Raw genomic sequence first — 288,358 nt, forward strand, 5'->3', positions numbered from 1 at the left:
TCTCTACCCCATAGAGCTTAAAAGTTATAACAGAGACAGACAATGACATATTACAGTTTGGGACACATCCTATGAGGGGATGAGGAAATTGTGAGAGATTTTAACAAAAGGACCCAAACGAGACTAGAGGAATGGTTTTCTGAGGAAACGACATCTAAGATGAGACCTAAAGTGTGAATGAGAATTCACCTGGTAGAATGAATTTCTGGAGGACGGAACAGTGAGCTCACAGGTTCTGAAGAAGGAAACGAAAGTGGTCCAGTGTGGTGGGAGCATGGTGAGCAGGGCAGGAGACCAGAGTGGATTGGGCTGGCGGATAGATGGAACCACATCTTGGACACCTGCCTCAAAGGCTGGGTCAAAAACAAGATTTTCTCCTATGCACACTTGGAAGACGTTGCGAGGCTTTAATTCAAGAAGATGCTGGCTAGATTTTGCATTTTAAAAAAGAAACCTCACTGTGTGTGGGAGAACGGATTGCAGGAGTTCAGAGTGGAAACCAACAGGAGGTCTCGATAATTGCTGGATAAAAGATGATGAAAACTCAGAAGTTTAGCTTTGCAGACTAGCAATGAAGATGGAAAAGGGGGCAGAATGAGACATACTTTGGGAGCAGAATTGACAGGATTTGTGGGTGAAATAGATATATGGCACATTGTTTTCCAGAGCTCAACGAGTGAGCCTTTCCCAAATTTTCCATACATATCTTCTTGTCCCTTCTCTGAAACATGGATTTGCCGCAGCATGGTCTTGCTTTTCTAATCTACCAATGCTGCTTTATAAAATCTTAAGAGGATTTTTTAAATGCTGCCTTTGCCATAAAGTCTGATCTCTATTGGAATGAACTCTCAGTCCAGTATGCTTTGTTCTGTGCTGCATCTCAGTGCCTGCATAACGCTTTCATATGGGAATGGCATAGTCACCTGTAAGGGTATTTCACTGCTGCCGTATTTCGTAAGCATCTCAAATGCCACAGCTCTATCTTGGTCACACTTTTAAAAAGACTCTATTAGTCAGCATTCAAAAAGTGTTCCTTGAATTGATTTTTATTTAAAGGTAAGAACTTCCATGATGTAAACCCAGAATCTATATTTTAGAGGTATGTTGTGAATGTTTAAAATAGCGGCATTAAAACAAGAGCATATTATCTCTCTCTCAGCCAACACAGTAAGAAAACTCACTGCCCTCCCCCTCTCTAAGTGGGACATGACTCCCAAGGATGTAAACTTCCCTGGCAATGTGGGACAGAAATCCTAGAATGTGCTGGGACTCAGAGTCAAGGGATTGAAAAAACCTCGACCAAAAGGGAGAAGAGAGAAATGAGACAAAATAAAGTGTCAGTGGCTGAGAGATTTCAAACAGAGTCGAGAGATTATCTTGGAGGTTATTCTTACGCATTATATAGATAACCCCATTTTAGTTTAAGGTATGTTAGAGAGGCTAAAGGGAAGTCCCTGAAACTGTGTTCCAGTAGCCATGTTTCTTGAAGATGAATGTATAATGATACAGCTTTTGCAATGTGACTATGTGATTGTGGAAACCTTGCTCCTTTTATCTACTATATTTACAGATGAGTAAAAACTATGGATTAAAAATAAATAAATAATAGGGGGAACAAATGTTAAAATAAATTCAGTAGATTGAAATACTAGTGAACAATGAAAGGGAGTGGTAAGGGGTGTAGAAAAAAATGGGAACAAAGGTTAATATATATTGAGTAGGTGGAAATATTAGTGGTCAATGAGAAGGAGGGGTAAATGGTATGGTGTTCTAGTTTGCTAGCTGCCAGAATGCAACACATCAGAGATGCACTGGCTTTTAACAAAAGGGGATTTATTTAGTTATAGTTCTTCAGAGGAAAGGCAGCTAACTTTCAACTGAGGTTCTTTTTTACATAGGAAGGCACAGGGAGATCTCTGCTGGCCTTCTCTCCAGGCCTCTGGGTTCCAACAACTTTCCCCAGGGTCATTCCTTTCTGCATTTCCAAGGGCCTGGGCTGAGCTCTCTCATTTAAGCACCAGCCAATTAAATCAAACATCATTGATTGCAGCAGGCATGCCTCCTAGCCGACTACAGATGCAATCAGCAACAGATGAGGTTCACAGGCCATTGGCTCATGTCCACAGCAACAGAACTAGGCACCTTCACCTGGCCAAGTTGACACGTGAATCTAACTACCACATATCCACCCCTTGTCAACTTGGCAACTACACGCATCACCTTAAACAATATTAAAGTGCAAAAAAGTGTCTTCTAGCTGTGGACCTATGAATCTCAAAACAAGTTACCTGATGCCAACATGCAAAGAAAGACATTCATGAGATACAGGTTTTCAATTCCATAGGGAGAAATTGGAAGGAACACAGGAGTCATAAGACCCAAACAGTTCTGAAAACTTACAGGGCAAACACCATTGGATTTCAAAGTCTGAAAGTCATTTATCCATCTGCTTTAGAAAGTGGCAGTCCCACCCTTTCCAAGGGCCTATGCAATGGTCTGCCTCTTTCCAAATCAACCTCAGGGAACATTGAGGGGACCACCTTTTTCTTGGCCCCACTCTCTCCAAGCATCAGAGCCACACCTAGGCTCTCTGCCACTTCCGGGGCACATGCTCAGCCCCTCCATGTGGTGGCAGCCAGGCTCTCCCAGTCCCCAAGGAGCATGCTATACCTTTTCCAAGGTCTGAGATGGCACAACTCTTCCACTGCAATGAGGTGGGAGACTCATCCTCACCCTTCAGGGCAACCTCAGCCTCTCCACGGACTTGGGTGGGTCTGCTTTCCTGGCCCGAGGCTTCTTGACTTCAGACCTCAGCCTCCATGGTTTTGCCTCTGAAGTTATTCTTCCTCCAACGTGTCCCTTCTCTGAGCCCTCCAGTCCAGACTGGCAGCAGCTCTGTTTATACGGGTCCCACAGCACCCTCATTGGCTTTCTATGCAGTAGTGTTGGATCAGGCCCGTCAGACAGGAGGAGTTTCCACAGATCCTTCTTGGATAACTCCATGTCTGATCCTGGTTGTCTCTGAAATGGCTTGCTTGTTCCACGTTTGGTTAAATCTTCATGTGGGGCACTATTCTCTGGGGTCTCCCTCCTATAGGCTCAGAATTTTCCAGAACTTCAATTTCTGGTTTCTTTGTCCTCAAGAGTTCAGTTCTCAGCTTATCTCTTTCCTGTCACATTTCACTATAAGCTGCGAGGAGAAACCAGGCTGCACTTTCCACATTTAATTTGGAAATTTCTTCTGCTAAATATCCAAGTTCATGGGTTTTAAAATCTGCCTTCCAGTCAAAGCCACTAGTCAATTTTTCCAGATTCTCTGCTATTTTAAAACAAGGATCTCCTTCTTTCCAGTCTATAATAACATATGCCTCATTTCTGTCTAAGGTTTTATTAGAAGTGTCTTTAGAGTACACATTTCTACCAATGGTCTCTTCAAAGCATTCTACGACATCTCTATCAAGCTCCAAAATCTTCCCCTTATCCATTTAAGTAGCCATTCCAACACGTTTGGCATTTGCAAACTGCAGCAGCACCCCACTCCTGGTACCAAATCTTTTCTAGTTTACTAGCTGCGAGAACACAACACACCAGAGATGGATTGGTTTTTAATAAGAGGGGATTTGTTTAGTTATAGTTCTTTAGAGGAAAGGCAGCTAACTTTCAACTGAGGTTCTTTCTTACATGGAAAGGCACAAGGAGATCTCTGCTGGCCTTCTCTCCAGGTCTCTAGGTTCCAACAGTTTTCCTTGGGGTGGTTCCTTTCTGCATCTCCAAAACCTGAGCTGAGCTGGGAAGTGCCAAGATGATGTATGCTGAGCTGCTTGGGCTGTGCTACCTTGAGCTCTCTCATTTAAGCACCAGTCAATTAAATCAAACATTACTCATTACAGCAGGCATGCCTCCTAGCCAACTGCTGATGTAATCAGCAGCAGATGAGGCTCACATACCATTGACTCATGTCCACAGCAACAGAACTAGGCACCTTCACCTGGTCAAGTTGACACGTGAATTTAAGTATCACATATAGTATGTATGAGTTTTTCCTTTTTTCTTTTCATTTATTTTTCTGGAGTGATCCAGACGTGCTAAAAAATGACCATGGTGATGATATTGCGAGCCATTGATTGTACACCATGCATGGAACGTTTGTATGTTAAGAATGTTCATGTTTATATGTTGTTTTGGTTTGATAATAAAAAATAAATTAAAAAAATAAAAAAGTCAAAGCAGCACACATTTACAGCTAGAAAAAAATACTTTAGGGCAAGTTTAGTTTAACTAGACCATTTCAGATGGATTACAATCTGGTCATGTAAGATTTTCTTCTTGCTTTGCAAATTTAAGTGACCTAATTGTACATTAAACAGATTTTTGTTGCCAATTAAAAAAAAATGTTTCAAACCTCCATTCAAGAAGTTTACCTGTATTGTCATTTAAATTTAGTTAAATAAATTTCCTTGGGTGCTTTGGCTTTAAAAAAAAAAAAACAAAAGCATAATACAGGGATCACTCTATATTTGATCAGTGCTCTCACTTTTTAAAATCTACACACCAGGTACATGGTTTGAAAATATCTTATAAGATTAGTACCACTGATTTTATTTCTTTATCATGCCTCCTTCCCCAACATTGTATTTTAATTATTTCAGCTGTTAACTGTATGGCCACCAATGAAACTAATTTTTTTTTAACAGAAAACATATTTTCCTTTGTATCTTCCAAGATATCTGACCAAATTCCAAATGTTTTTCCCTTGTTTCTCAGGGAAGTACTGTATTCTCATAACTCGTGACATTCTTTTAGATCTACCTCACCTCTGTTTTGAAAACCCCACATCTTGTCCTGATCTGTGAAGGTCTCATCTAAGTAATTTACTGACCAGTTTCTTTCTCCCTGCCTTTCATCTTTGAATCAACAAATTTCTGCTCAGCTGCTGCATATTAGTAATTTCTGTTGGAACAACTTGGTTGCTAATTATATTGCAACCTTACTATGTACTCTAGAAGGTGAGCCCCACCTGCCTTTGGCTGGCCTCGTGGGGATTTTACATCATCACTATCTCATGTGTGATACGGTTCTCAGCATATGCATGCAATTTTATGGCTCAGTGATCTAGAAAGAAAGGTAATGGAAAAATATCAAATAGTCAATTGATGCAAAACTCACATTTTCACCTAGGTTAATATTTGTGACAGAAAATGCTGGCTGCCTTATATACCTTCTTGATTAATAGGGCTCCTACATTGCTGTTGGGTACCTGACCTGGTTCCAGCTAAAGAGGCTATTTTCTATCGTCTTTTAAACAGAGGTGGCCATAGAACTAAATCCTGGCCATAGCACCTGAAGGGAAATTGATATGTGTGACTTTTGCTCAGGACCCTAAAGAGCAGGAACATGGCTGTTTCTTCTTCACATGCTGGAAAAGTAAACACGACAGTGGGATCCGAAGATGCGATTGCACACCACCAACCTGAAGCCAGCTACTGAGACAGCATACAAAGGAAGAAGGAGATTGGGTCCCAACAGTAAGCCTCTACTTTATTTCAGGTAGAACGGCAAAACTTGTATCATGCAACAATGTTGCTTCCAATAATTTCTTCAGAAGCCACATTTTCTGTTAGACACTTTATCTCATTTCTCCCCGTAGTAGTCTAGAAAGGTAGATCATGATGATCCCATGTTACATGTGATGATTGAAATCATAGAATTTGTGATGGGACAGCTTGGATTGGAATCCAGGTTTCCTGTCTCATGTTTGCATTAAATAACAGCATATTCCAAAGAATAGCTCTCTTATTTTTGCCCACAAATTTTAGGTTAGAGTTCTGCCTAATGTGTTTGCCTACATATATGATTAAAAAGCACATACATGTACCTCCATGTAATGCCCAACATTTTTATATTGATATCGTAATCTATGGTATTTTTGTTATAAAACTTTCTTGGAGACTATCATTTTAACAAGTTCAACTCAGCATACAATTACATAACACCCATGTGGCAGAAAAAAATGGTTAGGTACATATGTTAGTTTGTTACAAATGCCAATCTTATGCCCTTCTAGACCCTATTTTACAGAGTCACAAACATCTAGGACCTTATTTTTCCCCCTTGTGAAAGTATAGATGTAGGCAGGCTGTCCATCTCGGAGAGACAATTTTACTCTCTGAAGATTTCCATGGATTTAGACACTTAATTTATTATTCTACCATCCTCTAGGGTAGGGGCTGGCAAATGTTTTCTGTAAAGGCCCAGAGAGTAAATACTTTAGACTGATGTAACTGCTCAACTTGGTCATTGTTATAGAAAAGCATCCACAAGTACATAAGTAAGTGGCTGTGTTATCTTCTAATGAGACTTTATTTACAAAAACAAATGGTGGGCCAAACTTGACCCATGGGCTATGGCTTGCTGGCCCCTGCTCTAGGGAGTCGTACTTTCCCTCATGGCTTCCTACTTCACCCCTGTTCCAGGGCACTGGAAGGGAGAAGGAGGAAATGGAGTGCATACAGTTTCCCTAAAAGATGACAGGGATGTCGCCAGCACTGCTTATCCTTACACTCCTTTGGCAAGAACTAAATCACAATGGCATAAAGGAAGTTTTAGATGTTGCCACTAACTGGGCATCCTGAATCTGGATAAAAACTTAGGGAGGGACAGTTCAATCACTAAAAGGAAACAGGGAAACTTGAGTAGGGAGTGAGATCTTGTTGGCTTGTACAGGATGGTGTGATGCCCTGATATATCCCTGAGAAATTTGGGCAGAAGATTAAAAAGTATTTGCAAAGTTCCCTTGAGGGACTGGGGAGAAAGGTAGAAATGTTAAACTTCCCTACCTGGGGAAGAACTGAAATTCTTGTAAGCATTGTGGCTGCCAATTTGATGGGCCAGGCCCTCCATCTTGGGGATTGTCCTCCTGCAGAGCAGACACTAAGCCTATTTATTATTATGCCTAAGAATCACCCCTGCTGAATCTCTTTTGTTGCTCAGATGTGGCCTCTCTCTCTAATCCAACTCCACAGGTAAACTCACTGCCCTCCCTCCTATGAGGGACATGACTCCCAGAGGTGTAAATCTCCCTGGAAACATGGAACAGAACTCCTGGAATGAGCCGGAATATGGCATCAAGGGATTGAGAAAGTCTTCTTGACCAAAAGTGGGAAGAGAGAAATGAGACAAAATAAAATTTCAGTGGCTGAGAGATTTCAGAGTTAAGAAGTCTTTTCAAGGAGGTTATTCTTATGCAGTATATAGAAATCCCTTTTTAGTTTTTGGCATATTGAAGGAGCTAGAGGGAAATACCTTAAACAGTTGAACAATAATCCAAATGGCCTTGATTCTTAAAGACGATTGAGTAACCATAGAGCTTTTAAAGTGTGAATATGTTAGTGTAAAAACTTTGTGACTGACACTCCCTTTATCCAGTTTAAGAACAGATGAGTAAGGAAAATAAGGCAAAAATAAATAAACAATAGGGGGAATGGGGGGATGGAATGTTTTGGGTGTTTTTTTTTACTTTTATTTTTATTTTCTTTAAAAAATGTGCAAAAAAGATTTGGAATGATAGAAATGTTTTGGTAATGGATGGTGGTAATGATAGCATGACATTGCAGACATAATTAACAGCACTTGAGATATATATCTGAATATGGTGGAAAGGAGTAATGTTATATTTTATATATTGTAATAGGACAAAAATTTTAAAAACCCTTGAAACCATACTATGCAAACGATGAACCCTAAGTCAAACCATGAACTATAGTTAATATTACAATTATAAAAATATGCTTTCACCAATTGTAACCAATGTACCACACCAAAGCAAGGTGTTAATAATAGGGTGGTATATGGGAATCCTGTATTTTATACATGATTTTTCTGTAAACCCACAATTTCTCTGATAAAAAACTTAAAGAAAAAAGTAAGAGGAAAAAGGGACAGAAAACTAGCCTTCTCTTCTATGGGGTAGATTTGTCCTTGAGTAGTTTACTAAGTAGCAAAGGATGAAGTCAAGTGAACAAGTATTTATAATAGAGTATGATGCTTGTACCTGTGAATGTGCGTATATATGTCTACACACACATGCACGTGTGCATACTTCCATGAGTTACCAATAAGTGGATAAAAACTCTGGTTGCAGAGTAGAAAAGATAAAGCAGAGAACTGTTGTAGAATTTGAACAAATCTCTAAAGGCTAAGTAGGCTTCAATAAGCAAATAGAGGAAAGGAGGCCCATGAGAAGGAAATACAGAATTATAACAGTCAGGGTAGACAGGGTCATCCAACAATCACCAAAGTTCAGTGGCTTAATATGAGAAAAATTTGTTTCTTGAGAGTGTTACAGGTCAGTCTCAGCTCAACAGGGGCTCAGATTTCCTGTTAGCAGGGAAGCTGACAGCACTTCTGCTGTCCCTGAAGCCAGAAGAAGGGCTCATGGTAAAACCCAGCCCCAGCTCTAAAATCTGTTCACCAAAATGACACTCATCACTTCTGTTCACATTGGACTTGGCAGAACCAGTCCCATGGCCATGGCTTAATTCAAGAAGACAGAGAAGTGCAATCCTGACACATACCTAAGGAGATAGCTGGGAAGATTGGTAACTTCTAATGTTGACCACAGTGATTGGGGGCTCGGAGATGTAAGTGCAAGAGAACTGGTGGCTAATGCTTCAGAGGGTGAACACTAGGGTTCTGAGGCCCAGCGTGTAGGAAACTCAAGTGTGCTTAAGGAGGAGACATCTACTTAAAGACCATTGTGATAACAGTGGGGAAAATGAATTAAAACTGGGCTTCCCCAGTTTTGAAATAGAGCCCAGATAAGCCTAATGTAGCTGTAGTGGGAATGGACAGAAGGCAGTTAATTTTTCATTAACGTTATGTGGTTATGACTGGCAAACATTTAGAATATGAGGATGGGGGCAGCAAAAGAGTGAATGTCATTCAAATCTGTGCATGGGATAAAATGACATAGAATTATACACATACACACAAATGCCATGTAAAGATGTGAAATGGGCATAAGATTTGTAGATTGTACTGATGTGAATTTCCTGGTTTTGATAGTATACTGTGGTAATGTAAGTTGTTACTTGCAGTGTATGGGGAAAGGGTACATAAGGCAATTTCCTGTGAGCTATAATCATTTCAAAATAAAAAGTTAAAAAAAAAATCAAATGGCCCAGTTTTTAAAGGTTAATTTTTCTTCATTTGACTAGTCATTTGCATTTGCATAGTGTTTTATAATTTGTCATGTTTACAGATATCATCCTGCCCTTGCAACAAATTTCAGGAGTTTAAAAGATGTAGTGATTATTGGATTTTTTGTAGCATTTTATGAGTGAAAATGCCTTCGGTTGTCATATTAAAGACCATATAAGAACAAAAATACTGGCAGTATAATATAAAAGGAGCTTTTACAATCTAACCCTGTTCGATGTTTTCAAAGAGGAAGTTTTTCCTGGCCGACCCCCACTCCTAGCATTTAAAATGAAGTATCAAGGAGCAATATATTTTTAGGGCAATGTACACAATCATTTATGGTCACACAATAAGGATGAAATTTAAATATTTACTAGTTAGTCACAGCACCTATCATCTAAATTTCAGATAAAGAAAGTATACGGCTCTTTTCTCTTTTTCTTCACTTTTCTCTTCTTTAGAGGAAAAATGTGCATCTTAAAAATATTCTGAAAAGCATTTTCACGTAGCAAATTGTTACTAGCTATTGCCAATAAAATAAATATTAGTCTTCTATTTACAAAATTGATATTCAGTGCATGATAGATTTTTTTATTGATTTTGATTTTTTTAAAATAGTGCATCCAAACTTTATTTATTTTGATTATTGAGATTTTTGGTGCCTCCTTAATTTTCCACCTGAGATGAGTGCCTCACTTGCCTGGCCCCGGAGTGACAGCATGCATGACTCTTGATGACTTGGCAGTGAGGGAAAGTCGTTTATCCCCAGATAATCAACCAATATCGCTTTATCTGACAGTTTCGACCTGCCACCCTGCCTGACCCTCTTCATTAAATGAATGAAGAACCATTCATTTAATCAGATAAAATTAATCAGCTCATCTCTCAGTGAAAACTGAGCTTTCTAAAAATTATGCAAAGGTTTTCCCTCAGGAATTTTACAAGCAGATCATTTTACCTGAGATATAGTACTCTTGGTGAAATAACTGTGTGTTTGTATATATTTGAATTTCAGTTTTCAAAATCATTTGGTTTTAGTCTATGCACTCAGTAGGACTGTGGATTTCTTTTACTTTTTTTTTGGTTTTATTTACTTTTTTTTTCTCACATTCGTAGTTGTTGAATACCTGCTAAATCCCCAAGAGATATGCATCTAAGTCAATTGTCAGTTTTTAGATTTCTTGCTTAGTTTCAAAAGTTAATGGGGAACAGAATATTTATAACTGTATATTTGACTTCTAAAAATGTTCATATGTGTCTATATATAATGTGTTTTGGCAAGAAAGAATCATTTCACATGTAAATTAAAGATCATAGTTTTTATTTTATGCATGGATAAATTCTGTGTAAAAGGGTAAGTAGTACTAAACACAAGTATTCCTCCATTTTTCTCAGTTTTCTCATTCTGAACTTGAAGAGAGGAATTGAAATTGAAATGACCACAGATTTATCTTTACAAAACCAACATGGAAAACTTCTGGGAAAACTCTTCAAAATCCATATCAGATTGCTGCCTTGGTAAATGCTATATGTTTATGTTGCTCTTGGATGAAAGAACATATTCTTAAAATCCTATTGTTTAGTATAGTTATTCATCGTTACACTCGCACTTAAAAATCTAAATTCCAGACAGGTGCCTGAATCTGTGCTGGTCTTGGTCACAGTGTGATTTGAAAAAATGTTATCACATAATAATATAGTAACCAACTTACTAGTTATGTGAGTGGAGATGAAAAGAACTTAAGGAAACACTATTCATTGGCATTGCAAAAGATCTAACTTCAGTAAAGAAGTAATCAGGGTCTAAGAATGAAATTATTTATTTATTTATTTATTTATTTATCTATCTATTTATTTCACCTAATACTGAGACTTCAATAATAGGAATTCAAAAGGTTCTGTTTGTTTCACACTTTATTAAACTCTGCATTCGTTGTATGTTCACCCTCATTTGCAAAGTTACATTGAACCAAAGGAAAGACGGTTGAAGAATTAAAACTTAAAACCAATTTTAAGAAAGGTTCATTAGAATGAGAGTAGTTAATCTGGAGAAGACGTAACAGAAATACATCTCCAGTGCACTTCAGGAATATCTAAAGGGTTATCAGTCAGGAAGGAAGGTACAGTTATACACTCTACCCTCTGTTGGGAAAAGCTCAAATGAAAATTTTCTTTAAATGTATTATAAAGGATTAAGTTGGCTATATTGGGTATGTTCTTGAAAGGAACGGGTGAGCCATAATTTTTTGTTTTTTTAAAGCTGCTTGCATAAAACAGCTCAAATTTGGTTTTATGCAAAAACTAACCAGTAGTTAGATACAGCAAAATCACCTTTAGAACATCAAGTTCGTGAAAGTAAGAAATTCAATTCCCAAGTTCTTTACAATGAAGTATTGCTATAGCAAATTCTAAGGAATAAAAAACACATACACATCATTTTTAAGTCCTCAATGATAAAAATCAAGGAAGAATATATCCAAAATAATGACTTTTAATGCTACTAGGAAGAGACATTGTTTCTGTTTGAATTTTGGATTTCATCTTTGAAGTCCCATTAGAGATTACGTTTGTTTCTTTAGGGATATGCTAAGGGTTCCTTAGTTTGGTACATATGAGTAGTCCAGCATATATTTAAATATTATCAATTATGGTCAACTTACTATCACCAAAGACACTCCACACTGTATTTTATGGCCTAAAAATTCTCCAAGTGCTTAGAAAGGACACTATGTTTAAGCCTGCACGAGATCAGGGGATCCAAACCTCCCATGAGAGATTTGACAAGGTGATGCCTTAATGAACATGCTGGAGTGTTTCCTACTCTTAAATTAAGAATCCCAGGGTTTGTCTTGACCTGAATGTCACTCTTGGAACTGTGTAGTGAAGCCTACTGATCTAAGGTATATCTGCGCTCATCAAGTTTAGCATAGGTTTTTTTGGCGTTTCTTTTTGGTTATGTTGCTGAACTAGATTTAAATTGAACTTGTCATGCTGGAGTGCATGTGTCCTGATTCTGAATCGTTCCTTCTCTGGTTGCTATAGTGACCAGCAGAATTCAGAAAGGATGGGGAAAAGAGGAATCTTCATTTAAATAGGCACGTCCATCTGGCACCACTTTAAGCAACAGTTCTCTTTGCTTCTTTACCTTTGAAGGTTAACGTAGCAAGGGGAATTATTCTTTTAGGCAGTTTTGGATTTTATTCTCAGAGCTTTTAAAAAATATATTAGTGATTAAATCCAAAGAAATGATTATAACAATACCAAGATAAAAAAAAAATAGAAGCAACAAGATTATTTTTATTCTGGGTTACACCTTTCACATTATCTTTATCTTAATAAAATATGCTATGCGCTTCATTACTGTCACTTTAGATTTAAAGCAGTGGCTCTCAGCCAGGGGCAATTTTGTCCCACAGGGGATATTTAGCAATGTCTGGAGACATTTTTGGTTATCACAAAAATGGAGGATGCTATTGGCAACTAATGGGTAGAGGCCAGGGATGCTGCTAAATATACTGCAGAGTACAGTACAGTTCTTTTCGATAATGAATTATCTGGCTGAAAATGTCAATAGTACCTACATTGACAAACACTGCTTTAAAACAACCATTGGTCATTTTTTTTTAAATGCCACTACACTGTGAATCTAGTAGATTAAGTTGACAAGTCTGAATAAGGGCTGATATTCTAATTCTTGATGTGGGGTATACAGAAGCAAAGCAAGATATTTAGACATCTATCTAGTATCTTACTCTATAAACCCAAAAATGATTGAAAGAAATATGTTCCACACAAAAATATTTGTTTCTCAACTATTTCTTTGATCAATTCCTTTTATATGACTTATCTAGTCTTATAAGCCTTTTCCCAATTTTGCTAGGCTTTAAAAAGATGCTATATAAGACTGAGAAGTAGGTAAGAGTTCGTTCGGTCACGTTCTATAACTGCTTTCTTAGGATCCACACTGGATTTTAGGGCACTAGCATTTATAATAATAAATTGCAGCCTTTGTTGAGTTTTAGCAATCCATTATGAAGCCTGGATATATTATTACCTTATTTAAAAATTGGATTGATCTATAAGGAGTTGATTTTCTTTGTTCAAATTACTTTAATAACCCTAAGGTGAGGCATCTTCATATCAACAATAGCTACCAAAGGAGAAAGTACATTAAAAGTGTTCGCACAGGGCTGTAGTCAAAAGAGATGCATTTCACAATGCATCAACACACCCAAGATAAAGAAAACACTTGACTGAATAACATTTACCACAGTGAGCCCAATTCTCCTACCTTCACTTGCAACTGAAAAGTTTTCTTTCTAAGGACTGTAATACTTCAATGATTCATGTTTGGGAACATCAGCATTTCCTCTTTCCTAAAGTTGCATCAATTCAACATCTGTGTGTTGAAAACCCATGCCATGCAATACAAATAAAGGTGAATAAATCAATCATTCTATATGCTCAATTTTCCTGGACTTCTCAGAGATAATTGTTTTATAATGCATGCGTTTTAAAGGTAAAAATTGTAGGAGCCCTCATGGGGCTTAACCCCCAGCACCCCATATTCTCCCTCTGTGTCATCAGACATTTGATTGTTTTTTGGCGGAACTGTCATCCCTCTTCTTCTCAGTTCATGCAGATTAACTGGCGTTGGCCCAGTATCCAGATTCAGAAGAGGAGCACTGAACCCAGATCTTACCAAGAAGCATCTTTTAGGCCATAGAATCATTCACTAATGGGCATGTGAAACAAGACAAGCCACTAAGGTATATTCTGGAACTTTCTTGACCTAATGGCTCATCATGTGATGAAAGCTAACTGCAGTTTAGGGCAGCATAGGAAAAAGGCAGAGCTTGGAGGTAGGGGAGGATCAGTCTGGTATAATTTGAGCATCTGGATTCAACAGTACCTGAAGCTGCATACTCCTTGGATATTTTAGTTATATGCATCATAAATTCATCTCTGTCTAAGCAAGTTTGCTTTCATTTTGTACTGCTCACAACCCAAAGTACAGAAAATGTAGTGAGGAAAAGTTAAAATGTTAAATAGCTGAAGAATCAGAGGATATTTATTTCTTGGAAAATTGTATCTTGGATTTCTTTGATAGTCCTTTTAATATGTAAACCTAATTTTAAAGAGAGGATTCAACCAATTTAGCCAATTTATTTCTCAACTGGCACATTTATTTTCCAAATGAATGTACTGCATTTTGAAAGATTGACTGGTTCCATGGAGAGCTGATTTTCTTTGTTCTCTGTATCACAAAATAGCTTTCTGATGAATAAAAGAAAATTTTCTTTAAATGTTATCCATTGTATAATGAAAATAATTGACTCACGAAACATGGTGCATGAGACCAGTCAATCTTGTTGATTCAACAGAAGTACCACCTGCCATCAAGAAATCTTTTTAGTTCCTGAAGCTAACTTGCAAAACATTTATAATAATTATGCTTGAAAATGCTGAGCGTAGTTAAAATTCTTTATCTCCTTTATTGAATAATGTTTGAAGAAATAAAAGAAAAGAAATCATTCAATCTGAAGAGCAACCTTAGACTATAAACAGTATTTAAAAACAAAATATCATTACATGCCTGGATGAAAAGACTCAGCAGTCTTCTGTATTTCTCTGATCATTTGCGACTTATAGATAAGTTACAAATTAATAAGAATATCATCAGAATTTTAGAAATCTAAGAATTAAATTAGGATAGAATTTATTGAGCTGTTTTTTTTTTTTTTTTTTTTGATCTGAATAGGGAAACCCAAGTGGGAAGGGGTAATGCAGCTCAGGGCAAGTTTCCTTTTAAGTGTAAATATTATGATCATCTCTAAAAAACACTGATTCTTAAAGTTGGCTGCACATTAGAATCACTTACAGGAGTTTTATAAAAATACTGATAAGTGAGGTATATGATATAGGGCACAGCTGACAACACAGGATGTTTAAAAAGCTCGCCAGATGATTTCTAATGTGCAGAGTTTGAGAAGATTGCTCAAAGGCACTGCTTCTACAGTTTTAACGATCATTTAAATCACCTGGAGATGTGGTTAAACTCGGATTCTGACTCAGTAGGCCAGGGGTGGGGTCCAAAATTCTGCATTTCTAACTTTTCAGATAATATTGATGTTGCTGAATGGATACCACTCTTTGAGTAGCAAAGGTGCTTAGGCATTGCCATATTTTTGAAGTAAATGTTTATAGGGGAATTTACACTCCTCATCTTGAATTAGGACTGGACATCTCCTGTAATGAAAAGGATTATGGTAAATATGATCCATATGACATTCTGTTATAACGAATACTTGTTGAAAGACGTTAATCCCTCTGATGATACCACTTTTGCAAAGATTAGGGGAAAGGAGAACTGGGGGCTACTGAGCTTACTGATTTTCCCGTCTCTGGCTCTATTCAAATGGTAAACCTTGGCCAAAATGACAAAGCTTGACCTTCATACCTCCACCCAGTCTTACAGCACTCCTCTTCTCTTCCTCCTGGTCTCCTGGCTCAGCAGCCCTCTCCCTGCAGGTTGTCCCTAATTCTGGGCCTTTACTTGAGCTAATGAAGGATAATGTGTGACTAAAGGGAATCTCAAGATATTTTTACTTCTTCCAGTCCCACTACGGTGGGAACCTCCTCTTCAACCCCTGGTCAGCTGCCTGTTTGTGAAAAATTCAGGAATGTTATCATCTTCAGTTCAGAATTAGAAATGTAATCTTCTTTCCTTAGCTTTCTGTTCAGTGTTCTATCACTATTCTATCACTTCCTACAGTGGCTTCTTCTTCTGAAATAAGGTCCATGTCTTAAGGAACTACAACAAATACCCTGTGTCCCCAAAAAAGTTCATTCAAATTCTATTTAGTCTATTTAAAGAATACACAGCATAGAATTAACAATATGTAGACAATCTTATATTTTTAGCAGCAAAATCATCCCAAAGAAAGGACTTGAGTTTCTCCAGTGATAATTTTGATAAGTTTGAGTGGAGTAGGGTATTCTAACTCAAGGGGCACGCTTGAGTTAAAATAGAAGTTTGTTATGGAGCTAAATAAAGGGCATTTGTTTTGCAAAGTGAGCAGTGTAAGTCAAGAACTAGAGCTGGGGACAGTAGGACAGAGTTTAGGATGTTGTATCAGGAAATGGGGTGATGGTGTGACTGGTGCAGCGAATGATTTTTTTAGGGCATCTGGAGATCAACTATGTGAAGGAACTTTCAGTGCATTTCTGGAATGTGATACACAAGGAAGCTTCTTCCCTGTCTCTAGATAGCACTTGCAGTGAACTGTTCATTTCTCATGAATATATTTTAGTATCTACTTTAAAGTTGTCACTCCTACACTCGAAATTTTCTAGTACCTCTCCATTTCATGCCAGGTAGAACCTAGTAGTTTTACAGTGATCCACAAGCCCCTAAGTATGACCTGTCTTATTTTCTGATCTCATCTCCTGTTCATCCTTTCCTCACCTCTCTGTTCTGAAAACATGGTCATGTTCCTTCTTTGGTGTATTTGCCTTGGCTGTTACCTCTCTAGAATGTTCTGGCCCAAAATATTTGCATGGATCCTTCTTTTACCTGTCTCAGGTGTTTGCTTGAGTGCCTCCTTCTCAACCACTATATTGACCCATTTGGCATGCTACATTTTGTTTTCCATAGTACTTTGCTCTGTATACTACAGAATTTATTTATATAATTTTTTTGTTCCCCTCCTTTTCCAGAATGTAAATTCCTTGAGGTTAGGGATTTATATCTTTTTATTTTTTTTCAGCAATGGAGCTTTAGCACATAGAACACACTCACTGAAGGAATTAATGCATAAAAATTCTGAGACCTCCAACTTGTCCATAGGAAATTGGTCACAGCAATATTATTTGGACACTGCTGATCACATTGCTTCTGGCCGGATGTTAATACATTTAGTGTATTGGAAACGCATGATTTTTTTTAACCCAGTGACCCCTGTACCACCATCCCCAGCTCTAACTCTTTTGAGACATGTAATTTCTCTAGCAACAACGAGTGCATAGGAATATGTAGAGAGTATTTAAATTGTTATATCATTTATATTGTTTTAATTTTTTTATTCCTACCTTCTGCCCTTCTTTTCTATTGACCTCAAACACTTTCCCAAGGTCACTCTGCACTGGATCATCCTTGCTCCAGCATTGCTTCAGATTCCTACTTCTATTTACCTCTTTGAACTTATGTTATACTCGGTCTTCCGGTCCCTCTCCCAGTAGTTCTACATCCATAGTTTTTCTTTCTGCTCAGGAACTTTGCGTAGAATCAAAAAGATCACAGATTTAATTTTGGCTTTGCCATTATGCAACTGTGTGGTCTTACATATTTATTTTTCTATCCTAAGCATCAGTTTTCATGTCTCTAAGTTGGGAATATTATTTCAGTTATTCCTTAAAAAAAAAAAAAAGGGAATATAATATTGATTGCCCGGGCAATATTAGCCTCATGATCAGAATTAAGAGAAATGATGCATAGTGTCCTTAACTATGTGATCAATAAGTGTTCCTTCACCCTTTGTTTCCCTTCCTCCTTTTATTAGCTTCTAGTGAATCACAGGAACATGAAATTTTTACTTTGAAAACAACATTAAGGCCATTTGATTCAACTATATTCATCTACAATATTGTTCTTTATCATCTTTGAAAGTGATCATCATGCTTCTAATTGAAGATTTTATTGCCTGCCAAGGCAGCTCGTAATCTATTTAGGATAGATATCATTACAAGTGTTTCTCTTATATTGATATAGAATTGCTTACCCTAAAAGTTCCGTTCTTAATTCTAACATCTAACACTTAATGTTTTACAGAAAAATCCAAACTCATTTTTACTGCATGAGAGCCCTTCAGATAGTGGACAGGAGCTGTTCTGGTTTTCCATGTTTTTAATCATCCAGACTAAATCCCACATGTCATTGTGATGTGGGAGTGATGACTCAAAAATATTGTTATTATTTCCCATGCATCCCAAACACTTTTTTTTGGTGAAATCCTATCCTATAAGGCAGTGTTTAAGACTGTAGCTAGGGAATTAAACCTTGGTATGAGTCAGAGCTCTGTCATTAATTAGCTGTGAACTTGGTCTTAGCTTCTGTAAACCTCAGTGTCTTCATATGTGAAATGGATATATTTAATAAAACGCATCTCATGGATATGGTGGGGTATTAAAGCAGATGATGTGTTTATACAACTGTGGCAGTATAAATCTAAAGCCAAAATATCCTCCTTTGTTCTGGAAATTGTATTTTTACGTCTGCAGTCTCAGGTAGAATTAGGTATTGTAGTTAACTACATCATTCAACTCACACTTATTGAGTTTGAAAACAGTAATAGTGGGGATATAAATAACATGTTCTCAAGGAAGATTTATAAGTACCAAAAATGAATAAAAAAGACTGCATACCTTTTTAAAAGGGTGGAATATTAAAAATATAATTTTATAATGGGAAAGATGATATGTTAGGAAAACTATTTCCTGGAACAGTAAGTGTTTACTTATTCATTTATTCATTTTTCCAACTTATATTTATCAAGGCCCAGCTATATGCCAGGCACGGTGTGGGGTACAAGTATCTTCCTTTAGTTCAGTGGTAAGTTCAACAGAGAATCAAATTCAATTTTATTCAGGGAGTTAATAGGCAGAATAAAATGGCAGAATAAAATAAATTATGTTTTTAATATATTTTATTTTTACTTTACTAGAGAAGTTGTGAATATAAGAACAATCGTGTACAAAATGCATGATTCCCATATAACATTCCACCGACACCTTGCATTACTGTGGAATATTTGTTGCAATTGAGATAGTACATTTTTATGATTGGACAATTAATTAAAGTCCATGGTTTTACTCAGGTGCTCACTGTTTGTACAGTATAGTACCATAGATTTTCTTTAAAATTTTCTTACTATCTATGCAATCTAGCATTTTCCTTTTAATCATATTCAGATATATCTTTCACTTCTGCTAATTGAGTTCACAGTGTTGTGCTACCATCACCATCATCCATTAACAAAATATTTCCATCGTTCCAAATAGGAAGCCTGAAGTGGGAGTCATCCAACTTCATTTTTCTTTTTTAAGGTGGTGTTAGCTACTTAAGGTCCCTTACCTTTCTATATTAATTTGATGAATAGCTTTTCCATTTCTGCAAGAAGGTTGCTGGAATTTTGATTGAGACTGCTTTGGGTAGTATTGACATCTTAACAATATTTCGTTTTCCAATTCATGAACACAGAATGTTCTTCCATTTATTTGGGGCTTCCTTGATTTATTCTAGCAATATTTGCAGTTTTCTGTGCACAGATCCTGTTATAGTTTGAAAGCTGCCAAATGCAATATACCAGAAATGAAATGGCTTTTCAAAAGGAGAATTAAGTTGCTGGTTTACAGTTCCAAGGCCATGAAAATATCCAAATTAAAGCAAGGCTATAAAAATGTCCAATCTAAGGCCTCCAGGGAAAGATACCTTTGTTCAAGGATGCTGATGACATTCAGGGTTTCTCTCTCAGCTGGAAAGGCACACGATGAGATCTGTTAGCTTTCTCTTCAACAGCTTCCCTGGAGCTCTGTCGGTTCTGGTGGCTCTAAAGCTTTTTCCAAACAGGTTCCCCCCCTTAAAGGGCTCCAGTAAGCAATTCCAACTTGAATGGGTGGAGATGCATCTCCATGGAAACCATCTAATCAAAAGTCACCACCCAAAATTAAGTAGGCCACATCTCCATGGAAACAATAAAAAAGCTCCCACCTAGCAATATTGAATGAGGATTAAAGAAGTTGGCTTTTCTGGGGTACACAACAGATTGAAACCAGCACAGATCCCTTACATTCTCAGGTAGATTTGTTGCTAGATATTTGAATCTTTTAGTTGCTATTATAAATGGACTTTTTTCCCTTGCTTTCTTATTATTCATTGCTTGTGTATAGAAACACTACTGATTTTTGGATTTTGATCTTGTACCCTGCTATTCTACTGAATTCATTTATTAGCTCTAGGAGATTTGTTAAGAAGTTTTCAGAATTTTCTGCATATAGGATCATTTCATCTGTAAATATGAAAAGTTTTAGTTCTTCCCTCCCTATATGGATGCCTTTTATTTCTTTTTCTTTCCCAATTGTTCTGGCAGTGATGTCCAATCAGCGTTGAATGACGGTGTTGACATTGGGCATCCTTGTCTTTTCCTGATCTTAGAAGAAAAGCTTTCAATTTTTCACCATTAAATAGGATGTTATCTGTGGGCTTTTCATATATGCCCTTTACCATGATGAGGAAGTTTCTTTCAATTCCTTGTGTTCTAAATGTTTCCTTTTTATCAAAAAATTGTGCTGTATTTTGTGATATGCCTTTTCTGCATCACTTGAAAAGATCCTGTAATTCTTCTTCATTTCATTAATGTGGTATATTATACTAATTGATTTTCTTATGGTGAACCAACTTTGCATACCAAGAATAAATCCCACTTACTCATGGTGTATAATTCTTTTAATATACTTTGAGATTCGGTTGCCAATGTTTTGGTGAAGTTTCTAGCATCTATAGTCATAAGATAGATATATTGATCTATTTTCTTTTCTTGCAGAGACCATCCAGCTTTGGTATGAGGACAATGTTGTCTTCATAGAATGATTTAGAAAGTGTTTCCTCCTCTTCAATTTTTTTGAACGAGTTCGAACAGAACTGGAGTTAAGTCTTCTTGGAATGTTTTATAGAATTTCCTTGTGAAGCCATCTTGTCCTGGGCTTTTCTTTGTTGGAAAGCTTTTGATTACTGATTAATCTCTTTACTTGTAATTGGGTTTTTGAAAATTCTATTTCTTTTTGAGTGAAGGTAGGTAGTTTGTGTGTCTAAGAATTTTTCAGTTTCATCTAGGTTATCTAAAGTACTGGCACACTGTTGTTCATAGTACCCTTTTATATTTATATGCTTTTTATTTCAGGTGATTCAGTAGTAATGCCCCCCTTTTCATTTCTTTTTTTAGTAATTTTTATTTTTTTTAAAAAATATAACAAACTCAAACATTCTTATGATCATTCCATTCTACATATATAATCAGTCATTCACAATATCATCACATATTTGCATATTCATCATCATGATCATTTCTTAGAACATTTGCATCAATTCAGAAAAAGAAATAAAAAGACAACAGAAAAACATTCATACATACCATACTCCTTACCCCTCCCTTTCATTGATCACTAGCATTTCAATCTAAATTTATTTTAACATTTGTTCCCCCTATTATTTATTTTTTCTCCATACGTTTTACTCATCTGTTGATAGGGTAGATAAAAGGAGCATCAGACGCAAGGTTTTCACAATCGCATAGTCACATTGTGAAAGCTATATCATTATATAATCATCTTCAAGGAACATGGCTTCTGGAACACAGATCTACATTTTCAAGCAGTTCCCTCCAGCCTCTCATCTATTTAATGCATAAGAATAACATCCAGGATAACCTCTCGACTCTGTTTGGAATCTCTCAACCATTGACACGTTATTTTGCTCATTTCACTCTTTCCCCTTTTGTTCAAGAAGGTTTTCTCAATCCCTTTATGCTAAGTCTCAGCTCATTCTAGGATTTCTGTCCCACATTGCCAGGAAGGTCCACACCCTTGGGAGTCATGTCCCACATAGGCAGGTGGAGGGTGGTGAGTTTGCTTTTTGTGTTGGCTAGAGAGAGAGGCCACATCTGAGCAACAAAAGAAGTTCTCTTGGGGGTGAACATCTGAGCAACAAAAGAGGTTCTCTTGGGGGTGACTCTTAGGCCTAATTTTAAGTAGGCTTGACCTATCCTTTGTGGGTCTAAGTTTCATATAAACAACCCCCAAGGCTGGGGGCTCAGCCTATTGCTTTGGTTGTCTGCACTGCTTGTGAGAATATCAAAAACTCAACTTGAAAAAGTTGAATTTTCCTCCCTTCTCACCATTCCCTGAAGGGGACTTTGCAAATACTTTTTTGTTCACTGTTCAAATCACTCTGGGATTTATCGGGGCATCACTCTGGGCAAATCAACAAAATTGCATGTCCTATTCAAGGTTTCATGTACATATAGTGTTCAATTAAGCTTTCTACATAAGTTATATTAGGAAATGCTCTAGTCAAAATATAAATTTTGTACTAAATAACATTTTTTGCTTTAGTCTCACACATAAGTTAAAATTTTTAAATATTAATTACTATCAATTTTCAACACCCTGCAGTAATGACATTCCTCTGTTCTTCCTTATGCAAAAACATTTTTAAATGTATACATTTAGTCACTATCATTATACACTCTGGGTATTCCTAGATTATACCATCTCAGTCTTTATCATCTATCTTTCTTTCTGATTTCATTTGTGCCCCCAGCCCTCCTCCCTCTATCATTCTCACATTCAACTTCATTCAGTGTTTTAACATAATTGTATTATAGTTTGATAGTATTGTGCCATCCATTTCTGAGTTATTACACTCAGTCCTGTTGCACAACTTGTATCCCTTCAGCTCTAGTTACCCGATATCTTACCCTATTTCTACCTCCTGATGGTCTCTGTTACCACTGAAATTCTCCAAGTTTATTCGCTAATGTCAGTTCATATCAGTGAGACCATACAGTATTTGTCCTTTTGCTTCTGGCTAATCTCACTCAGCATAATGTCCTTAAGGTCCATACATGTTGTTAAATACTTCATAACTTTATTCTATCTTACGGCTGCATAATATTCCATTATTTATATATACTACAGCTTGTTTAGCCACTCGTCTGTTGATGGACATTTTAGCTGTTTCCATCTCTTTGCAATTGTAAATAATGCTGCTATAAACATTGGTGTGCAAATGTCTGTTTGTGTCCTTACCCTCATGTCCTCCGAGTAGATACCTAACAATGGTATTGCCAGGTCATATAGCAATTCTAAATTTAGCTTCCTGAGGAACCACCAAACTGCCTTCCACAGTAGTTGTACCATTTGACATTCCCATCAACAATGGATAAGTGTGCCTCTTTCTCCACATCCTCTCCAGCACTTGTTGTTTTCTGTTTTATTGATAATGGCCATTCTGGTGGGTGTGAGATGATATCTCATTGTGGTTTTGATTTGCATTTCCTTAATAGCCAGGGAAGTTGAGCCTCTTTTCATGTGTCTTTTGGCCATTTGTATTTCCTCATCTGTGAAGTGTCTGTTCAAGTCTTTTGCCCATTTTGTAATTCAGTTGTCTGTCTTCTTGTTGAGTTGAACAATCTCTTTATAAATTCTGGATACTAGACCTTTATCTGATATATCATTTCCAAACATTGTCTCCCATTGTGTAGGCTGTCTTTTTACTTGATGAAGTACTTTGATGTGCAAAAATGTTTAACTTTGAGGTGTTCCCATTTATTTATTTATTTATTTATTCAGTGCTCTTGCTTTGGGTGTAAGGTCTAAGAAACTGCTTCCTATTATAAGATTTATAAGATATCTCCCTGCATTTTCTTCTAACAGTTTTATGGTCTTAGATCTAATGTTTAGGTCTTTGATCCATTTTGAGTTAATTTTTGTATAGGGTATGAAGATGTGGTTCCTCTTTCATTCTTTTGCATATGGATATCCAGTTCTCTAGGCATCATTTATTGAAGAGACTGTTCTGTCCCAGGTGAGTTGGCTTGACTGCCTTATCAAAGATCAATTGTCCATAGATGAGAGGGTCTATATTTGAACACTCTATTCTATTCCATTGGTCAGTATATCTATCTTTATCCCAGAACTATGCTGTTTTGACCACTGCAGCTTCATAATACTCCTTAAAGTCAGGTAGCATGAGACCGCCAACTTAATTTTTTTTCTCAGGATACTTTTAGCCATTTGGGGCACCCTTCCATTCCAGATAACTTTGGCTATTGTCTTTTCTAGTTCTGAAGAGTAAGTTTTTGGAATTTTAATTGATCTTGCATTGAATCTGTAAATCAATTTAGTAGAATTGACATCTTAACTATATTTAGTCTTCCAATCCATGAACATGATATGCCCTTCCATTTATTTAGGTCTTCTGTGATTTCTTTTAACAATTTCTTGTAGTTTTCTTTGTATAGGTCTTTTGTCCCTTTAGTTAAATTTATTCCTAAATATTTTATTCTTTTGGTTGCAATTATAAATGGATTTTTTTTCTTGATTTCCCCCTCAGATTGTTCATTACTAGTGTATAGAAACACTACAGATTTTTGAGTGTTGATCTGGTAACCTGCCACTTTGCTGCACTCGTTTATTATCTCTAGTGGTTTTGCTGTGGATTTTTGGGGATTTTCGATATATAGAATCATATCATGTGCAAACAGTGAGAGTTTTACTTCTTCCTCTCCAATTTTGATGCCTTGCATTTCTTTTTTTTGTCTAATTGCTTTGGCTAGGACTTCCAACACAATGTTGATAAAAGTGATGATAGTGGACATCCTTGTGTTGTTCCTGATCTTAGGGGGAGCGTTTTCAATTTTTCCCCATTGAGAATGATTCTGGCTGTGGGTTTCTCATATATTGCCTTTATCATTTTGAGGAAGTTCCCTTCTATTCCTATCCTTTGAAGTGTTTTCAACAGGGAAGGATGTTGAATTTTTTCAAATGCCTTTTCTGCATCAATCGAGATGATCATGTGGTTTTTCTGCTATGATTTTGTTGATATGGTGTATTATCTTAATTGATTTTCTTATGTTGAACCATCCTTGCATACCTGGGATGCATCCTACTTCGTCATGGTATATAATTTTTTTAACGCGCTGCTAGATTCAATTTGCTAAAATTTTGTTGAGGATTTTTACATCTACATTCATTAGAGAGATTGGTCTGTAGTTTTCTTTTTTTGTATTATCTTTGTCTGGGTTTGGTATGAGGGTGATGTTGGTTTTGTAGAATGAGTTAAGGAGCTTTCAATTTTTTTGAAGAGTTTGAGCAGGATTGATACTAATTCTTTCTTAAATATTTGGTAGAATTCACATGTGAAGCCATCTGGTTCTGAACTTTTCTTTTTGCGTGCTTCTTAGTGACTGATTCAGTTTCCTCACTTGTGATTGGTTTGTTGAGATCATCTATTTCTTCTTGAGTCAATGTTGGTTGTTCATGCCTTTCTAGAAAGTTGTCCATTTCATCTACATTGTTGAATTTATTAGCATAAAGTTGTTCATAGTATCCTCTCATTATTTTCTTTATTTCTGGGGGGTCAGTGGTTATGTCTCCTCTTCTATTTCTGATTTTATTTATTTGCATCCTTTCTCTTTTTCTTTTTGTCAACCTTGCTAAGGTTTCATCAATCTTAACTATTTTCTCATTGAACCAACTTCTGGTTTTGTTGATTTTCTCAATTGTTTTCATGTTCTCAATTTCATTTATTTCTGCTGTAATCTTCATTATTTCTTTCCTTTTGCTTGCTTTGGGGTTAGTTTACTGTTCTTTCTCTAGTTCTTCTAAGTGGACAGTTAATTCCTCAAATTTTGCCCTTTCTTCTATTTTGATATAGGCATTTAGGACAATAAATTTCCCTCTTAGCACTGCGTTTGCTGCATCCCATAAATTTTGATATGCTGTATTTTCATTTTCATTTGCCTCGAGATATTTACTGATTTCTCTTATAATTCCTTCCTTGACCCACTGGTTGTTTAAGAGTGTGTTGTTGAGCCTCCACATATTTGTGAATTTTCTGGCACACTGCCTATTATTGATTCCCAGCTTCATTCCTTTATGATCTGAGAAAGTGTTTTGTATGATTTCAATATTTTTATATTTATTGAGACTTGCTTTGTGACCCAGCATATGGTCTATCCTTGAGAATGATACATGAGCACTTCATAAAAAGGTGTATCCTGCTGTTGTGGGGTTAATTTTCTATAAATGTCTGTTAAGTCTAGCTCGTTTATTGTATTATTCAAATTCTCTGTTTCTTTATTGATCCTCTGCCTAAATGTTCTGTCCATTGATGAGAGTGGGGAATTGAAATCTCCAACTGTTGTGGTAGATGTGTCTATTTCTCTTTTCAGTGTTTGCTTCATGTATTTTGGAGTATTTCTAGCTCAGTGCATAAATATTTATGATTATTATGTCTTCTTGTTGAATTGTTGCTTTTATCAATACATAGTGTCCTTCTTTGTCTCTTTTAACTGTTTTACATTTGAAGTTTAATTTGTTGGATATTATTATAGCTACTTCTGCTCTTCTCTGATTGTTATTTGCATGAAATATCTTTTCCCAACCTTTCACTTTCAACCTATGTTTATCCTTGGGTCTAAGATGTGTTTCCTTTAGACAACATATAGATGGGTCCTGTTTTTTAATCCATTCTGCCAGTCTATGTCTTTTGATTGGGGAGTTTAATCCATTAACATTTAGTGTTATTATTGTACAAGTAGTACTTTCTTCTATCATTTTGCCTTTTGATTTTACATGTCATATCTAATTTTCCTTCTTTTTATCTTTATTGATAGTCTTTATTTCTACAATCTTCTCCACCCCTCTCTCTTGTCTTTTTGTATCTGCCTCTAGTGCTCCCTTTAGTATTTTTTGCAAAGCCAGTCCCTTGGTCACAAATTCTCTCAGTGATTGCTTGTCTGAAAATATTTTAATTTCTCCCTCATTTTTGAAGGGCAATTTTGCTGGATATAGAATTCTTGGTTGGCAGTTTTTCTCTTTGAGTAATTTAAATTTATCATCCCACTGTCTTCTCGCCTCCATGGTTTCTGCTGAGAAATCTATGCATAGTCATATTGGGTTTCCCTTGTATGTGATGGATTGCTTTTCTCTTGCTGCTTTCAAGATTCTCTCTTTCTCTTTGACATCTGACATTCTGATTAGTAAGTGTCTTGGAGAACACCTATTTGGATCTATTCATTCTGCACTTCTTAGATCTATAATTTTAAGTCTTTAATAAGAGTTGGGAAATCTTCAGTGATAATTTCCATCATTAGTTTTTCTCCTCCTTTTCCCTTCTCTTCTCCTTCTGGGACACCCACAACATTCATATTCGTGTACTTCATGTTGTCATTCAATTCCCTGAGTCCCTGCTCATATTTTTCCACTATTTTCCCTTTATTTTCTTTCCTTTGTCCCTCTTTTCATTTCTGATTTTTATTATTTCTATCCTCTCTCTTCTGTTCCTTATAAATTCTAGCTAAAAGCATCTCAATTTTATTGATTTTTTCAAAAACCAACTTTTGATTGCTGCTGATTGTCTCTTTTGTTTTTGGTTTCTATTTTGTTTTTCTCCCCTCTGAGCTTTGTTATTTCCTTCCTTCTGCTCACTTTGGGTTTAGTTTGCTCTTTGTTTTCTAGATCTTCCAGTTTTGAGATTAAGTCTCTGATTTGAAGTCTTTCTTCTATGTTACTGTGAGCATTTAAGAGCTATAAATTTCTCTATCAGCACTGCCTTCACTGCATCCCATAAGTTTTGGGATACTGTATTTTGATTTTCTTTCACCTCAAGGTATCTTCTAATTTTGCTTCTGATTTTCTCTTTACTCCATTGGCTGTTTAAGACTATACTGTTTTATTTGCACATATTTGTGACTTTTCCATTTTTCTCTCTCTGTTACTGATTTATAGCCTCATTCTTCTGTGAGCAGAGAATATACATCATATGATTTCAATATCTGTGGCTATTTGTATAGCCACTGCACCTTTCTTTTGGTTACTACTTGCATGGTATATATATTTTTCCATTCTTTCATTCTCAACCTAGTTGTATCGTTAACTTTAAGGTGAATTTCTTGTTGACACCATATATTTTGGTCATGCATTTTTATCCATTCTGCCAATCTCTGTCTTTTGACTGGAGAGTTTAATCCATTTACATTTAAATCACTACTGTAATATAGGACTTTCTTCTGCTCTTTTGCTCTTTAGGTTTTCTAAGTCATACCTTTTTTGTCCCTCACTTCCCATAAAGCCTATGACTATATTTACTTTTTTTTTCTGTTGTACCATATTGATTGCATTCTCATTTCTATCTCAATATATTTTTCATCTGTTTCCCTGTGGTTACCATGGTTTTAAAATATATTTCTATCATATTCAGTTTCATTCCAACTTACCCTCTATAGCATGTACATATACTTTTCTTCTGTCCCCCTACCATATTTTGTACTTGTTATCACTTATATTTTTGTACATTATATGTCCAAAAACATAGATTTATTGTTACTTTTTATGCATTAGAATTTTAGCATCTGTAGGAAGTAAGAAGTAGAGCTTCATTATAAACAATATAATACAGACATTTATAATTACCCAATGGTTACATTTACCATAGGTCTTTATTTCTTTTTCTTTTCTTTTCTTTTCTTTTTTTTTTTTTTCTTGCATGGGCAGACAACAGGAAATGAACCTGGGTCTCCAGCATGGCAGGCAAGAATTCTGCCACTGAGCCACCATCACACCGCCTGTCTTTATTTCTTTATGCTGCTTTGGACCACTGTTCAGTGTCCATTCTTTTCAGTCTGAAGAATTCCATTTGGCATTGCTTTTAGGGCATGTCTAGTGGTGATAAAATGCCTGAGCTTTTATTCATCTGATAATGTCTTAACTTCTCCCACGTTTTTAAAAGAGAATTTTACCGGGTATAAAATTCTTGGCTGACAATTTTTTTCTTTTAGCACTTTAAGTATGCCAACCCTCTACTGCCTTCTTGCCTCCCTGGTTTCTGATGACAAGTTTGTCCCCAAAATAATTGGAACTCCCTTGTATGTAACATGTTGTTCTCCTCTTGTAGCTTTCAGAATTCCTTCCTTTTCCTTTGCTTTCAATAGTGTAATGGATATATAATTGAGTGTATTTTTCTTCACACTTAACCCGTTTGGTACTGTCTGAGCTTTTTGGATTTGTCTATTTACATCTTGTGCTAATTTGGAAATTTCCCTGTCATTATTTCTTTGACTATTCCTTCCCCACTTCCTCTCTTTAGTCTCCTTCTTGGACTCCCATGATGTGTATACTGGTGCACTTTATGGTGTCCCCCTAGCTGTCTTAGGCTCTTTTCACTTTTAATCTTTCTTTTTCTTCTTCTCAGCCTGACTTATTTCAAGTATCTTGTCTTCAAGTTCACTGATTCTTTCTTCTGCCAACTCCAATCTGTTCTTGAAACTTTCCTGAGTACATTTCATTTCAGTTATTGTGGCCCTCAAAATATTAGTTCTGTTTGGTTCCTTTAACCTCTTTACTTAGACTCTCAATATGCACATCTTCTGTTTTCCCAATACCCTTTTGTTCTTTCTCTGTACTTTTCTTCATCTCCTTGAGCATGTTTAATATTTTTTCTTTTAAAGCCTTGTTTCTGTATCTCCACATTCTTGTCTACTTTGTTGGTGCTTTCTAGATTTTTATCCTACCTTGGATGGACCATCATTTCCTATTTCTTTATATTGTACTCTTTTGTTGCACAATGAACATTTTAAAATTTTAAAATTTTAATTCTGGAATTTATTCTCTGGGATGTGTGTTTATTGGTTTTGTAGAGCTGGTAAGAAGACACAGTTTTTTTTTTAATTCAGCCCTCCTATTGGGAAAGTCTTTTCAAGGTGAATGTACTGTGCAGGATTTTTTCTTGCCCTGGATTTTTGCTTGTTAGATGTTTTGGAGTGCCCATGTTTCTAGAGTCTGTCCTCTAATTCCCAGGAGACAGACCTCCCTCTCCCAGGTATCTGAAGCTAGCAGTCCTATGTCACAGAATGTCGACCTCTATAGACTTTTTCTTTTAACTTTTTAAAATTGTATAATATAACATATATGCAAAGCAAAGAAAGAAAAAAGCAATAGTTTTCAAAACACTCTTCAACAAGTAGTTGCAGGAGAGATCCAAGAGTTTGTCATGGGCTACATACCATCATCTCAGATTTTTCCTTCTAGCTGCTCCAGAACATAGGAGTCTAGAAGGAATAAATATTTTTTTTATCATCACAATAGACTTTATTTTTTTGCATGTGAAAAATAGCATATATACAAAAAAGCAATAAATTTCAAAGTACAGCACAACAATTCACTGTAGAATAGATTTTAGAGTTTGGTATGGGTTACAACTCTACAATTTTAGGTTTTTACTTCTAGCTGCTAGAGACTAAAAGGAATATCACTTTAATGATTCAACAATCATATTTATGTGTTAAACCTTACCTCATCTGTATAACTCTACCATCACCTTTGATCTTTCTATCCCATTCTTTAGGGGTATTTGGGCTATGCCCATTCTAACTTCTTCATGTTGGAAGGGACTGTCAATAACATGAGGTAGGAAGATGGAGCTAGCTGACATCTGGAGAGGCTGAGCCTTCTATGTTTCAGCTGGTCTAAGAAGCCATCTGGATATTGTAGGTTTTTGGAAAGTTAGTGTATGGAACCTTTGTGAAAACTTTTATTTTGCCCTAGGTGTTCTTTAGGAGTGGCTGGAATGGTTTTGGTTGGGCTTTGGCAAGTTATGATAGGTAGCAATGTCTAACTGAAGCTTGTATAATAGTGACCTCCAGAGTAACCTCTTGACTCTATTTGAAGTCTTTCAGCCACTGAAACTTCATAAATTATACTTCTTTACCCCTTTTGGTCAGGATGGCATTATTGATTCCCATGGTACCAGGGTTGGACTCATCCCTTGGAGTCATCTCCCATGCCTCCAGGGAGACTTTCACCCCTGGATGTCATGTCCTACTTAAGGGGGAGGGCAATGATTTCACTTGCAGAGCTGGGCTTAGGGAGATTGAGGCCATATCTGATCAACAGAAGAGGTCCTCCAGAATTAACTCTTAGGCAGACTTATTAGGTAGACTAAGCTTCTCCACTACCTATATAAAACTTCACAAGAGTAAGGCTCAAGATCAAGGGTTTGGCCAATTGATTTGGGTATCCCTAATGTTTGACATAATATCAGGGGTTTCCCAGTGGTAAAGTTTGACAGATCCATATTTTTTCTCCCATCCCTCAGGGGACCTTGCTAATATTTTTTGATTATCTGCTTAACATATTCTAGAATGTATCCACGCATTACATTAAGATATACAGAATTAAAGGACCTCATTCTTATTCTGGGCTCCCTGTGTTTTGATTGTTCAAAGAGCTATCCAGACAGATTGAGCTAGATTATGTGCTACAGAAAATTTAGGTTCTGGACAAAATAAACCTTCTTCATTTGGCCTCAAAGTATAGGTCCAGTTCTGAAATATAGACAGTGTCTTCCTTACCCCTGTGTTTTGAATTACCATAATCCCAACCTGATTGGCTTCAATCTTATCTCTAAATACCAGGTTATACATATATAAAACATCCTCTCAAAATCTTGAAATAAATTACTACTCTGGACTAAAAGTGTCGGCTATAAAAGCTTACAATATAGGCCCCTGTTTTCTTATAAACATTTTCTAAAGGAGACCATACAATAATTGTTCTTTCATTTCTGGCTTATTTTGTCTAACCAAATGTCCCTCAGGTTCATTCACATTGTTGCATGCCTCACGACTTCATTCCTTTTTTGTAGCCGCATAGTATTTGATTGTATGTGTATACAATATTCACTAATCTCTTCTTAGTCAGTGCAGCCTTCAGCAAACTGCAATCATTAGGCATCATGTACAACGCCCAAAGTCCACAGTCCAACAACTCTCTCAATTTTAGATAATTTCATTGTTCCCAAGAAAAAGATAACCAATAAACACACCCTCACCAAATAGGAGATCTAAACCTCCCCTTAACTCTTGTCTCTCCCCTCGTTATTTACCCCTGGTGTTGCTATGGTACTGCTGATGTTTTCCTGTGAAACTTAGCCCATAGCATGCAGTAGCAGTGTTCCCCTAAACCCTGGACTTAAATGCTCTTTGTACATGAATTATACCTTTGAAGTAGCTCTTGAGAGAACTTATTTATGTTTCTAGTGTTAATCAGGACACATAGTTCTATACAACCCCTTTCAATCATGTTAACCTTTCATATGATAATATTACTAATATAGACCCACTAGAAAACGGCCTTCACTTCTATCTATTCCCTTACATTGGAGTTCAACTTCATTAGCTAACCATTAAACCAACTCTAGCTTCTATGTATTTCTAAGACCCCCATATTCTGTATAATAAGCCTACTATTTTACCTTTACCATGGTCATAAAAATAAAGTCATATTGTATATATCCTTTTGTGTCTGCCTTATTTTACTTAGCATTTCCCCCTCAACCACCTCTATAGTTTATTATACTCCTTTTGTTGTCTCACACTGCTTTTGACTGGATGGCAAATTCTGGAAGGAGACTTCTCCCTGAGAGGGCTTTCTCAAGTCCATATTTCCCAGCCAAAACTGAGCTAGGGACTCATGAAGGGGGCACAGACTGGCTCCAGAGTGCTTTGGGGAGAGGGCCAAGAAGAGGGCCAAAGACTTCTCCAAAAGCATAGTTTTAGGAGCAAACTTCTTGGATCCTAGTTAAAGCTATAAAAGTTGGATTAATAATAGTATCTACCTTACAAGTTATGTTAATAAATGCATAGACTTAAGAACAATGCCCAACACATAATAAGCTCTCAATAGACAGTAACTATTATCATTATATCCACCACTGAAATAGAACCAGTAGCTCACAATTTCTGAAAAGACTATCTATTTTGCCCTCCAGTTTCTAGAAGTTAAAAGAGAAGTAAAATATACAAAGAACAGAATCAATTCCAAATAATTAATAATAAGATGTTCTTCTGGGTAAAAGTGATAAAATGAACTCAGCAGTTTAAACCTTTCCTACCTACTTTTTCTTTCTCTGTACCAGCCCAGGTTCCCAATGAAATGATTTAAGAATACAAGAAGAACAATAGAAACTAAGAATAGGAGGTTGTCACATCCTCCCCAAATTTATGGAGTTTGTGAAGTTAAAGTCTAGGTGTTATAGCATCAAACTAACAGATTGAGCTAGAAAGAAGAGAAAAAATGCAAACACAGTCTCACAGAAATACCATCTCTATGAGGTATAAGTTTTAATATAGATGTGGCCCATGGAACACCTGGTGGATCCACTTGGTCTATTTGGCTCATGAAAAACTTCCCAGTGTGGAAATACCTCCTGGATACTTAAGGGCAATGAAGCTGGGGCTGAAAGTGGCTAGAAAAAGACCTGAAGATGAATAAGAAATACCATGCTGCTTTCAATGAAATTTACCGTAAAAACATGGGAAACAATTCTTTCCAGTTCAGAGAGGAACTTGACAAAGCTGCTGGTCTTGCGTCTTTTCAGGAAATGGTAATTATTTCACATGTTGTTTCTCTCTGCCTATACCTACTTTTTCTTGTCTTCTCCCCAACAGAGTTTCTTTTTCTTCACCCTTCAGATCCCAGAAATTCTTTCTCAAGAATTCTTAGCTACTTCATGTTGTTGCTCTAATGGAAAGTTATTTGAGCAACTCTCTCCTTTGGGAGTGTTCAAACTTAGTGGAGAAGTCATGCAAAGACAGCACTTTAGTCAACTAAGTGAGACTTTTAGGATGTAATTCCACATACCCTAGTTTTAGATGCACAAGATCACTGGAGCTAGAACTGGAGACCCTGATACTCCAGATCTAGCTCCAGTGAAGATTCTAGATAAGGCAACTATTGGCTTTCTCTTCATTTTTAAATTATTTTTCAAGCTATACATTTTCTTTCTTTCCTACTCCTACCTACCTTAAGGAATGATTGAGTTTTCCAAGTGAATCATTTCTTAGCTGTGTCCTTCTCACCTGTCCTTCTTCTGCCTCTCATATCAAGGTTCAGAGATATTTTGTCTTTTGGGAAGAAGCTGGTGCTGTAGTCAATATTGTTATATGTTCTTTTATCATTTCAGCAGCTGCTAGTGTGTCCCCAGCTTGGAGTTTTTGGAAATTCCTCACAGTGGTCTTCCTGTTTGTGGGGTACAAGGCTTGTATAATATTTATTGAGAGGGTTGTGGTGAAGAGCTTAACCTGTCTACATTGCCTGGCTGGCCAAACTTGACATGATGGATGTGCGCATTTTTCAAAAGTTGTATTGACAATGACTGAAAAAAATATGTGCTCATTATAATGCAGTGATACTGCAGTCATGTAGTATATATTTTAAATCTTTGCATAGGAAGAGCTTTGTTTAAGAAAGAGAAGTTACATGCTTAATTGGTTCAGAGTTTCTGTTTGGGTGATTGAAAAATTTGGGTAATGGATGATGATGATGGTAGCCCTGCATTGTGAATGTAATTGATACCACAAAACTCTTTATCTGAAAGAGGTTAAAACTGGAAATTTTAGGTTGTATATATGTTACTAGAATAATATTTAAAAAGAAAACAAACCTTAGAATTGCACAACACAAACATAAAACCAAATGTAAAATATAGGCTATAGTTATTAGTATAATTATAATAATATTGTTTCACCAATTGTAACAAAGATACCACACTAATACAAAGTGTTAATAATAGGGAGAACTAAATGTGTGTGTGGGGGGGTGGCTATACAGATTGAATAGGGATAGCTTTTTGTTCCGATATGCATTTGAACTTGTAAATAACAATAAAATGTGCCAAGTTAAAGACTAATTCTTCTATTTTCTTTTTTTTTTAAAACTAGACATCCTGGATTTAAAATATGAGATAAAAGTCATCAATTTCTCTGTGACTTAGCAATTTATTGACACTGCTTTACTGCTTTGGACATAACACAGCTGAATTTCAAGCTTGATGAAATATTGTTATCCACATAATTCATTTTCTGCTGCTTCAACAAGATGTTTGGATTTGGGGAGCTCCCATTTGAAGTTAAAATTGAATTGAAAATTCATGTGAAGGTTACACAGATGAGGCCAGTCTTAATGCCAGAGAAGTGTCAATTAAATTTGCTCTCTAGTCTCTGGCATAAAAACCTACTCCTAAGGCTTGAAAATAGCTCCCATTATCATATCGATTGGTGTCAACAAATATAACTCAAGTCTAAGATTAATGTATATTTATTCCTAGATATTTATAATAACTTCCCAATTATATTGTCTTTATATTTGTTACATTGGGTATAGTTAAGTTATTCATGTTTATAATGATTTATTGGTTCCTTATGGGGAGTCCTCACTCATTAAAGATGCTATTGATTGAGCTGAAATGAAGAATTCTCTGATTAATTCATAATTCATTGTCTAGTAGTAGTCATAAAATAAAACAAAGGTTATATTCAGCCCTAAGTTAATTTAGAAGCAGACACAAAAGTAGAAATGAGACAGCAATAGCTGTTTTCTCATGTGGTACCAAGTAAGTTCATAGTAGAAGCAAATTTGAACTGAAAAAAAAAAAAAGCTCTTCCTCCCCCAAAGAGTTTTCTTTTATTTTGAGAAATGGGAGGCAATTTGCTAGTGTCAGGACAAAATACTCCCAGAGTCTGTGAAAGCCCAACAGCAAGTGCTTTAGATGATGTTTATATTTTAGTGTTCCACAAAGTTGCAAATCCTGAAAAAAAAAAAATTGAGACAATACCACTGACTGAAGGGTCCCCAAAATGGAATTTTTAGAGCTCTTCATTAGAAAACTTTTCTGTGGATTGCACTCTAAATTCAGAATGACACTTTTCTATACACATAGAAATAAATAGGAATTGGGGAGGATTTTTTTTGGGGGGGGGGGGGTATTTTAAAAGTGCACCATTGGCCAAGACCATAGAACAGATTGTACTTTGGGATGAAGGCTGTTCATTCAAATCGATTAATGTGCCCAAGAGCCTCCTGTAGAAGTTCACTGACCAAGAGGAGAAGGCGTTAAATTGGGTTAGCAGAAATGATAAGGATAATTGTAGCACAGCTTTGCTTAGAGGAAGCATCGGCCCTAGGACATGCATTCTCAATGGGGTGATGTCACCCCAAGAGCTCCTCAGGGGTGATAATTGAAGCATGATTGAGAGCAGTGTGGTAGAAGACAGGATGAGAAATCTTTGAATTAGATACAGTAGAGCATAGTATATGCTCAAAGACGTCGACTCCTGATGTTATATTGGGGTTCGAATCCTATCTTCACCACTTACTTAGCCATGTGATTTTCGGCAACATCTTCAGTCTCTCAGTCTTTCAGCTGACTTATCTTTAAAATGGAGATAATGATAGTATCTACCTCATGGGGTTTTAGGGTATATAATTAGGATATGTAACAGCTAGTGAATAGAAGCATTTTAATTGTTAATGGTATTATTATATTGAGTAAACATGATTCACCAAATCAGAAACACTAGGATTAAATTCCTCTTGTGATATTTAAAAGCTTTGACCTTGTGCAAATTACTTAAATTTGATAAATTCTGTTTGAACTAGCTGTCAAAAGTAGGTAAATTCACATTTTTCAGCCTCATTCTGCAAATAAAGTGCCCTGATATCTGAAAGTGGGCCCTTTGTGATACTCATACAAAGTTCCCTATCATACAAGGCAAAATGTAAGTGAAAAAAATTATAAAGAAAACTCTATGAAGGTTTAGAAGAGAGAAAAAACAATCCTGTGACTTAAGTACATCACTTGTAAACTTGAAATATTCATATTAAATATGAACACGGGGAATTAAATGGATAATAGTGAAAGGTAGCTACTGCCAATGTTGTATAAAGGAAAAATGTAAGTAGCATATTTTCATTTTCCAGTCACAATTGGAAGATTTTCAATAAGGTCAGTTCTTTTGAGAGTGTTTACAGACAGATGGCCTCTCCTATATGGCTATTTTTTTTTATTATTTCACTTTTTTCTTTTCAGTATTTTTAGGTTGTGTGTTCAAGCAAATGGCCATGTGTCACTATACATAATCAGTATTTGCTAATAACTAAACACATCCTCATCTGTTTTAAATATCAAATATTAAATGCATTAGTCAAGGATTAGAAACTCAGTTCAAGTTGGCTATAGCCCAAAAGCTAGTGTAATGGGAGTGTAACAGCTTCAGGCATAGCTGCATGGAGGAGATCAAAACATCAGGACTCTCTCTTTCTTGGCTAGAAAGATAAAGATCAATTATATAAAGTACTGGTGAGGCTATCAGGCATTCTCATGTACTATTAAGGGAAAGAACTCTCAGAAAAGTAATGGGGAAGGATTTTCTTCCTGCTTAATTTTAGTCAAAGTTTCCTACCTAAAATCGGGGACCAGTAACTGACTACATCTGGGTACCTGCCCCCATTTCTGAAGCAGTCAGTGTGGTGAGAAAGCCAGAATGACCCTGGCTTATAAATTCAGTGTATCTCGTAACGCTGATTCTGTTGAGGTTTTGGAACGTGGCTCTATTCCGCCAGTGGCTGCCTTATGAATAATGTGTTGGCACGTTGCACGGTAATATCATGTTACCATAGTTATGGAAGGGGAACAAGATATGTTAGCGTCAGTGAAGAAATTATAAAGGCTTAAATGTTGTATTTTGAAGCCTTTTTTTGAAACTTAGTTCTGTCGCTATTATACTTTATTGTGGAGAGAGCAAATGGTATTCAAAGATGCAAGCAAGAACACACAAAATAAATGCAAACCTGGTAAGGTCAGCAGACTTGGGAAAGAAAGAAATAGAATTTCCTTGGATGTTAACCTACAAAAGGCACTTTTTTTAAGTGCAAATCTCATTTATCAATACAACATGCAGTTGCCTACTTCATCCCTGCAAGGGATGGGTAGAAACTGAGGCATCTATTCCCTCATTTTTTAAGCGCATGGGCTTTGTTGTCTCATCCAGGCCCCCTCTTTTATTGGACACCCAGATTACAATAGTCTTTCTGCTTCCTGTCTCTAGCTTACTCTTTAATATTCTAGTAGCACTCAAATGCCTTAGAAAGATTCAACCCTTCTTTCTTCTGGATGAAAGCCTGGAAAGAGCTCTAGACTTAGAGTCACCTCTGGGATTTTGAGGAGTCTCTTGTTAGAACTGCTCTCTTTATGTGAAAAGCATTCTTAAAATACTGCAGTTCATAGTCATTGGTAAGCATTTGCTACTGTGGGCTCTGAAGCACCTAAGTGTCCCCATATTGCCCTGGGTCCTTTCCTAGGACCCATGACCTGACCCTGTGCCGCTGATAGCTTCAGCCGGGCTGCGCGACCGGTACACTGGGTGGGTTTGGGGCGAGCTCGCAGGGAATTAACCTGGGTAAGCTGGAGCCGGCGCTTTCCCCAGCCGGCGGTCGCGAGAAGTCATCACTCAGGCCAGATGCGGGTTTTAAGCTTTATTGTTACACTCCAGGATGGGCCACCCGGGAACCCGAGGAGTGAGACGTCTGGGGTCCGAAGACCCCGGGGCTCGGACGACTCAGAGCGGGGTAAGCGTGGGGCTTAAGTACTCTCGGGGAGGGGTGGAGTCTTGGGCGCACACGTCAGGAAGGGACAGCCAATCACACAAGGCAGGAGGCGGTTGCTAGGCTGAGGGCTTAGGTTAGATATAGAGGAGTGAAGAGAATAACAGGAAGGCTTGCGGTTTAGTGGTGAGCTACGGAAATGGGCGGTCTACAACAAGAGGGGGAAGGGGGGAACAGAGAGGGGGGTTACAGGTACGGAGGGCAGAGAGTGGATGTAGAGAGGGAGAGAAGGATTAAAAAATTTTAAGTATGGCTAGGCTCCAGTCCCTGAGAAATATGCCACACCCTGCTGTCTCAGTTTGCCAGCAATGCTATGACAAAGTATACAGACTAGTTGGCTTAAGCAACAGAAATTTACTGTCTCACAGTTCAAGGGCCTAGAAATCCGAAATCAAGGTGTTGGCAGAGCTGTGCTTTCTCTTACAGGAGAAAGAGTCTGTTCTATGCCTCTCCTCTGGCTTTGGTCAGTGACTGTCAAACCATGGTGTTCCTTGGCTTGTGGTAGCAAACTCAATCCCAAGTTTGTAACTGCTCTCTTCCTTCAAATCTAGTCTCTTGCTGTTGCACAAGATTTAAAATGAATTTTTATTCGTTTGCAACAGGAAAACACTTGTAAGTTTGGTATACAGATCAAGATTGCCAATGTTTCTTCAAAAACAGATGCTCTAACAATGTGAGGCAGGTATTCTCATGTGGAATGAATGGGACAAAGTCAGGCAGATATTCAGAATGTGTCAAAATATCTCTTATGAGATATATCTTATATAGATATATCTCTCCGTGTCCAAATATCCTTATAAGAATGATGGTCATATTGGATTATGTTCCAACCTCATACAATTTGGTCCCAATTTTAACTAATAACATCTTCAGAGATCCTATTTACAAATGAGGTCACGTTCACAGAACCGGGTGTTAGGACTTGAGCCTATCTTTTGGGGAACATGATTCAATCAAATACACCTACAATCCAGCAACTGGAAGGTAAAATCAATATCTCAGCTCCCAAGTGGTGGCTGCACATCTTGCCTCTGCCTGACCAATGCTCATATCTTACTGGCTGTTAGACATTCTGAATATCTGCCTGACTTCGTCCCATTCATTCCACATGAGAATACTGGCCCCACGTTGTTAGAGCATCTGTCTTTGAAAAAACATTGGCAATCTTGATCTGTATACCAAACTTACAAGTGTTTTCCTGTTGCAAATGAATAAAAATTCATTTAAAATCTTGTGCCACAGAAAGAGATTAGATTTGAAGGAAGAGAGCAGTTACAATAGTAGGAAATAGAGAATGAGGCACAGAAAACTGTTCGCGGATGAAAGAAGAGAATAGACAAAAGCAGGGAGAGCTCAGAGTTTATGCTCAGGTTCAGAGGTTTGCAACTGGCTGTTTACAAGTATTTATTTCAACTCTTCCTAGCCTACCCTTGAAGAAAGAAGCTTATTTGTCTAATTTTACATTCACTGCTCTTATACTTATACGTCTACTCCTTGTCACTGAGCAGCATTTTCTCATGGTCCTGGCTTCCTGCCCCCAAGCAGGTCATGCCACCCTGTGTCATATGGCAAATGAGTAAAGTGCAGCATGAGTCTCACTGGAATGGCACTTAAATGGAAGCTTACATTTATAGCACATATATTAGATTCATAGTAGAGTTTACGATAGCAACAACAAAAGTCCAATATTTAATTCCAACATAATCAGTATTGTACAATACATATATTTTTATACAATTATACTATACAATATTTTTTTACTGTATAATATACCATATATACAAAGCAAAGAAAGAAAAAAGCAGTAGTTTTCAAAGGCGTCTTCAATAAGTAGTTAAAGGACAGATCCCAGAGTTTGTCATGGGCTACCATACCATCATCTCAGATTTTTCCTTCTAGCTGCTCCAGAACGTTGGAGGCTAGAAGTAATAAATATATATTTTTTTATTGAAAAAGTATTGTACGCCTTGATGATGTCAGAGGCTGTTTCAGGTGCCTGAGATAGAGCAGGAAAAAAATTCTATGGTGAGAGAGACAATGACTAAATGAATGAATGATGGTGGTTAGTGCCGTGAAGAAATTTAAAGCAGAGTAAAGGAATGCTAAGGATGAGGAGACTGCTGTTTTTCATATAGGGTAGTCCGTAGAAACCTATCGTAAGGTGACAGTTGAGCAGACAACCAAGAAAGCTCAGGATAGAAGAGCAGGTTTGGAGTCTAAGCAACTGAAAGGATGAAGGTGCCATTTACTAAAATGGGGAAGTCACATAGAGGTAGTTGGTATATTTATAAGGCTCATCACATTTTTTGAAAGCATCTTTAAATGCTTGAATCACAATTAGGCCTGTGAAACAAAGAAAAGTGATATTTGCAGCTCCCATCTCCACCTCATTTGGGATATAGACTCACAAACAGGATGGCAAGCAGATTCCCCACAACATTTAAACTCCAGTTCTCTTTGTGGCGAGAATTATGATAAATGCGTGAATAAAATAACTCCTACGTGGAGGACAGAGCTAGAACTAGAAAAAAAAATGCTACACAGTTTACATGATGTGCAATATTATTTTTATGTGTGTTATTTCTTGTTTGATTTTATTTTATATTTATGAGCATTTTTCATGTGGTGGGTATAAATCCCTTTACAACACTGGACTTGACCTGAGCCCCATGCTCCTGGAAAATCATGATGGTAAATAAATCCATCCAACCATTTGTGTTTGGAAAATGACTCATACAAAGAACCACCCTTCCCCATATCACTTAGATAAAACTCTTAGATAACCACTTGTTTATCTATTCCAGGTCAAATACAAACCTTTCAAATTCCCATTCATTGTCTCTTAAATGAAAAGCTAAACCTTTTGTCTCCACTGACCTATCAGGATAAAATATCCACTAACTTGACCAAAATTTAGTAAGGTTTGTCCCCTCCCCACAGACCTCTGGATCTTAACACATCCTGTTCCAGCTTTATAACCCCTCCTTGGTGGTCCCTGGTAGTCTCTCCTGAGAACTCGCTGGCCTCAAGGAAAAACAACCCCTGGTCACCGGGCCTTTCAAGCACCTTGTTTATCCCACTCCCTCAGACCTGTTTTGTTCTAACCATGTTTATTCCTCCCTATAGACAAAAATCCCTTTAGGCTTGACATTTGAGACACTTATGGACCTTATGGTATGGTGCTCTTTCTATGGCAATTGTCTTTCCAGGTAAAGTCTCTCTTTCTTTAATTCTGAACCCAGACTTTTTAATTTCAAAATCAACAGTAGTCACTTATTATTAGATGTTTCTAGATTCATTTATTTATACTCAAGAAATGTATAGTAGGTCTCCAACTGCATTAAGACCTGGGGATATAGTAGAGAACAAAATAGATAAAATCATCTCCCAGTTAGGACTTAGATTGTGGAGGGATGAGGCAGATACAAGAGTGAAATATTTAGTCGATCAGATGGTGCTACACACTATGGAGAAAATTAAAGCTAGCAAGAGAGAGCTGGGGTTGGGGTGGAAAGATTAAATTTTCAAATAAGGCGGTCAGGAATACAATCATGTTTTTTCCACTTTTTTATGCTGAAGGAAAATGGAAAGTGCAAGTCTCTAGTCCTAACATCTGTAAATGATAATAATTGAGGCCTTTTAACACAAGTGATATTTGGGATCAAGTATGTAGTTGCATGGCCACTTGGAGAAATGTGTTTGTGTATATGTATATGTACATGTATATGTATATGCATATGTATATATTGGACTGTTTTGTTTCAAAGCAAGATTATGGAAGCTAAGCAAGTTAAGATGTAAGATTTCTAAAATGGAGTTCTTTAGGATATAGGTCTGTTCTCCAACTTATACATCCAAGAGAAGTTCCCATCCCAAACATCTCTGGCCAGTATTGCCATAGCAATAAAAGCTGATGTGAGTTGGATGAACCTCAAGTAGTTTTGGTTGTTTTATTTTGGATTTCATCACCTCAAAATAATACCATGACCCAGTCAATTGCTAACAAACCCAAAATAAAGATTAGTTGATGTCTTGGAAAGTTATGCCTTCCAGGATTTTCTTCACAGAGCCAACTGATTTGAAGTGAAGTATTTTGTAATGTTTTGACAGAGTGTTGCAACTTATTTAAGTAAAGAATTTCCCTTTTAAACACTTTTTGTTATATACCTGTCAGACTCTGAGACAACTTAAATGTTTAAAACAATGACACCATGACTCAGTGCAGGTTGAAAGCTTTTGTTTCATGGAAACAAAATGGCTGAATAGTTTTGAAGGTTGAGACCATACTTATGAATTAATTGAGATTATTTGTAATTATTAATTGGCATTTTCTCAACATATTTGTCCATCTATAATTATACCACATAAATCATACAAAAATACAGTAATGGTGGACTATGTCTGGGGTTCCACAGACTGGAATTCTAAATACAAAGGCAACGTTAACCATTCAGTGTTTCTTTCATAAAGCCCAAGAAAAGAGCCCCAGTGAAGTCTAGGTATTTTTTTCCCATTATATCTGGCACAACATCTTCCATCAGTTTCTAATAAATTTCTCATAAACAGTTTTAAAATAGCATTGCAGAGCTTTCAAATGGGTAGCACTCAGAACAAAATGGATAAATTGGAAAGCTTCTATCAAATCTAGTAGGTTGATCCTTTGGTACAAATGCTCAGAGATACAGCTATTTCAACTCCCCAGACACTTTAGAAAGAGTTAGCTGATATTTAAACTCACTCTGGCATTATATCCCAGGTCACTCAAGAAGCAATAATATAAGGTAATAGCTAAGCTTTTGCATCTTTCTCTGACAGTAATAGTAAATTATGATAATTGCTTAAATCCCTTAATATTGTCTAAGGTGTCCACAGCTCAAGGTTATGTGTTTATAACGCCTATCACAAAAACTGGGTAGATGCATGATACTTCCTGACTCTGGAGAGCCCTCCAAGCAATATGCATAATACTTGAACTCACTTTAATATGCTAAGCTATTAATAATTGGGTCAAAATAAAACAATACTCTCCTTTTAAAAAAAAAAAGAATTTAAATTTGCTTAGTTCTTTTTCTTATTCTGTTCTTAACAAAATCAGGTTCAAACAAACATGAGGACCTTCTCATTTTCCATTCTTCCATCTTCCCATATATAGGGGACACATATATGTGTGGAAATACATGTATGTGGAACCACACAAAATTTTTAAATGCTGCATCCTGGATTAGCACTGTTTGTGACTACAAAGCAAATGAGCAGATTTTAATTGCTCTATTTGATTCAGCCTTCAAAATACTGAAACATTTTCTAGAATATAACTTTAATTATTTTGGTTGTTAAAACAGCCAATGGGATTATCTCTTGGGTAATTGACCAGTTGAACAGCTATCAACCTGGTTAACAATTTAAGCCTCAAGTGGTCAAATACTGACACTAAGCCACAGCTCTGTTGGACTTTTGACTTTAAATTAAAAATGAACTGAACCATGGATTGTATAGATACGTGAGCCATCCACATGGCTTCTTAAGGGAGAAGATTTAATGGAGGATAGAATCTCAAATTCACTAATGCTAGAAACTAAAACAAAGTATCAAAAATGTGACACAGAATACAAGAACAGTTGGCTGCACCTAAAATGAATTGCTTTTCTATGGGTATTTCAAATGGACAACTTTTACTAAAAGAGGCAAATTATTGATGCCTAGATTCCACCTGTTATTGCTAATTGCAGCAATTGTCAGTGGTTTCTAGTTGGAATGGTATTTACTTATTTTTTTGCATTGCTGAGACAGTTTGCCACTGTAAAATCTCCCATAGCAAATTCAATTCCTAGCAATGTAACATCATTTATTCATTCAACAAAAATTGTTGAGGACCCACTCTGTGAAGATTGTACTGGCTTCTGGGGCAAAGTTCAAAATATGACTCAATCCTTATCCTAAAGGACCTTACTTTCCAGTGGGACAAATAAGTAATTAAATATTTACACTTGAATGCAATAATTGCTATAGTTAATATAAGGTCAGGAAGTTTGGGTGCTAACCACAGGGTCACCAGTCAATCTTAGTTAAGGAGAAGAGGTGTTATCTAAGCTTAGAAAAGAAGAAGAAATAGGTGTTGGCCAGGTAGGTGTTCAGAAGTAGAAAAGAGGATTTTCCACACAAAAGGACCATGATGTACAAAGCTCCTGAACTGAGAGGTAGCAGGGTCCATCTCAAAGAAAGATTTTGTCTTAGTTTTCCAGTGCTGCTATAACAAGCACCACACAGTGGGTTGGCTTAAACAATGGGACTTGACGGTTTCATGGTTTTGGAAGATAGAAATCTAACAACAGATATTGGCAGGACTTGCTTTCTCCCAGAATCGATAGTGTTCCAGCAATCCTCGCTCACATGGCTGTCTCTTCTCCTTATGTCTGCTCCTCTGGCTTCTGTTGACTTTTGGGTTGTGCTGACCTCTGGCTTACACTGATGGCATCTGAGTTTATTTTACATATAAGGGCTCAAGTCATATGCACTAAGGCCAACCCTAATTCAATTTGGCCTCATTTAAATAGGATCTTCAAAGATTCTATTCACAATTGAGTCTACATCTTAACTAATAATCAGATCTTTAAAAGTTCTATTTACAAATGGGTTCACACCCAGAGGATTGGGGTGGTTGGGACTTAAACATGGCTTTTGTAAGGGACACAATTCAGTCTTCAGAAGAGTCCATCATGGAGTTTGGAACTAGAGAGAGTATCAGAGACCACACCACTAAGGGACATGAAACTCACTCAGAACCTTGTTACTGTTGAAGCTTGTAAGGAGAAATAGGAATAAGTTCCAATCTTTCAGGGGGTGGGGTGGGGAGAAATTCATTGGCAAAGCTTAAAAAGAAGAGAAAAACCTTGCAACTTTTATTTTTAATGAGATGTATGTTTACCACAATAATAAAAATACAGACTGCTGAAGCTGAGAGCTTATGGGATGGATATCTGTATTTCCCAGCTTTGTGAAAGAAAGTTATTGCGACTAATTATACTACCCATTTGAATGCAGTAATGCCCCCTATTCCATGAAGAGTTTTTCCTCTCTTCTGCAGACTCAAAGAAGAGCCAAATAACAACTTTGTATATGCAATTTCTTCCCCAAATTAAAATTGTAAAATAAGTAAATGAGATTGCATTAGCACACTCCTTCTCTATTTTTCTGTGGAAATAAACTTTATTTTAAAACATTCCAATCAAATATATGATGGCAAATCATAATAGTAAAGCTGACATACTCTCTTTCCACATCTGATTTTTTCCACAATTGTTTAATTATGGGGTAAACTGGGAAATGAAAAACTTTTTTTTATTGGAGGACATTATATTTTGTGAATTTTTGCAGTTTATAAAACCTATTATTTTATGCATGTTAAAACACTCGGGTCTTTGAAAGCCAAGAGTCCATTGCAATGAATTCAAGGTATTTAAGACCTAGATTTATCCGATTTTCAGGAAGTTTCCAAGACATCACCCTTGTGCTTATTATTGTACATTTAACCCTTGAAATCCTAAGTCCTCCTAGACTAGCAGAGAGAAGGGCCACATCAAGAACTTAGTTCAACAGCTAAAATAATTTTTAAAGGAAACCGTTCCCTAATCAAGTTGTTCGAAAACCTAAGGTAGAGTTCCCAGATTTAGCAAAGAAAAATACAAGCTTTCCCAGAAACATTTGGGGACATTCTTATACTAAGAAAAGTATTTACTGTTCCTCTGAAATTCAATCGTAATTGAATATCCTGTATTATTTCTGGCTACTCTATAAAAAGGGGATCCAGAGGGCGGTGCATTGGTGGCTCAGTGGCAGAATTCTCGTCTGCCATGCTGGAGACCCAGGTCCCATTCCCAGAGCCTGCCCATCGCCCCCCCCCCCCAAAAAAAGGGGGGATCCAGAAGTATCTTCCACAGAGACTCTAACATTTCCTTTACTTTCTAAGCACTTGTTTTATATGCGCTGCAAAGTTTCTTCTTCCGCACATTTTTCAGAATTTACTCCTCCCCCATAAAATCCAGTTATCTCAAGTGATCCCTTCCCCCTCGTTCCTTCCTTTAGCTGATAGAGTGCCCTAGTTTCTTGCCAACTGAACAAGATCTCCCTCTGTTAGAAGGGGGGAAATGGGGAAAAGACATTTGTGCTAATTGGGATACCCGCTGGGGAGGACTTGGGGAGGGTGAAAAGACTGTGACACCCCTAAATCAATTTCTGTCCCACACGTATACAGAAATTCTCATCTCTCATCAGTGAGATTAGACCTTCCACTTCTATGGGATCAACCATATTTATTTTTTGCATATGTGCCAGTGAAATTTAAATGTAGAATAGGTTGTGTCAAAATGAGAAAGTAGTTCTATGATTATTAGACAACTAAATTAGATCTTTGGGCTTAAAATGTTTTCGACTTTGCTCTAGATTTTATCACATTGTTTTTACTTTCACAACACTATCCATATGTTAGTCTAAATCTTAGTGTAGTTCATTTTCTTTGAAATCAAAGCTAAGGTTTGAAATTGCAGTTAATTATGTTTCTAATTGTCAAGCAAAAGAATTCACCAATAAATTAAAATTTAAGAAAAATGTGATCACTCAGTAATATTCACAGAGTTGAGAGTTATAGACAATATCCATTAAAAGACTAAAGCAAAGAAGAAAGCTATCACAATGGCAATTTTTGTTCTTGAGAAAAACATAAGAATACATTTTTTCTAAGTCTTTGCGAATTAAAAGGGCTTTGACAGCTAATTGTGTTTATATTTCATGGAAAATTTCAGGTTTATTGTTAGAAAATTGCAACACTGTTAGCAATAATGGCAAAGTCAAATGTTTACCATATAATTACCATTCTTCTAGAAAATTTAGTGTTGGGGAGAAAGAAAATTAGACATTCATGCTCAAAAGAGAGCATGAATGGCATGTTGCTAGGACCTTTATCCAAATGGGAAGTTAATAGTAGTATTTCAGAATAATCACTATAATTAAAATGAAGTTTTAGGATCATTGGTCCCTAAAATTTACATTGAAGGTAGTTCTTAAATTTTTGTTGGGCATTTTGGAAAGAGGCAGGTTCATTAATTAACATATAAAATATCAAAGTCTAGAGGTTGCTTTTCTAAGATTAAAAATATCTGCCTCAATCTACACATTGATTTCCTTATAGATTCTTCCTCCAAAGTTTTCCACTTGTTCTTTCTGTCCATTCCAACTACCCAAAACAAGGAAGAGGTTTCCTTATCCCCCTGACTTATTATAATATTTCCATTGTGGTCACCTCTCTTCAATCTCTGATCATAAATGATCACTTTTATATATGAAATAATCAACCTTCACTCACTCTACTTGCTCACTCCTTAAAAGCACAGCCCTCATTTTCTCTGCTTGTGTAAGACCTACTCCTTTTTCAGAAGTAGCCATCGAGTCAACAACACTCTTTGGTTAGTTACTCCATATAAGTCATTGAGTGATAAGAGGACCAGGAATTAAAAGTCTGGCCCTGCCCTTTCTCCAGGAGTTTAAGTCTGCACTTAAACTGTCACTCACTGTCATTAAGCCTCAATTACCTTATCTGTAAAGGAACGATAATAATGCCTATATCACAGAGTGGTTTTCAAAAGCAACAAATGGAAAAGTTCTAGCAGATCAATAAATGTTTCATCAATATAGTATATTTAAATAAATCTAAACCCTTTTTCAAAACGTTCCAAGGTTCCTCATTGCCTACTGAACTCATCAAATTGAGATTCCTGGTCATGAAATTGAATAACTCGGCCCAATCAAACCTATCCAACTTTTAAATTGTTACTAACAATTATCAGGTGCTTATAATATGCTGGGCACTGGGACTTTCACATTTGAACATCTCATGACTATCCCATGAAGTACTATTTTCTTGCCTATTTTTGGGAAAGGAAATGAGGCTTAGCAAACTTAGATAACTTACCCATAATTAAATGGCTTGTAAGGGGCATAATCAATATTTGAACCCAGCCAGTCTGATACTGGAATCTAATGTGCGTTCTACTCTTCAGAGAAATTGTGTGACAGTTGAACTAGCTAATTGCTGTCCCTGAAGACACTTAATGTATTTGTGTACCTTTTGGTACATTTATTTAAGCCTTTGTTTCCCTTTCTCTCTGTATCTTTAAATCCTATTAATAGGTCTTAGTGTCTTCTCTGTTCCCTGATTAATAAGTATACCCAGTAGATACGGATAGATAAATATCGCTCTCTCTTTTCCCTCTCTAAGCTCCTTCCTATTGCATTGACCAGAACTACACTGAATTACATTGTCTTGCATTTTTCTAATATATTCACATATTTGGTAACTGGCAAACTGGACCTCCTTCAGGAGTGAAGTCATTTTTTTCTTCCTGCTTTACATTGGAATATATCTACTTCCTTCTCACATCTAAACCTCCCTTCACCCCTGGCAACCACTATTCTGTTCTGTGTTTCTATAATTTTGTCATTTCGAGAATGTAATATAAACCTCATGATCCTCTGGGATCGGCTTTTTTCAGTCTGCATAATTCTATGGAAATCCATCCAGGTTGCTGCATGTATCAGTTGTTCATTCCTTTTTATTGCTGAGTAGAATTCCATGGACTGGATATACCACATTTAACCACTCACTCATTGAAGAACATCTAGAGTGTTTCCAGGTTTTGGCTACCATGAATAAAGCTTCTATAACCATTCACATACAGGTTTTTGTGTAAAGGTAAAACTTCATTTCTCAGGTATAAATAGCCAAGAGAGTAAGTGCTGGGTTGTATGATAGATGCATGTTTAGTTCTTAAGAAACTGCCAAACTCTTCCCGAGTGGCTGTACCATTCTACGTTTCCAGCAGCAATATGTGCATCATGTAGTCCCTCTTCATCCTCACCAGCGTTTGACATTGTCACTGTTTTTTGTTTTAGTCTTTTTCATATGTATGTAGTGATATCTCTTTGAGGTTTTCATTTGCATTTTCCTAAAGGTTAATGATGTGGAAAACCCTTTATGTGCTTATTTGCTATTTGCAAATCCTTTTCAATGAAATGTCTTTTCATGCCATTTGCTTTCTAATTGGATTTTTTTTTTTACTGTTGAGTTTTGAGAGTTCTTTACATACTTTAAATACTAATCCTTTGTCAGATACATGGTTTGCAAATATTTTCTCCCATTCTTTGGGTCAGATTACTTTTGAATCGTGTCTTTAAATCTCAGGAGTGACTTGTAAGATTCTTTTGCGATTAGTAGGCTGAAAATTGTTACCTTCAATTTAAAAGTCATAAAGCGGGGTCGAAATGGCATGTTACACTAATAAAATCAACATGCTAGAAGTAGAACAAACTCAAGATTGGAAGTTGAAGACCTTGGTTCTAGTTCTGGTCTAGGAAGTAAATGGGAGTTGCTTGACCTCTCTGGACATTAATTTCTTTATTTGTAAGGAAGATTTGGGTACATTATCTAAAATATTCTCCTGTTCTCATATTGCATGATTCTAAATTGAGAATTTAAACTGAGCAGAATAAAGCTAATTTCCCTTTCAAATCAAAGACTATAACTTCCTGGTTTTGAAACAAACAAACTGAGAAGTTTGGACGGATGGAATATCTCAAATTTTGGTTTTTTCTTATTGAGAATCTGCCAAAAGATCATAGTGTAACAATGGCCTTTGGAATCATTTTGCCTTTTCCCCCTTTCAGGCAGCATTTGTTTTCATCCTGTGAAAAGGATCATTTGCAGAACAAATTTTTAATTTTAATGAGGTCCAATTTATCAATTTATGGATTGTGCATTTGGCTCACATCTAAGAACTCTTTGATTGGCCCTAGATCCTGAAGATTTATTCCTATGTTTTGTTTTCTGGCAAAAGTTTCCACAGTTTTATCTTTTGCATCTGGATATGCAATCCATTTTGTGATAACGTTTGTGTAACAACTGAGATTAGGTTATTTGTTTTTTTATTCCACCTATGGATATACAGCAGCACTGATATTGAAAAGGCTATCTTTCATCTATAGAACTGCTTTTGCACCTTTGTCAAAAATCAGCTGGGCATACTTGAATGCATCTATTTCTGAGACCTCTATTCTGTTTCAGTGATCTGTATCATGCATGCATCCACCAACGTCACTTGTCTTGATGACTGACGTTATATAGAAGTCTTAAACTAAAGTAAAATAATTCCACTTCATCTTTCTTTTTCATATTTTTAACTAGGCTAGCTCATTTGTCTTTCCATATGAATTTTAGAATAATCTAGCCTCTATGTCCTTAATCCTTGCTGGAACTTTGACAGGTGTTACATTAAATCTATGTATCAATTTGTGGAGGATTAACATCTTTGCTATGTTGAATCTTCCAATCCAAGAACCTGTTATGTCTCTCCATTAATTTAGATCTTTGATTTCTTTTGTGAGTGTTGTATAATTTTCAGCATACAAGTTGTGAATGTGTTCTGTTAGATTTATACCCAGGTATTTCATTTTATTCAAACATTTGTAAATGATATTTTTTTCTTTTTCTTTTTTTTTTAAATTCTGATTCCATGATCATTGCTAGTATATAGGAATGTAATTATTTTTGCATGTCTATCTTTATTCTGTGACCTTGCTAATGTCCTTTATTATGTTTTATTTTTCCCTATAATTATGCCTTCTATAAATAGGGTCAGTTTTATTTCTTCCTTTCCAATCTGCTTGCTTTTAATTTTCTTTTCTTAACTTATTTCACTGGCTAGAACTTTCAGACCTATATCAAATAAGAGTGGTGAGAATAGGCATCTTTGCCTTGTTCCCAATGTTAGGAAGAAATCTATTACCCTATTAAGTGCAATGTAAGCTGCATGTTTTTTGTAGATGCACTTTATCAAGTGGAAGTAGTTTTCCTCTATTCCTATTTTTCCTAGAGTTTATATTATTGGGTAGTCAATGATACCAAATAGTTTTTCTGTGTCAGTTGATATAATCATATGATTTTTCTCCTTTAGCGTCTTACTATGGTGGATAATACTGATTAATTTTCAAATACTGAACCAACATGCATGCATGGAATAAACACCCCTTGATCACAGTACATAATTCTCTTTCTGTATTGCTGAAATCTATTTGATAATATTGTGTTAAGGATGCTTGCATCTCATTATGGAAGGATACTGATCTATAGTTTTCTTTCATTGTACTATGTGGTCTGGTTAGAGTATCAGGGTAATATCAGCTTCAAAAAATGATTTTGGAAGTGTGACCTCCTCTTTTACTTCCTGGAAGAGAGTGTGTAGACTTGGTGTTAATCAAAATTCTTTAAAAAGAATTTTCCTTTTAAAGCATAGGATCCTAGAAATCTTTTCTTTGGTGGTCTTTAAATTGAATTCAATTTCTTAATAGTTATAGGGCTATAAAAGTTATTTATTTTATATTGGGCCTGATTTGCATGGGCAGGCACTGGGAATCGAACCCAGGTCTCCGGCATGGCAGGCAAGGACTCTGCCTGCTGAGCCACCATGGCCTGCCCCCCCCCCTTTCCTTTTAATTGTAAAATTTATGTGTGTAGAGTTGTTTTTAGTATTACTTTATATCCTTTTAATGTCTTAGTGTCAAACAGTAATTTGGGTCTCTTTCCTTTTTTCTTTTCCAGTTTTGCTAGGCATTTGCCAATTTTACTGATCTTACAAAGAACCAGCTCTTTGTTTCTTTGACTTTATGTTTTCAATTTCATTGTTTTTTACTCTTATCTTTATTATTTCCTTCTTTTTTGCTTGCTTTGGGATTATTTTGCTTTTTTCCCTAGGATTTTGCTGGTGAGATGTTAGAATATTGAGTTGAAACTTTTCTTCTTCCCTAATATATATATTTAGTGCTACAAGTTTCCTCCCAGCACTGCTTTCCCTGTGCCTCACAAAGTTTGATGTCTTGCATTCTCATCGTTATTCAGTTCAATGTTCTTCTTTATTTCCTTTCAGATTTCCTCTTTAACACATAGTTTACTTATAGATGTGTCCTTTCATTTTCAAGTATTTGGAAATTTTTCTGTTAGCCATGTGTTCATTGCTAGCAAAAGAAATATAATTGATTTTGGTAGTTTGATTATATTCTAGTTGAAGAACATAACTTTCTATATATTTAATTCATTTAAATTCACTGAGGTTTCCATTAAAGCCCCAGATACAATCTGTAACGATTTATGCCCAGGGGACACTAGAAAAAGGTGTATTCTGCTGTTGTTGTGTGGAGTGTTCTATAAATATCAATTAGGTCCTGTGGATTGATGGTACTATTGATTCTTCTATATCCTTGCTGGTTTTCTGTCTAGTGGTTTTACCAAATGTTGAGAGAGGGGTAATGACTTTTCCAACTATAATTGTGGATTTATCTGTATTTCCTTTCAGTTCTGTTAGTATTTGCTTACATAGTATAGTAGTGAGGTTCAGGTGTCACTTGTCCAGGTGATGGTGCCCAGTTGTTCTGTTGCTGTGGACTTAAATCATCAGCATGTGAATTTCATCTATGGAGAGTACATCTGTGATCAGCTAAGGGGAGTGCCTTCTGCAATGACTGGGACTTAAAATGAGAGATCAGAAGAGAAAGAAACAGCTTAGTAGAGCTCAGTGCAGCCCAGCACAACTCAGCTCAGAGCTCAGAGCCAACACAGACCCAGATGTTTGGAGATGCAGAAAGGAGGCACCCCCAAGAAAGCTGTTTAAACCCAGAAGTCAGGAGAGAAGGCAAGCAGATGTTGCTGTGTGCCTTCCAAAATTAGTAAATTTGTAACTAAATAAATCCCCTTTATAAAAGCTAATCCATCTCTGTATTTCATTCTGGCAGTTTTAGCAAACTAAAATAGGTTTTGGTACTATAAGTGGGGTGCTGCTGCGGTTTGCGAATACCAAACATGTTGGGACTACTTTTTAAATGGATGAGGGGAGGATTCTGGACAAATCATGAGAGGCTTGATAGAGAAAGCCTAGATTGTTTTGAGGAGACTGTTGGTGGAAGTGTGGACTCTAGAGATACTTCTGTTGAGGCCTTGGACAGAAATGAGAAATGCATCATCACAGATTGGAAGGATGGTGACCCTTGTTTTTGAAGTGGGAAAAAGTTTGGCAAAATTGAGTCCTGTTGCTGGATGGAAGGGAGAATTTGAATGTGACAACCTGCTATACTTGGCTGGAGAGATTTCCAAACTGACTGTGGAGGATGCAGGCTAATTTCTCCTTGCAGCTTTTAGTAAAATATGCTAAGAGAGGGCTACGCTGAGAACTGAACTTTTGGGTACAGGAAAACCAGAGGTTGATGGACTGGAAAATTTCAGGCTTCCGGTAAGTAAGACCCCAGAGAACAGCTCCCCCTCTGAGGATTTGACCAACCATGGAGGAAGTCAGCCATTACAGGACAAGCTAGGATTGGAGATGGAATTCTCTAGAAAGGATTTGTGGAAAGTCCTATTGTCTGATGACTTTAATCCCCATATGCTGCATACCAAATCAACAATGCTTTTTGTGTGCCTGTATAAATGGAACTACAGCCAGTCTGGACTAAAAGGGACAGAAAAGGGACAGAATGAAGGAAAAGTAACCTCAGAGGCAGAACCATGGAAGCTAAAGTCTGAAGCTAGATAACTCAGCTGAGGACAGCCAATCCACCCATGCAAATGGAGGAGTGAGTTTGCCCTGGAGGCATAGAGCAGGCTTTTCACCTCCATGTTCAGGAAAAGTTCTGTGCTGCAGGCCTCAGAGAGTGTGACAAGCACATTCCCCAGGGATTGGGGTGGGTGGGGGGAGCCTAGCTGCCACCCAATTATTCTGAATGGGTAGCGCATGTGCACTGGAGAGGCATAGAATCTGCATATTATCTAAATGTTTGAGGAGGGTGGGGCTAAGAAAAAGGTGGTTTTTCCAATGTTCCCAATGTTGCAATGTTCATTCCAGCGTTTGATGAGAGCAGGCTGCTGCGTAGGCCCTTGGAAAGGGTGGGGCAACTGCTTTCTAAAGCCCTGAGAATGAAGGACTCTCAGATTTTGAAATCGAATGGAGGGAGTTTGCCCTGCAGATTTTCACGATTGTTTAGGTCACGGTGACCCCTGTTTTTCTCTAATTTCTCTCTATGGCAATGGGATCGTTTTATATTATGACTATTCCTTCTTTGTGTGTTGGAAGCAGAGAATTTGCTATAAGCGCACAGGTCCACAGCCAGAGGATAATTTTGCGTTAAGGCAGGCCAGACTTGTAGCTGACTTTGATATTTTGTGTTATTTTTGAGTTGGTATTATTTTGCATTGGTACGGGAATGGTTTAATAGTTTTGTGATATTGGGATGAAATGAATGAATTTTGTATTTGGAAAAACTTACTGCCATGCATGCAGGACAGGTGAGCATTGTTAGGCAAAAAAGATATAACTGTTACTGTTTTTTCTTTAGAGATTAAGTGTGATTTAAGGTAATATGCCTGTTTGAAACCATTGTAAACCCCAGAAAAGCCATGTTCTTTAATCTTGTTTCAATATTGCTAGGTGGGGTCTTTTTGTTTCCATGAACATGTGACCCACCGAATTATGGGTGAAACTTGTTGATTAGGTGATTTCCATGGACATGTGTCTCCACCCATTCAATGTGAGGTCACTTACTGGAGTCTTTTAAGAGGGAACCATTTTGGAAAGAGCCCACAGAGCGACAGAGCCAACATGAGACCCAGACATTTGGAGATGCAGGGCCTAGCAGATGTTGCCATGCCTTCCCATGAGATGCTAAGTAAGCCAGAACTTGGAGAGAGCCAAGGGAAGCCAACAGGTGAAACCCAACCTCAGACATGCAAAGTGAGTAACCCCCATAGAAAACAGAGATTGAAAGCAATGGAGCCTAGGAGCGAAGGAGCAACAGAGCCAGCCATGTGACTTCCCACTTGACAGAGGTGGCCCAGATGACATAAGGCTTTTTTGAGTGAAGGTAACCTCTTCTTGGTGCCTTAATTTGAATATTTTCATGGCCTTAGAACTAAACTTGCAACTTAATAAATTCCCTTTTTAAAAGCCATTTCTGGTGTCTTGCATTCCAGCAGTGTTAACAAACCAAAACAAGTGATGTCTATAAGCCCAAAGCTGACACTGTAGTAGTTAGACTCAGGTGTCACCTTGGCTAGGTGATGGTGCCCAGTTCTGCTGTTGTGGACTTATCATCAGCAGGTGAATTTTATCTATGGTAAGCTAAGGGGAATGCTTTCCTCAATGAGTGACATTTAATTTTATTAGCTGGAGACTAACAAGGAGCATTCAGAAGAGAGAGAAACAGCTCTGCAAACTAAGCACAGCCAGAACTACTCAGTTCAGAGCTCAGAGCCAATACAGACCCAGACATTTGGAGATGTGAAAAGGAAATGCCCCTGGGAGACCTATTTGAACCCAGAAGCTGGGAGAGACATTGCTGTGTACCTATTTGTAACTAAATAAATCCCCTTATGAAAGCCAATCCATCTCTGGTATATTGCATTCCAGCAGCTTTAATAAACAAAAATATATATTTTTGTCACTTTGTCATTTGCTATATACATACATTTTTGTTGTTTTGTCATTTGCTGCATACATACATACATACATTGCAAAATATTTTTGTTCCATTAACCCTTTTATTATTATATATTATTTATACCTATGATAATTTTCTTAGATCTGAAGTCTACTTTATCTGATATTAATATAGCCACTTCTGCTTTCTTTGAATACTAAATAATGGTATATATTTTTCCTTGTTTTAGCTTTCAGTGTATTTATATTGTTATTTTTGTAGTGGGTTTCTTTTAGACAGTATATAGTTTCATTGTGTTTCTTAAACTCCTCAGCTAATCTGTCTTCTACCTGACATACTTAGACATTTATATTTAATGTAAATTATTAAGATTTAATCTTGCCTCATTTTTCTTTTTGTTCTCTCTGGGGTTTTTTTGTATTTCTCCATTTTCTTTCCCTGTCTTCCTGTGGGATACATGTGTTTAAAAAAAATTTTTGTTTTGATTTATTTCCTGGGTTTTTAGTGTGTTTTCTTGCATAGTTTTTTTGCTTTTGCTCTAGGTTTATGTTATATATACATAACTTATCATAGTCTACTGGTGTTATTATTTTACTATTTCGAATTAACTGAAGAAACTTTATAACACTTTACACACCACAATTGATAATAAAATTGTATTGAATATCCCATATAAATAACAATTAGAACAACATCAGGCAGTGGTTCTACATAAAATATAATATGTATCTATAAATAAATATATTTATTTATTATAAATAAATATTTATAAATAAATATATAAAAATATAATGTAATTTATAAAAATTGTTTATAATATAATATAAAATTATTATATTGTATTATAACAATATAATAATAAAATTATTATAAAAAATAAAATAATAATTGTGATTATTCCACAATCAAACATAATTTAGAAAACTCAAGAAGGAAAACCTACTGTATTTACTCATATGTTTTGCTTATAATATTTTTTCTTCTTTCCTAATGTTCCAATATTCCTTCTTGTATAGTTTCCTTTCTATTTAAATAATTTCATTTAGCCATTTACTTTCCCTTCATCTAGGAATGTATCAATTTCCCCTCCATTCCTGAAGGATATTTTCAGTGTAATAGCATTTTTGGGTTGAGCACACTTTTAAAACTTGAAAAATGTTGTGTGACTTCTTTCTGACCTCAGTGGTTTCAGAGAAGAAATCAGCTGTCATTTGAATTTATAGTACCCCTTAGGCAATGTATCTTTTCTCTCTAACTGCTTTCAGAATATTTTCTTTGTGTATAGTTTCCAGAAGTTTAATTATAATTTGTGTTGACATGGATTTCTTTGGGCTTATTCTGTTTGCAGTATGCTTTGCTTATTGGATCTTTAAGCTTATGCCTTTTGAAAAAATTGGGAAGTTTTCATCCATTATTTAATTGAGTACTGTGGTAGTTAGATTCAGTTGTCAACTTGGCCAGGTGAAGGCACCTAGTTCTGTTGCTCCGGACACAAACCAGTGGTACGTGAATCTCATCTGTTGCTAATTACATCTGCAGTCGGCTAGGAGGCGTGTCTGCTGCAATGAGTGATGTTTGACTTAATTGGCTGGTGCTTAAATGAGAGATTGCAACGTAGCACTGCTAAGCAGCTCAGCATTCCTCATCGCAACACTAGCAGCTCAGCCCAGGCCCTTGGAGATGCAGAAAGAAGTCACCCCGGGGAAAGTTGTTGGAACCCAGGGGCCTGGAGAGAAGACCAGCAGAGAGCATCCTGTGCCTTCCACATAAGAAAGAACCTCAGTGGAAAGTTAGCTGCCTTTCCTCTGAAGAACCGACAAAATAAATCCCCTTTTATTAAAAGCCAATGCATCTCTGGTGTGTTGCATTCCGGCAGCTAGCAAACTAGAACAAGTACTTTTAGCTTTGCCTTCTTTCCCCTCTCCTTCTGGGACTCCCATGACACCTGTGTTAGACTTTCATACTAGTCCTCAGTACCAAGAGCCTCTATCCTTTTTTTTTCCCCAATGTATACTCTCTCTGCTATCCAGATTGAGTAATTTCCATTGTTCTGCACTCAAGTTCACTGAGTTGTGAACTTGAACTTTTCTCTGTTCTCTCTATTCTGCAATTGAGTCCATCTACTGAGTTTTTTTTCTTTCAGTTATTGTATTTTTCAGTTCTAAAATTTCCATTTGGTTCTCCTTTACATGTTCTTTTTTTTCCCCCTGAGACTGTTTCTTTGCTGTGCTTTCTATTTTTTAATTGTTGCAAGTGTGTTATTACTTGCTTATTGAAGCATTTTTATGTTAGCTGCTTTGAAATCTTTGTCAGATAATTCTAACATCTCTGTTATCTCAGTTGGAATTTTTTGTTTATCTTTTATTTTTCATTCAGTTAAGATATTCCTGGTTCTTTGTATGTTGAGTGTTTTTTTAAAATTATAGCCTGGATATTTGGGTATTATGTTATGAGACTAGTTTTTATATAAACCTCCTGTTTTAGCTGGCTTCCTTTTACACTTCTCTGGCAGGGATAGGGAGAAACCACTTCATTTCTGCCAGGTAGAGGTAAAAGTCCAGGTTTTCCACTAAGCCATTGACACACAAGGTGAGTGTGGGGGAGTTCCTCATTACTGCTGGGCAAGAGAGGGTATTCTCTGTGGTTCCCTGCCTGAGAGCAAATGGAAAGCCTCATTACTACTGCTCCACTGACATCACAGTTGGAGTAGAAATTATTTTGTCAATGCTGGGTAGTTGTGAAAGTCATGACTCTCCACTAGGTCTCTTCTGACATTACCCAGTAGAGAGTGGGAAGATGAAGGAGAATGGGGTGGGGGATCGATGTCCAGGCTACCCACATGATCTCCAGTGATACCATGGGCTGTGGGTTAGAAGGTTTGCTTCTTAGCCTCTAATGTCACTCCTGTGGGGCTGGGATTTGGGATGCTTTTTAACAATCTGGAAAGTGTAGAAGTCTAAGCTCATCTTCCAATATTTACTGGCATTGGTGGGCCTGGGGCCACACATATTTTGGTATTTGGTTGGAGAATGACAGTTATCTTAATTTTTTTTTTCTTGCCAGCCTGTGCTTTTATTTCCCTCTGGCTTGAGAGAACAAGCTTTGGTGTAGCTTTTTTGTTTGTGTCCTTTGGCATTTGCTGTTTGCCAGCTTCTACTGCATTCATTCTGTAATATATAAGGCAGAAGGAAAATGTAAAACAACTCACCACCCTATTGTTCCTTGAGTACCAAGATGTCTAGTTGGTCTGTTTTCTTTTCTCTACTTACAGGGTTTTCTTTTGTTGCATTTATATATAATTCCCAGGGTTTTTCAGTAGTACTCAGTAGGAAAAGTATATGTACTCCATCTTCCCAGAAGTGGGGGGGCTTCTGGTCTGTTTTTAATTTAAAAAAAAATCAATTATAATTTGATTCACTTTAAAACCACAGCAGTAATGCCACTAAACAGTTTAGATTCTGATGAACATGAGCACTTAATCAAAATATTTGATTTTGGGTACTGAACTACAGGGCTAGAGGCTGGATGTTCATGAAACAGTATTTAATGTTTTTTCTTCAAAAAATTAAAAGACAGAAAACAGTTCCTGGTGCACTAAGAACTCAGTAAATATATCTCATAACATGCATTTTTGCTGTACAGGACATTGTAGTAGTTCAGACTCTGAACTTGGATCTGGGTTGGCCCTACCTCTAATTTGGAACGTGCGTTTTGGGAAAACTAGGTAACCACTATGAGCCTCAGTTACCTTATTTGCCATTTGGAGATGGCAAAAACACTTACTGCAAAATATTTGTGTGAGTATAAAATAAGATACTCTATATTCATATTCACCAGTCATTCTCATTCATTTCCCATTGGCACATAGTAGGTATACAATAAATAGTAACAGCTGATGTGGCTGTTGCTACTATTATACTAAGTTACAAAAAAACAGATATATAAAATGCAGATGCCAAGAGACAGCTGGGAAATATTGAGAAAGGGTGAGCATTCTTTTATTTCATAACATTCCTAAAGGAGAATGTAGTTGTCAGCTGATGGAACTTATACTAATAATTTCCCCAGTTTATAATAGTCATCTCTGACAAAGAGGGCAAAGAGGGGAAATATATCCAAATTTTCCGCAAAGTTTTCAGAATAAAACTCTTCTTCTACCTCTTGTATTTTTGATATCATATCTCATACTCCAATAAGCTGTTCCAAAATTTCCTCATTCCTTCATTCCAATATCCTAAAACTGTCCTTTCAGGCACTTTTGCTTACTTTGTTCTCAAAACTGTGGATCAGCTCTTTGTTAGACCAACTTACTTCATTTTGCCATTAACTGGACTCTGCCCATTCAGCAGTGCTCAGATGACCAGGTTAGCAAGAATAATTCCTCGGTGAAGCAATATTGGTATTTCCAACATTTGTGATTTAACTTATTTTCTATCACTGCCACAGAAAATATCAGCAATAAAAAACAAAACAGTCTAGAAACCCTGATCTGTGGCACAAACAACTTTCAAACTACTCTTCCTTTAAAAACCTCAAAGGAAGGTTTTGGTTTTAGTTCTACAAATTACAACAGATGCTACCTACCAGAAAGGGCAGGACCATTGGCAAAAATTGGTATATTGATGCTTTTGTTAAAATTCTCATTCATTTCCCACTCAATTAATTACATTTCCAGGATGATTATTTTCCATTCCAGAAATGCAGTCATTTCTTCTTTGCATGGCTTCTTTTGTTTCTTTTTATACTTGTACACTAACTACTTCTTACAGCCTAAGGGTTAAACCATTAATTTAAAGACAACAGCACTGAGTTGTATGGATTTTTTAAAGCAGAAGTTTCATTTCATAGAAAGTTGAATTCTCCTTTCTTTTAATGTAATTAGTGAGCAGAATCATTTTGTACTTTTTTTCTTTTCAGAATGATGATGATCCAGGTATTTAATTTAACTAAGAAGCAAAATTCATGGCAGATATTCTCCTCTCTATAAATACAATAAAGCATCTAGGGAAATAATTTTGTTGAAAATATTAAATTTGGTACAGATTGCTTTGCATATCATTTTTATCTTTCATCTATGACCCTCTCCTCCATCAGTTTTCCCAGGAACATGAATGCTTATGAGTTAGCAAATGTAAAATGGGTGGGTATTGAACATGTCTTCAATGAAGAATGCACATAAGCATAAGATGGAGTCCCTACCTGTAAGGAGTGTTTTACTAATTTTGAAGCAGAAGGAATATACCCAAATGAAGTTTTATTTGAATAAAGGGAGTCAGTAATAATATAGGACAATGATAAAGGAAATCCCAACATTCCATGCGTGAATGAAAGTCAAATTAAGATTGGAGACTAATAAAGTTATTATAAGGAGACAAACCTGCTGTAGGTTTAATAAGAATAAAAATGACCATTATAGTGGCATTTTATGTTTGATGTTTTTCATTTTAGAAAACAACCAAGGTATGGTTGTTTTTAGCTCTACTTTTCACATCAGGCCAACTTTAACAAATGCTAGTCCCTCATTAGTGAATTTTGAACCCAGAACATTTTAGTTTCAATGCCTGGGTTCTGTTTGCTTCACTATGCTGCCAAAATATGCCAGACACTGAGATGTAGGAATTGATCTGATTATTGGACAAGAAGAAGAAGATAGTGGGAGAGAGACACAGAGAGGTAAAGAGAGAGAAAGATGACAAAACGTCTTAGATTATAAAGATAGCACAAGAATGGACCCAAAACATACCAAATGGATTTGGTAGACAAATGAGTCCATGCAATTGATTGGATCCAATATAGGTAATGCTTAAGAATTTGGTTAAGAACACAGGCTCTGGATTTTTATTAATGGTTCAAAGTTAGGCTCATCCATTTATATCTGAGCTCCTTGAACAGATTACATTACATAGGACAATTGCGATAATTAAAAGGGCTAAGGCAGTTTGGATACAGTTTATACAGATGTGTTGAGTGCATAAAAACTCATCAAGCTATACAATTACGTGCCCTTCTCTATACGTATATTATATGCCAATAAAAATATTTTTGTAAAAGAATCTAGTGCATGTAACAGCATTAGTATAAGTAACAAGCATTGACTAATGTTAATTTATTATTCCCAGTGTTTTCAGGATAGTGACATATTAGAATAAGGTCTTAGAGGAACATTGGAACACTTGTAGATGACTTTTATGCCTATAAGGGGTCAAAAAGCACTGGAAAGATAAAGACATATTTATAGTGTTGTTTAAGAAGCTGGTCTTTGTGACAGTGTACATAATGGGTTGGAATGACAGAAAGGCTTAAACCAGTGAGACCAATTAAAAGATATAGGTTGTGCTGGTTTGAAAGGGTGTATGTCCCCTAGAAAAGTCATGTTTTAATCTAAATCCTATTTCATAAAGGCAGAATAATCCCTATTCAATACTGTATGTTTGAAACTGTAATCAGATCATCTCCGTGGAGATGTGATTTAATCAAGAGTGGTTGTTAAACTGGATTAGGTGACGACATGTCTCCACCCATTCGGGTAGGTCTAGATTGATTTCTGAAGTCCTATAAAAGAGGGAACATTTTGGAGAATGAAGGAGATTCGGAGAGAGCAGAAAATGCTGCAGCACCACGAAGCAGAGTCCACGAGCCAGCAACCTATGGAAATGAAGAAGGAAAATGCCTCCAGGGGAACTTCATGAAACCGGAAGCCAGGAGAGAAAGCTAGTGAATGATGCCTTGCTCGCCATGTGCCCTTCCAGCTGAGAGAGAAAAGCTGACTGTGTTTGCCATGTGCCTTCTCACTTGGGAGAGAAACCCTGAACTTCATTGGTCTTCTTGAACCAAGGTATCTTTCCCTGGATGGATGCCTTTGATTGGACATTTCTATAGACTTGTTTTAATTGGGACATTTCCTTGGCCTTAGAACTGTAAACGAGCAACTTGTTAAATTCCCCTTTTTAAAAGCCGTTCCATTTCAGGTATATTGCGTTCTGGCAGCTAGCAAACTATAACACAGGTATTGGGTAATAGGTCCTAAATCAGGTAATGGCAAGGAAAAGACAGAGGATTCCATGAAAAAAGATCAATATAATTGGACACTGGTATGTGATAGGGAAATAATGATTCAAAGGTAACCTCTCTAGCATTTACAGTGATAGTGACTGGAAGAAAAGAACTGTTGTGGGTGCAACAACAAGGAATTTGAGTAAAGATAATCAAGTTCTAAATGTCAGTGTCTCATTATCAGCTGGAAGTGGCAATCAACGATGCCGAACAGCATTCAGGAACAAGTAACTACTAGTAATGTGAATTGTTTCTTGCACTCATGCCACAAAGGAATACCCCCCATATCTGACAGTTCAAAGAGAATAAGTTTGTGTATGATCATGTGTATTTCACAGTTTTACTCTGATCCTATAATTGAACCTTGATTCCTTCCCTCCAAACTTAAATTATTCTGAAAAAAATGTACCCCTCCCAGACCTGTAAGAATGTATATTATTGTCTAGTGATATTTTAATTGCAGGAAATCAGACTTCTATAGCCATATGGATACAGTTTAAGTTAAATGAATGTTAAAATTTTTTTATGTGTAAGTACATTTTTGAAGATGCTCTATATTTTATCCTTCAACTAATATTTATTCTCTCCTGAAGTTGGTTTTAGGATATTTAGAAAGAGAAGTTCAACTATTTTGCATGAGACATTCTTCTGTTATCTACCAAAGAGTTATCAATCATAATATATTGCTGACCCCACTCAAAAATTCTAGAAAAAAACTCACCCAATACTGGGCTACTGTCATTTCTGGATCTCTGGAAATAAAATTCATTAAAATCAAGTAACAATAGGCGATTAACCTTAAGATCCAGAGAGAGGACTGTGTGTGTGTGTTTTGTGTGTGTGTTTGTGTGTGTTTGTGTGGAAGTATGAAGATGTGGGAGGAAGACTACAAAGTCAGTTTACTCCAGTTCTTATTCAAGGGAAGTAAATTTTGTAACTACAGATTTACACAAGAATAATCATGTTGTGATCTAATACATTGAGAAACAGGAATGAATATTTTAAAATATCGCTGTTACTTAAAGCTTTCTTATTTTTCTGAATTCAAAAATTAGTATTTTTGTGCTAGAATATGCAGAGAAAGATCAGCAACACACAGGATACCTGTCGTGCCTCTTTGCACATTTTCTTTCAAAGAATGTGCCTTTGGAGTTACAAAATAGAATGATGCTCTTGTGTTTTCCAAACCTTGTCTCACCTCCTTCTAGCACAGTTCAGTGTTGATTGGAATAACGTAATGCAATCGAAGTAAATTTGCCAGAATTCTCCATAAGCTTAATTATTTTTAAAATGAATGTTTTCATTTTAACCATAATGTTAAGCCTTGAAATTATTAAAACCTTGGTACATCTGGTCTAAGATGATAGATACCCATCCTGGCACTGTTTAATTTCAAAGCAATGGAATTATTATTTTTAAAGAATATTTGTATTTTCTCTACAGTTAAAAATGAACAGATGGTAAGAATGACCTTCAACATTTTACAGGATTTTTACATCCACTAGCGGATAGTGCCACATGTAAGATTCACACTTGACTAGACTCGTGACAACAATAGTTTGAGTCTTAACGACCTATAAGAAATGCTGATACAAAACAAGAAGAGGAAAGTTGTGGCCATAAAGCTGCATATGAAAGTTTGGTGTCTTTTTGGTTTATTTTGTATGAGCAGCCACCAGGAAATGAAGAAAGTTTGGTTTTTAAATGAAGCTTTCTATACAGGGTAAAGTCTCACAATTTGAAATAATTTTCCCCTCCAAAAACATTTGCTTCATGTTAGTAAATATCTTAGTTCAAATTATAGCCTATTACATTTAACAATAACAGGAAACCTAAAAATCAAGACAACTAGATAAATTAAATGCAAAATCGTGGAAAAAAAATAACATAGCATCTGGTGTGTACAAAGCAAGAGATGGCTTGGAACAACAATGAAACGCAGTATCTGTTGTGTTCACGTAAAAACAAATTTATCAATATGACATTCAAAACCACCATGGTACGGGGAAGCATCATTAGGCTTCATCTACTTATTTTAAATAGTATGGATTTTTGAGACTGATAATTAATATGGATCTCATTCAAAACTGTAAATTGCAGAACTTTCAAATAATAATCAACATGCATCTTTGTCAAGTTGAATCAAGGGAGATGAATACATGCCATGTTTTTTCCCCTCTCCTTGCCCCCATGTGTACTAAGGCTCATCATTGATATTATAGCTCTCCATTTCATTAATAGTAATGGCTAGCCTTCCTTAGTAACATGCTTAGCACTATGCTACTTGCTTTATGCGCATTGTCTCCTATAACCTGCCAACAGCCCTATAGTGTCCATGGTAGTTTATTGATGAGAAAAGGTGATTAAAGTGGGAAAGTAATTCCCATGGGGCCACGCATGGGAGAGCAACAGGACAGGACTTTGTACCCTGCCAACTTGTTGTTGAAGCCATGATTTGTCCTACCACACTGTATGGCCTGTCCTTTCCACACATGACCTTGACATAGTGCTTTCATTACTAATTACAAGTGATCAGAGCTGGCTTCCAGGATAAATCATGTCACTTATTCTTGAACTATAACGCTGCCAACTTTTAATTTCAGAAAATAAAATGGTATTGTTCTAATCTGCTAGCTGCCAGAATGTAATATACCAGAAACGGAATGGCTTTTTAAAAAGGAGAATTTAATGAGTTGCTAGTTTACAGTTCTAAGTCCAAGAAAATATCCAAGTTAGAGCAAGTCTATAGAAATGTCCAATCTAAGGAATCCAGGGAAAGATACCTTAGTTCAAGAAGGCTGATAAAGGGCAGGCCACGATGGCTCAGCAGGCAACAATGCTTGCCTGCCATGCCAGAGAACCTGGGTTCGAATCCCAGTCCCTGCCCATGTTAAAAAAAAAAAAAAAGGCTAATGGAGTTCAGGGTCTCTCTCTCTCTTCCAAGCAGACACGTGGTGAACACAGTCATGGTTTCTCTCTCAGTTGGAAGGGCACATGGCGAGCAAGGCATCATCTGCTAGCTTCTTCTCCTGGCTTCCTGTTTCATGAAGCTCCCTGGGAGACATTTTCCTTCTTCACCCCCAAAGGTCGCTGGCTGGTGGACTCTCGGCTTCTTGTGGATTCTCGTTCTGCTCTCCCCTCTCTGAATCTCTTTCTCCAAAATGTTTCCTCTTTTATAGGAACCAATCAAGACCCACCCAAACAGGTGGAGACATGTTGTCACCTAATCCAGTTTAACAACCACTCTTCACTAAATCACATCATCCAGGGAGACGATCCAATCACAGTTTCAAACATACAGCATTGAACAGGGATTATTCTACCTTTATGAAATGGGATTCTGGTTAAAACAAGGATTTTCTAGGGGCCATACTTCCTTTCAAACCAGCACAGGTATGTTGGAGACAAATAAAAGGCAAAGTTGGCTGATAAGATGAGATCAGATCAAATAAGACCAGAAGAGACTATTAAGTAGGATAGCCAACTTATCCTGGTTTACCTGGGACTGACCAGTTTTAAAAGTGAAAGTCTCATGTCCCAGGAACGCTCTCAGTCCATGGAAATCCAAATGGTTATCTTACTGTAGAGAAGTGTTGTTCAAGTTATATATGGTGAAAAACACTTTTTGTTTTCTAGCCCTTCATATACCCAGGCTTTTACAAAATACAGTAAAAATGAATTACTAGAAAAATGAAATGAAAAAAGACGTACAAAATACAATCTCAAATGTCATTGTTATATTCAACTGACGTAAATTCCTCTCACAAATAGCTATAAAAGTTACTAAAATGCTCCCTCTCAATTTCTGCACTTATCTGTTGTGGACCAGTTACAAACCTTTTGAGGATTGTGCCTGGTCTCTGGACCACACTGATGTAGGAAACAAGGAGCTCTCTGTACAAGTCCAAGAAAGGAAGAGGCAGGGTGAACCCGATAGATTGAAATGGAAATGGTAAAGTGCTCAACTGCGATGCGGGACATCCGGGTTCAATTCCCAGGCTATGCACCCCCCAAAATTAGCTATTTGTGAGAGGAATTTACGTCAGTTGAATATAACAATGACATTTGAGATTGTATTTTGTACGTCTTTTTTCATTTCATTTTTCTAGTAATTCATTTTTACTGTATTTTGCAAAAGCCTGGGTATATGAAGGGCTAGAAAACAAAAAGTGTTTTTCACCACGTATAACTTGAATTGGGATTGAATTGGGAAAAGGTTCCAGAACAAGTTTGAGGTAGATAAACAGGACATTAATGCAAGAAGAAGATAATAAGGAAGGAGCAAGAGCAGCCAAGCAAATTTAGGAAATCCTAGTGGCGTGGGTGTAGAGATTGAGCAAACAGAAACAGAGCTAATATTGAAGTTTCTTATCAAATGAGGTCTTTGATCTAAAAGCTAAAAAAAATTGTAACAGTTTATGAAATAATAAAATAGAAAACAGAATATATAGTGGTTTAAAAATTGAGCTTTGGTTGTAAACTGTGTTCAGGTCCTAGCAACCTCAGTTGCTGGTAAATTGAAACACAGCAAGTTACGAACCACTCTCTACTTCAGTTCCTTTGTTAATAACAATGCAGTCCTAATACTATCTATCTCAAGAGTTGTTGTGATACATACAAAGACAGATATTATATATATTATATGTACACATCATGTATATAATTTAGTAATATAATTGGTATATAGTTAATGGTTATTGTTTGGCAAAATATCTCAGTAATACACATTTCCACGTTATACCTTTTGAGAAACATTTTTCTTTATTTGCCCAGGGATTTATATTATTATGATTCTTTATTTCTCAGGGAAAAAAAATTATAGTATATTTTTCCATTGACTTTAAAATTCTTCAACATTTGTCAACCTTGTATATGCTGATTTTATCCTTGATTTATCCCACAGTTGTTTGACTCTCTCCAAAATATCATGCATTGTTTGAAGGAGAGAAGCTCATTAGTAGTGACCAATTTACCTTTATTTGTCTTGAAGATATTTGAACGCCTTGTTGTAGCATAGCCACAAAAGTAATTATCTGGTTTATTGCTGCTTAGCATTTCTCACTTTTTCCATGGTTTCCTTGATCTCATCTCCTCACATATCTCATTTGCTCTCTAGTCATTGCTTGTGCCTCCTGTTCAGGGCATACCTTTTTGTCAAACTACCAACCTTGGTTAATATCTGTCCTTGTGCTATCACTCCCCTTTGCTCAGTATGACTTGGATTGTTCTTCCAGCCCGTTTTCACCACTGAGAACTCCCTATTCCCCACAGCCTTTCCTGGGTAGGTGTCTGCCATAATCACTGCTGGATTTTGGAAGGCCAAATGATCTTACCTAGACTGATTAGGACCTCTTTCAGTTGCAAGTGACAGATATCAAACTTAAACTATGTTAAGCAAAAGAAGAATCTGTGGCTCATAAGATTGAAAAATCATAACGAGCTTCATTTTTGGCTGGCTACAATATCTCATGATGTTATCTGTGGTGGACCTCTGAGACATGAATTCTCTGTGGGGCAGGCTTGACAGCTATAAGTGGCCTAGACGCATCCTACAAATTAAACCACCCTAGAGGCACACCCTCAGAAACTGTGGCAAAAGGTCCCAAGAAGAACTCTTATTAGTCTACCTGGATCATTGGCTGTATTAGTCAGGGTTCTCTAGGGAAACAGAACCGACAGGAGATTATCTGTAAATATCAAATTTTTATAAGAAAATTATCTCACAGACTGTGGCGGCACAAGGCCAAATTCCATAGGACAGGTTGCAAGCCAGCAACTCCAATGAGTCTTCAATGAATTTTCCAGGAGAAGCTGGCTGGCTGGCTGAAGTAGAGATGAAAATTTGCTCTTTTGACTGCTGAGATCATCTCTTCTCATTTTTAAAGCACTCTACTGATTAGATGAGACATCCCTCATTGTTCAAGGCAGTCTCCTCAGTTGATTGTAGGTATAATCAGCCATAGATACAATCAACATACTGATGTTTTAAATCCACAAAATATCCTCACAGTAGCAATCAGGCCAGCACTTGCTTACCCATATAACTGGGCACCATCACCTGGCCAGGTTGACACATGAACTTAACCATCATATAGGCTTTTTGAATGGCTTTAATTAACCAGGCATAGGTTACCATGTTCAATATTGCTTTATGAGTGTGTCTACTTCAAACAGAGCCTTGACATGAATTGCTCATAGGAAGGAAAGTTTTATTAGCAGAAAAAATGAGAGAATAGATACTACAAAGCAGGTCTTTATTAAACCCCCTCCAACCACATCTGATTCCTTCAGTTACTCAAACAAGTGATTACTAGGTACCTAAGTCATAGCTACTGTTTCAGGCATTAGAAAAATTAAACATTAAAATTATCTCTGGTCCCATGGAACTTACATGTTAGTTGGAATCGACAAAACAATTCAAATGAATACTCTAAGATATATATATGGCAGATGATGAAAAGAACCCTGAGAAAGGATAAAGCAGTGTAAGGGAGGGGATGAATGGCAATGGAATGCTGTTTTTTATAAGAGGGACAGAGAAATCTCTTTGCTAAGTTTACATTTGAGGCCAGCAGGAAATGAGAGACCAGACCATGATTTTTCAGGGGACATGCCCACAGGGGGAGGTAAAGTGTATAAAGGCACTGGAACTGTTGGATGCCTGGCATGTCAGACGAACAATAAGGCCAGAGTGGTCAGAGCAAGGGGGGCAAGGGAGAGAGTGCTGGATATTGAGGTTCAAGAGCATGAGGGCATCAGATCATGGGTTCTTTAGGCCTTAATAAGAACTCTGGGTTTGCATAAGTGTGGTGGAGTCCAGTAGAAGTTTCAGCAGAGCATGATGTTATCTGACTAACACATGTAAATGGTCATTCTTTGCACAGTGGATGGACTATTCTGTACAGGGGCAAGTGTGGACGCTACGTCCCCAGGTAGACTTGACATTCTAATCCAGCCAGTCAATTTCTCTTGGCTGTCAGAAAGGACTCTGGTTTTACTCCATTTTTCTATGGATTATTTGAACTTGTAGGACATGTAAAGCCACAACGAAGTCAGCACAAGGAGATTAGAAGCAGCAATAGGAGTTAGAAGGGCCCCTGAAGTCCCAGCGAAACAGAGAGAATTATCTTGGTTGATTCCTGACTCTATTCCAGGTCTATCCCCAATGTGGCCCAACTGTCATTGGATATGATACAGCAGTATACTTGGAAAGAAAAACAACCACCACAGATTCACAGCCTTTGCTAATTCCCATGGCATAAGCACCCAACATGATCAATTTCAATATATCAATGTGAAGTCTGTGAACACAGGATTGGGAAGAGATGTGCACAACTGCCTCTTATGATCTGGCTCCAGCATACCACTAGTATTAGGAGATAACAGCAAATGCTTCCAGTAAATTTCCTGTTGTATTAATTTCTTTGAGTGGGTGTCTGTTACTTAGTGTTTTTTGCCCTTAGACCCTGGATCCTTAAAGTTGGATTTTGCCTCTTTTGACCCCATAACTTCCCCAAAGATTTTCCTTTATTATTATGACCTTTATATGCTTCCCAGCTACCAAAAACATAAGATGCTATGGTAGATGTCTTTAAGTCCCAGGAAATAATATTTAAAGTACTGCCCATGGGATCGATCATATTTTAGTATAAAGCATTTTTTTTAATCATCAGTTTTTAATTCCTCACATCAATTTTGTTAGACTCATGGATTCCTAAACAGATGCAGTTGCTAACAAAATGGAAAAATAGAATCCTATTTTCTAGAACGACACTTATGGCATAAACCAAATTACTTTCAATTAAGGTACAAAATAAACTCATATTGTCTACAAGTCAAAAAAGTTGCCTAGAAATGTTGACTTTGCAGCTGCATAAGTATTATAGGATTTATGTCTTATTTCCCATCCAATTATTTTCCAGAAGTAGGTGGAGGATAGCAGATCTGTAGGTTAGGTTTACAGTTAATTACCCTACCTCACCACTGAAATTCTCATCCGCAAACAGGAGAAAAGATCCAGTGAATTGGGAATGCACTGTAGAACTATTCATTATTCTTGGCAAACTAAATTACAGTCTCTACTCTCTGCTCAAGAATAAGTGGTTTTACCTGGTTTCAAAAATGATCAGCAAGAGTGACAGAAAGGAGAAAAAGGAGAAGCATCCCGGACCAATTACTTTGCATCACAAATGTGATCAAGTTATTATAGTTATAGAACACATTGTGAAAAACCCAGAGTTGTTTTCAGACAGGTAACCATTTAGAAAGGTAGAGATATCTCAGCTTCTAATAGCCAGGGTATGTATGAGGAAAGAGAGCACTTAAATTTCCAAAACTCAAAATGTCAGTTCCCTAAATGTTGGGTTGTTATTAGGAACAAGTTCTTATTTTCCAAAAGAATCTCTGCCGATGCACCTGACAATTAAGTTACTAACCATGTTATATTACCTAAGAAATGAAATGACAAAGTCATAATCATCCAAAGCATTACTCTAAAGACTTGGGAAGAAAGCTAAGTGAGCCTTGCCTGGATGGAGAGTCAAGATATGAGGACAGTCAAGTGGGCATAGTTCATTAAACCACCTTATGCGATCCAGAAAATTGTGTTCAACAGTATCTAGCTCATTTAATACCTGGAGTATGCCATTCAGGTGGTTAAACAAATGAGGTTCATACAAGCATTGCCCCCTTGTAATTCACATCTCATTTGCTCTTTCCTTTGTGCTAACATCTGCTATATCACTCTTACTCTCTGGAGAACTATTGTAAACACTCCTGCTGAGAAGTTGTGAGGCAGGGTTCAGATTCATTGGCATGATATATGTTCTGCCATCTCTTTGCAGTAGAATGTAGGCACTTTTAAAATGCTATGTCAGGCATAAACTTTGAAAGAACACCTATGCATTATTTTATTAAACCTAAAGTGGACCAAATACTGCTTTTCTGAACCCAAACTCGTCTTTCTGAAATCTCATGTTATAGAAGTCTAGTTCAGCAAAATACTCCTTCACATCCATTGAACGCTCTCATAGTAAGGAAGCATCTGGTATTTCTGATAACCCTATGTGCTGACTTTACAAACCCTTCTAAAGCCTTGAAATGAAACAGTGTGAAAGTACAAAGCCTTTCCATTGTCCAAAGGAGTTGCTGACACCCACATATAACTGATTTTTTGGCCTTTAACTTCCATCAGAGGCATTGTGTGTTTCTGATAAGCCATCATATTCTACAAACTGGGAAAGCAAGGACAGACTGCAGATCTCATGTTGTAAATTTTAATTGAATGTTTTCTTTTCAATAAGAAAAATCATTGTGCCCAAGTGTGTGTTGAGCTACGTGGTGAAGGAGGAGGTGATACGTCCCTTTCAAAGGTAGATATTTATAGTTACGGCATTTCTCCCAAGCTCTGAAGGCATTCTGATTTGACAATCTTATTGAAAATAATTTTTTGCCAACCTCAGATTACAATTTTAAAAACAAATAAAGATTAAACTTTAAAGCCAGTTGCCACAAAGAGAGGGAAAGGAAATTGGTTCAGCTATAAACATTAAAAAAAAATTGCATTTGTGACTGAGTTGGCATAAAGGTGAAGATAATGACATTATATATTAAAATATTTTCTTTGTCCTAAGAGTTGTTTGTTATTAGAAGTATTTTTAAAGAAATTAAAATATTTTCACAGGCCACTGAAAGTATCTTGGGCTGTCGACACTGTGGCTCCTGGGCCTGATGAAAAATAGCCCTGTGTAAAATGGGCATATGTGAATGGTACCTATTAATTATATAACTATACATAATAGAAATACAGCTAAATCATAGTTGCTAGCTGCAGAAAATTTAAATATGTTTCAACGTGCTTGTCTTTTTAGATTATCCATGCATTTTCTTATTTATTTTCAATGAGTGCCTCAAATAGCCCATATCTCTTTGAATCTAATCCTAAGAAGATTGAACCAATGACTCTATTTCTTTTCCTCATTGGCTTAAAGAAAAGGAACTTATCCATGAATGTAATTTCTTTATATTCTTCATTTATTAGGTAGCTTTCATAGCTGCTTGTTCTATTAACATCAAGCGCAGCTTCAAGAAGAAAATAAAGCATAAAGAGGAAAATGCAAATTATAAGAGATAAAAAATACCATTGCATGATCTGTAAATTTGGCAAAAAAGTACAAAAGTTGTGAAACGTAGAGAAGTACTGTGGGATATGGAACTCTCACATACTACTAGTAGCCAAGTAGCCTCTATTTAATGGAGATTCATCTGGCAATGCTGAGTCTAACTAAGCATGTGAATGTCATGTGAGCCAGAAATTCAGGACTGTCTCCCAGATCCACGAGAAGATATATGCTAGTATAGTCACAGCTGCACTGTTGTGGTAGTAGAGGGTTAGGGTTAGAGGCAACTTCAGCCTCACTGGTAGGAGAACATATGAGGAACTGTGGTCTATAAATAGAATGCTCTGTAATCATCATAAGTAATGGATTTTATTTACACATAGCCTTTATGAATCTCAGAAACAATATTGTATACAAAAGCAGAAGAATGAGATTTGTGTCGTATGTTCTACCACCACTTATGCAACTTAAACAACATACAAAACAACACTATATATTTTCAAGAATCCATATTGTTTTAAAAAAGATCTATAAAATATAGATTGGAAGGAGCTATTTTCAACACACTAGAGGGGATGCCTACAGCGAGGGGAAGGAATTGGGACTGGAAATACGTACATACATCAAATAGAGGAAAAGGGAAGACAGATGTGTGATGATTGTTGTGTCACAAATTGACAAATGTAAGTAACTTAATTCTCTGTACCTTAAAGCCAAGGGATTTGCTTTAAGAATAAATACATTTCAGAAAGGGGAATACCCTGAGTATGTATAAAATGCAGGGTTTGTTCACTCAAACGCTAATCAGTGCTATGGAGAATGAGTGGGGACCCAGCCCCTCCAAATGAGCACCCACCACTCAGCTACAGCTAATCAGTCTGATAAAGACATTGCAACCTGTGATTATCCAAACTACTTTTTCTTTAAGAAAAGATGTGGAACTTGATTTTAGGGTATATCTTCCAATTTTAAATCATCAGTAATGTTAAACTACAGTGTTTAACACTGTAAAGATTTTACTTAGCTCAATAATAAACAAGGGAAGCAGTAAGATGACACAACTAGTTCAAGGAAGAATCCTGTTACCTATGTAAGCAAACAGGCTTGCTGAAATGAATTTGCTTACTAAATGTAAAATTGGTCACTATCCATGGAAAAATATAATCAATTGACTCTCCATTGGACACAATTTCAATTCCATGGAAAACAGTCACTTATGTTATTATCAATATTTTACAGCTTGCAGAGTTGTAAAATGGCTCAAAGAAAATGAATAGCACAGCGACTTCATAGAATCAGATAACCCAGACAATTCCTAGTTTACCATTAAAAAAAAAGAAGACAGTAATCTTTTCAGTCAACTTGAAACTATTTCAAAAACTTTCCCTACATTAAAGAGGTCAACTGAAAAACAGTAGCAAACACTGTACAAGAGAAATATAAGCTGTCTGATGTGCATTGGCTACCAATCCTTGTCTATACATCTGGTATAATATGGGAAATATCTATATTATTATAGATATTTATATATCTATATCTATACTATTATAGTAATATATATACAACACGCAAAAATTTCCCATTTTAGCTATGTTCATGTGCACTATTCAGTGATATTAACTGCATTGATGAGGTTGTGCAACCATTACCACCATGTATTATTAAAACTTTTCATCACCAGAAACAAAACTGCATGCAATAAACAATACCTTCCCATCATTTCCTACCCCCTCCCTTCATAACGCGTAATCTACTTTATCTCTATGGATTTGTATATTCTAAGTATTTCATATCAAGGGGATCATACATATTTGCTCATATGTGTCTGGTTTATTTCATTTAACATGATGTCTTCAAGATTTATCCATAAAATCCCTCCTTTTCTCTTCTTTGTCTTCTGCAGGTACAGACTGACACCTGACATATGGCAGAAGTTATCATGAAGCAGGTAAAAAACTATAGGTGTTAATCCCACCACTTTAAAAGAAAAGGTGAATCAAATGCATAGAAAAATGAAATTTAATGCATTTTATGGAAGCTTATTCTTATAAGCAAGCCAAGTCTTTCCAATATAATTCTCTCTTTGTCAGGGAGAAAGGTCAGAGTTTGTAGGAGTTATGAAAAGAGAAGCAAGCGGAAGAAAATTAAGAAAACAATAGATACCTCTTGTGGAAACTGTAGTTTTGAAACTTACACCAATCTCTAAACTGTGGCTGTCCATTTATATTTAATAGTAGGAAGAAATTCTCTGTCTATAAGTTTAGTTTAAAAGTCGGTTGGTATTTTGAAGTATGTACACTTTTGCAATATATCACTAATCATCTTTCTAAATACAGTTGGATGCATGCTTTCCCTTTCTGATTGTAGGCCAAAGAGGAATGCTTTTGTCTGTTCAGTCTATCTGCCTCCATTTGCAGTATTAATGCCATTTGCAGTCTGATCTTGGCTTTTTCCAGAAAGCTGTTTGGTATAAATCCTCAAACATTAACTTGAGCTAAGTTAATTGCAGTCTTGAATTTAAAATACCTACTTTATATGCTTTCTCTCTATGGTACAATAATTCCTGTGGACTCCAAGCCATTTTGTCATGTAGTTAGGTGGGATAGGTAGATATATGATCCAAGTGTCCCTTTCCGGAAAGGCTTTGCCTTGCCGTTGAAATAATTTAATACTTGCATATTTGTGTTAATTTGGATGGTGTGATCTGTGACAGCAGACCTATTTAATCACCAGGGCAAAAGATGCTATATAAAAAACAAATTTGTTCAGATCTAATGTTTGTTGTGAAATGTATACCATTAACTTCCTCTTTGTTTTTGCTTAAATCTGATTCATCTTTGTCTTGGAGAAGGAGTGAAATGCAGACAACTCCAATGTGCTTTTTCAGCAAATGTTTTCATTTGGTCAATAGCATCTTAGAATTTATCGAAGGGCCCATCTTTGGTCATTATAAGTAATTTTTTGTCTGATCTGGTTTTTAGTCTAGAATTGGCTTTGCTCACGTCTTCTTCCAGGAAGGCTCTAAAGCCATAGCATGAATGGCTTCTTCTAAGAGGCATCTCATCTGGGAGATCACTGAATGACTCCTTGGATTCCAGATTAGAGGGGCTGCTTTGGGGTGTGAACAGCAAAGTGCATTGGTCTTGGAAAATATCAGTCCCATATGATGAGCTCTTATACTTCTGAAAGCAAAGGACTCTGCTGTTTTAAAAGAACTAGAGTTATTTACAAATTGCAGTTCTATTGGGTCTCCTCTTTCATCAAGTGTCTGAATGATCACATTTAGAAGGCTAGGAGATCAACGTTAACAAAACAAAACATTTAATTGCACACGCCTTTAAATAAGGATTTCTCACCTTGGATGCTACTGACATTTCAGATAAGATAAATCTTCTCCACTTTTTGTGGGGTCTGTCTTAGTGTGCCAGGCTGCTGGGGAAAATGCCACACAATGGTATAATGGGTTGACTTACACAACAGGAATTTACTGGCTCATAGCTTGAGACTAGAAGTCCAAAATCAAGATTTCGGCAAGGCTTGCTTTCTCCCTGAAATCTGTAGGGTTTTGGTGATGGCTGCCAGCAGGCCTTGCAATTCCTTGTTTTGCATTTCTGCCTCCCATCATTAATATATCCCCTCCTTTCAGGTTTCTGTGACTTCCTGATTCTCTTTAAAAGGCATCCAATAATTTGGATTAAGACCCACCCTTGTTTCAGTTGGCCATACCTTTAACTAAAAATAACATCTTCAAGAGGTCTCCTATGTACAATGGGTTTATAACCACAGAAATGTAGATTAAAATTAAGAATATGTGCATGTTGGGGTACATAATTCAGCCTACCACAGTTCACCTTCTGAACCCCAAAAAGCATATTCTTTCCAAACATAAAATACATTCACCCCAACCCAATATCCCAAAAACCTTTAGCCATTTCCATAACAACTTTAAGTCCAAAGTCTCACCAAAATTAGCTGTAGGTGTGATCCGTGCTGGGGCAAAATTTCTCTACTTCTTTGAACCTGTGAAAGCTAGAAAACAAGTTATCTGATTCTAAAATATACTCGTGAGACTTGCCTAGGATAAATATTCTAGAAAGGACAAAGTGGAAGGAAAACGGGGGTCACAGGACCCAAGCAAGTCCAAAACCCAGCAGGGCAAACAGAATTAGATTCCAAGGTCTGAGAGTGTCATCTGTGAATTGGTGCTTGGTGGCGCTGGGCTGCCTGAGCAGCGCCCTCCCCCCTTTCCAGCACTGGGGGCGAGGCCATCTCTCCCTGGCTGCTGAGGCCTAGGGCTCACCCTCTCCAGGCATCAGAATGGTGTCGTTGCCATGCCTGTAAACTAGTATGTGGCCTGTATGTAGCCCTCTCCAAGCATTAGGGTATTGACTGAACTTTCCTCAAACATGAGGCTGAAGCCACACGCCTTCCAAGCTTGGGGCAGAAGACCTGCTGCCCCCAAGTACAGGGCAGACATTACTGTCCACGCATGGGCAGTCCTTCTGTCCTGCCCGAGGGGATCTCTGCAATGCAGACCTCTGCTGCCACCGTTCTGACCTTGAATTCCTTCTTCCTTTGATTTGTACCTTCTCTGGCCCTTTCAGTTCAGGCTGGCAGTGCCTCTGCTTCTACAGAATTCTCAGAAACCTGTTGGTTTTGATTATCATGCCATCAGATAAAAGGATTTTCTACAGGTCCTTCCTAGATATATAAATTTCTAGTCCTGGCTTCTTTAAAATGGCTGACAGGATCTATGTTCAAATACACTCTCTTTGGTACCGGGTGGTTTAGCTACATCTTTGTGAAGAGACTGTTTCTCTGGGAATTCACCTCCTGGAACTGAGGGAGAGCTCTGATAGAGCCACTCTGCTCCTAGTCTCAGAACATACTATCTGTACAGCAGAGAAGTTTCCAAATCGTCAATTGTTGGATCCCTGGTATTTAAGAATTCAGTCCTCAGTTTATCCCTTTACTCTCTCCCTTTTCACTATAAACAAGGAGAAACCAGCCCATACCTTCTATGCATAGCTTTGAAATCTCTTCAGCTTAAAAAGAGAAATTGAATTATGTATGCTTGAAATATGTGCCCCCCAAAATACAGAGACTGTCCTGTGCATTGTAAGATGTTTAACACTATCCCTGGTCCCCAGGCCCATTAGATAACCTGTAACATCCCCCCAACACCACCCAGTTTAAAAATCAAAAATGTCTCCAGGCACGGCCAAATGTTCCCTGGGACACAGAATTGCCCCACTGAGAACCACTGGTTTACTGTAAGGTGTAAAAGGCTAAAATTGCCCACTTCTATTTGTTTGAATTTGATTTGGGAAGAATTAGGAATAAAGCAGAGAAACAATGTATTATTGTATCAGTGAGAAGTCTATTTATTTTAACCTCATTTTTAACAAAGCACCAAGTCGTAACAGATACCGTGTGAATCTACCCTGTGACCCCGTGTAGACCACGTGCTTCTCTCTGCTCATTGACATGACGGGTGCACCTATTTGCTTCAAAGCACAGATTTTAAAAGTCATTTCTACAGGGGACAGCAACTCTTTTGAGAACAATAACAAACTGATTTTGACTGCATTTTTTTTTTTTTTTTTTTTTTGCTGTGTTATAAAACTGAACAGAGCTTTCTTAAGAAAGGCCACAGTTGGGCAATCTGTATCAGAGAAAGGAACTGAGCTATTTGTGTGAACTAATCAGTTACCTTATTAGATTTGCCAATTAGTCTAAATTCCTCCTCATTTAGCAGATTTCAAGAGTGTAACCATTTCCCCCCAGTTAAAACCCCAAAGAATGTCGAACTGAGCGTTTTTGCAAACAAGGTGGCCCTGGGTGGCAGCGCCAATAGCTTCCCCGTGGCTCACCTCTTCAGAACACAGAGGGTGTTTGTTTAAAAATTATACTTAGCTTCAGCTTCACCTCTGGATCTGGGAACTAGCCATGGATGTAAAGATTATTAACAAAATGAATCAGGTTTGGGCAGTTTCTGTTGGTAGGCAGCTTTTCATCCTGTGAGAACACTGACTCAATAGCACTTTTACCTACCTTAATTATATTCAATTTGCTAAGAAAAATAAAGGGGGTAAATTGCAGTATTAAGATCCATGGCCCAGCTTCTCCAGAACATTGCTTAGTTCCATTCCCCTATTCTATATTATCGACAGCCCCTTCCAACATGGAAAAGTTAGAATGGGCATAGCCCAAATACTCCTAAGCAGTAGGAGAAAGATCAAAGGTGATGGTGGAGTTATACAGAGAAGGTAGAGTTTAACAAATGGGTATGAGTGCTGAATCAATATACTGATATTTCTTTTAGTCTTCAATACCTTAGAGTAGCTAGAAGTAAAAACCTAAAATTGTGGAATTGGAACCAATACTCTGGAATCTGTTCCACAACTAATTGTGATGTACTTTGAAATTCATTGCTTTTTTGTATATGTGTCATTTACACAAAAAGGAAAAAAAAAAGGAGTATAGAGAAGATAGGATTTAACAAATGAGTATGACCGTTGAATCATCATATTGATATTTCTTTTGGTCTCCAGTGTTTTGGAGCAGCTAGAAGAAAAAACGAAAAATCGTGTAACTGTAACCCATACCAAACTTTACAATGTGTTCTATCACTACTTGTTAAAATGTACTTTTTTTTGTACATATGTTATATTTCACTATTTAAAAAAATGAAGGGTCAGGGTGTGTTTACCTCTTAGGAAACATGCTAACAATTGAGAATGCTAATCCTCTGGTAAGAATATATGTAAACACATTTGTATGCACTGTAATCTTCTGATTAAATCTGTCCTTTAGTTGGAAAAAAAAGAGACCCATAGCCTCAATCTTTATAGGGTTCTAAGCTTTTCTGAAGCAGCATAGAAGCAGGGTCACACTCTTTGGTAAGGAAGAGAGAAGGAGGTTACATCTCTTCCTGGTCATCTGCTCCTTAAAGACAGAAAATGGCATCTCAGCATTCTTCCTTCTTCCCCTACTGAGCTGTAAGGTTTAACACTCCTGTGTGAGTGCTGAATCAGTATACTGATTTCCTGATTCTCCATTGAGAGGAGTGTCTGCTGAATTAGAGAAGGCTTTTGAGACGGAATGTTGTGATTGTTAATCGTGAAATGTAATCCTGGCTCAGGCAGTTCTGACCTTCTCAATCAGTGATCTTTTCTTACCTAATTACAGGAGTCTAAGACAGTCTAATGAGGTGCTGTCATATTTACCTTGGAATTGTTTTAACTGTTATCGCAGTAGCTATGGTGATGATATATAAATGGACAAAATACAAAAGATCTAGAGAGATGTCACAATTACACCCACAGTCTCTCTTAGCAAAGGCTGTAAGTCAGCATATTTGAAGACTTTTAGGTCCTCTAGAAAATGGAATCCTTTGGTCAGTGAAAAGAAGTGAAATAAAATAGAAGCAGGTTAAGTCACACTACTAAGCTGGTTTTTATTTCTTTTTATTAATATTCCAAAAGATAAGAAGAAGGTTCAAGTTTATTTCCTCATTGCTGTTCAGTTCTTCAAGTATCACTCTTTGGCTTTTTATAGGGATTTCTTATGAAAATTTTAGTTGTTTTAATGCTTTAGGGTGTTTTTGTGGCTCTTTGGGGAGTGGGAACAAGGAAATAATTTTTTTGTGCATTTACTTTGACACATCTACAGATAAGATAATTATAGTACTTAGAGATCCCAGTTATCAATAAGGCTAGCACTTAGAAACATGAGGCTAAACTTCAGTTCCGTGGGTCTTCTACAGCTAAAAAGCAAGGAGGTCTGTGCTTATTCAGCCCCAGTGATAAGAAAATCAGAATCCACAACAAAACTATTTTGGAACTTTCCAGTTCCTTAAACATCTTGATAAAAGATTATTGTCATCTGCTCTCACATCTATGACACATTTTAACTGTTTCCTCTTTCTGTAAAGAAATGTACTTTTTAAGGTTGATCCAGTATAGGTATAGCAAATATGTGATATGTATAATATCACTACCCCATACAATACTTAAAGCAAATATCGTTGATTGATCTCTGCACACACTTGATTCATCTTGCTTTTCAAACCCACTCTCCAGAAGCTTCTAACTATGCAAAAACCTGCATGTAAAAAGAAACCAACTTACTGTACCAGCAGTGGAAGATAGTGGCCCAAATTCAAATATTTATCAAATTTCTACCTTAAAATAAAGTCACATGCAGAGTTTAATCAACGCTTTTTAAATCACTTCGGGGTTGGTATTTGCATCCTCCAGAGGAAGCCACTCACATCTTAGTCTCTCTTAATTGTACCTACAGGAGTTGTGCAGTGTGTAATCCATGCAGCCTTTTGACCATTTAGTTTTCAGTGTTGGCCAAAGTAAACAGCAAGTTACTAGAGAAAAGGCTGTTCTCCATGTTTGAGAAACTAATTTTAGAAACAGTTCTAGAAATTGGGTCTATTTACCAATACACTAAAATTAGAGGTTCAAAAATGCTAACTCTACTGCAAGGGAAGAAAATTGATAATAGGGACCCTCATATCAAAGGAAGTGGTAAAAAGAAAAAAAAATGTTTTGAAAGGATTCAAAACTTCAATTTGCCCAACACCAATTCTTAAGAGTGAGTTATATAGCAAACAGCACTTACCATGTCTTTAAATAATTAGGATCAAAATTGATAAATAATCAATGCTAGTGATGGTATAAAGATTTATAAAGAAAAGTTAAGATTATGTTTGTTCTTTGTCAGCTGTTTGAAGATACAACAAAATACTTTCAGAATTTTATCTAAATGTAAATCTTTCCCTCTAATGACAATGTCTATACTTCCTTCCTCATCCATTCTGTTTTATCTACTGAGGCTTCTTAGTCCTTATTGGGTCCCTTCCTGTTCACTTTCCTTTGTTTATAGGTTTCCTGTGGCTTCACTTTCCTTTGCTCTCCTTCTAGTAGAAGAAAACTTGGATTACTGCCAGGTTCATTGAAGCTCCCAACATTCAAAAAGGGAGATAGTACAGAACTAAGTCTGGTGCAAGACTGTCTAGAATTCAAAGGTTCATTTTTCCCAACTATTATGTGACATCAGGCACAGTATTTGATGTCCTTTTCCCTCAGTTTCCTCATATGTAAAATGGGGGAATAATAATAACACCCACATCAGAATTTCTGTGACAACTGAACACATTTAAAACACTTGGCACAATGGCTAGACCCATAAAAATTACCTAGGAAGTATTAGCCATCATCATTATTATTGCTACATTACTGTTAATAAAATCATTAATAAACATGAAGTGCTTCTGAGACAAGGTACCAATCATTGTAATATATGTAAACACTATGAAGAAAGGAACCAAGTCTTTCTTGTTCAATATTATATTAATAGTCATCAATACAGTAAATATAAGAATGACAAAGAAAAAGGACAAATAGGAATGGCACCCAGAATGAACTTTACTTAAGAATTTTTCTAGGGGCCCAGCCTCAACTCCTAGTCCCAGAAGCACGTTATGTAAACCTTTTATCATAGCAGTTTCCCCAGCATATTGTGTTATAGTCTTTATACAAAAGTCTAGGAAATTTATTTTCCTAGAATGTAAGGTCAAGGGCAGGGAATGTGTCTGGTGTTTCCTAAACGGTTAATTTGTTGGTCAATGAAGGGAAAGACTAAATAACCAATCCCACTGAAAATTATTTGTCAATTTAGGTTTCAGAAATTTGATTTGCGGTTATACCACCTAGATCTGAGCTGCCGTAGATTTGCCTTCGCTCATCTCTGAGATCTTCTATCCACATGGGATCAGAAAGTACTGCAAAAAGATCGAAGGCACAGTGCCACGGAGAATAAATGATTCTCCTTTCCTTGTGCTAGAAGTCTTTTGGTCTATGGTGTTAAAGGGTGAGCATCAAGTTGTTTACTGGGAATTAAGCAAGGACATATGGACAAAGATACCTGTAAAGTAAGTTCAAGTAATTATACTGGGTGAAGAGTTTGATTACTGTATCTGATCCCTTTACTTTTCCTGTAATTCAGAGGTATGCCTGAGAGGGCAGGACTGACATCAGCCAGGGTCTGTGATTCCAGAGGAGCAAATGAGAAACATAAGACGTGAAATGGCCAAATAACGAAACTTCTGGGAACAGAACTTGAAAACCCTTTGCCTAATAGTGTCATGGGCTCCTCAACTATTTGTCCTGGTGCCTTTTGCTTTCAACAGGCAGATTGCTGATAAGGGGTCAGGGATTATAGCAAACGTGTCAGTCACCGAAGCCACCACTGCCTTATAATGATGCCCCATTCTCACAAATCGATATTGTAACAGATTTGTTTCCCTGTTCAAAAGTGAGAAATGTTAAAAGAAAGGTGAAATAAATGTATTCGCAGCAAAAAGTAGGAAAACAAGAAGAGAACGTCAATGGTGTGTGTGTGGACACATGCATGTGTTCGATGGGTTAGGTGGTGCGTGTAGATAACACAAGGAGAAATTGAATAGAAAGCTTAATGTGACAATGGAAAGGTTATAAACCCAACCAGAAGAAAAATTCTGGAGGTAAGGTGAAAGTTCTTTAAAATAGTTGTCATGAAACAAATAAAGGTGAAAAAGCGGGAGACTTTTCTATGGAATCTCAGTTCTCAAGCAAATACTTGACTTTGTCTTTGATTCCCCACATGCTGGGCTATTTCGTGGGAAGTGGATCAGAACTCTGTTCCAGAATGGCTTGCTGAAAATTACTCCATTTGAAATGCTATCTCAAACTTCATTTTTGAAAGATCCCAGAAGATTTTCCCCAGAAAATCTGGTGTATTTGAAAAATGTTTGGAATCATATGGTCTTAGTGTCTTTGAATGAGTTTCAATGAAGATTTTCCCAAGTGGCCCTATGCTCTTTTCAACAAGAGCAAGAACCATTTGATAGTGGTTGCCTGGTCTGGCTGATGGAGAGATTTCAAAATCCTCCTTCTACAAAATGCACCGAGGTATATACAGAGACAAGTTACCTGATGGGATCGCTGGGCCCCTTGACATTGTGATGTGATTGGTTTAATGCTCATGCCACACCCTATGAAAGTTTAAAGTCCTCTAGAATTACTGGTTTTCTTGAGGTTTTCCACCTTATGGTCAACTCTGAGTGCTTCTTTTCATCCAGATAGATAGTTCATTCTTCGATTCCAATGCTGCAAAATAAATAAGCAAATGAATAGCATCCATTCACACCATATGCTTGTGAATATAGTCGCTGAATTTACTAAGCATGGGGAAAGGAGTTGGGAGAGGAGTTTACATCACAAGTAACTAAAACTGACCATTGAAGAATTTACATTATTAAAATGCCCATTGCTTTCACCACCGGGAATGCCACCCCATGAGGGCATTTCCTACACCCTTCACCACATATTGATACAAGCCTCATTTCATCTTTCTTGCTTTTCTCAGCCCCTAAATCTTTCTACTTTGCTCCCTTTTCCCATCCCTTCTCAGGAACAAAAGGTCTCTTTTTCTCCATGGATATCCACTTTTAAAAGTACTTTGTGAGCATTTTTTTGGTATGCGACATGGTGGGGTCACATTTCATTCTTTTTGCGTGGGACTATCCCATCATCACAGCACAATTTGTTAAAAAAAATATTTTGGGGGGGGGCAGGGGTGCGTGCATGGGCTGGAAATCAAACCCAGGTCTCCTCCACTACCACTGGACTACCCTTGCACCCCCCTGTAAGCATCTTATAAGTAAGTTCTCCCCTAAATCTGAGTTCAGCCTAAGATTTACTTTTGTTCTTACTCCTTATCCTTGAATACTCTGAAGATTTTATGTGACTTCAGTCATAAACTGAATAATTATGAGATCATGATGAAGATAGTATTTTGTGAAGGATGTATTATTCTTTCATGGAACAGATAGTTTATTGAGCACCTACTATGTTTAAGGTTGTTGTACCAGATATTATTTGGTCAATTAAAATGTTTGTACACTGATATATAAACTCCCCAATATCATTTTTCTAACTATTCTCTATTGGTCCTAAGTAATCTAAACAATTAAATCTAAAATTAATGGAAATAAACTTTGGGTACATATTCACTCCCTTTTTTTCTCTTTGGCTTTTGCTCCCCTAAAACTCCACTGCACACATCTATACCTATACCCTGTTGTCTCCTATCCAGTATATATGTTGCTTCCTCTTTGGAATAGCTGCTCTCACGTTCACATTGAATTTTAACAGAAAATTACATGCCTGTGCACAATATCCAGTGAGTTTACTTTGGGGGGAAAAGTTTAATACACTTTGTGATCTGGCTGTCAGTAAAATAAATTGTCATTTACCATGCCAGAAAGCGATTATGGGGAATGATGTCATCAACATGGTGACCTAAACAAGTACTGAAAATCCCTCACAGGAGATTCAGCAAAAAAAAGGAATGAAAAGAAAAATTCTGAATTGTACAGAAATCTGGAGGAGGATATGGGCAGGGGAGGGACCCTACAAATGCTGGATTGAAGAAATATAAGATTGTCAGGTAGGGAATTTCCTCCCGGATCACGCTCTCCCTTCCCCCCTCCTCACTTGGTCTCACAGCCCAGGATAGGCAGAGAAGCAGCAGCAAGGGGAACAACCAAGGGGAACACAGCAAATAAAATCTCTCAGAGCAGTGGAATAGACCCTCGCCATTTGGAAGCCTGGGGGATAGGGGATAACATTTCCAGTCCAGGGCAGTGAGAGGCAGAGAGTATAAGAAAATGTGGACAGAAGCTGTTGTTTCTGCCCTGTGTCCAAAGTACTGCCCCCACCTCTGTGAGAAACAGCAATAGGAGACAAGATCCCTGACTGGGGGAGGGCTAAAGGTGAGAACAGCTGGGGGTGTATGCTACCACAAATAAAGTGGAGGACACAGGCCCATATTGAGCCAGATTTTGGCCAGCAAAGAGAGGGAATAGGAACTCTGCAGTTTCAACCAAACCTGGAGAGATGCAACCAGGACTCTGAGGAAAATTAAGTTATTAAGCAGTGCCATCTGCTGGGCAGAACAGAAAGTGCAGGGGAATTGAGGGGACTTTTCCAAGAATATCCAGAAAATTATTCCAAGCTCACTGAAGCCCACCTCAGTTTGGGCTGCAAAGCATGGACAACCCAACTGTTAAAGCAGTGCCCTAAAACAAGCTCAGATCCTGCAGCACAGAGATAAACAGAATATCACTGGGAGACAGAAGAGTTGTTTTACCCACAAACAGATATACTTCTGTGGTACCCAGTACCTACTCCCATCCCTGAAGCAGGTCAGTGCCTTGTTTTGAGGCACAGCCAATCTGATGACTGGCTGGTGAGAGAGAGGAACAGATAGAGAACAAATCCAACCAATAGGAAAACCATAGGCAAAGAGATAAAGTAACCTACAAAATAAAGTAAGCAAGAAAATCAGATTCCTTGACCTCAGCAAAAAATAAAGATTCACACAAGGAAGAATGAAAGTATGGCTCAATCAGACACCTCAACTGAGATACAGAGGTTGAAACAACGAATTAATGATGTCATGCAGATCTTCTAAATCAGTTCAGTGAGTTGAAGTAAAATTTGGAAAAAGAGATGAAGGATATAAAGAAAATGCTGGATGTCCATACAGAAGAATTGGAAGACTCAAAAAAATAAATGACAGAACTACTGGGAATGAAAGGTACAATGGAAGAGATGAAAAACACATGAAGACTTACAACAGCAGATTTGAAGCGGCAAAAGAGAGGATTAGTGAACTAAGAAGATCAGACATCAGAAATCCTATACACAAAAGAGCAGATGGGGAAAAGAATGGAAAACTTCAGTTCTCAGGGAACTGAAGGACAAGATGAAGCATATATGTGCTTTGGGTATCCCAGGAGAAAAGAAGGAAAAATGGGCAGAAAAAATAAGGGAGAATATAATCACTGAAAATTTCCCAACTCTATGAAAGACACAGTTCTTCAGATCCAAGAAGCATATCCCAAACAGAATAGATCCAAATAGACATATCCCAAGACACTTACTAATCAGATTGCCAAATGTCAAAGACAAAGAGAGAATTCTGAAAGGAGCAAGAGAAATTAATCCAGCAAAATACAAGGGAAGGTCAATAAGTCTAAGTATGGGTTTCGCAGAAGAAACCATGGAGGCAAGAAAGCAGTGGGATCATGTACTTAAAATACTGAAAGAGAAAAACTGTCAAACGAGAATTCTATATCCTGCAAAACTGTCCTTCAAAAATGAGGGAGAATTAAAATATTTACAGATGAACAAACATTGAGAGAGTTCATGAATAAGAGGCCTGCTGTACAAGAAACGCTAAAGAGAACACTACAGGCAGATAAGAAAAAACAAGAGGTAAAGGTTCAGAGAAGAGTGCAGATGTGAAGATTAGCAGGACACAAAACTACTAGGGTCAAAAGAGAGCAAAAAATAAGATACAAGAGATAAAATCCAAAAGAAAATATGGTTGAAGAAATTACAAGCCGTTTTTTTTTGGTTTAATGGATTAAAGTCCCCAATGAAAAGACATAAGTTGACAGAATGGATTCATACAAACAAGATTCATCTATACGCTGTCTAAAAAAGACTCACTTCAGACTCAAGGACAAAACAGGTTGAAAATGAAAGATTGGAAAAAGATATTTCACATAAAGAATGAGCAGCAAAGAGTGGGGGTAGCTTTACTAATATCACACAAGTTAGACTTCAAATGTGAAACATTTAAAAGAGACAAAAAAGGACACTATGTATTAATAAAAGAGAAAATTCATCAGGAAGGCATAATAATCATAAATATACATCAAACTGTGCCCCAAAATACATGAGGCAAACTCTCACAAAACTGAAGGGAGAAGAAGACACTTCTACAATAGTATTTGCTGTTTCAATATACCACTCTCTTCAATTGAGCCATCTAGACAAAGGCTTAACAAGGAAACATAGATCTTGAATAATACAATAAATGAAATAGACTTAACAGATTTTACAGAACACAGCACCCAACGACAGTGGAATACAAATTTTTCTCAAGTATTCATCGGTCAATATCCAGGATAGACCACATGTTGGGGCAAAAAGCAGGTCTCAATAAATTTAAGAATATAGAAATTATACAAAACACTTTCTTGGATCATAATGGAGTGTAGTTAAAAATTAATAGCAGGTGGAAGCATGTAAAATTCACTAATTTATGGAGGCTAAATTGCACACTCTTAAATAACTACTGGATTAAGAAGAAATTACAAGAAAAATCCATAAATATCTCAAGGAAAAGGAAAATGAGAATACAAAATATCAAAACTTAAGGGATGCAGTAGCAGCAGGGCTAAGGGGGAAACTTACTGCCCTAAATGCCTATATTAAAAAAGAAGAAAGAGCAAAAATTGGGAATTAACTGTTCACCTGTAGGAACTAGAGAAAGAACAGCAAACCAACCCAAAAACAAACAGAAGGAAAGAAATAACAAAAATGAGAGCAGAAATAAAAGAAATTGAGAACATGGAAACAGTAGAGAGACTCAATAAAACCTATAGTTGGTTCTTTGAAAAGGTCAGTAAAATAGAAAGATCCTTAGCTAGGCTAAGGAAACAAAGAGAGAGGATTCAAAGAAATATAATCAGAAATGGGAAGAGTGACATAATTACTGACCCCATAGAAATAAAGAAGATAATGAGAGGGTACTATAAAAAATTATATGCTAAAAAACTAGACAACTCAAATGAAGTGGCTAACTTCCAAAAGCAATGACAACCAATATTGACTTGAGAAGAAATAGAAAAACCTCAACAAATCAATCACAAGTAAAGAGATTCAGTCATCAGGGAGCTCCCAAGAAAGAATAGTCCAGCACTAGATAGCTTCACATGTGAATTCTTCCAAACATGTAACTAAGAATTAGCACCAATTCTGCTCAAACTCTTCAGGAAAACTGAAGAGGATGGAAAGTTACCTAACTCATTCTATGAAGTCAACACTACCCTAATGTCAAAAGGTAAACATACTACAAGAAACGAAATTATAGATCAATCTCTTTAATGAATAAAGATGAAGAAATTGTCAACAAAATATTTGCAAATCTAATCCAGTAGCACATTTAAAAAAACTATGCACCATGACCAAGTGGGTTTTCTACAGCTATGCAAGAGTGCTTCAACATAAGAAAATCAATAAACATAATATACCACTTCAATTAATGAAAGAGGGAAAACCACATGATCATATCAATTGTTGCAGAAAAGGCATTTAACAAAATTCAACATTCTTTTTTGATGAAAACACTACAAAAGATAGTGCTAGGAATAGAAAGAAACTTCCTTTACATAATAGAGGGAATATATGAAAAACCCTAACTAACATCATACTCAATGGGTAAAGGCTAAAATTTTTCCTCTAGTTCAGGAACAAGACAAGGATGCGCTTTATCACCACTGTTTTTCAACATTGTACTGGAAATTCTAAGCAATTAGGCAACAAAAAGAATAAAAGGCATTCAAATTGGAAAGGAAGAAGTAAAACTCACTATTTTCAGATGACATATTCCCATCTGTAGGAAATCTTGAAAAATCTACAATAAAACTTCTAGAGCTAATATAGGGGTACAGCAAAGTGAAAAGATATGAGATTAACAAGAAAAATTCAATTGTGCTTGTATACACCAGCAATGAGCCATCTGAAGAGGAAATCAAGAAAAACTTCCATTTGTAATAGCAACTAAAAGATTAAGATATTTAGGATTAAATTTAACCAAGATATAAAAGACTCATACACAGAGTATTACAGAACCTGGCTAAAAGAAATCAAGAAAGATCTAAATAAATGGAAGAACATACCATGTTCATGGATTGGAAGACTAAATATGCTTAAGATTTCAATTCTGCCCCAACTGATGTACAGATTCAATGCAATACTAATTGAAATCCCAGCAGTTTACTTTGCAAAAATACAAAGGCCATTAGTCAAATTTATTTTTTTGAAGGGCAGTTTCCATAAATAGCTAAACTATCTTGAGAAAGAAAAAGTGAAATGGAAGATCTTGTACTACTTGACTTTAAAGTATATTACAAAGCTACAGTCATCAAAACAGCCTGATCCTAGCACAAAGTTAGGCATACTGATCAGTGGAATTGAATTAAGTGTTCATAGTTGGACTCTCATATCTATAGTCAACTGGGTTTTGATAAGGCAGTCAAGTCAACTCAACTGGGATAGAGTGACCTCTTTAACAAATGCTACTTGAAGAACTAGATAGCAATATCAGGAAGAATGAAAGAAGACCCCTATGTCACACCTTTTCCAAGAATTAACTCAAAATGAATCAAAGACCTAAACATTATAGCTAAGACCATAAAAGTTTTAGAAGAAAATATGGGAAAATATCTTGAGGATCTTAGGATGGGCAGTGGTTTCCTAGATATTACATGCAAAACACAAGCAACAAAAGAAGAAATAGATAAATGGGGTTTACACAAAATTGAACATCTTTGTGCATCAAAGGCCTTGTCAGGAAAGCAAAAAGGCAGCTATACAATGAGACACAATACTTGGAAACCACATATCAGATAAGGGTTTAGTAGCCAGAGTATATAAAGAGATCCTACAACTTAACAACAAAAAGACAAACAACCCAATTAAAAATGAGCAAAAGATAATGACAGACATGTTTCCAAAGAGTAAAAACAAATGGCTCAAAACATATGAAAAGATGCTCAAACTCCTTGTCTATTAGGAAAACGCAAATCAAAACCACAATGAGGTGTCATCTCAAACCTGCTAGAGTAGCCATTATTAAAAACAGAAAACAAAAAACAAACAAACGAAAAAACACAGGAGCTGCAGAGGATGTGGTGAAAGAAGGACACTTACTCATTGTTGGTGGGATTGTGGAATGGTGCAGCTGCTATGGAAGGCAGTTTGGCAGTTCCTCGGGAAGCTAAATAGAGAATTGCCATATGACCAGCAACCCCATTTCTGGGTATATATTCAGAGGAAATAAAGGCAAAGGTGTGAACAGACATTTTTGCACTGATAGTTTTAGCATTATTCTTAGTTGCCAATAGATGGAAACAGTCCAAATGTCCATCAACAGATGAGTGAGTAAATAACTGTGGAATATACATATGGTGGAATATTATACAGCTGTAAGACAGAATAAAGTCTTGGAACGCATGTAAGAACATGTATGAACCTTGAGGATATTATGCGGGTTGAAAAACAAAAGAAGAAATACTCTATGGTCTCACTAATTTGAATAAACATTAATGAGTGAACTTCGAGAGTTAAAGTTGAGAGCACCTTATCAGGAGATGGAAGTTAGAGATTGGGGATTTGATGCTGAAGAAATATAGAATATTCAACAGGACTGATTATAAAGATCCAGAAATGGCTCACACAATGCTCTCCAATGGCAGCACAATATTGTAAGCACACTGAACTAAGCTGAGTGTGAGTGTGGTTGAGGGAAGAAGACTGGGGCATGTATGGCACCAGGTGGAAATATAAAGGATAAAGAATGGGACAGTCTAACTTAGCGATGCCCAGAGTGGACAATGATGGTCAATAAATGTACAAGTATAAGAATGTTTTCGCAGGATGAAAAACAAATGAATGTCAACATTGCAAGGCGCTACAAATGGGATTGCATGAGGAGGGAATACAAGCAATGCAAACTAGGGTCTACAGTTAACACTAATATTGTAATATGCTTCCACTGAATGGAACAAAGGCAATATGCAAAAGCTGAATGTCAATAAGTGGAGGAAACGGGTGAGAGGTATAAGCCTCTTTGCAGAAGTACTGGAGATGTCTTCACAAAGATTGTGGTGATGAAGGGATGGCTACTTGATTTTACTGGGAATTATTATTATTATTATTTTTATTTTATTTTATTTTTATTTTTTAACATGGGCAGGCACCGGGAATCAAATCCAGGTCCTCGGGCATGGCAGGCAAGCATTCTTACCTGCTGAGCCACCGTGGCCTGCACAATTTACTGGGAATTATTGATATTTTACTTAGGTTGAATTGTATGATGTGTGAAAAAGCTGTTTAAAAATGAACAGAGAGATACAAGTGCTGGAGAAAATGTGGAGAGAGAGATGTACCTATTCGCTGTTGGTAGAGAAGTAGAATGGTGCAGCCCCTCTGGAGGCCAGAGCGGTGGCTCCACAGGAGGCTAAGGGGTAGGGTTGCCATCCTGCAGCTGGTACTTAGGTGTGCATTTGGTGGGCCTGAGAGTGTGGACACAAATGGACATTTGCACACTGGTGTTTATGGTAGCAGTTTTTGAGATTTGTAAGAATGGAGGTGGCCTAAGGGTACATCAACTGAGGAATGGAAGGGAGAACTGTGCTGTTTACATACAATGGATATTGTGTGACAGCAAGAAGGAATAAAGCATGCAATGATACGAATAAAACTTCAGGACAGAATGTTGAGTGAATAAGTCAGAAACAAAAAGACAAAACTGTAAGGCTTCTCTCAGATGGACTAACTATAATGTACAAAACTAGTTGAGTATGGAGTTTGAGAGCATAGGTTCCTATTATAAAGGGTCCTAGATTGTAAGCGCCTACAGCAATCATGTCTACTCTGGAGTTATAGCTGCTGTTACTAAATTCTTAGATGCTGAGCTCTTTGTGAATGACCTGCTCACTCCCTGGACCTTTGGGTATGTGTGTGATACCTGAGACTCAGAGCTAGATTTCTGCAGCTACAAAAGTCAGCATTACCCCATACAGCAACTGTTAAAAATACTGAAAAAGTGATCAGACTTCAATTAGAGATGTGAATGAAGCTAATCTGGATAGGACTAAGGTAAATCAGACTAAAAGGGTAAAGGATAATATTGATTGTATTTGAAAACCTCAAATTCCTTGGGAGGCCAAAGGAAAAGATGTTTATTTGGTGTAAAATTTTTATTTTTGATAGCACAGTATCTAATTTAACTTGTATTGTCAGCTTATTCAAACACCACAATTACATGGAAACTTGGATAGGGAATAAGATCTTGTTGGTTTGTACTGGTTGATGTGATGCCCCAATACATCTCAGAGTAATCTGGGCAGAAGATTAAAAATTGTTTATAAAGTCCCCTTGAGAGATTGGGGGAAAAGGTGGAAATATTAAACTTCTCCACGGGGGGAAGACCTGATATCCTTGCAAGCACTGGGGACTGCCAATTTGATGAGCCAGGCCCTCAGTCTTGGGGCTTGCCCTTATGAAATTTATTTCTACAGAGGAGAAGCTGCTAAGCCTACTTATAATTATGCCTAATGGTCACCCTTAAGAACCTCTTTTATTGCTCAGAGGTGGCCTCTCTCTGTAAGCCAACTCTATAGGTAAACTCACTGCCCTTCCCCCATGTGAAACATGACTCCTAGAATTGTAAATCTCCATGGCAATGTGGGACATGACTCCCAGGGATGTGACTGGCCCTGACAATGTGGGATTGAAAAGCCTTCTTGACCAGTAGGGGGAAGAGAAATGAAAAAATAAAGTTTCAATGGTTAAGAGGTTTCAAATAGAGTTAAGAGGTCATTCTGGAGATTATTTTCATGCAGTATATAGATATCACTTGTCAGTTTTTGTTATATTGGTATAGCTAGAAGGAAATACCTGAAACTGTTGAACTGTAATCCAGTAGCCTTGATTCTTAAGGATGATTGTTTAAATATATAGCTTTTACAGTTTGACCATGTGATTGTGGAAACCTGTGGCTGACACTCATTTTATTCAGGGTGTGGACAGATGAGTAAGAAAAGCAAGATAAAATAAATAATAAGGGGATATGGGAGTATGGGATGTTTTGGGTGTTCATTTTTACTTTTATTTTTATGTTTACCATTATTTTTATTTTTTTGCAATATTGAAAATGTTCAAAACTCTACAGTGATGATGAATGCACAGCTATATGATGATATTGTGACCCATTGATTTTACATTTTGGATGATTATATAGCATATGAATATATAATATATCTCAGTAAAATATATTTCTCTTCTCAAAAAAGAGAAAAGAAAAAAGTTCAACAAAACAAAACAAAAAGAAAGCAATAATGGGTCAAAAGTTTAGAAAATATTTTGCCTTATTACTCAACAAAGAAGTTGAAATTAATTAATAGACAAAGATTTTACTCAACGTAGACACTCTAGCACATTGCTAATAGAACATAAATGGATACCACATTTCTGGAAAGAAATATGGCAATACATGTCATAAGAGCTAAGAGTGTTTATTTTTTATTCCACAATTTCATGTTTTCAATAATCTGAAGGCAAGACACACATTCATTGTTCATTGAAGATCGTATTGTTTTTTGTGTTGTTACTATCTCACATGAAGTAGCTGCGTTTGTTATTTCATGATTGAAAGAGGTAGATTTTGTGCTGCTACAGCTCTGCAGTGTTTTGAAACTGTATGGACCCCAGAAAAGTATAGTTTTAAAGTTAATCTCTTCCTCTGGGTGTGGCTCTTATGATGAGGCTACTTCAGTTAAGATGTGTCCCATCTCATTCAGAATGGGACTTAATTTTATTAGTGGAGTCCTTTATAAACAGAATGAATACAGAGAGAGATAGAAAGAGAGTGAAAGTCATTGCACCAAGAAGCTGGAAATGACAAAACTGTGAAGAGCGGGGAGAGTTCAGCAGGTGCCACCACGTGCCTTGCCATGTGACAGAGGAGCCATGGATCACCAACAGCCAGTCCGTGGGAAGAAAGCATCACCTTGATAATGCCTTGATTTGGACATTCTCATGGCCTCAAACTATAAGCTAATCTATTTCATGGTATGTTCTTTGAGCAACCTAGGAAACAAAAACATCCTCCAAAAATGAAACAGGGGAGGACCATGGTCACGTGGTTGCAAAGTTGAACTGATCACTTGCTTTCCCCTATTGAAATATGGCATCTAGAAGACTCTACTTACCCTAATGCATTACCTTAAAGGGTCTATTTACCTTTAAGCTGTTAGAGATTTTTGCAGTTCTTTAACACAAGACCTGTAACAATATTAAATTAGTAACACTATGTAAATAATTTAAAAATGAAATATTCACAGTAACACCCGCACATATAAATATGCAAACTATTCTAGTGACCTAACTGTTCCAATACAGTGTTTCCAAGCTTTTAATCTTTTTCAGAGCCACAGGTTTAAAATCTGACCCTTTACCTCAAGCCCTGACTCTTTCATTTGTCCTTTCTGGGAGGAGCTAAAAAAGACATCATTTAGATCACACCCAAACCAAATAACCTTTCCATTCCTATTTAGTAGCCTTAGCTAGAAGATTCTTTTCAACAAGCACTTTAAGATCTGGAACAGAAAATCAAGAAACTTGAAAATAGAATAGAAAATTAAGCAGTATTGGTTTTGTGTCAGCATTGAATAAGATTGCATTACTATTTCAACTTTATTTTTCTGAGTCTTTCTACAATGATACATTATACAGATTTATATCTATGTGTTTCAGGGTTTTAATAATCCCCCAAACCACTTGTTATGAATGGTGCTCAAAAACACCAATTTCAATGTTATAAAACACCTACAAGAACCGTATATTTAACTTCTTGTTCTTTGCAAATATTTCCTCCATTAGGTCCTTAAGAAATTTGGGCATACCCACATTTCATAACTCATCAAGCTTCTTTAAGTCAGATGGGATAAAACTTTCCAAAATTGCTAGCTTTGTCCCTCATGGTATTGAAGAACTGGGAAAAAATATTTATTAAAAAACTTAATTCAGCCCCTTCTGAGAAAATAAAAATAAGATGATATTTTTACAAAAATCAAATATTTGAGCCAAATCATATAATTCCTCTGAAGCAAATATAAAGTATTCCATTTCTGATGATTCTGATGGGAATGGGAACTCAGTCATTCAATAACTGCTTACTAGATGTTGGCACTTTCTAAATCCCCAGCAGGGAACCAACCAATCTCCTTTGAGCCCTTGTAGAACTTATGCTATAGTAGAGGGAGGCTGAAAAAATAAATGATCAAGTAAACAGACAATACTAGGTTTTGGTAATTGTTACAGAGAGAATTAAAATATGGTAAAGGGTAGAGAGATTGGCAGCAAGGGATATTATTTTATATTAAATGTTCAGGAACTGTTCCTTTCCTTGTATTGTCAATAAAAAATTTTCTGCCTCTGTTCTAGTTATCTAATGCTGCTGTAACAAACCACTCAAAAGCTTGATGTCTTAAAACAAGAACAATATTTATTTTGTTCTTGAATCTGCATTTTGTGCAGGGCACCCTGGGGACTGCCCATCTCTGCTCCAGTCCATGTCAGCTGGGGAAGCTTGAGGCTGGGGTTGCCGTCGTCCAAAGCTCATTTACTCATATGTCGGGGGCCTGAGCTGGGAAGACTCAAACAGCTGGGGCTCTTCAGGCATATTTCTCTATCTTTATATGATTTCTCCAGCACGGCAGTCTGGTGTAACCAGATACCTCAGAACCAGTCAGGTAGATGTTGTGGCTTTGTTTGGAAGCACTGCTTTTGCTCTTTCTATCTCATATGAAAAGTATGCAAGATAGATTTAACTGAGGCAAGACTTCTCATCCAAGGTCAGAAATAAGGCTAATAATAGCTTCAAGTGTCTGCTCTGCCTATACATGTCCCAGATACAGCACTAGAAAATAGTAAACTACTACTCTTGATTTCAACACATTTATGGTGCTAACATTTTGCTAAATTCTTTAATAACCCATTTTTTTAACAATGCATTTGAGAAAAAAATATGGTCAAGAGCAGACATGTGTAAACTTCACATTAACTTTATTACTTAGTAACACTATGTTACATGAGGTTCCAGGTTTGTAGTGATGCACATCATTTAGCTCTACTTGAGTTGCAGATGTAACTATCACTTTCACACTGATAAGCACCTCCACAAGAGGCTATAAAAAGAATATAATAAGTGGTAAGAGCCCCCAACACCCAAGGAACATTAAGTACAGATTCTGTCCAGACTATGATTCAAGAAAAATAAAATTCTTCCCAGGTCTGAATGACCTCAAGTTCATTCAAAAAGGAAGGAGGCAGCACAGTGTGTCCTCCCCTTTTAGAAGCTGGGATCCCCTAGTTTTTCTGCCAGAGACCAATTCTTTCCTTTCCTTATTAAGCTTTGCATGACAGAGTAGCAAATGGCTTCCTTTGGGCGGTCCCTGTTCTTCTATCTCTCTGTTCTTGAAACACCCTCAAGAATTTGGCATTGGCCTCACAGAAGGCTTTTGCCAAAGTCTGCCAATGAGAAATGAATATTTTACTGTGCAGCTGGGGAAGAGAATTGATATAATGCACTATATCACATAATATTAATGGAAATCGCCTTCTTCCCCCAAGAGATAGTTATCTCATTTCTCCTTCCTTTCTTTAATCAAGTGTCCCTTCTGAAAACACCTTCTATTCTCTGGAATAATGCAAAATTTCCCTGTTTACCAACCTCTTCAACCCATCAAAAGCATAAGAGATAGTTAAAACATAAGCACTGAAATCTTCCCGGCTAAATCCCTGGGTCCTCTAGCATAGTGGTTCTTAGCTCTGGCTACACATTAGCAACATCTTGGATAATTCTTTAAAAAAACCATACTCAGGCTCCAGCCCAGACAAACAAACCCACATCTCAGGATGATAAAGACAAGACTCCAGCTGATTCTGTTAAGGATGGAAGTGAAGAACTTCTACCCTACCGGGAGCATCTGTCTCTTTCTAGGACTTCTTTCATCACCTCTTTCTTTTGTTCCATTTATCTGGTCCCACTCCCACTGCCCCTTCAATCTCATAGGTCTCGTCATCTGTTTTAATTTGCTAATGCTGCTGGAAAGCAATATAACAGAAATGGGTTGGCTTTTATAAAGGGGATTTATTAAGTTATAACCATACAGTCCTAAGTCCATAAAAATGTTCAAAGTAAGGCATCCCGAGAAAGATACCTAGACTCAGAAAGGCCAGTGGTGTCCAGAACACTTCTTCCAGCTGGGAAGTCATGTGGCTGATGTCTGCTGTTCCTTTGGCTTCTGGTTTTACACGGCTCCCCCAGGGCATTTTCTTCCTACATCACCAAATGTCTCTGTCTGTCTTAGGTCTGAGCTTTTTCCAAAACAGTTCCCTCCTAAACAATTCCAGTAAGTGGATTAAGATCCACCTTGAATGTGTGGAAACACATCTCCATGGGAACCACCTAATCAAAAAGTCCCACCCACAGTTAGGTGGGTAACATCTCCATGGAGACAACTTAATAAAAAAGATCACACCCAAACAATAGTTCTGCCCCCACAACATTGGATTAGGATAAAGAACATGGTTTTGTGGGGCACATAATATCCTCAAACTAACACATTCCATGCTCTGGACCCCCAAAGGACATATTCTTTCCATATATAAAATGCATTCATTCCATCAAAATATCACAGAAACCTTAAACCATTTCAGAAACAGTGCAACTGCAATACAAAATCAGAAACAATAGAAAATCTCATCAAAGTCAGTTACAGGCATGGTCTGTCCTAAGGCAACATTCTCCTCTGGCTCTGGATCTGTAAAATTCAGAACAAGTAATCTGCTGCCAGTATACAAAGTAGGGACTGTCATAGGATAAATGTTTCCATTTCCATAGGGAGAAATTGGGAGGAACACAGGGGATACTGTACCCAAACAATTCCTAAAAACAGCAGGGCAAATTCCATTGATTTCAAAGTCCAGGAGTCATCTACCCTTAGGGCTTGATAAAGTGTCAGTCCCACCCACTGTAAGGTTACTCAGTGGCCTGTTCTCTTCAAACCCTGGGATGAGGGTTGCAACATTGGAGACCTTTGGGGAAGCTGTGTTTTCTTCAGCTCTGCCCTCTCTAAGCATTGAGGTAGCACCTGGGCTCTCTGTCATCTCCAGAGCACATACTCAGTCCCTTCAGAACAGCAGGTTGGTAGTGAAGCTCCCCTCAGTCCCCAAGCAATGGGCTCCACCCTCCTCTCCCAGGCATGAGACAGGAAAACTCTTCCTGAACAAAGAAGCAGAGGGCCCACCCTCTGCTTCTGGGGCAAACTCACCCTCTCCATGTATATGTGCAGGTCTGCTCTCCTGGCCCAAGATTTCGTAGCTCCAAACCTTCCATGGTTCTGCCTCTGATGTCACTTTCCTTTCAATTTGTTGTTTTTCTGTCCTTTTTGAGCCCAGACTGGCAGTGGTTCCATTTATACAGACCTCACGAGAAACTTGTCAGTTTTCCATGTAATATACACAAATCATACGCATCAGATGATAGGACCTTCCATAAACCTTTCTGAATAATCCAATTTCCAATTCTGGCTCTTTCTGAAATGGTTCACTTATTCCATGTTTGGTTTAATGCTCATGTGGGGCACTATTCTCTGGTGTTTCCCTTTCTGGAAGCCTAGAATTTTCCAGACCACCAATTTCTGGTTTCTTAGTGCCAAAAAGGTCAGTTCTCAGCATATCCCTTTCCTGTCACATTTCACTGTAATCTTCCATGAGAAACCAGGCCACACTTTCTGCATTTATTTTGGAAATCTCTTCAGTTAAGTATCAGTTCATGGCTTTTAAATTCTGACTTTCATCCAATACCAGTATTCAATTTTGACAAATTCTCTACCACTTTAAAATAAGGATCACCTTGCTTCCAGATTGCAATAACACATGCATCATTTCTGATGAAGACCTTAACAGAACAGAAGTATCTTTAGAATCCACATCTCTACCAAAGTCTCAGCAAAGCAACCTAGGCTTTCTTTATGAAGCTCTTCACAATTCTTCCAGAATCTTCCTGTTATCCATTCAAAAAGCTGATTCACATGTTTAGTATTTGCAAACCACAGCACTCCTCTTCTCTGGTACCAAAATCTGTCTAGTTTGCTAATGCTGCTGAATGCAATATACCAGAAATGGGTTGGCTTTTATGATGGGAATTTATTAAGTTACAAGTTTTCAGTCCTAAGGTCATAAAAATGTGCACACTAAGGTATCCAGAGAAAGAAACTTTGACTCAAGAAGTGCCTATGGCATCTGGAACACCTGTCAGGGAAAGCAAGTAGCTGGCATCTGCTAGTCCTTTGACTTCTGCTTTCAAATGGCTTCCCTGGGGGCATCTCCAAATATCTCTGTCTATATTGGCTCTGAGCTTTTTCCAAAATGGTTCCCTCTTAAAAGACTCCAGTAAATGGATTAAGGCCTACCTTGAATGGTCAGAGATACATATCCATGGAAATCACCTAATCAAAAACTCCCACCCACAATTGAGTGGGTCTCATCTCCATGGAGACAACTTAATTAAAAAAACCCACCCAAACAATAGTTCTACCCTCGCAAGATTGAATTAGGCTAAAGAATATGGGTTTACTGGGGTGTACAACAGCTTTAAACCAGCACATCATCCCAGGAAGCAGCCAAAACAATTCCCTGACATAAATTTTGAGGTATAAATGTTGAAAAGTATTACTTTCAGTGGTGGTGCAATGATTTTTTTTAATTAATAAAATCTAATAAATCTTAGCATGGTTCACATGCAAAATTAGCAAAGTGTTACAATGAAATATAATGACCCAAATCACAGGGAATTGTGCCTTTGTGCACTATTGCTATTAAAAAATAACACTAACGTGAGAGTTAGCTGATATTTGCTAACCCCAAAATGATTGGTTATTTACATGTCTGTGTGTGTTTTTGTATGTTTATATATGTTTTCACACAAAAAGTTATTTCCTGCATTACAAACATTCAAGTTGTGCATCTGACAATTGTTTGCCTTATAAATATGATGATCCTTTGAGGTAAAGACATAAGGCTTTTAGCACAGCACAGGGCTCGGGCACTGCTGCGGTAACTAAGTCAGCTTTCTTAGGTTCAAAAATATAGATGAGTACACCCAAAATTTAGCAATTAACATAAATAATATTTTAATGCAATATTTTTTAAAAATCAAAATTTAGAGGTATTAGACTATACTGGGAGTATAATTAATGCTATTGACTTGTATACTTAAAATTGTTAAAAATAGCAAAATTTATTTTCTATGTATTTCACCATGATAAAATTAGAAAAAAAAAGTCTGCACAGCCATGAAAAAAAAACAAAACAAAATTAATGGAAGAAACCAGCGATGAGAAAACTAACAAAATTTAGAGTAGAGATGGGAATTATAACAGTGCCATGCTGTTTATTAGATTTTGAAACAAAAGAAAAAATCAGTAAAACAAATGCTGTCTTTATCTAGAACTCTGCTAGTTTGTTCAACACGGATTTCTTCCATAAATTTTGTTTTTTTAGAATAATACATTAAAATCTTATTTTTCTTGCCCATCCCAATCAGTACAGCAGAGTGGGATGCTTCCAGTCTCTGTCCCTCCATGGAAGCTTTGAACAACCAGCAGCAGCAGGGTGAATGCAAAATCAAGATAAAGTCTGCTTAAAACTGGTAGGATTTCATGGTATCCTGGCTGGCCCCTGCACCATCCCCTCATTGGCTCAGTGCAGATGTGTCCTATGCTCCCAGTACTGATGCCTGGTCCTAGTTCCAGAGGGAGCAGAATAGCTTTCATGCACATACTGAGAGTTTTATGTCTGGCCAGTATGTCTGGTGGAGCCCTGAGGGACTCACTATCTCAGAATTTGCCTTGTATGTAGAAGGCAACTCACCAAGGTCTCCTTGAGAATACTTTGGGAGAGGAGTCAGTCTGTGCTGTCTGGAACAAGAGACTGTGAGCTATAGGAAATATAGTGCACTATGGACAGTGAGGAAGCTATTTCCTAGGGAAGAGGCAACATTCAAAACCCTGCTAGAGGGGAAATTCCTAGGACCAAAGACACATGCTTTGGCATATGCAGAAAGAATCAAGGCACCCCCTACACTTTGTCCTGGAGCTATTCTCCAAAGTCATTGTATGGAGAAACCCTGAAGGAGAGCTCTCAACAGGTCCCATTGCAAAGTCTATAAAAAGTGTTTTGTTTCTTATCCTCATCTTCTTTCTCCTTCTCCTCCTCCTCCTCCTTCTTCCTCCTCTTCGTCATTGTTGTTAGCTGCTGGCATACAAGGGTAGCTTTGTTGCAACCATTAGCCTGATAAAACCTTAAGGAACAGATACCTCAGAGTCTAAATTCCAACAACAACACAATAAAATATCAAAATGTCAGGTTTGTCAACAAACAAAAGATGACAAAATATATGAAGAAAACGAAGTGCTGGCCCAGGCAAAGATGAGGATTGAAGCCTTGGAAACCAATGAGAAAGATCAGACCTGGGTCATGGCAGACAAAGACTTCTAAAACATGGTCCTAAATATACTCAAAGAACTAATAGAAAGCACGAACAGCAACAACAAAAAAAAGGAAAGCAGGGAAATATAGATGAACATAAAGAGAATATCAAAAGAGAATTGAAAAATATTAAAAGTAAACATAGCTGAAGACCATAGTAGCAGAAATTTAAAATTCCCTAGAGTGGTTCAACAGCTTATTGGACACTGAAGAAGAATCAGAGAACTTGAAGATAAGACAATCAAATCACTCCATTTGAAGAGCACAGAGTGAAAAAAAAAATCAAGGAAAATGAAAAGGAACTTGTGGGACAGCAGCAAGTGTACCAATATATGCCTGGAAGGAGTCCCCAGAGAGAGGGAAAGAGAGACTATCCAAAGAAATAATGACTGACAGTCTCCCAAATTTAACAGAAGACATGAATATACACATCCAGGATGGTCAATAAACTTGAAACTGTATAAACCTAAATAGACCCACAGCACACTAAGTTATAACCATGCTGTCAAATGCCAAAAATAGAGAGAATGAAAGCCACAGGAGAGAAGCAATGTGTCACACACAAGGAAGCCTCAGTTAACTAAGTCTGATTTCTCATCAGAAATCTTGGAAATGAGAAGGCAGTTGGAAAGCATATTGAAAGTGCTGAAATAAAAAATGTCCAATGACAAATACTGTATCTAATAAAGTAGACTTTAAAAAAAATGGTGGAGGGATTAAGACATTTCCAGATAAACAAAAGCTGAAGGACTTTGTCACTACTGGACTGGCCCTGAAAGAAATGCTAAAGAAAGTTCTGCGATTGAAAGGAAAAGATACTATGCAATTGATTGAGGGTATGTGAAGAAATAAAGATCTGCAGTAAAGATATGGCATAATATCAATACAAATGTATTTTTTTAATTTGTAACTCCACTTTTTATTTCTTAAAGGATTTAAAAGATAAATGTATATGATATAAAGATCTATGAATGGATTTAGACTCAATGTATAAATGTGTAATTTACAAGAACTACATAAAGGTGGGACTTCATTGAGGTATAGGAACATAATTATATATTCTATTGAAGTTAAGTTGGACTCGAAGCAAACAAGATTGTTATAGTTTTAAGATGCTAAATCTAAGTTCCATATTGTACTGATTTTAAACTGCTATATACTCCAGAAAGCCACATTCCTTTGATCCAATCTTGTGGGGCAGAACCATTGTTGGGTGGGACTTTTGTTTAGGTTATTTCTATGCAGATGTGACCCCACCCCACTCAAAGTGAGTCTTAATCCACTTACTGGAGTCTTTAAGGGAGAGACATTTTGGAGAAAAGCACAGATGCTTGAAGAAAAAAAAAATGCCCTGGGAGAAGGCAGATGAACCCTAGGAGCTGAGAGAACTATTTTGGAAACCAACCCAGGAGAAAAGGGCCAGTAGATATTGCCATTTACCTTCCCAAGTGACAGAGAAACCCCAGATATGATTGGCCTTTCTTGAGTGAATATTTCTTCTTGTTGATGCTTTAATTTGGACATTTTCTTGGCCTGAGAACTATAAATTTCTAACCTAATAAATCCCCTTTATAAAAGTCAATCCATTTCTGATATATTGCATTCCAGCAGCATTAGCAAACTGAAACACATATTAACAATGAAGAAATTATCAGAGAATATGCAAATTCATAGAGACTGAAAGTAGAGTATAGGTTCCCAGGGGTGCAGGACAGGACATTGATGGGAGTAAATGTAAAATGAGCATAGGGTTTCGTTTGGGATAAAGGGAAGATTACGTAATGATTGTGGTGAGGTTACTGTAACATTGTGAATGTAATTAATTCCACTGAGTTGTGTGTTTGGGAAGGGTTGTGATGGGAAGATTTATGTTGTACACATGCTTCCACAATTTAAAAATAATGACAGAAAAAATAGAAACTAAACATATAATGACAATTAAATGCAATACATGTTACTGGATGGGCTCTAACAATGGAGAAGAAAAGGTTCAAAAGGACATTCCTGGGACGTTAGAAAAAATTGGAGTATAGGATATAGGCTATGTATCAATGTTAAATATCTGAATTTGATAACTGAAGTGAATGTCCTTATTTGTAAGAAATATACATGGAAGTATCATTCCACGTATTTGAGAACAACCTGCTCTCAAATGTTCAAAAGATGATCACTAACTATCTATCTATCTAGCTAGCTAGATGATAGATAGATAGACAGACATAAAACGATACAGCAAACCCGGCAAATGTTAAAACTAGTGAATCTGGGTATCTGTGGGAGTCAGGGTATGTTGGTGCTTTCTGAATGGTGTTTGTATTATTTTTGCAACTGTCCTGTAAGTTTGAAATTATTTCAAAATTAAAAATTAAAAAATGTATTTGTTTTGGTTATTGAGTTTTTATGGTACCTTCTTAGATGTGCCTCTTTTTTTTGCACCTCACTTTAATTCCAGTCCTGGCTTCATTCCTGGCACAGAGTAGCTCCTCAGATATATTTATATGAATAATCGTATACATATTTATCATGAATTTGCCCATCTCTCCCTCAATCTGAAATGTCCCAGGGCTTCCAGTTTTAATGGTAATTAAGCTGCCCTACCCAAAACTTTCCTTCTCTTTCCTTCCTTCCACTACAGGGACTGGGCACTCCAAACTTTTAATCTTCACAGTTTAGAGTTTGGTTACTTCATCCATGTAATCTCATTTTCATACTGGCTTTCTCTCCTTAATTTTTGCAAAATGTCCAAGTTTTCCTTCCACTCTCCAAAAAACTCCATCTGTTTCTTTCTTCCTCTGATTAAGCCTAGTTTTCACCAAACACCAGAAATTTTAAGAAAAATTATTTTGCCCAATCACTGGTACTGTGACAAAATTACTCTTTTTATTCCATTGAACACTTACAGTACTTTGTAGTATCACTAGATATGAGGTTGTGCTAGTTTGAAAGGATGTATGTACCCTAGAAAATGTTTTAATCAAAATCCCATTTCATAAAGGTAGAATAATCCTTATTCAATACTGTATGTTTGAAACTATAATCAGATCATCTCCCTGGGGATGTGATTTAATCAAGAGTGGTTGTTAAAAGACCATTTGGGTGGGTCTTGATAAGTTTCTGGAGTCCTATAAAAGAGGAAACATTTTGGAGAATGAAGGTGATTCAGAGAGAGCATAGAATGCTGCAGCACCACGAAGCAGAGAGTCCACGAGCTAGTGACCTTTGGAGATGAAGAAGGAAAACGCCTCCTGGGGAGCTTCATGAAACAGGAAGCCAGGAAAGAAAGTTAGAAGATGATGCTGTGCTCACCATGTGCCCTTCCAGCTGAGAGAGAAGTCCTGACTGTGTTTGCCATGTGCCTTCTCATTTGAGAGAGAAACCCTGAACTTCATCAGCCTTCTTGAACCAAGGTATCTTTCCCTGGATGCCTTAGATTGGACATTTCTATAGACTTGTTTTAATTGGGACATTTTCTCGGCCTTAGAACTGTCAACTAGCAACTTATTAAATTCCTCTTTTTAAAAGCCATTACATTTAAAAGCATGCCTTACAAAATGCAGATTGCCCTGTGCCACCCCCAGAATTTTCTAAGAATTTTCATCTTTACCAAGTTCCTGATGATGCTGATGTTGCTGGTGCAGGGACCACGCTTTGACAACCAGTTCTCTAGTCAAACCTCTATGGGGCAGGGATGTTATCCAAGCATTGATAACATTGATAAAACAGCAGCACTGTTTTATAGCACAATGAGGCTGCATAAAATAAGAAAGAGAAATTAAAAAAAAAAATAAGGCAAGAATGTAATCCATTTTTGTTGTTACAACCTGCAATCATGCCCATAACAAAATGCCATCGTACAGTTTTATGAGTTGTTAACCATATTCTAAATCATTTTTTTTAATTGTATAAATAATCCTTACCTTCCTGAACTCTTTGGGCCATTTTATACCATATGAGGTTATTAAACACAACTGAGTGAAAGCTTATTTTCTACTGCAAATTTAGGGCTTTGCTTGTGATTTCTGGTTCCAGAAAATTTCTTGGCATTGACATTAGCCATTATCTCCTTATTCTGCCAACCGGACCCTTAAACTGGGCTAGCCACAATCTGGGCAAAATGCCCTAATGAAGCCAGGAAGTGGAGTTGATTGCTACCAAGAAAAACTTTTCCTTGTTGTGTCTTCCTGTAATCAGGTTGGAAGGCAATCGCTGGAAACTTCATTCTGCTCTCAGAGTTAAAATATTCAGTCTCATCTGAAGCATTGCTCATTTGAAAAAAATGAATACCCAGTCCTACTCTCCAGTGTTTCCTCGAAACTCAGTAACATCTGTCCAGCATTGCCCTCTAGTGCTTGTGGGCATGTTTGTAACAGTGCCTGGCATCTTCGAATTAGGGCATTTGGAATTAAGTTAAATTATCTAGAAAAAGATAACCTCCCATCAGTTCATAGTAGGCAGGGAAAAACTCCAGATACAGATGGTATAAGATGTTTTATGAGTGCTTACGGGGTTGATGAAGTAAAAAAAAAAAAAAAGTATATTTGTTAGGGTATTCTATTTCACTTGTCCATCACCACAGGCAAGATTGATCTACACTTTGACCTGAACGGAGAGAAAGTCAACAAGATAGCAGGTTAAATTAATGTAATCTTTTAAATTACATTTATTCCTTTGTGCCCATGTCCCTTCTGCTCTGAAAACTTGTCCTTGTCCATAGACAAAGGATAAGGTAAGGTGCATGTACAGAATATGCAGAGAATTTATTTCTGGATCAGTAAAATTCAAGGTGGATATTTGGTTTGTGGTGGGATGGTTGCTATTCGTTGTAGGAATCTACGAACTGTATACTATATTGAACTTTGCCTATCTGCCTGTAAAAGAAAGAGGAAAAAATTCTGGTGTTTCATTTTGAATACTTTTCTTCCTAGACTTTGCAGGTAGCTCCTGGCACAGCACAGGAGCAAAAGGTCACAGACATTGTCTGCCACTCTCACCTGTTCAAATGACATATTCCCTCTATTTCTTGGCCTGAGAAGTCAAAATGCATCTCCTAAGGTGGTGTTGTTATTTTTAAAATTTATTTTGGTGACAGAGCATTTACGTCTCTTATTGGATTAGAAGTATAGCTCTGGCTTTTGCTTTGTTTGATAGCAAAAATACGTGGAGATTTTCCAGGCTGATTTGATCAGAAATCAATGCCCTGTGATAGTCACGGTGTTGGAAACTAGTGCCAGGTGCTATAAAGTAATCATCAGTTCTATAAATAAAATTCCCTAGAAATAAACCCTAACTAGTTAATTCTCAATGGCAATATTTCACTAACTGAGAAAACACTTTTATAGCCTTGTCCTGATTTTGGCAGTTTTAAAATAAAAATCAAAAGGAAAAGATGAAACTGTATGGAAACACAACAAAAATGTATTTTGAAGTGATGGAATTATCACTTATGTATTTCCTCTTTAAATTTTTCTTCTTAATCTGAATTTTATACAAAAGACATATTTAACAGCATTATTGAGGTATGAATAAAATGTCATAAAATTTTCTCATTATGAGAGGACAATTCAATGATTTTTTTAGTAAATGTATGGAGTTGTGTAATCATCGCAATCTAATTTAGAACATTTCCATCACCCCAAAAAAGAAAATTCATGTGTGTTTGTGGTCAGTCCCAGTTTCCACCTCTAGCCCCTGGGAACCAACAATTTACTTTTTTTTCCATTGTGTGGATACAGCACATTTTTTATTATTCATTCATCAGCTGATTGATTTGAATTGTTTCCACTTTGGTGCTGTTATGAAGAATGCTACTAGGGGCATATGCTTTCATTTCTCTCTGGATAGATACCCAGGAGTGGAACTGCTGAGTCATATTTATGTTTAAAATTTTGTTATTAAAATGTTAGGAAACTTAATTATGTTTCCTAAATTTATGTTGAAAATCTTAGGAATTTTAGGAACATTTTTAGGAAACATGTTTGGGAAACCGATGAACTGTTTACTGCTGTGACTGTACCAATTTACGTACCTATCAGCAATGTATGAGTGATGTAAATGTACCTCTGCATCCTCACCTGCATTTGGGATTGTCATTATTTTTAACTTTAGCTCCTCTGACAGGTCTGTAGTGGCTTTAATTTGTATTTCTCTAGTGACTAATGATATCGAGCATCATTTCAGGTGCTTTTCAGCCATTAGTACATCTTCTTTGGTGAAATGTTTAGTCAAATATTTTCTCTGTGGTTTAAAATAAGCCTTTATTTTGGAAAAATTTTAGATTTACCAAAAAGTTGCAGAGATGATGAAGTTCCTATGTATCCCTCACCTAGTGTGTCCCATTATTAACATTTTACATTGATATGGTATGTTTGTCACAACTAAGAAACTGGCATTGGTACATCTACCAACTAAATTCCAGGCTTTACCTGGGTTGCACTAGTTTCCCCAGTCATTTCCCCCTTTCTGTTCCAGGATTCAATCCAGGATACCATGTGGTCTCTAGTTGTCAAGACTCCTTGGTCTCCTCTGCTCTGGGGCAGTGTCTAAGTTTTTCACTGCTTTTCATAACAGTGACAGTCTTGAGGCATACTGACCGAGTATCCCATAGAATATTCCCCAGTCTGGATTTGTCTGATGTTTTGTTCATGATTAGAGTGGGGTTAAGTGTTTGAGAAAGAATATTGTAGAGGTATACTTTTGGCCCACATTTAAATTGATTGTTTTATTATTATTGAGTTGTAAGGAATCTTTATATTTTTACACACAAATCCTTTATCAAGTATTTTAAAAATTGTATAATTTTAAATAGATCTTTATGAATAGAAAAAGTCAATATTTTAAAAGTTATATTTTAGTTATATAATTAATGTACTGCCATAAATCCATTAAAAAAGCAAGTGCAGAAAGCATATATATTGACTAACTCAATAGAGTAATGTGGAATACAACAAAGGTTCATGTTCCATAGTCAGGGTGAAATGCAACCATCATCCTGATAAAACTTGTTATTGAATAATATTTTAGGAAATCATATATAACATCTCTTCATAAATTCAGTCCAGCCAGGTTTTCCCACCAGCTTTGGGATTCTCTATTTCTTTGGTTGAGCACCAGAGAAAATTGGAGGTGCTAAAGAAGTGGTGGTCAGCATAGAATGGAAAAAGCACACAATTAAAATATAAAAGTCTTGGATTGACTTTCAAGCCCCATATTTGTTAATAACCTTACTGAGATTAAATTCACATACATTACAATTTGATGACTTTTGTGTATATTTCCCACATTCAATTTTCACCATCCCCCAAATAAACTCTATCTGTTAGCAGCACCCAATTCCTCCAAACATGCCTGCTCCCTATCCCATCAGCCCTAAGACAGCCACTATTCTCCCTCCTATGCATTTTCTTATTCTGGATATTTCATATAAATGGAATCATACAATATATAATCTTACAATATGTAATCTTTTGTGACTGGCTTCTTGAACTTACATGTTTTGGCATATATTAGTAATTCCCTTTTTTGCTGAATTATATTTCATTGTATGGACATATTAGATTTTATTTATCAGTTTTCAGTTGCTGGACATATAGGTTATTTCTCTAGTCCTACTTTCATCTGCTATGTGATCCTGGGAATGTAATTAGAGTGATGAAGGGCTCAGGCTCTATGTCCAACTACCTGGCTTCAAAACCTGATGCTGTTACTTACTAATTGCAGTAGTAGGTGCATCTCCATGGCATGTCTTTTGAGCTTCCTGTGCCTCACCTTCCTCATCCATGAAATGGGAGTAGTAGTAGTATTACTACGTTGTTCTGAGAATTTCATGAGTTAATAGAAAAAAGAATTTGAGCACAGCCTCTGGTCCATGGTCCTCATAGTTCCCTTTTGCTCCTCTTATCTTCTCATTTTAGAGATAATAGTCTTCCTCTAGTGGGTGTTCTGAGGATTAAATAGGATAAGGTATATGAAAGTATTTGGTTCAAAGTTTGTATACATAGCAAGGGTTCAGTAAATAGGGTTTAGAGGAAGGATAGCTCATTGTAAGCTGGAAATTCAAGATACAAAGCATGAATTTGGGAAATGAATCTCAAATTATGTGCACAATCTAAATAAATGAAAAATTATATCCCAGTAAATCATTATGGAGCAATAGAAGCTTGTGGGGATTGGATTACATGTTGAATACAGGGAGAAAGAACAAGATTGCATGAGGGATGAAGAACATACAAATAGGGAATAGACCTACCAGATAGGGCAGATCTACCCCTGAGACAGGGGTCAAACTGCAGGCCTTACCGGAGGTGGGACAAGAAGGCAGTGTAGGAAATTGTAGGATTTAGTTTTTCCTCTAGGGAAGATAGTACATGTCCAGGAATTGTCTGGAACAACTGTTTGTGGGACTTCTGTGACCAGATTCACATTGTACACTAGCCTGATGTTGGAGAAGCCATAAAATATCGCTCACCTGGCTGCGTGGCTGATGCAAGGCAACAATGATGACCAATCCCAGAAATCTGCCCTCCGCCCTAGCAACAACAGCCACCAATCCCCATCCAATACGTGTCCCTGCATGCTCCCAGCCTATATAAGCCTGTGCACTTCTTCAATAAAGCAGACGCCTTCCGCTCTTCCCTGAGGGTTGTCTCCTGAGTCGTGTGCTGTGTGCTCTGTGTCTGTGTGACTGACTCAGTACGGCCGCTTACCCCCAGCCATCAGCTAACCAGCCATCAGCAACCCAACAAGTGGCGCCCAGCGTGGAGCCACCCCCTCCTCTTTCAGTGGTTCTCCGTGATAGTCGCCCCCTTCAGTGGTTCTCAGTGACAGCCACCCCCATCTCGGTAAGTGGCCCCCTCGGCGGTTTCTCTGTGCATACCACCCCCTCTAAATTCTCCCTATCATGGGCAACACCCCCTCCTCTGATTTTGCGCCTCAAGTTTGAGCCATTCACGCCTTATTGGCTGTGAGGTGGGTTAAAATCTCTGAAAAAACTGTGCACGAGTACTGGGAAGTCCTTATGCGATCTAACCCCTGGCTCAAAACTGCCTTGATATGGGACCCGAATACTTGGTCCAAACTCCTTCAGCACGTTCGTGCCACTGAGGAACATGAAGGAAAAATTTTTCCTCTAGTTCTTGTCCCCACCCTCCTTGCGATATATGCATGATTCACGGGAGCCCCTTCTGAGGCGTTTTCATTTTCCTCTGCCATGTTGGTTTCACCCATTCCACCCCCCACCTCCACGCTTGAACCATTGCCTGCTTCCGAACTCGAGCCTCCCATTTCCCAACCCAAGCATTCCCCGCCTCCATACAAGCCGTTCTCCTCCTCTGCGGTAGCTTCACTATATCCTTCTCTACTCTCACCCGCTGTGGCTGCCGCTGCCATGGCTACCTCTCCCCCTGCTCCTCCTAAGCAGCTGCCAAGGAGCCTCTAGGCTGCCGAGACCTGCTCCCTCTCCTTCGACTTCACTTCCCCCTCCTTCTGTCCCTCTCCCTTCCCACTGCGCATGCACTTCCTTCCCCCATGCCTCAGCAACACTACCGCGCCCTCACCTGTTTCCCTTTAATCTTCACCCCACTCCCATCTCAACACTATTGCCTGTAAATAAAACAAGCTCTCCTTCTACCCCACTCTGGTCAATGCTCCAGGCAGCCTTCCTTTCCTTAAACTCCTTTCCTAACCTTATTCGTAGTTGTTGGCTGTGTGTCGCCACCCAGGCTCTTTATTATGATGCCATAGCTATTAATGCCTCATTTACTACTTCTGATGAGGACAATCCCTCCCAATGTCCTTGGATTGACAAAGACACCCAAGAGACCTGGTACCAACAATTATTCTATAAATCCTCATGGCTAACCACCCTAATTTCTTCTATTCTGGGACCCCTTTTCATCCTCCTTCTCCTAATATCTATAGGCCCATGTGTAATTAAGCACCTCCTAGCTTTCGTTAAAGTAGGAGTTAATGCTCTCCACCTTATGGCGCTTATGCAGCATAATCACCCTATTCCTTCCCCTGGCTCTATGTACGATGGTGTTGTAACAGAAGTATGATAAACCCCCTAGCTTAAAGGCCCATTGTTAAATTGTTTAAGATCTATTGCAGATGTGGCTGAGAGGGAATTAAGCACTGGAGAAGTTGAAGATTTTATCGCGAGCTGCCATCATCAACCCCCTGTGCACCCTTCCCCCCTGCTCTCCCACCAGCTGCTGTGTACCCCTGAGTCCCAAGATAGTCCTTGGGCTCCTTGAGGCCCCCATCCCCCTCCCGAACACCGGTGGTTTCTGGCCTACCCCCTCCCACATGCACTCCCGTTGTCTGGGCTTTGGCTTTGTTATAAAGTAGCATCGCCTGAATCTCCATGGTCTCCATTACAGCCAGCCTATGCTGCGCGTCACAATCCTCCTGGGTGATGATCAGCAGGCAGCCAGTGACAGGTAAGACCTCCTGGGGAGGCAACCTAAGACAGGCGCTGTTGACCCTCGCTTCTGGTGGCTTAGCTGGTAGCCAAACATGGGTAAGATGTCTGGAGGAGGCAACCTAAGACAGGCACAGTTACCTGGAAAGCTAAAAAACAAAAAAAGGAGGAATTGTTGGAGAAGCCATAAAATATCGCTCACCTGGCTACCGTGGTTGATGCAAGGCAACAATGATGACCAATCCCAGAAATCTGCCCTCCACCCTAGCAACAAAGGCCACCAATCCCCATCCAACACGTATTCCTGCATGCTCCCAGCCTATATAAGCCTGTGCACTTCTTCAATAAAGCAGACGCCTTCCACTCTCCCCTGAGGGTTGTCTCCTGAGTTGTGTGCTGTGTGCTCTGTGTCTGTGTGACTGACTCAGTATGGCCGCTTACCCCCAGCCATCAGCAACCCAACAGCCTGAGATGAGTGGAAAGGCCAAGATTGATAAATCACAACACAGAATTATAGGTAAATTCTTCTGCACTGTGGAGGCTGGAGCCCCTCCCCCACTGGCACAGCAGACTGACTTATGTCTCTCCTCAGTGGGAAACAGAAGTCCAACAGTAGGAGAGCTCATCCAAGCTCCAATTGCAGATTTGATTAACAAATTCAGACTGCTAAATACATCCTCCAAGCACAGATAAATCTGCAACTCAAACAGGAAGCCCAGAGACTATAATAGCCTTGATGCTAGTAGGGAGGAGGCAGGGCTGACAAGTTAAAAAAGAAACAGAGGTTTTCTGGATTTGGAAATAGGCAGTGCACCAAGAAAAGGGGCACATAGACCCAGAAACCAACTCTGGCTTTTAATTGGTGTCTCCAGGGGGCTGAACAGAGTTTCTCTCTCTCTCTTTCTCTCTCTCTCTATCCCTCTCTCTCTCCCCCCACCTCTCTCTCTGTCTCGTACACACACACACACACACACACACACAGGCACACCCCATTAAAGAAAGCAGGCATTCTCAGTTTTCAAACCTGCCCTCAGGCAAGGGAAGAATTAAGGAATGCCTGAGACAGAAAGCAATTAATCAGGTGGAGGTGACAGTTTCCTGAAGAGCTTATCTTTCCCAAGAAAAGGGGGTACAAGGCCCAGCTCAAGTGTTTGCTCTCATTCAGAAAATTTAGACCCCAGGGGCTGTGATAGCAGCAAAAGTTTCACCCTACAAAAAGCAGAGTGCAGCTGTCCAAAACACATTCCCAGCAGGAGGGGAGGGGGGCTGCTTGAGAGTTCTGTAATGACTAAAGAGCAGGTCTTTTCTCCCCTAAAAAAAATTAATAAAATATGGTGCAGAGCTCAGCAAAGACAGTGACTGTTATTTAGAGGATTCAGTCCACAGAAACTGGAAAACAAAAGCAGTTTAAGCCCACATTCATCCTTAGCCACTGTCTCAATCACACCATGGCAGGGACAGGGTCTCCTGAGAATTAAAGGCACATGAGCACTTTACAGCTGTGGGGAGCAGTGGACTGACAAGTGCCATCTACTAGACAAGACAGGAAAAGCACAAAATTAAGAGGCACCCTGCTGAGTCTCATTGCCAGGAAACCTTGATACTGATTATACCCTCTTCCTGAATCCTGGACTTGTGTTTTCTGGGAAAATCTGAACAGGGTCAATCCTCTAGACCCTACCCCTAGAGCCAGACCTCCAGGTAAAAGTTGCTAGACATAATGAATGGAGTTTTAAAAACAAATAAAGCAAATAGCAGATCAACATTCCCTGAAGAGGAAGCTGAAAGAGGTTTTTCCTGGGGGTGAAACAACTACATGCAAAAAAAAGGCAAGCTCAAAAACTTCCATAAAGGCAGGGCCAAGATGGCGGCTTAGTAAGGTACGTGCATCTTAGTTCCTCCTCCAGAGAAACTACTAGGTGAACAGAAACAGTGCAGAACAGCTCCCGGGGCCACGGTAGGGAATGGACACACAGCATACCCCAGTCTGGACTGGCTAGTCTGACTGTGAGACTTGGCTGCGGTGAGATCCCCAAGTGGCGCGCGACCCCCCGAGCAGTGGCAGCTGTGGCGGCCGGAGCTTCTCCCTCCCTCCTTCCCGGGCCGGCTGAGAGTCTCGGAGAGGCAAATTTCCCAAGCCGCGGTGGCCGGCGCCCCTCTTGTGCGGGCGGCTTCCTGGTCCGGCTACGAGTCTTGGATCAGAGGGCTACCCAAGCCGTGGTGGCCCTCCCCCGCGGGCGGCTTTCTGGTCCGGTGACAAATTCCCCAGGCCACGGCGGTCTGCGACCGACGCCCCTCCCCCGCGGGCAGCTTCCTGGCCCGGTAGCGAATTCCCCGGGCCTGCTGCGGCCGGCACCAATAGGGAAATTAATAAAGGAGCCACAAGGTTCCCTCAAGCCGTGGCGGCTGACGCCCCCACCATGCGCGGCCCCCCAAACCAACTGAAAGAATTGGATCGGAAATCCCCAGGCCGCAGAGAACGGTGACTGGGGGGATCCCTTCCAAACACGTGAGACAAACGTGTGCCACGAGCGCCACCTACTGGGCAGGATAAGAAAAACAGAACCCAGAGATTTCACAGAAAAATCTTACAACCTTGTTGGGTGCGACACCCAGGGAAATCGGAATAAATGCCCAGATGCCAGCAGCAGAAGATAACGGTCCACGCTAAGAAGATTGAGAATATGGCCCAGTAAAAGGAACAAACCAATAGTTCAAATGAGATACAAGAGCTGAGACAACTAAGGCTGAATATACGAACAGAAATGGAAAACCTCTTCAAAAAGGAAATCGAGAAATTGAGGGAGGACATGAAGAAGACACGGGCTGAACAAAAAGAAGAAATAGAAAAACTGAAAAAACAAATCACAGAACTTATGGAAGTGAAGAATAAAGTAGAAAACATGGAAAAAACAATGGATACCTACAATGATAGATTTAAAGAGACGGAAGATAGAATTAGTGATTTGGAGGATGGAACATCTGAATTCCAAAAAGAAACAGAAACTATCAGGAAAAGAATGGAAAAATTTGAACAGGGTATCAGGGAACTCAAGGACAATATGAACCGCACAAATATACGTGTTGTGGGTGTCCCAGAAGGAGAAGAGAAGGGAAAAGGAGGAGAAAAGCTAATGGAAGAAATTATCACTGAAAATTTCCCAACTCTTATGAAAGACCTAAAATTACAGATCCAAGAAGTGCAGCGCACCCCAAAGAGATCAGATCCAAATAGGCGTTCTCCAAGACACTTACTAGTCAGAATGTCAGAGGTCAAAGAGAAAGAGAGGATCTTGAAAGTAGCAAGAGAAAAACAATCCATCACACAGAAGGGAAACCCAATAAGACTATGTGTAGATTTCTCAGCAGAAACTATGGAAGCTAGAAGACAGTGGGATGATATATTTAAATTACTAAAAGAGAAAAACTGCCAACCAAGACTCCTATATCCAGCAAAATTATCCTTCAAAAATGAGGGAGAAATTAAAACATTCTCAGACAAAAAGTCACTGAGAGAATTTGTGACCAAGAGACCAGCTCTGCAAGAAATACTAAAGGGAGCACTAGAGTCAGATACAAAAAGACAGAAGAGAGAGGTATGGAGAAGAGTGTAGAAAGAAGGAAAATCAGATATGATATATATAATACAAAAGGCAAAATGTTAGAGGAAAATATTATCCAAACAGTAATAACACTAAATGTTAATGGACTGAATTCCCCAATCAAAAGACATAGATTGGCAGAATGGATTAAAAAACAGGATCCTTCTATATGCTGTCTATAGGAAACACATCTTAGACCCAAAGATAAACATAGGTTGAAAGTGAAAGGTTGGGAAAAGATATTTCATGCAAATAACAACCAGAAAAGAGCAGGAGTGGCTATACTAATATCCAACAAATTAGACTTCAAATGTAAAACAGTTAAAAGAGACAAAGAAGGACACTATCTACTAATAAAAGGAACAATTATACAAGAATACATAATCATAAATATTTATGCACCAAACCAGAATGCCCCAAAATATGTGAGGAATACACTGTAAACACTGAAAAGGGAAATAGACTCATATACCATAAAAGTTGGAGACTTCAATTCTCCACTCTCATCAATGGACAGAACATCTAGACAGAGGATCAATAAAGAAACAGAGAATCTGAATATTACTATAAATGAGCTAGACTTAACAGACATTTATAGGACATTACATCCCACATCAGCAGGATACACCTTTTTCTCAAGTGCTCATGGATCATTCTCAAAGATAGACCATATGCGGGGACACAAAGCAAGTATTAACAAATTTAAAAACATTGAAATCATACACAACACTTTCTCGGATCATAAAGGAATGAAGTTGGAAATCAATAATAGGCAGAGTGCCAGAAAATTCACAAATACATGGAGGCTCAACAACACACTCTTAAACAACGACTGGGTCAAAGAAGAAATTGCTAGAGAAATTAGTAAATACCTCGAGGCGAATGAAAATGAAAACACAACATTTCAAAATTTATGGGACGCAGCAAAGGCAGTGCTAAGAGGGAAATTTATTGCCCTAAATGCCTATATCAGAAAAGAAGAAAAGGCAAAAATGCAGGAATTAACGGTCCACTTGGAAGAACTAGAGAAAGAACAGCAAACTAATCCCAAAGCAAGCAAAAGGAAAGAAATAACAAAGATTAGAGCAGAAATAAATGAAATTGAAAACATGAAAACAATAGAGAAAATCAATAAGACCAGAAGTTGGTTCTATGAGAAAATCAATAAGATTGATGGGCCCTTAGCAAGATTGACAAAAAGAAGAAGAGAGAGGATGCAAATAAATAAGATCAGAAATGGAAGAGGAGACATAACTAGTGACCTCACAGAAATAAAGGAGGTAGTAACAGGATACTATGAACAACTTTACGCTAATAAATACAACAATGTAGATGAAATGGACGGGTTCCTGGAAAGACATCAACAACCAACTTTGCCTCAAGAAGACATAGATGACCTCAACAAACCAATCACAAGTAAAGAAATTGAATTAGTCATTCAAAAGCTTCCTAAAAAGAAAAGTCCAGGACGAGACGGCTTCACATGTGAATTCTATCAAACATTCCAGAAAGAATTAGTACCAACTCTCCTCAAACTCTTCAAAAAAATCGAAGCAGAGGGAAAACTACCTAATTTCAGTCTATGAAGACAACATCACCCTCATACCAAAACCAGGTAAAGATATTACAAAAAAAGAAAAATACAGGCCAATCTCTCTAATGAATATAGATGCAAAAATCCTCAATAAAATTCTAGCAAATCGTATCCAACAACACATTAAAAGAATTATACATCATGACCAAGTAGGATTCATCCCAGGTATGCAAGGATGGTTCAACATAAGAAAATCAATTAATGTAATACATCATATCAACAAATCAAAGCAGAAAAATCACATGATCATCTCAATTGATGCAGAGAAGGCATTTGACAAGATTCAACATCCTTTCCTGTTGAAAACACTTCAAAATATAGGAATACAAGGGAACTTCCTTAAAATGATAGAGGGAATATATGAAAAACCCTCAGCTAATATCATCCTCAATGGGGAAAAATTGAAAACTTTCCCCCTAAGATCAGGAACAAGACAAGGATGTCCACTATCACCACTATTATTCAACATTGTGTTGGAGGTTCTAGCCAGAGCAATTAGACAAGAAAAAGAAATACAAGGCATCAAAATTGGAAAGGAAGAAGTAAAATTATCACTGTTTGCAGACGATATGATACTATATTTCGAAAACCCGGAAAAATCCACAACAAAACTACTAGAGCTAATAAATGAGTACAGCAAAGTAGCAGGTTACAAGACCAACATTCAAAAATCTGTAGCATTTCTATACACTAGCAATGAACAAGTGGAGGGGGAAATCAAGAAACGAATCCTATTTACAATTGCAACTAAAAGAATAATATACCTAGGAATAAATTTCACTAAAGAGACAAAAAACCTATAGTATTCTTTTTAAAGAAAACTACAAAAAACTGCTAAAAGAAATCACAGAAGACCTAAATAGATGGAAGGACATACTGTGTTCATGGACTGGAAGACTAAATATAGTTAAGATGTCAATCCTACCTAAATTGATTTACAGATTCAATGCAATACCAATCAAAATCCCAACAACTTATTTTTCAGAAGTAGAAAAACCAATAAGCAAATTTACCTGGAAGGGCAGGGTGCCCCGAATTGCTAAAAACATCTTGAGGAAAAAAAACGAAGCTGGAGATCTCGCACTGCCTGACTTTAAGGCATATTATGAAGCCACAGTGGTCAAAACAGCATGGTATTGGCATAAAGATAGATATATCGACCAATGGAATCGAATAGAGTGCTCAGATATAGACCCTCTCATCTATGGACATTTGATCTTTGATAAGGCAGTCAAGCCAACTCACCTGGGACAGAACAGTCTCTTCAATAAATGGTGCCTAGAGAACTGGATATCCATATGCAAAAGAATGAAGGAGGACCCGTATCTCACACCCTATACAAAAGTTAACTCAAAATGGATCAAAGATCTAAACATTAGGTCTAAGACCATAAAACAGTTAGAGGAAAATGTAGGGAGATATCTTATGAATCTTACAATTGGAGCCGGTTTTATGGACCTTAAACCTAAAGCAAGAGCACTGAAGAAGGAAATAAATAAATGGGAACTCCTCAAAATGAAACACTTTTGTGCATCAAAGAACTTCATCAAGAAAGTAGAAAGACAGCCTACACAATGGGAAAAAATAATTGGAAATGACATATCAGATAAAGGTCTAGTATCCAGAATTTATAAAGAGATTGTTCAACTCAACAACAAAAAGACAGCCAACCCAATTACAAAATGGGAAAAAAAACTTGAATAGACACCTCTCAGAAGAGGAAATACAAATGGCCAAAAGGCACATGAAGAGATGCTCAATGTCCCTTGCCATTAGAGAAATGCAAATCAAAACCACAATGAGATATCATCTCACACCCACCAGAATGGCCATTATCCACAAAACAGAAAATGACAAGTGCTGGAGAGGATGTGGAGAAAGAGGCACACTTATCCTCTGTTGGTGGGAATGTCAAATGGTGCAACCACTGTGGAAGGCAGTTTGGCGGTTCCTCAAAAAGCTGCATATAGAATTGCCTTATGACCCAGCAATACCATTGCTGGGAATCTACTCAAAGGAATTAAGGGCAAAAACTCAAACGGACATTTGCACACCAATGTTTATAGCAGCGTTATTTACAATTGCAAAGAGATGGAAACAGCCAAAATGTCCATCAACAGAAGAATGGCTAAACAAACTGTGGTATATACATACGATGGAATATTATGCAGCTTTAAGACAGAATAAACTTATGAAGCATGTAATAACATGGATGGACCTAGAGAACATTTTGCTGAGTGAGTCTAGCCAAAAACTAAGGGACAAATACTGTATGGTCCCAATGATGTGAATCGACATTCGAGAATAAACTTGAAATACGTCATTGGTAACAGAGTCCAGCAGGAGTTAGAAACAGGGTAAGATAATGGGTAATTGGAGCTGTTGGGATACAGACTGTGCAACAGGACTAGATGCAAAAACTCAAAAATGGACAGCACAATAATACCTAATTGTAAAGTAATCATGTTAAATCACTGAATGAAGCTGCATCCGAGCTATAGGTTTTTGTTTTGTTTTGTTCTGTTTTTTTTTTGTTTTTACTATTATTACTTTTATTTTTTTTCTCTATATTAACATTCTATATCTTTTTCGGTTGTGTTGCTAGTTCTTCTAAACCGATGGAAATGTACTAAGAAACGATGATCATGCATCTATGTGATGATGTTAAGAATTACTGATTGCATATGTAGAATGGTATGATTTCTAAATGTTGGGTTAATTTCTTTTTTTCTATTAATTAATAAAAAAAAACTTCCATATAGGCAGGACAAAAATGAAAATAATGAAAGTGGAAAATTCTTATTAGTTAAACAGAAGCTATGTTAAAGGCCTGAGTAAGTTGAACCAAATGTCAGAGAACATAAAACAAAGCCAATCAACAAGAAAACCCTAGGCAAAAAAGAGAAAATGACCTAAAAATAAAGTAATCACAAAAATCAGATGTCTAGATACAAGCAAAAAATCATGAGTCATATAAGGGCACACAGAGATATGGCCCTGTCAAAGGAACAAATTAAAACTTCCAATGAGATACAGGAATTGAAACAACTGATTAAAGATGTTCAAACAAATCTTCCAAATCAAATCAATGAGTTGAAGGAAAATATAGAAAAAGAGATGAAGGCTATAAAGAAGATACTGGGTGATGATAAAGAGAACTCAAAAGCTTGAAAACACAAATTACAGAACTTTTGGGAATGAAAGCCATGATAGAATAGATGAAAAACACAATGGAGACATACAAGAACAGATTTGAAGAGAAAGAAGAAAGGATTAGTGAAGTAGAGAACAGGACATCTAAAATCCTACACACAAAAGAACAGATAGGGTAATGAATGGAAAAATCTGAACAGGATTTCAGGGAATTGAATGACAATATGAAGCACATGAATATATGTGTTATGGGTGTCCCAGAAGGAGAAGAGAAGGGAAAGGGGGCAGAAAGAATAATTAAGGAAATAATCATTGAAAATTTCCCAATTCTTATGAAAGACATAAAATTACAGGCCCCAAAAGTAAAAGCATATGCCAAACAGAATAGATCCAAATAGACCTACACCATGACACTTACTAATCGGATTGTCAAATGTCAAAGACAAAGAGAGAATTATAAAAACAGTAAGAGAAGAGCAATTCATCACATAAAAGGAACATTCAATAAAACTAAGTGAGGATTTCTCAGCAGAAACCATGGAGGCAAGACAGCAATGAGATGAAACATTTAAAATACTGAAAGAGAGAAACTGCCAGCCAAGAATTCTATATCTGGAAAAGGTGTCTTCAAAAATGAGGGAGACTTTAAAATATTTACAGATAAATAGATACTGAGAGAATACATGAACATGAGACCTGCTTTACAAGAAACACTAAAGAGAATGCTACAGGCAGATAGAAAAAAACAGGGGAAAAATGTTTGGGGAAGAGTGTAGAAATGAACATTAGCAGGAAGCATAACCACTAGGGTTAAAAGAGAGAAAAAATAAGATATGACATATAAAATCCAAAGATTAAAATGATGTGAAAAAGTACTGATTTACATTAATAACATTAAATGTTAAAGGATTAAACCCCCCACTCAGAGTATATAGATAGACAGAATGGATAAAAACCAGGATCCATCTATACATTGTCTACAAGTGACTCATTTTAGACCCAAGGACAGAAACAGGTTTAGACCCAAGGACAGAAAAAGTGAAAGGTTGTAAAAAGATATTTCATGCAAACAACAACCAGAAAAGAGTGGGCATAGCTATATTAATATCAGACAAATCAGACTTCAAATATAAATGATTAGAAGAGACAAAGAAGGACAATATGTGTTAATGAAAGGGACAATACGTCAAGAAAAAATAATAATCACAAATATTTATGCATTGAGCCAGAGTGTACCAAAATACATGAAGCAAACAGTAACAACATTGGAGGGAGAAGTAGACACTTCTGCATTAATAGTTGGAGACTTCCTAATACACCATTCTCATCAATGTATAGAACATCTAGACAGAGGATCAGAAGGAAACAGATTGTGATCAATGTGATAAATGAACTAGAGACTACCAATTTAATAAGTCAACTCCTTGATCTTGAGGCTTGCCCATATGAAACTTATTTTTGCAATGGTGAAGCTAAGTCTCCTTATAATTATGCCTAAGAGTCACTCCCAGAGAACCTCTTTTGTTGTTAAGATGTGGCCTCTCTCTTTAAGCCATTTCTGCAAATAAGCTCACTACCCTCCCCCCACCCCTACATGGGCATGACTCCCACTGATCTAAGTCTCCCTGAAAATATGGAACTTGACTCCACTGGATGAGTCTGCCCCTAGTATCATGGGATTCAGAATCCTTTCACAACAGAAAGGGGAAAAAGAAATAAAACAAAACAAAGTTTCAGTGGCTAATAGATTACAAATGGAGATGAGAGGTCATTTTAGAGGTTGCTTTTATGCAAGCTTCAGCCAGATTTTGCAATTGCCACAATTTGCCAAGCCCCAACCACCAGCATTTCTGAAAACCCAAAAGAATATCCTGTACTCTAATACTCTAAAAATGTTTTACTTAGTGTGCTGGTTTGAAATGATGTATGTACCCTAGAAAAGCCATGTTTTAATCCTAATCCCATTTTGTGAAGGCAGCCATTTCTTCTAATCCCTATTCAGTATTGTTTGTTTGAAACTGTAATTAGATCATCTCCCTGGAGATGTGATTTAATCAAGAGCAGTTGTTAAACTGTGTTAGCTGGAGGTGTGTCTCCACCCATTTGGGTAAGTCTTGATTAGTTTCTGGAGTCCTATAAAAGAGGAAACATTTTGGAGGATGAGAGAGATTCTGAGAGAGCAGAACAACACAGCCACAAGAAGGAGAGTCCACCAGCCAGTGACCTTTGGAGATGAAGAAGGAAAGTGCCTCCCGGGGAGCTTCATGAAACAGGAAGCCAGGACAGAAAGCTAGCAGATGATGCTGTGTTCACCATGTGCCCTTCCAGATGAGAGAGGAACCCTGACCATGTTTGCCATGTGCCTTCTCATTTGAGAGAGAAACCCTGAACTTCATCAGTCTTCTCGAATCAAGGTAAAAATTTCCCTAGATGCCTTAGAATGGACATTTCTTTAACTTGCTTTAACTAGGACTTTTTCTCAGCCTTAGAACTGTAAACTAGCAACTTATTTAATTCTCCTTTTTAAAAGCCTTTCCATTTCTGGTATATTGCATTCCAGCAGCTAGAAAACTAGAACACTTAGTAAGTTTATTTTTTCAGACACTTAATACTTCAAGATTGTTCCCATGTCAGATAAGTCCTGAAGCACAGAGGTATAGTCTCTCCGAGAACATCAACCAGTTTCATTCCTCTACCCCATAAGACTGTCATAGCAGTCTTCTCTTGCTCTTGCTGTTTTTTTTTTTTTTTTTTGAATCAGACAGAGCAGGCCCCCTATCTTGAATGCCCTACATTATGTTTTTTTTTGCTAGTCAAAATTTCTCAAAATGAGGAACAGGGGGGTTGAGATCCTATCCTATCCTCCAAGCTAACTTTAGCCATAATAAAATTAGTACTATATTTTGAACTCCATCTATATTAGGTAGGTTCAGGTGTCAACTTGGCTCATTGACAGTGCCCAGTTATTCTGCTGCTGTAGACTTAAATCATCTGCATGTGAATTTCATCTAAGGCACGTACCTTTCGCATTGAGTGAGGCTTAGAAAGAGGAATCAGAAGACAGGAGCTCAAAGCCAGCTCAGACCCGGATGTTTGGACATGCAGAAGGGATATACTCAAGGGAAAGTCATTTGAACCCAGAAGCTGAGAGAGAGGGCCAGCAGACATCACTGTGTATATTCCCAAATTAGTAAATGTGTAACTAAATACATCCCCTTTATAAAAGTAGATCCATCTCTGGTGTATTACATTCTGGCAGCCTTAGCAAACTAAAATACCATCCAATTCCAGGTCAACTCTCATTTGATTAGAGATCATACCTCCAGTAATATTTAATTTCACTAAAAAAGTTATTTCCAATTTCTTTAAATTTTGTGTAACAAAGCACTTATATATTTGTAGCTGGTAACTTTATTCTTGTTTAATAATAATTGAAGCTTACAGTCTTTAATATCCCAGCTTCCAATATAAAATTGAAGAAAATTATTGTCATCTAATTATATCATTACCAAGTTAGTAGAAAACATTGTGGCACATTTCAGCTGACACAAGTATTAGAATCAAGTCTCTTTCTAATTAGCTGAAATACTAACTTGCAATGTGTTTTTTTTTAAATTGATGCAGACAGAGATAGCTGTAGATATAGACATTGAGATAGACATAGACATAGCATATATATAAATACAAAGATTGAGTTTAAGAACAACATATATTTATTACTTCTAAATATGTATGACTGGCTTTTCATATTTATGCATTATGCAAATGACCTGCAAAATGGCACTTAAGCTGAGGTACATATATACCAATGATGTGATATGGGGATCTTAGCCCTTTAAGACAGGAGAGTGGAGCTGGAAGGGATCTTATCAACCTGTCAGCTGACTTACTTTGATTCAGCAAATATATATCAGGCCCTTTCTATGTGCCAGACACTGTTGTATTCACCAGTGAACAAACAGACTGCTTCCCTAATCTCTGATGTGGTTGTGTCATTCCTTGCTACTCCCCAAATCCTAGCTAATGATCGGGTGCTTTGTGAAGCCCAGCTTCTTTTGTCATAAATTGAGTAACTTCTCAACCAAAGATGTTCCAAAACTTTTCCCTACCTTCTTCCAGGCAGGTCTACACTCCCTCAGGAATGAAATGTGCAGGGATGAAAGGACATTTGGAGACCTCACTGATATTTGTTTATGTCTTGGGATCTGGAGAGTATTCCATGTTTAAAGTAGAAAAATGCATGGTTCTTAAATTTTCTGGGTCATAAAACCCCTTTGAAAATCTGATGTCACCTTGGACCCGTTTCCAGAATAATTCATAAAACAAACATGCATGCACACACACATCCATGCCCATGTGCATGCACAGTGTATCAACAATTTAAAGGAGTTCAAGGACTCCTTGGGGTCTCTTATTTAGAATCAGTGAAAAGGATTTTAAAAAATAAAGAATAAATGGAAATTAATTATTAGAGGTAGACACATATATAGGTGAAGCAAAATTAAAAATGTAGAGAACTAGAATAGGATGCCATAGAAATTAAAAACCACAAATAATTTTTTGATAATGGAGTGCTTTGTGTGTCAAATTTCAGAAAGATTTTATGGGTTGCCAGGATTGTAAAGAGGCATTGAAACTGTGGTTCTTCTGTAGAGATTGTGCCCTTCAGTAATGAAAACAGTTGCCAGAGTGGTGAATTTAGTTCCACTTTCTTTCCCAAATTCTTATGATGATCTGAAAATAGCTAGCAGCAGAACAGGCAGTGACGATGACTCAAGCAGGACCCGACTGGCCTGTCTTCAAAGGAAGGAAAGAAACTACATTCAAATGCCCTAAATTCCAAAGACACCAAACAACCAAAAAGGATATTAGAATCTCACTTTACATGGGAAATAGTTAATTTTGGAGCTAAGCAAGTGTCTGTGTTTCTCTTCCATGCCCCACAGCACAGTAAAAACAGCATACTGAAAGATGGAGGAACCTGGAGAGATGGACTCTAGTCTCAGTACTGTTTTTTTCTTTTTACTTTTTAAAAAATTTTTATTAATAAAACCAATCAACATACAATATGAACATTCTTTTTTTCATCACACAGTTGTATATTCATCATCAGGATCATTTCTTAGAACATTTGCATCAATTCAGAAAAAGAAATAAAAAGAAAACAGAAAAAAAAATTCATATATACCATACCTTTTACCCCTCTCTTTCATTGATCACTAGCATTTCAATCTACTAAATTTATTTTAACATTTGTTCCCCCTATTATTTATTTATTTTTAATCCATCTATTTTACTCATCTGTCCATAAGGTAGATAAAAGAAACATCAGGCAGAAGATTTTCACAATCACACAGTCACATTGCGAAAGCTATATTATTCTACAATCATCTTCAAGAAACACAGCTGCTGGGACACAGCTCTACATTTTCAGGCAGATCCTCCTCTCTGTTACTCCTTAACTAAAAAGGTGATATCTATTTAATGTATAAAACTAACCTCCAGGATAACCTCTCGACTCTGGAATCTCTCAGTCATTGACACTTTATTTTGTCTCATTTCTCTCTTCCCCCTTTTGATGGAGAAGGTTTTCTCGATCCCTTGGTGCTGAGTTCCAGCTCATTCTAGGATATCTGTCTCACATTACCAAGAAGGTCCACACCCCTGGGCGTCATGTCCCATGCAGAGAAGGGGAGGACAGTGAGTTTGCTTGTCATGTTAGCTGAGAGAGAGAGGCCACATCTGAGCAACAAAAGAGGTTCTCTTGAGGGTGCCTCTTAGGCCTAATTTTAAGTAGGCTTAGCCTATCCTTTGTGGGGTTAAGTTTCATATGAACAAACCCCAAGATTGGGGACTTAGCCCATAGGTTTGGTTGTCCCCACTGCTTGTGAGAATATCAAGAATTCTCCACTTGGGGAAGTTGAATTTTCCCCCTTTCCCACCATTTCCCCAAGGGGACTTTGCAAATACTTGTTTATTCACTGTTCAAAACCTTATGGGATTTATCAAGGCATCACTCTGGACAAACCTACAAAATCTCATGCCCTACGCAAGGTTCCATATACTTATGGTATTCAATTAAGCTGTCCACATAAGTTATATTAGGAAATGTACTAGTCAAAATAAAAAAATTTGTACCAAATAAGCATTTTTTGCTTTAGTCTCACACATAATTTAAAGTTTTAAAATATTAATTACCATCTATTTTCAACAACCTGCATTACTGACATTCTCAGTAGGCAGAGTTCTCACTTGCCATGTGGGAGACCTGGGTTCAATTTCCAGTGCCTGCCCATGCAAAAAATAAAAAAGGGCAGACCACCATGGCTCACCAGGCAGAGTTCTCAGTACTCTTTTAAATTAGAAGCAAGATCTTTGGAAAGCCCTTTCTGGGTCTTAATTATTTTCTCATTTGTAAAATGTAAAGTTGGAAGAGAGAATGTTAAAAGCTCTTCTTAACTCTAGGAATTTGAACTACTATTTATTACCCCTTCTTTATCAATTATTCAAAAGGCTTTTGGAAAAGAAGTGGCTATTTGTAGACTTGGTTGTGGTAGTGGTGGTAGAGACTGCTTTTGACCATGGTCAAGAAGTGGGGGAAATAAAGATGACTAAGGGAAAACTTCCAGCTGATTGTTCTTGGGCAAATTATCTAACATATAAAGCCTTGGTTTCGTCTGTAAAACGGTGCAATACTATGATGTACCTCACATGTCCAGATGTTAAATGCTCCAAGTTACTTAATAGTATGAGGCACTGAAGTAGAGACAGGTCCATGGATGAAGTTCCCAAGCTTTAGAGAGTTGTCTTCTCTGGCTCTTCACTATCTTCTCTTTTTCTTTAATGTTTCATTGGATTGAAAAAAAATTAAACATAGAGAATCATGTACTAACTTATTTATCATAAATTTAATGGCATAATGTATTAATCTATGTTGTATTTTTTAATCATGCTTGAACTTTTGAGATGAATCACAATTAGCCAAATTTTTACTTTTATGGTGTTGTTAAATTTTAGTTGCTACTGCTTTATTCAGTATTTTTTAACTGATATTCAAAAACAAGATCAGCCAATGCATTTTTCCTGTATTTTTTGTTGGTGGTTTGATAGGCCAAATAATGGCTCTTCACAAAGATGTTCTAATCTTCAGAACCTGTGAATATGTTCCCTTGCATGGAAATGGGAATTTGCTTATGTGATTGAGGCTATTTGCCTTGAGATAGGGAAGTTATTCCAGATTATTGAGTGAGATCAATCTACTCACATGAGCCCTTAAATGCAAAGACCCTTTCCCTTATGAATTCAGAACAAAAGAATAATGGAAAGGAAGGAGAAGAGAGTCAAAGCCTGAGAGAGACAGGAGCACCATTTTTGGATCTGCATTTGGAGAACGGGAGCCACAAACCAACTAATCCAGGCAGTTTCTAGGAGTTAGGAACAGTCCTCAGTGGACAGCTGGCAAAGAAACAGCTGTTAATTTTAAAATAAACAACTATTTGAAACATCTGGAAATTTTTCTAACACATAATGCAAATAAAGAAACATTTATTCCAGAAAAACGACTAAATCTTGGTAAGAAAAGTAAGAGCCATAACTCAATACTTCCCTCCCTCTTTTCAGCTAAGCCTGATGAAAGATTCATTACTGGTTTATGCAGCCAAAAACACAGGGCTTCTTCTCTCCACACCCCGACCCCGAACTCCTAGTCAAGGGCAGTGGTGCCTCTGCAGGAAGTACCAGGCCACCAGCATTTCTCAACCAGCCCAAAGCCTGTGCCATCTGAGGAACAAGATCAGAGGTTTCATATTGTGGGAAAAATAAGCTTCACCAAAATATCCAGCTAGTCATTAAAGAAGTAAGCAAACCAATGCCAATAAGGCCCAGGGAAGGGATCAATGTTCCTAATTAAAATAATACTAAAGACGGAAAATACTCAATTTTCAACAACAACAAAAAATGATGAGACATGGAAAAGTGTCCCCTGCACAGGGGAAAAGCAGGTAATAGAAACTACCTTTGAGAGGGCCTATATGTCAGATTTATAAAGCAGGCAATGATTTCAAAGGAGCAATTATAAATATATTCAAAGGACTGATAAAAACAATGCTTACATAAGAAAAGTAAAGTATGATGGCCATGTCTGATCAAATACAGCATATCAGTAAAGGGGTAGGAATTTTTTAAAAAGTGGAAATTGTGAAATGCCAGGTGCAGATGAGACAGAGGTCACATGCACACTGCAGAGATATAGCAAAGCTCACTCATGGGAAAAGGCACCTGAGGTCGTGAAAAGACTAAAGTGTTGCAAAACTGCTTGACTCTGGGAAGGAGACCTTGGGGATTGTGCAACTTTTTGACTCATCCAGTCACAAGGAAGCAGATGGTTCAGCTGGTGCTTCCTCCTCCCCCATTCTGTAGTTACTTTTTTGACTTTCTTTACCTCCCAGCCCTATAAAATAAACAGTGCTGAGCCTCACAGCCTCTTTGAGTCTCCATCGGAGCTCAGAGTCCCACCTGGTCCCAGCTTTAACTGTATGCTTGTCTCTTGTGTTTCTTTCTCAATTCCCCATTGCCTCCCTTCAGTCCCAACCCTGAGCTGCACTGATCAGGGCAGTGAAGTCCAAAAGTACACTAAAAATTGAAACAAAATTTTCACTAGAGGAGAGCTTAATGGTATTTTTGAGGTGGCAAATGAAAGAACTAGGAAACTTGAAGATAGATTGACAAAGATTATGCACCATGAAGAAGAGAGGGTAAAAGAATGAAGAAAAGTTAAAACCTCAGAAAAATGTGAAACACCATTAAGTATATCAATATGTGTGTAATGAAGTACCAGATGGAGAGGAGAAAGGAGTGGAAAAATATTTGAAGTAATCGCTGAAAAATTCCAAATTTGCATCTATGCCTGTGATGGTTTGGAGGCATTAGGGACCACAGAAGTTCATGTTCTTAAAGCTAATCCATTCCTGTGGGTGTAGATCTATTGTGGTGGGGCCTTTTGATTAGGTTATTTCAGTTGAGGCATGCCCCAGGTAGGTTTTAATCCTCTTACTGGAGTCCTTTACAAAAGTATGACATTTAGAGAAACAAACAGAAGCTCAGGGAGAAAGCCACAGAAGAAGAAGCTGAAAGCAACAAAGTCAGAAAGAGAAGGGAGAGACCAGCAGACACCACAATACATCTTGCCATCTGACAGGGGAGTCTAGATATCATGGGGATGATGCCTCAGTTTGGATATTTTCTTGCCCTCAAAATTGTAGACTTGTAAAATAATAAATCCCCATTGTTAAAAGCCAGCCCATTTCTGGTATACTGCATTGTAGCAGATTTAGCAAACTAAAACAACACCTATAATGAGCTCAATGAACTCCAAGTTGGGTAAACACAAACAGACCCATAAACACACATAACATAGTAAAATCTTGAAAGAAAAAGAGAAAGAGAAAATTTTGAAAGCAGCAAGAGCAAAACGACTTGTCATATGTAAGGAACCCAAATGATATTAGCAACTGAATTGTCTTCAGAAACAATGGAGTCCAGAAGGTATATGGCAATTAATCAAAGTACTGAAAGAAAAAAAGCTTTCAACCAACAATTATCTATGTAATAAAACTAATTTTACAAAATCACAACAATGACAAAAAGATATAAATAAAGAAAAAAATTTTTTTAAATGAAAACAAAGTAAAGCCATTCCAAGATAAACAATGAACTTTAAAAAAAAAAATCTTTGTTAGCTGACCCACTTTATGAAAACTGAAGGAAGTACTTCAGATGGAAAGCACATGCCCCCAGACAGTAATTAAGATCCACACAATAAACCAAAAGGAAGTTGTCAGGTAATTATATAATTACAAAAGATGGTATCATGTATATTTCTTCCCCTTTCTTCTCTTAAGTGATTTAAAAAGCAATTACATAAAACAATATGCATATAATCATTGGGGACCCTATACCATATAGAAATGTAATCTTTTTGACAATGAGTTTTAAAATGTGGGTGGCAGAAAACCTGCATTTGGGTAAGAAAATGACCTCAGGTGATAACTTGAATTCACAGGAAGAAATGTAGAAAACCCAAAATGGTAAATAAGAAAGTTAATTAAGTCTGCAAGTATGTACTTTTTCTCCTTTTTTCCTATCAAGTTCTTTCAAAAACACAAAATTATATGAAGGACTAATTAAAATAATACATTGTTGGCCATAAAAACAATAGCACAAAAAAGGGAAAAGAAAGATAATTATATAAAAATAATTTTCTGATCTCACTAGAATTAAGTCAGTATAAATCTGAAGTATATTCTGATAAGTTAAGAGGTTTTTGGTAGATCCAGAACAACCACTAAGAAAATAACCATCGAAATACAGTAAAATGATAATTAAAATAGAAATATTCACTCAGTGTATAGAAAGGAGTAAAGGAGGAATAAAGGAAGTAGAAATGTAGCGTGAAAACCAGGAACGAGGCCGCAGGCCTCCAGGAACATTCCGCAAAGTTAGAACAGGCTGAGACTAAGGATCCGTAATTTCGGGAAGCAGGTTTTATTAGCTCGTGCGCACGAGGGCCCAGCTGAGTCACCTCAAAAGTCTGAGCCCCGAACAAAAGGCAACCTTAGCTTTTATAGACTTTTTGACATGATAAAGACAAGGTACACAATTGGCTGATTTAAGTTGAGAATGGCCCAGAGCTGAACTGTTGAGGGGCCCCTACCTCAGGAATGTCTTCTTTTGCCTATGTGCATCTTTACCAGTTCTGAAGGCTAGGGGAGGGGGTTTCTATACCAGGAAATGAACCTTATCTCACTTGCCTGCAAGGAGAGGGGATTTGGGGATTTTCCACAGAGAGCACAGCTAAACCAGAAAGAGGGCAATGCCTGCCTGCTACAAAATGACATGCAAAATATAGAAAACAAGTTCAGATGTGAAGCCAAATATATCAATAATAACATTAAATGTGAACTAAACAATCCAATCAAAAGGCAAACAATGTCAGGCAGACTAAAAAATATTTCTAATTTTTGGCTGTCTACAGGAGACATACTTTAGATTTTAAAACGCAAATGCCTGGAAGTAAATATATGATAAAACATATACAAATAGCAATAATGAGAAAGCTCTAGTAATTATACTAATATCAGACAAAATAGGCTTTAAAGAATATGTTATTTGAGAAAAAGAGGTGCAGTAGGAAGATACACATATTATAAATATATATGTGCCTAATAACTGAGAAAATTAAAGAGAGAAATAGTCAATTGATCAAGATCAGGAGAGTTCAACTAGGCAGTTGACAAACACAGAAGACGTGAAAAATACTAAAAGCTAACTAGACCTAACTGACATCTATTAAACACTTGACTCCACAGCAGCATGATACACATTCTTATCAAGTTAGCAGAGAACATTCTTCAGGATAAGGCATGTTCTAGGCCACAAAACAAGTTTTAATAAATTTTAAAGTATTGATATTATATGAAATATGTCTCTGAACACAATGGAATAAAATTAGAAATCAATATTAGAAAGTAATTTGGGAAATTCACAAATATATGGAAATTAGACAGTATGCTTCTAAATAACTAATGGATCAAAGATATCATAAGGGAAATTAGAAACTAGATTGAGTTGACTGAAAACAAAAACACAATATACCTTAGAAACAAAAAGAATTATGAGGGAACACTATATAAAACCATGTGCCAACAAATCAGATAATTTAGATGAAATAGACAAATTCCTAGAAAGACACAAAACCTTCTAAAAATACAATGAATAAGTTGATAGGCATATAACAATTAAAGAAATTGAAATAGTAGTGAAAAAAACTTCCCACAAAGAAATGCCTAGGCCTGGGTAGCTACATTAGTGAATTATTTAAATATTTAAAGGAGAATTAACACAAACTCTTCCAAATAATAGAACAGGAAACACTTTCCAACTCATTCTATGAAGCCAGTATTAGTGGTTCTAAAACCAAGATCACAAGACCTCATAACATAAAAATACTATAGGCAAATACCTCTTATGATTATAAATGCAAAAATACTAAACAAAAGCACTAAAAAACCAAATCCAGCAACCTATAAAAAGGGTTATATACCAAGACCAATTGGGAATTATGCCATAAATACAAGTTTGATTCAAATTCTAAAACTCAATTAATGTAATAAACACATCCACAAAATAAAGAGTAAAAAACACATGATCATTTTAATCAATGCAGAAAAAGCATTTAAAAATATCCAACACTTTTTCATGAGATTAAAAATTATTCAAAAATCTAGACATAGTTTATCAGTTCAATTTCTTCTATCTGATAAAGAGTATTTTGGAAACATCACAGGTAACATTATAATTGATGAAAGTGAGAATACATTATGACTAAGCTCAGGAATAGGACAAAGATATCTGCCCTTGACACATTCAACATTGTACTAGAGATTATTGCCAGAGAAATATGGCAAGAAAAAAGAGACATCCAGGTTGGAAAGGAAGTAATAAAATTTTCCCTTTCACAGATGACATAATCTTGTATATGGAAAATCTTAAGGAATGCACTAAAAATACTTTAGAATTAATAAGCTCAGCAAGGTGCAGGAACAATATCAATATATAAAAATCAGGTTTTTTATTTATTGCAATAAATACTTGCAATGAAAAATCCAAAATGAAATGAAATTATTCCATTTACAATAGCATCAAAAAGAAGAGAATATGTAAGAATAAATTTAATAGTAGAAGTGCAAAAGTTGTACTCTGAAAGCTACAAAATATTTTTGAAAGAAATTGAAGAAAACTGAAATAAATAGAAATACAATTTGTATTCACAGATTAAAATACTTAATATTGTTAAAATGGCAATAGTCCCCAAAATTCATCTACAAATCAATGCATCCCTAGCTGGATCTTTGTAGCAATTTACAAGCTGGTCTTGAAATTTATATGGGGACTTAAGGGGCCCAGACTACCTAAACAATCTAGAAAAAGAACAAAACTGATAGACTCATACATCCTGATTTCAAAATTTCCTACAAAGCTACAGTAATCAAGACAGTGGGGTACAGGCATAAGGATACACCTACTGATGAATGGAAAAGAACTGAGCAAAACCCTACATCTACAGTAAAACAATTTTCAGCAAAAGTGCTGGGACATTGCAACAAGGCAAGAATCGTCTTTTCAAACAATATTACTGGGACAAGTGGATATCCATATGCAAAAGAATGAAGTTAAACCCCTTCCTCACACCACAAGCGAAAACTAACTCAAAATGGATCATAGGTCTAAATATAAAAGCTAAAATTACATAAAACACTTAGATGAAAATAGAGGACTAAATTTTTGTGACTTTGTATTAGGCAAAGCCTGCTTATATGTGATACCAAGAATAGAAGAGATAATAGAACAATAGATAAATTGGAGTTCATAAAAATTAAAAACATTTGTGTTTCAAAGGATAACATCAAGAAAGTTTAATACAACTCACAGAATAGGAGAAAATATTTGCAAACCATATAACTGACAAAGGACTTGTATTTAGAAGATATAAAAATAAAACTCAACAATAAAAAAGGACAAATAACTCAATGAAAATTGTGTATCTGAATATACAGTTCTCCAAATAAGATAAACCAATGGCCAATAGGCACATAAAAGCATGCACAACACCATTGGCCATCAGGGAAATGTAAGTAAAAACCACAATAAGATACCTCCTTGTACTGAGAAAATGTATTAGCAATGATATAAAGAAATTGGAACTCCATTTATTACTGGTGAGAATGCAAAATTGTGCATAAACTTTGGAAATGCCTGGCAGTCCCTCAAAGTTCACCAGACTGTGCCGTATGATCTGGCAATCTCATGCCTATGTATACATTCTAGAATAATGAAAATATGCATCCAATTCACAAATAAACAAAATGTGGTGTTGACATACAATGGGATGTTACTCAGGAATAAAAAAAAAAAAAATGAAGTAACTGATCCATGCTACAACACTATGCTAAGTGAAAGAATCCAGTTGCAAAAACAAATAAACAAGCATGTGCTGCATGATTCCAGTTATATGAAATGTCCAGAATATGGAAATCTAGAGAGCAAGTATATTGGTGGTTATCTAGGGCTGTAGAGAAACGGAAAAGATACTGGGTAGGATGGAGGTTGATAACTAATGATTATGGAGTTTCTTTGTAGAGTAACAAAAACATACTTTAAAATTAGATAGCAGGGATGGTTGCACAACTGTGAATATACTAAAAACCATTGAATTGTATATTTTCCATAGATGCATTGACAGGTAGGTGAATTGTATCTTATCTCAATTAAGATATACAATATTGAGACTTCTGGAGAAGATGGTGGCTTAGTAGGGTGCGCAAGTCTTAGTTCCTCCTCCAGAACAACTACTAAATAACTAGAAACAGTACAGAACAGCTCCCGGAGCCACGACAGAGACAAGACACACAGTGTACCCCAGTCTGGACCGGCTGGACCGGCTAAGAGACTCCGCTGTGGTGAGGTCCACGAGCGGCATGCACTTCCCCAGGCAGCGGCGGCTGGTGGCCGGAGCCCCTCCCTCCCTCCTTCCCAGCCTGGCTGGGAGCTTTGGATCAGCGGTTCCCCAAGCCGCTGCAGCTGGCGACCGGAGCCCCTCCCACACATGCAGCTTCCCGGGCCAGCTGGGAGGCTTGGATCGGCAGTTCCCCAAGCCACGGCGGCTGGCGACCGGAGCCCCTCCCACACGCAGCATCCCAGGCCGGCTGGGAACCTCCGATCAGTGGTTTCCCAAGCCGCGGCGGCCGGCGACCAGAGCCCCTCACACACACACAGCTTCCCGGGCCGGCTGGGAGCCTCGGATCAGCAGTTCCCCAAGCCACGGCGGCCAGTACCCCTCCCCCACAGGCGACTTCCCAGAGGGAAAGGAAAGAGTCTCCAACAGTAGTAGAGACTGAACCCAACCTAACACCAATAGTGGCATTAATGAACAACTTCTGACTACTAAAAATAGGCCCTCAGCTCAGGCAAAACTGATCAAGATGGAAGTTGCCTATTGGGCTAACTGAAAAAGAGGAAAGGGGGCAAAACAGAGCCTTCTGCAGCTGCTTCTATGGAGGCTTCATTGCGTCTGGACTCAGCGCTGGGATTACACAGGTTGCAACTGCCCCAATGCAGAAACAGGCTGCTTTCAGGGCTCTCTACCACCTGAACCTTCCCCGCGGGAGGGGTGAAACGCAACTCAGGTGGAATCCCTCTCTCAAGGAATTCAGATCCCAGGACTTCACACTTTGAAGTCATTAAAACTAACCTACAACCTTTCCTCTGTCTCCACCACACACCCAGCAGCGAGAGTCTTCCAAAGTTAAAGGAGCCACAACATCTTTTGCTGGTGGGACCCGCAGACAGACAAGCACCACATATTGGGCAAGATAACAAAAACAGAGCCGAGAGACTTCACAGGAAAGTCTTTCAAACTGCTGGGTCCCACACTCAGGGAAATTTGATTAAATGCCCAGCAAAAAATAACAAATCACACCAGGAAAATTGAAGATATGGCCCAGTCAAAGGAACAAACCAATAGCTCAAATGAGATACAGGAGCTGAGACAACTAATTCTGAATATACGAACAGAAATGGAAAACCTCTTCAAAAACCAAATCAATAAATTGAGGGAGGACATGAAGAAGGCATGGGATGAACAAAAAGAAGAAATGGAAAGTCTGAAAAAACAAATCACAGAATTAATGGGAATGAAAGATACAGTAGAAGAGATGAAAAAACAATGGAAACCTACAATGGTAGATTTCAAGAGACAGAGGTTAGAATTAGTGAACTGGAGGATGGAACATCTGAAATCCAAAAAGAAACAGAAACTATAAGGAAAAGAATGGAAAAATATGAGCAGGGGCTCAGGGAATTGAATGATAAGATGAAGCTCACAAATATATGTGTTGTGTGTGTCCCAGAAGGAGAAGAGAAGGGAAAAGGAGGAGAAAAACTAATGGAAGAAATTATTACTGAAAATTTCCCCACTCTTATGAAGGACCTAAAATGAGAGATCCAAGAAGTGCAGCACACCCCAAAGAGAATAGATCCAAATAGGCGTTCTCCAAGACACTTACTAGTTAGATTGTCAGAGGTCAAAGAGAAAGAGAGGATTTTGAAAGCAGCAAGAGAAAAACAATCCATCACATACAAGGGAAACCCAATAAGACTATGTGTAGATTTCTCAGCAGAAACCATGGAAGCAAGAAGACAGTGGGATGATATATTTAAATTACTAAAAGAGAAAAACTGCGAACCAAGACTTCTCTATCCAGCAAAATTGTCCTTCAAAAATGAGGGAGAAATTAAAACATTTTCAGACAAAAAGTCACTGAGAGAATTTGTGACCAAGAGACCAGCTCTGCAAGAAACACTAAAGGGAACACTAGAGTCAGATACGAGAAGACAGAAGAGAGAGGTATGGAGAAGAGTGTAGAAAGAAGGAAAATCAGATATGATATATATAATACAAAAGGCAAAATGGTAGAGGAAAGTATTACCCAAACAGTAATAACACTAAATGTTAATGGACTGAATTCCCCAATCAAAAGACATAGACTGGCAGAATGGATAAAAAACAGGATCCTTCTATATGCTGTCTACAGGAAACACATCTTACACCCAAAGATAAACATAGGTTGAAAGTGAAAGGTTAGGAAAAGATATTTCATGCAAATAACAACCAGAAAAGAGCAGGAGTAGCTATACTAATATCCAACAAATTAGACTTCAAATGTAAAACGGTTAAAAGAGACAAAGAAGGATACTATCTACTAATAAAAGGAACAATTTAACAAGAAGACATAACAATCATAAATATGTATGCACCAAATCAGAATGCCCCAAAATATGTGAGGAATACACTGCAATTACTGAAAAGGGAAGTAGACACATCTACCATAATAGTTGGAGACTTAAATTCCCCACTCTCATCAATGGACAGAATCTCTAGACAGAGGATCAATAAAGAAACAGAGAATCTGAATATTACAAAGAATGAGCTAGACTTAACAGACATTTATAGGACATTACACCCCACAACAGCAGGATACAGCTTTTTCTCAAGTGCTCATGGGTCATTCTCAAAGATAGACCATATGCTGGGTCACAAAGCAAGTCTCAACAAATTTAAAAAGATTGAAATCATACACAACACTTTCTCGGATCATAAAGGAATGAAGTTGGAAATCAATAATAGGCAGAGTGCCAGAAAATTCACAAATACGTGGAGGCTCAACAACACATTCTTAAACAACCAGTAAGTCAAGGAAGAAATTAAAAGAGAAATTAGTAAATATCTCGAGGCGAATGAAAATGAAAACACAACATATCAAAACCTATGGGATGCAGCAAAGGCAGTGCTAGAGGGAAATTTATTGCCCTAAATGCCTATATCAAAAAAGGAGAAAGGGCAAAAATTCGGGAATCAACTGTCCACTTGGAAGAACTGGAGAAAGAACAGCAAACTAATCCCAAAGCAAGCAAAAGGAAAGAAATAACAAATATTAGAGCAGAAATAAATGAAATTGAGAACATGAAAACAATAGAGAAAATCAATAAGACCAGAAGTTGGTTGTATGAGAAATTCAACAAGATTGATGGGCCCTTAGCAAGATTGACCAAAAGAAGAAGCGAGAGGACGCAAATAAATAAAATCAGAAATGGAAGAGGAGACATAACCACTGACCTCACAGAAATAAAGGAGGTAATAACAGGATACTATGAACAACTTTACGCTAATAAATACAACAATGTAGATGAAATGGACAAGTTCCTAGAAAGCCATGAACAACCAACTTTGACTCAAGAAGAAATAGATGACTTCAACAAACCAATCACAAGTAAAGAAATTGAATCAGTCATTCAAAAGCTTCCCAAAAAGAAAAGTCCAGGACCAGATGGCTTCACATGTGAATTCTACCAAACGTTCCAGAAAGAATTAGTACCAACCCTGCTCAAACTCTTCAAAAAAATTGAAGTGGAGGGAAAACTACCTAATTCATTCTATGAAGCCAACATCACCCTCATACCAAAACCAGGCAAAGATATTACAAAAAAGAAAACTACAGACCAATCTCTCTAATGAATATAGATGCAAAAATCCTCAACAAAATTCTAGCAAATCGAATCCAGGAACACATTAAAAGAATTATACATCATGACCAAGTAGGATTCATCCCAGGTATGCAAGGATGGTTCAACATAAGAAAATCAATTAATGTAAAACACCATATCAACAAATCAAAGCAGAAAAATCACATGATCATCTCAATTGATGCAGAGAAGGTATTTGACAAGATTCAACATCCTTTTCTGTTGAAAACACTTCAAAGGATAGGAATATAAGGGAACTTCCTTAAAATAATAGAGGGAATATTTGAAAAACCCACAGCTAATATCATCCTCAATAGGGAAAAATTGAAAATTTTCCCCCTAAGATCAGGAACAAGACAAGGATGTCCTTTATCACCACTATTATTCAACATCATGTTGGAGGTTCTAGCCAGAGCAATTAGACAAGAAAAAGAAATACAAGGCATCAAAATTGGAAAGGAAGAATTAAAATTATCACTGTTTGCAGACAATATGATACTATATGTCGAAAACCCGGAAAAATCCACAACAAATCTACTAGAGCTAATAAATGAGTACAGCAAAGTAGCAGGTTACAAGATCAACACTCAAAAATCTGCAGTGTTTCTATATACTAGCAATGAACAAGCTGAGGGGGAAATCAAGAAACGAATTCCATTTACAATTGCAACTAAAAGAATAAAATACTTAGGAATAAATTTAACTAAAGAGACAAAAGACCTATACAAAGAAAACTACAAGAAACTGTTAAAAGAAATCACAGAAGACCTAAATAAATGGAAGGGCATACCGTGTTCATGGATTGGAAGACTAAATATAGTTAAGATATCAATTCTACCTAAATTGATTTACAGATTGATTCAATGCAATACCAATCAAAATCCCAACAACTTATTTTTCAGAAATAGAAAAACCAATAAGCAAATTTATCTGGAAGGGCAGGGTGCCCCGAATTACTAAAAGTATCTTGAGGAAAAAAAACGAAGCTGGAGGTCTTACGCTGCCTGACTTTAAGGCATATTATGAAGCCACAGTGTTCAAAACAGCATGGTATTGGCATAAAGATAGATATATCGACCAATGGAATCGCATAGAGTGCTCAGATAGAGACCCTCTCATCTATGGACATTTGATCTTTGATAAGGCAGTCAAGCCAACTCACCTGGGACAGAACAGTCTCTTCAATAAATGGTGCCTAGAGAACTGGATATCCATATGCAAAAGAATGAAAGAGGACCTGTATCTCACACCCTATACAAAAGTTAACTCAAAATGGATCAAAGATCTAAACATTAGCTCTAAGACCATAAAACAGTTAGAGGAAAATGCAGGGAGATATCTTATGAATCTTACAATTGGAGGTGGTTTTATGGACCTTAAACCTAAAGCAAGAGCACTGAAGAAAGAAATAAATAAATGGGAGCTCCTCAAAATTAAACACTTTTGTGCATCAAAGAACTTCATCAAGAAAGTAGAAAGACAGCCTTCACAATGGGAGACAATATTTGGAAATGATATATCAGATAAAGGTCTAGTATCCAGAATTTATAAAGAGATTGTTCAACTCAACAACAAAAAGACAGCCAATCCAATTACAAAATGGAAAAAAGACTTGAACAGACACCTCTCAGAAGAGGAAATACAAATGGCCAAAAGGCACATGAAGAGATGCACAATGTCCCTGGCCACTAGAGAAATGCAAATCAAAACCACAATGAGATATCATCTCACACCCACCAGAATGGCCATTATCAACAAAACAGAAAATAACAAGTGCTGGAGAGGATGTGGAGAAAGAGGCACACTTATCCTCTGTTGGTGGGAATGTCAAATGGTGCAACCACTGTGGAAGGCAGTTTGGCGGTTCCTCAAAAAGCTGCATATAGAATTGCCATATGACCCAGCAATACCATTGCTAGGTATCTACTCAAAGGACTTAAGGGCAAAGACACAAACAGACATTTGCACACCAATGTTTATAGCAGCATTATTTACAATTGCAAAGAGATGGAAACAGCCAAAATGTCCATCAACAGATGAGTGGCTAAACAAACTGTGGTATATACATACGATGGAATATTATGCAGCTTTAAGACAGAATAAACTTACGAAGCATGTAATAACATGGATGGACCTAGAGAACATTATGCTGAGTGAGACTAGCCAAAAACTAAAGGACAAATACTGTATGGTCCCACTGATGTGAACCGACATTAGAGAATAAACTCGGAATATGTCATTGGTAACAGAGACCATCAGGAGTTAGAAATAGGGTAAGATAATGGGTAATTGGAGCTGAAGGGATACAGACTGTGCAACAGGACTGGATACAAAAACTCAAAAATGGACAGCACAATACTACCTAATTGTAATGTAATTATGTTAAAACACTGAATGAAGCTGCATCTGAGCTATAGTTTTTTTGTTTGTTTGTTTTATATTTTTTGTAGTTTTTATTTTTATTTTTTTCTGTATATTATCATTTTATTTCTTTTTCTGTTGTCTTGCTATTTCTTTTTCTAAATCGATTCAAATGTACTAAGAAATGATGATCATACATCTATGTGATGATATTAGGAATTACTGATTGCATATGTAGAATGGAATGATTTCTAAATGTTGTGTTAGTTAATTTTTTTAATCAATAAAAAAAGATATACAATATTATATCTTGATAAGTGGATCATTTGTGGACTATATTCCTTCTCAAAATCAAGTGTTCCTCTTTTCCACCTTTAGTGACTTTTTTATCTTAAATTTATCCAAGTGTGATATTAAAATTGCAATTGTAGTTTTCTTTTCTATTAGCATTAGCTTAGAATGCCTTTGTTTCTAACACTTGAACAAATTTAGAATAATTTTAGGAATTTACAAGAGGTCAAGAGAGTAAGAAAATTCAGGCAGATGGCCCACCATGACTGAAGGCACAAGAGCATAACTTGTTATTGCTCAGGCTTCCTACCATTTTCTAGGTTAAATTTCCAGGTTTCTCAAAGTCTTTTTACAAGCTTGAACTTACTTTTGCCCAAGCAGAGGAAAACTGAATTGGTTTTCAATTTCAATTGGTTTTCAAGAACTCCCACAGTAATTTCTACAGTGCTCTAACCCAGTCTCTTAGGGAGCTCTGTCTTTATGTTTCTAGAGAAATGAAACACTATTCCAGCAGGTTTCTAAGTTCCCACACCTTGGATGCTCTCCCCACTCAATCATTTAGACCAGGCATCTCAGCGCTTCCCTCGTGGCCTGACAACTCCGTTTCTGGTGGCAGTGTCGGGGTCTCTTTGGCCTGACTTTTTCACCCTGTTTCACCAAGAGGTGAAGGCATTCTCATAATCTGGAAAGGAAGTCTTCTTTCATGTTTAAAGAGTGATGAGTCATAAGAGAGAAAGGGACCCATCCTATGGGAAAAAAGAAGAGGGAAAAAACTGATAACGTCAGCCCACATTACATCTTCAAGCTGAAAAATGTCAAGCAAACCTATGGATGAGAGAAAGGCATTTCTTATTTGTTAAGGAAAAACCATGGAATACAAAGGAAGGGACATTAATGAGGCATTCATGCACACAGTTGGGACTTGGAATCGTGTCAAAATGTCTTTTATCAAGTTTTGTCAACCAACTGGTAGAGACTGTGAGACCAATTCAGTTTTCCTCTGCTTGGGCAAAAGTAAGTTCGAGGAACAGCAGGAGCAGGCCGGTGTGTGTGTGTGTGTGTGTGTGTGTGTGTGTGTGTGTGTGTGTGTGTGTACAGTATTGAAACTACTATTCAATGCCCAACCCCCACCCAACATAAATGCCCCCACCCCCACCCCTGCCCATAAAAAAAACAATCAGCCATTTCAGGAAGTAAGAACTATTTAGAAGCAATTTTACCTACTATCCACAGAAAAAATGTTTCACACTGCTGCCGCCAGAAATAATTTGCTGAGAAAAAATTACTTAGGAAGCCATTTCTAATAGCAAGATCATTTCAATGCAAGAAGCACATATTTTGATTCACTGGTACCAATCTGTCATTCATATGAAGATTTCTTTCAGAGAGAATTACAGGTTAATGGATAAAATGCTGAAGTTCAAATGAAAGAGATGGTGAATTTTTTTTTTAATTTCTTTTCTCATTTGCATATGAACCCTTGTTGTTCCTCCAGAGGAAACAAGGATTAATTACAGCTAGTCTGAGACCACATTGCTCCAAGGGTCAAAGCATTACCAATTTTATCCCCGGCTCATAAATTGTTGCTTACATCTCTTTGTGCTCACAGAATCTCATGCCAGAAAGTGATCATACACAGGGATTGATTTTCTTTTTTCAGTAATGAGCCATTAAAATGCAGTATACACCTTTTGTTCCTGAGAATAAGAAGAGGTGGCTTTTCAGGTGAAGTTTGGGTAAAGAAAAACATAAAGAGACTGATATAAACCTTTGTTTTCTTCTCCCCCTCTTTTTCTCTCCCCTCCCCTCTCACTCCCCTCCCCTCGTCATTCCCCTGCCTCCCTCCTTACTTCCCTCCCCCTCCCTTCCTCCCTCAGCTCTCCTTTCTCTCCCCAGTTCTGCTTGAATGCTCACCCTGGGTAAGTATGACATTTCTCAGAATTATTCCTGACACCACCACTGACTGCCCCAGACCCAGGTCTTCTAAATGCAGGAGAGCTGAGACAGACTCATCCTTCTATTCCCCGGTGGTCATACTGACTTTTCTGAATGTGGGTAGGTTTAGGTCTGCAGCCCAGGTTTTCAAAACAAAATTTTGAAACAATATTTAGGAATGCATATTAAATGGTGAAACTGTTTGATCAACACAACTCAGAGTGTCTATTTCAAATTGGGTAGGCAGGAAATAGGTAAATAGGAAGGAGCACATGGGAACCTTTAAGTTACTAGCAATGTTGTGTTTCTTCCCCTGGTGATTGGATGTACTGGTCTGTGTTATTAATCTTTAAACTACATAAATGTTGTATGTCCTCCTCTGTATGTACTGCACATATTTTACAAGTTAAGAAGTAGAAAGACAAGGTACTAGAAGTAGGAAAATCAGAAATCTTTCAAATCACAGTTCTGTGATTTTAAATAACTTTTTCGTTCTAACCCTCATTCCTATAAAATGGAGCTGATACTTACTTTCCAAAGTTATCACCAGAATATTTAGCTCAAGTCATGCTGTGTTGTAGGTTCTCAATAAATGTTAACTTGGACTTGCTTTCAAAAATCATGATTACTTTTTGCTAATTTCTTTGTGTTGTATCTAATGTCACCTTTCACTTTTTAGTCATTGTTTGCTGTTTGTATGTATATATTTTTAAAAGAAGGGTAAATACAGAATGTTATTTAATATTGTATGTAAGTTTTTTTCAGTGTTGTGTTTAAAGCACTTAGGAAAGTCTCTGACATAAGTTATATCGCCAAAAAGTAATTGCTGAATAAATAAATTAATATTGGATTTTTAAAACTTTAATGAAGAAACCATGTTTACTTTTGAAATAAGGCTCATTCTCTAAGCTTGGACATTATAAGCTTTTTAAATACATAATTAGGAGTACATAAGACAAATATAGTGTAAATTGCAAACAGAGATCTTACGATTTTGATGAACTTACTATTTTTCCAGAATTAGAATGTTTCATCTATTGAAAACTCATAAACCTAAAGAATTTGTATTTTGGAAAGCTAAACATAGATGAAGAAATATGAACAAATAATCAATCTTACTAATGGCCCTACAATTTTGATGTTTGTAAATTGATTTAATGAACCTGAAATCATGTACATTTAGATAAGGAATGGAGAGGAATCTTTAAGGATGAGCAAGAACCTCCAGCCAAAATTAAATGGGAGTGTATGAAGAGTCAGTTGACTGAAGACCTAACATCAAAGTGAGTTGCCTGAGAAAGTTTTAAGTGCAGAGCTTTCCGCTACTGGGCTCATCGTCACTGCAGCAGAGACTGCAAAAGCCACCAGATTCTAAAGCTGATACATGGGGAAAACTGGCAGAAAGAGCGGGAAGACGTGCTTCTGTTTCCAAGCAATCCTTCACCTATGAGAATTTCGTTATCAGCTCATAGCTGCTGCTGTTAGTGTAAAAGGGAATTTTATAAAGCTTAACAGTAGCTAATTTTTCCTGCTTAATTTAGCTATTTACATATATCTTAGCTTCTGAAATATCCAGCAAAAGCATTTGTGTCATTTTGTATTCATGGCTATGCATTTGGTGTGAGTTAAGAATTATAAAGAAAAGAATTATGAGCCCCATCAGGTTGAAAATAAACAATCCGAGACTTTCCCAGGGCGGTTATCTGTTTCTCGCCCTTCCCCCCCCTGACTCCTTGCGCCTAAATCACTTGTTGTAAAACTGTGGCTATCTGCAATAGCCACTCCCATGACTCATGCTCAAGAAATGCTCGCTGTGAAACTGTTAAAAGTGCTTGTTGTAAAGCTGCTCTTATCTGCTTTTTGCAAAACAGCACCTGTGACCCATGCTCGACTCCCACCCCCCTCATCTTACCCCTTTTAAAAACTTTTACAAGCTCAGGCAAGGGGCTCTCTGTTCCTGCGTGTTCAGCGAGCCCCACACATGTGTGGAAAATAAACCCCTTGCGTGTTGCATGAGAGAACGTCTCTTGGAGTCCTCCTTTGCGTGGCAAAATTCTCAAATTCTTACATTTGGAGGTCCCACCGAGATCGGCTCTTCGTAAGGGGAGGCTCCAACAGCTCTTTCTCTCGGGGTAAGTGAGGCCTTTTTGTCTGAGGTGCGATCGCTTAGTCTGTCAGACTGGCAGTGACTGTCGGAGAGTCGCGTGAGCACTCCCCGACCGCAACCGACAGACGTGTCCGGGGTTGCAGGTCACTCTCCCGAGGGACGCCTCGGGATTGGGGGACCTCCGGGGACGCCTGGAGGCTTCCTACGGGGCCGACTCTGATTCTGTTTCCCTTCTGATGGGGGAAACTCGATCACAGTCATCAGGCCAGTCTGAGCTGTGTCTCTGAAACTGTGTAAACGTGGTGTGCCGGCTCTGTGTGTGTCTGTCTGTATTTGTGTGTTGGGAATTGTTTTTGTTTTAACAAAGATGGGTCAGGGAGTGTCGACTCCACTTTCTCTGACCTTAAGACACTGGTCTGAGGTCAGGGAAAGAAGTCAGAATCTATCTTTTATTGTAAAGAAAGGCAAATGGCAGACCTTCTGCTCAGCCGAGTGGCCCTCTTTTAACGTGGAATGGCCTTGTGAAGGAGCTTTTCATCTACCCTTGATTCAGGCCGTCAAGTCAGTCATCTTCTGCCCTGAACCGTATGGCCACCCGGACCAGCAGCCCTACATCATGGTGTGGCAGGACCTGTGTGAAAACCCACCTCCATGAGTAAAGCTGTTTCTTACTCCTCTTGGTCAACATGACTCTCCCTCTGTACTTCCAATCAAGGAGCCGGGTCCTTCTCAAGCTACGAAACTCTATCCTTCCTTACCTCCTGCAGTCCTACCGGAATCCCAATCGGATCTACTCCTCTTCGACGCAGGTCCTTCTTCCCCTCCTCTCTACCCTTCAGCTCCGATACAGGACCCCCCTTCTCTCAGCTCACCTTCTCCCTCCTCTAGTTCTCTCTCCCCGCAGGTTCACCAAGAGATGATCCCAGATGAACCGGGACCGGCACATAGTACACGAAGCAGACGAGCACTAAGCCCATCTGATGTGGCGGTCACTCTCCCCCTCAGACCGTATGGGCCTCCAGTGGATGATGGACATGGGGGAGAAATGCCCGCTCTACAATACTGGCCCTTTTCCTCCTCTGACTTATATAACTGGAAAAATAACAACCCTCCTTTTTCCGAGGCTCCCACTAGGCTGACTGGATTGGTGGAGTCCCTTATGTTCTCTCACCAGCCCACTTGGGATGATTGTCAACAACTCCTGGGGACTCTCTTCACCACGGAGGAGCGAGATCGGATCCTACTGGAAGCCAGGAAGCAAGTTCCTGGACAAGACGGGAGACCCACCCAACTCCAGCATGTCATCGATGATCGGTTCCTGCTGCGCCGCCCTAAGTGGGACCCGAACACCTCTGAAGGTAGGGAGCATCTGTCCATCTATCGCCAGACTCTAGTAGCGGGTCTCCGAGCAGCCGCACGCCGGCCCACCAATTTGGCCAAGGTAAGAGAGGTTATTCAGGGAGCAGACGAATCGCCCTCAGTCTTTTTAGAAAAACTAATGGAAGCATACCGCAGGTATACTCCCTTTGACCCTCAATCAGAGGATCAAAGAGCCTCAGTGGCCATGGCCTTTATCGGCCAATCAGCTCCAGACATTAGACGCAAGCTGCAGCGCTTAGACGGGTTGCAGGACCTAGCCTTGCGAGATTTAGTCAAAGAAGCTGAAAAAGTGTTTTATAAGAGAGAAACAGAAGAGGAAAAAGAACAAAGGAACGAGAGAGAGAGAGAGGAAAAAGAGTTGGTGAGAGAGAAAAGGAGAACGAAAGAATTAACAAAGATCCTGGCCACAGTAGTTGAAAGAAACACTGAAGGTAGAGGACGAGCTGGAGAAAATCCCTCGGGTCGGCGTTATCGTACCCCTCTTAGTCCAGACCAGTGCGCCTACTGCAAAGAAACTGGGCACTGGGCCAAAAACTGTCCGAAAAAACGGAGGGGTACTAGGCCCCCAAATTGGCAACAACCGGCCACGTTGGCTCTAGAAAGTGAAGACTAGGGGAGTCAGGGCTCGGCACCCCTCCCCGAGCTCAGGGTAAAATTTAATGTGGAGGGGGTACCAATTAATTTTGAAGTCGACACAGGAGCAGTAGTGTCGGCCCTCCAAAAACCTATAAGCCCGCTCTCTACAAAAAGGTCCTTGGTGCGGGGAGCAAATGGCAGTCGCTACCGCGCCTGGACTACTAAAAGAACCATGGACCTGGGGAAGGGGAGGGTTCAACACTCCTTCCTAGTTATCCCTGAGTGCCCTGCCCCGCTTATGGGAAGAGACTTGTTAACTAAACTAAGAGCGAGAATCACCTTCAATCCTAAGGGGCCAAAGGTGAAATTTTTAAACCCGCTAGTAAGCCAACCTGTAATAACTGCCCTCACCTTGCCAGTCGAAGAAGAATATCAGCTGTATATAAAACCAGAACAGCTCCGCAGTTCTATTCCTCAGGCCTGGCTTGAAGAATTCCCTAATTCCTGAGCAGAAGTTGCCGGGTTAGGGTTAGCAATCAATCAGCCCCCAGTAATAATGACCCTAAAGCCCACCACCTCTCCAATTCGGGTAAAACAATACTACTTAAGCAAGGAAGCCCGGGAAGGAATCAAGCCCCATATAGAGAAATTCCTTGGCTTGGGAGTACTTAAGCCCTGTCAATCAGCCTGGAACACTCCCTTATTGCCGGTCAAAAAGCCAGAGACTAGAGACTATAGACTGGTGCAAGACTTACGGGAAGTAAATAGCAGAGTGCAGGACATACATCCTACGGTGCCAAATCCCTATAACCTGCTCAGCACTCTCCATCCTGAAAAGACTTGGTATACTGTGCTTGATCTAAAAGATGCTTTCTTCTGCCTGCCCTTGCATAAGGACAGTCAACCCTTGTTCGCTTTTAAGTGGATCTATCCAGAGACAGGATCCTCGAACCAACTGACTTGGGCACGTTTGCCCCAGGGGTTCAAAAACTCCCCCACCATTTTTGATGAAGCTCTTCATAGAGACTTAAGCTCCTTCAGAAGTCAGCATCCCAGAGTCACCTTGCTACAATACGTGGACGACTTACTGTTGGCAGCAGACACTAAGGAGGACTGTGAGTATGGGACCCAAAAACTGTTAAGTGAGCTAGCCACACTGGGGAACCGAGCCTCGGCCAAAAAGGCCCAAATCTGTAAAAGGGAAGTAATCTTCCTGGGATATACTCTTAAGAATGAAAAGCGATGGCTCACTGAAGCTAGAAAGAAAACTGTAACACAAATACCCCCGCCCACGACCCAAAAGCAGCTACGAGAATTCTTAGGGACAGCGGGATTCTGCCGGTTGTGAATCCCAGGGTTTGCAGCCCTTGCTGCCCCATTATACCCCTTGCTCAAAGGGAGCGCTGATTTCCAGTGGGGAATAGCCCAGCAGGAAGCCTTCGACAGCATTAAGAAAGCACTCCTGTCAGCTCCAGCTTTAATCCTCCCAGACGTGAATAAACCTTTCACGCTCTACATAGAAGAAAGGAGAGGCGTGGCTAGAGGGGTCCTAACACAGGCTTTAAGCCCCTGGAGGAGACTGGTGGCCTATCTGTCCAAGCGATTAAATTCAGTTGCCAGTGGATGGCCACGCTGTCTCAAGGCCATGGCGGCAGCTGCCTTCCTGGCAAAAGACGCAGACAAACTCACTCTAAGACAGAAGCTGACCATAATAGCCCCTCACGCCCTGGAAAGCATAATCCACCAGCCTCCAGATAGATGGATGTCAAATGCCAGAATTACCCACTATCAGAGCATCCTCCTAGACAAGGACAGGGTGACTTTCGAGACCCCGTCAGCTTTAAACCCCGCTACCCTGCTCCCGGACGAGACCGCGGGACCTGTGCAGCACACTTGCCAAGAGATATTAGCTGAAGAGACCGGAATCTGCAGAGACTTAAAAGACCAATCATTGCCTAACTCGGAGGTAACCTGGTTTTCGGATGGAAGCAGCTTTCTCCAACACGGTAAGAGACAAGCGTGAGCGGTGGTAGTCAGTAGGACAAAAGTTATTTAATCATCTAGCCTCCCGGAGGGAACATCTGCCCAAAAAGCTGAACTAATTGCCCTCACAAAAGCTCTAAAATTAGCAAAAGAAAAGCGAGCAACTATCTATACAGATAGCCGTTCTGCCTTTGCTACTGCCCACGTACATGAAGCAATTTACCAACAAAGAGGGCTATTAACCTCAGCTGGTAAAAAAATCAAACACAAAGAGGCTCTGACCCAATAACCCTGGGTAATAAGCAAGCAGATGAAGCAAAAGCGGCAGCATTAAGGGACCTTATAAACTTGGTCCTAGTAACCAAAGAAAACCAGCAACCCCCTGAAACACTATCTGAAGTTGCACCCCTAGGAGAATCGGAAGCCCTAGCTTACACACAGCAGGTCCACCAGCTCACTCACCTGGGGACAGGGAAACTACAGCAGCTCCTGCAAGACCAGAGGGAATTGTACCCTCTGACAGCCTCAAAAAGGAAAAAGCTGGCAGATCGCGTAGCTAGAAAATGTCAGGCCTGTCAAATTGTGAACGCCTACCCCACCAAAGCTCCTAATGGAAAAAGACTAAGGGGAACTCGACCTAAGCAGTTCTGGGAAGTCGACTTTACTGAAATTAAACCTGCAAAATATGGACTTAAATACTTACTAGTTTTTATAGACACCTTTTCAGGATGGGTTGAAGCCTACCCAACTAAGAGAAAAACAGCCCAGGTCGTAGTCAAGAAGATTATGGAAGAAATTTTTCCCCGGTTCGGTCTACCAAAGGTAATAGAGTCAGATAACGGACCCGCATTTGTAGCCCAGGTAAGTCAGGGTGTGGCCAGGATATTGGGGATTGATTGGAAATTGCATTGCGCATACAGACCCCAAAGCTCAGGACAGGTAGAAAGAATGAACAGGACAATTAAAGAGACCCTAACCAAATTAGCTATAGAGACTGGCTTGAAAGATTGGACCATGCTCCTGCCTTATGCCCTGTTCAGAGCCAGAAATACCCCCTCTGCTCTCTTGTGTAATCTAACCCCTTATAAAATCTTATATGGAGCACCAACTCCAGTCAAGGACATGTCTTCCATTCTAGAGATTAATAGTTCCCTTCATACCCCCTTGCTTGACAGGCTGCGAGCCTTGGAAAAAGCCCAGCGGTTCCTGTGGCGGCAGCTCTCCACCTCCTACCAGCCAGGAGATAACAGAACTCCGCATCAATATCAGGTGGGAGACTTCGTCTACGTCCGCTGCCACCAGGTACAGACTCTTGAACCTCACTGGAAAGGACCGTATCAGGTACTCTTGACCACCCCCACCGCAGTCAAGGTTGATGGCATCGCATCCTGGATCCATGCGTCTCATCTCAAACCTGCGCCTTTGCCCTCTGAGTCCAGTGGAAGCTGGAAAGGACTGACAATCCTCTCAAGCTGCGGGTTTGTAGGGTTACTACTCCTTCTCCTCCTTCCCCTAGGGGAACCCAATTCCAACCCGCATAAGCCTTGGAAATAGACAATAACCAGATGGGATGATGGGAAGACTATAAAAACTTGGGAGGGAGCAGGGGAGCCTTCTTTTCTAGTGACCCCTTGTAATCTTACCACTCTGGGGGTAACTGTCGCTGCCGGTATAGGCACAGGGACTGCTGCCATTGTACATAGCAATCAACAAACCAGTCAATTACAAGCTGCGATAAATCAAGACTTAAAAGAAATAAAAAAAAATCTGTCTCAGCCCTTCAGAACTCTCTAACCTCCCTTTCAGAAATAGTTCTGCAGAATAAGCGGGGACTTGGCTTACTTTTCCTTAAAGAGGGGGAACTATGTGCAGCTTTAAAAGAACAGTGTTGTTTCTATGCGGATCACTCTAGTGTTGTTAAAAAGTCCATGACAAAACTCAGAGAGCGCCTTCGTGAAAAAAAAAAAAAAAAAAAAAAAGAGGCGCAACAGGGATGGTTTGAATCTTGGTTTACTAAGTCCCCCTGGTTAACGACGCTATTATCTGCTCTCGTTGGGCCTTTAATTGTGTTACTTTTAATAATAACTATAGGACCATGTATTCTAAATAAAATTACACAGTTTTTACAGGAGCAGATTAGAAATGTCAAATTAATGCTCATCAAACAACAGTTCTCAGTGTTAAATAATCCAGAAAATCTCTAAGATTAGAGATATATACGAAAAGGAGTGGGGAATGTAAAAGGGAATTTTATAAAGCTTAACAGTAGCTAATTTTTCCTGCTTAATTTAGCTATTTACATATATCTTAGCTTCTGAAATATCCAGCAAAAGCATTTGTGTCATTTTGTATTCATGGCTATGCATTTGGTGTGAGTTAAGAATTATAAAGAAAAGAATTATGAGCCCCATCAGGTTGAAAATAAACAATCCGAGACTTTCCCAGGGCGGTTATCTGTTTCTCGCCCTTCCCCCCCCTGACTCCTTGCACCTAAATCACTTGTTGTAAAACTGTGGCTATCTGCAATAGCCACTCCCATGACTCATGCTCAAGAAATGCTCGCTGTGAAACTGTTAAAAGTGCTTGTTGTAAAGCTGCTCTTATCTGCTTTTTGCAAAACAGCACCTGTGACCCATGCTCGACTCCCACCCCCCTCATCTTACCCCTTTTAAAAACTTTTACAAGCTCAGGCAAGGGGCTCTCTGTTCCTGCGTGTTCAGCGAGCCCCACACATGTGTGGAAAATAAACCCCTTGCGTGTTGCATGAGAGAACGTCTCTTGGAGTCCTCCTTTGTGTGGCAAAATTCTCAAATTCTTACATTAGGATGTTAAGGGGGAGATTAACATTTGCAAACTAAAAGCTTTTGGTGTAGTCCACAATAATTAATATTTTTTCCATTAAATTTCTTGATACCTGACACTCCCGAAAAGTAGAAAACATCTTTGTAAAGCTTTATTAGCATATAACATATGTCCAAAGAAAAGAACCAGTGAAAATTCAGTGTATGTATCTATGATTAAAAATTGAACAAGTCTTGGCCCTCTAAGTATGATTAAAAGATGTCACTAAGTATAGGTAGCATGGCTAGGCTATAAAAGGATAGCCATTAAAAGAAGGATCTCATTAGAAGCATTTTGGAATATGCAAAGGGGATAAAAAAATTAAGGAAGTCAGCACGATTTTGCATGATACTCCAGAAATCAGTCTCTGAGAATCTGAACTACATTTCAAATGTATTTGATATTTAGAAATTGAAACTCAAAAATAGCCACTTTTCTTAATAGTTGTCTCAATTCAAAACCTGGTGATACTCCCCCCCCAACTCTTCACACTGAAGTTGTGTACATCTGAGTCACACAAGGCTACAGAATTGTTTGCACCTGGCAGAAAGCTTGATTCAGCGACTGGTGTAATTTCAGAAGTATATGAAACCTCATTTCATAAATGAGATTCTACCATAAGTCATTCTCAAATGAATGTTCTAAAAATTAGTGCTGGCCAGCAAATACTCTCAGTGGGTAAGGGAAGTACAGAGCAGGGAAAGGAAGGCAATGGATAGAATTTTCTCCACTCTTCTTTTTTTTCCTGAAGTAAAGTTTTCTTAAGTATTTCACATCTGCCTAGGATTTAAACGCAGCAAATGAATATTGGCAGAAGAATCTGAAATTGGTGGGTCAAATGCACTGCAGTGGATTAGATTTTAGTGAACTGTTTACTTATTGTTATGATTTTTCAGTTTCATAGCATGAGTATTTAATTAAATTGAACATCCCTAAATACCATAAATTTTACCAAATTACATGAGTTTGTACTAACTACATTTATGATATCATTACACATAATGATATTTCATTATGTTCTGAAGGGAATGCCACAAACTTCCAGGTGCTTTTACATGTGAACAATTTTAGGCTCCACCGAACTATAAAAATCTCATTTTTTCACATTATGGCTTTTAGCCCAATTAAAAAGCAAACATTGATGGGAACGACTATTATTCCTATTGCCAGTCATTTCCAACAAAATGAATTTACAAATTACCTTACAATTAGTCTCTAGAGTCCTGTTTAATTTTATAAAGATTTTTTTCTCATAAACTGCAATTAATTATTATTCTATGTTTCTTTTTGTCTCTGTCCTCACACTAGACAGTAAGTTCTCAATTGTATCTCCAAGCCCAGCAAATCACAAAGTGAATGCTCAGTAAATGTCTGTTGCGTGATTGATTTTAACTTGTTGGACAGAAATCCGTGTACCATCTTCCAGTCTGGTCTCTTTTTCTTCAACGAAAAATTGATCCATTACTTGACAAATTGACTAAGGAGATATATGATGAAACAAATTCAGAAAAAACTGGGAATGTCCTGGTTTGAATGTGCTGTCAGAATCACAGAGCTTCTAGTTATGAAGGACCCTGCTGTAAAGCAGAGGAGACTCCCTAAATCCAAGGCACACAAACTTCAGAAACAATACATACTTTATAAATCCCAATCATCCAGAGGTTAAAAGCTAAAGGAAACTATATGGAAAAGGAGAAGTAGTAACCCTAACTCATAAAAGTTCTGCAATACAAAGGAGACCCTTAAATGATCATTTCTTTTCCTTTTAATTGCCTTTCAGTAATATTGACATTTTACCACTTATAGATATTATATAAATGGAAATTATTCCTTTCATTTAATTCCACTTAATTTTATATCCCAATTCACCTCTTTTCTCATTTTTTTAATATTAGAGAAGTTGTCGGGTTACAGAAAAATCATACAGAAGTATAGAATTCCCATATACCCTCTTCTTACACTTTGCTGTAGTGTGGTACCTTTGTTTTTTCCAAAGAAATATTATTATAAATAAACTAATAACTATAGTTCATAGTTTACATGAAGGTTCACTCTTTGTATTGTACAGTTCTGTTTATTATTTTAATTCTGTTAACATTTAGAATCTAGAGTTTCACATTTCAACCACTGTCAAATATGCAATTCAGTGGCATTAATTACTGTCACAGTGCTGTGCTACCATCACCACCATCCATTACCCAAACTTTTCTGTCTCTCAAAACAGAAACCCTACACTGATTAAACATAAACTCCTCGTTCCCTACCCCTACACAGCCTTTGGTAGCCTGTTCTAGTTTCTGACTCTATGAATTTGCATGTAACAATTCCCTTTTTAAGAACATGTTTACAGTGGCTTTGTTTTAAAGAGCATGCATATGGTAGGAAGTCATCACATGCTGCTGTATTCTGTTTGAATGTATCAGTAAGACTGACCATTGATGCAATGGAGTCTCCACTGTAGCCAGCTCTACTAACAACAAGATTTGGTGTTTTTGTCCCTCTTTTGATGCCAGCTAGAAAACTTTCTGCGATTTTGACATGGGTAACTGGGATAACCATGAGAAGAGCTTGAACTCAGTGAGAAGGGTGTGTCCCAAGCACCCCTCTATCCTTCAATTTTCAAAGTAGAAAATCCAATCAGATTTTGATAAAGTAGGAGATGAAGCAATACTAAAAAGTGCTATTTCCAGCCTGGGTAATGGAAACTCCAGTGTACAGCAGGTTGGCTGCCACTCACGGTCTGACCATGGAAACGTGAGCTTCTTCAGTTCCTGTTTCCTGTCACAGGCTCTTTCCATTTTCACTCATATTCACCTTGTGAATGTGTTTTTTTTTTTCTGAGACTATTTGCTGCCAAACAGCATACCCCCTTGTTTGTTTTGCTATATTCCTTTTCCTTCTTCTCGTATTAGACTCTTTCAGATTTTGCCAACTTTTCTCATAGTCCAACAGTAAGTGTATCATCCCAAATTCCTGAAGATTGTTATTTAGTTCAGAAGATGGGAAAGTGCCCCAGAGATTCAGGGTGATAAGTGAAGAGGTTCAGGGAGATGGTTAGTGGGACTTCTGGAAGATAAAATTGCCTGTAACCCATAAGACCAACCAAAAGAGAGCCTCTAGCCTCCTTTAGACAATTGAGAGTGTGAATACAACGTTTGGAACTGTGGCAGTTGTTTGCTACTAGAAGGGGAGAGCCTTAATGTTTGGGCAAGGGCATCCACTGTGGGAATCATGATGGTTCAGTTGCCACCAAGGAGGAAGGAAAAGAGGCAAATACAATGAAGATGGAGTAACATTGTCCAAATCACTGGACCAATCTTGCCTGAAACCAGCACCTACTTTCAATTTTGAATCAATAAATGCCATTCATTGATTAAGCCAGTTTAGTTGGACTCATTATGACTTGCAACCAAAAATTTTGTCAATGAGGCTTCTGTCTGTTCTGCATGCTGCAGTTTTCTTTCAGAATGACTCCAGTTGCAAGCAAATTTGCATTAAGGAAGACCTTGATGCAGTTCAAATTTAAGTACCTTATCGGGTCCCAACTATTTGTCATTTTCTCATTAGCTATTGGTTTTCAGGGGCACGTTATTACCCTCTTGGACAATATGATATAAGGAAGTGTGGTGTGATCATCTATTCATCTATCAGTAGTCTTAAACCTAGCAGGCCATCAAAATCATCTAGATGTTTAAAGTACACACACACACACACACACACACACACACACACACACACACGAGTCTTTACTTGCCGGTATTCATCTTCAGTAGGTCTGAGGTGGGGTTTAGACAGAAGAAAAAAAACCTTCAATTTTATGAGCAAGTCAGTCTGATGTGCTTCCAGGGTTGAGAGCCCTTGCCCCTGCATGCATTTCTCTGGTTGTTTTAGGTAACCCAGAGCAGACAAGAAATAATTCACTAGAAAAATATAAGTCTTAAGGACTCCATCTGAAGTTGATCATGTCATTAGAGAACACTGCTAATTCAATTTGCACATGCTTCTGTTCATTGATTCTTTCTGTGATTATTATTTGATGCCTGTTGTTTGCCAAGCAAATGGACATGAGTAATTTTTGGTACTGGGGATGCAGAACAGACAAAGACAGAGATGGCCCTGCCCTTGTAGAGTTTATTGTCTAATGGGGAAAACAGGCAACAAGTAAAGATAATAATGGGTAGTTACAGAGAGGAAAGTACCATGATGGAAATAGATATGGTATGTATGATAGCATTACTGGCAGTGCCAGGATGGGGGGAGGCGAGTGAGGTCCCATAACTTGCATGGCACTGAAATGTGTACCTCCTATGCATGAGCTAGACATACCAAAAACTATTGGAAGAAAGTGAGCTATTCAGAAATCCATTCAACAAATACTAAGTTCTATATGGGAATGTGAAGTCAGTTCCCTTATAAAAGATGCAAGGCCTTCTGTGTATAAAAATGTCTGAGATAATGTCTGAATTAATTTACTTTCTTAAACTAGGTTATAAATGCACAAGGTAAAACACTGAAAAGGTACAACAGATTAAATAATGAAAAGGAAATATCCTTCTTCTGTCTCCCAGCAGCTCAGTTTTCTCTTGTGAAAGCAACCAGTTACCCTTTTCTTGTGTGTTCCTTAAGCAAAGCTAAGGTATATTTCAGTGTGTGTGTGTGGTGATGGTGGGGTAGTATTTATACAAATAGGGGCATACTGTATAAACTATCTATAGCTTGCTTTGTTTCAGCTCAAACATATATATTGGATTTTGCCATGTCATAAAAACATAACCTTATATTTTCAATCACTACTTAATCTTTCGTTAGGCTATACTATAATTTTTTTACCTTTTTTCATTGTGAAATATATACACAAAAAAAAGCAATGAATTTCAATGTACATTTTAACAAGTAGTTGTAGAATAGATTTCAAAGTTTGGTATGAGTTACTGTTCCAGAATTTCAGGTTTTTCCTTTTAGCTGCTCTAAGACACTGGAGACTAAAAGGAAATATCAATATAATGTTCAGTAGTCATACTCATTTGTTAAATCCTAACTTCTCTGTTATGACTCCTCCTTCTGCTGTGATCCTTCTCCCAATCTTTAGGGATATTTAGGACATGCCCGTTCTAACTTTTTTCATGTGGGGATGGTGGGATGGAACTGGTTGATGTTCTTGGAGAGACTGGGTTTTAGGACTTATCTAGGATACAAACAATTTGAAGGTTTTAGTTTTCTGAAAAATAAATTTAGTGCATGTAACTTTTGTAGGATTTCAGCACCCTGGGTGTTCTTTAGGGTTAATGGGAATGGTATTGGTTAGGGTTTGGCAAACTGTGGCAATTAGCAATTTCTAGCTAAAGCTAGCACAAGAGTAGCCTCTTGACTCCATCTGAACTCTCTTAGCCACTGATAACTTATTTTGTTACATTTCTTTCCCGCCTTTTGGTCAGGAAGGCATTGTGATCTTATGGTGCCAGGGCCAGTACCATTCCTGGGAGTTGTGTCCCATGTTACCAGGGAGACTTTTGGCCCTGGACATCTTGCCTCACATGGTGGGGAAGGTGATGATTTTACTTGAAGAATTTAGTTTAGGGAGAGTCCACATCTGAGCGACAAAATTGGTTCTCTGGAAGTAACTCTTAGGCATAATTATAGGTAGGCTTAACTTCTCCACTACAGAAATACGTTTCATAAGAGCAAGGCTCAAGATCAAGGGCTTGGCCTATGAACTTGGGAGTCCCTAGTGTTTGAGAGAGTTTCAGGGGGTTCCCAGCAGGGAAAGTTTAATAGTTCCATGTTTTTTTCTCTAGTTTCTTAAGGAACTTTGCCAATACTTTTAAATTATCTGCCCAACATACTCTGGGATGTATCCAGGTATTACATTATGCCATCCAGAATTATAAACCCTCATTTCCATTCTGGGTTCCATGTGTTTGGGTTGTTTAAATGAACTATCCAGACAGTTTGAGCTAGATTATGTGTTACAGAAAATTCAGACTTTGGACAAAATAAATCTCTCTTCCTTTGTTCTCATAAATAGGTGAATTCTTAAAATACTGTCATCCTTTACTCTGTGTTCTGATTTACCTTAGTCCCAACCAGATCGGCCTCGTTCTTCTCTCTAATTGAAGCCTGATATCTTCTTCAGTTTCTTTAACAGCTGTTGTATGTAACAATGCTGACTTTCAGACCTACAGAATTCAACTCTGAGTCTTAGGTGTCACACAGGTACCCAAAGTTCCAGGGAAATAACAAGTTATATGCATATAGCACAGCATCTCAGAATTGTGAAGTAGCACTTAAACCTCAGGAATAGATGTGACTGCTATAAAAGCTTACAATCTAGGCCCCAATTTTTTTGTAAGTATTTTCTACAAGAGACCATGTGATATTTGTCCTTTTGTTTCTGGCTTATTTTGCACAGCCTAATGTCCTGAAGTTTCTTCATCTTGGTGTTTGCCTCACAACTTCATTGCTTTCTGGAGCTGCACCATATTCCATCATATGTAAACACCACAGTTTGCCTTTCTGCTTCTCCGTCATTGTATCCTTTGACCACCTCCATCCATTGGGCATCATGGATAATGTCTAAAGTAAATAATCCATGTCTCACAGTATTCTAGCTTAGTTGTACAACCATCATCACTCTCAATTTTAGGCAATTTTCATTACATCAAAGAGAAAAATAACAGAAAAACATACCTCAGGAAAGAGAAAATCCAAAACTCCCTTTAATTCTTGTCCCTCCTGCACAAATTATTTACCCCTAGTTGTAGTTCCATTGGTGATGTCTTTCTGTGAAAATGTATAGATTATAGCATGCAATAATAGTTTTCCCCCTGTACTCTTATATTATTGACTCTTTGTATAAGATTCATACTTCTGAAGTAGTTCATATGAGAATTTCTCGTATGTGTAGTACTAATCGGTAGGATACATGGCTCTATACAACCCTTTCAATCATGTCCACCTTGATAAGGCAATATTACTTATAAACCCTTAGTGGCTCACTTAGAAGTGAGCTGCCTTATATACTTCCATCCATTCCCATACATTTAAGTTCAACTTCGTTAGGTAACCATTCATCTTTCTCTAGCTTCTGTGTATCTCTAAGTCCTCTATATTCCACATTCTAAGACTGAGTTTATCTTTACAAGAGTCATTTTAAAGAAATCATACAGTATCTAGCCTTTGGTGTCTGGCTTATTCATTCAGTGTTATGTCTTTGAGGTTAATACATGTTGTCATATGCTTCAGAACCTCATTTCAGCTCACTGTTGCATAATATCCCATCATATGTATTTACCACATTTTGTTTATCCACTCATCTGTTGATGGGCACTTAGATTGTTTCCATCTTTTGATAATTGTGAATAATGCCTCTATGACTATCAGCATGCAAATGTCTGTTCATGTCACTGTTTTCAGCTCTTCTGGGTACATACCAAGTAGTGGTATTGCCAAGTTGTAGGGCAACGCGATATTTGGTTTTCTCAGGAAATGACAAAATGTGTCCATAGAGGCTGTACCATTATACATTCCCAACTAGCTGTACCAAAATTTATTTAACAGGTTACAGATTGAAAGATGGTTAGGTTGTTTTCAATACTTTGCTACTATTGGATTCTGCAACAACAGGCATCTGCAAGTCTATTTGGAAAATAAATTATGTGAAATAATATTGTTGAGTCAAAGGGTATAAGCAATTATGATCTTGAAAACTGTCACTAAATTATTCTCAATAAAGGCTGTGCCAATTTACAACCCCACCAAAAATACATACGAATATCTCTTTTCCATAATACTTAAGAATATAGATTGTTTAACTACTGCATCTGCCAGTCTAATAGAGGCAAATAGAAATTCTTTAACTTTTATTTGCATTGTTCTTGTAAGTGAAGTTGGACTTTTTGTTTAAATGCCACTTTTTCCTTGTCTGTGAATTCTTTCTTCATATGTCTTGCAATTTTTTTTTCTATTGAGTTGTTAGCCTTTTTATTTTTGTTGTCAATTGCTATTTTTATATTAAGGAAATTGGAGCTTTGTCTAATAATTTTTATCATAATTATTGTTTACCAAATATTGCCTTTTGATTCTACTTATAATTTTTCCTACATAGAATATTATTATTATTTTGAAATCAAATGCAACTGGTCTTCTTATAAGAAATATTCCCCCATATTTTATTTTAGAATTTTTTGCATTAATTTTAGGTCTGATTTTTTTAATCTTTTGGAATTTATTTTGATATGGAGAATAACTGGGTGATGCAGCTATTGTTTCCACAGATATCCAAGGCCCCTCAGTGGCCACTGTATCCCACTATTCCCACTTTATCAAATATAAATAGCAAATTACCACATATATTTGGTAAATAAGTCTGGACTGTGTCTCCTGTTCCACTGACCTAGGACAGTAAGTTTTGAGAGAGGGTGGAAGAGTCAGAAAGGTCAAGCATAATTGCCAGCAGAGCTTGACTGGATTATCAGGGTAAAAAATTCAATGAGATTACTAAGAACCAAAGGGTGGCGAACTATAAAAGAAGAGAAGAAGGCAGCCAAATGGAATTTGGGGGTAAGGGCTGGTGTGAACAACCTTTATCTAGCATACAATTTCCCCTAAGTCCAGTAGCAATTTTTGTGTTTTATATAGGCAGAAGTAACCCAAAGACATCCACAACCTCTTAAGTGCCACTGCGATCACATCAACAATAATCCCAAATATGGTTGCACTTTGAACTGAGGGACCCCAGACTCCCCTTGCAATTCCCCTCCAGGCCCTATCTTCATAGACCTTTTTCGGGGAGGTCTTTAGATCTTTCTCTCATCCCTAAGAAATCCACCCCGGTTGTTCACTGCACTGTTAGTGCACGAGCTGTAAGTATCTGGGAAGCCACTGGTACTGGTGCCTTCCGGACACATGCTGCTTCCTGGCCACTTGGCTCCTCTCCTGCTGCCCCACAGTGCCCTCTGGGACTGGGACTGGACACTTGCCAGGAAATGGATGAAATGCCCTACTTCCCACTCTGGTGACCCTGGTCATCTGGATCTGAAAGCAACCCTGAGGGTATCTATACTTTCACAAAGACTTTCATGAATTTGCCTCCTGCAGCTTCTGGCCATAATCCCTTTGCCATCAGGGCTCAAATATGTTCATTAGGAAGAGCAAGCGGATAAGAGCCAACCAGTTTACAATATTGTTTTTATTTCTCTCATTCCCAAGTGTCCCTGCATTTTTTCTTCCTGAGTTTTCAAATACAAACAACATCCAAACAAGGAAGACAAACCAAAAAATATTTTCTTTTTCATGCTTACTCCAAAATACCTGACAAAAACAACAAAGCATGTTTGAAATACATTGCAACCCACTGAAATACAGTGCATGGTTGAGGACAGGGAGAGAGGGGTGCTAGGTATTAATTAAGTCCAAGGCTTGTGTAGAATCAGGGCTGCCCAAGTCAGCACAAGCTGTGTGACAAAGTGGCATTGTCCAGGAAGTCCCACCTTCTAAGTTTTTCACAGTTAGAATAATACTTTTGAGATTCTTTAATTTAACTATACCTCCAAGCCCACAAAGTCAACGATGTGACTGTAGAAAGTGTCCAAATATTCATTTAGATTTCCTCTTTCACATAGGAATTGCCCAATAAAGGATTTTTATTACCATATAATTTAATAAACAATAATAAAACCTAAGTAAGCAACAGGATCAGTAATGTTTTCCATGAAGCAGCAGCATAACTTCCCCACTTCCTGTCTTTTATACTTAGCATGTAACCGTTAATGCTATATCTGAACTAGTAGGAAAAGGCTACTTAACATTTAAAAGCATCAATGCTATTTCTTTTAGTTTCACAGTGAGATAATATCCCATAGAATAATTCACAAGCAATTCAACAATGATGGCCAACAAATAGGGTCAGAAATAGGAGGAAAGGAGCTTTTACTGTGTCCATTTTCTGATATATTTATTCCATCCCGAACCTACATAATGCATTCATAGTGCTGTTGAAAGGACTGAGGCAAAGATAGAAAATGCATTATCTACCCAAGCAAAGAAACTATTGAGAATAAATAAAGCATTGAATTTCCAAAGCAGTCAAGTGAGTTCTCTTGGTATTATTTATTTTGGCATCCCTGTATCATTCCTTAGTCTATAATCCTATATTAAGTTAGGGCTTTTTGTGCCTGAGGTCTGTGTTGTATCTGATATCATACAAGCAAAAACAAAAACCTACCCATAAAGAACACGAGAAAAAAATTTACCATGTTCCAAAAACAGAATAGTTATAGGGCACATGAGGACACAAAGGAGGTCTTTATCTAAAGCAGGATGAAAGAAAAGCAAATGATTGGGTGAGCCCTGCTAAAAATTAGGTTTTGCTATTCATCATAAATTTCATTAATTTATAAATTCAGATATACTTATGAGTAGGTGTGTGGGGGGAGGCAACCACTTATACCTCACTCTCTGTTCTCATTAGATTCCTCTGATGGCAAAAAAATATGCATTTGAGTTCTTTCAGGAATAATGGGATCTGTTATGAGAATAAATTTAGGAAGAAATTGTAGATGAAAGATACCAGGAGCCTAGAGAACTCAGCACCCTATGCTAACCACCTGGCTTCTATCTATTGGACGTGAGAGTAATGGCAGAGTCATAGAAAGTTGGACTATGTGGACATCCTGGGCAGAAGTTTGACTCGAGTCTGTGAGTACCCTTTCTCCATGTTAGAAACTTGGCTCTGATAATATTTGCTCCTCCAGAATACTTCTGTTGGTACCTGGTCTATTTTGCAGCCAAGATCCCTCATTCTTGGTCTAACTGTGATCTGCTTCATTATCTTGGTATTTTCTAGATCAGGTTTGCAGAAGAGGGAAATGCATTGGTCCATATCTCTTTCAAATCTCATCATGAGCAAAACTAAACTGAGGCTGTCTATGGCTCTTGTTCTCACCTTGGTCTGGTCAACTATGCAGGTATGTGAGCATGACTCAAACATGCCACTTAAGCAGCTGGGGCCACAGCCTGGTCAGTGTCCCTATAAGGGGAAATACGTTCAGGCAGAACCTATCTTTCATCTCACCAGTACACTCCCCTTCCTGTAGAGAGCCGCTTTCCGGGTTTGGCCTAGTGGACATGTTGCAGCCTGCTCTAGAGTTCCCCCCGCCCATCGAGTGAGCCAAGATGGCGCCCGCATCCTGCTTCCGCCTATGACACATGTATCCGCTTCACCCATTCCCCCAATCACCCCTGCACACGTAGTAGCTGTTCATTGGGTATGATCTGTGTATATAAGAAGTTACCCGGGTAGAGTGGGGGAGACAACCCGCGGAGAGCCGTGCCTGACGGCCGCAAGGAGGTTGTCCCCCACGGGGTTTCTCCCTGTGTGGAAACTGTATTCGAAAATGAAAGCTTAACCCCAGTAAAGATTAGCACTCGAATCGACTGTGAGTATTGTGTCCGTGCCTGTTTCCTTTTCCTTCCCTCCCTCGGCGGCGGGGATAATCGGAAGCCAGACGGAACAGCGCCGGACACCTTCCCATCTCTTCTGATTCGTATGTGTAAGAACTCCCTATCTCCTAAGTGCTCCCAAAACATTTTTGTAATTTGTCTATTCCCATTGGTTTTATAGAAAATATATGTTAAATGCATATTGATTCAATATATAACATTAAAATCCCAATAGTAATATAAAAAGTACAAATATATTAATGTACTGATACCAACCCTGGTTTCTTTGGAGAAGAAGATCTGACATTGTTATTTAAATATAAATTATTAAAATATATTCGTTTTCTATGAGTCAAAATTGATCTCCCTTGAGATGTTGGCCTAGACTGTGTACATATTTTATTTTCTTAGGTTCTTCTGGCCCTCACTCGCACCTCCAATGATTAACATGGTTCTAATCTAGACATGTAAATATGATAAAAATTACTTATTGATATCCCTAAATATAAGCTAAAATTCTAGTCAATTAATCTGCTTCTATGAAGCAATATCATCAACTTTCTGTTATTCAAAGAACTAAGGAATCTGTATTCATTCAACAACTATGGACTGAATATCTGCTATGTGCTGAGAGCTATTTTAGGTGCTGGGATTGCCACAGTAAATGATGCTGACATGGTCCCCACACTTTTCTAGTACCCAATTTAATAGAGAAAAGCAGACAATAAACATTTTATTTTAAATAGAGCAATGCAAAACAAAAACAAGAAATCCTTTCTATAAATTATGGAAAAATAAGCTTAATTGTTGAAATATATAAAGTTGACCCTAATTTGTAGTCCTGGGATCTTTATCAGGATCAGTGTACTGTTGAAAAGACAAACCAGTGGTTACATACATTTTCATTGTACAGTCCTGTGACTTACAGTTGTAGTACACTAGAACCATTGTCATCAGCAATATTGGTGGCAGAAAGGAATCTCTGTGGCTCTGACATGGTAAAAATATGCTTTAACTATTCTTCTAAGAGCTTATGAACTGTGTCAGCATCATCTTTGTATAGTCTATAGAGTTAATTGTCCTAACATGTCATTCTAATTTTGGGATGAGTGGGTTAAAGGAGTGTAATTGTGATTAGAAGGAAAGGAAAGAGGAAATAAGGAAGACAGGATGGAGAAAATGAAAGTTATTCATTTCATAAAGAAGTTCCTTGGTTGTTTTTCTTTGATGTTATGAGGGTTTTGAGGTGAAAGTTGTAGAAAGGTGTTTTAAAGAACCAAGGATGATTCGTAATGCTAGCTTGCTGGGATTCAACAGGATGATACAGATGTCATGTTGAACTAAAGTGGAAAGGTACCATTTTGCTTATATTGAGACCTGGTGAGAGTTGAGCATAAGTCCTCATATCAAATCTCCAGGAAATAAGCCTCTGTCCCCCTAGGATATCTTCAGCATTGCCACAATCATATAAGTTTTATCTTTCCTTGAATACATATCCAAATGCCACTTTTGCTTCATTGTCTGCATTCAAGGCCTCTCAAGGCATAACTCCAGCCTACCTTCTCAGCGCTATACCTTGCACAATGGCCTACATCCTTGTCCTCTGAACAAATTATTTTGAAACAAACACACTCTTTCTCTGCTTGTTTTAAATTCAACTCACCTTTCAAGTGTTTGCATAAATTTAACCTTCTTCCTGAGACTGTCTCAGAATCTTAGAGAAGAAAATTTCTCTTCCAAGTGGGTAGCTTCTTCTAGAATGGAAGGATGATGGCCTTCAGGGTCAAGAATTTAGGCTCTTATCCTAGATTTGCCGCTTACAAGACAGGAGGCTTTTAGCAAATCATTTACACACTCTGAGTCTCGGACTTGCTGTGAAATATTACAAGGTAATACCCATGCCATGGCGTTATTCCAAAAATTAACAAAATTCCATAGGTTAAAGGTCTGCCACAGAGTTTGACATAAAGTAGCTGCTTGGTAATCATGAATTTCTTCCTTTTCCATGCCAATTCCTCCTCCTCTTTTCTCCTACAATTACTTCTTTTTCATGCCATTCTTTTAGTTATTATCAGCTTGGTTTGCTTTATAAGCATTTGCAGGTTTGTATGAGGTCGTTGTTGACATTTTCTTTTGCCTCTAAGCCAGTTTCTAAAATGATGCCAAGCCAAAACTTAGCACTCAGAAAACAAACAATAAACGTGTGCCAAGTGGAAAGACAAAGGGATTGGATTGAAAGAAAGATGTGGAGTTTAATCTAATTCCTATTATCCCATGTATGGGCCCATAAATCACCAATGTTTGGTGAAAGAGTAGAAGCCAATTAAGTGTATGAAAGAGGATAGAAGATTAGAATCATCCTCAGCCCAGATGATTTGTCTCTGAATAACTGAAAACTGCTCTAGCTTGATTTTTTTTCTTGACAATTAGATTGATTTTACACCATCATGGAATGCTTGTATGTTAAGAATGTTCATGTTTGTATGTTTTGGTTTGATAATACAAAATAAATTTTAAAAGAAGATTGAGTATTTTAGATAGATAGATGGCCAATAACCAGATAGTAATGTCCTTTTACCACCAGATTTTCACTATTCAGTAACTATTTCCCATCCAATCCATTACTCCCCAACACTAGCAAAAAAGAGAAGCAGTCCATTCTATGCTACCCAATAATCTATACAATTATCCTTAAAATATATATAGTGAAACTAATCATTAAGCCTTTTGTAAACATTGACTAATTAGTTAATCAATAATAATTAAGGGAAATTTCTCTCCCAACCACAGCTCCTCCTATGACTTTATTCTGGGGTTTCATTAGCCAGGATTTCTACTGCCTGTGCTACTACCACATTAAGTCTATTAATGGTAGTCGTAAGTCAGAGCAAGCAGAGGGATTAACTAAAAGTCCCAGAAGCAATTAATACAGCCTGTCAGCTGCTAGACTGAGGAATTTGCCAGGAACAGCATCTTAGTGAAATGGACTTGCAGGCATGTGTTAGGGTTTAGACTCATCCAGAGGCTTAATTTCTTTTCAATGGGACGTAGAGGGTGCGCATAAATTCAGCGTTACCATACACCAGCCAAAGAGAAGCATATGGAAAAGTTTTTAAGCAAAACAGATAGCCACTCCTGCATTATTTCCTTAAACTCTCAAGTATTAATCATTTCATGTTAACAGAAACTTCAGGACAAACTGACTATTTCCTTTTCAAACTATTTCCTTTTCATTCTCTTAGCTGAAATGGTAACTCCAAACTTGGAAGGTCAAATTTGTCCTTTCTTTCTTTTTTTTTAAGTGGCAGTACTCCAAACTGGTTGAAAGCTCTTCCTCTAAAATTAGAGACCAGGTTCAAATTCAGACCCCAACACTCAGTAACTATATTATCTTGGGCAAGTTATAAATGTCTCCAATGTTCAGTTCCTTCATTTGTAAAATAAAGATGATAGTGTCTACCTTATAGAATTGTGTTGTGAGGATTATGTGATCGCTTGAAGTTTGAATAAATGAGTGATGCATGTAAATATTTAGCCTAATTCCCAACACACGGTAAGTACCTAGCAAATGCTGGCCATTACTGTTTCTAGGAGATGGTTTTCACGTTGGCTTATTCATCAGGTTACACTTAAGCATTCAAAACAAATGGGAGACCTGGGACAAAAAAGAATTAAAAGCTAAAGTTGAAGGGAAAATGATTATCATGGCCCCTTATAGGACCCTAAATCTTCTTCAGAACATTTCAGGTTTGCCAGTTCAATTAGTAGTTCACAATTACCCTCCTGTATTGCCTGTCCTTTTCTTTTTTTATTAAGTTGAAATTTATAGTAAGCGTTTGATGAGATAAAAGGGAAAAGGACGTTCTCCCTTATCATGCTGCAGCTGATATCACTAAGGTTTCATAGCTTGAGAATGGGTAGACCAGGTTAAGAACTTTAACTAACAGGATGACTGTCTTCTGCCACCAAGTGTGTTTTTCAGGAGTGAAGGTCAGAGAGCACAAGCAATCCGCCTGGATGGGTATGGTCCCAGGAGCCCAGTGCTAAACAAGGTACAGACCTTGTATTTACTGGCTTAAGGGAAAGTCCGGAGGCAGGTCCTGAGGCTTGAAGAAGTCAGGGGGCTGAGGAGGGCCTGCACACTTGGAGAATTCATGTCAATGGTTATGCACCAACCACTACAGGAGCATTTTAATATTTCAACACCATTATGGCCATACTACAGTGTACAGGTTGAATGTCAGCTCTGCATGTTTTGACAAAGTCACCCCCAAAGAAGCCCTGTTCATTGGAGCCCTAATTCTCTCAGCAAAGACTCAAATGATAAATGAAAGTTGGTATGTTTAAAGTACCACAGAAACATTGCAGGGGAGTCACCTGTTTGAGACTTGGCTCCCTCTCTTAGCAACTACACGACCTTTGGTGAGTACTGCTGAAACTTGCTCATTCATTCATATGTGCATTTGCTCAACAGATATTTATCATGTCCCTAGATGAAATACGACTAGTAAATGAATAAAGAGAAGTGAGATATCACTGAGGAAGCTGACAAGCAGCTTACGTGGGCTAGGTCATTTTTGTGGGTCAAATTGTGTCTCCCATAGATATGTTGAAATCCTGATGCCAAGTACCTGTGAATGTGGCTTTAATTGGAAATAGGGTCATTGCAGATGGAATTAGTTAAGTTAAAATGAGTTCCTATTGGAATAGGGTGGGCACTTAATCAGATATGACTGGTGCCCATATAAGAAGGGGAGAAGAGACAGAGACAGACACAGGGGAGCATAACACATGGAGGAGGCAGAGATGGGAATGATGAGTCTACAAGCCCAGAGCACCAAGGCTTACTGAAAAATACCAGAAGCTACAGGAGGAAAGGAAGTTTCTCTTCTACAGGTTTCTGAGGGAGCATGGCCCTGCCAACTCCTTGATTTCAGATTTCTGACCTCCAGAAATGTGGAACAGTACATTTCTGTGATTTTAAGTCACCATGTTTGTGGTGCTTCATTACAGTAGTCCTAGGAAACTGAGACAGTCTAGATAATTTAACAGGGAAACTTCAGTAAGGAAACAGTGAAAGAGAAGAAAAGGTAGAGAGAAGCCGTTCAGAAATCTGGTTAGGAATGATCCCTCCAAGTGAGTGACATTAGAGCTGAAGCCTGACTGGTGAGTAGAAGTCAGTTAAAAATATCTGACTGAGGAATTTTACATGCCAAGAGGCAGTGAATAGGCTTTGAGTAGGGATCTATCTGGTGAGTCCAAGAAATAGAATAAGACATGTGCATGAGCAATAGGACATCATGGCAGAAGCAGGCAAGGGCCAGATCAGGCAAGGGGTTGCTGGCCACCATGAGAAGGTTAGATTTTCATTCTAGGCATACTGGGAAGCTAACACTGTGTTTTAGCAGAGAGATTGCATGATCTGTTTCCCCACCTACCAACTGGGATGTTGGTGAAGATGGTAGAGGGTTCGATGAGGTGACACATGTAAAGTGCAGCTGTACAGTATCTCTGGAACATTTTAAGTACTTGATAACAAGCAGATTTAAATGTTCTGGCTGCTATTGTTTTGCCAGCAGACATCCTTGCTGCTCTTACATTAAAGAAAAGAGAACAAACAGTGGACCTTGGCAAAGAACAGCCATATGTTCTGGACTCTCCACCCACAGAAGCCCAAGTTGGATAGCAGTTGACCATAGCTCAGGATGACAAAGGTCTTTTCATTTCATGGAGCTGTGATGTGCAGAGAATCTTATTCATTAGCTTGATGAATCAGATGAAAGTCTTTCCCAGTGTTGTCTGGTACTAATTATCCTTTAATGAAACCTACCTGATGGGTATAAAAAATACTCTGAAATCTGTTTTCCAGGCAACAAGCCAGTGCCATGCAGTCAGTACTCTGGTTTATTGCCATTGTGCAGGACCCCTTGCTTATCTTTTCTGAAATCTGGGGTTTCAGGATTAATGTTCTTATTTCTATGATCTGACCTTTGATAGAGATATTCTTTGGAAATGGCATATACTACCTTGTGGATTAAGGAAAAGATATTAAAATCATTTTTTCCCTTCCTGAGACCCGAGGCCTTCAGAAGTTTCCAATGCATTTGCCCTTATCCTTCAATAATACAGTGTTTCAGAAAAGTCAGCTTGGGTTTAGAATGATCAGTTATATCTTCAAAAGGCAAGAGGTTCTCACCCTCTTGAATGACCCTCTTTATGAGAAAACATTTCCTTTTTCAAGGAGTAATAAAAGAGCAGAGGACCACACAAGGGAATGTATCTCTCTCTGCCCTTAGTTGCCTTGACATTTTTTTCAGATCTATTCAAGCTGTCAAAATCCCTGTGCCTCAAGACTGACCCAGTCATTTTCTGACCACAGTTCGGGCCTCGATGTGGCTATACAAACAGTGACCACACTTAGTCACCTGGCCAACGAGGAACCTTCAGGTCCACATGGCTGCAGGGCAAGATGGGGCCACTAAAGAAGCCAAGAAAGCCTAGATGGTTCAAGTGTCAAGAGGCAGTGATCAGGTTGTCCTGGAAGCTGCCAGAGCAGCTACTGATACAGCCCTTTTCCTGTTGCTATGACCACATACTCCAGAAAGTAATTTTGTGCTAGCCTTTCCATCTCAGTCCCGAAGTGCCATTGAGACCTCTAAAATCAGTGGAGGATGTTAAGAACTGGTATCTGGTATTGGTCTTCAGTGGGTGATGGGGTCTAATGGCAGATGACTGGGCCTGCCCTTCCACTTAGAGGTCTCAGAGACTGGTTCCTGTCAGTGACCACATGCCATCATGCATGCCTACTGCAATGCAGAAAACCGAGAAAGAAAACAATATCAATTATTAGCGCCCAATGGAAAATAACTGCCACATAAAACTGGAAACCCTGCATTTTCATGATTAATTCAGTCTTTTCCTACAATATAGGAAGCAAATCATGATAAGAAAAAAAACTTTTTTTGAATCACAAAACGTGCAAAATATTAAAAAGTCCAAATCATCAGTATTTTCCCTCTACCTATGGGCAGACTGTTTCATTGCAGTTTTTTTGGCTGTAAGCAATAGACTTCATCTCTAACTTATGTTAAAAATACATTCAAAGAAAGAATGGGTGAGGGGGGAGCCCAAGGAAGGACATACTAAAGAGCTGAACCTCAGAAATGACAAAAACTAAAGCAGCTGTGGAAATCAGGCTGCAAGAATGAATGGATTTTTATCTGGAGGTACTAAAATCTTGATGAATCTTCTCTGACCGGTCCCTTCTTGCATTACTCCACTCAAAATTCAGATTTCTGACAGAGGAAGTTTGCCAGAGCTTAGATTAGATGTCCACTCCTTGGTCAGCAAAGGGCAGAGAACCTTAATGGCCCCAGGAAAACAGCATGTGCTAGAAGAGGTATATTTTCCCCAAATGTAAATTGATGTGCTGCAGCCAGGAAAAGTATGGGTCCTGGATTCTGAGAAAGCCAAAAAAATAAATGCACAGAAATGAAAATGTAAAGGTTGATTGGTGAGCATGGAATCATCATAAGAGGAGAGGGGGAGAAAGAGAGAGATTGCTTGAGAGAAAGAGAGATATTGTAAGGTTCCTAAATAAACACCAATCACTTCATCTGGTGCTCAGCTGAATCATTCCCAATGGGCTTGAACTGTTTAGAAATAGGGGGAGGCTTTACAGTGTGGGATCTTCCTGAGGGCTTTTCAAGAGTCATTTGACCGGATACTATCCAGTCATCCCCTGCTGACTTTATGACAACTTGACTCTGTCATAAAGTAAGACTTGTCTGAAAACTTCATATGATTTCAAAATATTCCTCCCGCTTTCTCACTTTGTTATCTGGAACTGGCTGCCAATCCAAAAGCAAAATTCTTTCCCCTCGGCTCCCTTGAGCAAAGGGAATTTCTCATAAAGTTGAGAAATAATTTTAGAAGTGAGATAATGAGCTCCATCTCAAATGTCACCGAGAATAACACAAACAGAAACCTTAAATATCCTTGTGACCTTTTAAAATCTCCGTGCTCCCTACATATGCTGAGTTACAAGTAAGCTCACACCTCCACATAAAGGTCAGTGTCCAAGCCTCACTCAAAAGAGTTAATGCAGTTTCTGAAGAACCTCAGCTTGTTCCCAGAGAGTAGTTAAGGCAGTAGTGGTCCTTTTTTGTCACTTGGTTCAATGCTTAATGATATTAAGGAGACACACACTGTATATAGTTCACAGTGATTGCCTTTTAGGGATCCTTTCACTTTAAAAAGAATCCTGCTGAGCATTTTAGGGAGTGTGATCATCTTTGTTCCCAAATGAAAAATGACATAAGGGGCTTGAGGGGAAACTGTACATTTGAAGTCTGAGATGTTTAAGTTCCTCCTGAGGGTGATTCTGAAGCAGAAGAAATAGTTAATTAAGACGAAAAGGACGTTGAATTTTTTGAAGGTGCTTCAGGTTGAGGGTGGAGGTTTTCAGGCATGCACTCTCTCTCTCTCCCTTCCCCCCCTCCCTTTCTAAATTTCTAGCTTGAGTGCTATATTGCATATATTCTGATTCCCTATTTTGTGTGTATATGACAGAAGGGGACAGAGGAGTGATGATCAAAGTCACAAAAATGACCAGAATCCAGATGATTATGAATTCTCAGCACTGAGGCTGCTGGTTTTCTAAGTCTTCTACCCTGAGACCTTTAAAAAAGAGAAAGGATTATTTAGTACTCTGGGTGGTTTTCCTTTTGCTGTCCATTTTTGTGCCCTTTCTGCAGAATTCTTCTGCAGCTAAAATTATTAGGTAAAAGCTTTCTGAACACTTCAGGTGAGTGAGGAGGAAGTCCCCATCTCTTCCTCTAGACCCTGATACCAAAGTGAATCTGCCAGCAGCTATCATGGCTAATACCATCACTTTTTAGAGTTCACCTTGGTATCTGGCTTAGGAGAGTTTTCCTGAAGCTGTTAGGCTTTGCTAAATTGCCTTGAGTCTAAAAGTTCCATCTGCCCACTAAACCTTTATCAGCACTTAGAATCTTCCCTCAGCCAGGTACAAAATGATCATGGCAGAAATCTGAAAATGAAGTTGCCAGGAATATGCAGGAGGGAGATGTGTAATGAATTTGGGTGAAGGCTGTTGGTTCATTCATTCATTCAGCAAACATTTATTGAGTAGAGATGAAGGGTAGATACTATGGGAGGCACCAGAAGGAGTGCCTTAGGTTGAGGAAAAATTTTAGGCAAGTTCCTCTATCTCTTCATTAGGAAAGGAAATCCAGACTAGTTGTATTAACAGGAGCCAAGTTGGAGCTTAAGCTGGGGATCAAATATCTGGGCATGTTTGGCAGAGCGAACAAGGTTTGAAGTCAATTTGCATGGAGAATGAGGAGCATTCTTGCTGAAAACTCCTGCCAAGGCCCTATGTCTAGGACCTCCACGTGTATGCACATATTTATTTATTCTTCACAGTTATAATGTGCAATGGATTTTATTGTTCCTCCCCACCTTTCTGCAAGGAAAGTGAGATTTAAAGAGGTTTAATGACTGATTCATTCTGTTCAAAAATATGTTTCGGACACCTACTGCATTCCAGCTGTTTCTTTGTCCTAAGGCTGTAGCCATGAACAATACCTGTTCTTTAACTTCTAACAGCTCACCTTAAAATAAGGCAACAAATGGGCAGGCCACGGTGGCTCAGCACGCAAGAATGCTCAACTGCCATGCCAGAGTACCCGGATACGATTCCCGGTGCCTGCCCATGTAAAATTTTTAAAAAATTAAAAAAAATAAGGCAACAAATAAGAAAAATCAACATGAAAGCTGTCAGTGTTCACACAGCTGTGAAATCCGGGATGACATTTGACCCCAGATTTCCCATTTCCGTTGGCCATACTGTCAGAAATGTCTCAGATTCCAAAGCCAAACTTACTTTAGTATGCCAGGAGAGTTGACCAAAGCAATTCAGAAGAATTTGTAGCGTCCTTGAGTTTTCCATTTTCTTACTCTTTAAGACTGCCTCTGGTGTTGCTTTCAACTTCATCTCATCCACTTTGCAACACTGAAAAAACTAAACAGTGAAAGTCAACATACGGCTTGCTCCCGGGTGATGTTAGATACTGGGTTTTTGGAAGTCTAATGTTTTATTACTCTTTATATAACTCTTTGACATCCTCATCTGACTATATCATTATTTTTTCTCTGTGATTTTCTTTGTTCTGCACACTCTTGAAAAGTTATATCCACATAACACCCCAGGGACTAGGACCAGTGAAGAGAGTCATGCTCCTCCCCGGCTAGTGCATTAGTGATTTGATTGAATTTGAAGTAGAGCTGTAAAAGTATGATAAAGGAAAAAAAAAAAAAAGGCTTTGATCCTAAAGTCCTCAGGAATAATAGAGAATATGTGTAGTGGCACATGGTGTAGTGAGGGAGCCAATAATTTCTAGGCCTGTGCCAGCCCAGTTTTGATATTTTAAATATACCTTTATATGTCCATTTGGGAAAGCATTACTTGAGAAGTATTAAAGAACAGATTTTTTAAAGCAGACGAAAGCATGACTCATTAGGAATTAAAAGTGGAGGCATGTCAAATACTTTATTCAACTCATTAATGAGAGAATCAGTGAGATGTTTTAGCCAGTTTCATGGAAAATCCAAAAGAATGGACATGGTAATAGGTCCACAGGAATGCTGAAATGAATGTACAACTATATGTAAAATTGGTGGATAACCACAGGGTAATAATGAATTCATCTGACTGGATACAATCTGCATTTCTATAGATGAGAATTATTTGTATTACTATCAGTAATGTACAACTTTCAGATCTGTATATAGCTCAAAGACAAAGAAGACAGAGATAACCCAGAAGTATATGCTAGACAGGATGCCTAGACATTTTTTTTTTCCCATTTCAAATTCTTAGTTTTTCCTGATGGAAAACTTGAGGTCTTACTGTTTTTCCCTTAAAATGGTAAAGGGGCACAAGTCCCCTTAGCTCTGAGATATCTAAAACTCATCCAGGATTTTCATCATTCTTTCTATCTTAAGTTTTGGCTTAGCTAGGTGGAAAGATGCCAAAGATAGAGAAGTCCCCTTTTCGGAGCTATATACCAGCATATTAACCTCTAAGCTCTCTTCTTTCTCTCCAGTGTGATGTGAGGAAGGAGGGAGTACTCTGACATTTTCCCTCAACATCCATAGATTGGCCTCAGGGCAGATCTTTGAGACAAAAAATCCCTAAGCCCTTGAGCCACAAAAGTCAAGAAATGTTGCTTTGCATTCTTCATGCATTTTTTCTCAAAAATCAAGAGATGCTAAAGACAAAATGCTTAACCATCCAAAAGTGCAAGGTAAAGAGGAAATATTGGGGAATGGGAGAACAATTGTTCATATTTCAAAATATTATCTTAGCTCCTCATCGGAAACTCAGTATATGCAAATCTCTGTGCTCAACAATTTCATACACTTCCTCATTTAATCATCTTGATTCCCATAGTTCTTTTAGGTGAAAAGACCTGGTCTTAGAAATAGTAACTTTGAGTTATGGAACCAGGCTTGGAGCCCAGATTTCTTTGATATGTAAACTCAACATGTTAGCCTCAGACATACTATCTGCTTCTTTCCTCTTGGGAGATGGAAACTTGAGCCAGAGAAAGCCCCGATCTTCTCACCCAGACTACGCGCTTGTTCCCTCAGGCTAACTTTCTGAAATATTTTAACCAGCTGCTGTGAGTCCTTCCTGAGTTTGATTGTGAGAAAAACGCTTTGTGAAATGTTACTTTGGATTTCTATTGCTCTGCAATAAACAGCCTCTCAACTTAGTGGCTTAGAACAGCAGTGATTTATCATTTCTCAGGATTCTGTGTAGACCAAATGATACGTCTGTTGGTCTTCTGGGTCACTTGTGCAGCTGCATTCAGCCAGCGGGTGGGTGGGCTGCGGGGCTCAAGGAGACTATTCTCATAACTCTAAGGCTTTAGGGTGGCATGTGGTCTCAGGCACCTCAGTTCTACTCCAATGCCTGTCTACTCCTCAGACTCTCACCCACTGTCTTCTCAGTCTCTCTGCATGTAATGGAGGATAGCCTTAACTTCCTTATGGTATGGTTCAAGAGTGCAAAGGTGGAAGCTTCCATGCCTTTCAGGGGGCAGCACATCTGCTATGTCCCTGGTCAAAGCAAGCCACATTGACAACCTAGCCTCAAGGAGAGAGGAAATGGTTTCCACCTTATAGCAGGAATTGCTATCGGGAAGCATACTCTTTTCCCAGGCCTGTCTTGCTGACTCTAGTTGAATAAGTCATTCTGAAAAGTAGATTTCATTAAGTTACTCCTCCAATTAAAATTTCTTAGTGGTTCCTCTTGCTCACAAGCTAAGGTTCCAATGCCATACTCCGATATTTAGGGCCTTGGGTGATTTGTCCCCACCTTATCCCTGTATATAACTTTACCATCTCTCTTCTTTCTAGGTGGTTCTCCTCCAATGCCCTATTCCCGCTTCTACCAATTAGAGAAAATATTTAGAATAACTTTCCACATTCCAACACAGAAAGAGGTACTTCCCCATCTCTCTATAAAGATTGGAATGTCACAAAACTAAACTAGTCACTTGAGTGGGAGAAATAAAACCAATTATTTAGTGCTATGCGGACTAATAGAAGCTTGTTTGAATTTGTCATTTTTCAATCAGTTGTGAGTTGACTGTGGCAATATATCCTATGATGGTTCTATGCTGGATTTTGCTTTTTTTGAAGAATATGCTCTGTATTAGAGACAAGTAGATAATCACCATGCAAATACCACAAGTAGTTATAATGCTACATTTTCAAGCAGACTTTCTTTTTAGTATAAAAGTTGATAGAAGTATTTATTCATGCATCAGGTCATTTCAGTCAAAGTTATGGGGTGTATCAGACAAAGGCATTTATCACATTTAAAATGGCATTTTCAATGTTTTGATTCACATAATGAACTTCCTTGAAATTCACTATTCATGGGCACAGCACCTGGAAAGCTATTTAATGATCATAACTTTAATTTAATAAATAAGTCTGCTTTGTCAAAATGATGTATGATGAACCGTATCCTTAAGAACATAAAAAAAAAAAAAAAGAATGGAGACCATATTTCACTCTTTTCATTCTTGTCTCTACTGCCTTAGTATTTTTAGCAAGTTTTCCCAAAGCAGTCATAGAACTTCCAGAAAGGACACTTGAAATTGGGCCATTTTTCTTTTAAACTGTAGACATTATCATTCATCATCTCTTAGGAATATTGAATACACTATCATGTATCTGCTTCCATTCTCACACAATAGTTATCAAACACAAGTGAAATATGATGATGGAAAAGGTTTACATTTTTTAGTTATTCTCAAGGGCTAAAAATTATCTACCTTATTCATTTCAGGCCATGTTCACTTAATATAGAGTTCAAGAGGAATAAAACAACTCATGATTCAGCTTTAGACTTATTCTCTAAAAAATTTAACCCTATGCACCTTGGCATGATTTAATGAAATACATATTCCCACCTGAAAAGAATAAAACTTTAGCAAGCAGGTAGGTTCCACTAGATGAACCATTTAGGATTTGAATGTATAAAGTACCAAGAATTTAAAAAACACCCATCTAAGATACAAGACTTTGAAAGAAGCTAATCATGAATTTAGGCCTACCCAATGTTTTTATTAAAACATTAGACCACTTCTCAGACTAAAAACTATGTTAGACTGGGTCTTGGGTCTTAAACTTCCTTGGATCACAGACCACTTTGAAAATGCACATACACATAAACATAGAAAATTTTGTTCCAAATATTAAAGATTTAATGGATCTTTTGAACTCTTAGACCCTCTAGTACTCCAAGTGAAGAACCCCTGGTAGAAATAAAGCCTGCTTTATCTAGTTCCTGTCCAAAGTTCCCACCTTCACCTTTCATCGAAATTTACAACCTTTTCTCTAAGTTATCCATCTCGGATTTCTTTTGGATCCTCAAGCATACTAAACTCATTTTTGTCCTTGGGCCTCTTTAATTGTTCTTCCTCCTATATGGAATGATCTCTCCCCAGATCTTTGTGTACCTGTCTCTTTCTCATCACTTAGGTTATAGCTGTAATTCATTCCCTCAGCAACATGACTTTGGAAATTTATTGTGACCTTATTGTACCTCAACAGACATATGTACATACACTCCAACACACACACATGGACACACAGTCTACTGTAGTCACCTATTTTAAGGTGATCGTAAGACTTATCACACTCTGAAAGCAGATATGAAGTCTATCTTGTCCAGGACTAAATCTCTAAAAACTAGACCTAGAATATACTGAATGTATATTTATTGAGTAAATACATGGATGAAAGAATGAAAAAATTGATAAAGAAAGACTCCTTTGAATTCAAACTGTATTTTCCATTAAATTAATTGAAGCAAATTTATGTGACTAAACATAGGCTAGTGTATAAAAACTTCTGTTTAGTGAATGTTCTCTTGCACTTTTAGTATCTCCCCAACCTGTGACAAGCTGAGATAAAAATATGACATGTAAAAAATTCCCATACAGGCGGGCCGCGGTGGCTCAGCGGGCAAGAGTGCTTGCCTGCCGTGCCGGAGGACCCCGGTTCGATTCCCGGCCCCAGCCCATGTAAAAAACAAACAAACAAACAAAATATAATAAAAAAAAAACAAGAAAATGTTTAAAAATGTTTCCCTTTCTTCCTCCCTTCCTTCCTTCCTTCTCTGTCTTTCCTTCCCTTCCTCCCTCTAAAAAAAAAAAAAAAAAAAAAAATTCCCATACAGGTGTAATCAACAAAGAGATCAGATGGCTGGTAAGGTTTTAACTAGCTCCTCTTTGTTCTTATGTCCCTTATGTCTTCAGATGTTTGGTGGTGATCAAAGGTACAGTTTATGAGGAAGAAATTCTAAAGAGGAAAATGCTTTGACAAAGAACCTACCAAAAGATTAAATGAATTGTAATATGAGCCACTTGAATTTAGGGATGGGGAAGACATTTTGTTGGGGAAATGGCTCCACAGTGGTTAAATGAATCATTAGAGACTTTCAGTAAGCGAAGTATATAAATCACAAGATTTATCATTTTATACCTGCTGTTCTCCACATGTCCATTTTTGGCAGTGGAGTTGGCATTAGGGAATTTTTATGTGCTGGATACAAAATAAATGATTAACATCCCATTATTAAAATTCAATGCCCTAAACACAACTGTTGTTTTACCAGATTGTTGTCTGAGGATGTTGACATCTTTTGTACTTACTAAGTCTTTAGTCTGATAAGAACTATTCTAAAAATCTTGTCTTGATCTCTGGGAGCTGTTTTTCTCTCCAAAGATTAAAACTCACTAAGGGTAACTTACTCCAAATGACCATACAGTCATTTTCAGAGCCTGTTTGTATTTATAAGTGGCAAACCATTCTGTATGGAATATAATTTGTGACTGGAAGACGGTCACACTTTTTATTCCTTCCTGTACCCCTAGGATAGAATTTCTCAGTGGTCAGGAAAATCGAAATTGACCAGAGATCCTGAAGCTGTCTAGGTCCCAGCTCAGGGCTCCTAAATCATTGTCTTTGTCACGAGGCATAGCTGATGTTCTCTCAAAACAATTCTAAGGCTGCCTCAATTGTGAGGGGCCCACTGTCTTGGTGCCTAGCAGAGTGCTATGCAACTATTAAATGTTGAAGTCAATTTACTCCTTCAATTGTTTGTAGCATTGTGCAGATAAAGCCACATTTATTTACAGGTCCAATTTCTACTGGGCTAATTTGCATCACTCTCTTTTATTTCCATAAATTAAATTCCTTGACCCAATTAGTCATTATAAAAATGACTAATTAGATATAAGAATAGCAATAACTTTTTTCATTTATAGTCCTTATCAAAATGATAGTCTATATTTATTCATGTGTCCTTTTACTTAATATCTGACTCCCTGACTAGGCTGTTCGCTCCATAGGGGCTGGGATTTTGGCTGTTTTGCTCCCATTTATACATGTTAGATAGAGTACGTGGTTCATTGAAGGCCATCAATATTGGTTTGTAGGATCAATGAATGAGTAAATGAATGTATATGAAAAATAGAGAAATACCCTATTCTTTTATGCATTCATACATTCAATCATTTATTGAATCAATTCCTACCCACAAATCACTTGTGTAGTGGGGTGTGACATATGCATGCCAATTATAATATGATTTGGTAGGAGCTACATTAAAGCTATAATCAGAATGGTGCGGGGCACCAAGGTAGGAAAATGTAAAGCAGATAAACAAGTTAGAGCTAGATAAGAAAGATGAGCTAGGGAGTTTGGACTTGATCATTTTGTAACAGAAGTCAACAGAGCTTTGCAAACAGAGAAGAGATTCGACAAACCTGCAGGTTAGAAGCATAACTTGTCTAGCACTGCAGAAAATGGCATAGGGGTGGGGACTGTTGCTCCAAAACTAGTAAGAAACATAGTACCTTACAGTGGGAATGCTCTTGGACTTAGGGAAGTCTAGATGAGTATATGTATATGTCTGAATTTATTTCTGCCCTTCAGAAATAAATTCAGAGAGTGGCTTCAAGTGAGAGTCAGACTGCTGTTTCAGGTTGATGTCATTATTTTTAAACATAAAGGAACTAGTCAGTGTTGGGTATATAATCCATAGCTTTGTGCTGGCTTTGCACTGTGTCAATTTAGCTAAACTCTAACTACTTTTCCCAGAATTCCCCTTCTTCTATTGTGAGCCTTAGTGTTAGCCACAAGAAAAGTTTTGTGTGGCAATCGGAAGGCAGAAATGTAGTTAGCAGCAGCTGTATCTTTATATTCTGAAGGTCAGAGTAGGGTAGTAGGTGCTGGTAGGCTAATGCACGTTGTTGCCTGCACACTGTTGTACTGGTGCAACCCCTGGACCCACAGCTCTTCCTCCAGCTTCTCTAAGGCCCAGGCCACTGTGTGAATGTGGCTCTACAATGGGGGGATGCCCTTTTTTTCTGTAGGCCACTTATAGCATCAAGGTTGGAGGGACTGAGACATGAACCTGGGTTCTATTGTCTGCCAGGTCTCCATATCATCCTCTCATCATCCACACCCAGCTCTCCTTTTAGTGGCCCATCTGCCAGACCTGTAGGGATTCCCAGCCTCAACATTAGCCCAGAGGCAACAACCTGCATAGATTTCCCCAAAGCCCTCACCATCATGCAAAAGCCAACCCTATAATAAATTCCCTGTTCTATAGTACTCATAGCAGTTGTGGTTCTCTGATCAAACCAGAACTGTTACACTACCTCTTTCTGTTACTCTTTGTATTGTTGAATTGCAGGGATTTACTGAGCATGTCCTACGTAGGAGCCTCTATGCCAGACAACGTCTTCTATGGAGCATCTCATTTAATTTTCATAACTACACTGATGAGATGTAGCTACTATTGTCATTACCAATATACAGATAAGAAAACTGAAGTTGAGCAAGGTCAGTAACATGACCAAAGTCATATATATAGATATTAATAACAAATCTTGGACTAGACAAGGAGTGTCTAGTTGTTTTGAGCCACTACTCTACACCATGTCCTCTTAGAGAGGCAGCGGGTAAGGGCTTGAAGTCTGTAGCCAGACTCTTGGGGTTCAATCACAGTGACACCACTTTTGGAGGTGACTTTGAACAACTTACTTAATGTCTATCCTTCAGGGCCCTAATAAGTAAAGTGGGCATAAGTGTCCCTACCTCTAGGCTTGCCTGGAGGATTAAATGAATTGATATATTGAAAGTGCTTAGGAAAGTGCCTGACAAATAGTGCTGCTACTGCTTCTGCGGCTGCTTTTCCTTAACCTTTATTCCCTCCTTGCCTTTCAACATCTCAGGGTTTTCATATACTGCCATGCACCCTTCTACCACGGATGCCTACCATGCATTTAATTGAACTTTATCTGATCTTTTGTTCCCCCCAACAAAATGAATCTATTTCATGTCTCATTTCCTTGGAGCCTTGTCTGCTAGATGACCCAAAGAGCCAGTGGCAGATTAAATGAACTGACCGTTGTTAATGTATTACTTAGCTAAATTGTGTACTTCCCAAGATACTAATACCTTAATCTGTAACCAGATTAAAAAGTAAATGACACTAAAAAGTCCACCTAAAGAGGAAACAGTAGGAATTTCAAATAGGGTGGCAGCCTAACATGGTTATTTTATTTTCTCTTGTATTAAGGTAGTCATTGGAACACTATCAATTGATAGTCTCCCACTAGCTGAATTGGTTTATGAGGAGTAGCAAAATAAAAAACAAGAAACTTGACCCTGCTAATCCCCCTCCTTTCCCTCCTAGCTCTACTAAAGCTCTCCCAAGTCTTCAATAAAGCTTTCTTGGTGGCATTTATCATAAGACCCCCACATAGCAGGTACTGGATATGAAGCCCCTTCCCTTTTCCCTTCTTTCTTTTTGCCTCACACTCAGTAGATATGCATTCATTCATTCCTATTGTTGTAATTATAGCTTAGGGTCTTTTATCCCTGAGCTTTTAAGATCAATTTGCAAATTTGAATTATATACCTATCATTATCTGAGTGCTATTAATCATGAACTCATGGATAAAGTACATTTCTTTTAATCATATAGACCAAAGACCTTGGGTTTTATATATAAACCCAGAAAGAGATCCTCTGTCAAATTTTCATTTATATTCAATTCTGAATTAACAAAAATGATATAAATAATTACTGTAATGAAGTGACACATATCTGCATTTATGTATATGTATACATATGATTTCCACATACGTAATCTTTTCATAAAAATTCCCTTTCACATTCATAAGCTTTTGCTATAATTCTGAAAGTCTCATCAAATAGAAGGACAGTTTGCCATTAATAAGAAAGAAAAATATAGAACTGAATTTAAAATAGAGAGCAAAACAATTATTTTACTCTCTTATAAAGTACAAAGGTTTTGAATGAGGATTTGAAGTTGTACCTCTATTTATACACACACAGGTACTCCACTGGTTCTTTTGACCTCTCCAAAAATTATTGTAAAGGATTGCAATGCTGAGTTTTTTTGTGAACCTCATTACTACCTCACTACAAAATTAAAATCTTGGAAATGTAATTACTTCCTCTCTCTTCAAAAGTCTATTTTCTCAAATCTAGTACAAATGTATTTAGAGGAAAATGCATTCTAATTTTCATCAGCGACAGGTACTTGGCAAGTGACTCAACTTGCTCTGAGACTTAGCTTTGTAAGGAATCAAGTTAAATGACTTCAGCAACAATGATGAGTAATAGCTAACAGTGAAAATATGGATTTTTTTGCATAAATGGCCACCCACAATTTCTAAGAAAGCGGCTGAATATATCATTATATCCATTGAACAATACAAAATGTAAAGCACAATCATTGGATGAAACTATCTGAAAATATTGTAAGAGTCATTTACCTAATACACTGTTTTGAAATTCAGGATTGACTCTTGTTATCTCATTCAGGAAGCTTTTCTTGCCCAGGCAAGGCAAATGACAGTCATCCATGTGCCAACATTCCCTGTGGTTTCTCACATTGCAGGACTTTGCAGCCTCTTTGTGATTGTTCCCATGTCTTTCTTGAGGGCAAACACTGAGTTTGATTCTCCATCCTGAGACCCTGCACAGCATATGGCACATGGTTGGTATTTGCTAAACGTTAGTAGAGTGAATGCAGTGGTGACTCTGACATCAAAAAATAAAAATGTACATTTGCTTTTTGGGGAGGATGAGTCAACACGTAGGGCATGCCAATCCTATTTTTTCTGATTAACGGATGAGCTTTCAAAATTAGGAATTTGAACCAAATAGGGTGGCAGCCTAGCATGGTTATTTTATTTTCTCTTGTATTAAGGTAGTCATTGGAGCGCTATCAATTTTCATCAGCGACAGGTACATCTGTATTAGTTTGCCATGCTGCATAACAGATTACCACAAACTTAGCAGTGAAAACAACATAAATTGTTATCTCAAAAGTCTAGGTGAACTAGACTGGGCTTTCTGCTTAAGGTCTCACAAGACCAGAATCAAACTATCTGGAGGTGATGGGGAAGAATCTGCTTTGAAGCTCATTCAAGTGGTTGGCAAAATTCAGTTCTAAGGTGGTATCTCATCATGTTCCCAGTTATCCCTCACTCAGGGATGAGTTACTGGGGATCATTCTTAGAATTTTACCTACTGCAGCTTCCTTTTTCACAAAACAGATATTATATACATAGCAGCTATTTGAGGAATAAATTAATGAAATCAATAATATTAGAAATGCCTTCTCCAATAAAACTAGATGAAGGAACCATAGTTGAGAGAAAGTGGGAATACCAGAACCCTAGGCTTAACTTCCCATGCCAGGCTACTCACAGCATCAGCTGCTGGCCTCTGTATCTAAATCTTGGAAACATTGACAGTCTTGACTAGAGTGTGCTCCTTCAGGTAGAGAAAGAAAAACAGCAACTAACAGTTTTTTTGTTCCTGAAGCTTTTGTTTAAATGCTATATTGGCAGTAAGCAGTTTTGTTTTGTTTTTTCATTTTGGAAGTATCACCTGGAATATTCCCCAGCTCTTAAAAGTGCTTAGAATTATTATTTTTTTTAATTCTGGAAACATTTGTAAAACTGCATGTGTGTCATGTCATATACCTTCCAACATTCGGCACATTCATATCATGCAAATAAATATGATCCCCACTCCCAACAGAGGTAGAGGTAAATGTTCAAGCATTGGCTGAGTTCAATGTTGGATACAAAAGATACACCAAATGATTGTGAAAACTGGTTTTATTGACTGTAAAGAACTGAGTCAATGATTCATCATGAGCCTTTATGGTCCAGCACCAAGCTAGGCACTGTTGTGCAGCTGTCATTGCTTATAGGTAATATGCATGAGCTGAGAATGCCCTGGTCCTGCTCAGGATGTGGATAAAAGGCTAATGTGTGACTGGGAGGACTCTCTTCAACTAGACACAAGTAGTTTGTGCACTGGCCACAGGAAAAGCAGTAATGGTCCATGGGACCTATGACTGGCTTTAAATATCATCCTCTCCTCTTGGCACCTTGGATCATACAGAACCACCCATCTCCAGCAGCCACATAACACCATAACCCATCTGTTACTTGAGTTTTCACTCTTCTAATGGCTGTGTTGCTCAGCTGGGTGCTATGTTTCATCATCATTTGCCCTTTACACCCATTTGCTGCCTCTGTTGGACATATGATGTGGAGACCTGATGAGCTGCATTTAAAGGAGAAGATAATTCTATTTCAAGGATAACATTGAGTGGCAAGAGATCAAAAGGAGTCAGGCAACTGGACTAGAAGGATTCACACAGAAGTGTGAAATCTGTTTGTTTTATTTTCCCCAACTTCATGGTACTATCCAATCATTGTCAAAAACTGAAGGGCTGGCCCTCTTTTTCCGTGGCCTGGCGCGCGGCGCCCAAGCCCCGCAACAGCCGGCCCACCCGCCCTCCTCTCCCCTCTTTGTCCTCCTGCTCCGGCGGCTCTCCAACCACCACCGTGCCCTCTTCCACCTTCACCAGCTCCTCCACCACCGGCCTCGACAGCCTTGCCACCCTCAACTTTCCTCCTCCAGAACAGCTACTAGGGGAGTGGAGACAATACAGAGCAGCTCCCGGAGACACGACAGAGATCAAAGGGATGGCGTACCCCATCCTGGAACGGCTGACTGTCTGGGAGAACCAGCTCCGGTGAGATCACCGAGGGGCGCGGGCTTTCCCGGGCGGGACGGCAAGCGGCTGGAGTCCCTCCCTTCCTCCTTCCCAGGTCAGCTGGCAGAATTGGGCAGGTGGTCCCCTTGGGCTGCGGCGGCTGGCGCCCCCACCACGCAAGGCCCCCTGGACCAACTGAGAGAGTTGGGTTGGAAATCCCCAGACTGCGGAGAATGGTGACTGGGGGGTCCCTTCCAAACACGTGACTTCCCGGTCCGGCTGGGAACAGTGCACTCTCCCGGGCTGTGACAGCTGGCGCCCTCCCACCACGCTTGGTGCCCCGGGCCGACTAGGAAATTCGGTCGGGCGCTCTCCCGTGCTGCGGCGGCCGGCGACCCTCCCCGCGTTCGGACCCCCAGGCCGGCTGGCACTCTTCCAAGACGCTTCGGCTACCAAACCTCCCCTACGGCGAGAGTTTTCCACAGTTAAAGGACCCACAGCAACTTTCACTGGTGGATCCCGTAGACAAAAGTGTGCCACGAGCGCCACCTACTGGGCAGGATAAGAAAAACAGAACCCAGAGATTTCACAGAAAAATCTTTCAACCTGTGGGGTCCAACACCCAAGGAAATCTGACTAAATGCCCAGACACCAGCAGAAGATAACAGATCACGCTCAGAAAATTGAAAATATGGCCCAGTCAAAGGAACAAACCAATAGTTCAAATGAGATGCAGGAGCTGAAACAACTAATGCTGAATATACGAACAGAAATGGAAAACCTCTTCAAAAATGAAATCGATAAATTGAGGGAGGACATGAAGAAGAAATGGGCTGATCAAAAAGAAGAAATAGAAAAACTGAAAAAACAAATCACAGAGCTTATGGAAGTGAAGGATAAAGTAGAAAAGATGGAAAAAACAATGGATACCTACAATGAAAGATTTAAAGAGACAGAAAATAAAATTAGTGATTTGGAGGATGGAACATCTGAATTCCAAAAACAAACAGAAACTGTCCGGAAAAGAATGGAAAAATTCAAACAGGGTATCAGGGAACTCAAGGACAATGTGAACCACACAAATATACATGTTGTGGGTGTCCCAGAAGGAGAAGAGAAGGGAAAAGGAGGAGAAAAACTAATTGAAGCAATTATCACGGAAAATTTCCCAACTCTTATGAAAGACCTAAAATTACAGATCCAAGAAGTGCAGCGCACCCCAAAGAGATTAGACCCAAATAGGCATTCCCCAAGACACTTACTAGTTAGAATGTCAGAGGTCAAAGAGAAAGAGAGGATCTTGAAAGCAGCGAGAGAGAAGCAATCCATCACATTCAAGGGAAACCCAATAAGACTATGTGTAGATTTCTCAGCAGAAACCATGGAAGCTAGAAGACAGTGGGATGATATATTTAAGTTACTAAAAGAGAAAAACTGCCAACCAAGACTCCTATATCCAGCAAAATTATCCTTCAAAAATGAGGGAGAAATTAAAACATTCTCAGACAAAAAGTCACAGAGAGAATTTGTGACCAAACGACCAGCTCTGCAAGAAATACTAAAGGGAGCACTAGAATCAGATACAAAAAGAGAGAAGAGAGAGACATGGAGAAGAGTGTAGAAAGAAGGAAAGTCAGATATGATATACATAATACAAAAGGCAAAATGGTAGAGGAAAATATTATCCAAATAGTAATAACTCTAAATGTTAATGGACTGAATTCCCCAATCAGAAGACACAGACTGGCAGAATGGATTAAAAAACAGGATCCTTCTATATGCTGTCTACAGGAAACACATCTTAGACCCAAAGATAAACATAGGTTGAAAGTGAAAGGTTGGGAAAAGATATTTCATGCAAATAACAACCAGAAAAGAGCAGGAGTGGCTATACTAATATCTAACAAATTAGACTTCAAATGTAAAACAGTTAAAAGAGACAAAGAAGGACACTATATACTAATAAAAGGAACAATTATACAAGAAGACATAACAATCATAAATATTTATGCACCAAACCAGAAGGCCCCAAAATACCTGAGGAATACACTGCAAACACTGAAAAGGGAAATAGACACATATACCATAATACTTGGAGACTTCAATTCCCCACTCTCATCAATGGACAGAAAATCTAGACAGAGGATCAATAAAGAAATAGAGAATCTGAATATTACTATAAATGAGCTAGACTTAACAGACATTTATAGGACATTACATCCCACAACAGCAGAATACACCTTTTTTTCAAGTGCTCATGGATCATTCTCAAAGATAGACCATATGCTGGGTCACAAAGCAAGTCTTAACAAATTTAAAAAGATTGAAATCATACACAACACTTTCTCGGATCATAAAGGAATGAAGTTGGAAATCAATAATAGGCGGAGGGCCAGAAAATTCACAAATGCATGGAGGCTCAACAACACACTCTTAAACAACAAGTGGGTCAAAGAAGAAATTGCAAGAGAAATTAGTAAATACCTAGAGGCGAATGAAAATGAAAACACAACATATCAAAACTTATGGGATGCAGCAAAGGCAGTGCTAAGAGGGAAATTTATTGCCCTAAATGCCTTTATCAGAAAAGAAGAAAAGGCAAAAATGCAGGAATTAACTGTCCACTTGGAAGAACTGGAGAAAGAACAGCAAACTAATCCCAAAGCAAGCAAAAGGAAAGAAATAACAAAGATTAGAGCAGAAATAAATGAAATTGAAAACATGAAAACAATAGAGAAAATCAATAAGACCAGAAGTTGGTTCTATGAGAAAATCAATAAGATTGATGGGCCCTTAGCAAGATTGACCAAAAGAAGAAGAGAGAGGATGCAAATAAATAAGATCAGAAATGGAAGAGGAGACATAACTACTGACCTCACAGAAATAAAGGAGGTAATAACAGGATACTATGAACAACTTTACGCTAATAAATACAACAATGTAGATGAAATGGACGGATTCCTGGAAAGACATGAACAACCAACTTTGACTCAAGAAGAAATAGATGACTTCAACAAACCAATCACAAGTAAAGAAATTGAATTCGTCATTCAAAAGCTCCCTAAAAAGAAAAGTCCAGGACCAGATGGCTTCATATATGAATTCTATCAAACATTCCAGAAAGAATTAGTACCAACTCTCCTCAAACTCTTCAAAATAATCAAAGTGGAGGGAAAACTACTTAATTCATTCTATGAAGCCAACATCACCCTCATACCAAAACCAGGCAAAGATATTACAAAAAAAGAAAACTACAGACCAATCTCTCTAATGAATATAGATGCAAAAATCCTCAATAAAATTCTAGCAAATCGTATCCAACAACACATTAAAAGAATTATACATCATGACCAAGTAGGATTCATCCCAGGTATGCAAGGATGGTTCAACATAAGAAAATCAATTAATGTAATACACCATATCAACAAATCAAAGCAGAAAAATCACATGATCATCTCAATTGATGCAGAGAAGGCATTTGACAAGATTCAACATCCTTTCCTGTTGAAAACACTTCAAAAGATAGGAATACAAGGGAACTTCCTTAAAATGATAGAGGGAATATATGAAAAACCCACAGCTAATATCATCCTCAATGGGGAAAAATTGAAAACTTTCCCCCTAAGATCAGGAACAAGACAAGGATGTCCACTATCACCACTATTATTCAACATTGTGTTGGAAGTTCTAGCCAGAGCAATTAGACAAGAAAAAGAAATACAAGGCATCAAAATTAGAAAGAAAGAAGTAAAACTATCACTGTTTGCAGACGATATGATACTATACGTAGAAAACCCAGAAAAATCCACAACAAAATTACTAGAGCTAATAAATGAGCAGAGCAAAGTAGCAGGCTACAGATCAACATTCAAAAATCTGTAACTTTTCTATACATTAGTAATGAGCAAGCTGAGGGGGAAATCAAAAAACGAATCCCATTTACAATTGCAACTAAAAGAATAAAATACCTAGGAATAAATTTAACTAAAGAGACAAAAAACCTATATAAAGAAAACTACAAAAAACTGCTAAAAGAAATCACAGAAGACCTAAATAGATGGAAGGGCATACCGTGTTCATGGATTGGAAGACTAAATATAAACAAGATGTCAATCCTACCTAAACTGATCTACAGATTCAATGCAATACCAATCAAAATCCCAACAACTTATTTTTCAGAAGTAGAAAAACCAATAAGCAAATTTATCTGGAAGGGCAGGTTGCCCCGAATTGCTAAAAACATCTTGAGGAAAAAAAACAAAGCTGGAGGTCTCGTGATGCCGAACTTTAAGGCATATTATGAAGCCACAGTGGTCAAAACAGCATGGTATTGGCATAAAGATAGATATATCGACCAATGGAATCGAATAGAGTGCTCAGATATAGACCCTCTCATCTATGGACATTTGATCTTTGATAAGGCAGTCAAGCCAACTCACCTGGGACAGGACAGTCTCTTCAATAAATGGTGCCTAGAGAACTGGATATCCATATGTAAAAGAATGAAAGAAGACCCGTATCTCACACCTTATACAAAAGTTAACTCAAAATGGTCAAAGATCTAAACATTAGGTCTAAGACCATAAAACAGTTAGAGGAAAATGTAGGGAGATATCTTATGAATCTTACAACTGGAGGTGGTTTATGGACCTTAAACCTAAAGCAAGAGCACTGAAGAAAGAAAGAAAGAAATGGGAGCTCCTCAAAATTAAACACTTTTGTGCATCAAAGAACTTCATCAAGAAAGTAGAAAGACAGCCTACACAATGGGAGATAATATTTGCAAATGACATATCAGATAAAGATCTAGTATCCAGAATTTATAAAGAGATTGTTCAACTCAACAACAAAAAGACAGCCAACCCAATTACAAAATGGGAAAAAGACTTGAACAGACACCTACCAGAAGAGGAAGTACGGATGGCCAAGAGGCACATGAAGAGATGCTCAATGTCCCTGGCCATTAGAGAAATGCAAATCAAAACCACAATGAGATATCATCTCACACCCACCAGAATGGCCATTATCAACAAAACAGAAAATGACAAGTGCTGGAGAGGATGTGGAGAAAGAGGCACACTTATCCACTGTTGGTGGGAATGTCAAATGGTGCAACCACTGTGGAAGGCAGTTTGGCGGTTCCTCAAAAAGCTGAATATAGAATTGCCATACGACCCAGCAGTACCATTGCTACGTATCTACTCAAAGGACTTAAGGGCAAAGACACAAACGGACATTTGCACACCAGTGTTTATAGCAGCATTATTTACAATTGCAAAGAGATTGAAACAGCCAAAATGTCCATCAACAGAAGAATGGCTAAACAAACTGTGGTATATACATACGATGGAATATTATGCAGCTTTAAGACAAGATATACTTATGAAGCATGTAATAACATGGATGGACCTATAGAATATTATGCTGAGTGAGTCCAGCCAAAAACTAAAGGACAAATACTGTATGGTCCCACTGATGTGAACGGACATTCGAGAATAAACTTGAAATATGTCATTGGTAACAGAGTCCAGCAGGAGTTAGAAACAGGGTAAGATAATGGGTAATTGAAGCTGAAGGGATACAGACTGTGCAACAGGACTAGATACAAAAGCTCAAAAATGGACAGCACAATAATACCTAATTGTAAAGTAATCATGTTAAAACACTGAATGAAGCTGCATGAGCTATAGGGTTTTTTTTTGTTTTTTACTATTATTACTACTTTTATTTCTTTTCTCTATATTAACATTTTATATCTTTTTCTGTTGTGTTGCTAGTTCCTCTAAACCGATGCAAATGTACTAAGAAACGATGATCATGCATCTATGTGATGATGTTAAGAATTACTGAGTGCATATGTAGAATGGTATGATTTCTAAATGTTGTGTTAATTTCTTTTTTTTTTCTTTCCGTTAATAAAAAAAAAGAAAAAAAAAAGAAAAAGCGCTGCTAAGGCGGCTTTAGGAGAACATAAAAAAAAAAAAAAAAAAAAAGAACTGAAGGGCTCTATGCCAGGCCCTACACTAGGTTTGGGGGTTATGGGGTTAAAATTGTGAAGAAAAAAAAAGAAAAGTCTCTTCTTCAAATAGTTTATATTCTAAGTAGGAATGCAGATATTAAATTAAAATGTCATGTATTTTATCATGCAAAGGTGCAAAGTGCTTTGAAGGGGAATAAAGGAAGCTATGAAAGCATATAATAGGGAATTATAATAGGGTGAAGAAATGTTCCCTGAGGAAGTGACACTTAAGTTGGGACCTGCTCTATTATTCTCTCATGTCATTGATAAGGAAACTGCAATTCAGAAAGTTTCCATGAGTTGGAGGAACCATGATTCATCAGCATGAACAGTTCCTTGAACGGAAATGCTCTTGAGGAGACTCAAGGCTCAAAGTCATATGAAATAAAATGGTCAACGGTTTCACCAACTTTTGAGACTCCAAATAAAAGGGGCAAAGATTGGTATTAGAAAATGTGGGGAGAACCCATTGAACTACAGTATCTTACATGCCCAAGTTAAATGCCCCATAGTGGTTCTATTAAATTGCATCTCCCTCCCAATCAGAATTCCTGATTAAAGTAGAATATTCTCAATGTGAATGCCCAACCTATTCATTTTATCCCCTTCTTTGACAGACCCCCTTGCTGTTCCTCAAAGCCAGCAGTCTCACTTCTGCCCTGGGGTCTTTGCATTGGCCAGTCTACTCACCTTGAGTATTCTTTCCCCACTGATCCCCATGGCTGGCTAATCACCCCTTTAAAGTTTTTGCTTAAATTTTATCTTCTCAATGTGGCCTAGGCTTTATAAAATTATATACCCATCCCTGCCTCCTCCAAAAAGGTCTTGATGCCCCTTATCCTGCTCCCATTTTCTTCTTCCATGGCACTTATCAACTTCTGATGTGCTAAGTAGTTTACTATTTTACTGTGTTCATTGATTATTGTCTGTGCCACTCGAATGTACCCTTTCATGGAACGAGGACCTTTGTTTTTTTCCCTCATGTCTCAAAGGATCTTAGAATGTGATGGGTACATAGTGGGTACACAATAAATATTTGAGGAATAAATCCAGAATTTGCTCAGAAATTTGCATCTTGAAGCCTACTGAAGGTATGGAGAGTTGATTCTGAGCAATAATTTATTTGGCCATCCATTCACCTCTTTGGCAGATCATCATGGTAAATTACAGACAGGTAGCTATGGCCAGCACTCTGTCAATGCTCTCTAATGGGTCAGCAAATCTTGTTCATAAAATGTCAAATGGAAAGTATTTTAGGCTTCATGTGCCATAAGGTCTCTGTTGCGACTCTTCAGCTCTGGCATTGTAATGCAAAAATAGCCATAGACACTTGTTAAGTAAATGGGCATGACTGTGTTCCTATAAAATTTCATGGAAACATGCTTTGGGCTGAATTAGGCCCATGGCTCTATAGTTTGCTGATCTCTGCTTGTTAGTGTCAGAAACTAAAAGAGTGATTTAAATGGGAATAAGACACTTAGAACTAATTAACTAAAAATATTTAATACAGGCCTACTATGTGCGGAGATTATTCTATGTGTTAAAAGATAATTCATAAATAAAGCAGACCTAGTTCCTCCTGGATCTTACAATTTAGTAGAGGAAGAGAAAAGCAAATGAATAATTTACAACAAAGTGAAGTATATTGTGTCAGATGGTTGTATATAAATATAACGATATATAATTTGTCATAATGGTCAGGTGAAACATGCTATAAAGAAAATATGGCAGGGTAATGGGCCATAGAGTGTTAAGATGGTATGTGCTATCTTAAATAGGCTGTGAGAGAGTATTGCTCTGATAAGGTGGTGTATTTGTTTGTTAAATGCTGCCAGAAAGCAATATACTAAAAATGCAATGGCTTTTAAAAAGGGAATTTATTAATTTATAAATTTACAGTCCTAAAGCCAGAAAAATGTCCAGAGAAAGATACCTTGACTCAAGGAAGGCCAGTGTCACAGGGGAAGGCATGTGGCTGGCATCTGTTGGTCCTTGTTCCCAGTTCCATTGCTTCCAGCTTCTGATGCCAGTGGTTTTTTCTCTAAGTGCCTGTGGGCCTTCCCTTAGCTCATCCAGGACACAACTCTGGGACCTGACTTGCTTAGCATCTCATGGGAAGGCACCTGGTGACATCTGCTGGGCTCTGCATCTCCAAACATCCATGTCTAGGCATCTGATCTCTGTTGGCACTCAAAGCATCTTCAAATATCTGTGTCTCTGTCAGCACTGAGTTCTCTCCAAAATGTTTCCTCTCTTAAAGGACTCTGGTAAACTAATGAAAACCCACCTTGAATGGGCAGAGTCACATCTCCATCTAATCAAAAGACTACACCCACAGTTGGGTGTATCACATCGTCATGGAAACAATCCAGTTAAAAGGTCACACCCAAAACTGGGTGTATCATAGCTCTGTGGAAACAATCCAAAGATTCCACCTCACAGTACTGAATCAGGATTAAACACTTGATAAGCAAATGGGCATGATTGTGTTCCTATAAAACTTTATGAAAACATACTTTGGGCTGGATTTGGTCCATGGCTTTATAGTTTGCTGATCTCTGCTTGATAGTGTCAGAAACTAAAAGATTGATTTAAATGGGAATAAGACACTTTGAATTAATTATCTAAGAATATTTATTATAGGTCTACTACGTGCAGAGACTATTCTATGTGTTGAGAAACATGGCTGCCCCACAAAATTGCATCAGGAAAAATGACATGGCTTTTCTGGGGTACACAACACTTTCAAACCAGTACAGATGGCATGTGAGTAGAGAGATGTGAAAGGAGTAAGGGAGTGAGCTGTGCAGATACTTAGGGGATGAACTTTCCAGGCAAAAGAGAAATAAGTAAAAAAGCCAAGAGGCTAAAGCATTCTAGATGTTTAAAGGATGGTGAGGGACAGGGAGAAAAATAGCAAATAAACCGGTTACCCCCATATCTCCCTCTTTCCCAAGCCTTCCATCTCTCTAATACCCTTGCACACCCTACTAGAGGCAAAAGTAGTTGTATCCAATGTACACCCCCCTTTTTTCTTCACCCTGGAGAGCTCTTTGTTCTCATTCTCTCCTGTGTATTCATAGCAAAGAATCTAAGAGAGTGATTCACCTAAAGTTGCTAAGAAAGTGTAAAGTGTTCTCTTCTTCAGAATATTTACTTTCAACAAATTAAAAGAAGAAATATCTGTTGGAGATTGAATTATGCTCCCCACTAAAGGCAGGTTCAGATCTCAACTCCTGGTCCTGTTTGGTATGAATCCATTTGCTAATAGGACTTTTGAAGATGTTATCAGTTAAGGTATGCCCAAACAAATGAGGGTAGACATTAATTTAATGCAGCTTAAGTCCTTATAAGCAAAGGATATTGGACACAGAAAAGAAAAGCCATAGTAGGGGCAAAAAGCTGGAGGTCAGCAGAACCCAGAAGAGAAAGGACAGGATAATAACATATGGCAGAAAAGCCAAGGAAGCCCAAGAATGCCAGTCTTCTTGGACAAAGCCCATTACTATGCTGATGCCTCGATTTGTAATTTCTCCTAGTCTCAAAACTCTAAACCAATGAATTCTAGTTGGTTAAGCCAACCCATTGTATGGTATTTGTTTTTGCAGCTGGGCAACTAATAAAATATCTAGTGGTAGACAAACTGAAATTAGCAAAGAAGGGGCTAGTTGCCGTAGGTGCGAAATGCTGTTGGTGTAAAGAGGACAGGTTTATACTACATTCTACCCCTGGTTCTACTATTAAGTCCAGGAGTGATCTTGGTGAGTCATTTCACCTTTCTGGGAGTTAATTTTGTCATATGTAAATGAGTTGGTTGGGCTAGAGCCAGAACGGAAGTTACCTGCATCAGTGTAGCTCCACCCCATCCCTGTACCTTTGGCAGATAGTATCATTAATCATGTCAACTTTTGCAAGCTGAGCTTCAGAATCCTACTCAACACAATATTTCAGGTGGCAATGCCCAATCAATGAGTGACGGAATTCAATATGAAACACATTAATTCCTATGGGATAGGTGACCTCTGAGATTCATTTCATTTGTAAGACTATATATCTATATTTGATGTAGAAAGTAGGCTGTAAGCAAATGGTAAACAATTATGCAGACCAGATAAGAAAGGAAATTTTGTAATTGCATTCCAGGAGAACTTTCGTTCTTTGTAAACCTTCCTGAATTAGGCATTCTAGCTCTAAAGTTAGTGAAATAAATGTACTGTAATTTTATTTGTCAGACCCCAAAGCCATCCGTGTTAAACTAGAGATGGGGTGGGGTTAAAAAATTAAAAAGCCTTTCCACATGGTGGTGAAATATATTGCATATATAGTAAAAAATTGTGATTATTAATGAATCACCATGCAAATAAGAATAATAGAACTTGCTAATGAAATGATTGTTATACAAATAAAATTCAGCCCACCTGACATTTCCCTTATTGTCTTTTCAAAGTGGCTTGTTGGCACCCTATATTTATTTCTTCTTCGTGTGAGTCCCCACCTCCAAGGGTTCTTTTTTGACCAGCCACATAGCACTCACAGAAAAATGCAGGCTATTTGAGGTACTGTCTGCTGGGCCTTTATGCTCCTGGCGTAAGTTAATAGACCAAGTCTAAGGGCTGTGTAAAGCTGGTGGCCTTATGAAGTAATTAAAACAAGAAGAAAAAAACTCCTGTGTTGTACCTTAACAAGGTCAAAAATCAGATTTATCAGGACTTTCCAATGCAGGGAGAAATTTCTGTGCCTTAGAACCAAGAAAACTGTTCTCTAGAATGAACATTAATTGGAGTCTGAAATATTCTATTTACCCATTATGTTGGAAGGTATAGTCCACACTAGAAAGAAAATTAGCTTACCTCCAACACAGTCAAAATATCCTGAGTCCACTGAATTTGATAAATATTGTTATATATATATATAACTATATATATATATATAACTATATATATGGGTCATTATTGATCCCTCCAACATCCACCTCACATGGGAGCCCTTTATCTCTTTGCTGTTCTTCTCTCTTTTCTCCCCTATTTCCTTTCTTCCAGCTTCATAGTAACAGCACAGATCCTATTGTCTGTCATCAGATATTTTGTAGTGAAGAATCTAAATGCTAGTGTACTTCTGCAAATGCTATCTGTATTTCAGAGAGGAACTGGTTTGTTTGCATGCTAATATGTTAGCATTTTAACTCAGTTACTATTATTTTACTCTTTTACCAATGAATCTTCTAGAAGAGGAATGAGGTGAGAATATACTATTAGAGCGCTAAAATCAAACCCTACAATGGAAGACCATTGCAATGTGGGATTACTCCTGCCTCCAACAGCGCAGATCCATCTTGATTCTTGTCCACAAACAATGCTTATTACCCAAGGATAAACCCTGGCATTTCTTGCCTCCCTGCACTTAGACCCAGAGACCCGCATTAGAACAAGTCCTATTTTTGATGCAAGGTCTTTTAAATTTTCAGGATTAGGTATGATTAAAAGTATGAAACTTTACTTTAGAAAAATACAACAATTTCCTAAATTTGTGTACTCCCTGGAGTGTCATCACAGAGATGGGAGAACCTGCGTTTATGGCAGAAGTTTTAAGACCTGTAATTCACAAAAAAAGTTACCTTTATATATTTTTTATGTTTTCACTTTATTACCTTCTCAGACTTTAAGTAAGATAATATGGAGGTTAAGAGCATGGACATTGGAAATAGAAATGTCTAGACTCAAACCATGTCCATGGCTTTACTTTGTGAATGATCTTGGAGGCATTTCTTAACCTCTCTAGGCTTCTATCTCCCTGCAGTAAAAAGACTTCTATTTCCCTGCAGTAAAATGAAATGGCAATGCCATCTCATTATGTCAAATGTTAAGAGCAGTGTTTAGCCTGGCACAATTTAAGTGCCCACTAAATGGGAACTTGTATCATGATTTCTGACAAATAAAATGGACTTGATTACTTTGTCTGCTATTCATAAAACTGAATCATAATTTTTCTTAAACTTTTTATTTTGAAATAATTTCAAACACAGAATTGTTGCAAAAATGTTACAAAACTGATATAGAGAGCTTCAACATGCAACCCAACCAGAAAGCTAGATCAACCAATTTTAACATTTCACAGTATTAGCCATATCATTCTATTTATTTATATATCTATCCATCCATCACCTGCCTATTGATTAATTGATCTATTTTGTAAACATTAGAGAGTAGGTTTTATACATACTCTTCCTTGAATACTCAATACAACCATGTACATTTCCTAAGAACAAGGGAAATGTACTAATGTACTACATGTACTAAAATGTACTAATGAACCCACCTTAAATAGAGTTATCAAGTTCAAAAAATTTAATATTGGGAGACTTCTGGGGAAGATGATGGAGTTGAGAGAGCTAGAACTCAGTCCTTCCACCAAAACAACTATTAAACAGGCAGGAACTCTCTGAAACAATTCTTTTGAAAATCCAGAGGCCAGAAAAATTCTTATAGCAATGCAATCGTATGCATATAAAAGCAGAGCCCCAAAATATATGAAGCAATTTCTGACAGATTTCAAAGGAGAAATTTTCAGTTCTACATTAATAGTAGGACCACTTCCAATAATGGATAGAATATCTAGTCAGAAGCTCAATAAGGAAGTATAGCACTTGAATGATATACTAAACTAACTAGACCTAACCAACATAGAGACTGCGCCTAGTAAAAACACATTCTTTTCGAGTACACATGGGTCTTTCTCCAGGAGAAACCATATGTTTGGTCACAAAATGAGTCTCAATAAATTAAAAAATATTGAAATCATACAACATATATTCTCTAACCAAAATAGAATGAAGTTAGAAAACAATAACAGAACGAGAAATAGAAAATTAATAAATATGTGGAAATTAAACAGCATAAACTTAAGCAAACAATGCATTAATGAGGAAATCAGAAGCAAAATTAGTAACTATCTTAAAGTAAATGAAAGTACAATATCCCTAAACTCATAGGATGCAGCAAAGGGAGTGCTGAGAGGGAAATTATAGTTCTAAATGCTCACAGGAAGGCTGGAAATGGCAGGTGAAAAACTGCAAGGCTTTTCAGAGCCTCTCCAGACTCTATCCCAGGCCTATTGGAGCTGGTTTAAACCTTTTTCATGGGTACCAAGCACTATTTTGGCTAAGAAATGCCTACATCCCATCTGGCAAAGCGGTGCCCTAATACAAACCCAGGCAACAACTAAACCCTAGACAATAGAGAATCCAACATTCAGAATAGACCCATCAAGAGAATCAGATGACCACATATCAACAAAAATCAATAGGCACCCTAAAATACAAGAAGAAATGGTCCAGTCAAAGGAACCAATCAAAAAGTCAGAGGAGACACAGAATCTTGGATGACTAATCAAAGGTATGCAGACAAATCTCCTGAATCAATTCAAAGAAATGGAAAAAATGTGCATAAAGAGAGAATGGGTATTAAGTAAATACGAGAAGAGCATAAAAAAGAATTTGAAAGTATGCGTAGAAAAAACATACATTATGGAAATAAAAGACATTGTAGATGAAATTTAAAATATACTGGTGTCATGCAACAGCATATTTGCAGAAGAAAAAATCAGTGAGCTGGAAGACAGATCAGCTGAATTCAAGCAGACAGACAAGCAAATGGAAAAATCTGAGCAAGGTCTCAGGGAATTGAATGGTCACACAAAGTGGAAAAACCTATGCATCATGGGTGTCCTAGAAGGAGAAGACCAGGAAAAAGAGCCAGGAAGAATATTCAAAGAAATAATGGCTGAAAATTTCCCAACCCTTATAAATGATATAAATATACAAATCCAAGAGGCCCAATGTACTTCAAACAGAATAGATCAGTATGTATTCTCTGTATACTAATATTCATCGTACTAATAAGACTGTCAAATGTCAAGGAGGAGGAAACCCTGCAAGGAGCAAGAAAAAAGTGATTCACCACATACAAGGGAAGCCAATTGATTTCTCATCAGACACCATGGAGGCAAGAAGGCAGTGGTAAGATATATTTAAGATACTGAAAGAGAAAAATTGCCAGCCAAGAATTCTCTGTCCAGCAAAGTTGTCCTTCAATAATCACAGAGAGTTTAAAATATTCAGAAGGAGAGATCGGGAGAAGGGTACATAATTGAAGAGTATTAGTAAGGGTAACTTATAGGATAAAAAGAGAGGGGGACTTACCAACCAAATGAAAAGATGGTTGAATTAAGAATTGCTTTTACAGTAAGAATTTTGAATTTTATTGATTAAACTCCCCATCAAAAAACACAGATTGGCAAAATGGGTTTTAAAATATGATCCATCTATATGGTGTTTACAAGAGCCTCATCTTAGACCCACAGATAAAATAGGTTGAAAATGAAAGGATGGAAAAAAGATATTTTATGCAAGTAGTAACCAAAAAAAAAAAAAAAGAAAGAAAGAAAAAAGCTAGGGTAACTATACTATATCAGACAAAATAGACTATAAAGGAAAAATATTACAAGAGAAAAGAAGGACACTATATTATAATACCCTTTTATTAGTAGGGGTAATTCACCAAGAAGAAAACCCATCATAAATATCTACGCTCCTAATCAAGGAACACCAAAGTACATGAGGCAAGCACTGGCAAAATTAATGGGAGTAATGAATGACTGTAACATAACAGTTGGACATTTAAACACACCAATTTCTATAATGGATAGAACATCTAAACAGAGGATCAATAAAGAAACAGAGAATCTAAATATGATAAATAAACTAGACTTAATAGACATATAAAGAACATTGCAACCCAAAAGAGCAGGATATACCTTCTTTTCTAGTACTTGTAGAACATTCTACAGGATAGCCCATATACTACAGCACAAAATAGATCTTAATAAATTTCAAAAGATTGAAATTATGCAGAGCACTTTCTCTGACTATAGTGAAATGAAGCCAGAAATCAATAACAAATATTGAATCAGAAAACACCCAAATATATGGAGGTTGAATAACACACTCTTAAAGAATCAGTGGTTCAAAGAAGAAATTGCAAGAGAAATCTTTAAATATCTTGAGACAAATGAAAACAAGAGCACAAGATATCAAAACTTATGGGATGCAGCAAAGGCAGTACTGAGAGGGAAATTTGTAGCCTTAAACACCTATATTAAACAGGAAGAAAGAGTTAAAACCAGTGGCCTAACTGAACAACTGGAGAAATTCCAACATAAGCAGAAGAAAAGATATAACAGAGATTATTGGATAACAAATAAAGGTTATCCAAATTGAAAAGGAAGAAGTAAAGCTGTCACTATCTATAGATGACATAATCCTATATTTTAAAAATCCAGAAAAAATGACAACAAAGCTACTTGAGCTAATAGATGAATTTAGCAAAGTAGCAGGATACATGATCTACACGCAAAAATCAGTGGTGTTTCTATACACTAATGAGCTATCTGAGGAGGTAATCAAGAAAAAATATCCATTTACAATAGCAAATAAAAGAATCAAATATCTAGGGATAACTTAACCAATGTAGAGCAGGAATTAATGAGGTGGAGAATCAAAATACAAAAGAGAGAATCAATGAAACCAAAAATTGGTTCCTTGAGAAGATCAATAAAACCAAAAAAGCCTTAGCTAGATTGACAAAAATGAAAGAGAGAAGCTTCAAATAAAATCAGAAATGAAAGCAGGATCATTACTATGGACCCCAAAGAAATAAAAAAGATCTTAAAAGGTTACTGTGAACAACTACATGTCAACAAACTACACAACTTAGATGAAATGGACAGCTTCCTGTGAAAGCACAAACAACCTACACCAACTCAAGGAGAAATATAATACCTCAATAATTCAAGTAAAGAGAGTGAATCAGTCATCAGAAAATATCAACAAAGAAAAACCCAGGACCAGATGGCTTCACAGGCAAATTTTATCAAGCATCTCAAGAAAAATTAACACCATTCATGCTCAAACTCCCCCAAAATTGAAGGAACACTACCTAACTCATTCTGTAAAGCCAAACTCATCCTAATACCAAAGCCAGGCAAAGATACTACAAGAAAATGAAACTTCAAACCAATGAATATAGATGCAAAAATCCTCAACAAAATACTTGCAAATCAAATTCAACAGCATCTAAAAGAATTATACACCATGATCAAGTGTGTTATATCCCAGGATACCCAAGCGGCGGGGGCAGGGGGGGTCAACACAAGAAAATCAAATAATGTATACACCACATTAACAAATCAAAAAGGAAAAGCCACGTGATCATCTTGATTGATGCAGAAAGGCATTTGTCAAAATTTAGCATCTTTTCATGGTGAAAACACTTCAAACAAGAGGAATCAAAGGAAAGTTCCTCAACATAATGGAAGTATATAAAAAAAATCCATGACTAACATCATACATAATGGTGACAAACTGAAAGCTTTCCCTCTAAGATAGGGAAAGTCATGGTTGCCTGCTGTCACCACAGCTGTCCAAAATTGTGCTAGATGTTCTAGTTAGAGCAATTAGGCAAGGAAAACAAATAAAATTTATCCAAATTGAAAAGGAAGAAGTAAAGCTGTCACTATCTGTAGATGACATAATCCCGTATTTTAAAAATCCAGAAAAAATGACAACAAAGCTACTTGAGCTAATAAATGAATTCAGCAAAGTAGCAGGATACATGATCTACACGCAAAAATCAGTGGTGTTCTATACACTAATAATGAGCTATCTGAGGAGGTAATCAAGAAAAAAATATCCATTTACAATAGCAAATAAAAGAATCAAATATCTAGGAATAACTTAACCAATGTTGTAAAGGACTTGTAAACAGTGAACTACAAACACTATTAAAAGAAATCAAAGAAGACCTGAGTAAATGCAAAGATATGCCATGTTCACAGATTGGAAGGCTAAGTGATGTTAAGATGTCAATTCTACCCAAATTGATCTACAGATTCAATGCAATCTCAATAAAAATTCAAACAGACTATTTTGCAAACAATGAAAAGCTAGTCATCAATTTTATTTATAAGGGCAAGAGGCCTTGAATAGCTAAAAACTTCTTGAAAAAGAAGAATGAAATGGAAGGTATCATGTTTCCAAACTTGAGAACATATTATAAAGTCACAGTGGTCAAAAGAGTGTAGTGGTATAAAGATAGACATATTGATCAATGGAATTGAATTGAGAGTTCAGAAATAGTTCCTCAGATCTATGGTCAATTGCTTTTTTGATGAGGCTCCCAAGCCCACTCAACTGGACAGAACAGTCTCTTCAATAAATGGTGTTAGGAGAATTGTATAGCCAAAAAAATTAAAGAGAACCCATATGCTATGCCCTATTCATAAATTAAGTTAAAATGGATCAAAGACCTAAATATAAGAACCAATACCATAAAACTCCTAGAAGAAAATGTTGGGAAACATCTCCAAGATCTAGTGATATGTGTTATTTTCTTAGACTTTACACCCAAAGCACAAGCAACAAAAGAAAAAAATAAATAATGGGAACTCCTCAAAATTGAATACTTCAGTGCCTCAAAAAACCTTGTCAAAGAGTGAAAAGGCAATCAACTCAATGGGAGGAAATATTTGTAAACTACTTATCTGATGAGGGTTTGATATACAGAATATATAAAGAAATCCTACAACTCACTAAAAGAGCCATTTAAAAATGAGCAAAAGACATGAATAGACATTTTCCAAAAAGGAAATACAGATGGCTGAAAAGCATGTGAAAAGATGCTCAGCTTCATTTGCTATTAGGAAAAGCCAAACCCAAACCACAATGAGATATCATCTCAAACCCATTAGGATGGCCGCTATTGAAAAGGAAACTACAAGTGTTGGAAAGGGTGTGGAGAAATTGGAACACTTATTCGCTGCTGATGGAAATGTAAAATGGTACAGCTGCTGTGGAGGATGGTTTGGTGGTTCCTTGGGAAGTTATGTATACAGCTGCCTTATGACCTGGCAATCCCACTACTTGGATATATCCAGAAGATCTGAAAGCAGAGATACAAACAGACATCTGCACACCAATGTGCATAGGAGCATTATGCACGATTGCCGAAAGATGGAAACAACCAAAGTGTCCATCAACAGATGAATGGATAAACAAAGTGGGGTATATACATATGATAGGCTATTACTCATCTTTAAAAAGGAATGAAGTCCGAAAGTACATCACAACATGGATTAATTTTGAGGACATTATGGTAAGTTATGTAAATCAGACACAAAAGGACAAATGTTGTATGATCTCACTAATATGAACAAATTATAAAATATAGACTATAGGTTACCAGGATACAGAATGAGGCTAAAGAATGGGGAGTAGTTGTTTAACATGTGCAGAATATTAAACTAAGTTGAACATAAACATTTGGCAATGGGCAGGTGATGGTAGCACATTATTGCGAGAATAATTAACAGTGCTGAATGGTGTGTGGATGTGGTGGAAAGGGGAAGTTTATAGTCATGTATGTCACTAGAAGTAAAGCTGGAGGCTAAAACATACGAATGTATAACACAGTGAATCTTGTGGACAATTCCCATGATTAACTGTACAAATATTAAAAAGTTATTTCATGAACTAAAACAAATGTATGACACTATTAGAAGTAGTTAATAATAGAGGGGTTTATAGGGAAAATATATCTATTGCAAACTATGAGCTATAGTTTACAGTAATATTGTAATAATCTTTCATCAGCAGCAACAAATGTACTACACCAATACTATGGCTTAAAAATAGAGGGAAAAAGAAATAAAGGAGAATCTGGGTTTTATTTTTCATTTTCATTTCTTTTCTGGAGTAATGAAAATGTTATAAAATTGATTATGGGGTTGGATGAACAACTATGTGATTATACGGTGAGCCAGTGATTGTATACTTCTGATGGTTTATATGGTGTGTGAATATGTCTCAATAAAACTGCAAAAAAAAATGAACAAAGACTTCAAATCAAAGATGTAACTACAAAAATGGAATAATTAGAAAAAAGAAGAGCAAATTAAACCCAAAGCAAGCAGAAGGAAGGAAATAACAAAGATTAGAGTGGAAATAAATGAAATAGGAAAAAAAACAATAAAAGGACTCAACAAAACCAAAAGATGCTTCTTTGAAAGGACGAATAAAATCAACAAATCTTTAGCTAGACTGACAAAGATAAAAAAGGATTAAAGACTTGTAACAGAAAACTACAAAACATTGCTAAAAGAAATCAAAGAAGACCTAAATAAATGGAAGGATTTTCTGTGTTCATGTTTTATAAGAATGAATATTATTAAGATGTCAACCTTACCCAAAGTAGTTAATAGACTCAATGCAATCCCAATTAAAATTCTAACAACCTTCTTTGCAGAAATGGATAAGCCGAATATCAAATTTATTTGGAAAATTAAGATGCCTTGAATAGCTAAAGCCATTTTGAAAAAGAGTGAAGTTGGAGCACTCATACTTCCCAAAATTAAAACATATTACAAAGCCACAGTAATCAAAACAGCATGGTACTGGCACAAAGACAGACTTATTGGAATAGAATTAAGAGTTCAAAAATCTACCCTCACATTCATGGCCAACTAATTTTTGACAAGGTATCAAAGACCACTCAATTGAGAAAGAATAGCCTTTTCAAAAAATGATGCTGGGAAAAAAGAAGGATCCATACCTCACACCAAATAAAAAATAAACTCAAAATGGATAAAACAAAACTTTATGTAAGAACTAGAAATATTAAACTCCTATAAGAAAACATAGAAAAGCATCTTCAGGACCTTGTATTCTTAGACCTTGGTTTCTTAGACCTTACACAGAAAACACAAGCAACAAAAGAACAATTAGGTAAACAGAACATCGTCAAAATTAAAAAAAAAAATTGCAGCTTAAAGGACTTTATCATGAAAGTAAAATGATAACCTACACAATGGGAAAAAATATTTGGCAACCACATCTGATAAACGGTTAAGATCTAGAACATATGAAGAAATCTTTCAACTTAACAATAAAAAGACAAGCCAATTTAAAAATGGCAAAAGACTTGAACAGACATCTCTCCAAAGAAAATAAACAAATGTCCAGAGAGCACATGAAAAGATGCTTACCATCATTAGCCATCAGGGAAATGTAAATCAAAACCACAATGAGATGCTATTTCACACCCATTAGAATGGCTGCTATTTTTTAAAACATGGAAAATAAAAAGTGCTGGAGAGGATGCAGAGAAATAGGAATACTCATTCATTGCTGGTGGCAATGTAAAATAGTGCATCTGCTGTGGAAGACAGTTTGGGCATTCCTCACAAAGCTAAGTATAGAACTAACATATGACCCAGAAATTCCACTGCTAGGTTTATACCCCAAAGAATTAAAAGCAGAGACTCAAAAAGATATTTGCATATCAATATTCATAGTATCATGATTCACAATGGCCAAAAGATAGAAGCAACCCAAGTGTCCATCAACCAATGAATGGATAAACAAAATGTGGCATAAACATACAATGGAATACTATGCAGCTGTAAAAAGGAATGTCCTGATATATGCAACAACATGGATGAACCTTGAAGAGATCATCTTGAGTGAAATTAGCCCGGCACAAAAGAACAAATATTGTATGATCTCACTGTCCTGAAACAATTGGAATAAAGCAAACTTATAGAATTAGAATCTAGAATATAGGATACCAGAAGTCAGTAAGGAGCTAGAAAATGGGAAGTTAAGGCTTAAAATGTTCCTATTTGGAAGATATAAATGTTTGGGCAATGAATGGTGGAGATGGTAGAACAATATGGTGAATGCCACTAAGAATAGAGAAATGTATTTCTTACTATGATTAAAAGGGGAAATGTTAAATTGTGTATATGGTAACAGAATAAATATTTTTAAAAATTCCTTGGAACTGCACTACACAGTGACCCCTATGTTAAATCATGGCCTTTAATTATAGTACAATTATAAAAAATGTGCTATCATCAATTGTAACAAATATTCCACACCATTGTAAGGTGTTGGTGGTGAGGTGGTATTTGGGAATCCTGTATTTTATTCATGATGCTTCTGGAAACCCGCATTTCTCTAATAAAAAAATAAATTTAATAGTTATAAAGTTTAGCTGATATTCCAGCATTTTCACATGACCCAATAATGTCTCTTTGGAGAATTTTTTCCTCCATTATTAAATACAGTTTAAGATCATAGATGAAATGTAATTGTCATTGTCCCTTGAGTTGCTGTTATTTTTTTATTTTTTATTTTTTTGCATGGGCAGGCACTGGGAATCAAACCCAGGTCTCCAGTATGGCAGGCAAGAACTCTGCCTGCTGAGCCACCGTGGCCCACCTGCTGTTGTTGTTTTTTAATTGTGGAAACACAGGTACAACATAAATTTACTCACCTCAATCACTCTCCAGCATTCATTCAGTAGAATTAATCACATTCACAAAGTTGTACCATCATCCACCACCACCCATTACCAGAATTTACCCATCACCACAAACAGAAGCCCTACATGCATTATGCCTTCGCTCTCCATTTTCCCTCCTAGTATTCACCCCTGCTAAATGGTACCATGTCTTCTCTCTAGCAATTTGCACATATTAGCTATCTCATATAAGTGGAATCATATGATTTGTCTATTTGTGTCTGACTCATTTCATTCAACCTGATGTTCTTACGGTTCATCCACATAGTGGGATGCATCAAAAAGTCATTCCTTTGTAATGCTGAGTATGTATATACCACGTTTTGTTTATCCATTCATTTGCTGAGAATTGTATTGCTTCCACCTTTTAGCTATTGTGGAGGATGCAGCTATGAACATTGGTATACAAATAACTGTCTGAGTCCCTGCTTTCAGTTTTTATGGTATATACCTAGAAGTGGGACTACTAAGACCATATGATAGTTCTCTTTTAACTTACTGAGGAATTTTCAAACTGTTCTTCATAGTCACTGTGCAACTTTACAACCCCATCAACAATGTATAGGAGCTCCTATTTCTCCACATCCTCTTAAGCATTTATTATTTTGCTTTCTAAAAACTTATAGCCATTCTAGGGATTATGAGGTAGAATATCATTGTGGTTTTGATTTACATTTTGCTAGTGGCTCATGATATCAAGGTTCTTTTCATGTATTTATTGGCCATTTGTTTATCTTCTTTAGAGAAATGTCTATTCAAGTCCTTTGCCCAGTTTTTAAATTGGATTGCTTGTCTTTTTGTTATTCAGTTATAGAATTTTTAAAAATGTATTCTGGATATTAAACCCTTCTCGGAGATATAGCTTCCAAATATTTCTCCCATGTGTTGGTATCTTTTCACTTTTTAGATAATGTCTTTTGCGTAAGTTGTTAATTTTGCTGAAGATTAATCTGTCTATTCCTTGGCTGCTAATGCTTTCAATATAAAGTCTAAAAATCCATTGGCTAATACAAGGTGCTGAAGTTATCTCCCTATGTTTTCTCTTAAGATTTCATAACATTAGTCATCTGTTTAGGTTGTTGATCCATTTTTAGTTACTTTTCCTTGTGGTGTGAGGTAGCAATCCTTTTTCATTCTTTTAAATGTGGATATCTAGTTTTCCCAGGACAATTTGATCACTACCAAAAATCAGTTTGGGTGGTCTTGGCTTCTCAACAATATTAAGTCTTTAAATCCTTGAACATAGGATATCTTTCCATTTATTTAGGTCTTCTTTAATTCCTATCAGTACAGATTTGTAGCTTACTGTATAAAAGTTCTTGATAATATTGGTTAAATTTATTCCTAGCTATTTTATTCTTTAAGTTTTTGTTGTAAATGGACTGTTTGTGTAATGATTTCATACCCCTTCTATATTGCTGAATTCATTTATTAGCTCTAGTAATTTTCTTGGAAAATCATATGAATTTTCTATGTGAAGGATAAATGTAATCTGCTAGTAGGGGTGGTTTTCTTTCTTCCTTTCCAATGTGGATGCTTTTATTCCTTTTTCTTGACTAATTGCTTTGTTTCCCACTTCCAGTACAGCACTGGATGGCGATGGTGATAGTGGGCGTGGCAGATTAATTTATGGACCACAATTTGGTCATGTTCTTGGTCTTGTCTTGGTCACATTCTGGTGAGTGTGAACCCACTGTAAATAAGATTTCTTCAAAATGCTACTTCAGTTAAGGTGTGACACAACTAAATCAGGTTGGGCTTTAATACAGGTTGCTGGAGTCCTTTATAAGCAGAGTGCAAATCAGGTGGTAAGAGAAGCCACAAAGAGCACAGGGAGAAAGCTAAAGACATTGCCATGTTCATTGCCATGTGACAGAAAAGTCAAGGAATCCCAAGAATTGCTGGCCAGCCAGAAGATACCAACCCTTGAAAAAGGCAAGACTTCTGGTCTTTGAAACCATAAGCCAACAAATTCCTGTTGTTAAGCCAACCCCGATTGTTTTGGTATTTGTTTTAGCAGCTAGGAGGAAACTAAAACAGCAGGCATCTTTGTTTTGTTCCTGATCTTAGGGAGGAAGTTTTCCATCTTTCACCTCTGAGTATTATTTAGCTGTGCAAGTTGCATATATGCTCGTTATTATTTTGAAGAAGTACCCTTCTGTTCTTAAATTTCTAAGGGTTTTTTAATAAGGGTGCTAGATTTTGTCAAATGTCATTTTTGCATCCATTGAGATGGTCATATGTTTTTTTTTTCTCCCATTCTATTAATATGGTGTATTACAATGATTGATTTTTTTATACTGAAACAGCCTTGCAATTTTTGGGATAACTCCCACTTGATTATTATATAAACTCTTGGTATGCAGTTGGATTCCGATTGCCAGAATTTTGTTGAGGATTTTTCCATTTATATTCATAAGGAATGTTGGTCTATAATTTTCAGTAAGTCTTATAAATATCATATAGTTGGGACATGCTTTTCTATCCATTCTTCCAATCTCTGCTCTTTGACTGGAGAGATTAACCCATTTTACTTTTAAAGTAAAAACTGGTAATGCAGTACATTCTTCTGATATTTTGCACTGTTTTTTATGTCTTGTACTTTTTTGTTCCTCAATTCTTCTAGGACTCTATTTTTGTATTTGCTTTATCTTTTGTGATGAGCCATTTAGAATCCCTTCTAATTTCCTTTTCTTCTTCTTTTTTTTTTAACATATTTTCCAATATATTCTTTGCGGTTACCATGGGGCTTAAATTTAGCATCCTAAATCTGTAAAAATATTTTTGAGTTGATACAAACTTAATTTCAGTAGCACACATAAACCATGTTTATAAATCCCTGTTCTCCCACCTTTATGTAGTTCTTGTCACAAATTACATTTCTTTACATTATGATTCCCAGACCATTGGTCTCATTAGTTTTCATGCATTTGCATTTTAGATCCTGTAGGAAGTACTGCTCCCAAACGTCATATCCCATGCACAGGCCATGGAAAACCACAGCCTCCCCTCCACTTACCTGGTGCTTTTTTTCACTTTGCAAATGTTTAAGTGCATTACTTATGATATAAAATTTGTGTTATTGGATAAAGGCCATGTTTTGGAATGAAGGGAAATCCAGGTAAGAAAATCTGTAAATTCATCAACTTGACCTAAAATCTCTTGGTTGCAGAATAATGAGACACTAGAAAACTAAATATATCCCTCTCTTTCCAAAAACTTTTCTATCAATTCAAATAGTCACCTTTTATTATTTCTAGCAATACCTACCATATGACTTATCCAATTTTCTTTTCTTTGGGCATTCCAGAACTAGGAGAGTATTAATCATTTTGATAGAAAGGAAATGTGTTCTGCTTACTAATTAGCTGAGCATTTGCTCTCTGTACATTATTCATGTGAAAATTGTATGACAGAATCACTTACTATCATTATATACTCTATATGCTAATGAAAAGGTGAGATTTCTCCCCCTAAAGTGTTCCTCTGAAAAGCGAGTGTCACCTGGTATTCAAGTCCTTCCAAAGTCACTGAAATCACATGTTAGATCCCTATTATTTCCATAACAAATTTAGTGGCCTACAACAATGAAAATGATCTTATAGTTCTGAAGGTCAGAAGTTCAATATGGATTTCATGGAACTAAAATCAAGGTGTCAGCATGGCTCTGTTCCTTTTGGAGGCTCTTAGGGAAGAACCCATTTCCTTACTCATGCAGGATGTTGACAGAATCCAGTTCCTTCTGGGTATATGACTAAAGTCCTCCTTTCCTTGCTGTTTGTCAGCTCAGGGGCATTCCCAGTTTCTAGGACTGCCTGCATGCATTGGCTGGAGACCCTCTTCCTCAATTTTCAAAGCCAGAAATGGCAATTTTAGGGTCCCTCTCGTGCTTCCAACTACCCCTGCCTCTTTCTCCATGATCACCTCTCTTTGACTAATCTTTCAGCCTCCCTCTTCCACTTTTAAGGACTTCTGTGAGTATGTTGAGTCAATCTGCGTAATCCAGAATAATCTCTCTATTTTAATGTCAACTGATTAGCAACCTTAAATCCGTCTGAAACCTTATTCCCTTTTGCCATTAAATTAACATATTCATAGGTTCTGGTGATTGGGATATGGACATCTTTGTAGGGCCATTATTCTATCTAGTACATTTTATTCTATCTGGCACATTTCTCAATAACTTTATTTTGATCAAAGAAAGAACTTTTTGAAGATCCTCATTAGCCAAAAATGATACCAAGTCTAGTTGGAAATGCTCTGGGAGATCACATGATAGAACTGACAACATGGGTTTAGTCAGGAATGATGACCTCACAATTGTAGTATTGGATGCCTGTTGTACACAAGTGTTTCTAAGATCTCTTAAAAGGCTGCTTGGTAACTGTAAAGCATGATTTTATACCTACAGGATGACCAGGTCATGCAAATGTGTGCTGCTTGTGGCTTGTGATAAAATTTCCAGAGACAGCCTTACACATGGTTCTCAAAAAGTCTTGAACAACTTAGAATGAAACAAAGTTGTCAGATAACTGCCTTAAATGACTTAAAAAGCGTCTGTAGTCATGACAAAGACACTGGTTTGAAGGTCATTAGGAAGGGACTGACTAAACTTGTTTTATAAAAGGTGAGGGCTTAAAGGCAATCATTTAATATTAATGCATGTTATTACAGAAGCAATTAAAATATGCATATAGTAATAATTCAAACATTATAAGTAGACAATAGTTCAGAACTTTTTAAAAGAAACATATCTTCTTAATGGAAAAGACTTAGTTTATGCTGAGGATTGCCTTACATTATTAACTATAACACAGCCAAATTATTTTCTCAATTACCTTTCTGCTTTACCTTTGGGCTTAAAAAAAAGTGGCCATAGTCAATATGTAACTCATTTCCTTAAGACTAAGAATTGGTCCTCTTGAATTGGCATTATAACTTTCTAGTGGAAGTCTTAAGTCAACTTCCAGACATGATACAATATTATAAGGCAAATATCACAAACAGGACTTTTAGAATCAGATTTTCTTCTCCCTTTTTACCTAACTGCTTCCATAAATTTCTGTAGTTTTTGATATCTAAGCGAACAGAAAACACACTGTCTACCAGTATCTGAAATAGCATTCCACTTACTAAACTCTGTACCCTCACCTCATACCCCAAAACCACAAATATCATTGTTGCAATCCTTTTTCCAGCCCAAATTTATAATATAAAATGCTTCCTATTTAGGTGATATTGTATTACCAGATCATTTCTCAGGGCACAACTATGTATAATTAAAGAAAAAAATGTGTTATCAAAACTGGTGGGATGGAAAGACCAAAAAAGCTTATTCCAGTAATAAAGAGACAGTTGCTAAATTCATTCCACAGTGCAGTTCTCTTTTACTGCACATTGCAATTTATAGAGGTTCAGAGGTAGGGGGATTAAGAAGGAAGGCTGAATGTTTTTTTGTTTTTAAAGAGGAGTGGAGAAAAACTACTGGAGCAAAGTTCCATCTCCTAAGGATTTTTGGAGTTGCATGGAAGAATGGGATCTTTGTGTCAAGAGAATCCCTCCATATTCCCCATAAAAATTGTGGTAAAGGCAGCAAGATACTTACAATATCTTGAATATGATGAGATTCGTTGAGAAAAAAGTATGGAGGGAGTCAAATCCAGCATGCCGTATGGCATGGGGTAAAGACAGAGTCAAACCATGTAGATGAGAGAACAATGGACTCATAGGTTATATACAGAACCAGGCAGTTATAAATTTATAACTCCTGTCAAGCCCTCCTGCCATATTTCCTGCTCACGAACAAATGTCACCTTTGGATTACTTGTAGCCTCTTGTTACTTTATTTGAAACCTTGGTATTTCAAGAGGCAGAGAAGACACACAGCGAGTTTTATTCCATCTGTCAGTTTTAGAGCCTTTTCCAACAAATTCCAATGTTTATAAAACTTAATTTCAAATGCCCCCATTTAAAAATTGTTGGTTTACATCTACCCCTAGGGAGAAGATTCAGATGTCAAGTGCCATATTGTTACTTTCCCACTGGAAATGACAAGGTTGCTGGAAGACTGATAATACATCTAAGTACTTATGTTTTATTATTCCTGATGCAACAACCAAATTAAATAGATCAATCGAGAAATGAAGCTGTTGCAAGCTCATCTCTATGGAATCAAGAAAATGCAGGGGGAAAATACAAAAGCAGCAAATTAAATTCAAGAAAATCAGCCCTGTGGCTTATCCTCGGTGAGTTTGCTAATCTAGCTGGGCCTAATTGCATTCTTTGTAGCACATATTATTTCTGTTTTCCCAGTAATCTTTTTTTTTTTTTCAAGTTTGGGAAGAACATAACATAATCACTGTCTTTATGTTATAAAATGTCATGATTTTGAAAAGGAAAATTTCATGGAGTATGTAATGTCAATCATCTCTCTTTTTGAGAGAGTGTCTTTCATTTTGTACAAAACGGGCTTGGGGAAAATATCGTTTATTCTTAAAATAGTTGGTTTTTAAGCCATATTTCTGCCTAATTTGCATGCTGTATAGTTAAAGAATGTTGATACATTTGGAAGTGGAATTGTGCTGCCCAAATGTGGCTATTTTATATTCCAGTTACATCCTTCCAAATCTCTAAACAGGATTATATTGGAACCCCCTCCTCCTCACACGTACAAACTTTCACATATGTTCACATTTCAAAACTTGTAGACAAGCTTGTATTTCAGATAGGTCATGTCTTCTCTAATTCTCCCATTCCTTTGAAGCCCAAATAACACAATAATTAACTCTCCTTGGAAGCTTCCTTAGACCTAAGAGCCTTATAAGTTATGTCTATTTTATGAAATGATCCAGCCTGGCAACTCTGATGACCTTATCTATAATGCAATAGAAAAAATAAAAAATAAAAAACATAAGTAATGGAAAGGAATATGTTCTCCCAGAATTAGAATCGCAAAACTATTTATTCAGTTCTGCTGTAGAAAAGACAGTGCTAGTCTTTTCTCTGTAACAATTAACTCCAAATTGGCTGTGAGCTTGTAGCAGAGGGCAGGAAAAGAAAAGTATTTGAACCATTCTGTACATTCACTAAACTGAGGATCATTTCTAGCAAACCTGAGAAATCCGTACACTCCTTTTATTTCCCTCTCATTTACTGTACAAAGGTCAGTCACACATCCAATAAAATCTACGTTTTCCCTTAGAGAGTCTTACCAACCTCGATTTCCACATACCCCTTCATACTATGATTTGAACCTAGCTCTCATCTGAATCTCAAACCCCCTTGAAAAATATACTCATCTGTGTCTTGTTCCAGTGACTGTTCTTAACTACCCGTGGACATTACATACTAGTCAGCTGAACTTAAAGGAACTTGTTAATGGACAGGCTTTATTTTTCTTCTCTAAGGTAGATGGTTAATGGAGAAGCTTTATATGATTCTTCTCTGGTAGAATTTGCATTTTAATAAGAAATTACTTCGACAAAAGGAATGACTTTCTAATGGAAATCAGGGTATCTGTAGTAGATTAGATCCTTATACAGCAATTATTCAGTAATGCTTTCACCACCTGCATGTATAGAAAACTCTCTACCCTTTGACTTTGGTGTTGGCCATTTGACCTGCTTTAGCCAATGGGATGTTAGTGGACAAGATGCAAGCAGAAGCTTGAAATAGGCTTGCATTTTGGGGCTTGCCCTCTTAAACTCCTGGAGCCTTTTGCTATGAGAAAAACATGCCTAAGGTAGTCATTGGTTCAAAGAGGGTGGAAGACACGTGCAGCTGCCCTGGACTCAACCCACAGCTTGGGGATAAGCCCATCATACATCGGTCAAACCCCAGCCTACCTGCTGACATGTGGATGAGAAATAAATGATTGTTTTTGTATGCCACTGAGTTTGGGAGTGGGTTGTCTTGCAACATTTCTGTAGCAATAGCTGACTACTGTGGATTGAGGGTCTTGGATTGCAAGCACAAGAAATTGACTCTAGCTAATCTAATTTTTTTAAGTATAAGAGAAGGAAAATAGTAGCTTCCAGAATCAAAGGCATAGCTAAAGAATCAGATTTCAGAAAGAATAGAGACAAAGCAGTCCCCAGGATCTAGGTAGCAGCAACTAACAGTGAGTCTCTAAAGGTCACTAAAGGTCACAATGAAAATAGGCCAACTGATTTAATTCTTTGGATCACTCTCAAGATCCAGAAAGGTGGAGAATGGCCAAATCCAGTCACATTAACTCCCTTCTAGCCTCCTGGACACTGGTGGGCAGGTCACTTTGATGGTATTATGCCAAGGAGACTTAGATCTCCAAAGATGGGTTCCCCTTTCAGAAGACAAAGTGGATATTTAAGTCTCTCTCTCTCTCTCTCTCTCTCTCTCTCTCTCTCTCTCTCCCCCACACACACACACACACACTTAACAATTAATGACCTCCTAATATTTATCCACAAAATCATATTTTGTAAATAAATAATTGTTCCAGTTATTGTGTATTCTTGGAAGCATGGGTCTGTCAGGATAACGTGGGAAAGAATTAAATGAGGGGTAGACATTTTGTACCTATTATCTCTATGAAGTTAAAGAAACATTTACTTAGACTTAATGAAGCCAAATTCCAGGCCTGACTCTACCATTAATTAACTGCATGGCCTTGAGTAATGCGGTTAACCCATCAAGGCATCAAGGCTCATACTTTCAAAATAGAGATAATGTGTGCACTTCTTGCCTCAGGCTGTTAACCGCAACCATTACCAAAAATGTCTTTGTATTTAATATGCACAAAATATTGAGCCAAATATTTTATGTGGTATGTCATTCAGTCCATGCAGCAATCCTTTGAGATAGTATTATTATTAGCCCCACTTTACGGATGAGGAAACTGAAATGAAGATAAGCTAAGTGGTTTATCCAAAGACCAACTAGTAAATCATGATCCTTGATTCTAATCCTGGGTCTGCCTAAACCATGAGCTTGATGTCTTAACACCAATTACTGTACCCCAAGGGGGTAGTACATGAGAGTGTGCTTTGAAAATGATTAAGTAGCATATAAAGATAAAAGGGTATTATTTCACATGAACTGGGTAGAATTTGTACCTAATAATAAATGACCCATCCTCATCCTGATTTTGCTAAATTGAAAATGGACATAAAGATACATTGATTTATTTATCATGGACATCTTACTTCAAGTTCTGATAACCCAGGAAGAGAGAGATAAAGATATTAAAAGCATGGGGTGGAAATTGCAGATAAATTAAGAGGAGATCAGAGATGCCACTTAAGAAAGTAACACTGTACATTCCAGAAAAACAAGAACCAATTAGAAGATTGTTATAACTAAAATGGATTGGATCAAAGTATTAGTGAAGAGTTCCATAGTATTAACTTCTCTGTGCATGGTGACATCTTGGGTTCAGCATTAATCAAAATGTGTTAAATATAGCAGGTCTTATTTAGCAAGAAAAGGAAATACAGCAGATATGTCAGCAGTTATTTTAAGCTTGATACCTTTCCCTTCAATACCCAATCATGATGTAATGTGTTTTTAAAGGTTTGCAAGACAATATTCATTGATTTGTATATAGAATTACAAAAAATGTTCATATCAACACACAATTAGTTATAATATGTTGCCATTTTGCAAGAGGGTGAACTGATTTCTACCTTCACCTACTCACACCTAGGAGTTTTGACTCACTGGATTTTTAAGAGTGTGTTATTTAATCTCCATGTATTTGTGAATGTTCTCATTCTTTGGTGCAAGCATCCTTGTCTCTTATGATGTCTTTACATTTAAATTCTATTCTGTCCAATATTAGTATAGCTACTCCTGCTTTCTTTTACAACTCATGTGGAAAATTTTTTTCCATCCTTTCACTTTCATCTATTTGTATCCTTGTGTCTAAGATGAGTGTCTTGTAAGCAGCATATAGCTGGTTTATATTTCTTAATCCATTCTGCCAATCTGTATCTTTTAATTGGCAAATTTAGTCCATTAATATTCAAATTTATTACTGAAAAGGCATTTCCTGAATCCACTATCTTATGTTTTTTATTTTATTTGTCAGATTTATATATTCTTTTCCCTCTTTCTCTTTGTATTCTTTAAATTACCCTTAGTGGTACTATTCAATTCTGTACCCTCCTCCAGACCTCCCTCTCCTGTCTTTTTTTTTCTCAGCTGGCAGAACTCCTTTTAGTACTTCTTGTAGGGCCAGTCTCATGTTGACAAATTCTTTCAGGACTTCTTTGTGAAAACTTTAATCTCTCCCTCAGTTTTGAAGGACAGTTTGGCTGGGTACAGAATTCTTGGCTGGAGTCTTTCTCTTTCAGTATCTTGAATATATCATACCACTGCCTTCTTGCCTCCAGGGTGCCAGTTGAGTAGTCTGAGCTCAGTCTTATTTGGTTTCCCTTGTATGTAGTAGAATGTTTTTCTCTTGCTGCTTTGAGGATTTTCTGCTTCTCTTCAACATTTGACACGCTGATAAGTATGCATCTTGGGGAAGGACTGTTTGGATTTTTTCTGTTTGGAGTTCATTGGGCTTCTTTGACTTGTGTATTTATGTCCTTTACAAGTGTTGGGAAGTTTTCTCCAATTATATCCTCAACTACTCTTCCTAACCCTTTACTCCTCTCTTCTCCTTCTGGGACACCAATGATTCTTTTATTTGTGCACTTTGTTTTGCCTATCATTTCCCTGAGATCCAATTCAATTTTCCCATCTGTTTTTTTTTTTTTTTTTTTTTTTGCTGTTTTGAGTCTTTGAAGTCAGTTATCCTGTCCTCTATATCACTTTTTCTTTCTTCTGTCTTGTCAAATCTGGTGTTGTGTGCCTCTAGCATGTTCTTTAATCAACAGAGTCTTTAATCTCTGTGGTATCTATTTTTGTATTTATTCTTTCAAATTCCTCTTTATTCTCTTCTACTGTCATTTGTGACACCACTTATTTTATTAAGTAGAGTTGTATGAACATCTTTGATTAGTTGTTCCAACATCTGTGTCTCCTCTGGTGTTTTAATTTGGTCATTAAGGAGAGCTGTATCTGTCTGCATTATGATATGCTTAGTGATCTGTTGTCTTCATGGCATGTAAATATCTTGATTGATTTACTTTGGGAGTTGATTTATTTCAGTAGTGTTAGGCCTTGTGTTTGCAGGATGGTTGTACAGCAGGGAACAGGGTACGGGGTGGGGCACTCAGTGTGGTAATTTGTTTCAGGGCTGTTATAGGCACAGGTTGGGGATGTTATGCTGATGCTTGTGAACATGGGCACCCAGTGGCCAGGAAGGATGTAGCTATGTGTATGTACCTGTCTGAGTGGTATAACCCTGGTGTGATCTGATCTAAGGCATGGGGCCCTTTTGGTGCATGTGTAGAGCTGTGTCAGCAGTTTGGCATTATGCCTTCATGGATTGGGGGCAGATGTGACCTGGCTGTGCAGGTCAGCACTTTCTCAGAGCTGGGAAGTATGGCTGAAGGCCATGCACATGTGTGGTTCTAGGACTGCTGCAAGTGTGGTTCCCAGAGCTGAATGATGTAATTGGGGACCCATGAACACACATGGGCCTAAGAGTGCCATAAACAGATGCACAGAGCTGAGGCTGGTGGGGGGGGAGGTGAATCTGTGTGACACCTTGGGTATAGGGTAAGGGTAGTCTAGGTAGAGGTTAGGGCCAACAGCCTTTATACACTGGCAACAGCCTGCAGGGAGCAAGGAGGGGAAGGTAGTGTTCAGGAGGGGTGCAGGAGAGGTGAATTGGACTCATTTGGGGGCAGGAACATGCACTGGGATGGGGGTGCCTGGAGCACGGGGAATGGGAGCAGATGAGGGGGTTCCGGTGCATGGGGTGTGGGATGTAGGGTGAGTTGCCAGTCACAGGGCTGTGCTGGTGAAGGTAGTGCACCCAAAGAATGCAGCCTGGCTTACTTCCTAGTCCCCAGCTTCTGTCCATACACTCCTGCGGACTCCGTGCCTCCACATCAGGCTCCAGCTTTCTGCCACTCACTTCCTTGGCCTCTGCAACCAGGGTGCCCTATGAGGTCCAGAAGGCTCTCCCAGGTCATCTGCACTCCTGAATCACTGCCTCAGTCTCCCTCCTGTCTCTTCTCTAAATTTTTCATGGAGCAGCACTAATCTCAAGCTACTCTTCAACCATCTTCCCGGAAGTCCTCTCCATATATGATAGTAAGTTTTTTAAGGGCTGGGAGTGGGGTGAAGAAAAAGCACTATATATGGTAAGGGGGATTGATCACTGAGATGGGTAGGGATTTTCTGAAGTTGCAATTAGGATAACTTGGTTGGGAATGATTTCCTTTGCAGTAATTAGGCCACCTGGAGCCTGTAAGGGCTAGAAGAGAGGAGGAGGGAGATAAGAAGCTACCCAGCTAGGAGCTTCTCAGATGCCTGGGTAGCTTAAGGGCTGGGTTGAGAGGAAGAGGGAAGGGGTAGGTCTGAGTGAGACTGATTTTTACCATAGTTTGGGTATGAAGTTATCTTTTTCTCCTTCCCCTTATAGATTCACTATGCATGTTAACATTATGAAGACTCTCAAGAATCTTGCAATTATACGTATACTTGTTTAAACCATAGGATGTTTTGTATGCATGAGCTGATGAGGTCATGTGCAACAAGGTTTCCATAAAATACATTTATGAGCATTTTTAACTAGGAAACAATATTAAGGGCACAAATATGTTCCAATATTGAGGAAATAAATGCAATAACCACTATAGTAAGTGTTTCAAGTATCTGAAGCCCTTATAGAACATGCTGCTGTTTGTCTCTACCGAGATTAAAGCAAAAGTATGTAAGTTTGAACAACAACAAAATGGAAATTTGTATGATTATACAAAAAAATAAAAGAAAAGGAGGTCATCAGAGTAAAACATTGAAATGGTTAATGCGCTTGGGCACAAATTATAGATCCTTAGAGAATGCCAGAAATGGCTTAAATATAATCATTTAGTAGGGAACTACATAAGAAAAACTTAGAAGATTCCACCTAGATCAATAATTGCTTAGTTATCTATACATAATGTTCTTTCTATTTCAATCCAAAAATCTCCAATCTTCTAAATAAGCATTTTAGGTAATAAAGATAAAGTTAAAAAATATTCGGTGTGGTACATAAAACCGGTGTGCATCATTAGCAAATGTTTTAAACATGACCCTTAAGAATTTCAAAGCCGCTTTTCCAAAATATCTCTCCTAAGGAAAAGAATGTGCATGAAAATGGTTACGTGCCAGGACTCAAGTTATTTGTGAAATCAAGTGAAGAGAAACTCCCAAAGCCTGTATGTTTCCCACTGTAACACATTACTATTCTGAGCAGAGGTTAAAGATAAAACAGTATAAAGATAAACACACACACACACAGACACACACATAATTAATAGTGCAGCACCCCAGAGAAGATGTGAAAAGAGAGATGAGCTGGTCACAAGTGTATGAATTAACCTCTCTGAAATAGGGAGAAATAGAAAAATGCCTGTGTAGCTGTGGGTACCTTTGTTGGATTCAGCAGGTTTAACAATTCAGAAGGTAACCTGGTGATCTAAGCCATTGTGAGTATTTGAAGGTAATTTGTTTCTAATAATGATTAAAATACTAAAATCTACAAATGTATTCCTTTTTAATAAATTGCTTTTCTAATTATATAAAATCAACAGTAACTGGTGATCTAAGCCATTGTGAGTATTTGAATGTAATTTGTTTCTAATAATGATTAAAATACTAAAATCTACAAATGTATTCCTTTATAATAAATTGCTTTTATAATTATATTAATTGTCCTTATATATTGTCACTTACCTCTGTTTTGCTTTGCTTTCTTGAAAGGGATAGATTTTCAACACATGCCTTAAAGTCTGCACACAGCTCCTATGTGGTTTGATTGTGTACTGCCAGAAGAGAAGTTTGAGAATTCAAGAATTTGGCAATATTGAATGAATTTAACAAGTAGTTATTGCCTCCCATGTATCTGTTCTATGTACTTATGATTCAAAAACCCCTGTTCTTGTGAAACTTACATATTAGAAGGAGGAAAATAGATACAGAAAATAAGGACTATATATATATATATTCAGTGAATAAATTATTTAGTATAGGAGGTGATGCTCATTGCTATAAAGAACAGAAACAGAGCATGGTGAGGGGAGTTGGGGGTGCAGGGGAGTGGGAAGACTACAATTTTAAATAAAGTATTGGGTAGACCTCATTGAAAATTGAGATCACTTGAGCAGAGACTTCGAGGAGGTAAATAATTGGCATGGGTTTCTGGGGGAATGATGCTGGTCTAGGATGAAGGAACAGCCAATGTGAAAATCCTTAGCAGAGTATGAGAGCAGATGGTTTAAGGAAAAGGCATGGTGCCATGCTGTTCGAGTAGAGTGAGCCCAGTTGGAGCCGTGTCACCATGCAAAAGGAGATCAGTGGAAAGGGTAAGATGGAATAGAGAGGGTGAAGAGGGAAGGAGGAAGAGATGACACAGGTTTGGTTAGGCCATTGTAATTACTCTGGCTTCTACTGTGAGTACAGAGAGAAGCCATTAAAGGACTTTGAGTATGAATAATATGGTCAACTTAAGACTGAAAAAGAGATCACTGTGACTGCTGAGTTGAGGTAGACCATAGGGGGACAAGGATGGAAGAAGGGAGATCGTTTAGGAGGCTGTTGTACAAACCCAGATGAGAACTGCTAATGACTAGAACAGGATGGCAGCAGCAGAGATGGTGAGATGTAGCAGGGTCTGTATATGCCTTTAAAGGTAGGGCCTATAGGATTTTCTGACCACTTGGATGTGGGGCGTGACGGAAAGGGTAGAACCAAGGATGGCTATAAGATCTCCGGCCTGAGAAACTAGTAGGTTGGAATTGAAATTAATGGAAATGGGGACGTCTTTGGGTAAAGAATTAGTGGCTGCTAAGAGGAAGAGTTCAGTTTCAGGCATTTTAAGTTTGAGATGTCAAGCATCCTACTGTAGAGGTCAAGAGTCAGGCTACAGGAGTACAGGGTTCATGGTTCAGGAGAGAGGTCAGAGTGAAGGGCTTAATAAAGTGAAGTCTGAGGAGAAAGAAGCAGACATTCTTACCTTCTGTGTATTATATCATAGGATTTCAAAGATGTTTCATGATCCTGTGAGCATGTCAGGATACTTCCATAGTATACCTGAAGATATTGAGGTCAGGTGCTGTCCAGATCACATGAATGGTAAGTGTGTGGGTTCAGAGTTGATTCTAGGTTTTTGAATCCCAAGTTCATTGCTATTTTCTCTGAACCCCTGGAAGCACCAAGTATTATTGTCTCAAAATGTTAGCTACTCAGAAGCCTTCCCTGACAATCTTGTTTAAAATGGCAAGCCCTGCAATTCCCCAAGGCACTTGCTATTCCGTTTTCCTACTTTATTTTTTCTTGTAGCTCCCATTTTCTAATATCATATATATTTTCATTTATTTTATATATTGTCCCACTTCCTCTATCAATATGTAATCCCTGAGGACAGGAAATTTTGTCTGTTTTATTCTTTGCTATATCTCCAGCACAAAAAAAAGGTGCTTCACACACCACAGGAGTCCAATGAATATTTCTGACCTCATGTATGGAAGTACACAAGTATAAATGAACCTAAGTAAAATATCGTAACCCATTTGAATGTTGGAACTAGGGAAGCATTCACTTAGCAACCCAAGAGTAGAGTTCTGAACATTCTGAAAACAGGGCCTCCATCTGCTCTGCCATACAAATGATCAACACAAGAGAATGGGCCGTGGTACCAGCCCAGAGCTGTGGTGCTGTCTTTCCATTTCAGTTCTTTTCCTGTGGCACCTGAGCTTTCCAGACTGGAATCTTCTAGCACAGAATTTATCCTTGTGGTATCTGTGTAGGGCAGCAACCAAAGTGTGATGTCACCAAAGCAGAAACATTGAGAAACAGTTGCTATGTTAGCAGGAGTTGATCAAATTCTGGAATCTTGCTCAAGGCACTGACTGTACAGTATGCCTCGAGAATGAGGCAACCTCTTTTTGTGTGTGGGAGTGTGCACAATTATGTATGCAGCACTCTAGTGGGATTGTCTTCGGCTCAGGAGAAAAGTTATATGTGAAATGCCATCTTCTATCTTCTGGCAATCCAGTGGGCTATAAAAAAACTAAAATAGAAAGAGAGAAGAAGAGTGACAAAGTAAATGTAGCAAAAGAAAAGAATTGAGGGGCATTTGGAAACACTTCACATTCACCCAGGAACAGAAAACCAGAGTTTTGTGTGAAAGTTACTATTTCCTGTTTCTCTTTTAGCATATAGAAAGTGGAAAGAATCTTAGAGGTATTGACTAATCAAGCATCATTTTTTTAACTTTTCATTTTGAAATAATTTCAAACTATAGAACAATTGCAAAATTAATACAGAGTCCTTACAGAGAACTCCAACATATCTCCTCTCCAAATACCCAAATCCAGCAATTTTAATATTTTGCCATATGCTATGTCATTCTATCTCTCTGTCAGTCTATATCAGTCTGTCCATCAGTCTATTTTCTGAACAAGTGACAGTGGGTTGTGTACATCATAGTCCTTAAACATGTAATGCTTCTGTTTACATTTCCTTAGAACAAGGATAATCACTTGTGTTGCAACCTTAAGTACAGTTATTTGGTAGGGGATAGCCTAAATGTGGCCTACTGCCTTTCCTTGGGACCCACCTGTGCTCATGACCAGAAGTGCTGACCTGTGAGATAAAACACAGTCATTGTCCAAAGCATATGAAACTATTGGTTGGAGACAGCCTGATTAAAATGGGCATATATTATGGAATATGGTCCACACTGGTGGTATATCTGTCCCAGGTAAGAAAAGAGCAGCACTGCTGCACTAGAGCACCCACACAGGGTGTGTTCATGTAGAATATCTCCCTGCATTGACCACAGATTGAGACCTGCTGCCTGTGGGGAGCCAATGCCCACTAATGAAGCTGACTTTTCTCTGTCACTTCTCTATGTGAGTAAACATTATTCCACCCAGTGCTGTGTGAGTGACACTTGTGTTAGTGACCCTGATGCCTGTATCAAATTGAATTAACATCTCTTCAGGTGTTTTTCCATCTGACAAATGATTTCATGTTTAAGAAGTTTAACATTGATATAAAGCTTACAGTGTATATTACAATTTGTCATATATCCCAAGACTCTGAGTCTTTTCTCCTCTATAATTTGATCCCATTGAGGATCATGTATTTCACTTAATTGCCATGATCTCTGTAGCTGCTTCTTCTTTTGATTGCAGAAACACAATTGTGTATAACACAAACATACACAGCTCACCCCCTCCCAAGTGTACCATCCAGCGGGATTAATGACACTCACAATGCTGCACTACCTTCGCTACCATCCATGTAAACGGGGGAATTTATATGGCCATGTGCATGCCCATGACAATTATTAGTCAGCATTCTCTAGAGAAACAGAACTAATTTGAGATATCTGTAAATACGAGATTCATTAAAGTATCTCGTGCAACAGCGGGGATGTAAGAGTTGAAAATCCACAGGGCAGGATGCAAGGCTGGCAACTCTGATGAAGGACATCAACAAGCTCCACAAGAGAGGCTGGCTGGCTGAAAATTCTCTTTTCTCCCTTAGCAGTCTTCAACTGACTGGATCAAATCCAACTGACTGAATTATTTCATTTGTGGAAGACATACACTTAGTTCACCGTAGATGTAACCAGTCACAGGTACAATCACATGATTGATGACTTAATAAACCAGCCTTCTGGTTTATCAACAAGCCATGAGATATTCTTTGTAGTAATGGTTAAACCAGTCCTAGCCTGACCAGGCAACTGGACCCTATCACCTGGCCAAATTGGCATCCAAGCCCAACCATCACACATGCTCAGAAAGAACTAAGCAGGCACTTATGCTTTGGTCTTGAGCCAGCCTCTAAACTTATTGTATGGATCAGCTTTGAAAGACAGCACGCAGCAGGTCAATTAGCAAAGACTAGGAAAGGTGTTTTCTTTTTTCTTTTTTGGTTAACTTCAGGCATTCAAGAAAGCTCTTTCATAACACTAGCATGATGCAAGTTTAGGGAACAGATGCTTCAGATTCTTAATTACAGTGATAGCACATTACAATATCAAAATATCCAGATAATATCAAAAGATTATCAAGCATACAAAGAAATGGGGAGTGATGGTCCAAGCAAAGGAGAAGACCAAATCCTTAAAAACCATCAATGAGAAAGACTAGACCTGTGGACATACCAAAGACATTTTTTAAATGTTCTAAATATGATCAAAGAGCAAAAAGAAAACATACACAAAAGAAAATTAGGGAAATAATATATAAATAAAAAAAGAATACCAATACAGAGATGGAAATTATAGAAAGGAACCAAATAGAGTTGAAGACCACAGTAACAGAAATTTAAAATTCCCTAGAGAGGTTCACCAGCAGATTGGAGATAGCAGAAGAAAGAATCAATAAACTTGAAAAAAAATAAAATTTAAGTTATCCAGTCTGAAGAGCAGAAAGAAGAAAGAAAAAACATTAACAGAGTCTGAGGAACCTGTGAGACACCCTCAGCCATATGAATACATTTATTATGGGAGTCTCAGAAGAAGAGGAAAGAGGACAGAGAGAATATTTGAAGGAATAAGACTGGAAATTCCCCAAATTGAACAAAACACATGAATATACACATCCAAAGGCACTCAACAAACTCCAAACAGGATAAATAGACCCATGCCATGTTATAATCAAACTTTTGAATGCCAAAGATTAAGAGAATATTCTGAAAGCTACAAAAGAGATGTGACATATCATGTACAAGGAAGCCTCAATAAGACTAAGTGCTGATCTCTTATCAGAAACCACAGAGGTAAGAAGACAGTGCAATGACATATTTAAACTGCTGAGAACAAAGATTTGCCAACCAAGAATTCTATATCCAGCAAAATTGTCTTCCATGAGTAGACAGATTAGGACACTTCCAGATAAACAAAAGTTGAGTGAATTCATTCTACAAGAGTACTATGAGAGTTCTGAAGGTTGAAAAGAAAAACAATAGACCATAGATTGAAGCTGATTGAAGAAATGAAGATTTCCAACAAGGGAAACAACATGGGTAAATATAAATGCCAGTTCTAATGTATTTTTGGTTTATAACTCCACTTTTTACTTCTTACAGGAGCTAAATGATTAATTCATAAAATGTCATGCTAAATCAATGATTTGGGGCACATAATGTATAAACCATGTTATTTGTGACTAAACTACATAAAAATGAGGGGATAGAGCAGTTAGGAACATGGTTTATGAATACAATTGAGACTAAGTAGGTATCAAAACAAATGAGATTTTTATAGAATTATTATATTAAACTTAATTCCCATGGTAACCACAAAGAAAGGATTGCAGAATGGGCAAGCTCATAGAGACAGAAAGTAAATTATGGGTTGCCAGGGACAGAGGGCAGTGAGAGTTGGGACTTAATGGACAATGGATGTAGGGTTTCTGTTTGGGGAGATGGGAAAGATTAAGTAATGGAAGGTGGTGAGGGAACCACAATATGGTGAGTGTGATTCATCCCACTCAATGGTATGCTTGGGAGTGGTTGAGAAGAGAATACTTATTTTGTATATGCACGCCCACACTTTAAAGGAAAGAGAAGAGAAAGAATAACTGAAGATGAAATAAAATGAGATATGTGATCCTGAAAGTTATCTGATAAGGGAGGAGAAAAAAGCTCAAAAGGACATTATCGAGATATGAACATATTGGAATATAGACTTTAAGATGTATATCAAAATTAAATTTATTGAACTTGATAACTACAGTTAAGGTGATTAGATAAGTGAATATCCTTGCTGTTAGAAAATGTACCTGGCAGTATTAAGTATTCAAGGAGCATGATACATATATCTAACACTTAAGTATTTGGAAAGGTTGGTGGATGGATGGATGAATAGATAGGTAGATAGGTAGATAAACAGATAGACTAATAAATAGGTGGATGGATCGATAGAATGCAATGACAAATGTAGCAAAATGCTAAAACTGGTGGATCTGTGGAACTGGGAGGTGGATAGTAGTGTGTTGGAATTCTCTATATGGGGTTTGTGTAATGTTGTAAATGTTCTATAAGTTTGAAAGTATTTAAAATGAAAACATTAAAATAAATCCATTGACCATATATGTGTGAGTTTATCTCTGTTTTCTCAAGTTCATTCTATTTATCTGTTCTTGTGCCAGTATCACACTGTTTTGATTACTGTAGCCTTGTAATAAGTTTTGAGACTCAAAGTGTGAGTCCTCCAACTTTGTTGTTTTTCAAGATGCTTTTGACTATTCAGGATTACTTGTCCTTCTATATGAATTTTATGATTTTTTTTCACTTCTGAAAGAAAGTTATTGGAATTTTGATGGGTACTGCATTGAGCCTGTAAATAGATTTGGGTAGATTGACATCTTACCAATATTAAGTCTTTCAATTCAAGAACATGAGATATCTTTCCATTTATTTAGGTCATCTTTAATTTATTTCAATAATAATTTGAGTTTTCCATATTCAAGTCCTTTATAGCCTTGGTTAAATTGATTATATCCTTGGTTAAAATACCCTTGGTTTAAATGTATTCTTCTAGTTACTATTGTAAATGGAACTATATTCTTGATTTCCTTTTCGGATTGTTCACTACTGGTGTATAAAAACACTACTGATTTTTTTTTTTTGTATTGCTCTTATACCTCACCACTTTGCAAAATTCATTTATTAGCCCTGGTAGCTTTCTTCTAGAGTCTCCTGGATTTTCTTTATATAGGACGGCGTCTTCTTTCTTTCCAATTTGAATGCTTTCCCTTCCTCCCTCCCTCCCTACATTCCTTCCTCCCTCTCTTCCTACTTTCCTTTCCTCCTTCCTTCTTCCTCCTTTCCTTCCTCCCTCTCTCTCTTATTCTATTAATCTATTTATATCTATCTATCTATCTCTCTCTTTCTCTCTCTCTCTATCTATCTATCATCTATCTATCTCCTGTCTGTCTGTCTTTCCTTTTTTTAGAAGTTTTTGCCTAATTGAATAGCGATGGTGATAGTGCGCACGCTTGTCTTGTTTGTAATCTTAGGGAGAAAGCTGCCAGTCCACTGTTTAGTACCATGTTAGCTGTGGGTTTTTTCATGCATTAGATTGAGGAAATTCCCTTCTTCTCCTATTCTTCTGAGTGTTTTTATCCAGAAAGGATGTGAGATTTTATCAAATGCCTTTTGTACCTCAATTGAAATGATCATGTTTTGGGTTTTTTTTTTTTCATTCTGTCAAAGTGGCATAAAGCATTGATTGATTTTCTTTTGTTGACCCACCCTTGCATTCCTGGGATAAGTCCCACATTGATCAAGCAGATTTTATGCTTCTTACAAAGAACCAGTTAATCTGGTTTTTTTTTTTTCCAAAATAAACCTTGCTTTAATCTTCAAGATAAACAGACCAAAAAGTGGAAGCATATGAGGTATGAGTAAAGTGAAGAATGGGAGTGGGGAGTAGAAAGAGGTAAAATGTGAAATAAGGAAAGGCAGGAATGACCTCATATGAAAATATGCCATAACTGGAGGAAAATGATAAACTGTATGCTAGGCATTTCAGTTGCAACACATAAAATAAACAATAAATATAACCAAGTCAGACTAAATTGAGCTGTTGGGGCTTCAACGGGGGGTATCTTGAGGTCAGTCCTGCAAACTGACCTCCTCACATTCTTTGGGCAGCCTTATCAATGGCTTCTACAGAACTGCTTTCCCCTGTCCACTTCTTTGTCCTAACAGATGAGGTAACTATAACTAAAAAAGATAGCATAATTTGCCCAGTGTCCCTCAGGGAGTTTGTAGATGAGCTACCTGTGATTTGTTAAGTTCTTGTCAACTTGGCCAGGTAATGGTGCCCAGTTGTTTGGTTAAGCAAGCACTGGCTGGATTGTTACTGTGAGGACATTTCATGGACTTAAGTCATCATTAAGTTGATTGCATCTATGGCTGATTACATCTACAATCAACTAAGAAGATTGCTGAAGAGCAATGAGAGAGGTTTTGTCTAATCAGTTGAAGGGTTTAAATGAGAAGTGATGATTTCAGCAATCAGAAGAGAGAATTTTCATCTCTACTTCAGTCAGCCAGCTTCTCCTGAAGAATTCATCAAAAACCTTCATCAGAGTTCCCAGCCTTCATTCAGCCCTAGAGAATTTGGTCTCATGCATCAACACAGTTGCATGAGACAATTTTATAAAATCTCATATTTACAAATATCTCCTTTTGGTTCTGCTTCCCTAGAGAATGCTAACACACTAACTCCTTTCACATACAACATATCTCTGAGCAGTGTGGGAAACCATGAATATATGCAGATGCGAGTATGAAGTCATGAACTTAGGTACGATAGCATACTTTTCCTTATTTTTCTGTGACTAAGCTCAGTTGCTCTTTCAAGCTCTCTCTTCAGATAGCAGAGAATTAATCTCTGACAACTGCAGGTCATTTCAATCAATTCAACTTCCAACCCCCCAATCCCTGAGTTGCACTTCCAAGCCAGGGAGGGATTGAGTATGAAGTACAAAGGAATAAAGGAGTGGCATTGTTATCATCCAGCCATGCTGACATGTGCTGAAGTGTCTGTGTTACTAAAGTCTTGAGGGGTCAATCCATCACTTTTCTTTCTTTTTCTATCCTAAGCGTGGTCCCTTCCAGGTTGGCTTCCTTTCATTTATTTCTATGATCCAAACAGAAATAAGAGAAATATTTGGCTGCTCCATGAGTTAAATGAAACTAGAGACAACAGGCTCTATGGTAATTCTATACTTAAATTTCTAACAAAATAGCAAACTCTCTTCAATAGCGATTGCACTCTTTTGTACTCTACAATGTATAAAAGTTTTTATTCCTCCAAATTCTCTCCAACACTTGTTATTTTCCATTTTTTTCAATAGTAGCCTTTCCCATGAGTGGGAAATGGAATTTTATTGTGGTTTTGATTTTCATTACCATAATAACTAAGGATGTTAATCACCTTTTCATATGCTTAGTGGCCAATAATATATCCTATTTGGAGAAAAACCTATTCGAGACTTTTGCCTACTTTATAATTGGTTTGTTTGTCTTCTTGTTGTTGGGTTGTAGGAGTCCTTTTTATATTCTGGATATTAAATCCTTATTAGATATATGGTTTCCAAATATTTTCTCACAATCTTTGGAATGTACTTTTACTTTCTTGTTAAAGTACTTTGATGTACAAAAGTTTTTAATTTTGATGAAATCCCATTTATCTATTTTTTTCTTTTATTATTATGCTTTTGGTATAATGTCTAAGAAACTATTGCCTAATTCAAGGCCTGAAGATGGTTCCCAGTGTTTTCTTCTAAGAGTTTTATAGTTTGGGTTCTTATATTCAGGTCTTCAGAGATCTGAACAGATTTTTGCACACCAAAGTTCATATCAGCATTATTCACAATTGCTAAACCCAGGTGTTTATCAGCAGATGAATGGTTAAACAGAATGTGGTTTATACATACAATGGAATTTTATTTGGCTGTAATAAGGAATGAAGTTCTTATACATGCTACAACATGAAGATATCATGTTGAATGAAAGAAGACAGACACAGAAGGACAAATATTTTATGATCTCACTAATTTAAAATTAGAATACGCAAATTCATAAAGTCAGATGCTAGAATGCAAGTTACCAGGGGCTGGGGAATGTAGGTTTAATGTTTAATTGGTACAGAGTTTCTTTTTGGGGTGATGGGAAAATTTTGGTAATGGATGAGGGTGATTGTGACACAACATTGTGAATGTCATAAACACTGTTGAATTATATAATTGAAATTGGATGAAATGGGAAATTTTAGGTTGTATGTTACCAGAATAAAAATTTTTAAAAATAAAACCATGGAACTAAATAACACAAAGAGTGGATTATGATAATTTTGTTTCATCAGTTGTAGCAAGGTACCACACTAATGCAAAATGTTAATAATAGGGGAAAACTCTGTCTGGGATGGAGAGTATATGGGTACTCTGTCCTTGTGTATTATTTTTCTGTAAACCTACAATTGTGCTAATAAATTTTTTAAAAATCATTTTTCTGTTTTTTTTTGCTGTACTAACTAATCTTGAGGTAATGGCCACTCCTCCATTTTGCTTATATTAGGATCAAAAGGGGTTACTAGGAATTTAAAACATATAATCCCATAGCTTACACATTATATTAATATCTAAAATCTATAAACCATGAAACAAGTTCCAAGTTATATCTCATTTGAAAATCCATTTTAATCTAATGGCATCTTTAGAAAATAGACCACCATATTTCTTATCTAAATTGAGACTCAAAATTAAAAACTTAAAGCACAGTGCCTGTAACAGAATAATGTTTGATACACATTAATACTAATAAAATTATTATTTTCCCATGTGTTCCACGTTGGTGTACTGCTTTGTTTGTAATTCTCATAGATAACTCTTTACTGCCCCATGTTAGATTTCCTTCTCTCTCCCTTTATGAAAAGTTACATTCCCTTGATTCTAAAATCTTTTGAAGTCCTCCTATTTTTATCTTTGTCCAGGGAAAAGTCTCCAAAGATAACTGACAGCCATAGATAGGACCTATATATAATGCTTGATTTTCCTCTAGCAAACAAACAAACAAAATTGTTTAATTGAATTGTGATTGTGTCAAAGCACTTGAAAGAAAATTGCAATAATGATCTAAAAATCAACTCTAAATATGTTAACTTGAGGAAAACCTTGGGCAGAATGGCCAGCTGACATTCTTCCCCCTTCAACCCCATTGCAAGGTAATCTTTCATTTATTTTGTCACTTAATTTTCCTTCCATCTCTTAGCCTTAAGCCACAGATGCTTCAGGCATCTTGGTTGGACAATCAGAATTTTCCTTCTTTGCATATTATTTTTCTGTTGGCAGCATGCCCATAATAACAGCCTGATAAAAATGTGCTTTTTCCAGTTGCTCGTCACTGCCTCAGAAAAATCTCCAAAAGGGTTTGGGCAGAGAAATCTAGCAGAATTCAGGAGGATTTGGAAAATCAGAGTCAGGTGGCTTCCCCCCTAATTGTTTATGCACGCTCACAATGACATGGGCAAGCAGTCCTTCAAAATGGGGTCTCTTCAAAGATTTTACAGTGCTGGAGGCTGTTCCACAAGCTCAGGTTCCCTGCTGAGATTCCTCTTCTGGAAGGTCACAGAACTGGGAAGCTTGTTTTCTTTGAAAAGCCACCCCAGGGAAGGATTATTATCACATTAGATTAGTTCCTACTGCTAAGGGGAGGCTTAGGAGTACCGGCCTGAAAGGGAAGCTTCTCTTTTGCATGCCATTCTGGGAAGACTCCCTGCTTTTTTTCCCAGGGTGTCCTTCTCTACCAATTTATGTCAACAGTGCAGTCCAAAGTTCTTGCTTAATATTAACCTCTTCAAATGTCTTCTATGACTCCAGCTAATTAACAGGATCTATATTGTTAGAAGGAACAAAGTAACATGAGGATTACATAGTCTTTAGTATTGTAGTTGATGTGTCCCTATCAATCAGTTTATTCCTTCTGGCACTAGAATGCTTCTAATTACAACCTTGTACTCTCATTCATTCAAATATTCACAAGTATTGTTAAACAGCTTCTACATTGTGAGCACTGTGATTGACCTTGCATGTAATTCATTAGCACTAATGCAATAATACTGAATTTGGGTAATGGGCTGTATTGAAGAATCAAGTCCACCATTTCTCAACCTGTAAGCATTGGTTTTCTTGAACTGTGTCCCTCTTAAGTAGTATAATTCACTGCTACTAACTCCTATAGGAAAATATACTCATATGAATTATATGTTCTTATTTTTTCCAAGCTAGGGTATGCTTTATTCAATATTTCATATAGCAATGGTTTTTTTGCGAAACATTATCCCATACTATAGATAGATATAAGCATCCCTTAGCCACAGAAACAAAAGGGACTCTTATTTATTCACTTGCTTTAACTTGTTCCTTATCTATGGGTTTGTCTTTTAGCATGATGTGGATGTAGATGTATGAATGGGGCAATACAGTATTGTTCTAGTTTGCTAACTGCCAAAATGCAATATACCAGAAACAGAATGGCTTTTAAAAGGGGGGATTTAATAAGTTGCCAGTTTACAGTTCTAAGGCTGAGAAAATGTCCAATTAAAGCAAGTCTATAGAAATGTCCAATCAAAGGCACCCAGGGAAAGATACCTTGGTTCAAGAAGGCCGATAGAAGTTCAGGGTTTCTCTCTCAAGTGGAAGGGTACATGGCGAACACGGTTAGAGTTTCTCTCTTATCTGAAAGGGCACATGGTGAACACGACATCATCTGCTAGCTTCCTCTCCTGGTTTCCTGTTTCATGAAGCTCCCTGGGAGACATTTTCCTTCTTCATCTCCAAAGGAACCTGGCTGGTAGACTCTGCTTCTCATGGCTATGTCATTCTGCTCTGCTCTTACTGAATCTCTCATTCTCCAAAAAGTTTCCACTTTTATAGGACTTCAGAAACTAATCAAAACCCAGCCAAATGGGTGGAGACACGCCTCTACCTAATCCAGCTTGACAACCACTCTTGATTAAATCACATCTCTAGGGAGATGATCTAATTACAGTTTCAAACATACAATACTGAATAGGGATTAGAAAAAATGGCTGCCTTTACCAAATGGGATTAGGATTAAAATATGGTTTTTCTAGGGTACATACATCATTTCAAACCAGCACAAGTGTTTTTACAACTTTCTTGTTGACAGCCAAAAAATAATGGTAATCAAATGGAAGCTTAAAGGATAAAGCAGAGCTGCTCTGTTTAAAGCTGCCAGATCTCTCAGCAGGCCAGATGATGAGCCTGAGAACCTGGGGCTCTGCCAAGGACAGTGTGAAAAACTCCTAGAGTAGTCAAAAGACACTAGATGGGAGCCAGGTGACTTGTACTCTAAACTATCGCCTTATAACAATACATGATAGGGCAACTTTCTTGTATCTTCTTGGATCTGGTAATAGATTTGGGTTGCAATAAGGGGAGAAAAACACTTGAATGCTGAGTGGTGATATTGTGTCATAAACACAGAGGAAGAACAATCTCTAGTGTCATTGACTGGATTCAAATCCCAATTACTAGATCATGTCCCTTGGGAAAGTTCTTTGGTTCATGCCTCAATTTTCTGATCTATAAAATGCCTTTGTTGTTGATAATAATAACATCTGTCTTGGGGGGTGGCATCATCAACATGGTGACATAAAGAGCTATTAAAAATCTCTCCTTGGAGATTCAACTTTAAAAAAGAACAATTCTGAATTGTTCAGAAATTGGAAGAGGTATGGACTGCAGAAGGACCCTACAAATGCCAAATTGAAGAAGTAGACTATCGGGGAGGAAACTTCCATCCCGGACCAGCAGGTCCTCTCCCCTTCCCCTCACTCAGTCTCATAGTGCATGACAGGCAGAGAAACAGCAGTAGGGACCCTTCCCAATGGGGACACAGAATATATATTCTCTCTCAGGAGTAGGACAGACCCTGACCTTTTGGAGAGACAGAGAGACAGGTCAGTGAGAGACAGTCAGTCTGAGAAAGCATGTACAGAAGCTGTGTTTCCAGACCTGGGTCCGAAAGTTCTCCCCCCCATCTCTGTGAGAAACAGCAGTGAGAGACCTGATCCCTGCCAGGGGGGAAGGCTAAAGTTTGGGACAGCTAGGGGTGTACTCTGCCACAAATTAAGTGGGGGCACAGACCTATACTGAGCCAGATTTTGGCCAGCAAACAGGAACTCTACATCAGCCTGACCTGGTGAAGTGCAGCCTGTGCTCTGAAGGCACAGCTCTGAGGATGATTAAGTTATTGAACACAGCCATCTCCTGAGAAGATCAGAAAGTGCAAGGCAATTGAAGGGCTTTTTCAGACACTACCCAGAAAATGATTTCGGGCCAACTGGAGCAGGTCTGGACCCTCTGCACTGGAATCGACCCTGATTTGACTAAGAAACACAGACGGCCTAACTGTTAAAACAGTGTGCCCCGAAACAAACCCCGATCTCACACAATGATGAAAAACAGAGCCCCAGTAGGAGATAGCAGATGTGTTTGACCCACACACAGAGACGTTGCTATTCCCATCCCAGAGGCAGCCGCTATAGGTTCCTGGTTTGGGGGAGAGACCGCTGGGCAGAACAAATCTGACAACTGGCTGATGAGGGAGATGAGCAGACAGATGGCAAATCCAACCAACAGGCAACCCCTAGGCAGAAGAGATAGAATGGCCTCTAGAATTAACTAAGAAAATCAGGTGCCTTGACATGAATAGAAAATCATGACTCATACCAGGAAGCACGAAGATGTGGCCCAACCAAGGGAACAAGCTAATACCTCAACTGAGATACAGGAATTGAAACAACTAACTAATGATGTTAAAACAAATTTTCTAAATCAATTCAATGAGTTGAAGAAAAATATGGAAAAACACAAGAAGGATATAAAGAAGACACAGTGTGTCCTTACAGAAAACTTCAAAAGCTTGAAAAAACAATAGGCAGAACTTTTAGGAATGAAAGACACAGTAGAAGAGATGAAAAACAAAGTGAAGAGATACAACAGCAAATTTGAAGAGGCAGAAAACAGGACATCTGAAATTCTATGCGTTATAAACTGTTGGTGGGAATATGCAATGGTGCAGCCACTCTGGAAGGCAGTTTGGCAGTTCCTGAGGAAACTAAGAATTGCCATATGATCCAACAATTCCATCACTAGGTATATATTCAGAGGAACTGAAAGCAAAGACACAAATGGACATTGGCACACTGATGTTTATTCATGATTGCCAAGAGTTGGAAACAGCCCAAATGGCATCAATGTAGAAGTGGGTAAGCAAGCTGTGGTATATGCATATGATGGAATACTACACAGCTGTGAGAAAGAATTAAATCATAAGCAAGCAACAATGTGGATGAAACTTGAGGGCATTATGTTGAGTGAAATTAGCCAAAAACATAAGGACAAATACTCTATGTTCTCACTAATATATACTAACATTAATTAGTGAACTTTGAGAAAAAGTTGAGAACACAGGTTATCTGGAGATAGAAGGAAGGTAGAGATTGGGCATTTGATGCTAAAGGAGTACAGAATGTTCAACAGGACTGATTGTAAAGACCCAGAAGTGGAGAGCACAAAACTACCTCATAGTAGCGCAATATTGTCAAGTACACTGAATGAAGCTTAGTGTGAGTATGGCTGAAGGAGGAGGGCTGGGAGCATTTAGGACACCAGAAGGAAAGATAAAGGATTAAGACTGGGATGGTATAACTTCAGAATGCCTAGGGTGAGTAGTGGTGGTGATCAAATGTACAAATATAAGAACATTTTTGCATGAGGGAGTACAAACGAATGTCCACATTGCAATGTCATCCCACATTGAAAATGGGATGTTATATAGGAAAAAATACAATCAATGCATACTAGGGTCTATAATTAACAGTTACATTGTAATATGCATCCATTAAATTTAACAAGGCAATATGACACAGATAAATGTCAGTAATAAGGGTATATGGGGAGGAGTATGGGATTCATTGTGGAAGAAAAGGAAATGTCCTCATATTAATTGTGATGGTGAAGACATGGCTATGTGATTATACTACGAACCACTGATTTTTTTACTTAGGTTAGATTTATGATGTGTGAATTAAACTGTTTAAAATGAACATGGAGATACAAGTGCTGGAAAAAATGTGGAGAGAGCGATGTACCTAGTCATTGTTGGTAGGCGGTGTGGTGGCTCCACAGGAGGCTTGGTGTGGGGTTGCCATATGATCCTCCCATCTGGTAGTTAAGTATATATTTGGAAGACTTGAAAGCAGGAAACAAATGGACATTTGCACGCTGGTGTTTACGGCAGCAGTGATCCTGATTTGCAATGGATGGAGGTGGCCTAAGATGGCCTATGTACTAAGGGTACATAGAGGAATGGAAGGGGGAACTGCGGTGTATACATACAATGGAATATTGAGTGACTCCAAGAAGGAATGAAGTTGAGGCATGCAACTAGGTGAATGAAACTTGGGGACAGTATGTTGAGTGAAATAAGTCAGAAACAAAAAGAAAAGTATTGCAAAGCCTCACTAAGATGAACTAACAATAATGTACGAACTCTGAGAATTGAGGTCGAGAGCATGGGTTATTAGGTTGGGGCCTATTGTAAAGGTTCCTAGATTGTAAGCTGTTACAGCAGCTGCATCTACTCCAGAGTTGTAACTGTTATTTTTAAATTCTGAGATGCTGAGCTACTTGTGTAGAATCTGGTCATTCCCTAGACCTTTGGGTTTTGTGTGACACCTGAAACTCAGAGCTAGAATTCTGCAACTATGAAAGTCAGCATTTCCCCACACAACAACTGTTAAAAACACTGAAAAAGTAACCCAACTTCAATTAGAGATATAAATGAAGCTGAATTGGGTAGGACTAAGATAAATTAGACTAAAGATTAAAGGATGATATTGACTATATTTTGAAACTTCAAATCACAGCTGTTTGTCAAATGTTTCCAGCTCCCTGCCTTCTAGGAACGAGGTCCAATTGCATTTTCTGGCTCCCCTGGGGCTGGGAGAGGTGGTACAGCTACTTCAGGCAGTGAATTGTGAGTCTACAAGTAGAATCAATGGGAGTAACTTTCAGGCAGAGCATGCAGATACCCAAGAAAGATCTTCCAGGGTTCTTTTCTATGATAGGCCTGTATTTAACTTCTAAGAAACTGCCAATTTTCACGGAGACTGTATGATTTTACATTCCCACCAGCAGTAGATGAGAATTCCAGTTGCTCCACATCCATTTAGTATCTCTAAAACTTTTTAATTTTAGCTGTTCTAATAGGTATATACTAGCATATTACGCTGTTTTTCATTTGCATTTCTCTAATGACTAATGATGTTGAATATCCATTTCAGGTGTTCATTTGCCATCCATGTGTCTCCTTTTCTGAAGAATCTGTTCATATCTTGTGCCTATATTTTAAATCAGGTTCTTTCCTATTTTTGAATTTTGAGAGTTATTTGTATATTCTGCATACAAATCCTTCATCAAATAAGGGGTTTGAAAAAATTTTCTCCCAGTCTGTGGCTTGCCTTTTCTTTTTAAATTTAATTATTAATTAAAAAAATTAAGAACAAACAACAAAAACATTAACATATAATTCTGTTCTACATGTATATTCAGTAATTCTCAATATCATCACATAGTTGCATATTCATCATTTCTTAGAACACTTGCATCAATTCAGAAAAAGAAAAAGACAAGAGAAAAAGAAATAAAACAATAACAGAAAAAAACAGATTATACATACCATACCCCTTACCCCTCACCCTCATTTATCAATAGCATTTTAAACTAACTTTATTTTAACATTTGTTCCCACTATTATTTATTTTTATTCCATATGTTCTACTCGTTTGTTGACAAGGTAGATAAAAGGAGCATCAGACACATGGTTTTCACAATCACACAGTCACATTGTGACAGCTATATCATTATTCAATCATCCTCAAGAAACATGGCTACTGGAACACAGCTCTACATTTTCAGGCAGTTCCCTCCAGCCTCTCCATTACATCTTGTTTTTTTAATTTTTATTAATTAAAAAAATTACAAGAAACAAACATTCCCAAACATACACTCAGCAATTCACAATATCATCACATAGTTGCATATTCATCATCATGATCATTTCTCAGAACATTAGCATCAATTCAGAAAAAGAAATAAAAAGACAACAGAAAAATATAACAAACAGAGAAAAAAAAAATCTTACAGATGATACCCCTTACTGATCACTTTCATTGATCACTAGCATTTCAAACTAAATCTATTTTAACATTTGTTCCCCCATTATTTATTTTTATTACATATGTTCCTCTCATCTGTTGACAAGGTAGATAAAAGGAGCATCAGACACAAGGTTTTCACAATCACACAGTCACATTGTGAAAGCTATATCATTATACAATCATCATCAAGAAACATGGCTACTGGAACACAGCTCTACATTTTCAGGCAGTTCCCTCCAGCCTCTCCATTACATCTTGGATAACAAGGTGATATCTAGTTAATGCACAAGAATAACCTCCAGGATAACCTCTCAACTCTGTTTGGAATCTCTCAGCCATTGACACTTTGTCTCATTTCACTCTTCTCCCTTTTGGTTGAGAAGGTTTTCTCAATCCCTTGATGCTGAGTCTCAGCTCATTCTGGGATTTCTGTCCCACACTGCCAGGAAGATCCACACCCCTGGTAGTCATGTCCCACATAGACAGGGGGAGGGTGGTGAGTCTGCTTTCTGTGCTGGCTGGAGAGAGAGGCCACATCTGAGCAACAAAAGAGGTTCTCTTGGGGATGACTCTTGGGCCTAATTTTAAGTAGTCTTGACCTATCCCCTGTGGAGTTAAGTTTCATATGAACAAACCCGAAGACTGAGGGCTCAGCCTATAGCTTTGGTTGTCCACATTGCTTGTGAGAATATCAAGAATTCAACTTGGGAAAGTTAAGTTTTCCCCCGTTCTCACCATTCCCCAAAGGGGACTTTGCAAATACTTTTCCACTCACTGATCAAATCACTCTGGGATTCATCACGGCATCACCTGGACAAACCAACAAAATCTCATGTCCTATACAAAGTTCCATGTACTTAAGGTGTTCAATCAACTATCTACATAAGTTATATTAGGAGATGCACTAGTCAAAGTATAGATTTGTACCAAATAAACATTTTTTGCTTTAGTCTCACACATTAGTTGAAATTTTAAAGTATTAAGTAGCATCTATTTTCAGCACACTGCAGTAATGACATTCTTTTGTTCTTCCTCATGCAAAAACATTTTTTAAATTTGTACAGTTAGTCACTATCATTATACACTCCAGGCATTCCTAGATTACACCATCTCAATCTTTATCGTCTATCTTTCTTTGTGATTTCATTTATGCCCCAGCCCTCCTCCCTCTATCATTCTCATATGCAGCTTCATTCAGTGTTTTAACATAATTGTATTACAGCTAGGTAATATTGTGCTGTCCATTTCTGAGTTTTTATATTCTGTCCTGTTGCACAATCTGTATCCCTTCAGTTCCAATTACCCAATATCTTACCTTATTCCTATCTCCTGATGGTCTCTGTTACCAAGGAAATATTCCAAGTTTATTCACTAATGTCAGTTCATATCAGTGAGACCATGCAGTATTTGTCCTTTTGTTTCTGGCTAATTTCACTCAGCATAATGTTCTTAAGGTCCATTCATGTTGTTACATACTTCATAACTTTATTCTCTCTTACAGTTGCATAATATTCCATCTTATGTAAATGCCACAGTTTGTTTAGCCAACTGTCTGTTGATGGACATTTTGGCTGTTTCCATCTCTTGGTAATTGTTAATAATGCTGCTATGAACATTGGTGTGTAAATGTCCATTTGTGTCCTTGGCCTCATGTCCTTTGAGTAGAGACAGCATATAGATGGGTCCTGTTTTTTAATCCATTCTGCCAGACTATGTCTTTTGATTGGAGAGTTTAATCCATTAACATTCAGTGTTATTACTGCATGGGTAGTACTTTCTTCTCCTATTTTGCCTTCTGGATTTTATATGTAATATCTAATTTTCCTTCTTTTTACCTTTACTCATAGTCTTCCTTTCTACACTCTTCTCCACACCTCTCTCTTCTGTCTTCATATCTGTCTCCAGTGTTTCCTTTAGTATTTCTTGCAGAGCTGGTCTCTTGGTCACAAATTCTCTCAGTGATTTTTGTCTGAAAATGTTTTAATTTCTCCCTCATTTTTGAAGGACAATTTTGCTGGATATAGAATTCTTGGTTGACAGTTTTTCTCCTTTAATAATTTGAATATATTATCCCACTGTCTTCTCACCTCTATGGTTTCTGCTGAGAGATCTGCACATAGTCTTATTGGGCTTCCATTGTATGTGATGGATTGCTTTTCTCTTGCTGCTTTCAAGATCCTCTCTTTCTCTTTGACCTCTGACATCCTGATTAGTAAAGGTCTTGGAGTGTGTCTATTTGGAACTATTCTCTTTGGGGTGTGCTGCACTTCTTGGATCTTTAATTTTAAGTCTTTCACAAGAGTTGGGAAACTTTCAGTGATAATTTCCTCCATTAGTTTTTCTCCTCCTTTTCCCTTCTGTTCCCCTTCTGGGACACTCACAACACATATATTCATGTGCTTCATGTTGTCTTTCAATTCCTTGAGTCCCTGCTCATATTTTTCCATTTTTTTCCTATAGTTTCTGTTTCTTGTCAGATTTCAGATGTTCTGCTCTCCAGTTCAGAAATCCTATGTTCTGTCTCTTGAAATCTACCATTGTAGGTTTCCATTGTTTTTTTTCATCTCTTCTACTGTGTCTTTCATTCCCAAAAGTTCTGTGATTTGTTTTTTCAGACTTTCAGTTTCTTCTTTTTGTTCTTTCCTTGCCTTCTTTATATCCTCCCTCAAGTCATTGATTTGGTTTTTGATGAGGTTTTCCATGTCTGTTCATACATTCTGAATTAATTGTTTCAGCTCCTGTATGTCATTTGAATTTTTGGTTTGTTCCTTTGACTGGGACATATCTTCAATTTTCTTAGTGTGATTTGTTATTTTTTGCTGGCATCTAGGCATTTAATTACCTTAATTAGTTTATTCTGGAGATTGCTTTCACTTCTTTTATCTAGGGTTTTCTTGCTGGATGAATTTGTTGTCTATCTGTTCTTTGGCATTCAGTTCAGCTTTATCTGGACTTTAGCTTAAGTTTTGTTTAACAGAGGAGAATTTTTCAGTTCTTGTGTTTTTTTTTTCTTGCCCTGCTTGTGTGGTGCCTTTCTCCAACACACACACTTAGGAGGGTCTACTTAGATATTATAGACCCCAGCCAGATTTTCCCACACCAAACTGGCCTCCTATCAGGAGGAAAGAGTCACCTGCATCAGTTTTCCCTGAAGGTGAGACCCAGCAGGTTGAAAGGCTTTTCTGTGAAGTCTCTGGACTCTGTTTTTCTTATCCTGCCCAGTATGTGGCACTTGTCTGACTGCAGGTCCCACCAGCACAAGATGATGTGGTACCTTTAACTTTGGCAGACTCTTCCTGCTGGGGGCGTGGTGGAGACAGAGGAGAGGTTGTAGGCTGGTTTTAATGGATTCAAATTACCAAGCCCTGGTGTCTGAATTCCTTGATGGAGGGATTCCACCTGGGTGGGGCTTCACCCCTCCCCTGGGGAAGGCACAAGCTCCAGATAAGTCCCCAAAAGAGCACACTTCTGCCTATGCCTGGGGCAGTTGTAGCCTGAAAAGTCCTACCGCTGTATCCAGAGGCAGTCAAGCCTTTGTAGATATACAGCCACAAAAACCTCTGTTTCCTTCTTTTTTTTCCCCCCTTTTTCTGTCAGTCCTGCCTCCTTGGCGCTGGGGCAAAAACGAGCAACCTCTGCTTTGATCAGGTTCACCTAAGCTGGGGGCCTATTTTTAGTAGTCAGAATTTGTTAATTAGTTCCACAATTGGTGTTTGATTTGCCCCATCCCTGCTGCTGGTAAAGTCCTTTCCTTTCCCTTCTGGGAAGCGGCCTGTGGGGGAGGGGTGCTGGCCATCGCAGCTTTGGGAACTCACGGTTCTGGGGGTTGCTTTCAGCCGGTCCAGCTGGTCCAGACTGGGTACGCTGTGTGTCCGGTCACTCTCGTGGCTCCGGGAGTTGTTCTGTACTGTTTCTGGTTATTTAGTAGTTGTTCTGGAGGACGAACTAAAATGCATACATTGTTAAGCTGCCATCTTGACCTGGAAGTCCTTGCCTTTTCTTTTGAAGAGCAGAAATTTTCAATGGTAATGAAGCCCAGATAATTAATTAGTTCTTTGGGAATCATGTTTTGCTATTGTAGCTAAGAAACTTTGTTTAACTCAGGGACACAAAAGTTTTCACCCACATTTTCTCTGAGAAGTTTTATGATTTTAGATATAGCATTTATTCTGATTCATTTTGTGTTAATGTTTACATATGGTACCAGATAGATTAATTTCATGTTTTTGCATATATATATATATATTATATATATCCAACTGTTCCAGCATAATTCATTGAAAAAATTATTCTTTCTCTGATGAATTGCCATAACATCTTTTTCAAAAATCAGTTGTTCTTACATGTTTGGGTCTATTTCTTAAATTTCTACTCTTTCTCATTGATCCATTTGTTAAACTTGATACCAATACCACATTAACTCATTACTATGACTTTATAATAAATCTTTAAATCAGTTAGTTCTCCAACTTTTGTTCTTTCTCAAAGTTTTTTGGCTATTATCAGTACTTGGCATTTCCACATACATTTTTTTAGAATAATTTTGTCAATTTCTACAAAAAAAAAAAAAAGCCTGCTGGGATTTTGAATGGGGTTTTCACTTACTAAGAGGGTGATGTTGAAATCTCTCAACTGTCACTGTGGATATGGTTTCATCTATTTCTACTTGCAGTTCTTTCAGATTTTGCTTCATGTACTTCTATCATTACATGCATAAAAAGTTTGGATTATTTTGCCTGCTTGCCTATTATCAATTGTAAAGTGGCCTTCTTTACCCCTAGTAATATTCTTTGCTCTGAAATGTTATTTGTCTAATATTAGCACAGCCATTCCAGCTTTCTTAATGTTATTGTTAGCATGACGTTGTGAGTTGAAGTGTGTCCTCCCTAAAGATATGCTCAAGTCCTAACCCCTGGTACCCATAAATGTGACTTTATTTGGAAATAGGGTCTTTGCAGGTGTAATTAGTTAAGATAAGGTCATACTGGATTAGGGTGGGTCCTAAATCCAATATGTCAAGTCTCCATATAAGAATGAAATGTGGACACAGAGATACACTCACACAGGGAGAACACCATGTGAAGACAAGGCAGAGATTGGAGCTATTGTTTCCAAGCCATGGATGGCCAAGGGTTGCTGTCCACCACTGGAGGGTAGGAGAGAGGGATGGAACAGGTTCTCGCCCCAGAGCCTTCAGAGAGACGTTGCCCTGGTTACACCTGGATTTTTTACTTCTAGCCTTCAGAAATGTGAGAAAATAAATTTCTATTGTTTTAAGCCACCAGTCTGTGGTACTTCATATGTCAGCCCTAGGAAACCAATGCACATCATATATCTTTAAAGAGCGTTCCTTACAAGTAGCATATAGTTTGGCTTTTGCTTTTCCAACTCTTTGAGAGACTCTGCCTTTTAATCAAAGATAAAGACATTTTTATTCTTAGTATAATTAAATTTAAATTTAAAATTACAGCCCTGCTCTTTACTTTCTATTTGCCCCATCTGATTTTTGTTTCCTTTTAAAATTTTCCTGCATCATTTTGGATCAATTGCTAATTTCAAATCAAATCCGGGTCTCTGACATGGCAGGAGAGAACTCTGCCTGCTGAACCACCGTGGCCTGCCTTCCATTCATTTTTACAAGCTGTTTTTCCTCTACATGTCTCATTTTGGAAACTTTTATTGCCATGTCTTACTTTGTTGATTCTCCAATAATGTTGCATCTTCCATTAACCCAATCCAGTATATTTTTCATCTCAGGCATTATAGTTTAACCTTTTAAAAAATCTTCCCTGTCTCTATTTTTTTAATATATGGAATACAATTATAATAACTCTTTTCATGATTCTGGCTGCTAATTCCAACCTCCCGAGGTACTGCTGGGATCTTCTAATAGAACACCACCCACAAAATTTTATAAGCAAGTTTGTTGACAGAAAGCCACAACCTCGCTCTACCCAGATGGTAGTGTTAGTTTGAGGGCCATTGAATCCTGGGACTTTCTCCAATTTATCACAATTAAACACCTGTGCTAAATAAGTTGTGCCGTTCCTCTGTGGATTTATAGCCACAAAATGGTAGCCATCAAAACCTCACTTCTGTTCAATGGGCTAAATGGAGAGAGGGCCTCCAGATGTTACTTAAAGATAATGCCTGATGTGGAGAGAATGAGGCCCCCTGGAGGCTCTTCCGGTTTGGTCCGTCCTCCATGCTGTCTCTTTGACAAGGGTAACCCAGTGTTTAAAGTTTTTCATTGAGATTCTGCAAACCTACTTATCACATCCATATCTCAAGATTGTGGCAAACTTACCCTGTGTTCCAGAAAAGGGATGGACACTGTACACGGTTTTGCATAAGGATTAAGAACATGGGCTTGGGCAGCTGACAGACCCACATTAAATGTCAGCTCTTGCCTTCCAGCTGTGTGAGAGGACTTGATGCTTAACCTTTCCTTCCCGCAATTTCCATCCACTTCCCTACAAATAGAAAATAATAGTGCCCGGTTGGCAAGACTTTTGTGAGGATAAGATGAGGTAATGAGTGTAAAATAGGGTTGAGCATAGTACCTGGCAGTAGGAATTATTCAATAAAGGTGATATTCTAATATTCAGTGAATCTGCAACTACGAGAGTAAGTCCTGGTTCATTTTTTATCACCTTTTATAATAATTTTCAATGTAATGGTTATTTTCAGAGTCTAATAGGCCATCCATTTTTAAATAGCTGATAGTCTGCATTTCTCAGCCAGATGTCTCAAATCAGTGGTCCACAGGCAAGCTGCAAATAGTTTTTTATAGCAGTTTTATTGAGATATATTCACATACCATATAATCCAGCCAAAGTGTACAATCAATGGCTTTTAGTATATTCACAGAGTTAAGCATTCGTCACCACAATCAATTCCAGAACATTTTCATTACCTCAAAAAGGAAATCTCAGAAACAATATGTGGCACTTCTACTTACATTCCATTGACTCACTGAAGTTATACACTTGAATATTAAATCTTCCTATAGAGAAGAAGCTCATGGGAGTGGCCACAAATATTATAGAGAATAGCATAATGAAATACACATATTAGCCTCACTAAGTGGCTATCAGTGACCATGGTAATTGGAAAACATGTGGTAGAAGTCAGACGAGAAAGTTTTATTGTATATTTCTTGGTTGGATTTTCTAATAGAAGGAAAGCAACTTTCAAGAAAGTTAATTGTAAATTAATATACAGAGGAAAAAATTAACTGGTCAAGTGGAAGAAAAAAATAAAGAAATAATTCTTATGAGTGGGGAAGATTATTTTGACTAGAAGTGATAAGCTAGAATGGGTAGTTAATGTAGGACCAGGTATAATGAAAAGCTTTAAATGACAAATTACAATTGAATTTTTTTTATTATGGTGAAGTATATTATTTATATTATAAAATAAAATATTTATCTTTATAATATCAATAGTAATTAAAATATAAAAACATAATGGAAAACATTTATTATCTCTTTCTCTGTGACAGACACTATGCTACATACTTTTTTTTTTGCATGGGCAGGCACTGGGAATTGAACCCGGGTCTCCGGCATGACAGGTGAGAACTCTGCCTGTTGAGCCACAGTGGCCACCCTATGCTGCCTGTTTTATATACTGTGTTCCTCTACTCCTCACACCAATCATTTGGAGTAGGTCCTGGCATTATCCCCAGTTTTGAGAAGAATGAAATGAGACTCAGGGAGCTAAAGTTACTTTTCAAATGTCACAAAGCGAGATAGTTTATGTTGCCTCCAATAAGAGCCATAATTGATACAACACGGAAGAAAAAAAGAAAAACTAATGTAATATATACCAAACTTGTAAGAGTGAAATGATCTGGTGGGTGAAATTGCAGGGAAGTTTTAAATTCTAAATTATAAATTTTTTAAGTTGGAATATCTCACAACATATTATTCTTAAACATAGAAAATATACTTTTTTAGGTAACTGATAAAAATTATGGCAAAATGTATATAAGAAATTCTTAAAAGAGAAAACCACCATCAACCTTCTAATAATCTGTAGTAAGTAGCATATGGCAGATCGGTATTAAAGGGGAACCTAGAGACATCAGAGAGGAAGACAAATATGGCTATGGAGCCATAACTGGACTCCTCTTTCTTGAGAGGATGGAAAGGATTAAAAAATCAGTAGGATTGAATGGGATCCCCATGGCCTTAAGAGAACTGAAATTGGTTAACCGCCTAGAAATGGGATTAAGGACAGAGCTTTGCACCCTGCCTCCATGAAGAGAACCACATATTTAAGATTGGGAAAGCCCAGGCCAAGGAAGAAAAATTAGTACTATCCCTAATTACCACTAATCATGGTTAACTAATTATGAAAACAATAGTAGCCTAGAAGAAGCCTCAAAATGAGAGGTTGAGAATTTCAGGAGAAGCAAAATTGGGGAAGACAGCAGGAAACATGACTTGCCAATCTGACCTATTTTTGTGATGATCAATAGCTCATTACATCGAAAATTGTGGATACTTGATGTTTCCAATTTAACACATTCTTAATAGATGTGGGGCACTGGGAAATTTTTTTCTGAATTCTGACCTCAGCCATGTAAGATATGCACTATTGGCTCCTTTATAAAGATGAAGAAATTGAGCCTCAGAAAGGATGTATGCCTTGCTCTATCTACAGGTAGGTAGGTGTTAGAAATAGGACTTGAACCTAGGATTTATATTAATGTTAACATTCTAATAGTTCACATCAAGGAGTTGTTTCTATATCTGTGCTCTCTGGTCAGCAGGCAAGAGCATGCTGCAGTAACAAATAGCCCCCAGATCTCGGTGGTTAAAAATAACACTCCATATCCTTTTCACCATGCAGCTCAGGATGATGGACTAACTTTGATGCCCAAGTCTCTGTACCAGAATACCATCATCTCTTTTTCTGACAAATTAATACTTCTGTGGGAGCAGCTTACATACTTTTTAGACATGAGAGAAAATAATATGAAAACCAACATCTACCAACTTCCTTGACATTTTGAATAATAAAAGACTATATGAAAGCATTTTAAGTTCTTTAAAGTAAAGAATCCTGTCAATTCAAGATATTATACTAGCAGTGCTTCCTGTCATTTCAGATTGTCTAGTTTCAAAATAAAGCTTTCAAATCAAAACTAAAAATAAGACTTGACCACGTGGAATTTGCCAGTAGAATTTTTATTGAAGTTTTTTTATTAAAGGACAGAAGTGTAGCTTATTCTTCAGCAGAATGAAGGATTACTATCTGTTGCAATGTTTAAAAATATATCAACTTTGGTTTTGACATGTGGGCAAAGTAAATGTTGTCTTTTTGTATGTATGGGAGAGACCACTGAAAGGAGAGAATTAAAAATTGTCACTAGCTGTCTTATGGGTGCATAATGACTCACCGTGTTCCTTAAACCCTAACCATGTATTTGTAGTTTATCCCTTCTATCAGGAGCAGAAATGTATAATGCATTTAACAACTAAATTTGCATATAGAAAGCATCTTTGACCTTTGGACAAAGATGTACAAGAACACTCATTTCAAAACAAAGCGTTTAATCTGTGCCCCTTTGTTTTGTGGCAACAACAAAAATACAACACGCTGCCACTTCATCATAAGAAAAAAAATGGAAATATCTTCTCAAATGACAGATATAACAATGTGACTTGAAGCTACTGTGAATAAAATCCAATTTCTCTTGATCCTTACTTTATGTCATTTGTTTTGGTTCTATAATTACAAGTTTTAACATAATATATACTCATAGTGAACTGTTTTTTTTCTTTAAATAATGGAATTCAAGAAACTTGGATTTATTTTCTCTTAACTGCATATTCAGCTGAAATAGGAAGGACCTTTCTTGAATCACTCTTCTCCTTCCCATGTTAAATACCTAGAGAGAAAAAATCTATACCTACCATATTTTATAGCTAGCCACCTATCACTCCTTAGCTCTTTGTCATCTGAGTGTACCTTAGACTTAGATAATTTCATGATCTTGTTCAGTCCTTCCTTTTTGTTTTCTCATCCATGTATTCACTGATTACCACTGAGCACTTGCTCATGGGTAACAGGCAGGGAGTGTGTTACTAGGAATGTAAGTGAAACACCATCCATGTGGCCCCTGGCCCTTTAGACCTATATCTGACAGTGGGTGGGAGGTGGAAAAGAGACAAACAAGTGAACAAATACATGAAGAAATCATTCTAGAGAATATAAATGCTATAAACCAAATAAAACCCAGAATAATATGACAGAGTTACTGAGACAGCAGTGGGTGAGTATCATAAGTTACAGACTTCAGGAAGCCTCTTTGAACGTGTGGTATCACATTTAGGCCCAACTGATGGGAAAGCAGATTCAAGAAAAGACAATTACAGGAACATCAAGCAACCAAAACAAGAACAAGCTTGGCTTGTTCATCAACTTCCTGAAAGAAGTTCTAACCTATGAGGCTCGCCTGGCTCTGTCTGTATCCTCCCTCTACCTCCCTGCCCTAGCACAGGAAGGCGATGTTGCAGAGTGGGTAAGAGCTCAGGTTCTGGAGCCTGGGCTTTGGGGATTGCATCTGGAGCCCACTACCTCCTCTTCTGTGAGCTTCAGTCTCCTTCTCTGTAAACTGGGGTCACATTAGTCAGGGCTACATCAAGAAACAGATGGTATACACATCTTAGGCTAATTGGAGAAGAGTTATTCACAAAGGGACCAATAACAAAGGTGTGGGTAGATTTGGAGAAAGCATGAGGTATACTACTAGAATTCAGTGCAAGTAGAAACACAACGGTCACCACCTCTAGGCCCCAAAGGACAAGGAAGAGAGGTTATTCAAGTATGAAAAGAGGGAGAGCTGAAGCCACTTCGAGAGCTGAAGCCACCCATCCAGGGACACAACCAGCCCAGATCTTCTGCTGATGCTCCCTCTTAGCAGAACCCAGATGGAAACCAGAAGACATGAGAGTCCTTTGTAAAGGTAGATTTTGGGGATACAAAGTATGAGGCAGAATGCCTCTGGAGGGACAATCTAAAGAGAGAATAATACATGTACCTACCACTTAATCTTAAGAAATACATGAGACAGTGAATGTAAAATGCTAAGACTATTTTATTGTTTAAAATCATCTGAAACAAGAATGGAAAAATGTTAACATTTGTTAAATCCACATCTGAGTACTATGTTATTTTCTATAGTTTCTGAAAATATTTCTGATTGCAATATTTTCTCTTTAAAAAATCCTTGGCATGGTATCTGGAGCATAGTAAATTGGCAATACAGATTAGGTACAAGGCTGATAACAACAAGACCACAACATAAGCATTTCCCTGGCATATGCAACTAGATCTTTTTTGTCTCTGTTTAATATCTGGTTTGAAAAGTCTTTTTTTTTTTAATCAAAATATCTGCTTTGGAAAAGCCTCATCTACATTGATGGTTTAACTCTCTCTCTCCCAATATGCATGAGTTTCAAGAATTTTTTCCAGCCTGCCTCTATTTTCCAAGTTCCATTTTTTTCTTTTTAAATGGCTAATGATTCCTGACCCATAAATATTTTAGAAGCACCCCAAACTCAAATTGTCCTCTTCCTCAACCCACTTTTATTTTTTGCATGTTTCTTTCCCTTCCATCAAAATAACTCTCAAACCCACCTGCTTCTTGCCATTTGCCCTGTCCACCCTCCTAGTCCAAGCTATGGTCACATTTTTCCATAATTTACCCATCTAATTGTCTGTCTGCATCCTACTTGGCACTTTCACACAGCAGCCAGAGTAATCTTTTAAAAGAGTAAATCAAATAAGCTCAAATCCTGCTTAAAACCCTTTCTTGGGTATTGTCTGAAGATTCGCATTTTAAATACACCACCCAAATCAAGCATATTAATAAAGTATATTAAGTTTTGAAAATCACTGATATAAGGAATATTCCCTCTCGGACAGGTCACTGAAATAGTTCCAATGAGCTTTCTAAACCTGCCTTTCTCTCCCAAGTAAATCCTTGTTGTTAGTGGTGTTTTAGTTCAGGATTTGGTGTCAAACACACCTGACTTCAAAACCTAATTCTTCGTCTTACTGATAGGGAGAAATATACTTAGCACCTTTTCATCTTAAAAGTAAGGACAACAAATACCTACAGCATAGGATTTATGTGAGTATTGAATAGGAAAATATCGATGCAATTATTTGCATGGTGCCTGGCACACATTAAGAACTCATTAAATGCTAGCTGTTAATGCTGTATTATAGCTGTGGCTTTTTGTCACATTTACCTCTTGGAAATTACTCTTCTTTAGCATGATTATGGTGGTTCAGTTCATGTGTCAAGTTGTCTAGGTTATAGTGTCCAGTTGTTTGTTCAAGCAAGCTCTAGTCTATTGTTACTGTGGGGATACTTTGTGGATTTAAATAATCAGTAAGTTGATTGCATCTATGGCTGATAACACCTACAATCAACTAAGGAGATTGCCTTCAACAATGAGAGAAGTTCCATCCAATCAACTGAAGGCTTTCAAAGAAGAAATGCTGATTTCAGCAGTCAAAAGGAAAAACCTCCATCTCTACTGCAGCCAGCCAGTTTCTCCTGGGAAATTCATCTAAAATTTTTATAGGAGCTCCCAGCTTGGGGACTAGCCTATGTAATTGGACTTGCTCATATCCACAATCATGTGAGCCAATTCCTATAATAAATCTCATAATATTTGTTGTTTTCTATTTTCTTGGAGAATAATGACTTATACCATTTCCTTCCCAATCCATTTCCCCTTTTCCCACATTTTAGGCAAACTCTTCCTCCTACACTATAGCATGTTCATCTGACCCTTCTTATGTGTTCCCTGTGTCCTTACCACCCATTCCACAGCCTCTGCAGATGCCCTAGATGGACATGAGTTTTCCCTCCTCTGACTTCCTATAAAATGACAATTCCTCACATCTATGATATTATCCACTTATGTAAATGATTCTATTGGTGTGTCATTTAAGGGTAGAAATTATATTTTGATGATCAGTTTGCCCCACGTGTTTAATGCTAAATAAATATTTCTAGTTTTGTAAGTGAAGGGATGAACAAAAATGAATCCTTCATGCAGAATAGCACTAAAAACAAAATTCACTTTGCCTACATTTCACCTCAGTCATTCCAAGAGGTTCTTATAGAGAGAAAGACTGAAAAGCAACCGAGTTACTCCCTTCCCTCTTCCCGGGCCGGCTGGGAGAATTGGAGAGGCGGTCCCCTGAAACCAAGGCGACTGGCGCCCACACCACGCGCAGCCCCCGGACCAACTGAGAGAATTGGATCGGAAACCCCCAGGCCGCGGAGAACGGTGACCCCGTGACTCCCAGGGAACGTGCACTCTCTCGGGCGGGCCGCTGCCGCTGGCGCCCTCCCGCCACGCTTGTTGCCCAGGGCCGACTAGGAAATTCGGACGGGCTCTTTCCCTGGCTGCGGCAACCAGCAACCCTCCCTGCGTTCGGACACCCTCCCTGCATTCGGGCCCCGGGCCGGCTCAAGCTGCTTCGGGTAGCGAACCCCCAGGACGGCGAGAGTTTTCCAAAGTTTAAGGTCCCACAGCACCTTTTACTGGTGGGACCCGCAGACAAACGTGTGCCACGAGCGCCACCTACTGGGCAGGATAAGAAAAACAGAACCCAGAGATTTCACAGAAAAATATTACAACCTTGCTGGGTCCAACACCAAGAGAAATCTGAATAAATGCCCAGACGCCAGCAGCAGAAGATAACTGTCCACGCTCAAAAGACTGAGAATATGGCTCAGTCAAAGGAACAAACCAATAGCTCAAATGAGACACAAGAGCTGAGACAACTAATGCTGAATATACAAACAGAAATGGAAAACCTCTTCAAAAATGAAATCGATAAATTGAGGGAGGACATGAAGAGGACATGGGCTGAACATAAAGAAGAAATAGAAAAACTGAAAAAACAAATCGCAGAACTTATGGAAGTGAAGGATAAAGTAGCAAACATAGAAAAAATAATGGATAGCTACAATGATAGATTTAAAGAGACAGAAGATAGAATTAGTGATTTGGAGGATGGAACATCTGAATTCCAAAAAGAAACAGAAACTATAGGGAAAAGAATGGAAAAATTTGAACAGGGTATCAGGGAACTCAAGGACAATATGAACCGCACAAATATACGTGTTGTGGGTGTCCCAGAAGGAGAAGAGAAGGGAAAAGGAGGAGAAAAACTAATGGAAGAAATTATCACTGAAAATTTCCCAACTCTTATGAAAGACCTAAAATTACAGATCCAGAAGTGCAGCGCACCCCAAAGAGATTAGACCCAAATAGGCGTTCTCCAAGACACTTACTAGTTAGAATGTCAGAGGTCAAAGAGAAAGAGAAGATCTTGAAAGCAGCAAGAGAAAAACAATCCATTACATACAAGGGAAACCCAATAAGACTTTGTGTAGATTTCTCAGCAGAAACCATGGAAGCTAGAAGACAGTGGGATGATATATTTAAAATACTAAAAGAGAAAAACTGCCAACCAAGACTCCTATATCCAGCAAAATTATCCTTCAAAAATGAGGGAGAAATTAAAACATTCTCAGATAAAAAGTCACTGAAAGAATTTGTGACCAAGAGACCAGCTCTGCAAGAAATACTAAAGGGAGCACTAGAGTCAGATACAAAAAGACAGAAGAGAGAGATATGGAAAAGAGTGTAGAAAGAAGGAAAATCAGATATGATATATATAATACAAAAGGCAAAATGTTAGAGGAAAATATTATCCAAACAGTAATAACACTAAATGTCAATGGACTGAATTCCCCAATCAAAAGACATAGACTGGCAGAATGGATAAAAAAACAGGATCCTTCTATATGCTGTCTACAGGAAACACATCTTAGACCCAAAGATAAACATAGGTTGAAAGTGAAAGGTTGGGAAAAGATATTTCATGCAAATAACAACCAGAAAAGAGCAGGAGTGGCTATACTAATATCCAACAAATTAGACTTCAAATGTAAAACAGTTAAAAGAGACAAAGAAGGACACTATATACTAATAAAAGGAACAATTAAACAAGAAGACATAACAATCATAAATATTTACGCACCGAATCAGAATGCCCCAAAATACGTGAGGAATATACTGCAATTACTGAAAAGGGAAATAGACTCATATACCATAATAGTTGGAGACTTGAACTCACCACTCTCATCAAGGGACAGAACATCTAGACAGAGGATCAACAAAGAAATAGAGAATCTGAATATTACTATAAATGAACTAGACTTAATAGACATTTATAGGACATTACATCCCACAACAGCAGGATACACCTTTTTCTCAAGTGCTCATGGATCATTCTCAAAGATAGACCATATGCTGGGTCACAAAGCAAGTCTCAACAAATTTAAAAAGATTGAAATCTTACACAACACTTTCTCGGACCATAAAGGAATGATGTTGGAAATCAATAATAGGCAGAGTGCCAGAAAATTCACAAATACGTGGAGGCTCAACAACACACTCCTAAACAACGACTGGGTCAAAGAAGAAATTGCAAGAGAAATTAGCAAATACCTCGAGGCGAATGAAAATGAAAACACAACATATCAAAACTTATGGGACGCAGCAAAGGCAGTGCTAAGAGGGAAATTTATTGCTCTAAATGCCTATATCAGAAAAGAAGAAAAGGCAAAAATTCAGGAATTAACTATCCATTTGGAAGAACTGGAGAAAGAACAGCAAGCTAACCCCAAAGCAAGCAAAAGGAAAGAAATAACAAAGATTAGAGCACAAATAAATGAAATTGAAAACATGAAAACAATAGAGAAAATCAATAAGGCCAGAAGTTGGTTCTATGAGAAAATCAATAAGATTGATGGGCCCTTAGCAAGATTGACAAAAAGAAGAAGAGAGAGGATGCAAATAAATAAGATCAGAAATGGAAGAGGAGACATAACTACTGACCTCACAGAAATAAAGGAGGTAATAACAGGATACTATGAACAACTTTACGCTAATAAATACAACAATTTAGAGGAAATGGACGGGTTCCTGGAAAGACATGAACAACCAACTTTGACTCAAGAAGACATAGATGACCTCAACAAACCAATCACAAGTAAAGAAATTGAATTAGTCATTCAAAAGCTTCCTAAAAAGAAAAGTCCAGGACCAGATGGCTTCACATGTGAATTCTACCAAACGTTCCAGAAAGAATTAGTACCAATTCTCTTCAAACTCTTCAAAAAAATCGAAGTGGTGGGAAAACTACCTAATTCATTCTATGAAGCCAACATCACCCTCATACCAAAACCAGGCAAAGATATTACAAAAAAAGAAAACTACAGACCAATCTCTCTAATGAATACAGATGCAAAAATCCTCAATAAAATTCTAGCAAATCGTATCCAACAACACATTAAAAGAATTATACATCATGACCAAGTAGGATTCATCCCAGGTATGCAAGGATGGTTCAACATAAGAAAATCAATTAATGTAATACACCATATCAACAAATCAAAGCAGAAAAATCACATGATCATCTCAATTGATGCAGAGAAGGCATTCGACAAGATTCAACATCCTTTCCTGTTGAAAACACTTCAAAAGATAGGAATACAAGGGAACTTCCTTAAAATGATAGAGGGAATATATGAAAAACCCACAGCTAATATCATCCTCAATGGGGAAAAATTGAAAACTTTCCCCCTAAGATCAGGAACAAGACAAGGATGTCCACTATCACCACTATTATTCAACATTGTGTTGGAGGTTCTAGCCAGAGCAATTAGACAAGAAAAAGAAATACAAGGCATCAAAATTGGAAAGGAAGAAGTAAAACTTTCACTGTTTGCAGACGATATGATACTATACGTCGAAAACCCGGAAAAATCCACAACAAAACTACTAGAGCTAATAAATGAGTACAGCAAAGTAGCAGGTTACAAGATCAACATTCAAAAATCTGTAGCATTTCTATACACTAGTAATGAACAAGCTGAGGGGGAAATCAAAAAACGAATCCCATTTACAATTGCAACTAAAAGAATAAAATACCTAGGAATAAATTTAACTAAAGAGACAAAAAACCTATATAAAGAAAACTACAAAAAACTGCTAAAAGAAATCACAGAAGACCTAAATAGATGGAAGGGCATACCGTGTTCATGGATTGGAAGACTAAATATAGTTAAGATGTCAATCCTACCTAAATTGATTTACAGATTCAATGCAATACCAATCAAAATCCCAACAACTTATTTTTCAGAAATAGAAAAACCAATAAGCAAATTTATCTGGAAGGGCAGGGTGCCCCGAATTGCTAAAAACATCTTGAGGAAAAAAAACGAAGCTGGAGGTCTCGCGCTGCCTGACTTTAAGGCATATTATGAAGCCACAGTGGTCAAAACAGCATGGTATTGGCATAAAGATAGATATATCGACCAATGGAATCGAATAGAGTGCTCAGATATAGACCCTCTCATCTATGGACATTTGATCTTTGATAAGGCAGTCAAGCCAACTCACCTGGGACAGAGCAGTCTCTTCAATAAATGGTGCCTAGAGAACTGGATATCCATATGCAAAAGAATGAAAGAAGACCCATCTCTCACACCCTATACAAAAGTTAACTCAAAATGGATCAAAGATCTAAACATTAGGTCTAAGACCATAAAACAGTTAGAGGAAAATGTTGGGAGATATCTTATGGATCTTACAACTGGAGGCGGTTTTATGGACCTTAAACCTAAAGCAAGAGCACTGAAGAAGGAAATAAATAAATGGGAACTCCTCAAAATTAAACACTTTTGTGCATCAAAGAACTTCATCAAGAAAGTAGAAAGACAGCCTTCACAATGGGAGACAATATTTGGAAATGATATATCAGATAAAGGTCTAGTATCCAGAATTTATAAAGAGATTGTTCATCTCAACAACAAAAAGACAGCCAACCCAATTACAAAATGGGAAAAAGACTTGAACAGACACCTCTCAGAAGAGGAAATACGGATGGCCAAGAGGCACATGAAGAGATGCTCAATGTCCCTGGCCATTAGAGAAATGCAAATCAAAACCACAATGAGATATCATCTCACACCCACCAGAATGGCCATTATCAACAAAACAGAAAATGACAAGTGCTGGAGAGGATGCGGAGAAAGAGGCACACTTATCCACTGTTGGTGGGAATGTCAAAGGGTGCAACCACTGTGGAAGGCAGTTTGGCGGTTCCTCAAAAAGCTGAATATAGAATTGCCATACGACCCAGCAATACCATTGCTAGGTATCTACTCAAAGGACTTAAGGGCAAAGACACAAACGGACATTTGCACACCAATGTTTATAGCAGCATTATTTACAATTGCAAAGAGATGGAAACAGCCAAAATCTCCATCAACAGAAGAGTGGCTAAACAAACTGTGGTATATACATACGATGGAATATTATGCAGCTTTAAGATAAGATAAACTTATGAACCATGTAATAACATGGATGGACCTAGAGAATATTATGCTGAGTGAATCCAGCCAAAAACTAAAGGACAAATACTGTATGGTCCCACTGATGTGAACGGACATTCGAGAATAAACTTGAAATATGTCATTGGTAACAGAGTTCAGCAGGAGGTAGAAACAGGGTAAGACAATGGGTAATTGAAGCTGAAGGGATACAGACTGTGCAACAGGACTAGATACAAAAACTCAAAAATGGACAGCACAATAATACCTAATTGTAAAGTAATCATGTTAAAACACTGAATGAAGCTGCATCTGAGCTATAGGTTTTTGTTTTGTTCTGTTTTGTTTTGTTTTGATTTTACTATTATTACTTTTATTTTTTTCTCTATATTAACATTCTATATCTTTTTCGGTTATGTTGCTAGTTCTTCTAAACCAATGCAAATGTACTAAGAAATGATGATCATGCATCTATGTGATGATGTTAAGAATTAATGATTGCATGTGTAGAATGGTATGATCTCTAAATGTTGGGTTAATTTCTTTTTTTCCGTTAATTAAAAAAAAAAAAAGAGAAGGGATAATTGGAGATGAAGGGATACAGACTGTACAACGGGACTGGATATAAAAACTCAGAAATGGACAGCACAATACTACCCAATTGTAATGCAATTATGTTAAAACACTGAATGAAGCTGCATGTGAGGTATAGGTTTTTTGTTTTTGTTTTTTTTTGTTTCCTCCCATTTGGACCAGTAAAAATAGCATGTATTATTCAGTGTATTTTATGCAAAGATATTTTTAAAAAGAATATCCAGAGTTATAAAAGCAAAATGAGTTGAGCACATTCATACACAGCTGGTGAAAGGGTAAAATTAGTACAATAGTTATTGAATAAAATTTTTATATGTATCAAAGCCTGAAAAATATATAGACCATATGATACAATGAATATCACTTTTAATGATTCAACCGAAGAAAAATCGTCAGAGGTACAAATCACAAGTCTAATGATAGAGGGGGGAGAACTGGAAATAATCCACATTCATAGCAATAGTTTGATAGTTAAATAGTAATTCTATATTCAGTGCAGTTTCTTTATTCAATCAGTATGTTTGCGTTCTATTGACCCTCCACTGTGTCATACACTCCATTAATTCTGGTCAACAAACAAGCACAGGACGGGCTTGTGTTGCTATTAAAATCTTGATTTCAGAGTATTCAAAGATTTGGCAGATGTTAAAATTTATAATGTTAAGAGAAAAAAAGCAGATAACATAAATTCCCTATATCCATAATCCAACTGAGTATTTTTCCTTTTAGAAGTATACATACAGGGTGGGGGGTCACAAGGGTAGTTCAGTGGTAGAATTCTCACCTGCCATGTGGGAGACCTGGGTTTGATTCCCGGTCCATGTACTTCCCCCAAAACAAACAAGCAAACAAAAATTCAACAAATGGTGCTGCAATAACAGGGTACTCACATGGAAAAATAATGAAATGTGACCCCACCATACACCATACAAAAAGAAAGTATACATACATGTGGAAAAAAAAAATGGAAAGATTGTGCATCCAAGAACATTAACAAGAAAGTTAACGGACAACCTACAGAAAGGGAGAGGATATTTGCAAGACATGTATTGAAAAAGTGCTTAATATCAATACTATATCAAAGAACTTTTACACAGCAACAAGAAAAAGCCCAGTTGAAAATGTGCAAAGAACATGAATAGATATTTTCCAAAGAAGATATACAAATGGCCAATAAACATGAAAAGACACTCAACATCATTAGCCATTAGGGAAATAACAAAGACAAAACAAGCAAAACCCCCAGAAAATAGCAAGTGTTGGAGAGAAAGCCAAGAAAGTATAACTCCAGTGCATTGCTGGGAATGTTAAAATGGGGCAACCACAGTATGGCAGCTCTTCAAAAAGTTAAATATAGAATTACCATATCACACAGAAATTCCACTTCTAGATAAATGCACAAAGAAAGTGAAAACAGGGTTTTGAACAGATATTTGTACCCAATGCTTATAGCAGCATTATTCACAATAATCAAAAAGGTGGAAAGAACTCTTATATCCATCAATAAATGAATGAATAAAAAAACATCGTACGTATACATAATGGAATATTTGTCCATAAGTATGAAAATCTTAGATATGCTGCAATATGGAAGAATCTTGAAGACATTATGCTTGGAAAAATAACCAACACACATAAGGACAAATATATCTTGTCACTTATAAGAGATGTCTAGTAGTAACAAATTAGCTGAGACAAAAAGTAGACTAGAAGTTACATGGAGATGGGGGTAGGTGGAAGGGAAAGTGTATGTTTGATGGATATGGAGTGCAGAAATATCTTAACAGTGATTAATTAGCCTTCGTTTTAGTATAAACATTTGTTTATATTATATACACTTTTGGATTTGCTTTAAATTTTCTATACAAATACATACTATTTTTTATTGAGAGAAGAACATGTTATCAAAAGGAGAAAGCACTACTGGTAATCAGAGAAAAGTGTGAGAAGGCCATGAAAGGAAAGAAAAGAAGACGACTTGATGATCTCTGCAACACCTGTCAGATGTGCTGCAGGTGGTTCAGAGACTTTAGGAGATATCAATAAAGAAACTTTTCACATGCATTTCACAGATCTATGTAAGCCATATTTTTTTAGTTACAGAATTCCCATTACATGGTGAATAAATTATTTGTTTCTACCAAGACTGAGAATCGGTTCATCTTAGCTAATATGCAGTTAAACAAGTGTTAAGTTTGCATTTTTATTTCCGTTGTGTGTGTTCCATCCTTATTTTAAAATAGTCAAGTCACAAAAAGGGGGTCATAGATGCATAAAAGTACTGATTCAATTGGAACATGAATACTATAGCTCAGAAAACCTCAGAAATGTAAATAATAACTACACTCAAGGGCACAGCTATAATAGGCATGTGTATGTGCTAAGAAAAATGAATTTTAAGTGGTAGGTGATAAGTGATGATTTCATGCCAGCTGAAAAAAAATGCTTCATTATAAAACCATATCCAATATTCGAATAAAGTCAAAGAACTGTTCATATTATCTTCAAAGCAGAGTGACCGCTCTGTTTTTCTTGAACAAACTCAAAATAATGTTTTCTGATTCAGGCATACCTTATTTTATTGAGCTTTGTGTTATTGCTCTTCACAGACACTGCCTTTTTTACAAATTGAAATTTCGTGGCAACCCGGCATCAAGCAGTTCTATCAAAAACCCACATCACATGCTACAGAGAATTCTTTTGTTATTAAAAAAAAAAAGCATCAGTCGATGTGTCATACTTCACTGTTGTCTTATTTTAAGAAACTGCCACAAACACCCCACACTTCAGCAACCACCACCCTCATCAGTCGGCACCACTGACATCAAGGCAAGACCCTCCACCAGCAAAAATATTACCACTTGCTGAAATCTCAGATGATGGTTAGCATTTTTAGCAATAAAATATTTTAATTAAGGTATGTACATTGTTTTTTTAGACATAATGGTATTTCACACTTAGTAGATTTTAGTAGTAAACATAACTTTTATATACACTGGGAAACCTATAATATTGTGTGACTCGCTTTATTGCACTATTCTCTTTATTGGCAGGTCTGGAACAGTACCTGCAGTCTCTCAAAGGCATGCCTGTATACAATTGATGACTTCTGTTGTAAGCGATGGAGAAAAGCCCAGAATTACAGAGGCATCCTTTAAGGTTGCATTCATCTTGGCAAAATACGGGAACAAGACATATTAGTGCCAAGAAGCTAATAAAAGCAGCTGTGGTGTTAACAACACATTGTATGACCACAGAGAAAGCAGAATGAGCTATTGGCAAAATTCCTTTATCAAATAACACTGATGGATGTTGCAAAATATCAATGGCATACAGTTTGGAAGGGCAATTATGATCGTGTGCATCTGCTCATAGACATTTCAGTTCAGACTGGTGACACTACTGATGGAGAGTGCGTGAATTAGCTGCTGTAGGGTTTAGTGCAGTACATAAATGAAGGAGAAGTACTTGACAAGTTTTATACTTTTTATCCAGGCTGTAGGAGAAGCGATGTGGCTGTTGGTTTAAATTCAGCTGTATGTACTATAAGGGATCCTAGAAAATATGCATTGGAATCAGTACTGTTAGAGTCCAACAACCCACATGTAGCAGTGATGGGTTTTGCTTTGCAAATAAAAGAGTTTGCACCTTAATGCCAATCTATAAGATGTTGTTTTATGCACCAAGTGGTCATACCTACTGACCTTCATTTAATAAAAATGTGCAAATGAGACAGCATTTTGATTGATAATGAATATAAGATTCTGCTTTTCTACCCTGAAATATGCTGTCTTTCAAGAGAAAGTTGTTCATACAGCAATTTTCGAATGAGTGATAATATAAAAGTGCTATTTTATGATACTACGACTAGTAGTTTAGACCATTTCTATGATTTCAAGTAGTTTGTCCAAGTGGTATATCTCAGCAATATGTTCAGTGTGAAGAATAGTCTGAAACTTTATTTTTAGTGGTAATAGATTATGGTTTATTTTTACTTGTTTGTATGTGTGTGTGTGCATGTGTGTTAAATATTCAGTAAAAATTAAAGAAAGTAGTGTAGGTTATAGTGTTAGTCCTGCCATTAATTAGCAAGTGAAGTGACCTCTCTGGGCCCCAATTGTTCTATCTATAAAATAGGAGCAATTTTTAATTTTTCCACTTTAAGTTTTTAAAATTTGTCTTGCCTGTTTTATAGTGTCTCCAAAATTTGTCACCCTAGACATAATGAATAAGGAGAAAATTGTTCCATCTAGAAAAATTCTAGGAGAACATTCTGAAGGCATTTCTGGTTACACCAAGTTTAAGACTGAGATAAAGTGATGATAGTGCTAAAGTGAAAGAGTGAGGCCCATAGCCAAACATATATGCTCTCTTTTGAGATGGAACAACCCAAGTCAATTAGACTGGATTTTCAAGGTCAAATTGAAGAAATCTATTATCCAGGTAACAGGTATTTGTATTCCTTCCGGAGTCAAATTTGTAGAAGAAAAGAGCAATCAGCCTGATGACAGGGCTTTGGAGAATGATCTCAATTATAAGTTACCTTCTTACTTTCTCTTTGCAATCCTTCTCTGAGGTTCCTACCTGCCAAGTCAGTTAATTAACCAGGTTTCTAGATAGTGCATTTAAAGGCACTACCAAGGTTAACAACAAACGAGGATAAAATTCACCGAATAGTTTGTCTATCTTATTCCCAAGGTTTCCATAGGTAACTGCCCATCAAAATTTCTTTCTTAAAGGAGTATCTGCATGTCTCAAAATTAGCCTGATGCAGACATAGGAATTTTGGTGTGTACATTTTACAAAGATTTAAATATATTTCATATGAAAATAAAAACAAAAAGAAGAGGAAGATGGAAAATAAAATAACCTAAATAATGCAAAGAACTTCATAACCTGTTGAGGATAAGAGTAAAGATAAATTACTGAAATAAATTAAATTCTGTTACCAAACTGCCATGAAAATGCATATGTCAGTCTAAAGAAAGACCAAAAATAGGATTACAAGAGCCAAATACCAGCAAGAAAATGATAATGGAAATAAGAATGGTCACTAATGAATGTCTGTATCAGAATTGCAGTTCAAAGTTTAAAAGGTGAGATAAATACAGCATTTTGATGAGTCCAAAACAAAAAAAAAAAAAGGTTAATCTTAGATTTGACATGAAAGGATACCTCAAAATCAAACCAAAGGGTGGGGGGAAGGGAACCAAAAAAAAAAATCTGAAGTTATGGGTTGAAATACGAAGATGCTAGAATGGTTTAGATTTTGTTTAGTTTACAATAACTGCACTGTCTCTATGCTTATTTATGTAACACATATTTTAGGCTACTTAATATTTCTTCTTTATGAGAGAACTAAAGAAAACTCAATTAGGCAAGACCTTTTTAGGAAAAAGGAATATTCCCTTATGCTGTAGAATGCATGCAGACATCGTCCATTCTACCCGTCAAAATGGTCAGGTCTGCCCTTAGATTAATCTATAGGACATGAATAAAATGATGTATGAACCATTGGTGACTAATTTGCCTTTAATAAGCTCATCATTACTATTAATTTATTGATTGCCATTATGTTACAAATTGCACTTGCTTGAATATTTTAATATAGTGTTAAATATTTAGAATTCTTTAGAAAGAAAAATGATGACACAAGATATGTGCCATTATATTTTTCCTGAAAAGTTTTATGAAGTCAAATGACACTATAGAACAAATGAAGTGCAAAGATGAACAATTGAAAAGTGGTTACACTCACGTACACACACACCGGTACTGTCACTATCATTTATTTTTGTCCTAGTCATGTGCTTAAATAGAATCAGTGCTCAATATACAAACATGCGTGCGTACACAAATATACCTACGTATACATATACCACAAAGTAAATTAACCTGTATTTGAGGAAATAAGCATTAATAAAAAAGACAAAGCGGTAAAATTCACAATAAGTATATAATATCTATTTTCCAAGCAGTGTAAACTCAATATTTATCAAATAAACATAATAAGAGATAAGCAGCAGGAAAAAAATCACATGATACTGAGATATTTCATTCATTTATCTAAGACCATAAAAACTCGAGTAGAGACATAAATAACAGTTACAGAAAAAGATTATACATGTGTGTACATGCAGATGGTTATGTATATAGATATGTAAATAATTTAATATGATGTAAAAGAAGAATATATTTTCTTTTAAAGTTTTCATGGAAAAATCATAAAACTGTTCTTATAATATGTTATAACCTCAATACTTTACAAAAGATATAAACAAAAACAGAGACTAGTTTCTGAATTCATTAATGGATAGGGAGAATTTAGTTATGAAATCAGAAAAATATGTCTTCAACATGAATGCTGGAAAAAATTAAAAACTTAATCTCAAAAAACCACAGGATCAAAAAGATGTGAGGTAGCTATGTTAGATTTAAATTTCAAGGAAAAGAGTTTTTTGATTTGAAATTAGAAGAACATCACTACCTGAGAATCTGAAAAGAAACCAAAAGAGAATATGTAAAGGTGAAGGGGACCTACAATTTGTAGTCTAGATTTTAGCATTTAAGAATATAATATCTGAGGGTGGGCAACTGTGGCTCAGTGGCAGAGTTCTTGCCTGCCATGCCGGAGACCTGGGTTCAATTCCTGGTGCCTGTCCATGTTGAAAAAAAAAAATACATATATATATATATATATATATATATAATATCTGAATTAAAATATCAGATATTTTCTATGAATAAAGGAAAAAGTAAAAATTTCAGAATTGCAAAATAACTTAAAAGACAAATAACGGACTGAAGATTAACTGTTTAAATGAAAAAAAAAACAACAAAAAACGCTATCCATAATGTTAACAAAGCTCCTATAAATTGATATAAAAATGACAAAGCAGTGCAATATGGTGATGTGTAAGTTCATGCGTCACCTTGGCTAGGTTATGGTGTCCAGTTGTTTGATTAAGCAAGCACTGGCCTGATTGTTACTGTGAGGACATTTCATGGATTTAAATCATTAGTCAATTGATTGCATCTATGGCTATTGTATCTATAATCAACAAAGGAGATTGCCTTCAGCAATAAGAGACATCTCATCCAATTCACTGAAGTCCTCAAATCTAGAACTGAAAATGTCAGAAAGAAGAATCTCTATCTCTAGGTCAGCCAGCCAGCTTCTCCTGGGAAGGACAGGGAAACCTTCATCAGAATTCCCAACTTCCAGCCAGCCCTGCAGAATTCAGCCTTGCCAATCCCCACTACTGTGTGAGCCAACGTCTGTAATAAATCCTTTAATGTTTACACGTAAATATATCATATATAATATACAGCCTGTCAGTTCTGTTTCTCTGCTGAACCCTGACTAACATAAAATAGACAAATGTGATAGAAGAGAAATTCACAGTGGAGGAAATATGAGTAGCCTATAAATAGATGCATTTAGAGAAAAGTAAATAAATATATATTTTTGCCCATCTGGTGGGGAAAGAAAAGGAAATAGTGTTAAATCCTATGCTAGTGAGTTTACAGAGAAATGGAAATTTCTTCATCTTGCTAAATTGCTAACTAAATTAAAATTGGTTGTTTTAAAGGGTATAATTGGAGGAGGTGACAGTCACTGTATCTTTATACAAATTTTACTTGCCAAAGTCAATATACATTGATTTGTCATTGAAAATCCAAGAACATAAATTCAATTAAAATTTTTTCAAATGTGAATTGATATTACTTTATGTCAGGAATCTAGAAAAATCTATTACAATTTAAAATAAGAACACCTTCTACTATAACAATTTTATTCATATAACTTTATAGAAAAATGTCCATCTGTGTGTGTTTATGTGTGTCTCTATCCAAAATATGATAGATGTTTATTGCAGTTTGGTTTGGATTGTTGCTAAGTGGGAAAATTTTAAATATTTGTGAATATGGTAGTGTTTTTCTTTGTTTTAAATGCAGTATGTTTACACAGTGGGATACCATAAAGTTGGTAAATAGAAGGAAGTAACTGCCTCTGACATGGAAATAAATTCATTGTAGGTTGAATGAAAAAAGAAGATTGCAGAAAAGTGTGCAAAACACGAGCCCATTTGGGTAAATATATAAAGAAGTACGAATATGTTTGTATGTCAATATAAACATCTTGAAGGAAACATATGAAACATTTAAACATTTCTACTCTTTTGGAACATGGGATTGAGTAGAATTTGAAGGAGAAGGAGAGTAAGTGAAGGACGGAATGAGTTTATTTTTTATATTTTATGCTTCTGTGAGTTTTTTAAACATTAAGGCCATATGCATTTTTCTTCCTTTTATAAATCAGGGGAAAATCTACATATCAGAGCTCCATCACATAATGCAATCAAGGGAAACTTGAACTATTAAAATTGAATGACAGTTTTAGGCAAAAACAAGAACTAATGCACTAGAAATACACAACTGTGAAAATAAAAGGGGAAGAGGACAAAGTCAGAGAATTGAGGATAATAATTATAACCAAAATCATTATGTTGTTGCTGTTGTTGTTATTATTATTATTACTATATCACATAACTCTGGAGGCCAGAATGCTAGCAGACCACAGAAGAGAATGGTGAGGATTGACCACCTTCACTGTGGACGCAGAGAAAGATATTCTCAATGTGTATGAAGGCCAACACCAGTTATTTCGCTGAATTATCTCAAACGACTTCATGGAGTTATAGCATAGGAAAACAAATACAGAACTCTCACTCTCAAGCCATATGTGTAACTCTATATATTACTACGTACATAAGACTATGTATATATAACTGTATAAAATTATATTTATCTATCAATCAATCAGTCATCCAAACTTTCCATGCATGTTATCTTTTCTCTCATTTTTAAACTTTTTCGGGGGGCAGATGGAAGTGAAGCTGCCTGATTCTGAGACCTTGTAACTGGTACACCTATGCTGGAGGCCTGAATCGCGACATTCTGTTGAGATTACAGGGAAACAACCAAACTAAACTTCCAGCTCAGATTAGGCACATCAGGCCCGAAGACCATAGAGCACTCCATTACCTTAGGGGGAAATTGTCTGTTTGTAGCCAGACAAACCGTCTTTTGTGTTTCTTTCTCTCCCTTCCCCTCCCCTACCTTATCCTTGCTTCACTTCCCCTCCCCTTTATTCTTCTTTCTTTTACATCAGAATTCCACTTGAAAGACTAGAAATAGCATTCAAACTGGCATAAAAGGGGAATGAAAAAATGGCAGAGACTTATTCATCATGCTGTCACTGTTCTAATAAATCTCCCATCTGTACTTCACTTGAGAAATGAAACTGTCTTTATGGGCAAGCTCTATAGCTGGATCTGTGTGGGAACTCCAGCATTTAATGCTCCCTGATGCACAGGCATTTGATTTTATTTTTACTCAAAAGCCACCAGGCAGCATACTAATATACTGGAGCTCAATTCCAGGTATTATATGGACAGGGAAGCCATAGGACACAGGTGCCACTCATCTGCAACCATGGGCTCAAATCTTTCCTTCACTTAAGTTTCCCAAACTCTGGTTCTGATCAAAAGCAATGCCTTTTCACAGTTGGAGAGTATTGTTTGGAGTCCATTTAAATGGTCCTTGCTTGTACCTCACCATACGTGATAGCAAAAGACAGAGCCCTCTTTTGACATCTTGCAATGGCAGCCCCGTCTCCACTTTCTTGGATTTTCTTTTACAGTTCGTTCAGCTGGGGGAGAAACTGTATATTCCTGGCACATTTTCTCAATTGCATTTGAACTGTAAATTTTGCTTATTTTATTTAAATCTGGATGGAGACATTTCTTTTGTCAATCTAGTATATTTGATTTAGAATAAGGAAACTGCCGTGATCAGTTATTCATTTATTCATCTGTTTGTTCACTTCCTTGCACAGTCACTGATTTTCACACATTTACTCAGTGAAAAAATACAGCCGCTAGAGGCTATTATCAGCTGTTTGGCATTAGGCAAATTGTTTAACCTTTCTGTGCCATCCATATTATAGAGATTTTAGCAATACCTACTTCTATAGGATTGTTGTAGGGACTGAAGGGGCTCTTGTATGCAAAGCATGGAGAACTTGACACCTGACGAATTGCAAGCTTTGCTAGAGTGTAAGCTACTATCACTCACTCATTCTTTCATTCAACAGATTTTAATTTAGCAACTCCTCTGTGCTAGGCCATGCTGTACCCATTAGGGATACAGCAGCAGACAAGATACACAAGATATCTGCTTTTATGGAATTTATATTTTATTGAGTATTATTTGAAAATATACAGATAACAAAGAAATGACTCAGATGTAGTCTCAGATCACCAAAGTGATAGACCTGTTTTATCTTTACATCACCCCCGCCATGACCCTGGGCCTGTGTGTCCAAAGACCAGGCTCTGGCCATCTGGCCATCTGGCCATACTTCCTCCCACAGGGCAAGTACTCTGCCAGTCAGTGCAATGTGCCCACCGAGAGATAATGCTCCAGGTACCCAGATTCTCAGAGATCCATGTCCAAGTGACCCCAGCCACTTTCAGAACCCCCAGGGACTTTTTCTCATCCTCTGAGGTAGCTGTAGATGTGAAGGAATCCCTGTGACTTAGGGGCAGCCAAGGGACAACTGGCGTGGGGCATGGGTCTTGAATATGCATGTTGGGGACAGGTGACTTGTCTGCCTCAGACCCTCGTCATCGGCCAGCGATGGAGCCAGGGGTGAGTAGAGAAGTGGGGTTCCTCTATCTGAAGTCATGCACCAGGCCTATAAATGGCAGGATGGGGCCTGATGGAAACAATCAAGCAGAGTGATAAGATTAACAGGGTCAGAGTGAGGGTACTGGAATGGAGGTGGTCAGGGGGGAGATTCCTGAAAGAAGGTGACATTTTGTGAGTGCTGAGGAGCCTGGCTCCTAGCCAAAATCCTATGTGTTGGTCTTTCAAGCCTGACCACAGACAGTTACAAACTCTTTGCCTTTGCAGGCCTCACCGGGGAAAGCTGTCCTCCCCGCACAGACCTGGTACACAGCTGATGCACTGGAGTCTCTGGATGAAGCTTCCGTTAAGGAATCAGGCCTATCTGGCCGACATGCTCCTACCCACATCTGAATTCCCAACCCAGGCTTTTACCAGGCACCTCTGCTGAGACCTCCTTTATGGGGGGTAGGAGAGGAAGTCCCTGAAGACACTTTTCTAATCCACCTCGGTACCCTGCCACTCCCAGCTACCCCCTCCTCTCATCCCCCGGATCCATAGAACTGCAGAAGCCTTTTGTTCAGGACTTCCTGGCAGTGAGATGCCCCCCACATCTGCACCATCCCATCTGACTGTAAAACACGGGCACCATTACATGGGGGGAACAGAACAGGAAGAGGCTAGCACTTTTCTCCAGGTTAACCTCTTATACCATTGACACAGGTGATGAAAGTCCTCATGGTTCTTTCCATTTTGGCTTGGTTGTTTTCACTGGCCACCTTCCACACCTGGCAGCTCAGCTGGGCTCTTGACAAGCCCTGCGTGATGAGGAGGAGCCAGACTTGCAGAGCTATAGAAACAGTGGTTTCCGGGCCAAGGGGCTAGACCAAGTCATCCTGTGGAGGAAGAAGCCTAAGGTGCCTGGAGCAGAATGAACTCGGAGAGATTGACAACAGATAAACTCAAGAGGCAGATGGAAGCCTGATAGATCGGTGCAGAACGGATGGGTCAAGTTAACAAGTGAAAAAGATACTCTGAGTGCATCAGGAAGCCAGGGGAGGTGTTAATCAGGGCAGCGATCTGATCACTGTTGATGCTGTGTGGGCAATGATTTGTGTGGGAAACAGTAACAAGAGGAAGCTTTGACTGAGGGGTCAGGGTTGTTGGTCTGAGGATTATGTATCCCAGAGTTTTGTGGAAAGCTGGTTAAGAACGTAGGTTTCTACGTCCTAAGAATGCAGGTTCCTAAGCTAAGGATCAGATTCTTTGGAAAGGGAACTGGAATTCCAAGGGGAGCCCCACACACATTGAAGTTTTGAATCTACTACATACTTTTGTAATAGTGGGAAGAACTTTATTAATGTCCATATTTTTAGAAAGCATCACATTTTAAAAAACATTTTATTGAAGTATAATGGTTGTTTGCTTGTGTTTTAAGAGTTGGAAAAGCCCTTAACATTTACCTTAAACATTTTGTTCTCTCATTTGAGTCCTAAAACTTTAAGGATATAGAAAGTCAGAAATGGAAGAGGAGTGGAGAGTAAAGATTAGTCATCCACTTTCAAAATTTCAAAATATATCCAATCAGGGTGCACGGGTAATTCATTGGTAGAATGCTTGCCTTCCATGCAGGAGACCTGGGTTCACTTCCCAGATATTGCATCCCCCCCACAACCACACACACACGATATATATATATATATATCTCCAACCAATATCTTAGGAATATATTAAAATATTTCATATAGTCAACTTTTACTTCAACTAAAATTTCATATACTTTGCTTTCATCTAGAATTCTATAGCTTTGTGTGCTAGAGCTGGTTATCTCATTTTCGTCAAAATGTTGTATTTTTTAGTTACATAATTCTTTGCTTTAAAACACTGAAAACTATTAGATATTAGAGATGGTTTATGGAGTGGTGACATAAAGTGTCAACTTTAGATGAGTGGGCCTGAATTATGGCTCTGCTTCTTATTGTATATGAGATTTTGGCCTAATTCCTCAACTTCTCAAAACTTCTGTATCCTCATCTCTAAAATAGTGTTGCAAATCCTATTCTCATAAGATTGTTTTAAGGATTAAATGAGATCACTATGTAGAGGGCTCAGCATGATGATAGTATATAGTGTCACTGAGAAATCAGGATTTAAGGGATGATTCTTATTTTTGAATCATATAAATATTCCTTTTTTGCTTTCTGGTATATTGGAATAGACAGAGGAAAATACCTGAAATCTCTGAATTGTAACCCAGCTGCCCTGAACTCTGATGATGATTGTATAGCCTTTATCACGTACCCTTGTGATTATTAAAACCTTGTGACTAAACTTTGTGTTCAATTTATCCAGTTTTTCAACTTTAGAGTCTTGTGGTCACTAAAGACAGCCTCACGTTTATTAATGAAGGGTCTTGGGTCAGACCAGAAAGAATCCATCTCAAGTCCAAAGTAATCTTGATAACCGAGTGGATCTAACCAAAATGGCATGCACAGTAGCTTAGACTTTAATGTACATATCACCTAAACCTCATTATAATACGAAAAATCATGCCCATCACCATAAGGCCACCATTTTCTTATATATGTTCTGTGACTAAGTATGGAATCAATAATTAGGTCACCTCTAATTACATCATCTAGGGTCACTGTGCTCATTATCCTAAACCCTGCTTATCTTTTGATTCTATAAAACTATCAGAATTACTGCAGTTCAGGGAGGCAGACTGGGGGCCAATAGGCCCTCTGCTCTCCTGCTTCACACTTAGTAATTAACTTTTTCTCACTTTGAAACCCTGGTATCTCAAGAATTAATTACTGAGTGCATGGGGCAAAAGAATCCACCACTTTGTCCAGCAACAATAGTACTGTGCTTTATAAGTATTAGTGATAATGAATCATTCATATTATTATTTAATAAATGCATTTTGCTTGGTAGGCAAAAATCTTTCAAACTGTAGGACGTGTTTGGAGAAAAAAGTAAAGTACACTCCTCTCAGTTTTCAGTTGAAAAATGAAAGTCAAGAGAAGTTGCTGGTTGGACCAGGGTGGCAACTTAACTTAGGCATAGCCTGAGAGAGAATTCAAGTTTCATAACTTTTGTTGACCAGTGGAATGTTCTTGGCTCAGAATCACGGTTTCTTGGTGTTTCTGGGAGAAAATTCTATGCTCAGCAACAGTTTCCAGGTCTCTCTTCAAATCAGTTCTTCATCTTTATGTAGACAAGACACATTAGGGAATTTTATTCTCTTGCTAAGTGTGATAGATGTTCCAGAACCTAGTGGTCTGTTGGGAACTGAATTTGTAGTCCAGTAATGACAAAAAGGACCATTAACTTTCCCTTTGGTTACCTCTTCTCTTCTATGCTTGATTTGGCTTGTTAGCTGTGCAGTTGAGGTGCTATTGAGCCAAAAGCTTTTGGAAGAATTAGATGAAATTTCAGTTTGCTCTTTCGGAAGAAGCATTTCTCTTCTATACACATTCTGAGACTGTTAGGTATTTGACCAAATTCAAAGTGCTCCTCACAATGGCACACAGGTAGGCTTTAAAAAGGGTTCCTAAGGACTTTTGAGAAGGCTAAGTAGTTAGTAAAGTAAAGAAAAGTAGTTAGCTTTCCAAAGCACACCTCAATATAAGGCACAGAGTTCCATAACACGGGCCTCTCATTCATCTCCACACCATTTCAGCTGCTGGAAATACACCACTCCATTTCAAAATCATCACAGGCTGTAAGCATTGAGATACATGTGAGTAGATTCTGTACCTTGCATGCTAAAACTACACGTGTGAAGATGCTCTGAGCTAATGCTTTCACTTTTTAATCAGTTATGGTGACATATAATAATAATTCATTTATGATACTGAAAGTGTAACCACAGAGGCTTACTCCCCAGGGTGACTTGGTAAAGCTGTTGACAGTACTAAAATGTGTGTTAACAGAGGCATAGCACCAAGGAAGGGTTGAAGGGAATCATGGGCACACCATTTCTTGAGGTTCTGTCAGTTTTTACACATGGAGTTTCTGTGTAAATTCTGGTGTGGTGCTGGGAAGTTTCATAAAGCTAATGTAGATTAATATGTTTCCAAGATCTGTTTGCAGGGAATTATATGTATATATGACTGAAGATCATCTTGTAATTGATTGTGGGGTCATAGGTTAAAAATAGGAAGTCAAAATCCCCTGCTTTGGCAATCTTTTTCAGGGATCTAGCGCTCCTTTTTAAAGTTCAGAAGAAGTGCCTTGAAATGAGAAGCAGATAGCTAATAATGAAGGAAATTCTATCGTAGTGGCAAGTAGATCTTTTAATTTGGATATGGCTTTGGATAGATTGAAGACAAGTTAATACTTTTTTTTTTTTTTGCATAGGCAGGCACTGGGAAGTGAACCTGGGTCTCTGGCATGGCAGATGAAAACTCTGCCTGCTGAGCCACTGTGGCCCAACCTAAATTATCTTTGTAATAGCAAATGACATGTGTGTGATTTAAATTATAATAACAGCTAATATGTACTGAGTTTTTTGTGCACTCTATTTCATTTATTCCGCACAACCTCCCTATGGAGTAGGTTTGATTATAATTATTGTCATCTCCATTTTACAAATGACTAAACTGAGGTTTAATGAAGAAGGGTAACTTGCTCAAAATCACCCAGTAAGTAAAGGCTAGTGCCTAATTTTAAACACTTGTTTGCCTGGCCAGAGGCTTGGACCACTACAATTCAGTCCCAGGATGAAAAGAATCAGAGAAGAATGGAGGGTCAGCGATTGTTTAGTTATCACCCTGAGGGGCACGGGGGATATAGCAGGATCCTGAATTCTAGCCCTAACTCCACCATAGAAGAATAAATATCTTGGTTATGTCACTTAACCATAATAAACTCCATTTTATCATTTACGAAGTGAACCTGCTGAGGGTTCTGAGAATTAAATGAGTTCACATGTGTGAGAGTTCTCTTGGAAAAAAAAATGACAAGACACTATATAGATACCATGTCCTCTGAATGGGGAGAAATGCAGACCCAGGGACCTTGTCTTCAGGGCATTGTGTCCACCGAGGGAAATGTAAAGAAGCCTTTGCTGCAAGGGATATTCACTACGCACCATCGGAATGATAACAGAAGGCTGGCTGAGGTGGGAATGCCCAGGTTGCAGATTCCTTAAATGCAAATAATCCATCACTGTTTTGCCTCAACTGCAAGGTCAGTTTTATATTCTGAGAGAAGCATTTTTTTTTTTTGAGGAGAAGGTAAATCTTATGACTTCCAAGGGAAGGGTAGAACCCCAGAGTGGATGAGAGCAGAGGGAACTCTTCCTTCTCACCAGCAATCATTGTGCGGGGTCAGGAGCAATAAATCAGGCCTGAGCAAGAAGAAGGTATCCGGAGTCACAAGATCCAGGGTGGAAAGTTCCTAAGAGTTAAAAATTGAACAATAATCATTGTTAAGAAACTAAAAGAATGGGATGTATTGTGCAAGAGCTAATGGCATTTCCCTGCTTCTGTAGATAAGCTTACAGCTGCAAACCAAGATGTGGTTCTAAAAAGATAATGCCCCTTTCCTGCTTCTATGGATAAGTTTGTGGTTTTTGCCTTTATAAGCCCCCTTGAGAACCTCTCAGGGCTGCTCTCTGAACCCTCCTTCTTGGGGGGTTCTGAGGCAGTCGCCAGCCGGCTGATAAAGACTCCAAACTGGCTTGCAGATTTCTTTGAATTGTGTGGTCTCTTTCTTGGTGCACCCCATAACACCGTGAGCAATCACAAGGAGGAGTTTCTTAAATTTTGTGTACCCCCGTTCTTACCGACAATATTGTACCCTTTTTGCTTTTCCTTAGTAATGTGTAGCAAAAACATTAAACAAAAAATACTTACCATTGAGAGTGGGGAGAAATTCAACTTCCCCAAGTTGAATTCTTGATATTCTCACAAGCAGTGTGGACAACCAAAGCTATAGGCTGAGCCCCCAGGCTTGGGGTATGTTCACATGAACTTAACCCCACAAAGGATAGGTCAAGTCTACTTAAAATTTAGGCCTAAGAGTCACCCCCAAGAGAGCCTCTTTTGTTGCTCAGATGTGGCCTCTCTCTCCAGCCAATATGATGAGCGGTTTCACCACCCTCCCCCTCTCTGCGTGGGACATGACTCCCAGGGGTGTGGACCTTCCTGGCAATGTGGTACAGAGATCCTGGAATGAGCTGAGACTCAGCATCAAAGGACTGAAAAAAACCCTAGAATAAGCTGAGAATTAACATCAAGGGATTGAGAGAACCTTCTTGACCAAAACGGGGAAGAGTAAAATGAGACAAAGTGTCAATGGCTGAGAGATTCTAAACAGAGTCGAGAGGTTACCTTGGAGGTTATTCTTATGCATTAAGTAGATATCACCTTGTTGTTCAAGATGTAGTGGAGAGGCTGGAGGGAATTGCCTGAAAATGTAGTGCTGTGTTCCAGTAGCCATGTTTCTTGATGATGATTGAACAATGATAGAGCTTTCACAATGAGACTCTGTGAATGTGAAAACCTTATGTCCGATGCTCCTTTTAGCTACTATATCAACAGGAGAGTAGAACATATGGAATAAAAATAAATAATAGAGGGAACAAATGTTAAAATAAATTCAGTTTGCAATAGTGGTAAATGAAAACGAGGGGTAAGGGGTATGGTACGTATAGGTTTTTTTTTTTCTCTATTATCATTTTATTTCTTTTTCTGTTGTCTTTTTATTTCTTTTTCTAAATCGATGCAAATGTACTAAGAAATGATGAATATGCAACTATGTGATGACATTAAGAATTACTGATTGTATATGTAGAATGGAATGATATTTAAATGTTTTGTTTGTTAATTTTTTTAATTAATAAAAAAAGTTAAAAAAAAATATTTACCATTAGTGAGAAGTTTTGTGTACTCTATTCAGCAGCCAATTCTGAGGATTAGAGTGTAGAATAATCTGGAGTAGATGTTTTTACCTTTAAAAAAGGGTTATCCTGACTTCCGGAGAAGATGGCGGCTTAGTAAGACGTGCGGGTCTTAGTTCCTCCTCCAGAAAAGCAACTAAAGAAAGAGAAACAATACGAAACAGCTCCCGGAGTCACGACAGAGACCAAAAAGACAGCGTACCCCATTCTGGAACGGCTGAACGGGCAGAGAGAATCCACTGCGGTGAGATACCCGAGGGGCGCATGTTTTCCTGGCCGGGGCGGCTGGCGACTGGGGTCCCCTCCACGCACGTGGCTCCCTGGTCTGACTGGGAATGTTGGATAGCGGGGCCCTCCCGTCACGCTTGGCATCTCGGGCCAGCTGGGCAATTTGGACCGGCACTCCCCCAAGCCGCGGCGGCCAGCAACCCCCGCCTCCACGCGTGGTTTTCCAGGCCGACTGCCCCGCAGACAGACGACCGCCACGAGCGCCACCTACTGGGCAGGAAAAGAAAAACAGAGCCCAGAGATTCCACAGAAAAACCTTTCAACCAGCTGGGTCCCACATCCAGGGAAATCTGATCAAATGCCCAGACACCAGCAGAAAATAATGGATGACGCTCGGAAAATTGAAGATATGGCCCAGTCAAAGGAACAAACCAATAGTTCAAATGAGATACAGGAGCTGAGACAACTAATGCTGAATATACGAACAGAAATGGAAAAACTCTTCAAAAACCAAATCAATAAATCGAAGGAGGACATGAAGAAGACATGGGCTGAACAAAAAGAAGAAATAGAAAATCTGAAAATACAAATCACAGAACTCATGGGAGTGAAGGACAAAGAAGAAAAAATGGAAAAAACAATGGATACCTACAATGGTAGATCTAAAGAGACAGAAGCTACAATTAGTGAACTGGAGGATGGAACATCTGAATTCCAAAAAGAAACAGAAACTATAGGGAAAAGAATGGAAAAACTTGAGCAGGGAATCAGGGAACTGAATGACAATATGAAGCGCACAAATATATGTGTTGTGGGTGTCCCAGAAGGAGAAGAGAAGGGAAAAGGAGGAGAAAAACTAATGGAAGAAATTATCACTGAAAATTTCCCAACTCTTATGAAAGACCTAAAATTACAGATCCAAGAAGTGCAGCGCACCCCAAAGAGAATAGACCCAAATAGGCGTTCTCCAAGACATTTACTAGTTAGAATGTCAGAGGTCAAAGAGAAAGAGAGGATCTTGAAAGCAGCAAGAGAAAAACAATCTGTCACATACAAGGGAAACCCAATAAGACTATGTGTAGATTTCTCAGCAGAAACCATGGAAGCTAGAAGACAGTGGGATGATATATTTAAATTACTAAAAGAGAAAAACTGCCAACCAAGACTCCTATATCCAGCAAAATTGTCCTTCAAAAATGAAGGAGAAATTAAAACATTTATAGACAAAAAGTCACTGAGAGAATTTGTGACCAAGAGACCAGCTCTGCAAGAAATACTAAAGGGAGCACTAGAGTCAGATACGAAAAGACAGAAGAGAGAGGTATGGAGTAAAGTGTAGAAAGAAGGAAAAATCAGATATGATATATATAATACAAAAGCCAAAATGGTAGAGGAAAATATTATCCTAACAGTAATAACACTAAAAGTTAATGGACTGAATTTCCCAATCAAAAGACATAGAATGGCAGAATGGATTACGACCCAGCAATACCACTGCTAGGTATCTACTCAAAGGACTTAAGGGCAAAGACACAGACGGACATTTGCACACCAGTGTTTATAGCAGCATTATCTACAATTGCAAAGAGATGGAAACAGCCAAAATGTCCATCAACAGACGAGTGGCTAAACAAACTGTGGTGTATACCTACGATGGAATATTATGCAGCTTTAAGACAGACTAAACTTATGAAGCATGTAACAACATGGATGGACCTACAGAACATTATGCTGAGTGAGTCTAGCCCAAAACTAAAGGACAAATACTGTATGGTCCCACTGATGTGAACCGACATTCGAGAATCAGCTTGGAATATATCATTGGTAACAGAGACCAGCAGGAGTTAGAAACAGGGTAAGATAATGGGTAATTGGAGCTGAAGGGATACAGACTGTGCAACAGGACTAGATACAAAAACTCAAAAATGGACAGCACAATAATACCTAAGTGTAATGTAACTAGGTTGGAACACTGAATTAAGCTGCACCTGAAATATGGTTTTTTGTTTGTTTGTGTGTTTGTATCTTTTGTTTTTATTTTTTTTCTTTTTCCTTTTTATATATATATATTTTTATTAGTATTATTATTTTAATTCTCTTCTCTGTATTAACATTCTATATCTTTTTCTGTTGTTTTGCTAGTTCTTTTCCTAAATCGATGCAAATGTACTAAGAAATGATGATCATACATCTATGTGATGATACTAAGAATTACTGAGTGCATGTGTAGAATGGAATGATTTCTAAATGTTGTGTTAATTTCTTTTCTTTTTTTTGATTAATAAAAAAAATTAAAAAAAAAAAACACTGCAAAAAAAAAAAAAAAGAAAGAAAGAACCTCAGTGGAAAGTTGGCTGCTTTTCCTCTGAAAAACTAACAAAATAAATTCCTTTTTATTAAAAGCCAAAAAAAAAAAAAAAAAGGGTTATCCTGGGCAGGCCTCAGTGGCTCAGCAGCAGAGTTCTCGCCTGCCATGCTGGAGACCTGGGTCTGATTCCTGGTGCAGCCCAAGCAAAAACAGAAACAAAAACAAGGGTTACCCTTTTTATTGTCAGAGTTGCTGAGTATTTATATAAGCCATCCACCAAGCTAAACACTGAACTCATGTTATTTTGCTTGATAGTCACAAATGCCCCAAATTTTAGATAAGGAAATTTGGATAAAGCAGATTCAGTAACTTATTCCAAAATGTAGAACATCAGTTTCTGTACTGAACTTTGAACTGTCTAACTTGTAGTCCTTAAAGCAAAACTTTAGCTTATATTGAAAATGCATCTTTTTCCAATGCTGTAAAAAGTTTGAATCAAGATTAGTATATACTTACTTCTCTGAGAAAATTCCCTCTAAGAAAAAACATTAATAAATTTGATTTCATAAACATTAGAGCTAGTGTAGATCCTTCAAATTAACATAAACAAAATTAAAAGGTGAGCAACAAATCAAAAAACATTTTAAACATATATGACAAAAGATGAATAATTCTAGTGTATGGAGAGCTCATACATCTTGATAGACCATGATAAAAGGAAATGAAGAAAATGAATATACCATGAAAAAAGAAATAAAATGACCAATGAACCTATATTTTTAAAATACATTCATTTTGACTAGTAATCAAACAAATGCACATTAAATCAGTGATATAACACGAATTGGCCATTGATTTATAAAATATTAAAATAGCGACTGTACCAAGTTTTAGCAAACTTCTAGTGAAACAGGTACTTTCATGTCAAGCTTCTAAAGAGGAAGATAATTTTACAATTTATAGGTAAAGTCTGAAAATGTACAAATTGTTTAATTATAGTAATTTTACTTATCAGAATATATCCTAAGGAGATTTCAAAGTTGGGTATATTTCATTGTGGTATTCCTCAGACAGCCCTGTGTATGAGGACATAATAGTTAAACTAGAAGAAAGAAGCAGGTTAGCTCTAGGATCTGAAACATGTGATTTGGGTTCCTTGGGGAACCTGGAAACCAGTAACTAGCTTTCCTTACTCACAGAGACAATCCAACTAGTGCATTGAGCCTGTCACACCCTTTTCCAAAAGGAGGCCTGAACCCTCAGGGGTGCATGAACAGGGAGGTGGAAATGAGGAAGCAAGCCATGCCAAGCCTCCAACCTCTGTACCCACCTGCACCACCCTCCTCCTGCCCCGTCATGTACCACTCTCTAACCCTGCACCAAGGCATACCCCACCCTGCACCCCCACAACCCTCTCCATGCCCACCCCATGCTGTGCTCCATGCCCATGCCCTGCACCCCACAGTGCACCCCATGCACAACCCCAGGCCCAAAGCCATGCCTAGCTGGCAGGCATTTCCAAGTCGACTGTGGACAGGGAAAGCTGGCATACACAGTCCCAAAACCCAAGGTTATTCCAAGCAAGAGTCTGGGGGCCACCAGTCCCATTGAGGCCATAAGAAGAATCCCTGCTGGCGTACACAGTGCTCATGCACCAGCCTCAGGGTTGGTGGTGTCTGGTGCACACCAGGACCAGAGGACCTGGCTGGAATTGCAAAGGGTCTCTATCCAGCTCAGCCCAACTATGGTTGGCCTGAGGGGAGGAGGAGGCCTCAAAGCACCATCTCCTAGAAGGAAACAGAAAGTACAATCTGGCAAACTGACTATCTTCTAACAGAACTTCAAATACAGTTGCAGCCCCTGCATGAGGTCTGGGTCATTGTTAGGTTGGGAATTACTGACAAACCAAATTCTAAGGAGACACAAAACCAAGTAAATACAAAACCTTGGATCACTGAAGGAAATAACCCTATTAAGGTAATCAAATGCCTTGAAGTAAACAGAAAATCACAAAGCATACAAAGATGCAGGCAGACATAGCCCAGCCAAATGACTAAATTAAAATACCAGAGGTGACACAGACTCTGGAACAACTAATCAAAGATGTTCATACTACTCTCCTAAATAGATTCAATGGGTTGGCTAATGACATAAAGGATATCAAGAAGACACTAGAATGGCATAAAGAAGAATTTGAAAGAATAAGTTGAAAAATAGCCAGTATCACAGAGAAGAAAGATGCTGTAGATCAAATTAAAAATATACTAGAGACACACAAAAGCAGATTTGAAGAGGCAGAAGAAAAAATGAATGATCTAGAGGACAATTGAATTTGAACACACAAAAGCACAAATGGCAAAAAAGATGAGAAATTTTGAATCATATCTCAGGGAAATGATGGACAACATGAAACACACAAATATAAGAGCCATTGGTGCCCCAGAAAGAGAAGAGAAGAGTAAAGGGCTAGGAAGATTAGTTAAGAAAACAATGTGGGAAAATTTTCAACCCTTATAAAAGGCAAACACACACACACACACACTCTCATACACACACACACACACATATATATATACAAATCAAAAAAAGCCCAGTGAATCCCAAATAGAATAAATCCAAATAGGCTACTCCAAGACACACACTAATCAATCTGTCAAATGTTGAAAAAAAGCAGGAAGTCCTGAAAGTGGTGAGAAAGAAGTGATTCACCGCATACAAGGGAAATGACATAAGACTGAGTTCAGACTGCTCAATGGGCTCCATGAAGGTGAGAAGGCACTTATATGATACATTTAAGATCCTTAACTAGAAAGGCTTCCAGCCAAGAATTTTTTCTCCAGCTAAATTGCACTTCAAAAGTGAGGGAGAGATTAAAATTTTCACAGAAAAAAGCTGAGGGAATTTGTCAACAAGAGACAGAAGAAATACTAAAGAGAATTATGTTGGCTGAGAAAGAAGACAGAAGAAGAAGAAGCTTGGAAGGAGGACACAGAATTGAAGTCTACTGGTAAGAGTAACTTAAAGGATAAAAAGAGAAGGAGGGAAAAGAATATATAGATTTGACAAATAAAAGCCAAAATATAAGATGGTAAATTCAAGAATACCTTTACAATAATTACTCTGAATGTTAATGAACTAAACTCCCCATTAAAAGATATGGATTGGCAGAATGGATTAAGAAATACGATCCAACTATATCATTACAAGATACTCATCTTAGCCCCAAGGATACAAATAGATTGAAAGTGAAAGGATATAAAAAGATGTTCCATGCAAGCTGTAACCAAAAGAAAGCAGGATTTGCTTTACTAATATCAGACAAAATAGACTTTAAATGTAAAAATGTCTTAAGAGACAAGGAAGGACACTACACATTATCAAAAGGGACAATTAACCAGAAAAAAATAACAATCATAAATCAGGTACTCCAAAGTACCTGAAACAAACATTTGCAAAATGTTGAAGGGAGCTATAGATGTTTCAAAAATAATAGTGGGAGACTTCAAAATATCACTCTCCTCTATAAATAGAACAATCAGACAGAAAATCAACAAGGAAATAGAGAACTTAAACAATTTGATAAATGAATTAGACCTAACTGACATATATACATCATTATACCCCAAAACACCAAGTAAATACATTCTTCTCTAGTACTCATGCAATTATTCTTCAAGAGAGATCATGAGCTGGGGCACAAAACAGGTTGTTATAAATTTAAAAAGATTGAAATTATTCAAAGCAGTTTCTCTGATCACAATGGAATGAAGCTGGATATCAATAACCACCAAAGAACCAGAACTTTACAATTATATGGAGATTAAATAATGTACTCTTAAACAATCAGTTCATCAAAGAAGAGATTTCTAGAGAAATCTATAAATATATGTAGATGAAGGAAAATGAGAATATAACATATTATTTATGGGATGCAGGAAAGGTAAAGCTATAAATGTCTATATTAAAAAAGAAGGAAGAGGAAAGATCAAGGACTTAATAGCTAATTTGGAGGAACTAAAGAAAAACAGCAAACTAACCCCAAAGCAAATAGAAGAGAAGAAATAACAAAGATTAAAGCAAAAAATAAATGAATCAATAAACCCAAAATTAGGTTCTTTGAGAAAATCAATAAAATTGATGGACCCTTAGGTAGGCTAACAAAGAAAAAAAGAGAGAGGATGCATAAACAAAATCAGAAATGAGAGGGGTGGATGTTACTATAGACCCTAAAGAAATAAAAAAAAAACATAAGAGGATGCTATGGGCAAATATTCACCAACAAACTAGAAAATTTAGATGAAATGGACAAATTCCTGGAAACACATGCAAACAAGCTACACTGACTTGAGAAGAAATAGAAGACCTCAACAAACCAATCACAAGAAAAGAGATTCAATCAGTTATCAAAAATCTTCCTACAAAGAAAAGCTTACTTCACTGACTGAGAAGTAAAATGTCAAAATGTGTTGTATATTTATGATCAAACATTGTGCGGCTATAGAAAGGATTGAAATCATGAGACGTGCAAAGTTGTGAATGAACTTATGGGACATTATGTAATGCAAAATAAGTCAGAAACAAAAGAATATTGTATGATCTCATTTAGAAAACACTTATAAGAAAATTGGGGCCTAGATTGTCAGCTCTTATAGCAGTCCATTTCGTCCAGAGCTGTAATTGTTTCTAGATTTTGAGATGCTGGTATTTTCCTGGCACTTTGGCTACCTGTGTGACACCTAAGATCGCAGGTCTGAAGGTCAGCATTATCACATACAACAGCTGTTAAAGATATTGAAGAAGAGATCATGCCTCAACTAGAGATAAGAACGAAGCTGATCAGGTTGAGACTAAGGTAAATCAGAAAACAGGGGTAAAGAGAACACTGCCTGTATTTTAGAACTTTACCTACTATATGAGACTGAAGGGAGAGAGGTTTATTTTGTCCAAAACCTAAATTTTCTGTGGCATATAATCTGACTCAACCTGTCTGGATAGCTCACTTAAACAATTCAAACACAAGGAGCCCAGAATGGGAATGAGGGCTTGTAATTCTGTATAGCTTAAGGTAATGCCCAGATGTATCCCAGAGTATGCTGAGTAGATAACTAAAAAGTATTAGCAAAGTCCCCTGAGGGATGGAAGAAAAAATATGGAAGTATTAAACTGTACCACCAAGGAAACCCCTGATACTGTTTTCAATATTAAGGATACCCAGGTCAATAGGCCAACCCCTTGATTTTGAGGCTTGCTTTTGTGAAACCTATTTCTGAAGTGGAGAAACTAAGCCCACCTATAGGTTTGCCTAACAGTTACTTCCAGAGTACCTCTCTTGTTGCTCAGATATGGCCTCTCTCTCTCTAAGCCCAACTCTGCAAGTCAAATCACTACCCTTCCCCCTAACATCCAGGGGTAAAAGTCTCCCTGGCACAAGGGTATGATTTCCAAGGATGAGCCTGGCCCTGGCACCATGGAATCGACAACACTTTCCTGACCACAAAGGGGAAAAGTATTGTAAAAAATAAAGTATCAGTGGCTGAGAGGGTTCACGCAGAATTGAGAGGCTACTCTTACTACCTATGGCTTTATCTGAGATTCTATAAAGCTTCCATGCACTATGATTACTTTCAGCAACCTACAACCTCCAGATGTGTTCCTAGGCTACATAGGAACAGAACATCAACTAGCTCCATCCCCCTATCCCATATTATTGACGGCCCTTTCCAACATGAAAAAGTTAGACTGGGAAGAGCCCAAATGCCCCTAAAAATTGGGAGAAAGATCAAAGGAGAAGATGGATTTAGAACAGAAAGGAATAAATTTAACAAATGAGTATGACTGCCGAATCATTATATTGATATTTCTTTTAGTCTCCAGTATCTTGGAGCAGCTAGAAAGAAAAACCTAAAATTGTGGAATAGTAAGCCATACCAACTCTGAAATCTGTTCTATAACTAATTGTTATGTTATTCTTTGAAATTTATTTTTTCACAATTAAAAAAAAGCCCAGGGCCAGGTGGCTTCACAGGGGAGTTTTATCAAACTTTTCAAAAAGAACAAACACCAGTCCTGCTCAAACTCTTCCAAAAAACTGAGGGAAAATGAACAATTCCTGTGCTGATTAGAAAGTGTTGTGTACTCTGGAAAAGCTATGTCCTTCAATCCTGATTTGGAAACTTTTCTTGGATTGTTTCCATGGATATGTGACACAACCATGTGCCCTTTTGATGGGATTACTTCATGGAGAGGTGGCATGCCCAAAGGTGGGTGTGGCCTTTTGATTAGATGCAGATGTGACTCCACCCATTCATGGTGGTCTTGATTAGTTTACTAGAGTCCTTTAAAAGGGGAAACATTCTAGAGAAACCTCAGATGCAGACACTTGGAGTACAGCTGCTTCAGTGCCTACAGAGACATAGACTTTTAGAGACGCTTTGAGTGCTGACAGAGGGAGCAGACACCTAGATACAAACATTTGGAGATGCAGAGCCCAGCAGACATCACCATGTGCCTTTCCATGAGATATTAAGCAAGCCAGAAACCAGGGTTGTGTCCCAGAGGAGCTAAGTGAAGGCCCACAGGTGTTTAGAGAGGAAACCACTGACAACAGAAGCTGGAAGCAAAGGAACCAGGAACATGGACCAGCAGATGCCAGCCATGTGCCTTCCTATGTAACAGATATCAGTCTTTCTTGAGTCAAGGTATCTTTTTCTGGATGCCTTAGTTTGGATGTTTTTATAGCTTTAGAACTTTAAATGTATAGGTTAACAAATTCTCCTTTTAAAACCTGCTCTAGAGGGCATGGGTGGTTCAGCAGTGAAATACTCGTCTTTTCTTGTGGGAGACCTGGGTTCAATTCCTGGAACATGTACCCCCCCAAAAAAAAAAACCGTTCTATTTCTGGCATATTGTATTCTGGAAGAATTTCACAGAAGAATACACTGCCTATCTCATCTTATAAAGCTAACAGCACTCTAATACCAAAACCAGGTAAAAATGCAACAAGAAAGGAAAACTAAAGACTGATTTCCTAATGAATATAGATGCAAAATTCTCAGCAAAATACTAGCAAATTGAATCCAGTGACACATTAAAAAAATTATACACCATGACCAAGTGGTGTTTATGTTAGGAATGCAAGGGTGGTTCAACACAAAAAATCAATCAATGTAATACAGCACATTAACAAATCAAAAGGGAAAATCACATGATCATCTCAATTGATTGAGATTGAATGTGATGGAAAAGCATTCAACAAAATTCATCCTTTTCTGATAAAAACACTTCAAAAGGTAAGAATCAAAGGAAACTTCTTCAACATGATAAAGGGCATATATGAAAAACCCATAGCCAACATTGTACTCAATGAAGAAAAATTGGAAGCCTTCCCCTTAAGACTGGGAATGAGAGAGGGATGCCCTCTGTAACCACTATTATTCAACACAGAAGAACATAGAAGTTCTAGATAGAGAAATCAGTCAGGAAAAAGTAATACAAGTATCCAAATAGGGAAGGAAGAAGTAAAAATTTCATCACTTCCAGATGATATGATACTATACTTAGAAAATCCAGAGAAATATATGATAAAGCTTCTTGAGCTAATAAGCAAATTAAGCAAAGTGGCGAGATTCAAGATCAGTAATGTTTCTAGACACAAGCAACTGTCTCCTAACTGAGGAGACAATTAAGGAAAAATTCAATTCAAAATAACAATGTAAAGAATCAAGTATCTAGGAATAAATGTACCTGTACACAGAAAGCTACACAACATTGCTAAAGGAAATCAGATAAGATTTAAATAGGTGGAAAGACATTCCCTACTCATGGATAGGATGGTTAAATGTAGTTAAAATGTCAATTTTATCCAAATTAATCTATTGATTCAATGCAATACCAATCAAAATTCCAACAACCTACTTTGGAGTCTTGGAAAAGCTAGTTATCAAATTCATTTAGAGGGGAACAAGATCTCAAACAACTAAAAATATCCTAAAAATGAAGAACAAAGTGGGAGGACTAACAATTCCTGATTTTAAAGCTTATCACAAAACCACAGAAGTCAAAACACATCGATTAGAATGGCTGTTTAATAAAACAATAGGAAAATTGCTATTAAACAATAGGAAATTAAAATAGCAAAAAATGTTGGAGAGGATGTGGAGAAATTGAGACACTTATGTGCTGCTGGTAGGAATGTATAAACAAAATGGAGAATATACATATGATGGAATATTATACAGCAATAAAATAAAATGAGGTCCCGAAACATATGACACATGGATGAACTTGAAGACATAATGCTGAGTGAAATAAGCCAGACACAAAAAGATAGGTACTATATGATTCCGCTATTGTGATAAAGGTAAACTGAGAAGTGTATAATATAGAATATAGAGGATTCAGAAATATAGAGAAGTAGAGAGGGTGAATGATTAGCTAATGAGGTTGAACTCAAATGTAAGGGAATGGACAGAAGTGAAGGCAGTTCACTAGTGGGTCTATAAGTAATATTGCCATATTGAAGGTGAACATGATTGAAAGAGGTTGTACAGAACCATGTATCCCACCAATTAACACTGCAAATATAAGTTCTTGCATGAACTAACCAAAGGTATGAATGTTGTACAAAGAGTAAATAATAGAGGGTAAAGGTGGATAGCCACTATTGCAGGCTATAGACTACGTTTAACAGGAAGACAGCAACACTATCACAGCAATACCGAGGGTAAATAATTGGGGAGAAGGACAAGAGTTAAAGGGAGATTTGGATTTTCTATTTGGTGAAGGCATGTTTATCGGTTATTTTTCTCTTTGGAGCAATGAAAATTGTCTGAACTTGAAAGTGTTGACGATTGTACAACTAAGTGAGGAAAGTGTGAGATATGGATCATAGACTGTGGATGTTATACATGATTCCCAATGGAAGAAGTTGGCTGAAGGATATATTGACTGAAAAGTAGAATGGCAAACTGTAGAGTATATATATGATGGAATATTGTACAGCTACAGAAAGGAACAAAGTCATGAGGCATGCAATGAGGTGAAAGAACCTTGAAGACATTATGTTGTACAAAATAAGCCAGAAACAAAAGAACAAATATTGTATGGTCTCTTTTAGAAAACACTTATAAGAAATAGGAACCGAAGATTGTAAGTTCTTATAGCAGTCCCATTTAGTCCAGAGCTGTCAATGTTATTTCTAGATTTTGATATGATGTGCTGTATAGCCTGGTATCTTCCTGGAACATTGGCTAACTGTGTGACACATAACACTCAGAGTTGGAGTTCTGCGGCTCTGAAAGCCACATTGCTACATGTAACAATGGTTAAAGAAACCAAAAAAAGAGATCAGCCTTCAATTAGAGATAAGCAGTAAGCCAGTTGGGTCAGCCTAAGGTAAATCAAATACTGGGGTCAGGATAACATTGTCAGTATTTTAGAATTTTGCCTACTGTATGAGACCAAAGGAAGAGAGATTTAGGTTTAGCATATAATTGAACTAAATTTGTCTGTACGGCTCATTTAAATAACCTAAACACATGGGGCCCAGAATGGGAATGAGGGTGTGCTGGTTTGAAAGGATGTATGTCCCCTAGAAAAGCCATGTTTTAATAAAAATTCCATTACATAAAGGTAGAATAATCCCTATTCAATAGTGTGTGTTTGAAACTGTAATTAGATAATCTCCCTGGATGATGTGATTTAATTAAGAATGGTTGTTAAATTGGATTAGGTGACGACATGTCTCTACACATTTGGGAGGGTCTTGATAAGTTTTTGGAGTTCTACAAAAGAGAAAACATTTTGGAGAATGAGAGATTCAGAGAGAGCAGAGCATAACAACATAGCCATGAGAAGCAGAGTCTACCAGCTAACAACCTTTGGAGATGAAGAAGGAAAATTCCTCCCAGGGTGCTTCATGAAATGGAAAGCCAGGAGAAGAAGGTAGCAGATGACGCTTTGTCTGCTGTGTGCCCTTCCAGATGAGA

General features: G+C 37.7%; 2 protein-coding genes and 1 long non-coding RNA gene across 10 annotated transcripts; 2 read left to right on the forward strand and 1 right to left on the reverse strand.

The window, feature by feature from the left end:
* Positions 1-83,783: 83,783 nt before the first annotated feature.
* On the reverse strand, positions 83,784-223,221 carry LOC143657851 (uncharacterized). Of its 8 annotated transcripts, none has more exons than XR_013162973.1 (12): positions 223,111-223,221; positions 222,429-222,527; positions 221,150-221,238; positions 174,149-174,286; positions 167,803-167,896; positions 165,905-165,995; positions 163,745-163,828; positions 127,897-128,028; positions 110,132-110,362; positions 106,029-106,173; positions 95,111-95,152; positions 83,786-84,334 (listed from the first exon to the last, which is right to left on the reverse strand). It is a non-coding gene; the product is annotated as an uncharacterized LOC143657851 (long non-coding RNA). The 8 variants fall into 8 exon arrangements; XR_013162974.1 differs by lacking the exon at positions 167,803-167,896 and adding an exon at positions 183,660-183,862; XR_013162971.1 differs by lacking the exon at positions 167,803-167,896 and having other exon boundaries at positions 83,791-84,334.
* On the forward strand, positions 146,939-149,650 carry LOC143656920 (uncharacterized). Its single transcript, XM_077128683.1, has 2 exons — positions 146,939-147,683; positions 147,729-149,650. The coding sequence occupies exons 1-2, from the start codon at positions 146,939-146,941 to the stop codon at positions 148,013-148,015; spliced, it is 1,032 nt and encodes a 343-aa protein (XP_076984798.1). The 3' UTR covers positions 148,016-149,650.
* LOC143656922 (uncharacterized) lies at positions 149,624-152,755 on the forward strand. Its single transcript, XM_077128684.1, has 2 exons — positions 149,624-149,984; positions 151,137-152,755. The coding sequence occupies exons 1-2, from the start codon at positions 149,624-149,626 to the stop codon at positions 151,310-151,312; spliced, it is 537 nt and encodes a 178-aa protein (XP_076984799.1). The 3' UTR covers positions 151,313-152,755.
* Positions 223,222-288,358: the final 65,137 nt, after the last annotated feature.

The sequence above is a fragment of the Tamandua tetradactyla genome, chromosome 15, assembly GCF_023851605.1.
Source record: "Tamandua tetradactyla isolate mTamTet1 chromosome 15, mTamTet1.pri, whole genome shotgun sequence".
Taxonomy (NCBI): Eukaryota; Metazoa; Chordata; class Mammalia; order Pilosa; family Myrmecophagidae; genus Tamandua; species Tamandua tetradactyla.

What these genes read in the sequence shown, in the direction of transcription:
- LOC143656920 (XM_077128683.1), top strand. Translation starts at nt 146,939, where the DNA reads ATGATCCCAGATGAACCGGGACCGGCACATAGTACACGAAGCAGACGA. An exon ending in GCGAGATTTAGTCAAAGAAG is followed by an intron (nt 147,684 to 147,728) that starts CTGAAAAAGTGT and finishes AGGAAAAAGAAC; the next exon opens with AAAGGAACGAGAGAGAGAGA.
- LOC143656922 (XM_077128684.1), top strand. Translation starts at nt 149,624, where the DNA reads ATGGCGGCAGCTGCCTTCCTGGCAAAAGACGCAGACAAACTCACTCTA. An exon ending in AAGCAGCTTTCTCCAACACG is followed by an intron (nt 149,985 to 151,136) that starts GTAAGAGACAAG and finishes CTTGCTTGACAG; the next exon opens with GCTGCGAGCCTTGGAAAAAG.